This window comes from Rhineura floridana, chromosome 7 (genome assembly GCF_030035675.1).
Source record: "Rhineura floridana isolate rRhiFlo1 chromosome 7, rRhiFlo1.hap2, whole genome shotgun sequence".
Taxonomy (NCBI): domain Eukaryota; kingdom Metazoa; phylum Chordata; class Lepidosauria; order Squamata; family Rhineuridae; genus Rhineura; species Rhineura floridana.
The window spans coordinates 23,664,573-23,952,930 of NC_084486.1; the positions used below are offsets into that span (position 1 = coordinate 23,664,573).

General features: G+C 42.2%; 1 long non-coding RNA gene across 2 annotated transcripts; it reads left to right on the plus strand.

Moving 5' to 3' along the window:
- Positions 1-81,396: 81,396 nt before the first annotated feature.
- Positions 81,397-193,603, plus strand: LOC133388348 (uncharacterized). Of its 2 annotated transcripts, none has more exons than XR_009763752.1 (4): positions 81,397-81,484; positions 148,615-148,712; positions 154,072-154,215; positions 190,334-193,603. It is a non-coding gene; the product is annotated as an uncharacterized LOC133388348 (long non-coding RNA). The 2 variants fall into 2 exon arrangements; XR_009763751.1 differs by lacking the exon at positions 81,397-81,484 and adding an exon at positions 145,609-145,712.
- Positions 193,604-288,358: the final 94,755 nt, after the last annotated feature.

The window sequence follows — 288,358 nt, forward strand, 5'->3', positions numbered from 1 at the left end:
TCCAAGAGCGCCTGGAGCTGACCGGCAACCACCCGCTCCAGAACCTTGCCCCAAAAGGGGACATTCGCCACCGGTCTATAGTTGTTCAGGTCATCTGTGTCTAAGGAAGGTTTCTTTAAAAGAGGTCTTACTACTGCCTCCTTGAGGCTACTAGGGACTACTCCCTCACTCAAGGAGGCATTTATCACTTCCTTTGCCCAGCCGGTGGTACCAGTCCTACTAGCCTTCACTAGCCAAGATGGACAAGGATCTAGCACAGACGTGGTCGCCCGCACCATTCCAAGCACCTTGTCCACTTCCTCAAGCTGCACCAACTGAAACTCATCCAATAATGAAGGACAAGACCGTGCTCTGGACACTTCAGTGGATTCAACTGTCATAACATCAGAGTCTAGGTCCCTACGGATGCATGCGATTTTATTTTGGAAGTGCCCTGCAATGTCGTTACAGTGAGCTTCAGATGTTTCAATGGTATCTTGAGGACCTGAATGTAAGAGTCCTCTTACAACCCTAAAAAGCTCTGCTGGGCGGCAAAGAAATGTCCTAATAGAAGCAGCGAAGTAAGACTTCTTCGCCGCCCTTACCGCTTTTATGTACGACTTAGTAGAGGCACTTACCAAAGCATAATTGCATCCATCTGGAGTTCATCTCCATCTGCACTCCAGCCTCCTTCTCTCTTGCTTCATCGCTCTCAGCTCCGGGGTATACCACTGTCGGAAGGCAGAGCTGGGGTCCCAATCCCGGGGAGCTGGATCCCGGAGAGTTGGGAGAAGAGTATTCGGATGGATGGCAGAGGGAAGGGGGAGGAACTTCCCCCCTTTGGAGCGAAGACGAAACAGAGGAACTGCCAGTGATAAGGTCGCTTAGCAATGGGGAGCCTGAGCCCTCCCTGGACATTCTCACGCCTCCCCCTCTTTCAGGCTCAGAGCAAGAGGGGGAAGAGGGAGGGCTGCTCACAGCCAAAAAGCGGGGAGGCAGTTTACCATCAGCCCCTCCCCTATCCCCCATCCTGGAATCGGAAACTTCAGAAGAGGAGGGGGTGATGCTTCCCCCCTCACCGCGCACACGCAGACAGCTGAAAAGACAGGAGAGAAGGGGGGAAGGCGGGCAGTACCTGAGGGGCAGTTAAGGAGGAGCGAAAGATTGCGCGCCCGTTCGGCCCCTTCTTAAAGAACAGGCGGGAAGAAGTCCCTTGCTCTGTCAACTTTCTCCCAATGCCGCAGGACCTGTATCCCTGTATTGATTCATGAGAAAACGCAGTCTTTGTTTGGACATTACCCTAATAAAACACGAATTAACTACAATCGTTGGTCTGGTTCCTGAGTCACATCCTGGGCCTGACAACCACGGAGCTGTATGAGCTCTGCAACGAAGAGGGCGCGCGGGAGCGATCGTGTCAATAGCCCGGGTCATCTCTGTATTCCACAGTTCGACCAAGGCCTCGACAGGAGCGCCAGTACTATCAGCCAGAAAAACTCCCAGAGCCCTCTGAAAACCAGTAGGATCCATGAGTCTCCGGGAGCGGACCAACTTAATAGGTCCTCCACCCTTGCAAAGGGAGTCGTCGTAAGTCTAAAACTCAGCAGGCGATGATCTATCCATGACAATGGGGTAGATGAAAAACAACCCACCTCCAGATCACCATCTCCATGACCAGTGGCAAAGATCAAATCAAGAGTGTGACCCGACACATGCGTTGGGCCAGTAACAAATTGAGACAGCCCCATGGTTGTCATGGAGGCCATGAAGTCCTGAGCCGCCCCAGATAAGATAGCCTCGGCATAAACGTTGAAGTCCCCCAACACCACAAGTTTGGGGGACCTCAACAACACCTCCGAGACCATCTCTGTCAGCTCAGCTAGGGAAGCTGTTGGGCAGCAAGGTGGACGGTACACCAACAGGATTCCCAGTCTGTCTCCTTGGCCCAGCACAAGGTGGAGGCACTCTAGACCAGTCGCCGTCTGGACAGGATGCCTGGTGAGCAAGAAAGTACTCCTATAGACCACAGCGACCCCACCTCCCTGGCCCTCAGATCTACCATAGTGCTGCACCGAATACCCAGATGGGCAAAGCTGAGAGAGGGCAACTCCTTCCTGCTCACCCACCCAGGTCTCGGTTATACATGCCAGGTCGGCACCCACAATTAAACTGTGGACAAGGGAGGTTTTATTATATACCGACCTGGCGTTCAAAAGCAGCACCTGGAGATCTAAGGGCTGGCTGATAGAACAACCAGCAGTTCTGTGGCCTTGAGGAGAACCGAAACAAGGCACAGACACAACTTGTCTGGGGTGAGTTCCCCTTACCTGGCACGTTCTCCTCCTAACGCCATACCTCCCATTACCCGTCACTACGCTAATTGGGGCCCCCGAAAGCCCCCCCCGTTAAGTGCAAAGTATGCTCTCCCAGGCACATTTTTAAAACACTTAAGCACAGACAATATATTCACACAACAGCAAATAAAAATAAAAATACACTTAAATACATACTATTGAGTTCTATGGGGCTTAATCCCTTAGTGTGTTTAGAATTGCAGCCTTCAGGGGCATCCATCTTTACTCTTAAGTGCTCCCATCTAACACCTCCATGACACTAGGATGCTTTCTTCCTACAATGGCCTTCTGGTGACTGGCCTGGCCTGGGGCATTTAAACCCTTTTTGTCAGAAGCGAGTTGGCTAGATTAAATGTTCCCTATCCTAGCTCCAACTTTTAGCTAAGATTTCTGTCTTAATTTCCAATCAGATAAATGTTTTTGTATGAATTGTATGCACCAAGCAACTGTGGTTGATGCTTAATGTATCATGCTTAATGACATCACTCAGACCTGCCCCATGACATCACTCAGACCTGCCCCATGACATCACTCAGACCTGCCCCATGACATCACTTTGACCCGCCCCATGACATAACTCAGACATGTCCCATGAATTCACTTGAACCCACCCCCAAATCTCAGGGTTTGGGATGCTTCTGTCCTGGCAACCCTAGATTCCACCCATAGAGAATGTGAAAGTGAATATAAAATACTGGGTGTTTTACACTCCCACTAATGTGGTCTGGGATCCTAATGGGCATCCATGCAAATGTTGTCTCTGGCACTGCTGAATGAAACCATCTAAATGGGTTGAGTGTCTATAAATTAAGTCATATCCAAAAATTGCCACTGATTAGCTGACTATGTGTCAAACTGAATTCAGTTTGCCACCCAAAAAGAGCTTCAAAAGTCATGCTAAGAGATACTCTCCTGAACGATGCCTCCATTGGCTGCCAACATTCACATTAAGAATAAAGGCTCTATTATCTCCTTGAATTGATGGATTTCACTCCCCCTGCATCTCAAACACACAATCTGTCTACAGCGCTGCCTTTACAAACCTTTGAACCTCCTCACCAGGTTAGGGAATTGGAAGATAAATGCAAGGCAGCATTAAAAGATAAGAACAGCGCACTAAAATATATATCTATATCTGTATCTATATCCGGTAAGTATAATGTTGCTATAATAATTACAGATGATGCTAAGTGGCTGAGTCCTACTGCATTGTTAGGAATTATATGTAACTTTAAAAAATAAGCAGCTTTAAATAAGTAAGACCTCACTCAGAAATGCAGATGAAAGTTCACTCAGTGGAATAATAACATCTATCTAAATAGAATCATGCAGTGCTTTTTCCTGAAGATGAAAATGTGGAGGAGAGCTTCATTTCTCAACACACACACACACCCCACAATTGAGGAAAAGAATTTGCCATATAAAACATTGACACAGCTGCTGTTTCTTTCGCTGATACCAAAGGGCATCAAGCTATATGTAGATTTTGAAAGGTGGTCTTCAAAAAAGGATATTGGTACTATTCCCCCCCCCCACCTGCTAAAGGTGACACTGTAATGGAGGGCTTCATTTCTCAGAAGGGAAAAGAAAGTCCTACTGTGTAAGAATTCTCCATATAATATGAGGCACACAACGACAGCGTCTTTCATGGCTAATGCCAAAGATCATCAAGCTATATGTTGGGATGTTCAGTTACTTTGATCTTTGTGAATTCTGATACAAACTGGCCTGAACCACATTTATTCAGCTAAAGTGCAGATTGGGACATGGTGATCTACTTTTTGTCTTTCTGGATGTTCTTGGGTCAAAACAGGAAATGAAATAAAAGTGGGCTTATGAGTGAACAAGACGTCTAAGCCACAAAGCCTCCATGGAAACCCTGTTTGGATACCCATTCTGGGCTATACTATGTGGTTGGAACTTGGTTTCCATGGAAGTTTTGTGGTATATTGCATCAATCCTATCTAGTCATGTGTGACTTGTGAACTTGGTAGATCTGGCTTGCTGGGAAATTGCCGTTCCAGGCCATTTTCCAGGAAAACATATTATAGCCCAGAATGGCTATAATAGACCACCATTTCCATGGAAGTTTTGTGGCTTATTGTATCAATCTCATCTAGTCATGTGTGACTGGCAAATTAGATAGGCCTGGCTTGGTTGGAAGTTGCTGTTCTGGGTCGTTCTGTTCCATTTCGGATGGCATTTTGGTTGTTAAAGGATTAATATAGTAAAATATTGGGAGGGGGTTGGTTCTAAAATATTGTTCAAGTGTCTCTAACACATCCCAGTGCTTTTGGCACCAGAATTCTTTTATAAAGGGCCTGTTCCATTCTGTTCTGGCTTTTGCACAGTCCCAGGACAATGCAGTCTAGACAATAAAATGACCTATGTTTGAGATGAGAGCTGTAATTTTGAAGCCTACATGGAATGAAAAAAAAAATCATGTGGAACAAAGAGGGTCTAAGAAACCAGATCTAAAAATGGATTTATAGTGGTCATGCCAACTATAATATGTACCACATTCCCAGAAGTCCCCCTGCATTTGCTGCCTTGGGAAACAGGTATAACTTAGGTATAACTTAGATGATTTGGCAAATTCACAAAGCAATGGTTATGCTTGGTGGAACAATTTGAACTGCTGGGGAATATAAGCAACAGTGGGCTATGAAGCTCACCTCCTATTTGCAGGCTCCCATAGGCATCTAGCTGGCCACAGTGGAAACAGAATTCTGGACTAAATGGGTATTTGGTATGGCTCAGCAAGTGTTCCAAGTGTTCCTAGTGTCCCCTGGGGGGGGATGTTATTATCTTATGATGATAATAGATAATGAAATCCCCAATCCTTACCAACTCCCTTCCTGCCACCCTTTTATTGTGGCCTGGGGTTGAAAAAATACACAGAAACAGATAGCTGGGTTGAACTAAGGGACACTTTATCAAATCTTTAAACCCTCTAAAACTGCAGAGGGAAAATACAGGTGAGGAATTGCTGAGCAGGGACAAGGGCACACCATTCTGCTACTCCCTACCTCTGCCACACCCAGAAGGTGAGTGGGAGGGCCTTCCCACAACCCCCTGAGACCCTACACTCCAAGCAGATGAGGTATGTTGGCCCCAAAGGCAGCTTATATCCTCACCCTGGGCCTTATAGCCCTGAACTGCAGGCCTCCAGAGCTGCCAATCACCTGAAAGGGTGTCTAACAGGGCCACCTAGGTAAGGTGTCTTTCCCTGTTCTCATTTCCACACCTTCCTGCCACAAAAGGGGGACATATCTTTATGTCGAATCCCTTTCCCCCACTGCCGAGAATTATGTCTTGCAGTCACCTCTGCATCCATCAGGTTAATGCCATTTGGCCTAGTTCAACCCTAGCATGCCATATATCGGGATGGTGCAGGACTAAACTCCCAGAACCAAGGAGAGACAACCAAAGCTCCCAGTTTACCTTCATGCCTGCCCTATTCACCCCCTTGGGTCCCCCAAACAGTGCCACACTCTACTAGGTAGGATGTCAGACAAAACTAAACAAACCTGATGCCAATGTGACATAATGACCCAAAGACTGTGGCACGTCTGCAAACTAAGGGTCTTGCCCTTCGACAAACCAAGGTCATTCCCCCCCAAGTGAATGACCAAACTGTGCAAAACCACCTGCATCAAACTTTGCTGCAATAATATGGGTAGCAGCCCATCCCAGCACATCCTCTGGTGGCCAAGCCATAGAACTGTGGCCCATTGACTGAGCCCCAAGTATGAACCAAAACCAAAAGCTTGAGCTTGGCTTTTGGAAGCAGGGAGCACTGCACCACAGAGTCGATCTTGATACCCAGAAAGGTTAGCACCAGGGCAGGCCCTTCAGTCTTCTCGGTGGCCTACGGGACACCCTGCTCCACAGACAGACTATAAAATTGGGTAATCAAATATTGGTGCTCACCCGATCTGTCTCAGCCAGCAAACAAAAAATCATCCAGATAGTGTACTACTGTATCTAAACCCAATCACTTCCTAACCGCCCACTCCAAAAAGGAGGTGAAATGCTCAAACACAGCAGGAAATCAAACAGCCCATTGGCAGAGCTCAGTCAACATAGAATTGACCCAAAAAAGCAAAGCCCAGCAGCTCAAAATCAGCAGGGTGGACCGGCAGGAGGCAAAAGGCAGATTTAATGTTGTATTTACCCATCAGGGCACCTCAGCTGCAGGTGTGCACCATGTGCACAGCGGATTCAAAAGAGGTATAGCAAACGGTGTACAGACTATCTGGAATGAAGTTGTTAAGCGACTGTCCCCAGGGATACTGGAGGTGATGAATAAGGCAAAATTCTCTGGCTGCCTTTTGGGGAACTATGCTCAAGGAAGAAACCCAGAGAGAAGCCATGGGAGGCAACAGGATGGGACCAAGAACCCTGCCTGCATGGACCTCCTTGTCAATTTCCCTCCGAACCAATGCTTCAAGACCTACAACAGATTTAAGATTGGAAAACATAAAAGCAAGCCATGGGCCCGAACAGGGAATTCAGAAACCAAAGGAAAAGCCTTGTTATAAAAACCATGCATCCTCGGCTGATCGGTAACCCTCAAGCAAGACCTTGAGTACATTGACCTTAATTGGGGAGGGGCCCTTTCCCCTTAGTTGCTGCAGCTGGGTCCTGCTTCTTGCCTCCATGGGGGTTCCTGGCCCCACTTTCAAAGGGCCTGGCCCTGGAACAGCTAGTGCAGGTATGGGAGCCACTCTAGATCAAGTACTGATGCCAAAAATGGTATGGATTCCCAGCACAAAAGTCCTAGGAGCTAAATTCCCAATAGAGGAGGCAGTGTTGAACCCTCTGTTCCATAGCTGAGTGGGAAAGATTTTATGCAGATTGCTTGATCAACAAATGGCCACTGTCACTCCTACCCCCCACTTTGGGCCATGCAAAGATCATACACTGGAGCCACAAATTGGGTTCCTTTTCATCCCAAGACAAAGCCATATCAAAGGCTGCCTTCATCCTGGAGACCTCGTCATATGACAGACAGAGTGTATAAACTCTGTGTAGCCCTGAGAGATGATGTTCAAATATGTGAGGAGCAGTGGGCCTCTCCATGGCTGCTTCTGCAGAATGACCCCCGTATAAGTCAGGTAGGCAGGCAGCCAGTTAGCCCAAGTCCTATCAACTTTCTTGTGCCTGGGCCTGTCGTGTTCCCTATTGTCCTTTCCTTGTCTTTCTTAGGAGGGTTCTGATAGAGAATGAAGAATAGGTCCACATTCTCCCCCCCAATAAGAGCGGCATCCTCCATATCATGCTCATCAAGTCATCAGTAGCAGCAGAGGGTACTGCAGCATGGGCTGCCTCTGTACTTAGCTGACCTGATGCCAGGGGCTGCCAGACCTGATGCCATGCTGCCACAAGAGGGGTCTGCTGGTTGTGAGGTTCACCTTCAACTCCCTGCCCACCCCTTGAGGAGAGCCCACATCAGATTAGAAGGAGGGAGAAAAGGCCAAGCTTGCCCCAGGGCCCAGTAGGAGAAACTCTAGGGAGACACACCCCAACCTGGCCAGCTCCACTGATGAGTAGACAAAGAAGACTCAACTGGAACAGCCACTGCCACTGCCACTGCCACCAGTGAAGGTCAGAGATCTGCAGCTGTTAAGGGAACTTGACGATGACACATTCAGACCAGAGAAAGGTACAACAAAGGATTTATTGCTGCAGCAAGGCGCTAGGGAGTGAAGCTCAGCCAACAGCGCGCCAAAAATACAGAAACAGAAAGTTTTTATACACTTTGTGCAGGCCGTGTCTCGGCATCCCATAATTTCAGTTATAAACTGTTACAAAAGAACATTACCTTATAAGGTCATGGACACAGCAAGACAGCAAGACAGCAAATGCATGCGTGCCAAGATGGCGGTGATATTTTCGTGACATAACATTTGTAGGTTATAACATGTTAGGGGGTATTTACCTTATCATTCCCCCCTTTAATACTTTAACTTCTTATTATAATGATTAAAGTATTACATAACAATAACACTGTTTTACAAATTATTCTCTTCTTCATGGGGTACACCATCTGTCGGGCAACCTGAGTCTCTACTGCACCTGAAATTATACTTCTCAATCCATTGATTATTATAGGCATAGTGCATGGTAATAGCAAACATAACAGTATCAGTACAGCAATGGTAATGATCATTCCTTTCAATCCCCCCATTTTCATCAATTTTTAAACAACATTCTGTCAAATTTAATAACTTACAAACTCCTCCTTCTTTAGATAACAGGTAATCTAGGGCTAACCGATTTTGCAATGGGGGGGAAATAATAACAGTATTAGTATAACTCCAAACTGGAACAACATAATTAAATAAGATAATTTGCAACAGGGCATTTTAATTGAAGCTGGGCAAATCTGTATCTTCGGGTGGTGTCCCACTACTCTCTCCTGGTCGGTAGGGGATGCAACACCCTCTTGAGTTTCGCTCACTTGGTTGCCGGTCCCAAGGAGGCTTCTCCTGTCGCGTCCTTTCGGCCCACATTGGCCCTTTTCCGGATCTTCATCCGTAGTGTCTCTGGTAACATGGCAACAATTTCCCATTCTGGACTGGCAGCTGGCTTTACTCTGGTCCAATGGATCCATGGGATCTGTCCTTCAACTTTCAGGGCTGTAGGGGTGACCATAATTACTGCAAACGGACCTTTCCATTTAGGTTGTAGCAATTTGTCTTCCCACGTTTTTACCCAGACTTTATCCCCTGGATTATAATTATGCATGCTAGTGGTGATTTGCAATGGGCTGGGATCAGTATATTGCTGCAATTCTCTTATAACTCGATTTAAGGCTTGTAGTTGCCTCTGAAAAGTTACTTGTCCCTGCTCTCCTAAGATTTCTACTCCTGTTGGTAAAGGTGGTGGTCTGCCATACATCAATTCATATGGAGTATAACCAGAACTTCGAGGTGTACATCTTTGATGCAACAGGGCTACAGGCAGTAGCCGGACCCATTTTTCCTTAGTCTCTATGCACAATTTTGTCAAATGTAATTTCAAAGTCTGATTTGCTCGTTCCACCATTCCACTACTCTGCGGTCTCCAAGCACAATGTAATTTCCATGTTAAGCCTAGGGCATTAGAAACATGTTCTACTAGAGCGTTTGCAAATCCCGGACCATTATCAGAATTTATTTGTAAAGGCAGTCCATATCTAGGCACAACTTCTTCTAATAAAAATTTAGCAACTATTGCTGCTGTCTCCCCTGTTGCCGGTCTAGCTTCTATCCATCCGGTGTAAGTACAAACTGCCACCAGCAACACTTTGAATCCATATGCTAGGGGCATGTGGGTGAAGTCTATCTGTATGACTTGAAACGGTCGTGTCCCCTTAAGGACAGTTCCGAGTGTTAGTCCTGGTCCTCGACGGGGATTTGCTTGTGCACAGGTAAGACATTCTTTTGTTATTAATTTACACCATTTGTATAAATGGTCAATATAAAGAGTTTTTCTAGATAATCTTTCCAGATTTATTTTTCCCAGGTGACATTGGTTATGGATTTTAGACAGAACTTCATAGGCTAAGCTTTGAGGTATCCAGACTCGGTCATCCTCCAAGATTTTCCATCCATCTATGTCCCTGAACTCGTAGTCTTGAGCTTCTTTTTCCTCCTCAGGGGAATAATATGGTTTGCTCATTCCAACAGGTATCTCTGCATAGTACAGGTGGGCAAAACTTCGAGTCACTGGAGGCCCAGAAATAGCGGCCTTCTTTGCTTCTTGATCTGCTATGGCATTTCCTTCTGGCACAGGCCCCCCTTTTTTGGTGTGTGCCTTGCAGTGAACCACTGCCACCTTTAACGGTTTCCACACCACATCCAAGAGGGCCCTTATTTCACTAGCATAAGCTACTGGTCTTCCTTCAGAGGTTAGGAATCCTCTTTCTTTATACAGGGCTCCATGCACTTGTAGAGTCAAGAAAGCATTCTTGCTGTCAGTATAAATAGTGACTTCTTGTCCAGTTGCTTCTAGTAAGGCCTGGGTGAGGGCTATAATTTCAGCTTTATGGGCTGAAGTTCCAGCAGGCAATTTCCCATTTCTCACCATCCATCCTTGCTCCACCACAGCATATCCTGCTACCTTGCAGCCTTCCTTTATGTAGCTGCTCCCATCACAAAATAAAATTCGGCCTTTTTTCAGTGGTTCATCTTTCAAGTCTGGGCAACTGGAATATACCTTGGTCATTACCTCCTCACAATCATGCACAAGTTCCTGCTCTGGTACAGGCATTAAGGTAGCAGGGTTCAAAGTAGATCGGTCTTGAATAGTTACATTAGGATTTTCACAGAGCTGAGCAGTATATTTAACAAGCCTGGAACTTGTCATCCATCTGGGACCCTGTTTTTCTAGTAGGTTCTTGATTGAATGGGAGGCGGTGACATAAATGGTCTGTCCAAAGGTAAGTTTCAATGCTTCAGTTAGAAGTAAAGAAGTGGCGGCTATACTTCTTAGACAACTTGGCCATCCTTGACTAACTGTGTCTAACTTTTTACTCAAATATGCAATTGGTCGGTCCCATGAGCCTAAAATTTGGGTTAGCATTCCCACTGCCACTCCCTTTCGGTCATCTACAAACAGTTTGAAGGGCCTGGTTGTGTCTGGTATTCCTAAAGCTGGTGGGCTTTTGAGAGCTGCTTTCAGGGTTTCTATAGCTTTCAACTGGATGGGTTCCCATGCAAGTGGAACATTCTCCGGTAAGTTTCCTTGCAACATAGCATACAGGGGTTTAGTTATTGAGGCAAAATTCAAGATCCAAATTCTGCAGTAACCCGCCATTCCCAGCATTGTTCGTAATTCCTTTTTCATGCGGGGCAAGGGCAATGTCGTAATGGCCTTGGTGCGCGCTGGGCTTAAAAGTCTCTGATCCTTTCTTATTATAAAGCCCAAATATTCCACTTCCTCTTGACATATTTGAGCTTTCTTCTGGCTTGCTCTATAACCTAATTGTTCTAATTCCTTCAGTAGTGATAGGGTATGTTCCTTACAACTATTCAAGTTGGGACATGGGAGCAAGATATCATCCACATACAGAAGGAGGGGTCCATTGGTTTCTTGCCAATGTTCCAGATCTTTATTCAATTGTTGACTAAAAATAGAGGGAGAATGACAGAACCCTTGAGGCAACCGCGTCCAAGAAAGCTGAGAGGTGATTCCTGTCCGAACATCCTCCCAAGTAAAGGCAAACAAAGATATAGAATCTTTGTCAAGGGGAATACTGAAGAAGGCATCCTTCAGATCTACTACAGTATAAACTGAACTGTTACCAGGAATTCTTCCCAATAGAGTATAAGGGTTTGGTACAATCGGTGTCATTGGGAGTACAGATTCATTGACTGCCCGCAAGTCCTGTACTGGTCTATAGTCACACTCTGTCCCAAGTTTTTTCACAGGTAACAAGGGAGTATTCCAGGCGGAGGCGGTTTCGATCAAGACGCCTAATTTCAAAAGATGGGCTAAATGGTTCTGAATAGGTTCTTTTGCTTCTATCGGGATCGGGTATTGCCTAACTTGTACTGGCCTGGCTTGAGGTTTCACGATTATCCGGACTGGTACCGCCTGTACTGCCAGACTAATTGGGTTATTTTCTGCCCATACTCCAGGTACTAAATTAATTAGTTTCCACTCACCTACCCCCTTCTCCTTTACAGAGAGGGCTTTTACTGCTTTTTGACACCTCCAAGCCTCTTGTACTGGGCACAACAAGATAGGAGCCCTGCAGTGTAGGGATTGCATCTTTACTTGCCCATTTGGAGCAAACTCCAAGGTTGCTTGCATCTTACAAAGAAGATCTCTACCAATTAAGGGGATTGGGCACTCAGGTATGTACAAAAATTCATGGTAAATAACTTGAGATCCAATTGCAACAGGTTGGCTCTTTAAGTTCACTGCAAGTGTGGCTTTTCCTGACGCTCCAATTATACTGGTGTTATTCTGACTAGCTGTTCCAATTGGAATATTTAAAACAGACCGTTGTGCCCCTGTGTCTACTAGACCTGTAACAGTAGTTCCCCCCACAATGATTTCCATTACGGGCTCAGGGGGGCTCGCCCGTAGGCAGCCCTATGGCCGTGCGGGATACGATTCTTCTGGTTCTGTCTCTTGGGGGTAAGGAATCCTGCCTCCGATTTCCGATGGTCTTCCACAATATAGTCCTCCCTGTAACAATCCTCTAGCTCCTTTCATATTCGCTTCTCCTTCTATCTGTCTTTTGAACTTCTTTTCTCTCTCTGGACATTCATTCTTCCAGTGATTATAACCTTTACAGTAGGCACACTGGTTCCGATCTAACAAACTCCTTCCCATCACTTCTCTTCCTCTTCCTCTTCCTCTGCCACGTCTCCAATCTGGAACCGCTGGTCCCGATGGCCCCTGTAGGGCCGCTGCCAACAAACATGCTTTTTCCTTCATCCTCCTCTCCTTGTCTTTAACCTCTTCTGCATCACGGTTGTTATATACACGATCTGCTATTGCCTTCAACTGTGACAAGGGCATCCCCCCAAATCCCTCAGTCTTCTGTAGCTTCTTTCGGATGTCAGGAGCTGACTGTGCCACAAAACTCATCACAATAATAGACCTATTCCCTTCCTCTTCAGGGTCTAGGGGACTGTGTTTTCGATATGCTTCTTGTAGACGCTCTAAAAATTCTCCTGGGGCCTCGTCCTTCTTCTGGACCACATCATGTATTTTTTGCATATTCATCAACTTCTTCTTTCCCTTTTTGACTGCATCTAGGAACAATGTCTGGTACATTGTCTGAGAGTTTTGTCCTTCAATGGCATTCAAAGCCCAATTAGGGTTTGTGACCGGTGCCCTTTCTCTGATCCAGACAGTAGGATCTGCCTGATTCGCAGCTACTGCTGCTTGGCGCACTACTTCTTCCATATTACTCTGAACTGTCCTTCTTTGTTCGCTGGTAAGGAGGTACGCCATCAACTGTTGAATGTCGGCCCAAGTAGGATTCTGGGCCTGAACTATGCCCTCAAGCATATCTATAAATTTACGGGTGTCCTGTTCATACGATGGGCCATGATTCTTCCAATTTAATAGGTCTGATGTTGAAAAAGGCACATAAGAACGAGTCTCCACCACCAAGCCTTGTACTTGGCCGTTATCGTCTGTTCGGGGCACAATGCCAGCCGTAACTCGAACTGGTGCAGTGAAGACCTTTTCTGAGGCAGGTTCCCTGACCTGCCGTGGACGAAGGCGATTTTGTATAGGGGTAAGTTGGTTTCCCTCTATTAGGGGTGCCGAAGGTTCGGCATTCCCAGAGGCCCCTGACAACTGTGGATATAATCGTTGGGCCGGGACAGGAGGCGATGGTTGAGTTGTATCTGGCTCCTGGTCTTGATCTTGGGGCAGAGGTGGGGGTTGTGGCCTAAGGACTGTTGTGGCCACATAAGGAGGTGGTTCTGGTTCTAGCTGACTTGATTCCTTTAAAACAGGCGTTAGTTTCTTCAAAGTTCTTTTAGTCCTTTCCTTAGCCTCAGAGGCACTATAATTTAGCATCAAACGGGCAGGTCGATCTCCTAACTTCTTCTGCATGGCTTTAACGTCCTTTGGGGAGTGTTTACTAATTTCTAGCCAGCCCAAAGCGTAGTCAGCGTCAACAAGATCCACTCCAGGATTAGAGTCCACTATCACATAGTTAAACAAACGGCTGATAGCAGGGACATAAAAGGTTCCTTCTTCTGGCCACCAGATGAAGCTTGGGGCCATATTGGGCCATTTTTCTTGGCACTTCTGTTTCATAGTTGTCAGGTTACATTTGGACTGATCAAAATATTTATTAAAATGGGTTACGGCCATATTTAGGTGTGTGCTTTGTCCTTTCCCCATCCTGCCTGTCCTTTTCACTCAGTAGGATAGTAAGACAAACAAAAGAGGGATTTCAGGCACCGTAGAGTAAGGGGTCTCTACGGGGAGGATACACAGAAGGAATTTCTACAGGCCGTGTGGATTCCGCTTTACTGGCAGAGTACCTTTAGCGCTTACTAACCCTCGGTGATACTTGGCCTGGAGCCAGAGGCACTAGGAGCAGGAAACACTAGTGCTTAGCCAGGTCCAGAGGTACCTTTACTCCGGGTTTTCGTCACTGGGTATTTTGCTTTCAACCATTCCACACCTTTCACACAACAATCATGCCAACAGGAAACCCACCAACCCGTTTCCTACGGCTCCAGGTGAGGGACTGGCCTTGTCCCCCTTTCAGTCCTTAAGGACTGGCCAGAACTGTCTAAGGGACTCACTATACTTGCCTTTCTGACGTGGTGGGGTGGTCCCTATTCCGGTGCCGGCCGGTCTTTCACAGGAACCGTTTGTTGTCTCACTCCTTTCCCGGTGGAGGGTTCCGGCAGAGAGACAGACCGCCCGTGCCGCAAGGCGATCAGTGAAAATTACCGGTCGGCGCGCTCCCTTTGGTAACGCTCGGTCTTCCTCTCCACACCGGTCCGTCCACTTCAGGAGGGCGGAATACCGCAGCCTATTAGTGTCTCGTCAGAGTCCCATCTGGGGTGCCAAATGTTAAGGGAACTTGACGATGACACATTCAGACCAGAGAAAGGTACAACAAAGGATTTATTGCTGCAGCAAGGCGCTAGGGAGTCAAGCTCAGCCAACAGCGTGCCAAAAATACAGAAACAGAAAGTATTTATACACTTTGTGCAGGCCGTGTCTCAGCATCCCATAATTTCAGTTATAAACTGTTACAAAAGAACATTACCTTATAAGGTCATGGACACAGCAAGACAGCAAATGCATGCGTGCCAAGATGGCGGTGATATTTTCGTGACAAAACATTTGGAGGTTATAACATGTTAGAGGGTATTTACCTTATCACAGCTAATGGCATGCTCATCTCTCCCATGGATGTAGCCGGAGGAACCCTGCTGGGTCCTGCTTCAAGGGCTTCCAATCAAGCTAGGATCAAGTCAACAGTGTGTCCAGCCCAGAGTCGGAGAAATGAGACGGAGGTGAGGTTTGGTCTAATTCTCTTTTTACAAGTGTGATAGTTACATTCAAAGTGGTGCACTTCATAAACCTGTCTACTCTGACTCACTACTTTCCCTAACTAGCCTACCTAAACAGTCTCTGCAGCGTGTGGGGAGAGTTGACTCAGCACTACAGCCTGGGTGGGCACCTGCTTAAGTAGGGAAGGACTTCGCACATAAACGACGGTTCCTCTGGAGTTCCACCCTCTGAAAGTCTCTTTTCTTGCGCCTTCTCGCATGGGGCAAGGGGGGCGAGCCTCCGACGGCCCATCAGATAGCGGGGCTTCACTAGGTGATGGAGCGACCTCAGGGAGCAGGAAGCTGTTTGGTAGAGAAGCGTTTGAAGTGCTGGGCGGGGATTCCTGAATGGGTGGGGTTGGCGCACACGAAGGGTCACTTCCCAACAGTTCAGGCAGGAAGCTCGCAGGTGGGGTGGGACTTGCCTCGATGGGGGTGCTGGCTGAGGAATTCTGCAGGCTGGCAGAGTCCCCCCCTCCTTCAATGCCCCCAGGGAACTTGGCCTCATCTGACTCCTCTCCCTGATCTAACTCCCCTTGCACCTGGGGCACAACACAGTGCTCTGATTAGAGCCCTTAACCACATCCTTTAGGTGCCTTTTACAACAATGGTTGATATTTGGAGTTGTTATGTTATTTTATGTATTGTTATTATTTTAATTGTATATGTTTGGTGTACTGCCCTTTGGTTGAAGGGGCGTTGTAAATAAACATTTATCATTGACATCTTCATCATCATCATCATCATCATCATTCCCCTTACAGGCCTTAGCCCGCTTGGTTGGGGGCATAGCAGAAGGCTTGGGGGAACTTCGATGGAGTCTTGACCTGGGTATTGCGCTGTTCCAACACCTCCAGGCAAGCTAGAATAGCAGCCCAAGTAGGTTCTTTATCCTAATCAGATTATATTGGCACCGGGGGAGGACATTTAGGGGGAGGAGACTTGTGGGCCTTACCTGTACCCTTAGGCCCCCTATTCCATTCTTGTGTGGCATAGCAAGTCAAATCTAGCAAGACAAACCAGGTAAACTGAAGGCCAAACAGGGCCTGCAACTGCAACTGTATGCAGAGGCAATGGGGCTGAATGTGGTAGGTGATAGGCCTAATGGGTGAGAGGGCAATATAGGCCCACAGGTCCCCCAAAACTAAAGACCAGTGAGCCAAAAGGTCTAGCATGGCAAGAGGCCTGCAAGGGCCTGGAGGCCTAATAGGAGGCCCTCTGTGCCAGGCAGATGGCCTACATAAATAGACAAGGCATCAAAAGGCCTGTCATAGCAAAAGGCCTGAAAGGGCCTGAAGCCTAGTAGTTGAGAGGCTGGATGGCCTACAGAGGAGGAACTGTGTGTGCTGGATGGCCTATAAGGGCCCAAACAAAATACCAGGCCCATAAAATGGGACTCACGCTGGCGAGGTTGCGGCACATGAACAGCAACCTAGGCCTAAAGGCTCGGAAGATGATCGGAACTTCCACAGTTGGGGAGGGGAAACAGGCATGCAACCACTGAGGTCACCCGGGCCTCTAACAACAAAGATGGATCCAGGAGCACCCCCAGACTATGGACCTGCTCTTTCAGAGGGAGTACAACCACATCCAAAGCAGGCAACTGACCTATTATCCGAATTTGGGAACCAGTAAAAAGCTGCTGAGAGATCAAGTAAAAATAACAGGGTCACACTCTCCCTGTCCTTCTCCCGATAAAGATAATCTATCAGGGCAACCAATACCCATTCAGTCCCATAACCAGGCCTGAACCCAGATTGGAATGGGTCAATATAATCTGTTTCATCCAAGAGTACTAGCAGGGCCGGTTCTAAAGGGTGGCCAGGTTGGGCACTGGCCCAATGGCCACTGGATCTACAGGGGGCCCCTCAGCGGCCCCTCCGCTCCCCTTCCACGATCCATGGGCCCCCCAAACCCCCACACCCCCTCTACCCCACCTACCTTTCTGCTGTTTTTTACCATTGCCCTTAACGAAGATGGCGGTTGTGGTTTCCCTAAGGTACTGAAGCCCCTGCCACCATCTTAGTTGATGGCAGAGATGCGCACGCGTAGCACGCACGCGTGCCATCAACAGAGATGGCAGCGGAGGCGTCATCCTGTTAGGGAAACCGTGGCCGCCATCTTCGTTAAGGGAATGGTAAAAGACAGCAGAAAGGTAGGTGGGGGCGTGGGGGGGTGCGTGCATGCATGTGTGATGTGCGCATGTGCGCATGCACACACACACACACATGCCAGGGGCCAGGGTGTCAGCTCTACACTGCGTCAGCAGTGCCGGTGGGGGCTGGAAATTCCTGGGTTGTTGGCAGGGAAGCAAAGTCCTTAGCCGGCAGTCTGGCCATAAATCTGCCAGGTCTAGGAGGAGGGAACCTGATAAGGGCCAGGCCTGTCCGAAGCATACTTGCCGAGTCATTAGTCCAGAAGCGAGGTCAGTAGAGGTCTGGGATCAAGTGCCAAGGGGTCAGTCCAAAAGAGGTTGCAAGGAAACTAGGAATACACGAAGCCACGCCTGACGTTGCAGTCAGCAACAAGCTGCAGCCAAGGTGTGCCTTATAAAGAGCAGTGTTGACAGCAGGTGTGAGCCCTCAGTGTTTGGGCCTTAAGGAGACAGGCCTGCCTCTCTTCTGCCTGACCTTCTGCTGTCTACATTCTGCAGGTGAGGGGGGAGTATCCTGTTCACTGTCTGCGTCTGGCTGCAGGGCCTCTGCTGTCGCTTGGGTGCTCTGCATCTGAGGGGGAGAAGAAGCTGGATTCCCAGGAGGATCCTCCGTGTCTCCTTCTGGGTCTGCTGCTCCTGGGTCTACTGCTGTTACTCCCGAGTCATCCTCATCTGAGGAGTCCTCTGACGGGGCCATGACACAGGGCAAGCTGATGCCCAAGGGCCCCAGCATTCCTAGAGCCGGCCCTGAGTACTAGCAATGCTGCACCACAAACCTCTCAATCACCTTCCCTAAGGGGGTATTTGTGACCAGGCAGTAGTTGTCACAAACCAATGGGTCCAGGGTGGGCTTTTTCAGGAGTGGTCAGATCACCACCTCCTTCAGGGCAGCTGGAACCAGTCCTCCCACAATGACTTACCCTGGATCTACTCACATACCCCCTCGGCAAGCCTTCATAAGCCAAAAAGGGCAAGGGTCGAGAGGACACATTGCTGGCCACATCGTCACAAGCGCCTTGTCCACGTCATCAGGCCACATCAACTGAAACTGATCCTAAGAAGTTGCAGCAGACGTTGCACTGGACACCTCTCTGGGGACTACAGTAGAAGCGGAAAGGCCATCAAGATTGCTATGGAGACAAACAACTTTACCCTCAAAGTGCCTTGCAAACAATTCATAATGGGCCTCTGAAGGATCTAAAACTCAATTTCCTGGAGTCAATGTCAACAGATGCCAGAGCTTGGAAAAGTTACTTTTTTGAACTACAACTCCCATCAGCCTCAGCCAGCATGGCCACTGGATTGGGCTGATGGGAGTTGTAGTTCAAAAAAAGTAACTTTTCCAAGCTCTGAACAGATCCCTGACAATATGGAAAAGCTTTACCAGATGGCTGCTTGGGGAAGCAGAGTAGTAGGCCTTCTTCACTGCCCTCACCACCACATAGTAGGCATAGTTATGATGTTTTACTTGTGCCTGATCAGCCTCATAGCACAACTTTTGCCACTTTCACTCTAGCCATCATCTAGCCTGTTTCCTTGCCCTTAGTTCACTGGTATACCAACATGCAAACCGGGCTCCACAATGCTAGAGAGGGCACTCAGGGGCAACTGTGTTAAGAGCCTGATGCGTCTCGTTGTTGCATAGCATGACAAGAGCTTTAACAGGACCATCTGCTGGGAACTCTCCCAGGGCATTCAGGAATCCAGTAGATTCCATTAGTCTCTGGAGGTGAACTGTCTTAGCCATGAAATCCCAAGCCAGAACACTAGAGGCAGCCTTTGCATGGACATTGAAATCACCCAGGACTATTGTTCTAGGCTCCTCTAATACCGAGATAGCCTCTGCCAGCTCAATCAGAGAAGCTGCTGGGAAGCAGGGTGGATAGTACACCAGCAGCAACCCTAGTTTCCTGTCTCCTTGGCCTGACACCAGGTGCAGGCCCTCACAGCTAGGTCCAAGACAGAGTGGTTTCCTGGTGACAGAGATGGAAGTTCTGTAGACCACAGCAACCCCTCCTCCCCCCATTCCTGCAGCCTGTGCTGGTGTTGCACCGAGTATCCAGGTGGGCAAAACTTGGTCAGATCAACTCCTCCCAGTTCACCCACCCAGATCTCAGTAATACACACCTAATTGGCACCCTCATCTATGATCAAATCATGGATGAGTGGTCTTATTGTGTACTTATTGTTAAAGCTCAATGTGTTTTACAAGTTGAACCTCTGTTGTCAGAAGTAACCTGAGTTCAGTGGAACTGCAGTCATGCTGATCCTGACAAGTGGGTTATTATGTACTGTTGCTGTGTGTGTGTGTGTGTGTGTGTGTGTGTGATAATGGATCATTACAGCTGCCTGTGTTTTTGGACTGTCCTTGGTGGTATGTCAAAGGACTCTTTTTTGGGGGGGGGAGGGTGGCAATGGTGGGGGGGGATGATGAATTCCTGAACTTCAAAATTTACCACTACACCACTGTTTATAGGTTTATCTCTTTGAGTGAAACAGGGCAGATCCACCACACGGTCTACACCATACATTTAAAGCACATCCAATGCACATTTAAAGCATATGTCTTCCCCCAAAGAATCAAGGGAATGGCGTTCCTTTTAAGGGGCGTATTTGCCCTCACCATAATTACAGGGAAGGCTTGTGAACATTCTAGAATCAAGAGTTAGGAGCCACGTGAGATCAATCAACCAATAGATGAAGGCGCGGAGCAGCAGATATAAGGCTGCTCCGTCCTTCCCGCGCTTGCCTTTTTCGCCTTGCGACAGCTGCGTTTGTTCTCCTTACACGTTGCTCCGTTTGCGGTTTGGGCGCTCCTGCTAAGTATTTTCATCTCTAGAGCTTCGTTTGCCAATTGTTTCCTTGTTTAAGCCTCTTCAGTTGCTTTATCTGATCTCCGACGATCAGCTGGGCGGCGGGCTGTGCCCACGTGCCCTGCGGCGCGGGCCGACACGCAGGCTTTATTATTTCTTTGTCGTGCTACTGTTACAGTTATTGCCTTTTAAGTTTCAGTAAGAAGGGTTGGAGTTGGTTGATTCTTTGTTCTTGTTATAGTTTGCGTGCATTTAAGTAATTGTGCCCTATCTATCGTTAACATTATAATATTGACCCCCCCATACGTTCTTGTTGAGTTCCTTTAGTTTGCTTGGTGATCCTGTGGTTTAGTTGGCAGTTGCCTCATCTTACTTTGAGCAAACTTTTAAATATATTCATAATTATTGCTTAAGTTAATTTCATTATTAAGGTATTGCATTAGTTTTAAATTACATTTCATAGTGGTTTATTGTTCAGTTTATTAGAGTGTAATACATTACCCCACCCCCACCTCCCACTTCCCTTTACCTTAAATATTCCCCCCATATCATAGTCATATTTACATAAATAAAGAATAAGTTAATATATTAGAAATAATAATAATAATAATAATAAAAGTCAAATTTATTGTTATAGTGTAATTAGCACTTATGTGTGCCATTTATTATTAAATTTGTCAACTTTATAATCTAGTAGAGATTGCATTTTGGTACGTTGCATAATTGTGTGGATTGGTTTTTACAAATATGCCACCCAGGAAGGCTCAACAGAAAAAAGGGGTGCGGGTTGTGAAGCAAACGACAAAGTGTCCTCCACCCCAGCAGAACTTGTCTTCTGACGAAGAGGAAGATTTGGAGACCATCCGTGCCTTGGTGGCTAGGGTGGAGGCGCTGGAAAAGGAACGCAAGCAGCCGCTTGATGCTGAAGCTGGCACAAGTTCCGCTCCTGCAGGTAAGAAATCTGCAAGGTTGGCTTCCAGAATGCCTACAAATCGTCTTCTTGCTGATTTAGTTTCTAGGATCGGAGTTCTGGAAGCGGCAGCGCACTGTGAGGAGCCAGCTACCCAGACGCCTTCCGCTTGTTTGCCAACTGTTCCTGCCTCCGTTTCTTCTGTCACGCCTTCTTTTCAGCCGGCTGTTGGGACTATGCAAGATCAGCTGCCGGTCCCGCATGATGCTGCCGCGTTTACTCCTAGGGCTTCCGGGTTGGCAGCACAGCCCGGAGTTGCCTCTCATGCTGCGGATACAGGTGAGCAACTTTTGCACTCACGAGCTCACCAATACACATGTACATGATTCCAATGCCCTTAACAGGGAGGTACAAACGACTGGCTCTCCTTTGTTGGGAGATGCTACACACCCAGTAGTTTTTATGGGAGGTGTTTTGGTCCCCCAGCACCCACAGCTTCCGTGGCCGGCAGCTGCCGTGAGTCCTTGGCAGCCGCCTTCGACTACCTCTTCTCCATCACCTGCTTATTTGCCCCTTCCACATGGGGTTTATCCGCAGGCCGATATTTCCCTTCCATTAGGTGATCATTTATTGTTAGCAATGAAAGAAAAAATATGGAGGGGAGAGTATATCGATCTGTTTACTCTCCTGTTTCGTCAAAATGAGGCTAAGATTAAGGATGGTCAGGAAGTTAAAGAGCGTGAGGCAGCGATAAAATGAAAGATTGATCGTGTATGGCCTAATTGGTTGAACGCCTATACGATTTATATGGGCGTTATGACACAGGCTTATCCGTCTAGGGCTTTGTCCATGATAAAATATCAGGATATTGTGCATAGGGCCTTCCGAGAATTCTCTGGAACCGCTTGGTTGACATATGATACGAATTTCAGGCAAGGAGCAGCATTGGATCCCTCCCTTCATTGGGATATTGAACATGCTGGTCTGAGGCTGAGATCTATGACTTCCACCGGCCCACTACAGGAGAGAGAGCCGATAGTGGGCATTTATTGGCAAGTGCACAGACTTCCGCCTATGGCTCCAGCCAAGGCGGGCATTGGGTTCAATCCCAGCAAGTCTGCTGGACATTTAATAGCAATGGACGATGCTCTAGACGTCCCTGTAGATTCAGACATGTCTGTGCATTGTGTGGAGGAAACCACTCTAGTTCCTCTTGCCAGAGGGCACGTACTGCTCGACAAGGTACAGGGGAGCATCAACAGCCAAAACGTGGGTCTGGCGATAGTGGCAGTACGTCGCAAGGCCAGTAGCCCGATCAAGCTGGCTCCTTTAGCAAAGCTGTTAGAGCTCTATCCCAATAGGCAGGCTGCTACTTTTCTACTTCAGGGTTTTACGGATGGTTTTCGTATCCCTTTTGAGGGCCCTAGGATTGCTACATCATTAGTCCATCAGCCCACTCTCAGTAATTTAGCGTCTGTAGTGCTGGCCAAGCTTAATAAGGAGATACTTGCCGATCGTATATCAGGCCCCTTCAGTTTTCCTCCTTTGGAAAATTTGAGGATTTCCCCTTTAGGTATTATCCCTAAGAAGCAGGCTGGGGAATATCGCCTTATTCATAATTTGTCTTTCCCGAAGGGAGCCTCAGTCAACGATGGTATTTCCCCATTATATGCCTCTGTCAGATATACTTCTTTTGATGAGGCAGTGAGAGTAGTTAGGAAGGCTGGAAAGGGTGCTTTACTGGCAAAGTGTGATATAAAATCCGCTTTTCGCCTTTTGCCAGTACACCCTGCAGATGTGATTTGCTTGGTTTTAAATTTCAGGGCCAGTTTTATGTAGACAGAGCTATGCCAATGGGTTGTTCGGTGTCTTGTGCTGCTTTTGAAGCATTTAGCACATTTCTGGAATGGGCATTGAGGAGGAAAGCATTATCCTCCTTCTCTGCTCATTATCTTGATGATTTTTTTTAATTTGTGGGGCCTGCTGGGTCTTCTCATTGCTTACATCTCATGCAAGTCATTGATAATTTAACTGAGGAATTGGGAGTCCCGCTAGCACCTGAAAAGTCGGACGGCCCTACTACTTCCCTTATTTTCTTAGGGATCCAGTTAGATACTGTAGCTCAGTCTTCCCGTTTGCCGCTAGAGAAGTTGGTGGTACTGCGTCAACTGCTTCATTCAGTCATAGGGCTGAAGAAGATAACATTGGCCCAGTTACAGGAACTTGTGGGCCATTTAGTTTTTGCTTCCAAAGTTATTTCACCAGGTCGTGCGTTCCTCAGGCGTTTATGTGACGCCATGAAGGGAGCTCACTCTCGCTTCCATCTCATAAGGATGACGTCAGGGATGAGGGAGGATTTGCATATGTGGCTGGAATTCCTGATGGATTTCAACGGCCTTTCCTTTTGGCGGGATGAATTGCTCTTAGAAGCCGAATTACAGGTGCATTCCGATGCTGCCGGAAGCATTGGCTTCGGAGTAATATTTAGATCCCAGTGGTGCGCTGAGCGATGGCCTGAAAGTTGGCAGGCTACCGGAATTACTTCAGATTTGACATTTCTGGATTTTTTTCCAATAGTGGTAGTGGTTCATATCTGGCCACTGGCATTTCAAAATCGCACAGTGCGTTTCTGGTGCGATAATTTTGCCACAGTTAGCATTATTAATGCCCAAACTTCTAAGTCTCCTCGTGTGATGCGCTTGGTGCGTGCTTTTGTATTGCAATGCTTGCGATTTAATGTTTTATTCCTGGCCAGACATGTTCCAGGTTTGCAGAATACAGTTGCTGATGCACTTTCCCGATTACATATGGCGCGCTTTCGGGAGCTTGCACCCGGCGCGGCTCCGGATCCAATACCAATCCCTCCTTTCCTGTGGAACCTTGGCAACTAGAAGTTGGGGTTGCTATCGCAGCTGCTCTTGCTCCCAGTACTCAAAATGCATATAAGCGATCTTTTGCGAAGTTCCAGGCTTTCCTCATTGGCTTGAAGCTGACATTTGACTGGCCTATTCCTGTGGCTCATTTATTGCAGTTTATGATATATTTAAAAGGGCACAATAATTCTGTTTCCACTATCGCCGGCCACCTCTCGGCGCTAGCCGTTAACTCCAAGTCAAGGGGGCTGCCGGATCATTCTGTAGATTTTAGGGTCAGAAAGGTCCTTGTGGGTTGGTCGCGTTCCGCTCCCAGGTCCGCTGGCCGGAGGAGGCCAATCACACCTGATGTCCTCCTCCAGATCCTGGCACTATTTAATTCTTTATGCTCATCTCAGTATGAGTCGCACCTGTTCGCCGCAGTAACTCTGACGATGTTTTATGGTGCTTTTCGCCCTAGTGAAATACTGGCCCCTTCTAAGCATGATGTGACTAATCGAGCCTTATGCTTTGGCGATTGCACATTAGGTGCGGTTATAGTGAGGTTCTCCCTGCGTGTCTCTAAGACCGATCAAAAGGGCCGTGGCAGTATCATGGTTTTACAACGATGCCAGGTCCCAGTATTGTGCCCTGTATCTGCAATGCGGCAATTCTTATCCATTCGGCCAGCGGGCCAACGTTATTTGTTTCTACATGCAGATGGAACTGCCCTGACTCAGTTTCAATTTTGGGCCGTTGTTCGGCGGGCCTTGTTGGCCAGTGGTTGCGCTGTTGGAGTCTATGGGCTGCATTCATTCCGGATTGGTGCGGCTATGGCCGCGGCCCTCGTGGGCACAAGTATAAGCGATATACAGGCGATTGGCAGGTGGCGTTCCGATGCATTCAAGTCTTATGTCAGGTTTTAACAGAGGAATTTGTTTTTGTTTCCCATAGGTTTGACAAACATCCCAATTCCTGTGAGGATCGTCTTGTGTGGCCACTCAATTTTGTTTTGGGCTCACCGGAGGGCATCCTCCTCTGTTCCGGGCACACAGCTGCAGCTGTCGGCCTCAGCTACGGTTCAGTGGGATGCACGGAGGGGCATGTTATGTTGCAAGTGTGTGTGCATGTGCGTGGTCCAAATGAAGTTTCTGTCACAGATTCTGCCGCAAAAAAGCCAGACCAGATGAAGCAATCTTTTAGAGTCTTTCTACTGACATTAAAGAAGTTCATACACAAGATGTTCACCATACTAAACCCCCACACCCACTGTCTGAGTGCTTTGCTTTTTATCTTGATGGTTGCCCTTGCCAACCAGCTGTTGGCCTTGGTGAGCTTGGCAACTGCTCCAGTAGCTTTTAACCCCTTTACTGCAGGTTTTCCCTGTTTGTTATCTTCATTGGGTGGAGGGGACCAAGCTTAAGCTGATCCCCTCTTGTGGCATAGAATTCGGGCAGGTGAGGTATATGGGGGTTAAAATTAGGCGGTTAAGGCATCCTGAAAAAGGGGCACTCCACAGGGAACCATCAGGGCTTGGTGTCTGGTGGCGATCTGGGTTGTGTCCTTGTGGGACCTGCTTGCGCATCAGGGTGAACGTCTGTACGGCGGGGCCATGGTGTGGAGGTGGGAACCACACAGCTGGCTCCAAGAGCAAGGAGAGAGGAATTCACACACGTCCTTGACTCTTGGGTTACATAATGACATGAATGGATGCCTTTAGAAGGTGAGGGTGTAATCCCTCATTGTTAGGTTTAGCCTCACCTGCCCGAAGAGTTGGATATTTGAATAATTGGCTGTATTGCATTTGATTTACAATGTTATATTTTAATAAATATAACATTATACCAGTCTGGTGTCACGGGTCTTCCTTGTGTGGGGGCAACTGTCATTTGTTAAGGTTGCTTGGAATTTATAAGGTTGCTGGGAATTTTTGAGGGAAAACCACAGTTTCCAGGATGACTATTCACACAAACTATTTCCTAACAAATAGTTTTTCTACATAAGCACTATATTCATTGCAGTTCTGGAGGGTACATGACCCTATGTCATCCTCTCCCTTGCAAGTTATCTATTCAAGGGCAGATTTTGAGAGAGAAGTCTTACAGATTGTGTTTTCCCTTTCTAGTCTCACTTTCTATTCCAAAACTTCAGCTGCTGTGTAGTATTTAAATTACTTTTCTCTCTCTTTCCCCCCTTTTTCCTTTTTTTGCTGGAATGGGAATTTAGAACTCCTAAAAGTATTTTAAACTAGTTGGCACATAAAATAGTGTCACTATGTAGACAGGAGATTCTGCACAATTCTGTCACACACAGACAAACACACAATCCACAATCCCCTTCCTTTCTCAAATCAAAACAACATTTTTTACACTTTTTTAAAAAAAATGTTTTTTTCATTTCTAAACCCTTACGGCTTGCTGTAAACATGTTGTCAAGCTTCCTTGCCTAATCACAAATGCTGGAAAGTTAACATTAAAAATAGATGTAGATGGAGTTGAATTAAAGTCCTTTCAGGCTAGATCCTTAAAACTTCCAAGAATGTAAACTCTCCACTAGAAGGATGGACCTATTTTATTTTTATTTTAAATAAACTGCTGATTCTACCTGTCTTCCTATATATACCTGCCATATTTCACACCTTGAAGCAAGTGTTAATATAGTTCTATGAGCACAGGAAGATTTGCCTCAATCATGGCTGAGTGAAATCTAACCACTAAGCACTAGTCCCTTGCCTCAGGGCACCTTAGTGGTCTCAGGGCTATAAAGTGGGATATAAGAACCCTAGGAAATAAATAAATAATGGGCATGGTACTGAGATTCCCATGAAGAGCTTATCAAGGCAATCCTTTGGTAAGTTCAGTCCATATGTGTCATTGCTTATGTAGTAAAAATAGATCCTCCACTCATACAAATGATGGAGGTATTAGCTGGCTGGGGGGGGAGCAAAATTTGCAGACCTGCAAACAAATATTTAGGGGGGAAACCCTAAGGGAACTCCCTCTCCCCCCCAATAAAAAAAATTAAGTGTGCTCAATGGCTATGGAATGCTGACTGTTGGAGTGTATGTGGAAAATGTAGGGTTGCAGAATTGAATGTAGTCATGAGACCATTGAACAGGGAACACTCCACACTGCAACATTTTGCTGCAGGTCCCACTTTTTTTTTTTAAAGTGGCATTCATAAGTTTTATTTCTTTACCATAATATTCTCTCTTTGTTTTGCTTTCCTTTGCCTGCAAAAAACTCTTGTCAGCAGAATCCTTGGGACTGGCTCTTTCAGTCCCTAAGGTCCAAGTGTATGTGTGTGGTTCTATGGCTTCAACTGGAAATTTCCACGAGTGCTTTTGAAAAATGCATGGCCTTACTGTTAAATATTCCCCACTTTTGAGGTTTCAAAGAATGGGATTCAGATACCATGTGCAGTCAGCATGGCCATGCTTTGAAGAACTGGACTTGGAGAAATGGATTTTTGCAATATGTGGATCATTTATTTATTTATTTATTATTGAATTCCTATCCTGCCCTTCCTCCCAGAAGGAACCCAGGGCAGCAAACAAAAACACTAAAAGCACTATATAACATCTTAACAGCACAAGACTTTAAAACATATTAAAACAAAATGTCTTTAAAAACATACTAAACAAAACATCTTAAAACATTTTTTTTTAAAAAAAATAGCTTCAAAAACATATTTAAAAAGCAATTCCAACTAGGGTTGCCAGGTCAGAAGCATTCCAAACCCTGAGATTTCAGGGGCGGGCCCAAGTGATGTCATAGGTGTGGACCCTAATGATGTTACAGGGGTGGGCCTTAGTGATGTCATTAAGCATAATACATTAAGCATCAACCACAGTTGCTTGGAACATACAGTTCAAACAAAAACATTTTTCTGATGCAAAATTAAGATAGAAATCTTAGCTAAAAGAGGAGCCTGGATAGGGAACATTTAATCTAGCCTACTTGCTTCTGGCAAGAAGGGTTTCTGCCCTAAGGCTAGTCCAATCACCAGAAGGCCATTGTAGGAAGAAAAGAACCTAATGTTGTGGAGATGTTAGATGGGAGCACCCAGGAATAAAGATGGATGCCCCTGAGAGCTTGACTAGGGATCCTCTACAAAAATATCCATAACAAAGCAGGGTTGGCAACCCCTATCTGCCCCTATCTTTTAACATGGCTGCTCCAAACCTCTTTACAGATTTGACCCTTCACTTCAGAAAGAGGTTTGAGAAATGAGTAAAAGTAAGAAGATTCTCTACTCTTTTCTTTCTACCATGTGGGCTGCTATAAACTCACTTTGACAGCCAACCCAATTCCATTGAGTAATAATTGACAGAGAGAAAACAGAAGTAGTTTGCTCTACCTTCACAGGCAGTATCTTGGGAACAGCAGCAATTGACACCACACTTGCCAGTATGTGAATTAACTTTTATCACTATTGGGCGAGAAACAGACTATCATGCAACCAACAAGGTGCATCATCAGTGGGTTTAAGAGGATTGAGCTGAGTGCATGGAACCACTATTGTTGCTTCTATAGATGTAAAGGAGTGAGGTTAAAGATAAATGAAATGCAATTAGAAAAGAAAAACAAAAGACAGTGATGCTTTCCTAAATGCAATACCATACCAACCACAACAAGATTCCTATGAGTAAGGAAGAAAACTAAGCAACCCACAACCAGTCAGGGTTCCTAACCAAAAACCGAAAGTAAAAAAATCCTGGCAACCAGTCAGCCAAGGTCACAGAAATTCCCATGCAGTACAACCTGACCCGGGAGCTGCAGTTAGTGCAGAATGCTGTGGCACAATCGCTGACATGAGTAATACCCTGTCAGCACATAATACGTCTGCTCTGAAATCTGCACTTGTTGTCGATTTGCTACCAGGCCATGTGCTTTCCATGTTACGGATACCACATAGTACTTGTTCTGATCTTGTATGAAATCAGTCCTTTAGTGTGGCAGCACCTATGCTTTGGAACTCCCTGCCTATTGACATTAGGTGGACAGCTACACTGTACTCTTTTCAGCACCTGCTAAAAATGTTTTTGCCTACCCAGGCATGTAGAAGCTATTGTGTTTTTTATCTGTTTTTAAATTCATTGTTGGTTTTATTATCTTGAATGTTTTAAATACCTGTATTTAACTGTTTTTGTCAATAATTTTATTGCTTGAATTCCTTCTGTAAACAGCTTTGAATTTTTTTTACAATAAAGTGGTATAAATGTTGTAAATAAAATACATAAATAAATTTTGGTGTTGATGTGCCCCTTGGGTCTCTTTCCTCTTTTAGAAACAAAGGAATCTGCTTTATACTGTCTCAGGTCATTTGGTACCATCTAGCTCAGTACTGATGACATGGATTAGCATTGGCTCTCCAGGATTCCAGGCAACAGTCTTTTCCAGAGATTGAATTTTGGACCTTTGCATGCAAAGCATACACCCTACCACTGAGCTACATAATAAAAGCAGTGATACCTAAGTAAGCCCTGCCTAATTGCCTTAAAATTAGGATTGGAAGGTTAGAGAAAGATTTACAACACAAGCACAATTCTTTGCTATGCTCACTCAAAAGTCCCATTAATTTACAGCACAATCCAAACCTTGTCTACTAAAAAGTAAGTCTTATTGAATTCAATAGGGTTTACTCCTGGTATGTGGAATTATCATTGCACCTTTACTTCCAGAAAAGTGACTTCTGGCTTAAAGCTTCATATTGGGAACATTTTCAAAATACTGATCTCTTCAACAGCCCAGGAAAATTTAAACTTGTTTGACTTCTGCACATGAGAGAAAAAGACTGAAAGCTTACTCAATTTGTGAGATTTTTAGATACACAGGAAAAAAACACAACAGTTTTCTGAGCTTGCAATGGGGTCTAGCTACTGCCCGGAGGTCAACAAATCACAACCCTGACTTCACTTATTGGCTACAAACCTGAAAGGGTGGGTTAGAGCAGCCACCTATGAGCTCATTTAACAGAAGTTGTGGTGGGCAGCTGACATTTTGGTGTATGCCTCTTGAACCAGACCACCTGGAAACTTACTTTAAAAAAAATGAAATCTGAGAGTCAGGAGATTAAGGTGACTCATCCGGAGACCCAGAAAGCAACCCCAAAATCTGGAGTATCTGGACAAAAATGGAGATTTCACAACCCTAATTCCAACACAGATACAGACTGGAATAAGGTCTTTGCTTAAAAGGCTTGTTGAAAGAGGAAGGTCTTTAGTAGGCCCTGAAAAGATAACAGAGATGGTGCTTGTCTAAATATTTAAGGGGAAGGAATTCCAACATTTTGATGCTACAACACTAAAGGTCCTCTTCCTATGTTGTGTGGAATGGACCTCCTGATAATGTCTGCAGGAGGCCCTTGCCTGCAGAGTGATCGACTGGGTATGTAAGGGGTAAGACAATATTTTAGGTATCCTGGTCCCAAGCTGCCTAGGGCTTTGTACACCAAAACCAGAAGGCTGAACTGGCCTAGTAGCTAATGGGCAGCCATTTAGGCAATACAAAAGAAAACTCCAGGCACATTTTCAAGGCAATGTGAGTCAGACTCTTAAAATTACCAGGACTGGATGGCAGGGAGGGGAACACACCCCAAGAAAACAGACAGAACAGTCAGAAACGTCTATTGCCTGTCCTTTGTTCTTTCTGCAAGCCTGATCAAATGAACCAATTGGCAAGATGGGACTACATATGTACATCATTGTGAAAGTGGAGATGACAGAGTGATGTTGACTTCCCAAATGTATTTATAACTGAACCCAGATCCATGTTCCCCAATATCTAGACCTGGAATGGGGATCCTGTGGTCATCTAGATGTTACTGACCTTCCATCAGCCCTAGCCAGCATGGCCTATGGTCAGGAATTATGGGAGCTGTAGTCCAAGAGCATCTGAAGGGCCATAGGTTCCTCATTTGTGTTCTAGACGTTCTACAACATTGGCCATCTGTTAGCTGTAGTGGAAGTGGGAGGGGGTGAAGTGGGGCAGAGTAGGATGTTTTGGCTCACCTGGTACACATGGGATATTGATTTATTATAGACTATCCATAAGATTTGCCAGCCCAGATTCAGGATATGATATTTGCTATGTGAGCAATTCCTATGCCTAATCTTCATAAATAGCTTAAGTTGACATGGGATCCAAAGGGATATTACTACATTTGTGACAATGGGACCCCAGCTCAGTCACCTTTGTGCGGGTGTTAATTTTTAATATGTGCCTTAAGTTCATTTTCAGTTAATGTCCTAGCAAAGGCTAAACAGACTGTCTCTATATATTGCTTTTTCCAAACTATTCTTTCTTTTATATACCTCTATCATCCTCTCATGAATGCATCTTCTTTAAACTGAGGTGTCCTGATCTTGTAAACGGTTACATGGAAGCCATTCTTTACATCTGATAATTTCTATTACTATTTTTATATTCTTTTCCCAGCCCCATGAGATATGCGGGCAGTGAGTTAAACTGAACCATTTCTATGCTGCTGAAATCAGTTGTTAGGGGGGGAAACCCAATGAATAAGAAATATAATATTTAAGAGGGACCTGCAGAACTTGCACTTTTAAAAATCCACATTTACGAGGAGTCATTCCTTGTAGTGTGGTAGCTCCTGTGCTTTGGAACTACCTGTCTATTGACATTAGTTTCTGAGTCACCTTCAAGAGCTGCCCCACATGGAATGTGTTGTAACAATCCAGCCTGGAAGTTCCGAGAGCATGGCCAAGACATCTCTGTTCAAGAGGGGAGAATCAACCATAGCTGGATGTTGGCGCTGCTAGCTGCCAAGGTCCCCTGAGCCTCAAGTGGCAATGCTGGATCCAGGATCCAAGCTCTTCCTTTGCTCACTGTGGACATTGCTTGATATTCTTGAGTAAGGTGAAGCACAGCAAGAGGACTGGATGGGAGATATGAAAGGCATGCAGAGGCCTTGCATGTGTCTTCATGGATGGAGGGAGAAACAGTGCAGGAAGACTGTACCCTGAGTGGTGGCACAAAAAAAAAATATTGAGGAGGCACGGAAAGGGTGAAGTGAATTGGGGGAGAAGCTTTGTCTCAGCTGTTAGATTTCTGAAGGAAAAACACCAGTATGTCATTTGTATGTGTAAAGTGCTTTTCTTCAAGTCACTACAGGGATCCAGCAATGGAGGATGATTGGGAAGGTCTTATCTAGAGAGTGCTTGCCCCCCACATCCCCCTTGCTGCCTAAGCCTACAAGGACATTTCCATGTGTAGGTATTTTCTTTTTATTTGTTTTATTTATTTGCAAAAAATGTCTATACTGCCAACATTGAGAAAAATATATGGTGAACCAACAATAAAATTACATTTGTAACACAAGTATAAAATACATTACAATTGTGCCTTCACTCAGGGGAGAACCATGCCCTAAGCAAGCAACTCATAGCATAATCATAAGAACATAAGAACATAAGAACATAAGAAGAGCCTGCTGGATCAGGCCAGTGGCCCATCTAGTCCAGCATCCTGTTCTCACAGTGGCCAACCAGGTGCCTGGGGGAAGCCCGCAAGCAGGACCCGAGTGCAAGAACACTCTCCCCTCCTGACGCTTCCGGCAACTGGTTTTCAGAAGCATGCTGCCTCTGACTAGGGTGGCAGAGCACAGCCATCATGGCTAGTAGCCATTGAGAGCCCTGTCCTCCATGAATTTGTCTAATCTTCTTTTAAAGCCGTCCAAGCTGGTGGCCATTACTGCATCTTGTGGGAGCAAATTCCATAGTTTAACTATGCGCTGAGTAAAGAAGTACTTCCTTTTGTCTGTCCTGAATCTTCCAACATCCAGCTTCTTTGAATGTCCACGAGTTCTAGTATTATGAGAGAGGGAGAAGAACTTTTCTCTATCCACTTTCTCAATGCCATGCATAATTTTATACACTTCTATCATGTCTCCTCTGACCCGCCTTTTCTCTAAACTAAAAAGCCCCAAATGCTGCAACCTTTCCTCGTAAGAGAGTCGCTCCATCCCCTTGATCATTCTGGTTGCCCTCTTCTGAACCTTTTCCAACTCTATAATATCCTTTTTGAGATGAGGCGACCAGAACTGTACACAGTATTCCAAATGCGGCCGCACCATAGATTTATACAACGGCATTATGATATCGGCTGTTTTATTTTCAATACCTTTCCTAATTATCGCTAGCATGGAATTTGCCTTTTTCACAGCTGCCGCACACTGGGTCGACATTTTCATCGTGCTGTCCACTACAACCCCGAGGTCTCTCTCCTGGTCGGTCACCGCCAGTTCAGACCCCATGAGCGTATATGTGAAATTCAGATTTTTTGCTCCAATATGCATAATTTTACACTTGTTTATATTGAATTGCATTTGCCATTTTTCTGCCCATTCACTCAGTTTGGAGAGGTCTTTTTGGAGCTCTTCGCAATCCCTTTTTGTTTTAACAACCCTGAACAATTTAGTGTCATCAGCAAACTTGGCCACTTCACTGCTCACTCCTAATTCTAGGTCATTAATGAACAAGTTGAAAAGTACAGGTCCCAATACCGATCCTTGAGGGACTCCACTTTCTACAGCCCTTCATTGGGAGAACTGTCCGTTTATTCCTACTCTCTGCTTTCTGCTTCTTAACCAATTCCTTATCCACAAGAGGACCTCTCCTCTTATTCCATGACTGCTAAGCTTCCTCAGAAGCCTTTGGTGAGGTACCTTGTCAAACGCTTTTTGAAAGTCTAAGTACACTATGTCCACTGGATCACCTCTATCTATATGCTTGTTGACACTCTCAAAGAATTCTAATAGGTTACTGAGACAGGACTTTCCCTTGCAGAAGCCATGCTGGCTCTGCTTCAGCAAGGCTTGTTCTTCTATGTGCTTAGTTAATCTAGCTTTAATCATACTTTCTACCAGTTTTCCAGGGACAGAAGTTAAGCTAACTGGCCTGTAATTTCCGGGATCCCCTCTGGATCCCTTTTTGAAGATTGGCGTTACATTTGCCACTTTGCAGTCCTCAGGCACGGAGGAGGACCCAAGGGACAAGTTACATATTTTAGTTAGCAGATCAGCAATTTCACCTTTGAGTTCTTTGAGAACTCTTGGGTGGATGCCATCCGGGCCCGGTGATTTGTCAGTTTTTATATTGTCCATTAAGCTTAGAACTTCCTCTCTCGTTACCACTATTTGTCTCAGTTCCTCAGAATCCCTTCCTGCAAATGTTAGTTCAGGTTCAGGGATCTGCCCTATATCTTCCACTGTGAAGACAGATGCAAAGAATTCATTTAGCTTCTCTGCAATCTCCTTATCGTTCTTTAGTACACCTTTGACTCCCTTATCATCCAAGGGTCCAATTGTCTCCCTAGATGGTCTCCTGCTTTGAATGTATTTATAGAATTTTTTGTTGTTGGTTTTTATGTTCTTAGCAATGTGCTCCTCAAATTCTTTTTTAGCATCCCTTTATAGATGACTATAGATGACTATAGATGACTTCTCTAAAATAAGTCCCATTTTGTTCAATGAAGCTTGCAGCCTTTATTAGCATCAGATTCAGTTCTTTAAAGCCTTCTGTAAAATAGAGAGGCCCTGAGTGATACAAGTGGACAATAAGTAATGCAGGACTAATTTTTCAAGGAACAAGTACATATACGCAAAGCAATCCAATAACCCAAGATCGTTCTCTGATTCAGCTTTAAATACTGCCAAGTATAATGTCGTATTCACTGAGCCAGAAGGTGAGTCATTTAATGACTTTTAATGTTTAATTTAGAAACAATAGCATAGCAGGGTCTTTGAAATAACCTAGTTCTAGGGAATGCTCAAGAGCACACTGCCATAATGTTTCCATTTTGTTTGATATCAGTGGGTACATTAACTAGGAAGTTAATTATGGACATGAAAAGGCTGAGCTGAGTCAAAGTATGGACACTGCTGTCCATGTTTTAGGTCGCCCCTAGGAATTATGTTCCATCTCTTGTGATGCCCTGCTGATGAAATAAGGGAGCCAAAATTAATATTCTTGGCATGAAAACAAAAGCTAACTAAAGTCATGAGTCTGGAAGCCTTATCATTTACGCAATTGTGCCTATGAAAAATGGACTTCAAACTGTTTAGGTATCAATAGATTCCATTTTGGATTTCTCTAGGGGGCAGAGCAGTCATTGACCCATTGTTTCTCTCTCTGCTACCACTTGACTGAATAGAAGATTTTTACTTTTAATTAATGAAATGAGGAAATAAAATGTTAACTAAGAAGGCCAGATTACTTTTATTCAGCTTTTATTGCCTTAATGCCTGGTGTCTTTAAAAAAGTGTTATTCACATGCTGCTAATAGTATGCATACTGTTAATTATCCCAACACGTCTAATTGCTGTTTTCTTAAATAACTACTAGGCCATATGTAAATGATCTTAAAAGCATTAACATTTCATTGTGTGAAAAATTAGAGCAGCTAACAGATTGGGTGATGGAGCACACAGACTGTGCACATGTCTGCATGTGTGTGAAGCTGAGATGTTGACACTGGGCTTGAAATGCTAAATACTTGAAGAGAAGCTGGCAACCTCTGGCCCATCTGGGTGAAATGCAAATTGGTTAATTAAAGCTTCATTTACAGAAATACTGGCTTAACCAACAGCCCATAATGACCTCCCTTTTCATTTTTAACACTGCCACTCTGCCCAGCAATGGCTTACTACTGATTGGATTTCTTTGGCCAAATTTTCACTATCTGGCAGATTATAATGCCCTCCCTACAGATAACTGACTTTACTCTGTAATGGCAATAGCTCACCTAGAAAAGGATGCCTTCCAGATAGAGATTTCTTCTGTAATGAAACAATAATTCACCACTCAGGATCAGATCGTCTCATAACATGAGACATGTGCAATTTCCCCTCAGTGTAATAATTCCTACCAATGCCTATCAAGCAATCCTTTGTGAATGCATTGACCCATCCCCATATTGATTCAAGGATACATTTTCACAAATTTCCTATGGGATACAGAAAGCTGTCTTTAAGTTAGTATTGCCCATTCTGACTGGCAGCTGCTCTCTAGGTCTTGGGTAGTGGTCTTTCCTATTGAAAATGGAAATGGACTGCCTTCACGTCGATTCCAACTTATGGTGACCCTATGAATAGGGTTTTCATGGTAACTGGTGTTCAGAGGTGGTTTACCATTGCCTTCCTCTGAGGCTGAGAGGCAATGACTGTTCCAGGGTCACCCAGTGATGGCTGTGTGGGCATTCGACCCTTGGTCTCCCAGGTCATAGTCCAACACTTATATTGCCCAGTGTCTACTTCACTACGTGAAAAATACTATGAAGAATACTCTTCTTACCAGATTTCCCCAACCCAGTGCCTTCCACTGGGTAGATGCTGTTGGACTACAGTTCCCTTCAACCCCAGCCAGCATGGCCAATGTTCAGGGATGATGGGAGCTATTAGCTGTTTGCTCAAAACATCTGGAGTGCACCAGGCTGAGGAAGTCTGACTTATTACAGTCTCTACCAAAAAAAGCCTTTAGTTTCCCAGTCAGCCATGGGAAACACTTGATATTTTACTTTTAGTTCAATCTTTGCTTCAGGGGAAAGGCTGGATTACCAAAAGTGCATTTTGAACTTGCATCAAGTGTATTACTTGATGTATTGCAACCTGACAAACTACTTGGAAGCTTTTAAAAGGCAAAGCCTATTAGGGAATTTTGAGAAAATAATGTTGCAATGTGGTGCACTCCCAGGCTGAATGTATTGCAGGAAAATGTGGTCCCTGAGAACACATTGCATTTGCCCCATAGCCTCTTTCCCCCCTTTTTAACATTGTTTTTCTCATGATCTGAAAAACACATATCCCACCCTACATTAAATAATGACCATCCACCACTGAGACAAGTGTTCACACTCTCTGTTTTTCTGCCTTTTATGAAAAGGACTTCCTTACAGGGTCCATCAATGTAGAATGTTTCTTCCCCTGGACCAAATGTGGATTTTGGAGACTCCTAATTCCAACTGACAACCAATTTAACTTTACAACAGAAACAAAATTTTTAGTGCTCAGAGTTCCTACATAACAAACTGATCGGAGATGCTGAGATATGTGGACAGCTGCTCAGTGTGATGAACTACATAAGAACATAAGAAGAGCCTGCTGGATCAGGCCAGTGGCCCATCTAGTCCAGCATCCTGTTCTCACAGTGGCCAACCAGGTGCCTGGGGGAAGCCCGCAAGCAGGACCCGAGTGCAAGAACACTCTCCCCTCCTGAGGCTTCCGGCAACTGGTTTTCAGAAGCATGCTGCCTCTGACTAGGGTGGCAGAGCACAGCCATCATGGCTAGTAGCGATTGATAGCCCTGTCCTCCATGAATTGGTCTAATCTTCTTTTAAAGCCGTCCAAGCTGGTGGCCATTACTGCATCTTGTGGGAGCAAATTCCATAGTTTAACTATGCGCTGAGTAAAGAAGTACTTCCTTTTGTCTGTCTTGAATCTTCCAACATTCAGCTTCTTTGAATGTCCATGAGTTCTAGTATTATGAGAGAGGGAGAAGAACTTTTCTATATCCACTTTCTCAATGTCATGCATAATTTTATACACTTCTATCATGTCTCCTCTGACCCGCCTTTTCACTAAACTAAAAAGCCCCAAATGCTGCAACCTTTCCTCGTAAGGGAGTCACTCCCCTTGATCATTCTGGTTGCTCTCTTCTGAACCTTTTCCAACTATATAATATTCTTTTTGAGATGAGGCGACCAGAACTGTACACAGTATTCCAAATGCGGCTGCACCATAGATTTATACAATGGCATTATGATATCGGCTGTTTATTTTCAATACCTTTCCTAATTATCGCTAGCATGGAATTTGCCTTTTTCACAGCTGTCGCACACTGGGTCGACATTTTCATCGTGCCGTCCACTACAACTCCGAGGTCTCTCTCCTGGTCGTTCACCGCCAGTTCAGACCCCATGAGCGTATATGTGAAATTCAGATTTTTTGCTCCAATATGCATAATTTTACACTGGTTTATATTGAATTGCATTTGCCATTTTTCCGCCCATTCACTCAGTTTGGAGAGGTCTTTTTGGAGTTTTTCGCAATCCCTTTTTGTTTTAACAACCCTGAACAATTTAGTGTCGTCAGCAAACTTGGCCACTTCACTGCTCACTCCTAATTCTAGGTCATTAATGAACAAGTTGAAAAGTACAGGTCCCAATACTGAGGGACTCCACTTTCTACAGCCCTCCATTGGGAGAACTGTCCGTTTATTCCTACTCTCTGCTTTCTGCTTCTTAACCAATTCCTTATCCACAAGAGGACTTCTCCTCTTATTCCATGACTGCTAAGCTTCCTCAGAAGTCTTTGGTGAAATGCATGTGGCAGCTTCTCACTGAAGTATCTTAAGATCCTGAACTGACTCCACAGTAGTTAGGTTTATTCCTCAGTAGATGTATTCCACACAACTACTGACTCCACCCACCTAGGCTGGCCATTGGGTCTACCTCAACAGGAAGAGTATAAGATGGTTTTCTGTTTCAGTTTTCCTAGAACAACATGATTTCCTGATGTGTTCCTGTATTTAACTACAAATAAAGCAAAAGTACAATGCTCTTTTCTTTTCTTTTTAAATCCATCCTCACAGTTTGGGTGCATTCCTCAAAGATAAACAGCAATACCTGAATCCTGAAGATCCAGCAGGTAAACTCAGGTTGTAATGCTGTACACAGTTACCTGGAAATAAGTCTCACTAAACATAATGTGAATTCCTCCTGGGTAGATTTTATGGATAGATAGACCAGCCTAAGTCTGTTCAATGTCATTTCTGCTGGTGCTCAGTCATAGGTCCATTGTATTCCTTTTTTGGTGGATTTTCTGAAAATAGACACAAAATCTGCATGTAAAATTGTATGCGTTTTGGATGCATCCTTCCTCAAAACTGCATTCCCCCTAAAATATGCATATTATATGCATATTTTACAATGTAAATATGTGGGGGGGGGGGGTTGTGTCCTTTTTTCTGAACCAAAACTGCATTACAAAATCTGGAGAAGTGTGTGATCCACCTGTTAGTTGCATTCTGATCCACAAGCAAGTTTGGAATGTCAAATCAAATTGGCTCAACATGAAAAGTGGATGAATTCCTCCCACTTCCCTGATAGGCATGCATAAGATTCTGCTGCTAGTCTTAAATAATGGATCTACCCAAAAGTCTAAGAAGGATTTAATCATTCATAGTAATGTCATTTAAACTCTGTTATCTGATGCTCAAAGTAGTATACAGGCTGATATAATTCAAGTAAAAATAAAACTACAGTTTCTCACACTCAAACCATAATAAAAACCAGTGAAATCGCAAAAGGTCCAAAAAAAGCCCAAATATGAAAGTCACAATTAGACAGTGCAAGCACCATCTTCCACATACCTTCAACAAACTGTGGTGCTTACATTGCTTCTGGAATATTAAAAGGCAGGTACATTGCTGAACTTTCTTTGCAGTTCATTCTATGTGCTCAGGAGAACAGGAGGGGAAAAAACCCCTGCTCCTCAGACAGCTGAGAAAGGAGTAGATCTTAACTAGGGGAGTTTACACATGCATGAGACTATAGGGTGAAGCCATAGCACATGCTTTACATCATAGCAATCCCAATTCAGTACATGGCATTTCCTTTTAAATGGTTCTTGGATAGGAGTTCTAAGAAAGACCTATGGCTGCCTTGGAGAGCTGCTGTCAATTAGAGTACATCATTCTTACGCAGAATAAGGATAGAAGGACATGCAATCTGCAATGCATGGCTGCCACTCAACACAGCAGTCCTCTGTAGGAGAATGTGTGACAACAAATGCTTCCTTGCCTCTACTTCAGTACTTCAATACTGCAGGGAAACATGAAACATGACTAGGGATGGAAAGATCTGTCAGTTTCCATTCTCTGTTTCTCATTTTTCTGATCTTAAATTCATTGCTCCACATTTCTGCAGCAATTTCCATTTTTTTTAAAAAAAAAAATCCTCATGAAATTATCCAGCATTTTAGTGCACATTTCTCCTAATGTACACATTTTTGTAGGGAGTTTTGCCTAGTGTACACATTTTTGCCAGCCATTTCTCATATAATTGCATTTTTGCATTATTTTCACTCATATATTCTATATGCATAATTTCTTTTACTATTTGCACTTTTGTAAACATTGTTTGTTGGGCGAACTGCATCACAATATTAAAATAAGTGCAAATTTTGAAGGATGGCTGTGTTTTGGTTCACATATTAGTTCAGAAACTGTGAATTCAATCAATTCAGCTTGAAATGCAAACTGTATTAAAATTCTCACTCATCCCTGAACATGACATCATATTTTTATTTATTTATTTATTATTTGATTTATATCCCACCCTTCCTCCCAGCAGGAGCCCAGGGCGGCAAACCAAAACGCCAAAAACTTTAAAACATCACAAAAACAGAACTTAAAATACATTAAAACAAAATAACATTAAAAACATTTTTAAAAGCTTTAAAAACATTTTTAAAAGGGTTAAAAACATGGTGTTGTTTTAAAAAACATATTAAAAAGCAAATCCAACACAGACACAGATTGGGATAGGTCTCAACTTAAAAGGCTTGTTGAAAGAGGAAAGTCTTCAAAAGGCGCCAAAAAGATAACAAAGATGGCGCCTTCCTAATATTTAAGAGAAGGGAATTCCACAGGGTAGGTGCCACCACACCAAAGGTCCATTTTCTATATAAATACATACTTTATTGCAAGGCCATAGGCCAGCGCAGGTATACACAAATATACAAATTCAATACATTAAATATACAAATATGAATGTAGAAAAAAGAAAAAGGAGAGTTGGGATAAAAAATAATTTTAAAATTATTCACAAACAACAAGAACAATCAATAGATTAAAAAACCATGTTCTCAAGTAGTCCTTTGTTATCTTTATTTATTATTTGGAAGATAGTTCTGTAATAAATTTGGCTCTCAGTTTCTGGGCTGTTAGAGCAAATAGAGCTACCTTACGCGTTACTTGAAGATTTTGATCTGACATTAAAAAAACTATTTTTTCGTCATCCGTAATCAACCTATCTGCAACCAACCATTCCTGCAGGAGGTGAAGCCTGAGGTCTTGATATATTGGGCAGTAGAGCAAAATGTGCAAGAGGTCCTCCTCCTCATTATTATCACAAGCACATTTTCTCAGGTTCTCGGGAATATTTGTTATTCTGCCCAATCTGCCAGCATTTGGAAGCGTAAAAAAAGAATTGCAGTAAATGCGTGTCTTAGGTTAATGCGAAGTGGCTGTAAAATATATTGGGAACAGATAGAATCAGTTTTGAATCTCCAATACCATGGAGCTTCACGGGAGTTGAGTAGGGTAAGTCTATCTAAGTATTTAGAATGATTAAAAATCACCTCACGAAGCCTCTTGTTTGTATCTATAGTATAAAATTGATGAGTAGTTAAATGATATCTGTGCAGCAGTTCTTCTATTTTACAACACCAAATTTTGTGTGAAAAAGGGTGACAAATACAACATTTTAGTAGATCTTTACCTTGCATAGAGGTAAAAGTTCTCACAAATCTTAGAAGAGCTAAATGTATGTGGGCGCTAATTGGAGGGATACCAGTCTCCGCCCGGAGCATAGCTGCAGACGTTCCAGGTGGCAGGAAAAGTAGGCGCCTTAGAAAATTTGTCTGAATAGTCTCTAGGGTTAAAATTGTTGCAGCTTCCCAACCCCAGACCGGTGCACCGTATATTACATGCGAAATTACTTTGGCCTGGCATGATCAAATTGCCCCCTACAGATCGATAAAATTTTAGGATTGCCCCAACATTTTTGTTGCTAATTGCTTTATAAGGTGGATATGAGATTTCCAAGAAAGGGTATCTGAAAAGGTCACACCCAAATATTTGAATGTTCAGCATTGTTCTAGTTTATGATTTTCCAATGACCATTGATGGTTCACTGGTCTTTTGCCAAAGGTCATGATTTTTGTTTTCTCATAGTTTATATTCAGCCTGTCTGTTTTGCAGAGTACATATAGTCTTTTCATCATCTTTCTTAGGCCAATAGGGGCTAAGGAAAGTAAGACCATATCGTCAGCATAAAATAATGCTGATACCTTCCTTAGTCCGATAGAAGGGGGAAAGTATTGCTTGTCTGAGAGATCTAGAATTATTTTATTTACAAACAGATTAAATAGAAGGGGAGCTAGTGGACAGCCCTGCTTTGACTCCTCTCTCTATCAGTATCGAGGGAGTCGTATTTCCCTGAATGTTTACCCTAACCTGCGCCTTGGTATCAGTGTATAGAGCCCTTATGAGAAGTAATAGCCGTCTATCAATTCCCATATTGTATAACTTGGACCATAGAATATTTCTGTCCACTGAATCGAATGCTGCGGCCAGATCGACAAAGGCCACATAAAGATGTTTTACAGGACCCATTATATTCATTTTTGCCAAGAAATATAAAGTAAGGCAATGATTTGTTGCAGAGGAACCTTTTTTAAAGCCAATTTGTTCAGGGGATATAAGCTGATTTACATCTGCCCAATGTTCTAACTTCTGGGAGAGAAATTTGCTATATAGCTTAGCTGTCACATCTATTAAACTAATGGGACGATAGTTGGTCGGGTCAAAGGGATCATTTTTTTTATATATTGGAACAATGATACTAGATCTCCATCCATCTGGAATGACACCGGTATTATTGATTTTGGTGAATAAACGTGCCAATAAAGGGGCCCACCAGTCGGAGAAGTGTTTAAAGATTTCAGGGGGTAAAAAATCTTCCCCCGGAGCTTTCCCAAATTACAGCGATTGAATTAATAATGTGATTTCATCAACAGAGACTGGGGGCCACTGGTGGAGATTTCCAATATCTAGTTCCAGGATGTTGGTTTGAGAGGATGATAAAGAGGAATATAAACTATGAAAATGAGTATACCAGGTCGAATTTGGAATTTGAAATACTTTTTTTTGCTTTGACGAGCCCATCCCTTGTTTAACTATGTCCCAAAATAGGCGGTCTTGGTTTAAGGAGATCGCATTAGCCAATTTCAGCCAACAGGAGGCTGCAAAATCCATTTTAAGAACATAAGAACATAAGAAGAGCCTGCTGGATCAGGCCAGTGGCCCATCTAGTCCAGCATCCTGTTCTCACAGTGGCCAACCAGGTGCCTGGGGGAAGCCCGCAAGCAGGACCCGAGTGCAAGAACACTCTCCCCTCCTGAGGCTTCCGGCAACTGGTTTTCAGAAGCATGCTGCCTCTGACTAGGGTGGCAGAGCACAGCCATCATGGCTAGTAGCCATTGATAGCCCTGTCCTCCATGAATTTGTCTAATCTTCTTTTAAAGCTGTCCAAGCTGGTGGCCATTACTGCATCTTGTGGGAGCAAATTCCATAGTTTAACTATGCGCTGAGTAAAGAAGTACTTCCTTTTGTCTGTCCTGAATCTTCCAACATTCAGCTTCTTTGAATGTCCACGAGTTCTAGTATTATGAGAGAGGGAGAAGAACTTTTCTCTATCCACTTTCTCAATGCCATGCATAATTTTATAAACTTCTATCATGTCTCCTCTGACCCGCCTTTTCTCTAAACTAAAAAGCCCCAAATGCTGCAACCTTTCCTCGTAAGGGAGTCGCTCCATCCCCTTGATCATTCTGGTTGCCCTCTTCTGAACCTTTTCCAACTCTATAATATCCTTTTTGAGATTAGGCGACCAGAACTGTACACAGTATTCCAAATGCGGCCGCACCATCGATTTATACAACGGCATTATGATATCAGCTGTTTTATTTTCAATACCTTTCCTAATTATCCCTAGCATGGAATTTGCCTTTTTCACAGCTGCCGCACACTGGGTCGACATTTTCATCGTGCTGTCCACTACAACCCCGAGGTCTCTCTCCTGGTCGGTCACCGCCAGTTCAGACCCCATGAGCATATATGTGAAATTCAGATTTTTTGCTCCAATATGCATAATTTTACACTTGTTTATATTGAATTGCATTTGCCATTTTTCTGCCCATTCACTCAGTTTGGAGAGGTCTTTTTGGAGCTCTTCGCAATCCCTTTTTGTTTTAACAACCCTGAACAATTTAGTGTCATCAGCAAACTTGGCCACTTCACTGCTCACTCCTAATTCTAGGTCATTAATGAACAAGTTGAAAAGTACAGGTCCCAATACCGATCCTTGAGGGACTCCACTTTCTACAGCCCTCCATTGGGAGAACTGTCCGTTTATTCCTACTCTCTGCTTTCTGCTTCTTAACCAATTTCTTATCCACAAGAGGACCTCTCCTCTTATTCCATGACTGCTAAGCTTCCTCAGAAGTCTTTGGTGAGGTACCTTGTCAAACGCTTTTTGAAAGTCTAAGTACACTATGTCCACTGGATCACCTCTATCTATATGCTTGTTGACACTCTCAAAGAATTCTAATAGGTTACTGAGACAGGACTTTCCCTTGCAGAAGCCATGCTGGCTCTGCTTCAGCAAGGCTTGTTCTTCTATGTGCTTAGTTAATCTAGCTTTAATCATACTTTCTACCAGTTTTCCAGGGACAGAAGTTAAGCTAACTGGCCTGTAATTTCCGGGATCCCCTCTGGATCCCTTTTTGAAGATTGGCGTTACATTTGCCACTTTCCAGTCCTCAGGCACAGAGGAGGACCCAAGGGACAAGTTACATATTTTAGTTAGCAGATCAGCAATTTCACATTTGAGTTCTTTGAGAACTCTTGGGTGGATGCCATCCGGGCCCGGTGATTTGTCAGTTTTTATATTGTCCATTAAGCTTAGAACTTCCTCTCTCGTTACCACTATTTGTCTCAGTTCCTCAGAATCCCTTCCTGCAAATGTTAGTTCAGGTTCAGGGATCTGCCCTATATCTTCCACTGTGAAGACAGATGCAAAGAATTCATTTAGCTTCTCTGCAATCTCCTTATCGTTCTTTAGTACACCTTTGACTCCCTTATCATCCAAGGGTCCAATTGTCTCCCTAGATGGTCTCCTGCTTTGAATGTATTTATAGAATTTTTTGTTGTTGGTTTTTATGTTCTTAGCAATGTGCTCTTCAAATTCTTTTTTAGCATCCCTTATTGTCTTCTTGCATTTCTTTTGCCAGAGTTTGTGTTCTTTTTTATTTTCTTAATTTGGACAAGACTTACATTTTTTGAAGGAAGACTTTTTGCCTCTAAGAGCTTCCTTGACTTTGCTCATTAACCATGCTGGTATCTTCTTGGCCCTGGCGGTACCTTTTCTGATCTGCGGTATGCACTCCAGTTGAGCTTTTAATATAGTGTTTTTAAACAACTTCCAAGCATTTTTGAGTGATGTGACCCTCTGGACTTTGTTTTTCAGCTTTCTTTTTACCAATCCCCTCATTTTTGTGAAGTTTCCTCTTTTGAAGTCAAATGTGACCGTGTTGGATTTTCTTGGCAATTGGCCAGTTACATGTATGTTTAATTTAATAGCACTGTGGTCACTGCTCCCAATCGGTTCAACAACACTTACATCTTGCACCAGGTCCCGGTCCCCACTGAGGATTAAGTCCAGGGTTGCCATCCCTCTGGTCGGTTCCATGACCAACTGGTCTAGGGAATAGTCATTTAGAATATCTAGAAACTTTGCTTCTTTGTCATGACTGGAACACATATGCGGCCAGTCTATGTCCGGGTAGTTGAAGTCACCCATTACTACCACATTTCCTAGTTTGGATGCTTCCTCAATTTCATATCTCATCTCCAGGTCTCCCTGAGCATTTTGATCAGGGGGACGATAGATCGTTCCCAGTATTAAGTCCCTCCTGGGGCATGGTATCACCACCCACAACGATTCTGTGGAGGAGTCTGCCTCTTTTGGGGTTTCGAGCTTGCTGGATTCAATGCCTTCTTTCATGTATAGAGCGACTCCGCCACCAATACGTCCTTCCCTGTCCTTCCGATATAGTTTATATCCAGGGATAACCGTATCCCACTGGTTTTCTCCATTCCACCAGGTCTCGGTTATGCTCACTATATCAATGCTCTCCTCTAAGACCAAGCACTCCAGTTCTCCCATCTTGGTTCGCAGGCTCCTAGCATTAGCGTACAGGCACTTGTAAGCAGTGTCTCTCTTCAAGTGTCTTTGGCACTTGTGGTTAGGCCTGTGGTAATTTTGCTCTTCTGAATTTATATCCTGTGCCCCTGCTCTCACAATGCCTACTTCTAGGCCTACCCCTTTTAAAATTTCATCATTTCTTTGGTTTTTCTTTTGACTCAACAGATTTTTATATGCAATCTTCATTGATCTGAATAAGAGAGTATGGGTTCTGTCAGAATTCTGTTTAAATATTAAGCGAAGTTGGGCTCTAAGGTTTTTTTTTTTTGCTAATCTACATTCTGAATCAAACCATAAAAAAGAAGTTTGAAATCTGTTTGTTGTCACAGCCTTCTGTGTCAGCATTGGTTTGAGTGATAAAGCTATGTTTTGAAAAGCCAATATCGGATCTAGAACATTTTCTAATATTCCCTGACGAATGGATCCCAGGGTGGGGCTCCACAAAGTGTTAGCTAGCTGTTCCCTCTTTTTTTCGGACCATCGGACTCTTTTTAAGGGACTAGAGTTCACCTGTTCAAAAGTTGAGCATACAGTGGGGACTGGATACAACAAGATTAATTGTAGAGGAAAATGGTCACTCTCAGGTCTGTAAAGTACTTTAAAATTAGTGATGTCCATTAACAGTGATTGAGATGCAATTATGTAATCAATTACACTTGCCCCGAGGGGGGACCAGTAAGTAAACGAACCAGCGGAGAGATCAATTGCGGAGCCGTTTATAATTTCCAGTGCATATGATGACACAAGATCAAGCAGTAAGAGTCCCTGATTGTTTGTCTTTTTATCTTTTGAGTTTCGATTCTCATACTCATATTGATGAGAAGGGTCCCAGTTAGTGGAGTCAATGTTCTGTTGCCAGGAGTTTCCAATTCTGGCATTAAAATCTCCGCATATTATCAATCTATCATTTGGATATTGATTTTCATATTGCCTAAGCATCTCATCCAGCATATCCCATATTTTAAAAGTGTCCGCATCTGGTTTTCTAAGCGGGGGGATGTAAGTGTTTATGCATATTAAAGCCTTCTCTCCTATGCCTCTTATTCTAAGTACCAGGAATGAGTGGGGGTATGCAGATGGTAAAGAATCAACCACTAGCAAGCATTCTTTTGAGATCAGGGTTATGAGTCCCCCTTTAGGGCGACCTCTTCCCAAAGTTTTAATTGCTGGACTTAAAAAGACATGATAATCAGTAAAATTCAAATTATTTAATGAGGTAATCCATGTTTCCTGTAGACAAATAATTTTAAATTCATTTATGAAAGTCAGGAAATCTGGATCCTCACATTTATTAGCCCATCCATTGATATTCCATGATAACAAAGATATCCGTCATTCGACAGAAATCTCTTCAAATGGGAGTGTGTTAATTATACATCCATTAGAAGTTGGTAAGGTTCGATTTTGGTGCATAGAGTTACTTTTGTTTTTAACCGATTGTATGATTTGGGCAGTTTTTCTTTGATTAGCATGCTGTGTTTCAATTTCCCTAGGCTCTAGGATGCTAGGCGGAGACCCTAATTCCATCACTTCCAGTGCACGCATTCTTTCCCACCTCCCTGGAGAATCTATTTTTGCCTGTTTGGCAAGTTTATAACGAGGGGAAATTTCCCATTGGGTTTTTTCTTCAATAAGAGAGGAGAAAGTATTCGCCATATTAATCTCAACTCTCAACTGACAATGAGTACCCAGAGCTCCTTTTTCTCTGTTTAGGTCATTGTGGGTTCCTTGCAAGCTACATATTTCATTGGATTCAGTGGATTTAAGTGTCTTAACCGTTGGTTCAATAGGTTGGAGTATCTTAGTGGTTCTAAAATTGACATATGTTTTACCCCTTGGGGTCGTTTCAGACTTGGTTTTGGTTCTCTAATTTTATCAAGATGCATTTTTAAGCAGTCCAGTCTTTTCAGTATTTCATTTTGAGCTATTTCAGATAATGTGCCAAAGGTATTTATTAACATTAGTTCTTCAGAATTAAAAATGTTGTTATTAACCTGTATCGAGACAGGACGATCAAAGGTTTGCATTTGTTCCAGCGGTTCTAATTTGACATCTATTAATGGTTGGCTAATTGACAGCGAGTCATTCTGTGATCGTTTCAGCTTTCCGAAATTGGAAAGCTTCGCATCTAGTGGTATAGATAAACCTTTATTAACAAAATATCTAGTTATATTAATATTTAGATTGGAAAAAAAAGATCTAAACATTAGTATTTTTTGGACAATAGATTGAGCAGAGAATTTAACTATGGCACAAGCATTATAACCATTAAAGTACAAATATTGTACCTGCTGCACATCAGTTAAGGACAACACTATCATTGGTTTTATAAGATTACAAAAATGAAGAATACGATCGTGTTGGCTTAAGAAGCCCACCGGTTTTGGAAATTTTATGAATACTAGATGTAATGGCTCCAAAACAATAGACCAGTTACTTTTATTAGAAGGTATATGTATGGGCTGTTTCAGCAGGATTTCAGACCAGGGATCTTGGCAATTATCGGCATCTGTTTGAGTGACATTCTGCAAAGTCAGGGATATGTTGAAGAAGTCCATACTCAGTGATTGTTCTTCATCCTGGGTTTTTGTCAGCTTCATCAGTGATTCTGAGATCCCAGGCAATGCTACAATGATGGCATCCGGGTAAGACCTAAGCATCTGGTTGCTCGTTATTTTTATCTGCTATGCTATTCTATTCTATTTTATCTCATTTAAAAAAGAAGGAAAAAGTTTTAAGAAGAGCTTTTAATTGGGAAGCAATTATTTGTTTGCTTTCCTCAAAGAAACAAGTCTTTTAATAGGAAAAGGCTGATAGGAGTTTTTAAGAGATATAATATCGGCCATTTTCACTGCTGCAAATGCAAATGCTTAACAAAAACTAAAACTAAAACTAAAACATCAAGAGATCATGGTATTAACAAGGAGCCAAAGGAAAGCACTGAGGGTTTCTCCACACCCTTGGCCTTCGATGAAAAAACAGAAGAAAAAGAAAACAAAAGCTAAAAACTTACCTCAAGGCAATTTCCCTGCAGCTCACAGTCACTCAGATTTCCACTGCTCAGACTTAAAGGGACAAACTCATATTACTCAATTTTATGCTTCACCTAGCAATGAAAACTTGTCGAAGAAAATCCCTGATAAGACCCATATTATCTATGACTGGTCAACTAAATACATTCCAACTATTGAATCCAACGTATTTTCCTTGGACACAGCACCTAATCTGGCAGAGGAATTAGCAGCAGCGAATCTGTTTGATAAAGAGTGTCTATTCCATCAAGATTTGACTCAGGTTTTATCCAGCAAAAACACATCTGTGGATATAACTAACCCCTCTGCCGAACATGGGCTAGGCCAATTACCGAACATCGAACCTTTTATATCTATATCTAACATAAACCTCCCTCCAAGACCTCTAAAAAAATCTTACAATCAACAGGAAAGTGGAAAAGATAAAGATAAAGGGAACTTGATCTTAGAACTGCAGCCTGAACATACAAGTATGACAAAAGAGTCTCTTAAGCAACTAGAGACGATCAGACAGGGCATGGTCAAGGGGGACCACCAGTCCGAAACTGATCATATATGTCCCAAGGTTACCACAGACATTGTCACAGACCGGAAACAAGAAGAAATTGGACCAACTATTACTGGGTGGCTCCTAATGCTGGCTCTTGATATAGACTCTATGAAATCCTCATTAACAGAAACCAACAGTATTCTCACATCGATTCTGAATCTATTGGACAACAAGGTTTATAAGGATCAAGCTGTACCACTTATCCAACACTCTTCCCCTGATTCTCCATCACGACATCCAAACGTAACTATAAAGACAAGTAACACGATCTCGACCAATCATTCTACGAAAAATCAAAAGTTTATAAGAAGAAAAGCGGTTCATAAAAAACCGCTACTTAAAAAATCTAGCAACATTAAAAATTATAAACATCAACAAAGAAAAATGAACTTTGGCAAATTATTCAAACTGTTAGATCAAAATGCTATTTCCAGCAACCATTTGGATCTACCAAAAAATACAGGCCCACTCCCCCTAAAAGCAGAAGAAAATCGATCTCTGGGTGTTAAGTCATTTTCTATATTGTGCAGAACAAACCTCCTCATAAGATGCTATCTGCAGGAGGTCCTCACCTTCAGAGTGCAGTGATTGACTGGATATATAAGGCAGCCTTTCCCAACCAGTGTGCCTCCAGATGTTGTTGGACCACAACTCCCATCTTTCCTGAACATTGGCAATGCTGGCTGAGGCTGATGGGAGTTGTGGTCCAACAACATCTGGAACCACATTGGTTGGGAAAGGCTGATATAAGGAGTAAGACAGTCTTTCAGGTATTCTGGTCCTGAGATGTATAGGGCTTTGTACACCAAAACTAAAATCTTGAACTTGGCCCTGTAGCAAATGGGCAGCCAGTGAAGTTCTTTCAGCAGTGGGGTGACATGTTGGCGATACCCTACTCCATCCAGTGAGCAGACTTGCCGCCGCATTTTGCACCAGCTGCAGCTTCCAGACCAACCTCAAGGGCAGCCCAATATAGAGCGCATTACAGTAATCCAATCTGGAGGTTACCAGTGCATGGACAACAGTACTCAGGCTTTCACAGTCTAGAAACGCTCACAGCTGTCTTACCAGCCGAAGCTGGTAAAAAGGCACTCCTAGCCGCGAAGGTCACCTGGGCCTCTAGCAACAAAGATGGATCCAGAAGCACCCCCAGACTACGGACCTGCTCTTTCAGAGGGAGTACGACCCCATCCAAAGCAGGCAACTGACCAATTATCTGAACTCGGGAACCACCAACCCACAGCGCCTCCGTCTTGCTAGGATTCAGACTCAGTTTATTGACTCTCATCCAGCCCACCACTGAGTCCAGGCAGCGGTCCAGAGCTTGCACGGCCTCTAAAATGTGACATATTTTCTTTTGAGTAACATTACTGGAGGAGTAAGGAGGAGGAGCCATGGGCCTGCTGTTTTCAGTGGCTGCCATGACACTTCTCCAGTAACGTGGATTTGCCCTGAAGCTGCTTTCTTATTCTCAGTTGTTGTTGTTGGGTCTCTCTTATTGTTTGCAATGAATAATGAAGATTCAGCCCTTGTACTATTGGCAATTGTCAGGGGCTAGCAGCAGGCAGAAATGATTCCACTCCTATCTCAGCTTGAAGCAAGCACAGCTGGGTCAGAGCTGGTACTGTTCTACAGAAGGCAGGGTGGATGGATGTCTCTGCTTCTCCTGCCAGCTTATAACATGGCAGATGGGTCAGGAGGAGAGCAGCAGTAGCATTCTTACCAGAAACGAGTTTACTTGCCTTTGAAAGAGAAGCCTAAGGAGATTTATGGGAGGAAACACTTCCAAGGGAAGACAGCTAAGTAAATGGTCTCTGAGTGAAGAAACTATAGAGGCCTTCTAAGATTTATAGATGGCTAAGAGGGTGGTACAAGCTGATACTGGAGCTTTATTTATTTATTGAGAAGAGTCCCAGACTTCCTACTTAAAGGGATAAGGGACCAACAGGTCTCCTCTAAAGTACTGGAGGTAGACTTGGGGCTCTGAAGTTATTCTAGAAGCTGCTGTCTTTAGCCCCTTCTCCACATACTTTGTGTGAAACTTTGACAGATTTTCAGTGGTATTTTTGTTCTGTTATTTTATATTGTTTTGCTTTTTTTAAAAAAAATGTTTTATACTATTGTGCACTACTTAGGAATTTTTAAAATATGAAGCAGTTTATAAATATGTCTAAATAAATACATAAGATCATACAAGATCACTTGGGACATTTCTGAATTCATGACTGACTTTTTTTTTTTTTTTTAGCAAGACGGTGCATCCTAACTTATGCAGAAAACACAGGAAATTATTTTTGCTGTCTGTCACAACTGTCACCTAAACAAGCTGAATCCTTTGAGAGCAAGTTTTCATTTACAGTGGATACTCAGTCATAACGACTAGCAAATTACAACTGATAGAAGTGTGTGTGTGTGTGTAAGTTTGCAGACAGGGTCATATATCATTGAAAAAGCTCCCATAATTCATTATTACACAAGGGGGGGAAATCAATTACTGAAACTTAGGCAAACTTCAAACAAAGCAACAAAACCAAAAAGGTCATACTGAAATCAAACAATGTCATGAATAATAATAATGGGGGGGAATCCTACATAAATAGTGCCCCCAAAGCAATTGTCCTGCGGCTTATATTGCTTTAAGATCATGTAAGAGATGGATTGATTCCATAAAGGAAGCCACAGACGTGAACTTACAAGATCTGAACAGGGTGGTTCATGACAGATGCTCTTGGAGGTCGCTGATTCATAGGGTCGCCATAAGTCATAGTCAACTTGAAGGCACATGACAACAACAACAACAGCATATTAATGCCTATTCTTTTTGTTCATTGTAACTGTCAAGCCAAAATAATTGGGGGGAAGAAATCAAAGAGTATTGTAAGTTGCTCCCCCCCTTTTCTTGAAGTAAATAATAGGGGTTCTTTTGCCTTGAAGTGTCATGTTTCATCACCATGAGTCAAAGAATTCACTTTATTTTCCATAATAATAATAATAAACCAAAAGTACAATGTAGTGTTGTTGTTTTTTAAAAAAATCCATTCTTATAATACATTTGCAAAGTATGATAGATATTATGGGTGATATCCAATGACGATACTCATAGCAGACCTGTTGACATCAATCACTCAATGATTCCCTTTTTGCAGAGAACCAACATCTACACCAACAGCTATTAGTTTTTTGTAGTGCAGCTGCTAAAGCTGAGTGCTGGGGCAGCTATTCACATTCAGTTATCTGAGTGCATTTCTGTGTGATTCTATGAACTCTGCTAATGATGACCAATACAATACACAGGCTAATGGCTTTGGGGAGGTTTCCCTTGGTCTAGGATGGGTTATACCACAAGTGGGCAATCTGTGACCCTCCAGGTATTGTTGGGCTTCAACTCCCATCAGCTCCAACCAGCGTTGTCAATCAATGGTCAGGGATGATGAGATTTGTAGTAGAGTTACATTTGTTGGGTCACAGGTTTTCCTAACCCTGGGTTACACATATGTTTACAATTGCACATGCCCAAACAAACAACAATAATAAAACAATTACCTGCTTCTCACCAAGCTGCACTCCTGCAAATAATTATGGCCCACTATTAGGACTAGATCAAATATTTTCCAGTTTTGATTTTTGGATCAAAATGTGTTTCAGTGGGGTATTCATTTTGCTTGAAAATCATTTCGATTGTGAAAATACTCATCTTTTTTTTTTTTTACACTATTGAACATTGTTTCCTTTGGCTGTTTTCTCTTTTTCCCAGAATTGGTCAGTCCAATTTGGGATCGATGTAGTGAACAGAATGCTGTCACAATTCCACATATGATGTGATGGTGTCAGCACACATCAGTCAATAAAAACATGTGGGTCAAGACCACCATTCAGATTTTCCTACATGGTATCTCACCAATAGCAAACAAGGGCAGTTGAGAAGGAGGGTGAGTGCAATTTGAATAAGTAGGTGAACTTTTTTTGCAAGGCAGGCTGAAGAATCACCTCAAAGAGATGGCATGTTTGTAAAACATGTTTTCAAAAAATAATGATCTACAAACATGATCCACAGGCACAAGTAATTTTTTAGGACCTTGGGAGTCCAGCTTGGTGAAGATGACACAGATGAAAACCCTCTATGTGCATTATGGATTGCATCAATTTTATAGAACTGATTCTCACTTGAAGTTTTAAAATGTGGCACAGAAACTGACTTAAAATGGCAAATCCACACCAAACCCAAGACCAGCCCACACGCACCACCATCAGCTGTGAATGATGCATGTGCATTAAATGGCAGAGTTTCCTGATATTAAATATGGAAGAAATGATGTGATCATTTCCCATTTACAACTTTTGTGCTTGTAGGGAAACACAGACATTTAAATATGCACACACCATCCATGACTGATGGTACTATATGTATATTTTTTGCCATTTTAACTTCAGCACTTCTGCTATTCTCTTTTTAAAAAACAGAGTGTGAACCAGCCTGGAGTTATTACTGATTGTAATAATGAAGTGAAGCTGAGTCAGCTGCATTTCCAGACCACAGCACAGTGGTGTTCACAAGAGCAGGATGGGAGATGGGTTACCTTTGGTATAGCTGGCAATTAAAAGTACTCTTAACAGTCAGTGAGGGTGATTTTCTCAAGGCTATACTGCATGTGTTTGATGCAAGGCCTCCTCATGAATTAACCTGCATGTTTACTCTATTAGAATATGCACAGATAAAGTAGGGATTTGAGGGACTGTTTGTTCAGGGTAAAGCCATTTGGTACAATTCCCCAGATGCTCTTATGGTTCTTATTTATTTATTTAAATGTATATCTCACCCTTCCTCCCAGTAGTTTATTAAAATTTATATGCCACTTGATTGTAAAAAAAACCCTCTAAGCAGTTTACAAAAGACATTAAAATTATCGATGAAATAGTTAAAAACCAGCAACTAAAACATTTTTAAAACAGCAACATATTTATTTCTGTAATAACGTATTTATTTATTATGTCAAATAAGGTGGTAGAATTCTGGATTTAGGTAAGTGGGGCCATTCTTGCCTCCCTAGGCAAACAAATAAGATCCCTCCTGTGAAAGACGAATCCAAATTGTGTTTGCATTTTGACTAATTTGTAGGGCAGTCCATATCTCAGAGAGGAGGTCAGGTCTCCTGCTCCCCTGGTGCATTCACTTTAGCTGCCCAATTTCCCTGCTTTTAAAAGTTTGATAGAAATATCTGTTGGCTGTAGGTACGTTCTTAAGCCTCAAGGGTTTTTTTGCCTACTAATGAATTATCTCTATAGGGCAAACAAGAGCTGTGGTAATGGAGGAGCCCAAATTCAGGGAGGGCCAGCCTTCTGCCATTTGCAGATTCTCACACTGAAGGCATCTGGTGACTTTCTCCTATTCAGTTCACTGCACAGGCTCTCACCCTGCACAGGAATTACACATGTGCCATACACCCTCCCCACTACCAATCTCCTCTAGATTGTCTAAAAAAATGGAAGGGGGTAGTGCCCTCACCCTCGGGACACCCTAAGGGGCTCCCCAAGAGACAACCCCCTTTGGTGTTGCCCCTTCAGTGGTGATCCTGCCAGCGGCAGACCCGCCACCCAAGGACAGCTGGGTTTTCATGCCCCTTGACCCAGCCAGGAGCTGATGCAAGAGGCTGCAATATTAACTGCAGCCTCTCTCTGGAGTCAGGGTCAGGCAGGGGGTCCCAGTCCTTGCAGCACTTACCAGGGACTTCAACTGTCTCAAAAGACAGCAACCCAGAGGAGTGAGCAAGCAAGCAGATACTCAGATGCTCAGGTACTGTACTCACTCCCAAAGCAGGTCTTCTCTAGTCCCCCAGTGCTGCAGCTGTTTCCCAATTTTTTTGATTGGGTAACCTCCCTGGTAGACTGTGGGAATGCTGTGGACATAATATATCTCGACTTCAGCAAAGCTTTTGGCAAAGTGCCCCATGATATTCTGATTAGCAAGCTAGTTAATGTGGAGTGGATGGAACAATTATCAGGTGGATCCACAGCTGGCTACAGAATCGTACTCAAAGAGAGCTTATCAATGGTTCCTTCTCAAACATGCGGGGTACTGCAGGGCTCAGTCCTGGGCCCATTTTTATTAATGACTTGGATGTGGAGGTGCAGAGAATGCTTATCAAATTTGCAGATGATACAAAATTGGGAGGGTTAGCTAATATCTTGGAAGACAGAAACAAAATTCAAAGGGAACTTGATAGGCAGGAACATGGGGCTGAAAAGAACATAATGAAATTCAACAGGGATAAGTGCACAGTTCTACACCCAGGAAAAAGAAACTGAATGCACAGTTATAAGATGGGGGAATCTTGGCTCCACAATACTACATGCGAAAAGGATTTGGGGATTGTTGTTGATCACAAGCTGAACATGAGCCAATAGAGTGATCTGGGTGCATAAAAGCCAAATCCTATTTTAGACTGCATTAACAGAAGTATAGTTTCCAAATCACGTGAAGTATTAGTTCCCCTCTATTCGGCACTGGTTAGGCCTCATCTTGAGTACTGTGTCCAGTTCTGGACACCACACTTTAAGAAGGATGCAGACAAACTGGAACAGTTTCAGAGGAGGGCAATGATGATGATCAGGGGACTGGAAATAAAGCCCTATGAAGAGAGAGTGAAAGAACTGGGCGTATTTAGCCTTGAGAAGAGAAGACTGAGGGGAGATATGATAGCACTTTTTAAGTACTTGAAAGGTTGCCACACAGAGGAGGGCCAGGATAACTTCTCAATTGTCCTAGAGTGCAGGACATGGAATAATGGGTCAAGTTGCAGGAAGCCAGATTTCAGTTGAACATCAGGAAAAACCTCCTACTATTAGAGCGGTACGACAATGGAACCAATTACCTAGAGAGGTAGTGGGCTCTCCAACACTGGAGGCATTCAAGAGGCAGCTGGACAGCCACCTGCCAAGTATGTTTTAATTTGGATCTCTGTATTGAGCAGGAGGATGGACTCGATGGCCTTATAGGCCACTTCCAACTCTATGATTCTGAGCTCACATAGAAAATAGATTGATAAAAGTATCACTCACACTATTGATGATTTGAAAGTGAAAATTTTTAAAAAGTGAATGGGAAAAGAAGAAGAAAGAATCAGAAACCAGGCTTGGACAGCTGCTACTGAAAAATTCTCTCTACAAAGATAGAGAATATCAGAAATAATAATTAATCCGATAGCAAATCCAATTATTGCAGAAACAGTGGCAATCACTAGTTCACAGACAGCATCTTTGCTGTGTGGCAAAGGAGAAATCAGTGAAATCTTTGGGCATTGTTATGAACTCCAAGTCCGGTGTGTTCATAGCAATGGAAGCAATGAAAGTAGCTATTTAGATGGGGATCTGTGGTCACAGGCACTTCCAAAGGCCTATTAAAACGTGGATATAGAGAAGCAAGATCTTGTAATAAAGGAAGAAAAGAGAAATGAAATAGATGAAAAGTTTCATAAAATAGCTGGCTGACCTTTTAGTTCGCTAGTCAATCATTTACTCCTGTGATCTTATAGGCTTTCAGCCAATTTGGAAAGGACTGATAAAATTTGCATGGCAATGTCATATCTAAGTAAACTCTCTTGCACTCCCCTGATCTTTCTCTTTATGGCATAGTTTTGGATAGTTTTTGAATCTCCAGCATCAAAATACTAATGAGTAAATGTGCAGTCCTTCAGATGAAAACTGAAAAGGAAGTCAGACCCTGTATTAATTCTTAACATGGTAGAGTTGCCATTACATTTACTAAGACCAAGCACTCAAAAGAATGGAGAAATGGACAAGGAATTTCAAGTATACCTGCAGGGAACTGGAGTATATATGGTGCCAATATCAACAAAATCCTAAATGCTGAGTGTGTTATGAAACTCAAATGCTAAACACATTGGAGGAAAAGGTTATATATTGCCAGGAGGCAAAAATTTCAATGGAACCACAGGTTCAGTATATATTAAATGTTTCAATGAAATAATTATGGGACAGTTCACAACACTTTGGGAGTTTTGATGCCTTTGCCTCCTATCCATCCATTCATTCTTGCATTCAGAGTAAATTACAAAAGTAAATAATAGAACATAACATATAAAACTAAGAAAAACAAAAACCACCACCACACATTAAGAATAGCTGTAAAAAACCAAAACCAAACCAAAAGCAGCATCAGCACTTAAATGACAAAGATCACCTCCAGTAGAGCAGATTTCATACAAAATAGAGAGCCTAACTACATAAAAAATATGTCTACCTGCTTGCAGAAGATAGACAGTGGGGAATCATAAAAGATATCCCCAGGGAGATCCACAGTGTGCTATTCTCAATTTAGGGGATGTCATGCATGCTAGTTTGCCCTGCCCACTGATGTTCATGTATACAGCTCCAAGTCTGCTGCGAAGAACTGTGTGGATGCTAGGGATGGGATCCACATTTTGGTGCTGGTTCGATTTTTGCCCCATTGAACTCCCTTCCAGTACCACTCCCTTCCAGTACCACTTCTCGATAGGGATCAATGTTCACTATTTGTGATAAATACCGATTCGCGGGGGGGGTGTCCATAAAAAATAATTTTTTCATAGATTTTTTTTTAAAAAATGATATTTTCCTCAAAATGTCCCTCAATTTAATATTTCCCTCAAAATATCAATATTTTGAGGAAAATATACAGCCATGAGAGTGGCTGTATACTATAGCCAGAGGGGATTTTTCACATTCCGCAATGTTAAATGGAAAATACCCACAGGGCATTCTGATGCTTCGCATAAGCTCATTTCAAAACAAAACAGATGCTTCCCATAAGCTCATTACAAAACCTATAGTCCTGAACTCAAAAACGCTTGCTTAACAACCCTGTCAATTTTCATGGCGATACACAAAACAGTTAGAGAGAATAGAGAGTTCAAAGTCTAAAAAGAGGGGGGGGACCCAGAGCCCTTTTGGACTTTTTTCTGTCAGAGTTCTCGTAATCTGTTGAAATTAATTAAAAATCAGCCATGTTCATGGAGTACTTGTAATCCTATTTCTGACCTTGCCCCATACTCTGACTTTCATCTACTGTAGTTTAAAAGTTAAAAAAATGGCGAGCTGATTTTTAATTATTTAAATTTTTTTGGCTTGAACCCAAAGATAGTGTTGGGCATGCTCAGTAAGAACCCACTGTCAGTGTTCTAAAAGCCAGACTCACAGCTACTGGGCTTGCCTAATCAAGGGGCTACACCCACACAAGACTTTGATTTCATTTGAGACAGTCATGGCTTCCCTCAAAGAATCCTGGGAACTGTAGTTTGTGAAGGGTGCTGACAGGAGTCTCCTGTTCCACTGAAAGAGCTCCAGTGGCCAGAGTGGTTTAACAGTCAGTCACTCTGATTGAAGTTCTGTGAGGGGAACAGGGAGTCTCCTAGCAACTCTCAGCACCCTTCACTAACTACACTTCCCAGGATTCTTTGAGAGAAGCCATGACTGTCCAAAGTGAAATAAAGGCCTGGTGTGGATGTGGCCAGGGACAGCTTTGGTTTAAATTTGGGTGGGAGGCTACATGTACCTGCTGTAGAATAAAAAGGTGGGGGAAACGCTGAAAGCAATGATACTGTTCAAAATGTTTTCCTTTTGGAAAGGAAAGGGGCTTCCCCTCTGTCCAGTGCCTACCCACCCAATCTCCTCCCCTCCCCATCCTCCACCCCTCCCTGCCCCTCCCCCTGTTCAGTGTTGGACTATGACCTGGGAGACCAGGGTTCGAATCCCCACACAGCCAAGAAGCTCATTGAGTGACCTTGGGCCAGTCACTGCCTCTCAGCCTCAGAGGAAGGCAACGGTAAGACCATCTCTGGATACGTTTACCATGAAATCCGTATTCAAAGGGTCACCATAAGTCTGGTCGACTTTTTCCTATCCTAACCATGATTGCATAGGAGTAAATTCCATTGAACTCAATAAGCATGCAAATGATCAGACCTGCTTTCCCCCTCCTTCCCCTCTCCTCTCCTTTCTTCCCCCTCTTCATTCTTCTTCCTCCCCTGCCCACTCCAGCCCTCCCTCCCTCCCCCCCGGTCAGTTTTACCTATCCTAAGCATGATTGTACAGGAGTAAATCGCACTGAACTCAACAAACTTGCAAATGATCAAACCTGTCCTTCTCCTTCCCTTCCCCTCCTGCTTGCTCCCATCCCAGTGCACACATAACTATTTTTTTGTGACTTTGCATTGCTTTCCACTTATTGTGCTGGAAGAAGAAGAAGAAGAAGAAGAAGAAGAAGAATGACGACGATGACGATGACAACAACAACAACAACAACAACTCAAGGAGCAGGGCTGCAAGCTGCATTGTCCTCAGCTGCTCCAAGGCCTTTCCAACATCAACTAAAGCAGTATATGCTTCCAAAATGTTCCACCCTCCTTGCAGGGTGGGCTGTGTCTCCACTAAGTGGGCATGCAAGCCATGGTCCCTCTGGTGCCCAGTCAGGTATGTATTATTGAGTTGCCTTGCCCAAGTTGATGACAATCTCAGGACTGGTAGGAGCCTCCAGTCACCCCTCTGTGGTGATGTGTTGTTCCATTCCTTGAAGGAAGGTGTGTTGTCTTTGGGAGGCAAGAAAGATCTGGAGAGCCACTGAGCCTACCCCATCCCACCAACTATGTATGGCAGGCTATCAAAGGCTTGAAAAAAGATTCATTTCTGCCTGGCTGGGGCAAAAACAGGTGGGTTATCCAACACATGGCCAGCCACCACATATTCAAGTTGTGCACACCTGATTAGGGACCAAATTGTGCAAACTTCTAGTAAGGATCTCAGGTATTAGGACTAGGAAAGATCTTGAGTCTCTGCAAGCTGCTGTCAGCACAGAGAATAGTGGGCTCCATAAAGAATTGGTGTGAACCAGAAGAAGGCAACTCATGCATCCTGCAGGTCATGCACAGAAAACCTCAGTTTGATTATGCTGTTTGGATTTAGCATGGAATCTTTGGTAGTTTCAACAGTAGTTTGGGAACCAGGATGAAAATATCATTAGATCTCAATGGGAGTAAGTCTCATGTCCGTTACTGTTTGCATCTTACAGAATAATTCAACAGTACAAAAAGTGTATTTCATTTGCTTCTTTTGGGGTTATCATTTATCTCAAGTTATGTAAGGGGAAATTTCTGTCTGTCTGTCTTGCAATTGTTTTCAGAAACCTGCCTTCCACCTTCAAGATGTAGTTGATGGAGGAAATTCTTCAAAGACAGTTGGGATCATATTAATAGGTAACATCATTGTGATAGAAATAACCCCAGTTGTATCTCTTTACAATAGGGAGATTCATGGTGGGAATCGTTAACTCTAGCTGCTATTTTATCTTAAAGCACTATCCATGAAACAGGGTGACTTTTTATCTATAACCTGTTGGGTTTACCGTGTCTAAGAGTTTCAGATTGATGATTCATTCTCTCTAGCCAATTGCAATACATATTCTGCTTGGGCTGGGTTTGCTTTTCAAGGGGACTTGTGCAGCAGTGAGGCCCTTATGAGATGCGATACTTTGAATTTTTTTTTCTGAATCCTCAGCCGATCAGTTGCAGTTGTCAGTTTCAAAGTGGCCTAGGAGGACTGCTGGAAGAAAAGGGGGAGAATCAGGAAATGAAAGAGGTTAACTGCTGTAAATGTTTCAGTGTTTGTAGTATTATTTATTTATTTATTTATTTATATCCCGCCCTTTCTCCCAGTAGGAGCCCAACCTAGTAACCAACTTCTCTCCCCCATAGGTAAGACGAGAGTACTGTGACTGAAGCTACATGTTTCAGGAGAAGACTAATTGGCTTGGGGCAAGTTGATTCCAATTATGATGGGATTGTGAAGGGGGGGACACCAACTCTGCTTAGTAGACAAGCTCTCAGGGCTTTCAAACAACTGGACAGCCTTGCTAGATAACTTTCAATGCTTGTCAGGGATGGCCAGTTGGTGGCTCATGTGCCCTCTCATAATTTTTCTAGCCCCTTGTGGCCATGTGTGATGTTCCTGCTTATATTGTAAATATGGTAAGTGCTGGTTATATAGAAGACATATGGTAAGTGGAATGAAAGAGGAGGGGGGAGTACATGAGCAGTAGAATGCTGGATGATTGGCTGGGCGTTTGAATGGCTGGGAGTATAAATGGAAGAATGACAGTTGAATCTGGGAGGTTGAGGTGGGTTTTAGAAGGTGTGAGGAGGTGGATGGTGGTCGGTGTTATTGTTGAGAGTGAGTTGGAGTTCTGAGGCAATTAGTAAGAAGTCAAGTACCTAACAGAATATAGATGAAACCATATGTTTGTGAAACATTCTAAAAGTAATCTTGTTATTTCTAATTCTTAATAAATACTTTTTTGGTTAAACATAAGCCTGATTCCATCAGCTGGGAACACATACCAGGGGGAATAGCAAAGTAACCAAGGCTGAACAGTTGTATCGAATGGTGGCAGAGGCGTATCGGAGGAAAGTGTATCTAGTCCCACAGAGAAACCCAGGGCTGTATGCTTCAGAGACAAGAGGCTGTGAGGGGGTTGTGAATTACCTATACCCATAGACACAAGGTATTGAGATAGCCTGGCAGAGACTGAGGCACAGTCTAAAGGCTATAAGAGATACAGAGTGTGGGGTAGTGAGGCCTAGCAGGGGGATTTGTTGAAATCTGTGCTAGAGCTGTAAAGGGTAAGAAGAAAACCTGACATTCCTGTCTGCTGGTAGCCACAAGTGAGAGCTTCACTGGTAGTGCTGGGGAAGGACGTCACATGTGGTGGCTGTAGCTGTGGGATATGAACAACAGAGAGTCCCTAAAAGTGGTGTGGCAAAAAGAAATAACAAAATAAAGATTACTTGTGAGAGTGACTGGCAAAGAGTGTGTGGTAAAGTATGACTGAACTCCTAAAACATGGCTGAATATATAAAGATGAAAAGAGAGGAGCTGGTGGAGAAGTGCATAACATGCAATTTACCTCATGAGGGTAAAGGGGTAGATGAATTGTGAGTGGCATTAATAACACATACATCAATCCCACACAAACAACCTGTCAGAGAAGAGACCCCAGAAGGGTACTCAAGCAATCCCTCTTATATAGAATATTTGAGAGAGAAGTTAAGATGGGAACGTGAGGAAAAAGATAAAGATAGAGAGTTGGAAATAGAGAGAATGAGAATGGATACTGAAAGAATGAGAATGGAGTTTGAGGAGAGGGAGAAGCAACGAGTAATGGATGCTGAGATACAGGTGGAAAAGTTAAAATTTGAAAGAGAAGTTTCATTCTGATGAAACAAGAAAGGACAGAAATGAAACAAAAATAAAGGTTACACCAAAAGTCTTTGCGGTGTATGAGCCTGGACAAGACCCACAGATTTACTTCAACACCTTCGAAAAGGAAGCTCAGATGTGGGGGCTACCGGAGGATAAATATATGCAATATTTATCAAATCTAATCAAAGCAGAATTGGCAGAGATATACCAATATTTCCCCTCAGACAGGCCCGTCACATATGCCGAGTTTAAAGAGGCAGTGTACAAAAGATTCAGACTGGGACCTGACTATTTCAGGAAGTTATTTTGAAACTGCCAGATCCAGGCAGGGAGGTCTTTTGTTGAACTGGGAGCAAAATTGGTGGACATATTTGGAAAGTGGATGGGGAGTGCAAAAGCTCAGTCAGTGGAAGAGGTGAAAAGCCTCATGATACTGTACCAACTATACTATCAGTTACCACCAGAAATAAGGCTCCTTGTTAAAGACTGTTCCCCTAAATCTGTTCAAGAGGCAGCAGAATTGGCAGATCACTTTGCCTCAAATAGAACTGGCTGGGTGAGCAAAACATCGAGAGAGTTTAAACCCAGACCATATAATGGTGGCAGAAAGGATGTGGTACCACAGCGAGTGAGTCCTCCAATAAAATCTGACGGGCATAGGACACCCTAGAGTGGATCTGTGTACCCCAAAATGGAGGAGAAATTATGTTATAAATAATTACCATCAATAGCCCGCTGTAATGAGTTTGCGAGACACTTCCAAGACAAGATCATAAACATCCGTCGGGACCTTGACTCCAATATTGTAACAGTTGGATCTAATGAGGTGTCCAGAACACAGTCTTGTCCTGTTTTATTGGATGAGTTTCAGTTGGTACAGCTCGAGGATGTGGACAAGGTGCTTGGACAGATACGGGCGACTACTTCCGCTCTGGACCCTTGCCCCTCGTGGCTTTCAGTTGGTACAGCTTGAGGATGTGGACAAGGTGCTTGGACAGATACGGGCGACTACTTCCGCTCTGGACCCTTGCCCCTCGTGGCTAATAAAAGCTAGCAGAAATGGAACGGCCGGCTGGGCCAAGGAGGTAATTAATGCCTCGTTACGAGAGGGAGTGGTCCCACCTTGCCTGAAACAGGCGGTAGTGCGACCGCTCCTAAAAAAGTCCTCCTTGGACCCTGATAACTTTAACAACTATAGGCCGGTAGCAAATGTTCCATTTCTGGGCAAGGTTCTAGAGCACATGGTCGCTCGCCAACTCCAGGCCCTCTTGGATGAAACTGATTATCTGGATCCATTTCAATCCGGCTTTCGGCTGGGGTTTGGTACAGAAACAGCCTTGGTCGCCCTGTATGATGACCTCTGTCGGGAGAAAGACAGAGGGAGTGTAACTCTGTTGGTTCTCCTTGATCTCTCAGCGGCTTTTGATACCATCGACCATGGTATCCTTCTGGGGCAACTCGCGGAGTTAGGAGTTGGAGGCACTGCTTGGTGGTGGCTGTGCTCCTATCTTGAGAATCGTCTCCAGAAGGTGATGCTTGGGGAACACTACTCGAGTCCCTGGGTGCTCCAGTATGGGGTCCCGCAGGGCTCAGTTCTGTCCCCCATGCTTTTTAATATCTATATGAAGCCGCTGGGTGAGGTCATCAGGAGTTATGGAGTACGTTTCCAGCAATATGCTGATGATACGCAGCTCTATTTCTCATTTTCATCTTCTTTAGGTGAGGCTGTTGCTGTACTGAACCGCTGCCTGGCCGCGATAATGGACTGGATGAGAGCAAACAAACTGAAGCTCAATCCTGACAAGACTGAGATGCTGCTAGTTGGGGGCCCCTCTGCTCAGATGGTTGATGTCAGACCTGTCCTAGATGGGGTTACACTCCCCCTAAAGGAACAGGTCTGTAGTTTGGGGATCTTATTAGATCCGCTTCTGTCACTTGAGGCCCAGGTAGCCTCGGTGGCACGAAATGCGTTCTACCAGCTTCGGCTGGTAGCCCAACTACGACCCTATCTGGACAGGGAGAACCTAGCCTCAGTTATTCACGCTCTGGTAACCTCTAGATTGGATTACTGTAATGCTCTCTACGTAGGGTTACCTTTGAAAACGATTCGGAAACTTCAGCTAGTGCAGAATGCTGCGGCCAGAGTTCTTACTGGGACGAAGAAATTCGACCACATAACACCTATTCTGGCCCAACTGCACTGGCTTCCAATATGTTTCCAGGCCAGATTCAAAGTGTTGGTCCTTACCTATAAAGCCCTTAATGGCACTGGACCGCAATATCTGATGGAACGCCTCTCCCGCTATGTTCCTACCCATTCACTCCGCTCGACGTCTAAGGCCCTTCTCCGGGTCCCAACCCATACAGAGGCCCGGAGAACAGTAACAAGATCTAGGGCCTTTTCAGTGGTGGCCCCCAAATTATGGAATGCCCTCCCAGATGAGATATGCCTGGCGCCTTCTCTGTCATCTTTTCGGTGCCAGATAAAAACCCACCTCTTCACCCAGGCATTTTAAAGTATTTAAGCTTTTAATCTTATTTTTTTTAGTTTTCTTTCACTTTGTTTATATAATGTTTATATTGTCTGCGCAATACACACTTGCTGTATTTTAAATATTGTGGTTTTATCATGTTGTACACCGCCCTGAGAGCTGCTAGCTATAGGGCGGTTTAGAAATGCAACTAAATAATAATAAATGTGGTAGACCGGGGCACCTATGTTTCCAATGTGAGGTTGCGAACCCCATTGGTAATCCTGCTCAGGGAAGGGCAGTGAAAACAGAACCAAGGGAGTTAGAAATGAAGAAGGTTCAGTTCTGCCAGATAAACTGGACAAATGTACAAGACTTTGATTCTAGTCTGAGGGAAGAAGTGAGTGTGCAAGGGGCAAATTATTGGGCATTGCTTGATACTGGTGCTGCTCAGACATTACTGAGGCCAGATTTAATAAAATCTGAGGAAATATTACCTCAGGAAACAGTGACAATCCAAGGAGTGAGGGGTGAACCAGAAAGCATACCCATGACCCTGATAAAATTAAAGTGGAGAGGAAAGGAGGAGATATGTAAAGTAGGTATTAATGCCCAACAACAAGAACCAGTGATACTGGGAAGAGATGTTATGGGGGCATAAGGTGACCAGACAACAACTTGGCAAAGCAGCAGAAGCCATTTAAACAGAGGCTGAAGAAAACAGGGTGGAACCTGTTATCGAGCCTAAGGTCGCCATAGCAACCCCTAGCAGGCCTGCAGAGAGAGATACATTGTTTCGAATGGGGTCTGACACAAAGACACAGCAATTCAGGGAGGAGCTGAAAAATGATAGCAGTTTGGATATAATAAAGGAAAAGGCCCTCCAACACAGAATCCCCTTTACAGAGACTTTGAGGGATCAAACTGTGTGGAAGAATGGTGTGCTGTACAGACTGTGGATGCCTGCTGAGAGAGAGAATGAATGTGAACCAGTGAATCTATTGGTGGTACCTAGCAAATACAGAGCCAGATTGCTAGAGGTAGCCCATGATGTCTCATGTTCAGGGCATCTTGGAATAAAGAAGACCAAGAAAAGATTGGCTGAACACTATTATTGGCCAAACATTTCTGAAGATGTCAAACAATATTGTTCATCAAGTATGGTATGTCAAAATGTGGGAAAAAGTTGGGGACCACAATACCTGTTGGAACGCCTCTCCCAATATGAACCTGCCCGTACACTGCGCTCTTCATCAAAGGCCCTCCTCCGAGCTCCATCCCACAGGGAGGCTCGGAGGGTGGTTACAAGAACTAGGGCCTTTTCGGTGGTGGCCCCCGAACTGTGGAACAGTCTCCCCGATGAGGTACGCCTGGCGCCGATGCTGCTGTCTTTTCGGCGCCAGGTTAAAACCTTCCTCTTTCCAGGGCTTTTAATCTAACTTAATTCTGTTTTAAATTGTATTGTAATTGTTTTCAGATCTCCCATTCTCTGTACTTTGTGGTTCGTTTTATTGGATTTTATTGTATTTTGTATTAATCTGTTGTTCACCACCCAGAGAGCTATGCTAGTCGGGCGGTATATAAATTTAATTAATAATAATAATAATAATAATAATAATAATAAAAGCTCTACTGAGATTTCCTATTCCATTGGTGTGCTATGTTGTGAAAGAAACCTCACCCATTTGGTACCTTTATGGGGGGAAGGACTTTGGAAATGCGCCACCACAGCATGCTAACCTGCTCATGTGGGGCTATTTAAGCCCCGGGCAGCCAAGCCGCTGCTGCTGAGGGCCCTTGCAGTCTGGTGTTCAAGGGCCCACTGCAGGCTGGTGCTGACCCTGCTGGGGATGATGGAAGTTGTAGTGCAACAACATCTGGGGACCCAAGGTTAAATAATACTGATCTGAGCTGTAATCATTTGAGTTGTGACAGGAAAAGCTAAACTGATCTTTCTAACTCATCTGAGATTTGTAATGCAATTCTCAGTTCACAAATACATGGTTTATGTTTACATGTGTACAAAGATGAGTATTTTAGGGTGAAAGGCATAGAATTGAAATCCAAGTTTGTTTTGTGTTGTGTTTAAGCCGGAATTGGATGCAACAGCTGTATGATTGAGCATATCTGAAGCTGATACAGCCCAGAAACAGACTGATCCATCAATTCCTTGTCCTATGTAGAGTTCCTTGACTACATGCCCTTCATATGTGAAAGAGGTTGGATTGTGCCTTTTGTCAGTTGATGGTTTGCTTGTTCAGTATCTGAGCTTGGGTTATACAACACCCCCCCCTAAAAATGTTGCTATTTTTATTGAAAATCTGTTGACATTCCTTAATTGTTTTCTCAGAAGAAAACTCCAAATATACCCCAAATGTCACTCCAGGTAAAATTTTGGGAGGGCAATGTTAGTGAGAACTCATTAAAAAAAGTTGACTCCTGTGGTCACTTCACCACATTAGTATCTGCCTCAGCTGTTTGTTTGATTGTAAGAAACTTTCCTTTTAATAAGCTGATACATAAGCCTAAAACAAGAGACTTTTGTTCCTTCACTAAAGTTTCCTAGGCACCATGGTAAATAAATTATATAAGTCACAGTAACCTGTCTTCCCACAAAGCTCAGGCCACAAATTCAATTTAACCTTCATTATAACATACACATTAGTTCGCAACAATTCTTTGGAGGAAGAACATTGCAAACATTTTAGCCTGTCAGTTTCAATACATTTTGTCTATTGTTGGTTTACTTGTTCACTTGGATGACCAGCATAGCTTCATAGATTTTGGAGAATAATGCTAAGACAAATGGCTCCAATTCTGCTGTAAAATACCAAAGAACAAATCTTAAATCTTCCTACTGCAAACCACAGTTGTAATACAACTGGCAAATACCTTCAGTATGTTTTTTTTAAAAAAAAACCCATGCAATATATGGCTGTGCACATTTTGAATGCCTTCTAGTCTGAGAGCTGGGTCGAAAGTGAATAGATGCAGGGTCTCATTCAGAGGAATATCAGAACAACCTACAGGAAACTCTGTGGAACAACAAAAATACTGGATCCTTCATATAGAGAGGCTTCTTGTACCCAACCATGTTAGCCTTCCCACTTTACCAATATGGCCCCATTGAGTTCAATGGGACTTACTTCCAGGTAAGTAAATATAGGATTGAAGCCTTAGTCTCTGTTGGCTATTGCTATGTTTCTAACTGCACAAATGAGCACTGATAAAACCCACATACCCCTTTTATCTCCGACTGCAGACACACCAGCTGTTTCAAAAGCAGCCAGACCATTTTCATTGGCTTCAGTTTAAAATATGTTTAAAATGCATTTGCCAATGGCTGGACACATCTCTCTTCCCTGCTGCTGATCCCAGACCTTTTAGGACCACCCACACCAGAGTGTTGGGCCAGTCACTGTCTCTGCCAAACCTACAGCAAAGTATTTTAATTCAACACACCATGGAGTAGCAACATGTTGATCTACCAAACAGTTTTGATTTCTGTGTGAAGCTGATTTCATAGAGAAATGCACTGGAGCTGCATTTCCCCAGGTTTTGGAAAAAGTAAGACTTTTGTGTCTCTACTTTAGAAAATGGAAGTGAAGACATACTGAAGTCAGCACAATCACATGTGTGTCTCTACCCTCAGTCATGCCTCTTCCATGACTCAGGCCTCAGTTTCAGATCAATTGGACCTTCTCTTGATAACGTAGCCATCTTCAAAGACATTTGTATAATTGTGGTTAAGTTGTTTTTAGTTAAATGATTTGTTAGGAAAGATTTGAACTAATTTAGCTGAAGTGGATGACCAGAAACAGTAAAGAAAGGATGCACATATGATAAAGTGTTCAAGCACTTCTTTCACACCAACTGTGATCTTTGAAGAAATATACTAATAATATCCATGTGTGAGAACCATACAGTTGTTATGTCGTCTTTAGAGAGTTTTGCTTTTCCATTACTTCCCCTAAAATGTATGCTGAACATGCTGGCTGTACATGATTATTTGTGAAGTCTTCCTAAATAAATGTGTCTTTTATGCTATTATGAAACTTAGCTGAATCATTGTGGAGTATTTGTACAATGTGTTTCCATTAAGATGGTAAGTGCAGATTCATCAAGACTGTTACCTTGAACCACTCTTGGTATTGCTTTTCCACTAAAAATAAGATTTTATGGAATTTCTTGAGAATATTGGCAAGGCCTGATTCTAACATGACATATTCAATTGTTCAAAATAATTCATGTCTGTGTGTAATTAACCTGTCATAGCATATATTATTTTAGCCTGTTTCTGGTTGGTTCTGTAGAAAGAACCATAATGGCTTTCCAATACAGTGATGTATTAAAAGCTACACAACGGACAGCAGTATGAATATGTATTACAATGTTGTATGAAACAAAAAGGTTACATCAGAACAAGTTGTGTGTGGATGTAAGATCTTTCCTTGAATTTTCCCTGGAGAAAATTATCCTTTATACAAAAAACAAGGCAAAAAGACAGATAGGTGTTATCAAATGTGGCAAAAATATTAGTGCTCCAACTTTGATTTGGTAATTTTTAAACAAAATCTCATATTATTTTGCTACAGTCCACCTTAATTATTATTATTATTATTATTATTATTATTATTATTTCCATTTATAGACCGCTTACTATCTAAAAGATCTCAAAGCGGCTTACAATAGAATACACAAGGTACAATAAAAATCATATTAGATTAATTTACAAAGCAAAATACATAATAAATTATGCATTTGTTCTTTTTTTATCATTAATTTTTATTCAAAGTTTCAAAAAACAAAACAAAACAAAACAAAACAAATTAATAACTAATACAATAAAATAAAATGTTGACTTCCAATTTGTCACAGATCAGTTATAGGTCTATAATATATAACAAACCTGTCTCTTAATATATTACAAAATCACTTTCCTCCAGTAATTATCTTAATTAACCATCAAATCTCATTAACATCACTTTATTCTTTCCGCAAAAAGTCAAAGAGAGGTTTCCACTCCTTGAGAAATATATCCATCGATTTTTCTCCAAATAAACATGTCAATTAATCCATCTCATCAAGTCTGCTAGGTCCAGTAATTTCAATAGCCATTCTTCCATTATCAGTGTTAATTCCATCTTCCATCTTCCATCCTTGCACCCATAATAATCTTGCTGTCATAGTCATAGTCATATAATAAGAGTCTGATGGGAATTTCCTTCCTCACAAATATTTCCTTGCCATCAATTCTGAATGTGTTACTGAAATGTTGTTGTAAAGTCATATCTCTGTTCCTCTTTTTTACTAAATGCACTAGCACATCTCTTGAGAATTTTTCCATTGTCACATATCTGTAATTAATTCTATAAATTTTCTCTATTTCAAGCTCCATCACATCATTCCATTCCAGAAATTTTTTCAAAACATTGATAGCTTTATCTCTGATATCTTCATCAATTTCTTCAGGGACAATGCTGAATTCCAAACAGTAATCTTTATCTCTAGGGTCCATAAACTCCAAACCTTTTTCCAGTTCCACATTTGATATATCTGTTCCAATCTCCAGGACTTGCATCTTCCCTTTAATTTTTCTTTCTTCTTCTATTGCTTGTCTAGTTATATTTTTGATCTCATCAACCTCCTCTCTCATAAAATCCCCTATTTCTTTCAACTCCTGCTTCATTTTGCCAAATTCAATTTTCATCTCTTGTTTGCCATGTCTCAGTTCTTGTTTCGTTATCTCAATCTCATCCATTATTTTCTGAAACATATTTACATCCAGGGTCTCAGCCACTTTCTTAATTGTCATTCTTAAAGCCAAGAAGAAAAAAAACCCTTCAATTTCCAATATAGCACTATTCCCAAGCAAAGAGCAATTTATTTCTTTTTCCAGCGACAAAGGAGTTAATATTCCAAACCTGATGACATCATAATGTAGACAGCACAAACTGCCTTATCTCTTATGTGTCCAAGAATGCAAAACAAATTTAGTTCACAGCATCCCAATAGTTAGTGGCATAAAGAACAAGCAGATTCGTCAAAATGAAGTAGACCAGAAAAAATAGTCCCAGACATATAATACTCAAAAGTTCATATAAATCAAAAATTTTCTCCTCAGATTAGATGCCCCTCATCCGTTTGTATCTTTATAATGCTCAATTCCAGGCCAGCTTTTTGCAATAAAAACAAAGATAAGCTATTTCGATTTCCTTCCGCCTTAATTCCGTGTATAAAAGAGAAAAGTTATAACTCCCCCAGGGATTCTTTACTGCTGATTCTTTTAACAAATCTCTTTTACTGCAACAATTTAAGCCAAATGATAAGGATAGACAGAAGAATGCTTGCCTGTTAAAATCTGTTTTTCTTTGAAGAAAAGAAAAACGTCTCGCTTAATCAGTTTGAGCTTGCTTGAAATTCCCTGGCTCCGTCCGACGTTGCTGGCTGGTCCTTCATTCATAGGCGATCCTAATGAATTCAAGTCCCCCAACAAACACAACGAAGCTTGTGGATGATCTCTTCGTTTCTCCCTTGCCTGGGAGAAAGTTTTTACCAGTCAAAAAATACCTTTTGACTGGTTTTAAAACTGAAAAAGCTTCCTCTGTGACGAGAGCTCGACTCAGAGGCAGGCACAAGCAAAGCAATCCTTCCCGGAAGTCAATAAATTATGCATTTGTTCACAGTACTATATTATTATTATTATTATTTGATTTATATCCCGCCCTTCCTCCCAACAGGAGCCCACGGCGGCAAACAGAAGCACTAAAAACACTTTAAAACATCATAAAAACAAACCTTAAAATACATTAAAACAAAACAACATTAAAAACATTTTTAAAAAAGCTTTAAAAACATCTTTTAAAAAAGGGTTAAAAACATTATTAAAAAAACCATATTAACAAGCAAGCCAAGGGCTTCAACAGGGTCAGCTGCTCTATCTACTGGGAACTCCCCCAGGGCATTCAGGAATCCAATGGATTCCATTACTTTCTGGGGGCGGAGCATCTTAATCTGTCCACCACCACTGCAGGGGAGGATCAGAGCCATAAGTCTAAACTTCACCAGGAAGTGATCTGACCATGACAATGGGGTGACATCCACCCTCCTATCTCCAGACCACCCCTTCTTCCATCTGGAGCAAAAACCAAGTCGAGGGTGTGCCCTGCCCTATGTGTTGGGCCCAGAGCTTGGAAAAGTTACTTTTTTGAACTACAACTCCCATCAGCCCAATCCAGTGGCCATGCTGGCTGGGGCTGATGGGAGTTGTAGTTCAAAAAAAGTAACTTTTCCAAGCTCTGGTTGGGCCAGTAACAACTTGAGACAGCCCCATGGTCGTCATGGAGGCCATGAAGTCCCAAGCTGGAATACTAGAGACAGCCTCAGCATGGACATTGAAATCACCCAGCACTATCGTTCTGGGCTTCTCCAACACCACAGCCAAGACGGCCTGCTCCAGCTCGGTCAGAGAAGCTGCCATGCAGCAGGGTGGACGGTACATCAGCAGCAACCCTAGTTTACTGTCTCCTTGGCCCAACACCAGGTGCAGGCCCTCACAGCCAGCTCCAAGACAGAGTGGTTTCCTAGTGACAGAGATGGAAGTTCTGTAGACCACAGCAACTCCTCCCCCTCCATCGCTGCAGCCTGTGCTGGTGTTGCACCGAGTATCCAGGTGGGCAAAGCTTGGTCAGATCAACTCCTCCAAGCTCACCCACCCAGATCTCGGTAATGCACACCAAATTGGCACCTTCATCCACAATCAAAATCATGGATGAGAGTGGTCTTATTGTGTACCGATGTGGCATTAAACAACAACACACACAGGGCAGTGGGCACAGCAAATGAGCAACGAGGAACCCATCCGTGAGAGGAGTGGCAGCAAGGAACAAGGCGCAGATAGTCTTGCCCTCATCTTCTATGGTAATTCACCACCTCCCCATGGCTATATTTCCCTCTGCCCGTAATCACTGAAATTGGGGTGGCATCATATATAAATTTGAAGTTTGAGATTTGCATTTTTGAATGGTATTTGATTCATTCATGTATCTGAATCATTTCAAGAGATATTGAGTTGTATATACGAAAGAATGAAATTGTGGAAGGGTACCATAAGAGAGGATGTGTCATAAGAGTTTCCCTGGATGCAATTTTTGGGGAAATGTTCATATGTGATAGCAACAAATTTTCCTGAGTGCTTTGCTATAAATGCAAATTTTCTGTTAAATGCAGTTTGTTTGGCTTTAAGCTGTTTTCTGAATCAGATCTTATAATAACCTATAGGGTTTGTCTATAGAGCTTACCCTGCCAGCCAGGACACTGTTGCCAAGTTGGAGTTGATTCCAGAAAAGGAGAGTGGAAATAGCTGTGGCTAACTGACTTGCATCTGAGCCCGCAGACTAGGTAAGATGGCTATGCTTTAAGGGTCACTACAAGGGCCCCACTCCCCTTAATTTTGTATTGCTGAATTTATTATCTGGAAGGAGGAAAGGAGTAATGTGTTACTGGTTGGTAACCAGAATCGTGTGTTTTGCTGCCCGGAGTGAGAGTCAGGGTTGTCATGTTTTTGTGTGCTGTAAAGTTGCTTAATGCCATTCAGTGTGAGAGACTGATTTGGTATAGAATAAGGCTCTGCCTGGATGGCAGACAGGGAGGGAGGGCTCAAGTTGCTGCTTGGATAATGCTGCATTGCCCTAGATAGGGGTGGGTGAATGAGCTGGTTGTAAATTATGCTAAATTCCACAGGTTTTTTTTTTTTTTGTAGATCAGACATTTACTCTGTGAGAAATGGTTGGCTGGGGGGTAGCTGTGCTATGGATATGGCTGTGGGAATACTTGAGAGTGAGGATTGTATGAGGAAAGTTGCAAAAGTTTGTTTGTGAGATGTTACTGTGGGGGGTAAGCCTGGGTGGTGTTTCTATCTTAGTTATTTTGTTTAGTCCCTAATGATGCTTTATATGTGGAATTTTTATTGCATTTTTGTAATTGATTTTTGTTTGCAATTTGTTTATGTTTAAGAGAATATGTTGTTTTGCTGTTAACTATGCTGTTTTAAGTATGGGTCTTTATTTTATTCCCCTCTTAGAGCTACAATTTGCAGAGTTCTCTGGGAAAAGGAACTGACTGTTAAACCACTCTGGGAATTGTAGGTCGGTGAGGAGGAGAATAGAGAGAGGTCTCCTAACGCCTCTCAGCACCCTTCACAAACTACACTTCCCAGGATTCTTTGTGGCAAGCCATGAGTCTTTCAAGTGGAATAATGGTGGAGTACATGTATGGTGTGAATGTGGCCATAGATTAGAAAAATGCAATGTTCTGAGAAGGCGAAGGGGCTTCCTTGTTGCAGTTCTCTCAGGGAAATGGATCTGTGAATGTGGGAGGCTCTACCTCTCTCCAGGTGTGGTGTCTTTTGTTTCACTGGCATCCTTGCCTGCACCTTTAGCATTTCTTTGTGACTTCCTCTCCCTTCTGCTTCCTGTCAGAGAAGGTGGGCAGTGTCTCGTATGCACCCCCTTCCCTTTTAAATGAATTGTGTCTCAACTTCAACATCTGACTGGTTATATAATGAAAGATTCTGTACACATGTGAAGGGTCATTTTGATCTAACGTTTTGCCAAGTTTCATCATGCAATAGATAGTGGTGGATTACTGATGTACCTTTTCCAAAAGAGCACTGTCTAGCCTTATATTTGATCTCTTTAAACATGTGACTTGAGCTTTAACGTGTTATCCTACAAGCCAGCACATCTGTGCAAATGCTTTGGCGAGTTCTTTGCATTGCATGCGGATGGCTGTCAGCAGCAGCAGCATTGTGTGTTTGTGGTTGGATATTTAACAAAGCTATATTAATTTGTAGTTGTCAGTCACAGGCACCAGATGTGCTTAGACTCTGAAATTTATTGACAAGCTAAAATAACTGACATTTAAATTGCCTGCTCTCTCAGATACAAACAGCCAAACCTAAAGCTAAAATATGACATTTACTTCTAATCCCTGTTGGAAGTGCGAATCCCCACACTCGCACACAATGTATTGCCTTTTAAAAAACATTTCTGTATTAAAGGGATGCTTTCACATGGCTGTTATCAATACAGTAGGGCCCAGCTTTTCGGCGTTCCGCTAATATGGTGGCAAAAATTAGAGTAAGACCCCACTCATACAGCGCTTGTTCCTATCTTATGGTGTTTTTTCGGGCATTGGGGGCCATTTTATTGAAGGAGTTCTGCTTTTCGGTGGGCTTCGCTTTTAGGTGGGGGTCTGGAACATAACCTGCCATATGAGTGGGGCCCTACTGTATTCATTAATAAGCAAAAAACCCTTGCAGTTCAAGAAGGTACCTACTGTATAGCCAACAGATATTTCTAGCAAACTTTAAAAAGCATGTAAATTGGGCAGCTACAGTGAATGCACCAGGGGAGCAGAAGATCTGACCTCCTCTCTGAGAATTTGTAAAAATGAAAACACAATTTGGGTTGGTCTTTCACAGTCCAATCCACTGTGGATACTGGGCAGAGGGAAAGCCCTTTTCCTTTCCAAAAGGAAAACATTGTGGACAGTATCATCCTTTTTCAGGGTTTCCCCCACCTTCTTATTCTACAGCAGCCATTCTACTCTCCCTCCCAAATTAAAATGAAAGCTGTCCCTGGCCACATCCACACCAGACCTTTATTTCACTTTAGACAGTCATGACTTCCCCAAAGAATCCTGGGAAGTGTAGTCCATACATAGAAAATGGGAATACAATGGTCTGAATGATCCTGACTTTAGTGTTCAGTGATACATCTTTGCATTTGAGGACCTTTTCTAGTTCTCTCATAGCTGCCCTCCCCAGTCCTAGCCTTCTTCTGATTTTTGGACTATTGTCTCCATTTTGGATAATGACTGTACCAAGTATTGATAATCCTTGACAAGTTCAATGTGCTCATTGTCAACTTTAAAGTTATGCAAATCTTCTGATGTCATTACTGTGGTCTTTTTGACGTTCAGCTGTAGTGCTGCTTTTGTGCTTTCCTCTTTAACTTTCATCAGCATTCATTTCAAATCGTTACTGGTCTCCTAACAACTCTCAACACCCTTCACAAACTACACTTCCCAAGATTCTTTAGGGGAAGCCATGACTGTTTCAAGTGGGGAAAATGTCTGGTGTGGGTGTGGCCCCAATTAGCCAAGCCAAACAGTTGTGAGTCTGGCTCTTCGAACATTGATGGTTCTTACTGAGCATGTCTGACACTATAATAGACATAAATGTTAAATTTCTTAATTAAAAATCAGGCATGCTTTTTTTAACTTTTAAACTGCAGAAGATGAAGGTCAGAGTATGGGGCAAGGTCAGTAATAGGATTACAGACTCTGTGAACATGACTGATGTTTAATTCATTTCAAGAAATTATGAGACCACTGAGAGAAAAAAATCCAACAGGGGTCTTGATATTTTTTTTCTCTTGTTTTAAAATTGAACTCTCAATTATTTCTAACTGTTTTGTGTATCACCATGAAAACTTAAAGGGTTGTTAAGCAAGCATTTCTGAGTTCAGGACTATACGTTTTGTAAGGTTTTGTTTCCAAATGAGCTTATAGGAAGCAGAAGAATGGCATGGGGGTGTTTTCAATTGCGGCATGTGAAAAATCTATGCTGGCTATAGTACACAGCCACTCAATAAACAAAATATTAAAGCCAAGTAAGTTTGGGCACATTTGCATGATTCATTTAAAGAGCTATTATACCACTTTAATTGTCATGGCCTCTGCTAAGGGATCCTGGGAACTTCAGCTTGTTAAGGGTGCTGAGAGTTGTTAGGAAAGCCCTATTGCCCTCCCAAAGCAATTCTCAGAGTTGTAGGGAAGAGGAATTGACTGTTAAACCACTCTAGGAATTTTATTTCTGGGAGGGCAATAGGGGTCTCCTAACAACTCTCAGGGTATGATTACACACATTTGCATGTAACCTCTTCAGGTGTTTGGAAAATGAGTTAACACATGAGGGTCTGTAGAGACAATTGTACTGGCTCCCCCCCCCATTTTCATCACCCTTCATTTGGAAGGCAGGCCTATGGAGAGGGGACCTTACTCACTCTACTCATGGAAGATCCATGCATGGAAATTCAGGTCTGTGAAACACACAGAGGGACTACCTTTTTTAATGTTTTTAGATGTTTTTGAATGTTTCTATTTTTTATGTTTTAATGCTTTTATTTTATTTTTAATGGGATAGTTTAATATTTTGGTGTTTACCACACTGGGTTCCTTTGAGACGGATAGGATGTAACAGTTAAAAAATAAATGAAATATCATCACTATTATTATTTAATAATTTATATTCCAAGATAGGCTTCTATCTTGGTTGTGGCTGACAAAGTATAAAAAACTATGTTCTCACCTTGCCTTTTCCCAGCTGTGCTGGAGTTTTTTGTGCAGGAATTCCCACCCCTAGCCCATGGAAAACCATTAATCATGCAAGACCCCACTTGCAGTCTCAAATGGCACATTCCAGAAGCAGGTTGATCACCCAGTGAGAATGAACCAGCACTTTATTACTGTAAGACATAGGAGAACTGCATGAGATATGAGGAGTTAGTCTGAAGAAGGCCCAACCAGAGAATGATAATGGTTATTGTGCCCTGATCTATCCATATCAAGCACCAGTGGTTGTAGCACCATGGAAAGCTTCAAGTGAGAAACTTAGAATAATAGAATAGTAGAGTTGGAAGGGGCTTGTAAGACCATGTCCAACCCCCTGCTCAATACAGGAATCCAAATCAAAGCATTCCCAACAGATGGCTATCCAGCTGCCTCTTGAAGGCCTCCAGTGTTGGAAAGTCCACTCTAGGTAATTGGTTCCATTGTCATATGGCTCTAACAGTTAGGAAGTTTTTCCTGATGTTCAGTCGAAATCTGGCTTCCAGCAAAGCTTTTAACAAAGTGCCCCATGATATTCTGATTAGCAAGCTAGCTAAATGTGGGCTGGATGCAGAGCTTGGAAAAGTTACTTTTTTGAACTACAATTCCTATCAGCCCAATCCAGTGGCCATGGCAGCTGGGGCTAATGGGAGTTGTAGTTCAAAAAAGTAACTTTTCAAAGCTCTGGCTGGATGGAACAACTATCAGGTGGATCCACAGTTGGCTCCAGAATTGTACTCAAAGAGTGCTTATCAATAGTTCCTTCTCAAAATGGGAGGAAATAATGAGTGGGGTACCACAGGGCTCGGTCCTGGGCCCAGTGCTCTTCCACATTTTTATTAACGACTTGGATGAGGAGGTACAGAGCATACTTATCAAATTTGCAGATGATACAAAATTGGGCGGCATAGCTAATATTGTGGAAGACAGAAAGAAAATTCAAAGAGACCTTGATAGGCTGGAGCATTGGGCTGAAAACAACAGAATGAAATTCAACAGGGATAAATGCAAAGTTCTACACTTAGGAAAAAGAAACCAAATGCACAGTTACAGGGTCAGCTCCAGGAATGCCGGGGCCCTTGGGCATCAGCTTGCCCTGGCCCCCAGTGTGTGTGCACATGTGCATTCACATTCATGCTCGTGCGCATGTGCAACCCACCCCACCCCACCTATCTGTCTCCTGTCTTTTACTATTGCCATTAACCAAGATGGCGGCTGCGGTTTCCCTAAGGGGATGAAGCCTCTGCCACCATCTTTGTTGATGGCACGCATGCATGCTATGCACGCGCATCTCTGCCATCAACTAAGATGGCGGCAGGGGCTTCAGTACCTTAGGGAAACTGCGGCCACCATCTTTGTTAAGGGCAATGGTAAAAGACTGCAGACAGGTAGGTGGGGAGATGTGGGGGGATGTGGGGGGGCAGATCATGGAAGGGGAGTGGAGGGGCAGCTGAGGGCCCCCTTGTAGCTCCAGCGGCCGTCAGGCCAGTGCCCAACCTGGCCGCCCTTTAGAACCAGCCCTGCACTGTTATAAGATGGGGGATAATTGGCTCAGCAACACGACATGTGAGAAGGATCTTGGAATTGTTGTTGATCACAAGCTGAATATAAGCCAACAGTGCAGTGTGGCTGCAAAAAAGGAAATTCTATTTTAGACTGCATTAACAGAAGTATAGTTTCCAAATTGCGTATTGGTTCCCCTCTATTCAGCACTGTTTAGGTCTCATCTTGAATACTGCATCCAGTTCTGGTCTCCGCACTTCAAGAAGAATGCAGACAAACTGGAACAGGTTCAGAGGAGGGCAACAAGGATGATTAGGGGACTGGAGACAAAGCACTATGAGGAGAGACTGAAAGAACTGGGCATGTTTAGCCTGGAGAAGAGGAGGGGAGATAGCACTCTTCAAGTACATGAAAGGTTGTCACATAGAGGAGGGCCAGGATATCTTCTCGATCGTCCGAGAGTGCAGGACATGGAATAATGGGCTCAAGTTGCAGGAAGCCAGATTTCAACTGAACATCAGGAAAAACTTCCTAACTGTTACAGCCATGCAACAATGGAACCAATTACCTAGAGAGGTAGTGGGCTCTCTGACACTGCAGGCATTCAAGAAGCAGCTGGACAGCCATCTGTCGGGAATGCTTTGATCTGGATTCCTGCATTGAGCAGGGGTTGGACTTGATGGCCTTATAGGCCCCTTCCATCTCTACTATTCAATGATTCTAAGTTGATGAACACTTATCTAGTCTACCCCTCTCAAGCTTCATCCCCACACTTCAAGAGTTTGAATCCTTAAAAGGCCAACCAATTGAACTAAAAGTGAGTGTGTCTCCTCCTTTCTGTGGCCTCCCACCTGGCCTGCTTCCTGCTCCATTTGGGGAGGTACAGCGATGCAGGAGGTATTAACTCTCTAGGCACATTTAACTTGGAGGAAACTGTCTGTGAGAGCGCTGGCTAGGGTTCTACAGGTCCCTGAATGCTAGTGTCAGGTTTAGTATCAGGAGCCCAGTCTTCACCCAGTGTTTCAGCAGTCCTAGACTCATCCTCCTTACTCTGTGCTTGGAGGCAGGGCCATGACAGTCAGTGCTCCACAACTCCATTATGGTGCAAGAATTTTAAAGGGAGGATGATCTAATTGTCTCCTGTAGCATTAGTGAATCTCCTTGAATTGTACCATTTGTTTTCTCTGGTAAGGGACCTTTAGGAAAACAAACAGTTCTCTCTTTGCATAATAATTAGATACTGATCTTCCTTTTTCCATTCTGATGTCAGATGAGAAAAAATGTGTTTAGAGAGGGTGAGCCGAGAACCACGGTAACTCATAATGAGCTGGCCAAAGCAGAAACTGAGTCTTTTGCAGGCTTGACTTGATTTGAAAGCGTAACCTTGGGTGGAACACACAACAGTAATTTCATTCCATTGACAAAGGTGCAGGCAATAATAGATCTCTCCACATCCAAGAGAAGGAGCTGTAAATTCATTTTTGTTTTGTTTCCAAACAAGTGTTTCAATTATGTTTGTTGTTAGGAAAAAAGAGGAATAAAATAAAAAGAGGGAAAATCAATATCCATGCCTGTTTTATCAGCACTGTTTTGACAACAAGTCATAAACAAAAAGAGTGCTTTTTAAAAAAATAAAAAAACAGTATAAAAGAACAATGGACAGAATTTGAAAGTGGTAGCACTTAAGGAGTTACCTCTAAGACTCACCCACTGATCCAGGGTAGGTTGAAAATCTCATGGGAGTATGGATTTGTTGGGTGAGACAGTACCAAAATATATACTGCCTGTCCCTGGACAGGTCAGGGAAAGAAAGCATGTTAAGTGAAACTAAATTGAGGAAGAGAGGTATGTGTGATTACTTTTTTTTTAAAAGATATTAAAAAGCCTCCCTCTGAAGTAAATGGAGCTGAGCAAAGCTTGATCCCTCACAGTGTGGGATTGCTATCTAGGGACCAATTGTTTCTAATTTGAGGCTTGGAAGTAGATAATTGAGGTTCTCACCCACAGTTTCAGAGACAAGCCACTCTCCTGAGATAACCATCCCAGCAGGGCCCATCACTCAAGCAAAGGGAGATGCAGCAGGATGATTCAGGCTGAAAGTCCAGAGCCCAAGCAACTAGATAAAGGTGAAGTTAAAACAATATTTTTTTCTGGTGGAGATAATTTTGGAAGGGATCAGTTTGGTTGCTTGACCTGGAGAAACTTGACTGTAGCATGAATGGGGGGGCAGTGTGGCTTGCTTTAAAGTTCTACTCCTCATTATGACCAACATGCTGTCTAACCCTGTGAATTTTCTTCGGCCCTACACATGTCCCTTTCCTACTTAAAAAAGTAGGAAAAGACATCACATGGTTGCCTCTTAAAGTCTCTAGTTTCCAGTCTGTGTGTTGTGAGAGGAGACTCCAGAATGTACATAATACTTTATCTTCTGTGACTGAAAAGAAAGGAGTGGAAAACAGACTGAGAAACAAGATGGTCTTAATTCATACCTGGGAATATAAAATGCTGCCTTACTGATATGCACTGCAGTCCTATAAAACTATGATCATATCCCAGGAAAACCAGCATACTGATGACACTGTGCCCTAAATCTCCTGATAACTGCTCCCAAAGGCTTCATATAGCATTGCTGATAAAATAGTGCCTTGTGGCACCCCACAGCTAAGTTGCCAAGGTGAAGACACATAGTCCCCCAGTGATATTCTCTGGTCCTGTAAGTAGGAGCAGAACCACCACAGAACTGTGCCTCTGACCCCCAACCTAAAGAGATGGTCCAGGAGGACATCATGATCAGGGATATCAAAAGTTGCTAGGAGATCCAACAAGAGCAACAGAGCTGCTCTCCCCCTGTCTCTCTCCTGGCGACTAAGAATAATACCATGCCAAAACCAGGCCTGAGCCCAGATTGGAATGAGTTCAGATAATTTATTTCATCTTTTTGCATCTGAACCACCATCACCCTTCTTGGGCACTTTGCCCCCTAAAAGTGTAATAGTGACCAGGTGGTAGGTGATAAGTATAACAGGATCTGGGAGGGGGGTTCTCCTGGAATGATATATCACCTTTTGCTTCCAGGCAGTGGGCACCACCTCTCATGCAAGGGTGTGTTAACCACTCCCTGGATCCACCTGGTCAGCCCACCAAACTTGCACAAACCAGGCAGGATAGGCAAGGGTTGAGAGGGTAAATAGTGTGAGAGACAGCCACAAGCACCTTGAGCACATCCTCAGGCCTCAGTAACTGAAATGGATTCTACAACATTGCATATGACAGCATGCTGGGTACTTCACCAGAGGCTTTATTAACAGTGGTGCCAAGATCAGCATGAAAGTGAGTGAATTTGTCCTCAAAGAGCCAAGCAAACTTATAGGAGCCTTTGATGCTTCCAGTGCCCCTTTAACTCATGAAAAGGCTCTGCTGGGTGGGTACTTGAGAACCATAATGAAACAATGGAGCTTTATCATATGCACCTGTTTCTATTCCCCTCCCAGCTTTTCACCACCCACTTTATTTCTGCTTCAATCAGAATCTCTGGTTGAGTATACTTAACATGCTTATGGTAAAGTTTTGTTTAGACTATGAGCAGAAAAGGCCTTATAAAATGTCATATCATTCTGTTCCTTGCTGTCTGTTTAGGCTGCTGCTCACAAAGGGATGGTAACAGCTATACAAATTGAGATGGGATGTAATACTTGGCCACGGCCACTGTGCAGTGACCAAAGAGAGAGTTACTAATCAGCATGACACTGGCAGATTGGTTTGCCAGGCTCAGGGCCTGAGAATGATTTTGTATCTTTAAGAGAAGAGAAAATTCAGCCGAGTACAGGTGTTCTTGCAACACTTTAATGGGAAAAACCACAAGGTGGAATTCTCCCTTCCCCCTGCACAACTTTTAAAGATACAGAAGACCTCTTGGAGGGTGGGGCTGGCAACCAAGAGGTCTTCTGTATCTTTAAAAGTTGTGCAGGGGGAAGGGAGAATTTCACCTTGTAGTTTTTCCCCTTTCAGTGTTGCAAGAAAACCTTCACTTGGCTGAATTTTTTCTTCTCTTAAAGATACAGAATCATTCTCAGGCCCTGAGCCTGGCAACCCTACTGGCAGAGGCTAGTTAGGATAGCCTTGTGCAAGTATTAGAGATGTAAAATTTCCAGAAATTTTAAAGCCATGGAAAAAACCTGTTTTTTTCCAGAAAAAAAATGGAAATTTTAAGAAAAATGGAAAAAATGCAATATTAGCACTTTTTACATATTGAAAGTCACTTTGTTACTTCAAGAACATCAAACGTAATCATGTACAAGTTGGTTTGGCATAAAAATATCACATTTGGTATATTAAAAGTACATTTTATTCAAACAATTATTACAAATTGAATTTAATTTTTTAAATTTTTACTTTTTTTGGTAACAAATGGATCTACAAGATCCTGAACTGTAAGGAACCTTGTTCATTTTGCCAGTTTATGAGGAGCAGGCAAAAAATATAAAAAACAACAGAAGAAACCATCAACATTAATAACAAAGAAAATTATTTATGTATCCGCCAGTCCTCTATGGTGTCAAGCAGACATAAAGCACCCATTCCCATAAAAAGAACTGAGAAAAAGGGAGGACCAAGATTCAGTGAAACGTTTTATTCATCATGCTAAAATAAAACATTCCATAATCCTATTTTTTCTTCATTTTTCTCAATGTTTCCAATTTTCTGGGGGAAAAAAGCAAAAAAGGTTTCAGAAAAAAATGGAAAAAGCCCTTTTCCCCCCTGAATTTTTCCAGGTTTTTTTTTGAGCCTTCACACCTCTACCAAGCATGCAGCTGCTAACTGAAAAGCAACATCTGGGGTGCTTTCGGACAGCAGTTTAATCCATTTCCCTGATGGTTCCCCATAACTTTTGCATTGGAGAGGTATTTCACACAACATAAAAGTCAGTTCTGGAAATCTAACAGAATATAGTGGAAGTGTAGCATCTGTTTTCATGATAAATGATTCTGTGTGCAAACCCTAAAATTCAGTATATCATGGGAGAATTGCACTGTCATTTTCCTGCCCTTTTTTTAACCTCATGTGCTGGTACTCCAGCATATTCCAGCATAATGAGTGGGTAGCAGTTCCCCCATCCACGCCACAAAAATGTCAGAAGCGAAATGAAGAGGGGTCACATGGAGATGTGACACGATACACTTGCACAGTGATTTATGGGGAAACTACAGCATACACGTGTATATAATGGGTGAGCAAGTAGTTGTTCATTGCAGCAGTATGAAAGACATTTAGCACGTGTTGGTACATCAGTCAAAAAGCCATGATTATTGGTACTGCAGTATGAAAGCAATTTTAGAAAATGGGGCAGAAGTGCTACTATTATAATTCGTAAAACTAATATAATAAGCCCCATGCCTGAATGCAGCCCCAGCTGCCTGTGGCATGCAGAAGGCTCCATGTTCAGTCCCCAGCATCTCCTGGTATGGCTGGGAGAGACCCCTGTCCTGCCTGAACTCAAAGCACTAGGACTTGGACATGCCTGTCGTTTTTTCTTTTATTGAAGTAAGAAGTTTCAATTCAGTTGCACTTCATGAATCTATCTATGGCTTATTCAGAACTCAGCATCTCTCTAGGTCTAACTAGGCACAACTTCACTACATTAAGACATTGACTCAGCAACTAGTCCCCCCCCCCACTTGGGCAGGCACCCTACTTATGTGTGCTAACTGTCACTGCTGGGAGCATGCATGCAGGCGAAGACTCCAGCTCAACTGTGCCTGTTGAATTTCCTGCTGCATTTGCCTCCTGGCATGAGGCAAAGGCGGAGCCCCCATCACTGCCCTGTCTTCCCCCTCAGAGGGAGGGGGACGGCCTGCAGGTTACGTAAGTGCAGGGAGAGGGGAAGTGCCAGGTTGGAAAACAACCGGCTGGTCAGGTTGACTCTCCACAGGGATATCCAGAGCTGCTGGGGTTGAGCTGTCAAAGTCCAGAGCTGGGGTACCTCCTACATCCAACTCCCCACTTGCCCCCTCACCAGCTTGACCATCCCACTCTAAGTCCTCCTTCTTCTCCTCTTCATTCTCATCGGTCCAGCCCCCTCCAGCAGGGCTCATAACCACCCCTGTCTGAAGCACTGAGCTGCTGCCAGTCAGCATGGACAACACTGAGCTAGATGTACCAATGGACTGGCTCAGTATAAAGCAACTTCCTATGCAATTTGTGCTGGGCATTACTGGTCAGAAAACTGACATAAACAGGGCTTATCTATATGGGAGCATAACGTTGTGCTAAATATGCTGTTTTTACCTCCGTTTTCTGTTTGCACCGTCCACAGTAAAGGCACAATGCCAGCTGCAAACATGGTGTTTTCTAGTCACACTTGAGGGGAAGCATCAATCACGCAGTTTCCGAAAGACCATGCCATCTAATTAAACATTCCCACTCCCTCTGGCTAACCGGCAATTGAACATGCTCAGTTTGTTCTACCAGTAAGTTTCATTTAAAAAACAACACAAAAAAAGTGCAATTATTTGTATTTTCGCTGGTACAATACAGCTGAAATACAAATCTTTCTTTGATCAGTGTTATGCTTTTGTGCACAATTTGGGGTGTTTTTTTTTTTTAAAAAAACCCTACTAATAGGCAAAAAAATCCTTATGGTTTAAGAACGTACCTATAGCCAACATATATTTCTATTAAACTTTAAAAAGCAGGGAAACTGGGCAGCTATAGTGAATGCACCAGGGGAGCAGGAGACCTGACCTCCTCTCTAAGATGTTGGACTACCCTACAAATTTGTCAAAATGCAAACACAATTTGGGTTGGTCTTTCACAGTCCAATCCATTTCCTGTGTAGCTAGGAAGAATTTGGTAACATGTGCCTCTGAGCATATGGTGAGTGGTGGCAACACCTGCCATCTCCAAAGAGGGAGAATTACATATTTGTATGTTTGTTCATGTAATTATTACTTTGCTTTTTCCTGTGTTACTGTTTCTACAGAGAATCTAACCTAGAAAATTATATTTCTCTCATTATTCATCCTAGAAATCTGTGTCAAATTTATTTTTATTAATTTTAAAGGCTCTTTATTGGTCAATGTCATATGATGGTGAAGACAGCCTTTTGTGTTTCAAACTGGAGGTTATACTCTATTTCTATTTTGGGCACATTAACAGTTAAATCTGAAACTGCAGTTTGATGTAAAATCAGACTGACTACAGTATGTTGCTGCTTAAGCAATGACTCTAGCTGTTGGGAAAAACAAACTTGGCCTGCCCAAGATGCATGTTTTCAGCCTGCTATACTTAAACTACTCTACTTAAGGAAAGGAGGGCATGGTCAATTAAAAACATAGAGCACATCTAGAATTTTGCTAGAATATATTTCACCTCCCATTGTTTTATCTTGTGCAAACTGAGATGCTCCTCATGTTCATTGGAAACTATTCTGCAGAACAGTCAGTGCCATTATTCCACAATGGTTTTTGGAGTTTTTTTAGTGTTGCAAAGTGTTGCTGTACTTCACATATTCACAGAAACAGAAGCAAAAGAGAATGATTTACTGTAGGAAACTTCATTAAAATTGCAAAGTAAATCAAACATATTTAAAGTGACTATCTGAACTGTATCAACTGTTTTAATATTGTTGCTTCCTCACTGCTAAAACAAGAGCAGCACAGCACATATCTTGTTTCTGTTTTGTTTGGGCTGATTGAAGGTGTTGTACCACTCACCATATGGTCAGAGGCACATGCTACCAAATTCTTCCAAGCTACACAGGAAGTGGATTGGACTGTGAAAGACCTACCCAAATTGTGTTTGCATTTTGACTAATTTGTAGGGCAGTCCAATATCTCAGAGAGGAGGTCAGGTCTCCTGCTCCCCTGGTGCATTCACAATAGCTGCCCAATTTCCCTGCTTCTTAAAGTTTGATAGAAATATCTGTTGGCTATAGGTACATTCTTAAACTGCAAGTTTTTTGCCTATTAGGGAATTTCTCAGCTTTTTAATCCGGGAGGTTTTAAATCGGACCATTCCACTGTTGGCCATTGTCTGGTCCTGTCCCAGTTGGTGTACAATTATGCGGTGTCCCCTGGTGGCAAATTGTTCGTGGCCTTTGTTGACCTAAAGTCAGCTTTTGACTCAATTTCTCGAAGTTGACTATGGAGCAAATTAGAATCTCTAAATATTGATAGGAGACTTTTGCTCCTGATAGTGGCACTGTATCATAACACCGTGATACAGTAAGATGCAAGTATCGTGGTCATCTCACTTGTGAAATTTGCTCTACCCGAGGAGTAAGGCAGGGGTGTGTGTTAGCACCTATTCTTTTTAATTTATACCTGGCTGACCTCCCTAATGCTATGAGTTCGATTCAATCCCATTCCCCCAAATTAGGGAACTATAAAGTGTGCATTTTGCTATATGTGGACGACGCAGTTCTAATATCACTTACCAGGTTAGGTTTAAAAAGATTGCTGTCAGGCTTTGCGGCCTATTGTAATGATAACCTTTTAACAATTAACCACGTAAAATCAAAGGTTATTGTGTTCTCAAAGTGGAAGGTCAGATTCCCCTGGTATTTAGGGTCTGGGAGAGTTGAACAGATTAATTCCTATAAATATCTGGGAATGTGGTTTCATGAGTTGGGTAGTTGGAAACCACAAGTTAACTATATAAAAGCCAAAGCTGGAAAAAATCTGGGAGCACTAAAATGATTTTACCTTTCTAAAGGTGGGAGATATGTTCTGGCAGCTATACGTATAATTAGGACAAAAATTGTTCCGATGTTGCTGTATGGTGCCCCAATTTGTCCCCATACTTTAAGGAGTCCTTAGAAGGACCTCTGCATGCTGCTTTGAGATCTATACTTGGTGTCCCTAAATGTGTTTCAGGGGTCGTTCTTATGCTGGAAGTGGGTTTAAATTCCTTGAAATGCTTAGCATGCCTTCATACAATTTATTACTGGTTACACTGTTTTTTAAAGCTTTCTCCAAAGTCTTATGCTCGACAGATTTTAAATAACCCTGTTAATGCAACATGGCCTAAACTGGTTAGGCTGAAAATTGAGTTGGTTGGTCTTTTACCCCAAGAATTGTTACAGATGGACCTCCAAATGTCCAAGGCATTGGCTAAAACGATGGCCTAATTGATATAGATAATCAAGAATTGGTGGCAGCTGCCATGGGGCCGTGCTCTCCCAGGGCATTGGGACTGCCCGTTTTGCCCTGCTTGGAAGGGATGCGATATCTGTATTGGCTCTCTATTCCTAAGTACAGGCAGGCCTTTACCTTGGCTCGTTGTGATGTCCTTCCTTCGAGATTGTTGGAGGGCAGGTATGAAAAGATCTCAAGGAATCTTCGATTTTGTCCCTGTGATGTGAAAGAGGTGGAGACGATCACGCATGTCCTTTTTAAATGTAAATTTTATGACGGTCTCAGGAGAGATATTTTAAACCCTATTTTTTACATTATCCCAGGCGATCGGCCAGTACACTTTTAACAATTCTTATGCAGGGCTCCGATGAATCAGTTACCTTGAGTGTGGCCAAATATTTAAATCAAGCAATGATGATCAGAAAGGACATGATGGGTCCGAAGGCCTGATTATATGCTACCTGAAGTCTTCTGACAGTTTACAGCTTATAGTTACTTTGTATTGTAAGTACTGTAAGCCAGTGCACTGTAAGAGATTTTGAAAGTGTACAATTGTAAAATGTATTGTCTGTGTATTTGTATCTTGCTGTGAGTGCCTGCTATGGTCTGTGCAATAAAGGCTATTGATTTAATCTGGGAGATAAGAAGTGGGATCCTTTGCAGGTTTGCTGAGAATGGATTGATCATTTGCATGCTTATTGAGTTCAATGGGATTTACTCCCATGCAATCATGGCTAGGATAGGCAAAACTGACCATGGGGGAGGAGGAGGGGGAGGGGAGAGTAGAAGGAAAAAGGGGGGATAGAGGAGCAAAAGGAGGGGGAGGGTGAAGGAGGGGATTGGAAGGGGAGGGGAAGGGGGATTGGGAGGGGGAGGGATGAAGGAAGGGAGAGGGAAGGGGCAAAAGGGAGGTGATGGGAGGGAGGAGAAGGGCAGGGCAGGTTTGATCATTTGCATGCCTATTGAGTTCAGTGGGATTTACTCCTGTGCAATCATGCCTGAAAATGAAATGGACTGCCTTCAACTTGATCCTGACTTATGGTGACCCTATGAATAGGGTTTTAATGGTAAGTCGTATTCAGAGGGGGTTTAACAATGCCTTCCTCTGAGGCTGAGAGACAGTGACTGGCCCAAGGTGACCCAGTGAGCTTCATGGTGTGCAGGGATACAAACCTTGTTCTCCCAGGTCAGAGTCTGAGGATAGGTAAAACTGAGGATGGGGGAAGAGGGTGGAGGGGAGGGGAAGGAGAGGGAAGAAGGGGGTTGGGAGGGATGAAGGAAGGTGGAGGGAAGAGTCAAGAGGGAGAGGATAGGAGGGAGGAGGGAGAGAGGGCAGATTTGATCATCTGCATGCTTTTTGAGTTCACTGGGATTTATTCCTGTACCACAATGGTTGGATAGGTGAAATTAACCTGGGGTGGGGCAGGGAGGGGAGGGGGAGGAAGGAAGGGGGAGAAGAAGGGGAGGGGAGAATATTGGGTGGGTGGTCAGTGGTCAGAGGGGAAGCCCCTTTCCTTTCCAAAAGGAAAACATTGTGAACAGTATCATGCTTTTTCAGGGTTCCCCCCACCTTTTTATTCTACAGCAGGCACATGTAGCCTCCCACCCAAATTTAAACCAAAGCTGTCCCTGGCAACATCAGGCCTTTATTCTACTTTAGACAGTCATGGCTTTGCCCAAAGAATCCTGGGAAGTGTTGTTAGTGAAGGGTTCTGAGAGTTGCTAGGAGATGTCCTGTTCCCCTGACAGAGCTTCAATCAGAGTAGATGACTGTTAAACCACTCTGGCCACTGGAGCTCTGTCAGGGGAACATGAGTCTCCTCTCAGCACGCTTCACAAACTACACTTCCCCGGATTCTTTGGGGGAAGCTATGACTGTCTCAAGTGAAATCAAAGTCTGGTGTGTGTGTGACCCCCTAATTAGGCAAACCCAGCAGCTGTGAGTCTGGCTTTTAGAACACTGACAGTTGGTTCTTACAGAGCATGCCCAACACTATCATTCAGTTCAATGCTAAATTTCTTAATTTAAAATCAGTCAGATTTTTAAAAACTTTTAATCTTCAGAAGATGAAGGTCAGAGTATGGGGCAATGTCAGCAATATGATTACTGGTACTCTGTGAACATGGCTGATTTTTAATTAATTTCAACAAATTATGAGAACTCTGACAAAAAAAGTCAAAAAGGACAGATTTTTCTCTCTCTTTCTACACTTTGAACTCTTGATTCTCTCTGACTGTTTTGTGTATCATCATGAAAATTAAGCGAGTTGTTAAGCAAGTGTTTCTGAGTTCTGGACTATAAACTTTGTAAGGTTTTGTTTTGAAATAAGCTTATGGGAAGCATCAGAATGGAATGGGGGTATTTTCAATTTAATGTTGCAGAATCATTATTAGTATTAGTATTATTTCCATTTATAGACCACTGCCTATCTAAAAGATCTCAACACAGTTTACAATAGAATACACAAGGTACAATAAAAACATCAAATTAGTTTACAAAGCAAAATACAACAAATATCTATATACATAAACATATTCATAAACTCAGTATAAAAGTCAGAGTTCACAAAGGGAAGCTCATAAGCTGCCCTCCCTGCTCTATGAAATTGTGAGAAAACTGAAATTATGTTGACCATGGAGGAGGGCAACAAGTAGGTAAAAGGTTATTGATCCCATGGTGTGGCTTGCTGCCATTTCTCTTGCTTCTCTTTCCTCCCAGGGGGGGAGTGGGAGCACCTGCCAGCTGCGAGGCTCCAGGACTTATGCCTCAGCAGGCCTGTGTGTCCATTATTTTGAAGGTGGAGCATCTCTCCAGGAGGCAGGTTGTGATCAGAGAGCAGGATGGGCTTTAGCTGGAGGCTAAAGAAGATGGCCATTGTGTTGATGTTAATGGGGGACTGCATGTGATCTCCACAATAGGCAAAATCAGAGGCCCACTCTGCCTTGTCTGCATAGCTCCAGTGACTGGTCCCATGGCCAGAAGGACCTGCCTCTGAGGGGACCCCCCTCCAAATCTTCCTCACCAGCATCTCCATCTGTACCGGCTAATTGGGCAGAATTAGCCAATTAGCATTGCAGAATGGGGAGAGCAGCTGTAAGTTGTAGGAAATAAAATGTACAAAGGGAGGAGGAGGGAATGGGTGTGGAGAAGGGAACGATTGACACACCCACCTAAAAGCATCAGAGCAAAGCATCTGCAAGCCCTTGAGATACAGAGTGAAGACATTTTTTCCTTCCCTTTTTGGATCATCAGAGGATTGGGTTAATATGGATTTACAGGGGGAAAACTGTGTGACAGCTTCTGTTTGCCGGTAATGTCATGTGAACTATGCAAATTAAAAGGTGATGCAAGTAGCACCAGACACACAGTAAATCGCCGTGTGGATAAGCCCAGTGCTGCCCTAGGCACTACCTCACAATAACGGTATGCTCTCATTGCATATGGTCACTACTCAGCTGCAAGAGAAAGCACTATGTTCTACCTCACCTCACTAATCACTACTATAGTCAGTGCCTTTGGGATAAAAAATGAGGTGCTAGTACTCATACCTTGATAAAGTGCCAGGGGTGCCAGCACAAAATGGCTGCCAATGGCAGCAAAAAAGGAGATGATGGTAATCCAAACCAGTGAGTAATATAAGAAGACCACCTGCTGTCAAAATGATGGATGATGACCCATGACCCTGACCTCCCTCTGACCTTCCCCTCCCCCACCCCTAGCCTCCACCCTTCCCCAGCCCCCAGCTCTTATCCCCCTTCCAAATGACATCACCAGTCCCAGCCCATGTCTGTGGACCTAGTGGCTATGATTTATGGGCCCCTGACCTTCCCCTGGCCTCCCTCCTACCCTACCCTCCTCCCTCTGGAAATGGACCCCGAAGTGGTCCATTTCCAACCCTCCCCAAGGACTCACTGTAGCTATGGCAACCAGTAGACCATGGATTTGAACCAATCAGGAGAGGGGGCAGTCAGAGCAGGCAATTTTGCATGCCTAGGCATGTTCTGAGCCTTGAACACATTCTGAGTTTTGAACATGGAAGCAGCCAGCACTCTTAAGAGTCCTGAGGAATTAACCAAGCAGCCAACTGTAGATATGGAAGCAGCCTGCACTTCTAAGAGTCCTGAGGAGAGCACTCCTAAGAGTCCTGAGGAATTAACCAACCAGCCACTGGTAGTGGTCCCTAACCCTCAAAAGCGCTATATTAGCACAAATTCTGATGAAGATGATGGTTTTCCACATGCTAAATTGCTAAAAGAGGAAGCAATTGAGGTCAACAAAAGATGGATCAGCATGTTGGAGACAATTGCCTCTGATAACGCTGTAATGCTGGTAAGCTTTTATTTGGAAAGTAAATGATTGGGGATGTTTAAAAATAAAGGTTGCAAAAATGTTACAGCATGTCCTTAATTTTCTAGGGACCTTCAGCAACTGAAAACTCTGCTGAAGTTTATCCACCACCATCAGCTCTCTGGAAATTGGCAACAATAGGAAGCATTCAAATGCAGGTTTGTGGTGTCATTATTTCCATGATGTAGTATAAAGCCAAAGAAAGGTCTGTGTATGATTTTTCTAAATTATTATTATTATTATTATTATTATAGGATTCTGCAGATCTGACCTCAAACCAGCCCAGCCACCTCATCCTTGGATCCATACTCAACATTCAAGCGGGTGAAACGGACAATATTTTACCAAAAATATTTTACCAACATAGGGGGACAATGAAAGGCATTGTCAGGGCAGCTGTTTATGCCATTTTAAAGCACTGTTTAAGACAACACATGCAGGAGTCTTGTCTCAACTGTGTCATTGATGCCCCAGGGCAAACCTCCCATGAGTGTCTTTTCTGGACACAAAGTGACTTCTCTAGGAAGTTACATTTTATTAGTAGCAAAATCTGCTTTAAAAATATACTCCATGTTGTTATCTTAACAGCCTACAGCTTGAATTGTCTTGTTCTAACACATGAAACTGTTAATGAGGTTTTAAATCTTGTCATGAGGTATCTAGATCTCAGAAGGCTGTAAAAACTGTTGATCAGATCCTGAAGAGCACTGATCAGTCACTTTTAAAACATGTTGAAAGTGTCATCAGAAACAGGGGATATAGAAGTTTTTTCAGCTTTCAAGTTTAGAGGATGAAATCTGTCCTCTCTAGGAAATTGAGAATGCGTGCTCCATGTTGTTATCTTAACAGCTTGAATTGTCTTGTTCTAACACTAAGACTAAGGATGTTAAATTGGTGAACAATGAAGTTTTTTGTATGAAAACTCAGTGTGTTTAAATTCTGTTTAAAAACATGGGAATTATAGTTTAAACAGAAAACAGCCTGTCAAAATGATTGATGAGCCCCTCCATGCCCTTCCCCAAGCCCCACGACCCTTCATCTCCCAGCCCCACAAAGCCACACACTGATACCCAATCCTAAGACTGCATTCCTTTTTCATTAATTGTAAATAGAAAATAATAAAATACATAGGTTCCCAACAATACCCCACCCCAAGCACCCACCCCTCTGAAACCTCAAGCTATGATTGTCAAAAAAGCTCTAATGATCTAGGCTGTCAGTTAGTCACTTCACTGCCAAAAGGAAATAAACATTTTGTTTAAAGCCATGCAGTCATAACCTAACTAAAAATATAGATGCACATAGAAGATGCAACATACCAGCTTAACCTTGTCATGCAGTTATCCTGAGTGGAAAGTTAGAAATTCCAAAAGTATCCTAGAAAGCAGAAAAATTTCCATGCTAGCTCTGTAAAAGTTTTGGGAACAAAAAAAAAATCCTCCACCACATGGCCAAGGGGGAAAACCCTAACCCTAATCCATGGAGAGAAAAATTTCCAAGTCAGCTCTTCAAAAGTTTTGGGAACAAAAGGGCTCAACCACATGGTCAAGGGGAAAAAATGTTCTGCTGTAATCCTCAGGTTGTAAGATCAGCATGTGGAAAGAATTTCCAAAGTCTTTCATACAGCTCTGAAGAAAGGAGATGTGGACAACCAATCAGCATTAATGGATATAATTAAATAAATTCCATACCTTGAGCCAATAGGGGAGCTTAGACCTGCATACATAATGTTCTAACTTTATGTCCACGAGGGCAGCTGTGTTCAAGCACATCAATTTTCCCCGGTTTTCATAGTGGAGGTGAGTAACTTTCTGCATGTTCCTGACAGCTGTTGTTATTTAAATAAAAAAAAAAAGCTGGGAGGCCCACTAAGAACAATTTGTTTGGGTTTTCTAGGGAAGACCGGGCAGAAGGGAATGATGAATAGCTCCTTAGAAGGTATGAAACTTATTTTAATAAACGTTAGGCCCTGCTGTTGACAAATAAGCTAATCTTTTTAAAAAAGTTATTTATCTGTATTGCAGGAGTATCCTTATCAGGATTAATGGCCTGTCAATCACAAGAACCATTTTTAGAAGGTTAGAAAATAAAATCAGTTTTAAAAATGTATGTTTATGTAAACTTTTAAATAAAAGAACTAGCTTTGTAACTCCTGTCAAAACTGAGTGATGTCCCTTTCTTGCTAGATGCTAAATGTGAAACAGATGTGAGAATTGCCCTGCATTATATCCTAGTTGAAAAAATGCAAACTTTTACAATTTTATTTAAAAGTAAGAAAATTAACAACCAGCTGTGTAAAAACAGTATCTCTCAATTTAAAATGTATTTCTTAAACAGTTTCTTTCAATTTTAAAATGTATTTCTTTGTGAGGAAACTTTTATTTAAGAGAACTAGCTTCACAATCACCACCTGCTGGCAAAATGACTGATGACCCCACAGCTGCTACAAGCAGAGTTAGAAGCAAAGATTATTAAAACCAGATGTTGCACTTAGGCTGTGTGTTATGTAGCCAGCAATGTATATTCCTTTTGGAAAATAGGAATTAATTTTCTTTTTTAAATTTACAGATTACTTTTCAGCTCCCTTTCCAGCATCTAATCAGCTAAATATATGTGATCTATTAGAAGGTAATTAAATAATGTATGACTTTGTCCCAGTGCCTGTTTGCAAGACAGTTAGAACACCCCCCTTTGCCTGAAACTGATCACTTTAAACAGAAGCCATGCAAAAAAACATGTAAAGAGTCCTTTTCAATTTCTGTACCTTTTATTTCATAGTTAAATTTTAAACAGGGAATGTTAGCCACAGTTTAGGGTGATAATTCTTGAAAACCTGGAATATTCTGGTCACGACATCAGGGGTTTGAAATGTTGTTGCAAAGCCACAGTCCTGAAATATAGATAGCAGTTATGGTTATGACTGAGGACAGTTAATTTTCTCAAACCTAAGAGCAATATATTTTTGTCATTCTTACCCAGCCACCAATTTCCAAGATCCATTCTGATTTTGCATTCAGGTTGTGATCAGTCAGATTGTGAGCAAGTTCATCCATCTCAGTAGGAGTCAGAGGAACATCCTGCAACTGCAGGGGTTTTTTAGCAAGAAGCCCTCCAAAAAGGAGAAGGGTTACAAGTCTTCCCCAATTTGATTTTCCATCAGCAAATTCTTATGCTAACACTCTGCTAAAAGTTTTGCATGCACTCTCAATAGATTTAATTTCCAGAGAGTCCAAAAGGGGGGTTATTTTTCTTTGAACCTCATCTAACAATGGAGGAGCAATATCTTGAAAAACGAGAGCGGGTCTGAACTGTTGTATCACAAGCACTGTTTTCCCACAAACAAGGTTCAAACCAGTTTCAGCCATCACCAACGTCCGGCTCTCCATCTTTTCTGAATGTGCTACTGATACTCAGATAAACCCAGGCTGTGCTATATACAGGTTCCAGTCTGGGCAAGTCTCAACATGCCTGTGGGTAATTCCAGGGTCGAATGCTAGGGTTTCCTCTAAACTGAAATGATTCTGTTTCTAGTTTAAAATTGCTGATATGTTTCCTTGCTTTTAGCAGGTGGTGCTGAGCAAGCTGAAGGATCAGGGCCACCCCTTAAGAACACAGTGCTTGTTGTGGAGCAACAGAGGACTGATGATGCAGGTGAATAAGAAGAGGTGAAGAGGATTAACTAATTTTTAATGTTGTTTGTTGGGGTGTGTGTGTGGGTTAAATGTGGGGTGAATGTTTTGTATGTTTGCTTGTCTGTGTGGATTTGTGTATTTTTAACATGTGCCTGGGAGAAAAGATTCCATCCTTTGTGGGGGGGCTTTTGGGGGCCCCAATTAACGTAGTGACGGGTAATGGGAGGTATGGTGTTAGGAGGAGAACAGGCCAGGTAAGGGGAACTCGTCCCAGACAAATTGTGTCTGTGCCTTGTTCCGGTTCTCCTCATATCCACAGGATTGCTGGTTGTCCTATCAGCCAGCTCTCGGATCTCCAAGTGCTGCTTTTGAATGCCAGGTCGGTACATAATAAATCCTCACTTGTCCATGATCTAATCCTGGAGGAGAGTGCCGACCTGGCATGTATAACCAAGACCTGGGTGGCTGATCAGGGAGGAGTTGCTCTTTCCCAGCTTTGTCCACCCGGGTATTTGGTTCAGCACTGTGGTAGATCTGAGGGCCGGGGAGGGGGGGTCGCCGTGGTCTATAGGAAATCTTTTCCTCTCACCAAGCACCCTGTCCAGACGGCAACTGGTCTGGAATGTCTCCACCTTGTATTGGGCCAGGGAGACAGACTAGGAATACTGTTGGTGTACCGTCCACCTTGCTGCCCAACAGCTTCCTTAGCTGAGCTGACAGAGATAGTCTCGGAGGTGCTCTTGAGATCCCCTAGACTTTTGGTACTGGGGGATTTCAACGTCCATGCCGAGGCTGTCTTATCTGGCGCAGCTCAGGACTTCATTGCCTCCGTGACAACAATGGGGCTGTCTCAATTTTCTACTGGCCCAACGCATGTGTCGGGACATACTCTTGATCTGATCTTCACCACTGGACATGGAGATGGTGATCTGGTGGTGGGGTGTTTTTCATCTACCCCATTGTCATGGACAGATCACCGCTTGTTGAGATTTAGACTCACAGCGGCTCTTTCCCTCTGCAAAGGTGGAGGATCTATTAAGTTGATCCGCTCCCGGAGCCGGATGGATCCCGTAGGTTTTCAGAGGGCTCTGGGAGATTTTCCGGCTGATAGGACCAGTGCTCCTGTCGAGGCCCTGGTCGCACTGTGGAATATGGAAATGACCCGGGCTATTGACATGATCGCTCCCGCGCGCCCCCTCCGGTGTAGAGCTCATACTGCTCCGTGGTATACTCCGGAGCTGAGAGCGATGAAACAAGAGAGGAGGAGGCTGGAGTGCAGATGGAGGAAAACTCCCAGTGGATACAACTATGCTTTGGTAAGTGCCACCAATAAGTTGTATACAAAAGCGGTAAGGACAGCAAAGAAGCTCTATTTTGCTGCCTCTATTAGATCATCTTTATGCCGCCCAGCGGAGCTTTTTAAAGTCGTGCGAGGGCTCTTACACTCTGGCCCCCATGATACTATGGAAACATCTGAGACCTGCTGCAACGAAATTGCTGGACACTTTCAAGATAAGATCGCATGTATCCGCAGGGACCTTGACTCTGATGTTGTGACAGATGAATCCATTGAAGTGTCCGGAGCACGGCCTTGTCCTTCTTTATTGGATGAGTTTCAGTTGGTGCAGCTCGAGGAAGTGGACAAGGTGCTTGGAATGGTTCAGGCAAACACGTCTGTTCTGGATCCTTGCCCATCTTGGCTAGTGAAAGCTAGCAGGGCTGGGACCACCGGTTGGGCCAAGGAAGTGGTTAACGCCTCCTAGAGGGAGGGAGTAGTCCCTGGTAGCCTCAAGGAGGCAGTAGTGAGACCTCTTTTAAAGAAACCCTCCTTGGACCCAGATAATCTGAATAACTATAGACCGGTGGCAAATGTCCCTTTTTTGGGCAAGATTTTGGAGTGGGTGGTTGCCAGCCAACTCCAGGCGCTCTTGGATGAAACCGATTATCTAGATCCGTTTCAATCCGGTTTCAGGCCCGGTTTTGGCACTGAAACAGCCTTGGTCGCCCTGTATGATGACCTTTGTCAGGAGAGGGACAGGGGGAGTGTGACTCTGTTGATTCTCCTTGATCTCTCAGCGGCGTTTGATACCATCGACCATGGTATCCTTCTGGGGAGACTCGCGGAGTTGGGTGTCGGGGGCACTGCTTGGCAGTGGTTCCGCTCCTACTTCGCGGATTGTCACCAGAAGGTAGTGCTTGGGGAACATCACTCGACACCATGGACTCTCCATTGTGGAGTCCCCCAGGGATCGGTCTTGTCCCCCATGCTTTTCAACATCTACATGCAGCCGCTGGGTGCGGTCATCAGGAGTTCTGGAGTGCGTTGCCATCAGTACGCTGATGACACACAGCTCTATTTCTCCTTTTCATCTTCCTCAGGTGAGTCTGTTGATGTGCTGAACCGTTGCCTGACCATGATAACGGACTGGATGAGAGCTAATAAACTGAGACTCAATCCAGACAAGACCGAGACATTGTTGGTGAATGCCTTCCCTGCTCAGATGGTGGATGCTTACCCTGTTCTGGATGGGGTTACACTCCCCCTGAAAGAACAGGTACATAGTTTGGGGGTTCTTCTCAACTCTTCCTTGTCTCTCGAGGCCCAAGTGGCCTCGGTGGCATGGAATGCGTTTTACCATCTTCGTCTGGTAGCCCAACTACGCCCCTATCTGGACAGGGACGACCTCGCCTCCATTGTCCACGCTCTGGTAACTTCAAGATTGGATTACTGTAATGCGCTCTACGTAGGGCTGCCCTTGAAGACAGTTCGGAAGCTTCAGCTGGTGCAGAACGCAGCTGCCAGATTATTGACGAGGACCAGTCGGTCTTCGCATATAACACCTGTCCTGGCGCGTCTGCACTGGCTTCCTATTTGCTTCCGGGCGAGATTCAAGGTGCTGGTTTTAACCTATAAAGCCTTACACGGCGTGGGACCTCAATACCTTGTGGAACGCCTCTCTCGCTATGAACCTACCCGTTCACTTCGTTCAGAATCTAAGGCCCTCCTCCGGGCACCAACCCACCGGGAAGCCCGGAGGGTGGTTACGAGATCTAGGGCCTTTTCTGTGGTGGCCCCTGAGTTGTGGAACAGCCTCCCCGAAGAGGTACGCCTGGCGCCTACACTTCCATCTTTTCGGCGCCAGGTAAAGACCTTTTTATGCTCCCAGGCATTTTAATCTTCTTAACTTTTTTAATCTTTTAATCTGTATTTTAATTTTTGTAGTATTTATTTTGTTTTTGCTGTGCTTTTCGTTGTTTGTTTGTATATGTTTTTGTATTTTTATTATGATATATTGTATTTTATTTTGTTTGTTCACCGCCCTGAGAGCTATTTTGCTAAGGGCGGTATATAAATTGAAATAATAAATAAATAAATAAATAAATAAATAAGACAATTTTTACATTGGAAGACGGATCCTTAAGAAAACTTATGACCAGCGTAGTAAAGAAGCATGTTTCTAATTTCAGTTTTAAAATGTTGATATGTTTTTAGGTGATGGCAAGATTGAGGAATCTGGAGGATCAGGACCACCCCGTAAGAAAATGAAGAAAACTAGACATCTTGAAAAGAATCAAACCTATGATGATGATATAGGTAAATAAGACAGTTTTAAGTTTAAAAGGGGTCCATAAGACATCCCAGTAATCGGCTAAAGTGCCTGTTATCTTTTCACAGTGTACATAACCGAGAGTCTGCCTCTGATGTCTAGTGTTACCAGGGGTCAGGGCGCTAGCATGGGTAAGGGGTGTGTGTGTGTGTGTAAACACAGATCCTAAAATAACTATTATGTTATCTTTTTCACAATGTACATCACAGGAAGCCCTTCTCTATCCCCTAAAGTTACATGTGGCCAGAGCACTAGCATGGGTAAGACGTGTGTGTGTGCGTAACCATGACCCTAGTTACAGCCATAAATGGCACAGTTATTTTATACTTTGCAGATGAGAATAGAAAGCATGATGGTGCAGCGATACAGGAGGTTCCAGAACCAATGCCTAAGAGGCCAAGGTGTGATGATCCTCAACAGGCATCCCAAGGACTTAAGGAGCAAGCTTTACACAATCATGTTGAGCAGTATAGACTGATAGTGAATACATACAAGGGTATAGAGGCTATGATTAAAAAAGCTAACATTCTGATTGAAAAAGCTAACATAATGAAGATGAAAGCTAACCAGTATGAATTATCCATGAATCAGCTTTGTAGCAGATGTACTGATTCAACAGCCCTGATGGCTCTTGCTAATGAGATTAAAAAGCACCAACAGCATCACGTCTCTCATAATAGTATTGCTAAGCAGTGGGGTGGGGGTAAGCCCCAAAAAAGGTTTAAGAAACACAAACCAACCCAGCACCAGGTGTACTGGAGAAGGAGGGCTCAAAAATATTAAGTACAGCTAAAAAAGCACTCTCAGCCTCTAAAAACCAAAAGCGCTCCAGTAAAAAAGGCTCTAAAAATGTAAACCAAAAGCGCTCCAAGTGTGCCTTCAAGTTCATGTCTGTCTACATCTTCTCAGGATGTTGAGCCAGAGAATGTACCTACAGGTAGTGAAGCTGAATGTGCACCCGCTGATTAAGACCAGCCCCGGGTATACATACAATGCGTGGCCCAGTTTCTTCAGGAATTTGAGGGGTTTTGTGCTTTTGTGCTTTACGTATTACTGAGGTCTTCCGGTTTATTAATCTTGAGTGTGTAACCTCCTATGCCCAGGCTGTGGCTGGATTATATGCTGGGATTCACCAGATTCTCACAGACATTGGCCAGAGAATACAACCAGGGGATTTTATCCAACTGAGATTGGACAGGGCAGGGCTATCGAATCCATTATTTTCTGTTAGAAGGGGTAGGGATGCAATGAATGCTGAGGACTTTCTAGCACACATCACCAATCTCTTGCAGAGCAATGCTCAAATACTTGCAGATGTCTCTGCGCTTGATTGCCACCATTGTGAGGTCACCAAATGGCGGAGGTCATGGGGTGATAGGCTCTATACCCCACAGCGAAATCATCAGTAAAAAAAAGGCAGTACTTGGTAGATTTAAACACCCTAGGTAACAACCTCTGCTTTGCTGGGGGGCTTTTAGCTGTTATGGCCGACAAGATCCCCACAGATGCTGAGTTGTTGGCAGCAGCCAGGGAATTGCATAGGGAATTAGGATGGAATTAACAAAAGAAAGTTGCCCTTAGTGATGTTTCCATTATTGAAGACCATTTGAAGGTCAACATTCAGGTGGGGTCTTTTGGTAAAAAGGGTTGGAATCTGCTTCACACATCAGGTTCAAACTACCCCAAAACCTATACCATATTTCTCCATGATGAACATTACTGTGGAGTGCTCAATGTGAAAGCACTTTTTGGATCTAAAAACTATTGTGAGTATTGCAGAACATTATACACCCACACGCATAACTGTATGTATTGTTGCAGATTTTGTCTGAGTACAGAATGTGCTAGTAACGTTGGGACACTGCAGAGATGTAATAATTGTAAGATGTTCTGCAGATCTACAAGCTGTTTAAATAGACATATTCATCTGGCCTCTAAGAAAGATGTAAAATGCGAATGTAGAAACTATTGTGTAAACTGCAGCTCTTTCCAGAAACCAGGGCACAATGAGGAAAAATGCAAGGAAAGGCAGTGCACCATCTGTTGAGGTTTTATCACAAAGGACAAAAACCATCAGTACCACATGGCACCTATTAAGAAACCTGACATATCTGTAAAATATGTGGTTTATGGTTTTGAGTGTCACCAACAGGTGTTGACATTCCAAATTATTGTTTTGCACAAGCATTTACAGGGGAAACTGTGAAATGATTTAAGGCTAGGCCCAAGCACGTAAAAAAGAAGGGTGGTAAGAAACAGAACAAGACAAACGAAAAAGAGAATGAATGGCCCCATGCAGGCAAATCGTGGGAATTTAAAGGTGAGTCGTGCCTTGCTGACTTTATCAAGACCTTCACTAAGGATAGTCAGTTCAGCAAGTGCACATTTATAGCTCACAACTCAAAAGGCTATGATGGTTATTTTATAATCAGTCAATTGATCAAAGAAAAACTAGACGTAGAAATTGTTGCTCAGAGGCGAAAACTGATATTTGTAAGTGTAAAAAGTTTAGACATCAACTTCATTGATTCCCTTAGCCATCTACCCATGGCTCTCTCTAAGTTTCCATCAGCTTTGGGTTTTGAAGGATGTAAGGGCTATTTTCCCCATTACTTTAATACTCCTGAGAACTGGAATTATGTAGGGACCATGCCCAGAGTTGAGGACTATGGTGTACATCAGATGTTGCTCAAAGAAAGGGAGAAATTTTTAGCGTGGTATGAGAAAAACAAATCAAACACGTTTGACATCCAGAAAAAGCTGGCGTTTTATTGCAAGCAAGATGTAGCCATTCTGGTACAGGGACACACCAAGTACAGACATGAAATCATGGAAATGACAAAGGAGAGGAGAGAAGTAAAGAGGGGGAAGAAGTGTGTGACTAAATGGCTTGCTATAGATCCATTCCAATACCTTACTCTGGCTAGTGTGAGCCTGGCCATGTACAGGTTTAAGTTTCTGAAGGAGAATACCATAGTCATCCCCCAGCCTGACAACTATCACAAACAGCTCAAGAGATTCTCTACCCCTTCAATCCAGTGGCTCTCATACATAGAGCATAAAGAAAATATTCAGATTCAGCATGCCTTGAAGGGTGGCGAATTTCAGGCTGAGACTTATTTTCTTGATGGTTATGCTATCCTAGATAATAAGAAAACGGCCTTTGAATTTAATGGATGTTTTTGGCACAGATGTGTCCTGTGTTATTCTCCAGAAAACAGGAATCCTCTGCTGGGTAAATCTTATGAGTCTGTTTACAACTCTACAGAGAAAAAAGCTGCTGAACTGAAAGGGCTGGGGTATGAAGTCAGGAGCATTTGGGAGCATGAATGGAAGCATATGCTGAAAACAGATGAGGAACTTAAAAACTTTCTTGTTGCAGCACAGTTTCCTGAGCCTCTAGAACCTAGAGATGCCCTCTATGGCAGACACACTAATGCTATCACTCTTTACTATAAGCCAAATGCTGATGAGCAGATATGATACATTATTATGATTTTTGCAGTTTATATCCATTCATATTAAAACAAAAAGCCTTCCCTGTATCGCATCTGCAGGTAATCTATGAGAACTTTGAACCCCTCTCTAATTATTTTGGGATTGCAAAGGTAAAAGTGTACCCTCCCAGAGGTCTTTTCTTCCCAGTACTGCCTGTCAAGAATAGAAAAGTCATGTTTCCCCTGTGTGCAGCTTGTGCAAAAGCACAGTTGGAAACATGCACCCATTCTGATGAGGAAAGGGCTCTGGTAGGAACGTGGTGTACAGTGGAGCTGAACGTTGCTGTAGAGAAGGGATACAGGGTGGTAGAAATCTATGAAGTGTGGCATTTTGAAAGGACATCTACTGGTCTGTTTTCAGACTATATAGACATTCACCTTCGTCAGAAACAGGAGGCATCAGGGTATCCCGAGTGGTGTGTCAGTGTAGACGACAAACAGAAATACTTAGAGGAGTTTCTCAAAAAAGAGGGGGTGCTCTTGTGCCATGACCTGATCTCTGAAAACAAAGCCAAATGAAATATTGCCAAACTGTTTTTGAATTCTCTGTGGGGGAAATTTGCTCAAAAATCTGATCTGCCTAACACACAGGTGGTAAGAGATCCTGATGAATTATTTAACATTCTGTTCTCTGATGCTTTTGAGGTTTCAATGTGTGAATTTATTGATGATGAAGCTGCTTGTGTGACTTGGAAGCACTTGTAAGATCGTATGGTGGTCTCCGGGGGTAAGAACGTGTTCATAGCCTGTTTTACAACTGCTTATGCTCATCTGGAGCTCTACCGCTTGCTAGACAAGCTGCAAGAGTGCTGCCTGTATCATGACACAGATTCTGTGATATTTGTGAGTTGAAAGGGACAATGGAACCCATCTCTAGGTGATCTTTTAGGCGAACTCACAAGCGAGGTCCCTAACAGTCAATATATCACAGAGTATGTGTCAGCAGGACCTAAACCATATGTTTACAAGCCATCCGGAGTGACTGCATGCCTGAAGGTCAAAGGGATAACCTTTACAGTGGATAACTGTACAAAAATTAATTTCAACAGTCTGAAAGACTTAGTTTTTGCCTATGTCCCAGACAGGGAAGAGGGGGCACAGGTGTGAGATAGTAGTGCATCAGCAGGGTATTGTTCAAAACAAATGGTGCTGGACTCTTGAAAAAAAAACTCTCAAGAAAACACAAAAGTTGTGTATGACAAAAGGGTAACTACCCAAGGATTTAAAACCATTCCTTATGGATTTTAAGTCATGGATACAAGATGGCACCATCCATTCTCAGCCATTTTAGCAGGACCTAGTAACTGTGGGAAAAGTTTTTTTATAAAAAGCATGTTTCACAATGCTCATACTGTGCTTTCATCAGCTCCTGATAATATTCTATGGTTTTTCAATGTTTGGCAGGCTCTATACCAAGAATTACTATGTAAATACCCTTTTATTAATTTTGTGACGGGCTTGCCTGAGAAATTTGATGATGACAATTTACTACCTCCTAATAAAACAAATTATGTGATTATTGATGATTTGATGAATTGTGCATCACAGGATCAAGAAGTGGAAAAAGCTTTTACTCAGTATGTACATCATAGAAATCTGAATATTTTTTTCATTACGCAGAATATTTTCTGCAAGGGAAAAAGCAACTGCACCATTAGCCTAAATGCTAAATATATGGTGCTGTTTAAGAATCCCAGAGATAAATGCAGATGCATCCCAGAAATGCTCAGTTCTTCATGGAGGCTTTTGTAGATGCTACACAAAAACCTTTTGGTTACTTGGTTGTGGATTGAAATGCCTCCACACCTGAACCATACAGATTAAGAACTGGACTTTTCCCTCCAGGCTGGCCTGTGGTATACACCATGAAAAAGCCCACACACGGGTATAAAAGGCGGTGACTTCATCTCCTGCATTCTGTTGAGTTGCCTATCTGACTAGTCAACATGTCCAGTCATATAAAAAGAAACCTCCCCATATTAACACTTCTTATTAAGGCCCCTCCACATCAGAGGAAAGCTATTTTATAGCAGCATCAGATGAGCTCATAGAGGCGATTTGTGAGATAGCTCTGAACACTTTAAAAGGCAATGTTCCCCTGACTCCCCAGCAGGTGTATATATTAAGGAAAAAGTGCACCCTTATCAAAAGCCTAAGCAACAAGAGAGTATTGCTAAGAAGGAAGAAACAATTAGTGAAGCAGTCAAGGGGGTATCTTGCCCCATTATTGAGTATCGCCATGCCCATAATAACTGGACTTTTAGCTTAACGGTGATGGAATATACGGAAAAGATGTATCTGGTTCCCAGCCATCAGTTAGAGCAATTGAAGGGAACCCCTCCTAAGGAGGAAAACATCAGGAAAGCTGCCATCAACACCCTCGATACTGAAATGCTGGGGATTCTTCATAGGACCTACATGACGGCATTTGAAAAAGTCAAACTTTATGATGCTCTTCTTCAAAGGTATCTCATTCATGTAAGACAGAGGGAGGCGGAGAAAGAAAAACTAAACTTGATTCTGCCCTAGACCTCTGCAGAAGCCTCTATAAATTCTGATGCGCTTGTTCAGGAATTATTGGACAATCTTCCTGATAGATATAGGAATCATGCAAGGGTGCTGTTAAACAAAATGATGCAGAACAAAAGTGTTTCTTCCTGGAATGAAAAAGGCACTTTTGTGTATAAGGGGGATGCTATAGACAGCTCAAATATGTTGGACTTGATTAAGGGAATCACTCAAACCCAGGCCCTATCCACCAAACATATCCCTAAAGGCTGGGATGCTTTTCTGGCTGCCCTAGCAGAACTAAATGTACCTACATCTGTTGTGGGCAATCCTATCAATAGAGAAGCTTTAGACAACCTAAAGAACCCCCCATCTCTTCCAAAGAAAAGGAAAAAAAGGGGGGAAAAGACTGCTGGATGGCTTGATTTCTAGTATCTCTGATGTATATTTTATAAAGCAGTAAATTTTTTCAAAAGTGTACTTAACCTTGTATACCATCTGTGATTGATTGTTTTACAGGTATAAAAGAAAAAAACAACACTGTAAATTATTTAAGCCCCTAGGGGTGTTTTATTGGTAAACACGTCTATGAAAATCATTGCAGGATATACAGCTTTGGTTTGAATGAAACACAACTGAGGAAGCCCTGGCCATGTGTCTCTTGTTGTTTACAATTTATTCCACCATCCGGTCATTTCTCTCTAAATCACGAGAACACAATTCTTGAACCTGTTTCAAAGTTAGACCCTTACAATGCTGCTGTAGAAAAAACATGCAATGGTAGCCACAGGAGTCAGAGTCTGGGGTTTGTAATTGTCTGGGTTGAAACACAATCCTGTTGGCATTTTTTCTTAGAAATTTCATAATGGCCTTGGGAATCCTCGGGTGGTCTGCGGGATGACCGTAGGAGCCAAAAAATTCTCCACTCTTATCTTCTGTCAGGTAGATGGCTAGCCAGTGTTCTCCAGGTAAATTATGTGGATGGGTATTGACTACTAACCCCATGGGTCTTTGTAGTAATCTCTGTTTGGGAAGTCTGTCACAGGGAAACACACCGTAGAAAGTCTTTCACGTGTAGGGGTTTGAAGAGAGGATGCGGGTTAACTGTATGCTGTCCATGTTTACATATAGTCATACAAAACATTTCTTGTATGATTTATCTCTATCACGTTGTCAAAAACTCCATACAGTATCATGTTGACTGTGGCTGGAAGAGCCCTTGCAAATCAAACTTCTGCTCTCAGATTCCCTGTTTTGATCAAAGAATAGTGCTCCCCACATTCCTGGTCTGGAGACAGGTCAAAAGCAAAAAGAGTGTAGCCTCTTGCGAACTCCTCACGGTTAATTAACAGAGCCCTATCTTTCATGTGCTTGCTGGAAATCTGCACCAGACTCATGTATTCTCGAACACAGTTTGTTGTTTCAAATTCAGGCTGGTTTTGTGGGGATTTGGAAACCGTTGACATACAAAGATACAAAACTGATGTCATAATGCTTAAAGCTGAGGGTTTTTTTTATTGTAAACCCCGCTGAAGGAATCGTTATTGACCAGCCCTATAACCACTTGCTTGGGTAGCTGACCCAAAAACAGATTCTCCTGATTGCTGACACGGCTTCCTCGGGGGATACTAAACACTTTCATGCTGACGTGATCCATGGGGTATTTGGCGTTGGATGTCAACAATGTTTCTGCATGTCCTAACCAGACACCTGGTGCCACTCTCACCTTCTTTACAAAAAGTGAGGCTGACACAATTTGTAGTTTGTATCAGCTGTTTGCATCATCTGCCATCAAACAGAAAATGTCTTTGTTGCATGTCAATTTAATTTTCACATCCACACCATTCAGAAGCAATTTTTCTTGAAAAAACAGATCAGCATGGAGATGACCTAGGAGGTTTATTTTTTGGCTTTCAGCTGTCAGAGCGGCCCTTCTAACAAAGCCTCAATTTTCCCCATCCAGGGTTGCCGCCTCATGATGTCCGGCTGTGTCTTTTTCAAATAACCCTGCAGAAAATTGTGTGGCTAGGGTGTCTTCGCTGTAATTCAGCACAGATTCTATGAAGGCTCTATAAGGGTAGCAGTTGTTGCTCTGACTGATGAGTCGGTCTCCCAGAGTCACATCCAATTGGCTAAAGATGGATGCCAATGGATAATTCACCAGACCCACATTAGCACCTCTGGCCAGGTTTGTTCCATCCTGATTCACAATTTTGCAACTCACGTATAGCAATGTATTGTTTAAGTCCATATAATCTTTGCCATTTCCAGCTATGTAAAATTCTAGTGGTGCAGTTTCCGTCAGCGCTGCCAAGGGTGGCACTTCGATAAACAGGCTTCTCTCGATACAGGTCTGCATAGGTCCAATCTGGAATAGATCTAATTCAGATTTAGTGCATTCCTCAGAACTGCCATGGATGAAAGCCATAATGGCTTAAAATTTATCTCCTTTTTGAGCTGGTGCTGTATGCCTCTTCTTTCTTACGACTTTCTGCTTCTGATGTTTTTTCCTCATCAGTGATGTTCTTTTAAAAGGTATGGGCAGGCCTGTTAGTTGTACCTGTGATGCTTTTCTTTTTGGGGTTTTTCTCCTTTTAATATACATCAGCCCTGATTCCTCTTGTGGATTAACTCTTTTCAAAACTGCCTGAGTAATCTGGCCAAGCACATCGTTAGCAATATTCTGAACAGTGGTCTTAGTGTGTGGTTTAAGAATCTCTAGGCCTCTTCTCAAAAGCAGCATGGCTTTTCAAAAAAGGCTCCTGAATATTCCCCCTGTTTCTGCCCCATACATAACCAGGGTGCCATGGTAACCCAGAAGAGCATTTCCTTCCTGGGCCCTGTAATAATTCTGGTAAAGGGTTGGATCTCCATAAGGTTTCAGTATCACCATTTTTTAAACCAACAGAGCTCTGTCCAGGCGAAAGTGTAGCTTCACAATCACCTTTCCATAACAAAATGACACATTTTTGTTCTGGTCTGTCTTTATCTCAGCATTAACGGTGTCAGTATGATGCTTACTCACAGGAATGTAGTGTGGTTTGTCATAAATAATGTTGACACAGTCGTTATTCTGACCACGCACCGGTACGGACCACAATAAGGACACACAGAAGTCCCCAACTATCTGATGCTCTACAATCTCTGTGTATATGTACAGCGTGTTGAACCCCGCTGTAATGTCTGCTGTATAGGGCATCTGTAGCGCTAGGTTGTTGGGCATCAACCCTAATAGGTAGGCTAGTTCTTTGCCGGCTTTAATAGCTAACCAGCCTCTGCTTTAAGGCTAACCTAGTAGCATTGGGGGAGGAGGTTTCAGACCCTTGGCCTCTCAACTGTGGTGTGCCACAGGGCTCTATCCTCTCTCCCATGCTATTTAACATTTATATGAAGCCGCTAGGGACAATCATTAGGAGATTTGGGCTGCAGTGTCACCAATATGCAGATGACACTCAGCTCTCTCTCGTTTAAATCTTCACCAGAGTCGGCTGTGGAGACCTTGTCCAAGTGCCTGGAATCCGTGAGTGGATGGATGGGAAGGAACAAGCTGAAGCTGAACCCCGATAAGACCGAGGTGCTGCTTGTGGGAGGCAAAGGAAGGTTGGGAGATGTTGACTTGAAGTTCAATGGGGTGAGTTTACCCCTGAAGGACCAGGTCCGCAGCCTTGGGGTTGTACTTGATTCCAGGCTGTCCATGGAGGCTCAGATTTTGGCAGTGAGCCGGGCAGCCTGGTATCAACTACACCTCATACGAAGGCTGCAACCCTACCTTCCTGTTCATCAGCTCCCACTGGTAGTACACGCCCTGGTCACCTCTCATTTGGATTACTGTAATGCGCTCTACGTGGGGTTATCCTTGAAAACGGTCTGGAAACTACAACTTATACAAAATGCGGCGGCTTGACTACTTATGAACAGTCGCCACAGGGATCACATCACACCAGTGTTGTTCGATCTACACTGGCTTCCAGTTGTTTTCCGGGCCCAATTCAAGGTGTTGGTATTAACCTTTAAATCCCTATACGGTCTCAGCCCAGTTTATCTGACGGAGCGCCTTCAACGCCACCAATTATGCCGCCCGACAAGATCAGCCACACAGGGCCTTCTCTCAATCCCACCGACAAAAACAGCTAGATTGGCGGGTACTAGAGAGAGGGCATTCTCAGTGGCAGCCCCCACCCTCTGGAACTCCCTCCCACAAGATCTCCGGCATGCCTCTTCCCTAAATACATTTCGTACAGCCTTAAAGACCTGGCTCTTTCAACAGGCCTTTGGGATTTCTGGGGAAGGTTAATTATAATATTAATATATAATGTTTTAATATTATTGTCTGCTGCTGTATTGTTCTTATATTGTTTTTATATTATATCATTGTATTGTATTTTATCATACTATGTTTTAACTGTTGTACGTCGCCTAGAGTGGCCATTGGCCAGATAGGCGACACAGAAATTAAATTTATTATTATTATTATTATTATTATTATTATTATTATTATTAACCTTTCTAGTCACTTGGTCGTAGTGTAGGACTGCAATGGGGCATTCACTGCTCTGGTCTCGTATAATGTTGTTCATGTTTTCCAGCAGTTCAAGGATGCTTGAGTAATAGCCATGTTGCAGATGGCAGGACAATACTTTCCTCCAGTAGAAATGTCAAAGCGGCCATCAGATGTTATATTGTTCCAGGTGCGTGGGTACTGTATCTCAACTAACCCAACTTCCCAAGCCTCTGGTAGGTCCAGAGGCCTTGCTTGGCGAATAGTAGGCTGAGCTCGTGTTCTATGGGAAAACAGTCATACAGGCATTGCTAGGTAGGGTAATGTAAAAACTACTAACTTCCATTCTTCTTGGTAGGTTCATGAAGATCAGAAGCAAGTACCCAACTGTTGAACTTACTGGGCCAGCCTAACCATTTCACTAGATGAGACTTCCTCCTACCCCTGCCTTTTGTTGATAATTTTTTTTCAATCCTGTACACCTTGTCCTGATTGGCATTAGCCTTCTGCAATTCTTCAGAATAGAAGGAACCAACTACCAGCTCCCCAGCATAATCTTGTAACAGGAAGACAGGTCTCCCCCCTATTCTGATGACCTGATCCACTATAAACAGTTCTGTGGTGAAATTTCGTTCGTATTTCTTGACAAATACCCCTTTGCTTTTAGAAATCCTCACATGGTCGCCTTTACTGAATAGCTGTGGTACAGCTTTTCAGTAAATGTAATCTCCATATATTGTTTTCCATACTGCCAAGGCATTAGAATGGTTAATATCCACAGGCCTTGCTCTGATAGTTCTGTGAAAGCTGTGATTATAACTTTTTACGAGCTGTGGCAGGACATCAATATAACTATACGTATTGTTAGCTGTAAAATACCTCCACATTTTTTATTTCAAAGTTCTGTTAAATCTTTCAATGATGGCTGCTTTTACTTCATTATTGGTGACAAAGTGGTGAACTCCATGCTGTTTTAACAAACCGCTTATGGCTGTGTTTAGAAATTCTTTGCCACGATCCGTTTGGAGCTTTCTGGGCTTTCTTCCACTCTGATTGAATATGACATTAAAAGCCTTAGAGACCGATTTGTCTGTCTTGTCTTTTAAAGGCAATGCCCATGCATACTTAGATAGAATATCTGTGACTGATAAAATGTACCTATAGTTCTTGTTGTGCTTAGAAAATTGCTGCATATCTACTAGGTCAGCCTGCCATTGGGCATCAATACCCAACACTTCCATTTCTTTTAAATCAGATTCTGACCGGTTTATGCAGTGTGTAAGCATCCTGGTCTGAAAGCCATGTCAAAACATATTTCCTTCTTAGTGTATTACTCTGCTTTTTTGCCTCCTGAAATAGAGGATTCACACCCCGAAAGCTCCCGACCTCCCCGGGTGAGTAATATATGTTTTTTAGAATTTCTTCATGCTCATCCATATTGCTGTTTGATACAAGTATGGACACAGAGTATTAAAACAAACTATTTTTATTGATACAAAAACTGCTTTCAGGCTTCAGGCTGGGGACAGACACATGAAATGCAGCAGATATTAACAGTCAGTGAACTCTTGATGTGTGGATTTTCATAATCACCATCAGGCTGCACATCTTCCTGTAGAAAACAAAAAAGGCACTTTTTTTTTTTTAGCAATGAGGCTGCACCATACTGGAAAACAACACGCTATTAAAACACTACTCAGAAACACTTACCTGGGGTCCCCCATGCTTCATGTCTTCAATTAATTCTTCTGGCGGCACATTTTCTTTATTGTCCATTTCCTCTGAGGGTTGAAAAATGACACCTCTATCCACAAACTCTACAGGTTTCATGAGTTCTTCTTCGGCTTTTGCAAAGTTCATCTTCAGATTACATCCACAATCACACTCTAAGAGCTCATCATGGCTTGCCAGTTCTTCTTCGGCTTTTGTGAAGTAAGTCTTCATATCATTAGAATTTGCCAAGAACATGGTTTCGGGGTCTGGATCTTGCCCGGCTGTAAACACCGCTATCGGTAAGCTTCTTGTTGAAACAGAACCTTTTTTTACCAAACTGCCCAGGCTCTTTCTTTCCAAGCTCTGATTTCAGATCTACTGGTGGAAATGATAAACACCTAGGCTTTAAAGACCTCTTTGAACGCACTTTCAATGGTGCTGGAGGATAGGAAAAACCTAGTAGTCCATATGCTACCTTCTTGGTTAATTCCTCAGGACTCTTAGGAGTGCTGGCTGCTTCCATGTTCAAAACTCAGAATGTGTTCAAGGCTCAGAACATGCCTGGGCATGCAAAACTGCCTGCTCCGACTGCCCCCTCTCCTGATTGGTTCAAATCCATGGTCTACTGGTTGCCATAGCTACAATGAGTCCTTGGGGAGGGTTGGAAATGGACCGACGAGGGTAGGGTAGGAGGAAGACCAGGGGAAGGTCAGGGAGCCATAAATCATAGCCCCTAGGTTCACAGACAGGGGCTGGGACTGGTGATGTCATTTGGAAGGGGGTAAGGGCTGGGGGCTGGGGGAAGGGTGGAGGCTAGGGGTGGGGGAGAGGGAGGTCAGAGGGAGGTCAGAGGGAGGTCAGAGGGAGGTCAGAGGGAGGTCAGGGTCACCATCCATCATTTTGACAGCAGGTGGTCTTCTTATACTACTCAAGTGAGTATCATCACCAAAAAAAGGACTGACTATAGTAATGGTGGTAGAAGCATAGTTTGGCAAGTTCTGAGGATAGAAAACAGGAAAACCAGAAACTGAAGCCTAAGGGTTATTTTTTTTTTATCAAAGTGATCTGCCTGTATGATTACAAAGAATGGAAATGTCTGCTACAGAAAGCAGCTGTGTTGTCTTGTAGAAAAGCCATAGAAATCTGAGGGTAGTTTAAGTCCTTTGCTGGTCCCCTAACAATGAGATGACCAGCTGAAATATTAAAGTGCCCTTAGCTTCCCATAAGGCCTTTTCACTACACCAGTTGGCCACAAACTGCTCTGGTAAAAGGACCTCAGCATGGTTATACTTGTTCATGGCATGGCTTCTGCAATTTCATGAGTCTTATGGCAGCATCCACTGCATGGCTGACTGTACCCTCCCCTCCCCGGAATGTGCTCTACGTTCCACGCCATGTCATTATTAGATTTTTCTTTCTGTTGAGCCAGTTTCTCTGACTTCTCTTTTTTTTTAATTTCCAGTTAACTTTGTAGAAAGTAATTATATGCTCCTCATTTTACACCAGCTGGTATTTACTTCATCCTCCATCAGGAATCAACAGAGCATAGTGCTGCAAGACAGAAATATTACTCTGGCAAGCATAAATATTTCATTTTTTTTCACCACAAATGCGTTGATGATTTATTAATTAGCCTAAAGGCCTGCTGCTTCTGCATAGCTGAGTAGCAAAATAATTCTGCTAGGACAACTGAGAAAGCTTACACTATGCTTCTCCATGGGAAAAAAAATAGAAATACTCATGACCAGTGGCATATCTGGAGGTTAGAAAATGCTTCATTTGGGCCAAGAACAAAATTGATCAAGATAAACCTTGGCCACGGCAATCTTTGAATGAACTCTGGAGGAATGCTTTGCAGGGTTTCTAACATCAGGGGCTCTGCTTTGTGGGCATTTGATGCAAGGCCATTTCTTGGCTTCTGCCCTTCTGTTGCTATAGTGTTTTAAAACAATGTAGGCAGCTGCGACTCTTTTTCTGGCAAGGAGACTCCACACAGCTGGGATGTGTGCACCAAACAATAATTAAGAAAACTGAAGCTGAGTATAAAATCCTTGGAGGATTGTTCCTTCAGGCTGTTCACTGCCTTCTTGGCTCCTTCAGAGAAGTGAGCCTATATATTTCCTCCTTTTGAGGAAACTGTTGATCCACCAAATACGATCAAAAGCAGAAGCAATAAGATGCAAACTCACAGCTGGCAGAAAGAGAAAACAGAATTGGGCTCAGGGAAGGATAAACCAAGTTTACAATGGTTTAGTGAAAAATGGCTTCAGTTGTTAGAGATGTGTCAGGGGCCAAGAAGCAGAAATGTCTCATGCTTCCCCCTTCTCTCTGCTTTTAGGGAGTTTCCAAAATGCAGTTTTTGCATCTCCCTTCACAATAAGAAGGGCAAGATGTCTCCACTCCAAATGTCTGAAGCCAGTTTGATTTTATATTTCACTTCAGCTGATTTATCCCTCAGTGTAGTCCGCTTCAAGCATGTGCTGCAAATGTGTGAAGAGGGCAATAGGGTTGAGCATGCAAGCTCTGCCCCCAGCACCCACCATCCCCATCAGAGATCTTCCCACGCTGAGTGAGAAGGTCTGAAGATGGATTGTAAGCACATTTGGCTGGATGCACTTACGATACTCCCTGAGACCAGGAACCCTCTGTAATCAGGATTCCCAACCATGGGGAGAATTTTACTTACAACCCATTCTCTGACCTTTCTGCTCAATGTAGAGAGGCTGAGGTAGGTGAACAATTGTGCCAGGCCCACCTCCAGGATCACAAGTGTCCCCATGCCTCCTACTTGTGACTGGAATTCCTTATTAAAGCATAACACCTAAACATGGTTTGTGTCTCTCAACCCCAACCCATCCGCTTACATCCCTAACAGATTCTCAGAGAACAATATATCTAATGAAGTAGGCTACTACTTGTGAAAACTCATGTCACAATAAGCCACTTGGACTTATACACCCTTAGGGGGAAGTCCCACATATCTCTAATAGGGAAGAGGTTTTCCTCCTAATTTTATCAGAAGAATTTCACATATCACTAACTGTCATTACTTATCTCACCTCCATTTTACTTTCACTGTGCTTGCTGGGAGGCAACTAGGATCACTTTACAGGGAATATTCACTAATAGGCAAAACACCTTGTGGTCTAAGAACATACCTATAGCCAACAGATATTTCTATCAAACTTTAAAAAGCAGGGAAATTGGGCAGCTATAGTGAATACACCAGGGGAGCAGGAGACTGGACCTCCTCTCTGAGATATTGTACTGCCCTACAAATTTGTCAAAATGCAAACACAATTTGGGTAGGTCTTTCACAGTCCAATCCACTTCCTGTGTAGCTTGGAAGAATTTAGTAGCATGTGCCTCTGACCATATGGTGAGTGGTACAACACCTTCAAACAGCCCAAATAACAGAAACAAGATATGTGCTGTGCTGCTCTTGTTTTAGCAGTGAGGAAGCAACAATATTAAAACAGTTGATGGTTCATAGGAAGTACGCAACTTGATCGCATATGTAGTTTCCACAAGCATTTTGCCCCCAATTTGCATAGGAATGGCAGCATGCCTGATCAGCTCTGCACTAGGAATGGGTAAGAAATTAGATTATTTGGCATTTCAAGCCAAATCTATCAAATTTGTACTTTCCAAAATAATATGAGAACTGAAATACAGCCACCCTTTGAAATTCACACAATTGGGTTTTGCAATGTAGTTCACCAACTAATGTTTACAAAAAACTAATCTGTTAGGGGAAAGTGTGCATGAAAATGAATATATGAGTGAAAATAACATACAAAAAGTGATATGATGAGAAATTGCTTGCAAAAATGTGTACATTAGTCAACATTGCCAACAAAAATATGTTTATTAGGAGAAATCCACACTAAATTGCTGAAGAATTTTTATAAGGATTTTTTTAAAAAAAATACAAATTGCTGCAGAAATGTGGAGAACTGAAGTTAAGATTGCAGAAAATGAGAAACTGGGAGAACCAAAACTGGCAGATCTTTCAATTCTTACACTGCACCAAGCCCATCATTTGCAGCCGCAGTTTGGCTTTGTTTTCAGGTGGGAGAAAGGAGGGGTGGAATCCTCAGTACATTATAAAAATGTTAAATTGTAAAAACTCTCACCCTAACTTTCAACCTCTCCATCCAAACTTTAGGAAGGGTTTCTCTCTCCTCCCTCCACTCCCACTTTAGCTCCCAAAATTCTGAATGGCAGAAACTGGAGTTTGTCGTGAGTTTGTCACCCACTGGAATAAGTTTTTGAATTTGTCTGTCCTCCCATCTCCCTGGAATTCTGACTGTAAACACTGTTAATTTTCTCCCCTAGTAAATGTGTAGCTATTCAGTTCTTGTGCATGGCATCAGCAGTAGTGAAATGGCAAATTCAGAAGTGCAGGGTCCCTTCATGATTGTCACAGCCATGCCCCCCCCTTTTGCTGCTGGGTTGAGAATGAGATCCTTGTTAATGCCTTCTCCGACAAAATAGACATTGCGGAGAGCCAATCAGCATGAAAGAGGAGACTGTTAGCTACTGAAAAGAGTTTTCTCAGTGAATGACTCACCTACTTTCACTCTGATTGGCTCCAATCATCACGGAAGTACAAGGAAGCATGTTGGAAGACTCTTCTCAATGCCTAACACTCAGCTTTCATGCTGATTGGCTTGTAGGATGCTGGAAATATACGGATACTGCTGGGACCCTGCTCCCAAAAAAGGAAGGGGTCTAAGACCCCCTGTGACCCTGAACAACTACACCTCTGGGCATCAGTTACAGCAAAGGTGGCAAACCTCTGGCCTCTGGGCAAATCATGCCCTCAAGGGATCCAATTTAACCCCAAACCATGGCTACACAAACAGATAAAAATCTGGCCCTCAGAGCCAAAAAGGTTACACACCCATGTGTTAACAGTGATCACGTTGATCCTGTGCCCTGACTGTGTGGAGGTAATACCCCTGCCTCTCACACATATAGCTTAGCTGGAGCTCCTCAGAATTTGGGTGTGGAAAAAAGCTATGAGAGTAGTGACATCTTGGACTTTGTGAAAGTCACTTGCAAACAATTCCTGTGTTCTTATGGTAGTCTGTCAAGCAACTTCTGGAATGAGAGGGTTCTGCAACCCTCTCCACATGCACACATGCTCCCTGGCAGCACTCTAGAACAGGGCATGTATCTTCAAGTCTCTTTCTGATAATTTGCTGGGAGGAAACTCACTATGGCTTAAGATATTGGTAGTATTTATATATCAAAGGCAGCCTGGATCAATAAATCAGCTAAAGCAGAGTACCTGGATTTAAGTTGAGGCACCAAGAACACTTCATGAAATCAATGGGATTTTTTTCCAGGGAAAAGGCATACAAACTGCCAGCATGGATTTTTCACATTCCGCAATGTTCAATTGAAAATAGCCCCCAATGCCATTCTGATGCTTCCCATAAGCTCATTTCAAAACAAAACTTTACAAACCTTATAGTCCTGAACTCAGAAATGATTGCTTAACAACCCTGTAAATTTTCATGGCTATATACAAAACAGTAAGAGAGAATAGGAAGTTCAAAGTCTAAAAAGAGAGAAAAAAACCCTGAGAGCCCTTTTGGACTTTTTTCTGTCAGAGTTCTTGTAATCTGCTGAAATTCATTAAAAATCAGCCATGTTCACAGAGTACCTGTAATCCTGTTACTGTCCTTGCCCCATACTCTGACCTTCATCTTCTGCAGTTTAAAAGTTAAAAAAATGCTGAGCTGATTTTTAATTAATTTAAATCTTTTTGGTTTGAACCTCTGTTCTGTCTAGGTGAAGGTTAATTGTCTGGTGCTTCTCTTAAAGATACTCACAAATTTGCACCAGATTATTGTTAATTGTTGCTTTGGTTATGAATCACTATAATTTAGAATTTCAACAGATATCCTTATTGTGAATTTGAATGGAAAGAGCCTACTAAAATGGCATGATTGGAACTAAAAATGCTGAAGATTAATCCTAGAGTCAGTTTTGATACTACTTGTTCTGTGCTTCCTGTAATTCTGATTGGCTGCAAAGATCATAGAAAAGGGTATCAGAACATCAGATTTATTCCAAATCTTATGACAGTGTTTTGTCAGAAAACAGAAATCAGCATGTGGTGCAACTGGAAACATCAAAAACTGAGACCGCACATGGCAATCTCCTCATTTGGGAGTTTGTCCTTAGGAGGAGGGAACATTTCAGATGATTCAAGAGGTCAGCTGAGAACAAGGTTTCTAGAAACTTGCTGATACAGAGCAGATTCCTAATGACAGCTACAAAGGTTTTTGATGAGGTTATATTCAATTGATCGCTATTTTTGCACTTTCTTGGCAATCAGCAGAGTTGTCCCTAACCTTCTGCCCACATCACTTTGTCAACAGAGCTCCTCCTGGCTGAGGACCTTTAGAAAATAAAGCTGGCAGATAGACAATTAGAGCTAAAGCAGTTATGGTGTAAAATGAGCTTTATATTTAGTGTACAGATTATTTTTTGAAAATTCAAATTGTGTCAGATAGGGAAGTTGAAAATTAATGGGGCTAGATCTGGCATAGAGAGGGAATCTGGTCCACAAATGCATACTACACCTCTTCTTTATCAACTTCATTGGCTACCGATTTTATTTTGACACCAGTTTAAAATTTTGGTATTAGCTTTCAAGGCCCTACATGGATTAGCACCAATATATCTATCAAATCGTATTCTGGAATTTAAATCTCAATGACCGACAAGAGTACCCTTCGAACATTCTCTTATCATTCCATCTACCTTTATAATCCGCCGCTCCAATACTAGGAACAAAGCTTTTTCGTGCATAGCTCCCATCTTATGGAATAACCTGCCACCAGAGATCTGATGTTCCTCCTCACTCACGGTCTTTCGCCGTCAGTTAAAAACATTTTTGTTTCTTCAAGCTTTTAATGTTAACATTTAAATTGTTATAACTATTGTATTATTGATTTTCTTAATTTTATATTTTTAATTGTATATTGTTTTGTATTAGACATTGTCTTATTTGTTCGCCGCTCTGTATTCTAAGAACTAGGGCGGGATATAAAATGTTTAAATAAATAAATAAATAAATTTGACTCTTTCCTTCCCTGCTGTGGCTGAGTAAAACCCCTCATCTGGTGCTAATATTTGCATTGGGAGGGAGTTCTCCAGGGGTGCTAATTGAGGGTTTCCTTCCAAAGCAAATGTTAGATCCAAACCCAACACGCAAGCTGTCCTGTTACCCCAGCTCACTTATTACACCCCGGGAGAGTGCGGAGCTGAGTAAAAATGAACCCACTATCAGAGATCAAACAACACAAAACAAAGCCTTTGCAAAGGGGACCCAATACTTACAAGCCAAAGCAGGCGAGCATGGGAACCGCGTTTATTGATAGATGGGGGTTTATATAGGTTTACCCCGAAGTTTACAGTATCATGTTCACGTCATAAAACATAAAGAAACAATTGCTAACTGCCCTAGCTTTAGGACGTATGTGACAAACAAAAAGGGGTACAGGAGAAGAACAAAAGTAGAAACATTGCACTGTCAACTTGTCTACATATTTCACATGTCCTTGAGATAAGCACTATGCAGGAACGGACAAAGGCGCATGGAAAGAGGAGGTTCAATTGCAACCGGGCGCCCTCTAACTTAAACACAGACATGGTATCATTTCGTCTTGCATATCAAAAGGGAGGGATACAACTCGAGAGCTATGAGGGACAATAAAGCAGCCTTTGACATTTCTGTGTGAAACATTTTGACAGTAATAAGCAAAGCCATAAGCATATATACGGTATGAAATGCATAGTAAGGGAGTCTCCAGCGTAATCCGGCTTTTATTATGTGAGCCACTGGAATGTCGGTAAGGGTCAGGTCACAAGGAAATAAATCTACATTTTATACCGAAAGTCAGATAAATACCACTCTGGTTCTATTTCTCATGAAGTCTAAGCTGGTTTAGGTAACACCAGTGAATTATAGTTTTATTAACACAGGGGTTTCAATTTGAACACAACAATCCCCCCTTTCAGCCCTGAGAGACTAGTTAGTCTCTCAGGTAGCTGCATCACCTTGTTTGGATTGCCAAGCCGGTCTCAAAGCCAATTCCATGTAAGTTGGCTGTGGTTTTTTGAAAAGGGACACTGTGAGTCGGTTCAGGCAGGCAGAGGCCAGTTGCATTAAATTGGGAATACATTGTACACAGCAACAAACTGAAATTAACAAGGCACCTATTACAACAATATAAAATAAGATCTTATGCCAACTGGGCCAGGCTGAAAACCAATTGGAGAAGCTCGAGAACAAGGAAAAATTCCCTATGTGCTCTACTTCGTGATATATTTTTCCGATGTCGTTAATGTGTTTTGTGACATCAGCCTTACTGTCTGTTATGCCCTTGTTCGTTGGTGAGATCCGAAAAGGCAATGGCCGAATCATTCATAAAACGCTCAAAAGCTTGAGACAATTCTATGAGCTCCTGGTATGTTTTGGCTGCGCCATACTGTGGAAAGAAACCTCTCAGCACTGCCTCCCCTGCGCTTCTTTTGTTACGGCGACGCAGAGTAGGCAACGTGGAGGAAACCCGGAGTCTTGGAACTACCCTTCCCAAAGTACAGGTCCAGGAGCCCGTTACTGGTAATTTCCTTACCGCTGAGTGCCCACAAAGCCACCAGAGTCCAGCTGGGGTTTGATGATCCACTAGATCTGTAAGGAAAGGTACTAAATGGTGGTCCGCAAAAGTCAGGTGTAGCAAATGCTGCCAAATAGAAAGCCACGTTAAACCCGCTGCTTTTCGTGTTTCATTTATAAAAGACCAATTACCTGGTTTTGTAGAGTAAATTAAGCCATCGCATAACATCCCTCCCGCTGGCTGGCTTCCGCTGCCTACGCATACTGATCTAGCGATGGGCCCACTAAGAACCAACCCCCCTTCTAGTTCCTGTGAGCTGGAATGTGAGGCGAAGGAGAGATAGTCATTTAACGGCAATGGGGCCCCCGTCAAGGGGACTCCCGCCTGTCCGTGCGGTGGGGTGTGTGCACAAACATAACAGGTGCCCTTTTTCCGGAGCTGTTTCTTCCATTAAGGCAACAAAAGTATTTCCGTCCCACCCATCGCCTCTTTTAGTGTTTCTATGTTTGAACCCGCCCCATGTTTTCCTGGTTTGTGTAGCTTGTGTCACCTTGTCTTGTATGGGTTTCTGAGCGCCCAGTTTATCTTTTAGCCATGCATAACATGATGGTTCTCCAATACCTACACAAAACTTTGGTCTTTCTGCCATCTTGGGCTGGGTTGTTCCATATTTAATCTGGAAAGTAAGCATGTTATATTCTGAACTTATAGATGTTATGTCTACCTCTGGAGGGCAGCCGTAATTAGGCATATGTCGATATTGCCAGCATCGAAGTGCAAGTCTAATAGGCCATTCGATTTCAGCCTGGGTGCAATGCGTTACCCAGCGGCCAGTATAATTATGTTGCAAGATAACGGCTGTTTTATGACACAACCGTCCCGCTATGTCAGCCTTCACTATCCCTTCCTTTATCTGATTTACATCGTAAAGAAAAGGGTCTGGGCAATCCCGTGTTTTTGGGATTGTTCGTCCAAAGTCTTTCAGGTAGTAATAATCATTATCATTGCATATCTTCACGTTTGGGGGGGCAGCAAAGGGGTAAGGCATATCGAGCTAACACAGTCATCCCCCATAAGTAAATAGACATCCTTTCTGTTTGTTGGAGCATTTCTGTGTTGATGTCTTATTCAATGTCCGCGTTCTGGAAAGGGAATTGTGCCGCCTGCCACTGGCCGGTTTCTTCGTTCCTCTGCAACCGTATCTTGGGGACCTGGGGTGGTGGCGGTGCCGCTACTACAGCTGGCTTTACGTGGGAATGGTGTATCCACGACTTTCGTCCTTCTAGGAAAACAGCAGCTTGTGTAGTCAACAGGACTTGATGTGGTCCCGTGTATCTTGGCTGCAAGGAATCGCCCCTCACGAATTTCTTTGCCCAAACAAAGTCCCCGGGGTTGTATGGATGCACCTGGTCCTCAAGGGGTACCGTCTTAGTGGATCCGGCAGCTTTCCACAGTTCCCGGAGCCTGGTCTGCAAAGAAAGATACTGGGATACAGTTATGTGATCCCCCCCCAATAGTGAAACCTCCACATTTGGCAAGCACCCCCCTTTTGTGGGAGGCCTGCCATATACTAATTCGAACGGTGAAAGCCCTAACGCCCGGGTAGGGCGGGTACGCAAATGGAAAAGAACGAGAGGGAGTACCTGAGGCCACCTTAAGCCTGTTTCCTGAGTATACTTAGCCAACGCTGTCTTAATTTCCCGGTTCTGTCTTTCCGTCGCTCCGGATGATTGTGGATGGTAAGCGGTATGGAACACATGTTTAATTCCCAGACCTTCTTCAATTTTTGTCAAAATCTGTCCTGTAAAGTGTGTTCCTCGGTCTGAGTCTATTACCTCTGGAATTCCGAGCCGCGGTATTACTTCTTTCAGTAATATTTTGGCCACCGTTGTTGCCGTAGCGTTTGTGGTTGGGAATGCCTCTACCCATGCTGTTAAAGGGCATACCATGACTAGAAGATGTTTCTTTCCTTCCGCTTTAGGGAGATCAACAAAGTCGATTTGGAGCTGAGTAAAAGGTGCAGCCGGCACGGGTCTACCCCCTTGTGGGGCCCTGTTTGGTAAAGCTGGTCCGTTGGCTTGGCAAATGTGGCATGCTTTCACTATTGCGCCGCGTACGGGTTGGATTCAACACTCTCCCGGGGTGTAATAAGTGAGCTGGGGTAACAGGACAGCTTGCGTGTTGGGTTTGGATCTAACAATTGGGGGCTCATCTGGGATCCCTTGTGCGGACCCCCTTTTTGCCATTGCACCCCTTAAATTGATAACAGGCGCCACGAGGATTTCCTCGGTTATCAATGCGAGCGGGCGGCTTTGACAGTTCGGGGATAAAGCACAGTTGAGGAAAAACCCGCTATCAGACGTCATGGGAAATACAGAGGGTGTGCCGGTCAAGGACAGCCCTTTGGGAATTATGTGCATGCTGTGGCAAGAGGAAGAGTTGCCAGTGAGGAGGAGAGGTTTAAAAAAGAACCGCGGATGACTGCAGTATCGGTGCCGGGTGAACGGTGGCCGAGGGATGGGTCCTTTGAAACCGTTCCGTTGTTGGGATTGCGGAGACGGATTGGGGATACCCACCCAGACCAATTGGAATTTTGGCTCCTATGGAAAATAGGGTCACAAAAATGGGACAGTCTTACTTTGATGGCAATAAGAACTCTGTCCATTGAGGAACCCCCTCCTTCTTATTTTAATGACAATACGTCAAGTAAAAGAACGGTCCTGAGCCGATCTATAATACCTTCTGCTCCGGATCCGCTCCCAGCTCCCGGGAGCAGAAATCCCACTCCGGAGAAGAAGTTTCTTTCATGTGTGTCGGATGATGACACAGATGAAAGGGAAGAGGAGAAGGGTGCCTCAGGGGGTATGGACACGCGCCAGCGAACAAGAGAAAAGAAAAGGCAGGAGGCAGAAGCGTTAGAGATGCCATTACTTGTACATGATCAGCCGTACGTAGATGCCCGAGGGGGCATCCAGCGTACCGAAGTAGTTGAGCTAAAGAGCTGGTTGGAATGGGATTTAAAGGAATGGAGTAGGATGGCTGGAACTTTTGGTGAGCAGCCAAGGAGAATTAGAGAGTTGTTGGGCAGGTTGTTCGAAAGCCACAATCCGACATACTCGGATGTGGAACATTTGCTGAGAAGGGTTCTGACAGGTGAAGAACGTAGCAGGTTGTGGACGTTGGAGACTGCATGGGCTGCGGAGGCAGCGGGAAATAGAGCTTGGTCGGACCAAGCACGGGTGGCTGCAGCGTGGGTAGCGGGAGACTGGACACAGCCTCGCCGCGCCCAGCTGCAGACCGACAGGGATAGGCTGTTGACACACTTGGAGCGGATGTCACAGAAACCCCCCAACCAAGCTAAATTCATGGCAATAAAACAAGAAGCCAGTGAACCTCCCAGAAAATTCTGGTCGCGCTTGTTAGAGGGAGCACGTAGCTATACAAATCTGAACCCAGAAAACGTGTTGGATCACCCAACCCTCATTGCCAATTTCGTTCATCAAGCGCAGCCAGCGGTGAGGGATTATTTTCTGAATTTCAGACCCGGATGGGGGGGGGAAGCTGTGACAGTGATATTGGAAGTAGCGGATTTTGTGTGGGATAAGGACAAGGAGAAAAGTAGGAAGAAGGAGAAAAAAGAGGACTTTGAAATGCTGGCTCTTGCTATAAGAGGCCAGCCACCAAATAGAGGATTTCGAGGTAGAGGCAGAGGTTTTCCGAGGGGGCCGAGAGCCGGAAATCAGAGAGGAAGAGGACAAACGAGGAGTCCATGGCAAGGAGATAGGGCTTGTTTTCAGTGCGGAGAGTACACACATTTCAAGAAGGACTGTCCGTGGAGGACAGGGAACGTGCAACACATTTCTAACAACCCTTCTTACCCAGATTTCACAGGTGCGCAAGCGGATTACCCACCTCCACCCCCTCCCGTTGTCCAACAGACGCCGGCTTCATGGGATCAGTACGGAGGGCGCCCAGCACACCAACAATGACTAACTGTGGAAAGGGAGGGGGCAGGATCCGGTCTGATGAATCTGATGTCTTTAGCAGGGATGTTTCTTTCTCTCTCTCTCCCAACTCAAGAACCCAGACTGTCCCTAAACGTGCAAGGACAAGCGGTGACCTTTCTGGTAGATACGGGAGCTACATACTCCCTGATTAATGTAGCGCCAGGAAACTGGTTGAGTAAAGAAGTAAAAATGACAATGGGGTAGATGGAAACCCCACGCCCATGTGCACAACACTACCGTTGCAAGTTAAATACAATGATAAAATGTTTAACCACGTTTTTCTCTACTCTGTTTCTTGTCCCATTTCCTTAATGGGACGTGACATGTTGTGTAAACTGGAGGCTACCTTAACCTGCACCCCTGAAGGGGTTGGCTTGCTGATGAGTGTATTAGGGGTGCCTGCGGGTAATACACTTAGACACAAACATGCAGGAGACGGTTTACCGGGAGACCTTGCTGACCTGCCATCTGACTCGTGGGGCACGGAAGATACAGACGTGGGACTATTGCGATCAGTAAGCCCCGTTCGAATTCAGGTAAAGCCATCCCTCCCGCCACCAAACGTTGCCCAGTACCCTCTGTCATTAGAAGCAAGAGAAGGCATACGCCCCATAATAGAAGGCTTCATTGAAAAAGGAGTTATCCGGCCGCAGCGGACCCCCTGCAACACGCCAATACTACCAATAAAGAAACCTCCAAAGAAACCCGGAGATCCAGTCCGGTGGAGGTTTTGCCAAGACTTGAGGGCGGTAAACAGGTATGTGATCCCTTTGCACACTGTTGTTCCAGATCCAATAACAATTATCAGTCAGATTCCATGGGACGCGAAGTGGTTTACCGTGATTGATCTCAAAAATGCCTTTTTTAGCATTCCTCTCCACCCAGATTCGCAATATCTGTTCGGACTCGAATGGGACCAGCGCTCTTTCGTTTGGACCCGAATCCCACAGGGATACCGCGATAGTCCCGGGGTGTTTAGCCAATGCCTGAGGGACGATCTCGAAGGGTTCACCCCAAAAAGAGGTTCCGTGCTTGTTCTGTACGTTGATGATATTTTGATTACCAATGAGCACCAGGGGGCGCTGCGAGAAGACGGTAAGGCTTTTCTGTTATACTTGCATTCAAGGGGTCACAAAATAGACCCGAAGAAGATCCAGTGGCTATCAGAAAGAGTCAAATACTTGGGGTTTATCTTAACGCCAGAGGGGCGACAAATGGACCCGGGGCGTATTTCTACCATACAAAACTGCCCCCTTCCAAGAACAAAAAGGCAGTTAAGAGGGTTTCTGGGACTGATTGGGTTCTGTAGACCGTGGCTGCCATCATGTGGAGAATTGAGCAAGCCACTATATGCGCTTACTGCAAGCAAGGCTCCTGATCTGATACAATGGAGCCGGGACAACGAGAAGGCGTTTGAATTATTAAAGCAAAGCGTAGCCACGTCCATGTCCCTGAAACCGCCAAATTATGGGAAACCTTTTAATCTGTTTGTACATGAGAGATGTGGGGTGGCCAGTGGAGTTCTGACACAATTATACGGTCCCAGCCATTTCCCAGTGGCATTTTACTCTCAACAGATTGACAATGTAGCTCGTGGGACCCCCACATGCACGTGCACACTGACTGCGGCAGCCTTGCTGCTAACCAAAGTGAAAGGACTGACCCTCGGACACTCCACCACTGTATGGACCTCCCATGCCCTTTCGGCTTTGCTGCGAAAGGGTACCACACAGGTGTTTTCAGCACAAAGACAGCAACAGCTGGAAGCAGAGCTGCTAGAGGATCCAAATGTCAGATTTGAACGCTGTGGACCATTAAATCCAGCCACACTCTTACCCGATTTACCCCTGCCCCTCCCGGAGCATGACTGTGTGCAAGTCTTACAATCTACCTTACAGATCAGACCAGACTTGTCTGATGAGCCATTGCCAGAATCGGATATTATACTGTTTACAGATGGCAGCTCCTATTACCAAAATGGGGTAAGATATACAGGATTTGCGATAACAACACAGTGGGAGGTGGTGGAGGCGACAGCCCTCCCAAGACGATGGGGAGCGCAAGCAGCAGAGATTTATGCGCTGGCCAGAGCATGTCAATTGTCAGCAGGTAAGAAAGTGACTATTTTTACCGACAGCAGGTATGCTTTTGGAGTTATACACTGTCACATTCATCTGTGGAAATACAGGGGGTTTACAACTGCAGGGGGCAAGCCTATCCAACACTTGGAGCTTGTGCGAAAACTGTTACAAACTATTCTTGATCCCTTACAGCTAGCAGTGGTGCATTGCAAGGCACATACTAAGGAACAGGACCCAGTGACTTTGGGAAATGCCCTGGCTGACCAGACCGCACGCCACGCAGCATTATTACCTATGAGTATGCCAACTCTGGCACTAGTGACCACTGCTTTTGTCCCGCCTGTATCTGTTTCAATACCCCCACAGGAAGTGAAGCAATGGACTGAACTAGGAGCGATCCTGAAACAACACAAATATCAAATGCTGAAGAGGCATTTTCCTCAGGACCATGGGGGGCAGGAAAAAGTTAAATCCCTTCTTCATGCCAGCTCTGAGCCCCCAAGATGATGCCTTTTTCATTTTTTTAAAAAAAACCTGCACATTTAACATCACATGTAGCGTGCAGATGATCTTGTAACTCGTTTTCTGTAATGTTTTAAAGGTTGTCCTGAAGCAGTAGCAGGACAGTGAAGAGATATTTGGTACCATTGTGCCTTTATATTTGTTCCTACCACAACTAGTAATGGCACCAAATTTCAGGAGGATAGGGGTCAGAAACAAATCCCTCTAGTTTAGAAAATAATGAGCAGTGATGGGCCAGGCCTCTTAATCAGGCCTGGGTAGTCCTGCAGAGCATTGCTATTTGGGAGACTGGAAAATGTAGCTTGCAGTGTCTCTTAGCTGCGGCACTGGGAATTAAATTTTCCCAGGTTCCCTTAGCAGCAACGTATTGTTGCACGCCTCCCCAATCTCTGAGCGGTGAGATTTCCAGGGGTCCTTGCACTTGCTCAGGGTTTGGTTTCCTTGGGAAGATGGTCAGCAGAGACTGTGGTGTCTTTATGAAATATGGTTTATTTATTTACACACATTCCAACCTGAGCTTAGGATGGGGGGGGGTTCAAGGCATCAGCAGTCCAATATTCAGCTTTTCCATTAGCGTTACAGGAGGCACCCCAAAGCTGTGGTGCAGAGAGCCAGTCTCTCTGCCTGCCTCCAGTTCCCAGCCTTTCCATGACACAACTCAAAACACAAGCCTCTCCTCGGCCCCAGGAGGGGGGCAACACTCTCCTGGAGAGTTTCAATGACAAAAGGATCTCCCTGGCCCATTCACCAGTTGATGGGCACCTGATAGACCCATTAACCCACCTGGCCACTCTATTAGATTAACAAAAGAAACTCATCTGACCAGCACAGCGGGTTGCTCACCCCCAGGAGTAAGTCTCCAAATCAGAGGCTGGAAGCGGACTCATATAAATTATCCATCTCAACCCCAAACCCATAACAGTATGCTCCACAGCAAAAGAGATGTATCTATTGTATGTACATTATAAAATAATTATGCTTATACTTTAATGGGTGTAATTCCATTGTTTATGTGATCATCCCTGTTAGGTGGTGCTGTCAAAAGGTCATCCATTTCTGTGGCTCATAATGTATCTCTGTAGCAAGCAATCAAACCTAATATTGCAAAATGATTATGAAAGGAATGAGCCAAAGGTGGTTTTTTTTTTTATTAGATGCTCCCTCTCTTTGGGTTTCCTGGAGTCTCACAAAGGTCAATTTCTGGAATTGCCATTCCTGTGGTTATAAATAAATGGATGAAACTCACATAAATTGTGTCTCATGTGTGTATAAAAGCATCAAGTCTCAAGCAGGACAGTGTCTCTTGGGGACAGAGTGTGGAACTGGAGTAGAGTGGACACTTCCTAGGAGTGGACAGGAGGAAGAGATGGAGTCAAGGAGGATAGTAGGAAATTGCATGCCTATTATGTAAAGCATACAATGAAATAAGCATAATATAGTCTGCAATATTGAGGTTTAATATTGTTATATAATATGAGAGCGCAATAATAATATTTCAGCGGAACCACAGAGGGAACAAAGCTCACATCATCAAGATCAAGGAGATAGAAAGGAATTTTTAAAATTCTGCCTGGATTAACAAAACATCAAGGTTTTCAGAAAGTTCCATCCCTATCAAATAACACCTTTACTGACTTTCACCTACTTTTAATCTACTTTTCCTCACACACAATTCCATACTTTTTCTAAAATGGTTATATCTAGGTCCTTCTTCCATTTTGTTGATAATTCTAAGAAGTTATTATACATTTGATTAAGAATCTTATATGTCTCCCCCATTAGTCCTTTCCCTTCCAATGAACTTAACAATTCCTCCATTACTGATGGACTCATCACTGTAGCATATTTCTTAATCATAACAACAATAGCGTGTTTTATTTGGAAATATTCTATTGTTATTAGGAACAAATTTGCTCCCTCAAGAGGCAGTGATGGCCACCAACTTGGATGGCTTTAAAAGAATATTAGACAAATTCATAGAGGATAAGTCTATCAATGGCTACTAGCCATGATAGCTATACTTTGCCACTATAGTCAGATGCAGTATGCTTCTGAAAACTAGTTACCAGTAGCTGCAGGAGGGGAAAGTACACTTGCACTCAGGTCCTGCTTGTGAGCTTCCCCACTGGCCACAGTGAGAACAGGATGCTGAACTAGATGGGTCACTGGCCTGATCCAGCAGGCTCTTCTTATGTTCTTATGAATGCATCCTGTTGCTTACAGATTTACAGGAGATAATCACATCATTATGCACAAAATCTCTTAAAACAGAACATCCTTGAGCCACCAAACAGACATATATTCCAATGCTCCTCTCTGCATTTTCTGTTCACTATGTGCACATGATGTAAACAGTGAAAATCAAGGGCTTGTTTTTGTCTTATTTGTTGTTGTTGTTATGTGCCTTCAAGTTGATTACGACTTATGGCGACCCTATGAATCAGGGACCTCCAAGAGCATCTGTCATGAACCACCCTGTTCAGATCTTGTAAGTTCAGGTCTGTGGCTTCCTTTATGGAATCAATCCATCTTTTGTTGGGCCTTCCTCAAATATTGCATGTAAACATGGATTTTGACAGGCCACAATCATACTCTCTTTAGTAAAGTATCATACCACATCCTTCAAATATCAATATGATTTTTTTCATATCCCTTAATACCCTCTAAATCAAGTCATTCTGTTAAATTAGAAATTGAACATGCATCATTTTATAATAAAAAATTAGGTATCAATACTCCATCATTTCCTCAGGAATTAGAGAATGTGTTTAGTGCAATCTGAGATTGCTCATTAGCACAAACAAAACCTATGTGCAAATTATGCCATGCTTTCAATCTTGATATTTTAATATTTAATATTTAAACATTTAAAGGGAAGTTCATCATCGTCAACAACAAAACAACTCATCCTTCCATGATACCTGCCCCATTCATGACAAAGTCATTTGGGACCACTTCTTTTGAACTTTCAACACCATAAAAATAATTTATGATTATTCTTTTCACCTGTCTCTTCTAAATGTTCACATACCCCAAAGCCTAAATCAATGGTTCCCAAATGTTTTTCCCCATCAACCACTTGAAAATTGTGGATGAACTTCACGGACCACTTAAAGATTTTTCTCCCTTTTGTAGCAATTACAATGCACTGTGCTATGCGCTGAATCACCTTTTAAATTGTATTTTTATTGTTTCTTTTATTTCTTAAATTGTAGTTTATAGTATTATATTTGCATTCCATATAATTCAAACTGTAATAAATAAAACACAATATAAGAAATAAAAGAAGCAATAAAATACAATTAAAATCAATACAAAAACGGAATGCAGACAGGCCACAGACCACATGAATGAAGCTCAGTGGTCCATAGACCACAGTCTGAGAACCTGTGGCCGAGATATTTCACTTCTGATGCATTCCATGGAATATTAAGTCTTATCATCAACATTTTTGACATATTAATATTGAGCCACTCCTTTGGTAAAATTAATTTTATAACCTGACAACTTTGGAAAATCATTCAGCACATGGACCACCTTGAATATATAGTCCAGAATTTATTATGGCCAGTACCATATAGTCTCCCTACAATACTTTCAGATGTTTTGATCTTGACAAAACCTTAGTGATATTTTCATTAATTCTTAACATATTCACTAAAGATTCTATGCAAATAGCAGGGGTGACAAAGGGGTATTGTTCCCCTTGACAGAATGAAGCCAAAAGATAAATATTCATTTATACACTTGGCAAGGGGTTAGTAAATATTTCTCATCGGCTATTTGCATAATGACCCCAGAACAAATTCATCCCAGAGTATCTGGAAATATGGCCACTCAACCCTAAAGAACGTTTCAGCATCTATATAAACAACAAAGCTTTAGCTTCTTCTGATGTCTTAATTCCATTTATCAGCTTCCTTACACACTGTGTAAGATGTCTTCCTTTAACAAAGCTGGGCTGATGTTTATCGATGTTTATCAATGCAAAAAATTTAAAAAGTAAAAAAGAAAGATACATGTTTATTATATAAAGAGACGCTGTCCACCCAAGCTGCTCAAGCTAACAGCCACTCCATTTTCCTTCCTGCCTACAAAGTTGTTTAGAGGTGTGGCCTTGAAGGAAACAGCTCCCAAAATCCTCAGAATAGCCCTCTGGTTGGCAAGCAGGTAGACCAGTTAGGCTTAGATACTGACAATAGGAAGAGTAATGGGAACAGGAGGGAGGGGAAAACAGCACAACAGGGGCAAATAAACAAATAAGCACTGGTAAGATTAAAAAACAATAATATTACATAGCTTTTCTGCCTGGAGATAGATTGGGTGGGACATTCTAGCAGGCCGCTATTGGGTGTCACTGGCTGAGGGAGCATGAGCATGAGCTCACAGGGCCCCTTCACCCTCACAGGCTTTGCTTTCCACCCCTGGGCTGCCCAGGCAATGAATCCAATCTCAGGGTGACTCACAGCCAGCGTTCTGATTGGCAGCATGCAGGGGCTGACAGTCATAGAAGATGGGGGGAGAAGGAAGAGGTGCTGCTGCTGCTCTCTGGCACGCAAGCAAGCTGGAGTGAGTGACATGAGGCTTGGGGTGCAGGGCCAGAATGGCTTAGCGAGAGGAGGAGTGGCTGTGGCGACAGGAACTGGAGAAGTGCGCAGGACTCAAGACTCCCCAATGAAGGCAGCAGCTGCTGCTGCTGCAGAAAAGGCAGAAAGGGGCTCCTTCCAGGGAGACCAGTGCCAGGAGCCAGCTGGCTCTTCTTCCTGGCTGAGGGTCTGGGTGTGAAAGAGAAAGAGAGGAATGGAGGTAGTAGAACAAACAGCAGCAGCAGCAGCCCTGGCATATCTCCTTTTCCTATCTCTTGGTCTCTCTGTCTCTTTTGCAGCCTTCCTTCCCATTCATTCTCTTCCTTTCCTCACAGGCCAAGGGCCCCTCTGACCACCCACCATCCATTTCCTTTGCTTGGTGCAGCCTCACTCTCGCCTCCCTCTCTACCCAATCCTAAACACACTTATCTGCACTTAAGCCCCACTGGGGCTTCCATCTGAGTAAACATGCTTAAGTGGGCAGTGTAAAGTGTTAGAACACAACACCTATCTCATTTCCCATCTCACATACAGTACTATGCATATTCTGAAAAGAGGTCAGAAGTGTGTGTATGTGTGGAGCTGGTGGCTGATGCTGATGCTTCCCACTGTCACCCTTGCCTGCACGGCAAAGTCCATCGCACACTCAGCTCTACATAGACATTTTTATTTTTCTTGCATGTTGCCTCCCTTCTCACTCTCTCATCAGTTTATCCTTTTGTTTCCTTTCCCCCCCATTATCTGTCTTCAGCCCACCAGTTTCCCCAAATTAGAGAAACTAGGCAGATGATTTTCATTTTTTTAAAGAATAAGAATCATCTTTTTTATAAAGAAAATAATACCCAGGGACATAGGAGCACAGGAAACTGCCTTATACCCAGTCAGACCCAGCTCAATATTGTTGCGTGCCACCCCAATCTTCGAGCGGTGAGAGATCTGGAAGGGGGCCCACACTTACCCAGGGTTTTGGTTTTCTTGGGGAAAAAGGGCAGCGGAGACTGTGATGTCTTTATGAATTTTTATTTATTTATTTACAAACATTCCAACCTGAGCTTAAGATGGAGGGATTCAAAGCATCAGCAGTCCAATAGATCTTTTTTCCCCATCAGGCTTACAGGAGGCATCCTAAAGCCATGGTGCAGAGAGCCAGCTTCTCTGCCTGCCTCCAGTTCCCAGCCTTTCCTCCAACTCAACTCAAAAAACACAAACCTCTCCTTGGTCTCAGGAAGGGGGAGGGCTCTCCTGAAGAGTTTCCGTAACAATAGGATCTCCCTGGCCTAATTAATGGGCAGTTGATAGGCCCATTAACTCACCTGGCCACTCTTATTAGACTAACAAAGAGATCTCATTTGGCCAGCAGAGCAGGTTTCTCATCTCCAGGTGCAGGGTTCCAAATAAGAGGCTGGAAGGGGACTCAGAAATCATCCATCTCAACCCCAAAACCCTTCCCCAAAACAAGTTTGGAAAAATGGCTCTGCTACAGAGGGGGGCTATCTACGTGTTGACCCCCCTCAATTTGGATTTCTAAGAGAAGTGAATAATCCCAATAAATGACATGCCTACTCAGTCATAAGTCCTACTGAGTTCAGTGGGACTTACTCCCAGGTAAGAGAGTAGAGGAGTGCTGATTAAGCTATACCTACAAATTATGTTGTTCAGAAAAAGTTTAAAAAGCAGCCAGTGATATTCAAAAGCTTATATTGTTTTACTTGGACAATAGGGGGTTTCTATATTGGTCAAGGATTGTTTTACTTAAAAGGGCTGGGGCCAAGAGGGAAGAGGAATGTGATTTGAGGAGGAAAGGGACAAGGGGTCCACTGGTCCCCTGTGCCCAAGTGCCCCCAGAAACTTGGAACCAGCCCTGCCTCCTAGCCATAACAATGCTTTTGGATGGAGATTGGCTGAGTGGTGCAGAGAGCTGATTGGCCAGAGAATGGGAGATGATCAGAAAAACATCCAGGATCCTCTCTACATTGAAATGGATTATGGGAGGATGTGTGGAACAGGGAAAAAGTATGGCTTTGAGTTTTTTGCTGGGCATTTCACTTGGTAGGGCTGATCCCTGGTAACCCAAATAGAGTGGCCTCCACTGATTACACCTCTCAGTTTATAACCCTCCATAAAAAAAAAAAAAGAGTTCCCCACGGAAGCTTCTAACTGCCACAGAGATATTGTTCTATCTTCCAAAGTCTTATAATTAAATTATATTGAAATTAATTTACAACCCCTCAGAGGCTCTTGATGAAATTAATTAAACTCAAAGGCTGCTACCTACCACAAAAACATTGGAGAGTCCCAAAGAGTGAAGTTTTTTTCCCTTCCCTCCAAAGGCTGCTAGCTGCTACCAAAGTATTGCACCAAGAGTCTCTTGGTGAAATTAATGAAACTCAAAGGCTGGTACCTGCCACAAAAATACTGCACAGTCCCACAGCTTCTCTTGGTAAAATTAATTAAAGACTTGTAGCTGCCACAAAACATGTTGTGCAGTCCCAATCAATTTTACTCCATAAGCTCATGAAAGCTTCATCTAACAGAGCTCCTTGACCTTGCTTCTGGCTTCACTGAATGGTTGTGCTAAATGGCTATGTCCTTCAATGTTGCCTTTACACAGCACCTGATGGGGTGGCCTCTGGACTTGCTCTGCTCATTACGTAGGCAAAACCAAAGTGTATCTCTACATGCCATCCATGCAAGTGGGAAAAACAAACTTAGTCTTCAGGCCTTTCCCTCTCCCTTCTAGGAAGAGTAGATGGGATTACTCATAGCTGCTATATTAAAACAAGGGTCTCCCTCCCTTTCATAGCTGGCATGAAATGTATTAGCTATATCACCTTCTTTTGCAGAATGGGGGCAATGGGCAGGAATAAAGTGCACGAGGTCTTCTTTAACTAAGAGATGCCGTCCAAAAATTCTCCATTTAAAGTCATGGAGGCATTTAATATATGTAACTGCAGTCATTTTATTGTTGTTGTGGGGTGGAGTGGGGACTCAAACCTTTGTTGTTGTTATGTGCCTTCAAGTTGATTAAGACTTATGGCGACCCTACGAATCAGTGACCTCCAATAGCATCTGTTATAAACCACTCTGTTCAGAACTTGTAAGTTCAGATCTGTGGCTTCCTTTATGGAATCAATCCATCTCTTGTTTGGTCTTGCTCTTTTTCTACTCCCTTCTGTTTTTCGCAGCATTACAGTATTGTCTTTTCTAGTGAATCATGTCTTCTCATTATGTGTCCAAAGTATGATCACCTCAGTTTCCTCATTTTAGCTTCTAGTGATAGTTCTGGTTTAATTTGTTCTAACACCCAATTATTTTTCTTTTTTGCAGTCCATGGTATCTGCAAAGCTCTCCTACAACACCACACTTCAAATGCGTTGATTTTTCTGTTATCCACTTCTTTCAGTGTCCAACTTTCACCTCCATACATAGAGATTGGGAGTACCATGGTTTGAATGATCCTGACTTTAGTGTTCAGTGATACATCTTTGCATTTGAGGACCTTTTCTAGTTCTTTCATAGCTGCCCTCCCTAGTCCTAGCCTTCTTCTGATTTCTTCACTATTGTCTCTATTTTGGTTAATGACTGTGCCAAGGTACTGATAATCCTTGATTATCAGTGTGCTCATTGTCAACCGTAAAGTTGCATAAATCTTCTGTTGTCATTACTTTAGTCTTTTTGACGTTCAGCTGTAGTCCTGCTTTTGTGCTTTCCTCTTTAACTTTTATCAGCATTCGTTTCAAATCATTACTGGTTTCTGTTAGTAGTATGGTATCATCTGCATATCTTAAATTATTGATATTTCTCCCTTCAGTATTCACACTTCCTTCATCTTGGTCCAATCCTGCTTTCCATATGATATTTCTGCATATAGATTAAACAAGTTGGGTGATAAAATACAACCCTGTCTCGCACCCTTTCTGATTGGGAACCAATCAGTGTCTCCATATTCTGTTCTTATAGTAGCCTCAAACCTTTAAACAAAGATAAAAAGAAACATTCATTACCTTGTTGCTTGATTGTATCCAAATGAGATTAATCTGCAAAGGTCTACATCTGTTCAAGTTCACCAATATTAAAATAAATGAAAGTTACTTTTCCATTGAAAAACAAAACAAAAGCTTGCATTCCGTGGATCTTTCATACAATTGCTATGTTATTCAGAAAAAGGCTGCACTGAATATTCACTACTTTCATTTCCCAATGCTTCAAGGGGGGCAATATTTCCAGAATATCCCCCATCCTCACCAAAATGTTGTTTAGTGCCGGTTTGCTTTTAAAACAAAACAACCCTGGTTATCCTTTTTCGTGGGCATTATCACATGGGCAGTTCCAGCCAGTTGGGGATCATGTGAATGGAAGTCACAATGACACATACCCAATCAGAGATGGCTATGTGATGATGTCTCTAAGAGTAAACAAAGTAGCATTGCCCTCACACTCAGTGGTTGAACAATATTGCCTTCTTTTGACACGATGCACCCCATAAATAATGGAAAAGGAGGGGTTCTTTTTTACCCTGTTGAAAATGTTTATAAAAGTTGCTGTTTCCAAATTGATTTTTTATTTTGTTTTGTAGAGGGCTCTATTTGTTTTCTCTGTTATTGGTTGTATTTTTCCTATCTTTATGATGTCTGAACATACAAAATGAAAATCAATAAAGACTATTTAAAGAAATGTTTATGAAAAGTAATCCTCCTCTTTTGCACAGTTGATCACTTCACTTAATTTCTGAAGTGCTTACGCCTACCAATGTGAAAAGCAGAATAGCAATCTAGCATAGCCCTATACCTCAGTGGCAGAGTTATGGTTCAGTCTATTGCATCTCCAATTTTAAGGGGGGGGAAGGATCCCAGAGAAAGACCTCTATTTGAGACCTTGAAGAGCTGCTGCCAGTCAGAGTGCACAATACTAGGCTAGATGGACCAATGGTCTGACTCTCTATAAAGCAGCTTCATATCTTCTCTGCATATCCTTGGAAACACTCTGTGCCCATTAACTCAGGCCACTAAATCCAAGGTAAGCAGCTGCTTGCTGTGCAACCCACTCTATGACATTAAAAGGAGATGGAGCAGCCAATGGAGAAGGGCAGTGCCATGGACCTGGCCTCTCAGCAGCAGCATCACTGTCATGGCGCAGGAATGGAACAATATGGCAATGAAGTTGGGGTGATGTAAATGCACCAGTGGGAACACCCATTTGATTCCATCAATGTGGCTGCTCTACTCCGACTCTCCACTGCCCTGCCCCACCCCATCCTGATACATGGCAGTGGTCCTGATGTTGGGAGGCTAGGTCTGCAGTGCTCCCCTCCCTGCTGCCAGCTCCTGGGCTCCAGTACTTTCACTACCAGTTGCAGTAGTATTAAGAGAGTTTTAGAATTAGGCCTGATGGTTATAAGTGTGATATTTGATCTGTTTTGCATTTATTTGAGTTTGATTAGATTGCTTTATGTTTTTGTGCTGGGATTGTTAATCAGTAAGGGTGAACTTGAATGAATTGAATTAATGAATAAATGTGAAACAAGCGATTAGTGTGTACACATGGCAAGAACACATTTTGAGAAATATACCCTTTGATGATCATATAGGAACAGCTCCTGAATTGCTCAATCATATTTTCTTGAAAAGACCCTAAAGTATCTGAACAACCCTACACTGCTTTCATTTGGCCATCTGGAATGCACACTGTGGAAAGAGATCTCTGAGCTGGAGATTCATTGGGATAATATCACTGCTGCATTATGTAAGGCAGTTAAGTTCACAAATATCCTCGTGGGAAAGATCAGATCAGGATGAACCAGTCTTTTTAACTGTGCACCCTGGTAATGGAGACCCTCTGGAGGGGAAGGAAAGTGTAATGCTGTGTGCTGATTATTTGCTCAACAGTTGTTGTCTCTTGGACTCCTTGTCTTTAAGATCTGACGTTACCTTTAGAAATACAACGTCCTTGCAGTTTACACCTTGTTTTGACCTCACACACTGAGGGCTGATAAGGTCATAAGAAGCGCCCTGCTGGAATAAACCAGGGCTGCCTTGAATCAATTGACAAGCTGGGGAAAGGGAGGCAGTTTGTTTCTTTCTGGGCAGTGGGGCATAAACCTGTTCACTGATTTGGTGGTAGAGGAGGGGTAGGCCTGCTTACCTTAGCACTAGGTGACAGTGTGATGGCTCTTTTAAACAATTGTTTTTTAATGCTGCCATTTGTGAGAGTGGGGGTAGCAGACATTCACTGTTGCAGAGTAGCGAAATTAGGTATTTGAGCTTCTGAGTGAGCTTTGTGTATTTGAATCTTTGCTAAAGATTACACCTTCCCTGGAATTAGTCAGAGACTTTAAGCTTTAAAATAAGAAATAACTACTTTATTCTGGAAGTACATACTTGATAGGAAAGAGTTCTACATCTAGCTAACTAGCTAAGTTGGAGACGCAAACACTAAGCCTGGTGTTTGCCCTCATGCTTGGAGGAGAGGGAGAGACAGAAGAGATGTCTGCTCTCCCTCTCAAGAGAAAGAAGAAGACGGAAGAAGACTGGAAGATGTGGTCAACATCCTATGCATATCAGTCTAGCAGGAAGGGAGAGACAGCAGGAGATCAAAGGATAGGCATTAGCCTAACAATCAGGAGGTCTCCTCTCTAGCTACCCTTTTTAACCCCATGCAGCCTCAACCCATGAGTTCAAGCTGAACCTCATATTCCAACATTCACTGCTCTTTTTTCCAGCCACTATATTACTAGGACTGGGCAAAACATGGCTGCAAAAGAGAAAGAGGTGCACACTGCTTTCATTTAAAATATGGGGGGAGGGAGAGAAGAAGCAAATTGCCGTTGTCCTCGCAGGTAGCATCATCAAAAATGTGACTGGCCAGTTTCTTGAGGTGTTTTCTGCTTTTATCTTTTACTTGTGGTTTTGTATTTGCTGTACGCCACTTAGATGCTTTCTATAGGAGCAGCATACAACTATTTTTTATTTTCAAAAAGTGTTTTAAAAAGAAAAAAGGTCACCATGCTACTGCCTACTGCTAAGGGAAATGCCCCTACCCTCACCCGTATGGGTGGAATGGGCCTTCAGTACCTGAAGTGGCCGCTGCTGTTTCACAGAGGAGGGATAGTGGCAAGTTTGGTGGTGAACCCCATAACTTGAAGTATTTTCCCTGCTCCTAAATAAGACTAAGGGCCCATCCAATCCAGCATGTTTCTCACAGTGACATAAGAGGTTTTGAAAAATCAAAAGAGATGATATCTATCTATACTGGCAGTGAATTCTGGAAGATACCAGTCTGCATTGAGGATGTGGATGTAGGAAGGTTTCATTCGGACTGTTTTTTCATGCCTCCTGGCAGGGCCAGCGCCAGACATGCCAGGGCCCTTGGGCACCAGCTTGCCCTGGGCCCTGGCACGCATGTGTGCATGCACACATACACACATGCATGTGCATGCCCAGGGCCAGCCCCAGACACGCTGGAGGCCTTGGGCAAAAGCCTGCCCCAGGCCCCAGCGCTCCCCTTCCACGATTCGTGCACGGCGAGAGTCTCAGGACTCCGCCATTCCCTTGCTTAACTTACCTTGTTCTGCAGTTGCACATGCAGCAGTGCCCTTAAGAAAGACGGTGACTGAGGTTTACCTAAGGAGCTGAAGCCTCTGCCGCCATCTTGGTTCATGGCAGGGATACAAACACACAGATGGTGGCAGAGGCTTCAGCCCCTTAGGAAAACCTCAGCTGCCATCTTTCTTAAGGGCACCGCTGCATGCGCAACCGCAGAAAAAGGTAAGTTAAGCAAGGGAATGGTGGAGCCCCGAAGCTCTCACCGTGTGATCCGTGGTAGCGATCCTGCTGCGAATCGCTGAAGGGGAGCAGAGGGGCCCCTTAGGGGCTCCTGTAGCCTCAGGGGCCCTAAGGCCAGTGCCCCACCTGGCTGCCCATTGGAAACGGCCCTGCTTCCTGGATTAACATGTGCTTGGAATGTAATTATCTTTCACATTTGGCAGTTGTTTGAATATTGCAATACAGGTCATAAAGTACCAAAACATATTTAAAAAGGGAGAGCTTATCTTAGAAAATGTTTAGAAGTACATAGATTGAAATAAAATGAACTTGGAGAAGGGAAATTTTAATTATTGGGAATTAGTGTATAGTTACTTTTTATTACATTTTTATATGCAACTTTTCATATTATACTTAAAAAATTTTTTTTAAAAAAATCCTAATGAAAATTCTCCGCCATTTTAACACAAATTTCTCCAAATAAACACATTTTTGTAGGCAGTTTTGACAAAGGTACACATTTTTGCAAGCTGATTCTCATTTCATGCCTTTTTGCATGTTATTTTTACTCATGTTTTCATTTTTATGCACACTTTTCCCTAATATATGCATTTTTGTAAATGTTGTTTAGTTGGCGAACTGCATCCCAAAATTCTGATAATGGGAATTTCGAAGGATGGCTGTGTTTCGGTTCTCATATTGTTTTGGAAATTGTGAATTTGATAAATTCTGCTTGAAATGTGAACTGAATTGAAATTCTCCCCGATCCCTAATATATACAGATTTTCATGCAGATTCATACTTTTTTATTTTAAAAAAATCACATAGGAATGGACATATCAATGGAAACATATGAAATTGATCCAGAGTGAAAACAGACTGTTCCATCTTTCTGTAGTTTAGGACTGTTTTTTATATGTGACACTTGTCTTTTTTCTTTCTTTTTCTTTTTTTGGATAGTGATTTGTGAGTTAATAAAATTAACTTCCGCTTATTAAAAGTATTCAGTGTTGCACTTTTAAAAAGGGGGATCCTGAATTTTATTTCTATCAGACAAAGTTTAAACATCTTAATACAGAAAGGAAAATATTTTCATGGCTCAAGACAAGTGAAGCAAAACAGCACAATAATGCTAAATGTGTTGTTTCAGATAAGCCAATGTTAATGAATAGGTACCAAAACAAAAGCATTCTAACATAGGATAAAACATTTTTGTGGAAAAAACATTCTTTTTTAAAAGAATACCCTAGATTTTAATACTAAACAAATGACATATGTGTTTATCTTAAAAAAAAGTTGTTTGTTGCTGGAACCTGACAATATGACTTAATTCATATAAAGAGTATTCCAAACTGCTCTAAACCAGTTGTCAATAAGCAGATAACCCAACTTTCTAGTAATGATTAAGTGTAATAAAATATCAGTCATAAGGATTTTCCTGCCCTGCTGGGAAGAGAGAAATTCAAGTTGCAAGCTGTAATGTGAGTAGGAACTCAAGTGAATTAGAAGTAATTGTATGGGGGAATCAGTTGGGGTGGAACCAGTAGGAAAATGAAAGTAGAGCTTTTGGTTATGCTGCAACAGACTGTTCAGTAAAGTTTGTTTCTTCTAAACAGTGTTTGGAGTTCATTTCAACACTTGCAAATATTACATGGTGTCAGAAGACTACCTAAACACATAAGGCAGTGAAAAATGGACCAGCTGAAGCCTCCAGGAATGTTGGTGTTTGAAGGAAATGCAGCAGAGAACTGGAGAAGATGGAAGCAAGGGTTTGAATTGTACTACATTGCAAGTGGAGCAGATAAGAAAGACTCCATTCAGCATTATTTCTGCATGTGGCAGGTGAAGAAGCAAGAGAGGTATTTAATACTTTCCAGTTTGATGATGATGCAGATAAAAATAAAATTCAAGTTTTGATGAATAAATTTGAAGCATATTGTGTGCCCAGAAGAAATGTTACTTATGAAAGGCAGAGGTTCTTCACTAGAATACAGACTGAAGGAGAAAGTATAGACCAATATGTGACTGAGTTGAAGCTTTTGGCTTAGACCTGTGAATTTGGGGAGCTGTGTGATTCTCTTATTAAGGATCGCATAGTGTGTGGCATTCAGAAAGACAGATTGAGAGCCAAGTTACTGAGAGAGAGTGATTTAACCCTTGAGTGTGCAGTGAATATATGCAGGGCAGAAGAAGTGGCTGCAAAACAGATGAAAGATTTTGGGGCAACAGAAAAACAAATGGATGCCTTACAGGGCAAAAGTACCTTTGAAAAGCCCAAAGTAAGCCAGCCTCAGAGCAAATGGAGCCCTGGCACTACTACCAGCCCCCAAGAAAAGGAAATGCCACAGAGGCCTGTAGCAGCAGCAAAGGCCTGCTACAAGTGTGGTATCAGTCATCATGACATAAATGTTTGTCCTGCATATGGGAAAGAATGCAGATGTGGCAAACTTAATCATTCTGCTAAAATGTGTAAAACTAGAGATAGAAAACTTCAAGGCAGATAAATTGAATTCTACAGCTCTGGAAGATGAATGATGTGTGGAACTTCTCATAAATGATCACAAGTATGTGACCTTTAAGATTGACACAGGAGCACAGGCTAATGCAATGTCTTTAAGAACATAGAAAGCCTTGCAAGCTGAACCACTTCAGCATTCAAATACCAGATTAATAACCTGCTCTGGAGAAAGACTACATGTGTCTGGTAAATGTAACCTGGATTACAAATATAAAGATCAAAGAGCTGAGTTGGAATTTCACATAGTAGACTTTGATGCGCAAGCTGTACTCAGTCTCTGGGCTGTGACTAATTTAAATTTGGTGCAAAGAGTTAATTCAATGAAAAGAGCTCCAGTAGATCAATGGGACATTGCAGTTGAATACAAAGATGTGTTTAAAGGCTTAGGTTGCTTACCAGAGAAATACGCCATCAAAATCAACCCACAGGTTCCACCTGTAATTCATGCACCTCGGAAGGTTCCAGTGGCACTAAGAGATAAAGTCCAAAAGGAACTGACTCATATGGAGCAATTAAAAGTCATAGTTAAGGTAGAAGAACCTACAGAGTGGGTGAATTCAATTGTGGTTGTAGACAAGCCTGGCCAGGACCAGATAAGAATATGTTTAGATCCAAGAGATATGAACAAAGCAATTTTAAGAGAACATTTTCAATTGCCTACTGTAGAAGAAATTACCAGTAAGCTAGCAGAAGCAGAATTGTTCTTGATGCCAGTAGTGGATTCTGGCAAATTCAGCTAGATGACAACAGTTCCAGGCTATGCACATTTAATACATCTTTTGGCAGGTACTGATTTACAAGAATGACATTTGGTCTCTCTTCAGCTCCTGAGGTCTATCAGAGGATGATCCAACAGACATTTGAGGGTATTGATGGGGTCACATGCTACATAGATGATATCTTGGTTTGGGGGGAGACCAAACAGGAACATAATGAGATACTGAAGAGAGTTCTGGACAGGTGCCGAGAGAGGAATCTGAAACTGAACAAACTGAAATGCAAATTTGCCATGACTGAAATCAAATATCTAGGACACATCTTAACCAAAGAAGGACTAAAACCTGATTCATCTAAAATAAAGGCCATCACTGATAAGCCCAGTCCAAGTAACAAAGCTGATCTTCAAAGATTTCTAGGAATGGTGACTTACCTAGCAAAGTTTATCCCAAATTGGGCAACAGTAACAACCCCTTTAAGACAACTGTTGGCCCAAGATGCTGAATTTTGCTGGATGTCAGTTCATGAAACAGCATTCACACAGTTGAAAGAACTATTAATAAGAGCTCCTGTTTTGAAATATTATAATGTGAAAGAACCTGTAACTCTGTCAGTGGACACTAGTTCTACAGGCTTAGGTGCTGTACTGTTGCAAAGAGGTGCACCTGTTGCATATGCTTCTAAAGCAATGACTGCAGCCCAACAGAACTATGCCCAAATAGAAAAGGAAATGTTGGCAATAGTGTTTGGATGCACAAGATTCCGTCAATTTCTCTATGGCAAAAAAGTGACTGTGGAAATGGACCACAAACCATTGGAGGCAATTTTCAGGAAACCTTTGCATAATGCACCCCCAAGAATCCAAAGATGGCAGTTAACACTGCAAAAATATCAATTACAAGTGCACTATAGACCAGGCAAAGAATTAATCATTGCTGATACCCTGTTCAGGGCATATCTTGAACAGGGAGAGGGAATAAGTTCTGAAGAAGCCGAGGTTGCTGTTAACCTCATGTTATCTTATTTACCAATCTCCGAATCAAAACTGAAAGAATTTCAGGTGATAGCATTTTGCAAATCCTGAAAAATGCCATTTTGCAGGGGTGGCCAGATAGAACAGTAGAAGTTCCAGAGTGTATACGTGTTTATTGGAATTACAGAGAGGAATTAAGTGATCATGGTGGACTCATTTTTAAAAGTGACAGAATCATAGTACCACAAGTTTTGAGGAAAGGGATATTGAATATTATACATGAGAGTCATCTGGGTGTTGAATTATGTAAAAAGCGGGCACAAGAAGCTGTATATTGGCCAGGTATGTGTGCCCAAATTGAAGAATTGGTACTGTCATGTACCACATGTCACACCTTCAGAAATAAAAACCAAAAAGAACCAATTTTACCTCATGAAATTCCAAGAAGACCTTGGCAGAAGCTAGGAATGGACTTGTTTGAATTTGAAAGAAAGGACTATCTACTTTTGGTTGATTATTATTCAAAATATGTGGAAATATGTTTGCTTGAAGACACTACAAGTAGATCAGTAATTTTACACTGCAAATCTATATTTGCAAGACATGGTATACCTAAAGAGGTTGTCAGTGATAATGGCCCTCAGTTTTGCTCTAGAGACTTTAAAATGTTTGCCAAAGATTGGGACTTTGTTCACACAACATCCAGTCCACTATTTCCTCAATCAAATGGAATGGCAGAAAGAGTGATCCAAACAGTAAAGAGGATTCTTAAGAAATCTAGTCTGAATAGCACAGATCCCTATCTTAGATTATTGGATTACAGAAATACGCCTACAGTAGATACAGCCTCACCTGCACAACTTTTAATGGGGAGATGTTTAATAACCAGGTTGCCTACCTCAGCACCTTTGTTACTTTCTCAGCAGGTAAAAGGTGACATACAGACACATCTGAAGAGAAGACAAGAAAAACAGAAGCTTTACTTTGACAAAGGTTCAAAGCCTTTACCACCTTTGCAGGTTGGTGATTCTGTTAATGTTCGGCAAAATGGAGTGTGGAAACCTGCGAGAGTGACTGGACAAAACATGACTCCAAGATCGTATTTGGTTCAGACTGATGATTTAGCTGTCTACCGAAGGAACAGAAGAGATCTTGAAAGCACTCCAAGTTGTGAACCAAAAATTGATGAGACTACTGAAACTGCAACTGCACCTCCATCAGAGGTAGACCTATCAGAGTCTCAAGACAACAAAAGTGGAACAGCTGTAGCACAGTGATATACCAGAGAAGAGTTTGGACTCTGAGTTACCTGTTACTACATTAGGAGGCAGAGAGATCAGAAAACCAATTCGATACAGACAGTAGTTTCTATCTTTTTCTTTTTAAAAAAGGGAGATGTAAAGTGAGTAGGAACTCAAGTGAATTAGAAGCAGTTGTATGGGGAATCAGTTGGGGGTGGGACCAGTAGGAAAACGAAAGTAGAGCTTTTGGTTATGCTGCAACAGTCTGTTCAGTAAAGTTTGTTTCTTCTAAACAGTGTTTGGAGTTCATTTCAACACTTGCAAATATTACACAAGCTTTGCTTGGAAGAAGAGAATAATCAGGAACTTTATGTAAGTCCCACTTTGTTCAAGGGGAGTAATTTCTAAATAAGTGTGCATAGGACTGCAGCCTCTTGCAACTCATGGAAGGCTGAGCTTCCAGAAATATTTTTACTTATTTTAAGAAATGTATATGTGCAGGTTAGACTTAGGTATCAAACAACTTTCATGCTACCTGAATGTTCATATACAGGGGGGTTTTTTGCTCAAAAAGAGGATCAAAATAAGTTTAAAATCCATATTTTGTGGGGGAGAAATAAGTTAGAAATGTGTATTTTAAGAGAAGTGTTTACAAATGCATATGTTTTAAAATGCTTATATTTAAATATAATTTAAATGTTAATTTTTGTGCAGTTTTTAAATGTAGATTAATGTGGAAACAGGATGGAACAGACTTATGGGTGAACATATGTTCGATTGGGAACAGACTTTTTTCATCCATCCTTAATCACTGATATGTTCTTGAGACTAGATTAATTAAAGCAGGAGTAGCAAACCCATGGACTGAATCAGGTATGCCAAGCTGTTTCAAGCAGCCCACCAGCCCCCACCTTCCTCCCCATCAGAGTGCTGGGCTGAGTGGAGAGGTGTAAACCTCTCCATGAAGTCCAGTGCTGTGATGGGGATGTGTATGTAATGTGTGTGCACAGGGCCAGCCCCAGGCATGCCGGGGCCCTTGGGCATCAGCTTGCCCCGGGCCCTGGCGTGTGCACATGTGTGTGCATGCATGCAGGCCCCCCACCTACCTGTCTCCACTTCTACTTCCCCTGGAGCTACAGGGGCCTCTGAGGGGCCCCTCTGCTCCCCTTCTGCAATCAATGGCAACAGCTGCAGATTGCACGGCAGGAGCTTCTGCCTGCCCACCATTCCCTCGCCCCACCTACCTGTCTCCTGTCTTTTAGCATTGCCATTAACCAAGATGGTGGACATGGTTTCCCTAAGGGGCTGAAGCCTCTGCCGCCATCTTGGCTGATGGCACACGTGTGTGCTAAGCACACGCATCTCTGCCATCAACCAAGATGGCGGCAGGGGCTTCAACACCTTAGGGAAACCTCAGCTGCCATCTTCATTAAGGGCAATGCTAAAAGGCAGGAGACAGGTAGATGGGGGTGGAGTGAGGGAATGGTGGGCAGGCATAAGCTCCTGCCCTGAGATCCATGGCTGTTGCCACGGATCATGGAAGGGGAGTGGAGAGGCCCAACCTGGCTGCCCTTTAGAACCGGCCCTGTGTGTGCATGAGAGAGAATGCTGTATGTAGGTGTAGGGGGAGAATGTATGTGTGCTGTGTGCCTGGATGTGTGTGTGTGTGTGAGAGAGAGAGAGAGAGAGAGAGAGAAAGAAAGAGAGAAGAGAGAATGCTGTGTACTAGCATAAGTGAGAGTAACAGACCGAGGGATTGTGTGTGCTCTGTGTGTGTGTGAGAGAGAGTGAGTGACAGACAGATGGGTGAGAATTTTGATTCAGTTCACATTTCAAGGTGAATCTGTTAAATTTACACTTTCTGAAACACAGCCATCCTTCAAAATATGCACTTATTCAAATTTTCCGATGCAGTTCACCAACCAATGTTTTAAAAATGCATATATTAGGAGTGTTCGTATAAAAATGAATATATGAGTGAAAATAACATGTAAAATGCATTATATGATGAGAAATGCCTTGCAAAAATGTGTACATTAGTCCAAACTGCCTACAGAAACGTGTTTATTAGGAGAAATTTGCATTAAAATGGAGGAGAATTTTCATGAGGTTTTTGTTTTTCAAAACACCGCAAATTGCTGCAGAAATCTGGAGAAATGAATTTAAGATTGGAAAAATGAGAAACTGAGAGAACCAAAAGTGAAAGATCCTTCCATCCATAGTGACAACATGTATGCTGTGTTTCTGTGGGGGGGGGGATGTGGGTGGTCCATCTGCATGGTAGGCGTGCGCACTGTCTCTGTGTCTTGTATGTATGGTGCACAAAACCAAGTGTCTGGTGGCAACTTTTGGCATGATCCTTGCTGCCATGTGGCTCTGGGAGGCCTGGCCATCTTGACTTAAAGTGTTCTCATGCATTTGATTCCACTTGTAGTTGTGCAAGACTGGTGGGTACCAAAACCAGGGTTTCAGACTTTCATTTATTTATTGCGGTCATAGACCAACATAAATGTATACATCAGTAAAAAGTGACAATTTACAATAAAAACAACACAGAACAATTAAACAATTAAAATTTCATTGTAACCAGAACTACATCTGTACATAACCCTCAACTTAGCATGAATCTTCTGAGATGGATAGCAGCAGAACAGAAACTAGCAACCTTAGCTGTTATCTGTGGAGTCTGGTCGGAGAGAAGATAGTTTGCATAGAAAGCCTCATTTCTGCCAGGGATGTTTTGTAAGATTGGAATGATTAACTGGAGTCTAACATCTCGATAGAATAGACAATGTAGTAGCACATGTTCCACCGTTTCTACCACCCCACCACCACAAGGGCATAGTCTCTCATTATAGGTTTTTTATATATATATCTGCCCTCCAGAAGTGCCGAGGGCAAGGTGTTAAACCTGACCAATGTAAAGGCTCTTCGGAATTTAGGTATAGTCAGAGTGTTTAAGTAAGGGGCAGGTAAGAATGGTCTTGCATTGTATCTAAATTTGGTGACTAACATCAGATGGCCTTGAAAATCAACATCCTGGATCCATTGGAGAATGTTGTCTTTGGCTTTTGCATGTCCCAGATTAAGAATCATGGGCATGGAGAACCCTAGCCAAAACCAGGGTTTTCACTGCAGCTGGTCTAGTTTGGGGTGATTAACTTTATTGAAGAGATGATCCAGCTGTTAAAACAAAACCAGAATTACTTCTCTCTCTCTCTCTCTCTCTCTCTCTCTCTCTCCCCCCCCCCCACTCCCCCTGCTGCTTTGACAGCTCTGTGAACTGTTCCAGGTGCTTTTTCTCTTCCATCACACAGGGTGAGAGAAACTAATGAGTCTCAGGAAATTTGGAATATGTTTGAAAAGAATAAGGTAAGAGATTGAGAAGCCTGAGACAGGTAAAGTCATGGGGGAATAGCTGGTTTCACAGAAGCCCATTACTAGTGTTCTCTTACAGAGTTCAAATGAAGCCTCCTACATTATGCAGAAATCAAATAGAAATCAATTGGACTTATATTCCCTATTCCCCTATTAAGCAAGCAGGGAAAAAAAGTGCATTACAAGAGAGTTTGTAATGCAGAATGAATAATATTGCCAACATATGTCCAGCTTCTCCTGCCCCATCTGCAGGAGAAAGGTCTTGCATTGATGTGCTCTAGTCCTGCTCCTCTCATATAATCTGGTGAGACATAAAACGCCTAAGAGCAATCTTCAAGTCCTAGCTATCATACAGTCATCATATTTGATTGGCCCATAATAATTCTTCCCAGGATTGGTTATTCTGTGTGTAAATAAATGTTGCAGACCAAGCAGCTGGCAGAGGATTGTGTAACAAGTTAATGGTGGTGGACAGAGAATGCCTATGAAGGTCCCTAGTCCAGTTTGTTCTGTAGGAGTAAGAGAAAAAACTAAGACTTAACAGGGTGCATAATCTTGAGCCGAATGTATGTATGCATTACGCCATACCAACTACACTAACTCTTGAATTATGCTATCTTTATATCTAACTCACTGCTGAAAAAGATCCCCTCATCTTTAATGGGAGATATCTTTATCCAAAAATCAGGCTTCAAAACATAAGGGATTAGAAGCATGAAATTTCTCATGGAACCTAAACAAGGCTCTTGTAGAGCTCTGATGGTAGGGATACACAGAGAAGGGGCTCGATAGAAAAAATTAACATGATCGGACCTTCTCTTTAGCTTCTGATCTCAGTTCTGGCTATCAGGCCTTTTGTTGTCTGTCTGATGTTGACCGTCTCCACCATGCCTCTCACTGAAGCCTTCCCACTGGTGGGCCATGTGTCACTTCACAGTATTACTCCTCCAAGGCAGTTCAAAGGGCTTGCATCCTGAATTTTTGTTGTTGTTCCAGGCTCCATAATGCACAGTTCTTTCTTTCATGTTCTCTCCCTCACACATTTTGAGTTCTGAGCTAGCAAACGCTGCGGTATGACAGACTTTACCTTTCTCCATTGAAACTAAATTGAGTGCCAGTTGAAATATCCTGAGTGATGTTTCATCAAGCAGCTGCTATGCATCGTTACAGCTTAAATGATAGACTGCAGCACAGGATCTCCCAGAGGCCTTTCAGTTGCACTGGCCTTGAACTCTGTGTTTCTTCCTGCTCTTAACATATTTTGCTTTAAGTGCAATTTATTGTCTAGGAAACCAACTCTGGAGGATCTTGTTTTTCCTATATATAATAATCTTTGGGACTTGGTTAATCGCTTCCATATTCCCAGCTCTTCTTTTGCTACCAGATGGATTTTTCACTCATTTTTTCAAAGAATTCAAGAGCAGATTCACACTTCGGGACTGCTCAGAGGGGAGCTGCCTGAGTGCAGCAACTGACCACGTGGAGCCTCTGATCTTACACTATCTATTCCTCTTATAGCTATACTGTGTTGTGATGATTTTAAGCACTAAGCTGTAGCGTAAATTCCTGCTCCCACCCACCCACCATAAATACATATAAGCTAGTTTACATGTCATGCTAAGTCAAACCATGGCTTAGCATGAGGGTGTGAGTGTGCAGACTCCCAGAGAGGAGATCACAACTTTGCTCCTCCTTGATCTTTCTGCTGCTCCACTGTACTGAGCTAAGATATGCTGGACCCAGGACCATGGTTTAGCTCTACCAGACAAACCATGAGCTGTAAACAATAGGGCAAAGCTTGGCTACAGCTCATAATCATTCTGGAGAATGCTACACCATGAGCTCAGGTTCAGATGACACATTATGCAAATCAGCACAGTGAAGCAGCAGAACGACCAAGGAGGAGCAAAGCAGCTGCAATCTCTTCCCCAGGAAGCCACATGCTTCTGTCCCTGCTCTAAGCTGTATTTTGGCTTAGCATGATGTATGAACCAGGCCACATACAGCAGTATAACCCCACATCAGAGCTTGGAAAAGTTACTTTTTTGAACTACAACTCCCATCAGCCCCAGCCAGCATGGCCACTGGATTGGGCTGATGGGAGTTGTAGTTCAAAAAAGTAACTTTTCCAAGCTCTGCCCCACATGGTTGGATCTTTCACATAAGCCTAGTGAAAAACCTCTGGCATTTGCCTGTCACTGATTATAGGATTGCACTGATTATAGGATTGCATGTGACTTCAATCTAAAATGCTGAAGGGTGTATTCTCTTTAACTTCTGTGTCAATTAGGTGATGATAGTAATTAATATTCACTATCCCTATTCTAGATATGTTGTGGGATTGGCTCTTCTCACATGCATGCAAAGGTTTTTTTTACAGCATTCACAGAATGCTGTTCATATCAAAATACCAGACCACTAACACACGTAGAACTGGGATTTTTCAATGTAGCCCCCACATTAAAAACAAGGAGATTCAAAAATCAAATAACTTTATTACGATCATAGACCAGCAAGCAAATATACATGTTTAAAATAAACAAGTTGCATTAAAAAAATTCTGACAGATTCTATGTAGGACCAGGTCTAAGTTTTATATAGACTGTGAAATGAAAACCCTCCTCAGGAGCACAAGGCATGGGGGGGCAGGGGTGAGAAGGAATATTTTTTTTAAAAAAAACCCACTGATTATTGTACATATGATAGCATTCGGTAGGCTGCCCTGAGAGAAAGTTCAATATAAATTACAGTCGAGATGGGCTAAAAGGATGGGCAAAAGGTTGTACTCAGTAGAGTTTCAGTTTTCAACTTTCAAAATTGCATCACATAGCTGAAAATAAATTCAGCTGTACATTCAGTTGAATTCATTTAATTGTGGGGGGTAGGGAGATTTAGTTTACCCTCAGACAGACAGCATGAGGCAAGAGATCTATTTGACGGGCCATTACAAGCCTCATTTATATTTGAATACCAAAACGAGTGGAAAGGAGGAAAACATTAGTAGACAGAACGTTAACAATAACGTTATTTTTCTTGAGGGAAAAAAACCCCAATCTTAGAAGCAGAAGATAATGGAAAATGAATGAACACAAACTAACCACCTGCCATTTATGTGAAATGAGATCCAAATTGGCATCAACAAGTGAACCACCTCCCTAATCCTCAGCCTATAAAAGAAGTGCTCTGGTCTTTGCCTTCAGCCAGCCTGGAACAAGATACTTGTCGTGGAGTTCAGGCCTGTGTGTGTGTTCATGAGCGGGGAAGAGCAGGAGGACACTTTTTTTCCTATCCAACCAACCCTGACCCACCCCTACTATGCTGTATGGTACTATAGGGCTTCCATTCTAAAACCGGAATATTTTATAGGTATATGGAGGGGCTGAGGGTTACAGAGAGGTGGAGAAAGTGGAAAGATGTCCTTGTCTTCCTCCTGAAACTTCCTTACATAGTTCAGTAGGTCTCATGTCTTGACTATAATAGGGAAGGAAAAGAAAATATTCAAGATGGCCTTTTCTAAAAATGAGTGGCAACTTTTGCTTATGGATTTTGATCATCTTATACTTAAGTGTCTCAAAAAGTCAGTTTCCTTGAGTTTTCGGTACTTTTAAATATTGTATTTATTATTAGGTGCAGGGCCATCAATGTTCATGATACTTTACAGAGTGATATTACAACGATAGAGTAGTCCTTAATCCAGGGAGTTTGCCATTTTAGTTTTGGCACAGGAGGAGACAAAGCACAAGATGGGAAGAGCAAGAGATAGAGAAGGGCCATTGCTCAGTAGTAAAGCATCTGTTTTGCACACAGAAAATCCCAGGTTCAATCCCTGGCATCTCCAGGTAGGGCCTGGAAACACTACTGTCTGCAGCCCTGGAGATCGAGTACCAGTCAGAGTAGACAATACTGAGCTTGATGGACCAATGGCCTGACTCGGTGTATGGCAGCTTCCTATGTTCCTATGCTAATTACAGATAACTAGGTTTTGATTTGTTGTGGCTTATAGAAAATGTGGATTTTGAGACTGAATTTTCAGTAAGAGAGAGAGGTGATGTTCCAGAAAGGGAGTTCCAGGCCTAAGGGGCAGCATTTAGGACAGCAGAAGGTTTTAGGGGGTGGGACAAGGCCACAGGGACCTCAATGAAATAGAATAATTGCTTAAGACAGATGTATTAATTTGAATAATTTCCTTTCAGACTGAATCTGTTTGTATTGCATTATTCTAAGTCCCACAAAGAAGGCTTACATCAGGAACCATGGTATTTATAGGAGGGTTTGTGAGTTTGAGGAATATCCTCTTACCTGGGAGGAAGTTCCATTGAACTCAGTGGGAATGACTTTTGTGTAGGCTTGCACTGTTAATCTCCCCACCCTCACAGCCAAGCAAGACTTGCTTTTGGAGAGAGGCGGGGGGGGGGAGATTACTGCTTTTGCATGAAACAGATTTGGAAAGCCTTTGACTAGTGAAAATGGACCCTGTCAGCTGCCAGGAGTCATATTCCTGTTCCGTATTTTCACTTACCAAACAAGGGTGCTTTTTAACTGCATACTTGGGCAGGTATGTCCCTCTCTGGTGCTGTCTCCACTGGGTTTTCATCTGGAGCCAGACCCTTACCTCACTTCTATTTTACGGGAGAAGCCACATTTAACTGACAAAATGTTTCCTGCAAGACACCTGGAGGGAACCGTTTAAAGGTCATATGCCAGGTTGGATGAATAACAAAAATTGTCTCACTTTGAATAATCAACTTTAAACCTGTTTTCTGGTGGGCAGGCAAATTTCTTTCCCCCTTAACCTGTTTTTCCCCCTTAACCTGTTTCTGTCCCAGTCAAATACATTCAGTCCATTGGGGAAGGCTGAGAATATCCATGTTGTTTTTTTGTTTGCTTAGTACAGACACTTGATTTCTCTTCAGTTAAGTAGTGCACATTTGATAATTGCAACTGGATATGTGAAATGAGTCCAGTGAAAAGCAAAGCGTGATACTAGTGTTTTACTTGTGCTGCTATATGTATGATGACCTATTTGCACATGCAAATCATCACCTGATGTTGCAGTCATCAAGTGATGAACATACAACTGTGAAGCATCCCAGTTTAAGCAGGTCATAAAACAGTGGTTTTAATACCTGCATAATACACAGTAATAAAATCAGGATTCTAAAAAGGTTTAAATAAAACCACTTCAAGACAACTGTCTTCATTGCCACCTAAAACCAGTCAGAGAATGTGCAAGGCGTGCCATTTCTTGGGAGGCCATTCCATATCCTGGGTACCATAACTGAGTAGGACCTCTCCTGGGCACTCATTCACTTTCAGTGGTAGTGTAACCGACATGCCTATCTTCCTTTGTCAGGATAGATGTCCTGCCCATAATGGAGACTGCTTCAGCTCTCTTCTGGACGTGTGCAGCAATATCCTTTCTCTATAATCCTGAACAGAACATCCACATGTGCATTACAGCAGGATTTGAAGGAGAACCTGCAAAGTTGAAAAAAAGGTACTGGGCTGACTCAGATTGGGAGTGGTTCTTGAAAAATGCCGGTCCCTGGCTATTTAGATATATTCATGGGAATATCCAAGATAGTTAGAAAAAGCTCTTTTTGTAAATTCCAGGATAAGTGGACAAGGGTGCTGCCTATTAAGCGCGCCCTGCCTGATTGCTCCAAAACCGTGAAGCTGGCATGCATCCAAAGTGTGTATTGACTCCCGCTATACACATACACACATTTCTAGTCAAAGAAAATGAAACCGTTTTTAATATGAAGCTGAAATAAACATCCCCCCCAGTCTAAATGGGAAGGAAAATCTACATACAAAACACCCTTGTCTTCTTTTTTAATTTAAAATTAATTGAAAAACAATCTCCAGTTTCATGGTTATTTTGCTGACCTGGGCTCCTATTGGGAAGGGCAGGGTATAAATCTAATAAATAAATAAATAAATTTTACTCTCAGACGTTAATTAATTTGGATGCAGCCTATGCCCCGTTGAATTGAATGGCAAAACTCCAATTGACTTTAATGGATCAGGAAGGCATCTATTCGTGGAGGGGGAAAATCAAATTATTTGAATGGCTTTTCACTTAAAGGAACACTTAAACAAAACCTTTTGGATCACTATTATTGATTACTAGCGAGATGCCTACCAAGTGCGTATAACATTGGGGGCATGGGATTGGCTGAGCTATTGCACAGTGAACCAGATTTTTAATTTATTTTGTTTTCCTCAATTTCCTTGGAATTTGCCTCTCTAAGCCCTGCACAATGCCAATCAGGTGTGTTTTCAGAAAGCAGCTGTGCTAATTGTTGCTCATCTTTGCATGTACCTGTGATCAAGCATGGCACTCATTTCTTTCTTTAAGGTGGCATGTGTTGGTTGCTAAGACTCAAATAGATCTGAGATGAGAGTGGGGTTTGGTGCAATAGCTACTACTGTAATTCAGTGGCTGTGATGGTCCCACAAAGCAAGAAAAAAGAGTGACACTCTCTTATACAGCTTCTAAAGGGAGGGTAACATTTAGGGATGGGTTCTTTCCCGGTTGATTCTTCAAAACACTTAAAAAAAAAATTCAGCCGTAGCTCACTGTGATGCGTCCTTCCCTGGCTCTCCCTGTCAGGTTCCTACCTGCTCGTGGTTACTGCCTGTCTCTAGGCACCACCAGGGACTCCACCAGTCCGGACCGCACTCTCTTATGGTTTACCTATCCGCTCTAGCACAGATCTCAACAGATCCCCTTGCTAGGCAACCACCAGTAACGTCCCAATACTAGTATTCCCAGAGACTCTGAATACTGGTATTGTTATTCTCTTCACCGCTGCCACCATTTGTTACAGTTCCCCTTCAGCCTTGGTCATTACCTTACCCTCCCTTCTGGTCTGTGAAACCTCAGCCAAGGATCAGGCCTTTGGTAAACCAAATTAAGTATTTATTACAGATAACAAAGCTAACAAGATTTCTTCTTAAGGCACATAAGCATATGGTTTTACTCAATACTAATCCGAACTCCACCTCCCTCCTTCTCCACTCTCTCCTGGCAAACCCCACCAAGCAATCCACTCTTTCTCTTCTCCCCCCCAGATTCCACTCTCACTCTTCCTTTTATACATTCAGCCATTTTAAACACTCAGCCAATCATCTCGCATTCTACTGCCCATTCACTCCTCCTCTTTCACTCCACTTACCATGTATCTTCTAAAACAACAACACTTACCATATATACATTAATATAGGAACATCACATTTCCCCCCCCTTAAACAACAGCAGAGTATTATTCCTGTTCCAGGATTTATACGTCGCGTTAACAAATAAAAGTCTCTATGGGGAAAATGTCTTTGTTTGTTCCTCTGTCTGGTCACGTCACTGCAGTCCCAGCCACTTGCCTGGAAAGTCCATCGGCCAGTACATTGTCCTTGCCTTTTATGAACTGGAAGTCCACTTGATAGTCCTGTAGGGCCCAGGACCACCTCTGCAGCATAGTGTTATGGTTTTTCATAGTCTGCAACCATAACAAGGCCCGATGATCCATAGTCACTGTGAATCTTCGTCCCCACACGTATGGGCGCAGCTTGTTCAGTCCCCACACGACCGCTAGGCACTCCTTCTGGACCGACGAATAGTTTTTCTCCCTCGGCGTCAGCTTGCGACTCAGGTACGCCACTGGATGTCTGGTGCCTTCTCTCTCCTGTAGCAAGACGACTCCCAGCACCAGGTCCGACGCATCTGTAGCCACGATGAATGGTTTCTCATAGTCTGGTGCTATTAATATAGGTCCTTGGCACAAGGCTTGCTTCAGTAGATCAAAAGCCTTCTGACATTCATCCGTCCATACCACACGCTCAGAACACTTCTTCTTTGTTAATTCATGCAAGGGGGTTGCTATTGCCCCAAAATTTCTCACAAACTTCCTATAAAATCCAGCCACACCCAGAAATGCCCTTACTTGTTTTTTGGTTAAGGGGATCGGCCACGCTTGTATTGCCTCCACCTTGCTCCATAAGGGGGTGATTTTCCCACTCCCCACCTTATGTCCTAAATAGATTACTTCCTTCAGTCCAAACTGGCATTTCTTAGCTTTTATTGTGAGGCCTGCTTTTCTTAAGGCCTCCAATACTGTTGTCAGGTGTTGGACATGCTCAGGCACCGACTTGCTAAAAATGGCCACGTCATCGATATAGGCCACTGCAAAATCTGACATGCCTCGCAACACAGTATTGATTAGCCTCTGAAATGAACTTGGTGAGTTCCTTAGTCCCATGGGTAAGGTCACAAACTCATATAACCCATCTGGTGTACTGAAGGCAGTTTTGGCTCTGGATTGCTCGTCTAGTTCCATTTGCCAAAATCCTTTACAGAGATCTAGTGTAGAGATAATGGTTGCTGCCCCCAATAACTCTAACATTGCGTCTACCCTAGGCATAGGATACACATCTGGGACAGTAATTTTATTGATTAGCCGATAATCAATGCAAAACCTTGTTGTTCCATCCTTTTTCGGAACCAGGACAATACTTGAGGCCCAGGGACTGATGGATTCCCTGATCACTCCTAGTTCCAGCATATCTTCTACCTCCTTTTTGATCTCATTCAAAACTTTCCCATTCACACGGTACGGAATAGATCTGATTGGGGCATGATCTCCAGTATCAATGGAATGTATAACTATAGGCGACTTCCCAGGAGGATCCCTCCGCCTGTGCTGCCTCTGAGACGGGCTCCCGTCTTGGATGAAACTTATCCAGTTTTAAATTCAGTCAGAAGGGTTTTTTCTGACTGGGGATGATTTCTTCTGGATAAGGAAGAAGCGTGAGATCTGCCACATAGTTTTGTTTTGATTGTTGGAGCCTGGAATTCGTCAGAATTGTCTGTCTTCCAGCAGTTCAGACAGAGCGAGGATTTTATGCTAGCTCAGCTGGATAAGTGACCCGTTTTTTTTTTAACGGACTAGCAGGCAAACCTCCTGTCTACATTTATCATTTTCTTATCTATATAGCTAAAGAGATTTGTCAAAGTAACAGCAATTAAGATAACCTAGATGAGGTAAGACTTTCCTTCTTTATTTACGGAACTAAGGGGGAAGAAAATATAAATAGCTTATCTTTTTTTATTATTATTATTGCAAAAAGCTGACATGGAAAATTGCGTTTTAAAGATTACAACGGATGAGAGCTTTCTGATTGGGAGAGATAAGAAATCTTTTTGATTTACAAGACTTTTGTGTAATATATATAAGGGACTATTTTTTCTGATCTACTTTTTTTGTTGTTGGTGTTGACGAATCTGCTCATTCTCTCTGCTACTAGTTATTTGAACGCTGTGAACTAAAAGCTGTTTTTGCACTTTTGGACATTTAAGAGATAAGGACTGTCTAGCGTGTGACGTTAGTTGGTTGGAAAGATTAACTCCTTTGTAACTGGATAAAGAAATAAACTGCTCTTTGCTTGGGACATTGAAAATTGAAGGAGTTTTGTTCTTTTGGTTTTAAGAATGGCAATTAAGAAGATCATGGATGTACAAGAAGGGACTTTATTTCTAGACATGCTTCAGAAAATAATGGATGGGATTAACTCAATAAAACAAGAACTGAGAAATAATAGATGAGACAATGGACAATGGACTGGATGAGAGTTAACAAACTGAAGCTCAATCCAGACAAGACTGAGATGCTGTTGGTGGACGGGTTCTCTGATCGGATGGTGGATATATACCCTGTCCTGGACGGGGTTACACTCCCCCTAAAGGACCGGGTTCGTAGTCTGGGAGTCTTTTTAGACTCTTCCCTCTCACTTGAGGCTCAAGTAGCCTCGGTGGTTAGGAATGCGTTTTACCAACTTCAGTTGGTAGCCCAGCTACGTCCCTATTTGAGTAAAGAGGACCTTACATCAGTGGTACATGCTCTGGTAACCTCATGTTTGGATTACTGTAATGCGCTTTACGTAGGGCTACCTTTGAAGACAGTTCGGAAGCTACAACTAGTGCAAAATGCGGTGGCCAGATTGCTGACAAGGACCAAGTGGTCCGAGCATATAACACCTGTTCTGGCCAGCTTGCACTGGTTGCCAATATGTTTCCGGGCTAGATTCAAAGTGTTGGTATTAACCTATAAAGCCTTATACGGTGCGGGACCACGATACCTTGCGGAACGCCTCTTCCGATATGAACCGGCCCATGCACTACGTTCTGCTACGAAGGCCCTCCTCTGGGTTCCAACTCACAGGGAGGCCTGGAGGGTGATGACAAGATCTAGGGCCTTCTCAGTGGTGGCCCCCGAACTATGGAACAGTCTCCCCGAGGAAGTACACCTGGCGCCGACTCTACTCTCCTTCCGGCACCAGGTCAAAACCTTCCTATTCTCTGAAGCATTTTAAGTTACACTGATTTACTTTTTAAAATGTTTATTGTATTGGATTGATGATTGTATTTTAGTATTATTTTGTTATTCATTGTATTTTTATGCTATTTTATGTTCACCGCCCAGAGAGCTATTGCTAGTCGGGCGGTATATAAATTTAATAAATAAATAAATAAATAAATAAATAGACAAGCATGGAGAACTGAATTTCATGAAATGAGACAGGAGCTGAAAGAAACTCAGGATTCTATGAGAAAGGAGAATAAAGATAGATCTGGAAAACAAAAAAAGGATGAAAGAGAAATTAAAGGCAAGGTTCAATCTATGGAGATTGGCTTAAATATGGACATGAAAAAAGATTTGGATTTCCTGGTTGTGACGGATCCTGGAGATAAATATTACAGTTTGGAATACAGCGCTGTCTCTGAAGGAATTGAAGAGATTGGAGATAAAGATATTATCGGTTCAAAAAAATTCCTGGACTGGAAGGATTTCGTGGAACTTGAAATGGAGAAAGTTAATAGAATTAATCCCTGTTTTGTGTCAATGGAAAAACCTTCAAGAAATGTACTAGTGTATCATGTGGAAAAGAGGAGCAGAGATGTGGCTTTGAAACAATACTTCAGTGTTACATTTGGATTTGATGGTAAGAAAATATCTGTGATGGAGGAAATTCCTATCAGACTTTTATTATATGACTATGACAGCAAGATTTTTGGGTGCGTAAAGATGGAAGATGGACCCAATATGGATAATGACAGAAGAGCCGTTTGAAACTACTGGACTCAGTAGATTTGATGAGTTGGATTAATTGACATGTTTATTTAGAAAAAAAAATTGATTGACATATATCTCAAGGATTGGAAACTTCTCTTTGACTTTTTGTGGAAGATTAAAATGATATGATGTTAATGAGATTTGAAACCAACTAAGATAACCGCTGAAGGTGATTTTATAATCTATTAAGAGATAGGTTTGTTATATATTATAGATTTATAGCTGAACTATGACAAATCGGAAGTCAATATTTTTATATATATGTATTTTTTTTGTATTGTATTAGTTATTGATTTGTGTTGTTTTCTTTTTGTATTATTTTGGTTTTGAAAATTAGAATAAAAATTAAGTGAAGAAAAAAAAAGGAATGTATAACTATACTGGTTCGGCCAGGTTTGTTGCTAAAGAGATTCCTATAGGTTTTCAAAACTCTCAGAATCTCTTCTTTTACTTCCTCCTTCACCTCCTCTGACCATTCCACTTGATCTACCCCTCCTCTGTCTTTGCTTTCCTGTACCAAATCTGGAAGTTCAGGCCCACTTCCCTCAGGGAATAAGGTAACTTGCAACACCTTTGCATCCCTGGTATGGTAAGGCTTTAACATATTTACATGAACCACTTTGCTTTTGTTTAATTGGCCTGTGGTGATTACATATGTCACTGTGTCAAGCCTTTCTCTGATGGTATATGGTCCTTCCCAGTTAGCCTGTAATTTGTCATGTTTCCTGGGTATGAACTCCATAACCATATCTCCCACATCATACACACGTTCTCTGGCTGTTCTGTCATACCAGTAACTTTGCTTCTCCTGTGCATGACTCAAATTCTCTTTCACTACTTCCATCATTGATGTTAATTTATTGCGGAATTCCAATACAAAATCTACTACAGAAGTTTTGTACTCTCCCAGAGTTCTTTCCCATGAATTTTTTAGCAGTTCCAAAGGTCCCCTCACTTTTGTAGTAAACATTAGTTCAAAGGGTGAGAAGCCTGTTGACTCTTGAGGGACTTCTCTGTGTGCAAACAAGAAGCATCCCATCATGCCCTTCAAAACTCCATTAATTTTGGTTCTGTATTTGCTAGGTACTATCAATTGCTTCACTGGTTCACATTCATCCTTTCTCTCAGCAGGCAACCACAGTCTATATAAAATCCCATTCTCACACACAACTTGATTCCTCAGTTTGTCAGTGAAAGGAATCTGTTGGGTCAGGGCTTGTTCCTTTATCTGCTTCAAACTTATATCTTTATGCAGCTCTTCCCTGAATTGATCTGCTTCTTCCCCAGAGACCACTTGATACAGTCTGTCTCCTTCACCAGGCCTAATAGTGGTTGTTATGGTGACCTGAGGCTGGTTAACAGATTCCACCCTGTTTGTTTCAGCCCCCCTTAATATGGCTTCTTTTTCTCTGCCAATTTGCTGTCTGGTCACTACATATATTTTCCCCTGTGCCCCCATAACAGTATTACTGGTTCTTGTTGCTGGGCATTAATACCAACTTTATATTGGCCCTTTCGGCCTCTCCATTCCATTTTCACTAGGGCCACAGGCAAACTCTCTGGTTGACCCCTCACTCCTTGGATAGTCACTGTTTCCTGAGGTAATATTTCTTCAGATTTTATTAAATCTGGCCTCAGTAACGTCTGAGCGGCACCAGTATCAAGCAATGCCCAATAATTTGCCCCTTGTACACTCACTTCCTCTCTCAGACTTGAATCAAGGTCTGTTACTTCTGTCCAGTTTATCTGGCAGAACTGAACCTTTTTCGCTGTTTCTAAAGCCTTGGGCTCTGTTTTCACTGCCCTTGTCTGAGCAGGATTACTAATGGGGTTGGCAACCTCACATTGAAAACGTAGGTGCCCCGGTCTACCACATTTGTAGCATAATTTCTCCTCACTTTTAGGGTACACAGATCCACTCTGGGGTGTCCTGTGCCCTTCAGATTTTAATGGAGGAGCAAAATGACGCAGGAGCTTAAAGAAATAGGGGATCCTGTGAGAGAGGAGAATGAGATCAGAGATGAGAAAAGAAAAAATAAAGGGAAGGTACAAGCCCTGGAGATTGGAACAAATGTGGAATTGGAAAAAGATCTGGAGTTTATGGATATTAGAAATAAAATCTACTGTTTGGAATTTAACGTTATCTCTGAAGAAATTAATGAAGATATTAGAGATAAAGTTATCAATGGCTTGGATAATCTTCTGGACTGGAATGACGTGATGGAGTTTGATATAGTGAAAATCTATGGAATTAACTGCAGCCATGTGACAATGGAAAAACTCTCAAGAGATGAGCCAGTGCATTTTGTAAAAAAGAAGAACAGAGATATGACTTTACAACAGTACTTCAGCAACTTATTCAGAATGGATGGCAAGAAAATATTTGGGATAGAGGAAATTCCCATCAGACTCTTATTATATGACTATGGCTATGACAGCAAGATTATTATGGAATACTGATAATGGAAGATTGGACACTGAAATTACTGGACTTAATAGGACTATTGAAGATGGAAGATGAAATTAATAGGGATAATGGAATAATGGCTATTGAAATTATTGGACCTAACAGATTTTGATGAGATGGATTAATCGAAATGTTTATTTGGAGAAAAATTGATAGATATATTTCTTAAAGAATTGAAACCTCTCTTTGACTTTTGTGGAAAGAATAAAGTAATGTTTATGAGATTTGATGATTAATTAAGATAACTACTGGAGGAAAGTGATTTTATAATATAATTTAAGAGACAGGATTGTTATATATTGTAGACCTATAACTGATTTGATCTGTGACAAATGGGAAGTCAGTATTTTATTTTTTTGCTTAATCATTTTTGTTTTGTTTTTTGTCTTTGAATGTTTTATGATTTTGTTTTGTATGTTTTATGAAAATTTGAATAAAAATTATTGTAAAAAAAAAAGATTTTAATGGAGGACTCACACGCTGTGGTACCACATCCCTTCTGCCAGCACTATATGGTCTGGGTTTAAACTCTCTTGATGTTTTCCCCACCCAGCCAGTTCTATTGGAGGCAAAGTGATCCGCCATCTCTGCGGCCTCCTGCACAGATGTAGGGGAACGGTCTTTGACCAGGAGCCTTATTTCTGGTGGTAACTGATGGAATAATTGATCCAGTATCATGAGGCTTTTCACCTCTTCTACTGACTGAGCTTTGGCACTACTCATCCACTTTCCAAATATATCCATCAATTTTGCTCCCAGTTCCACAAAAGACCTCCCTGCTTGGATCTGACAGTTTCTGAATAATTTTCTAAAGTAGGTCTCAGTCTGAACCTTTTGTATACTGCCTCTTTAAACTCAGCATAGGTGACGGGCTTGTCTGAGGGGAAATATTGGTATACCTCAGCCAATTCCCCTTTAATCAGGTTTGATAAATACTGCATGTATTTATCTTCAGGTAGCCCCCACAACTGAGCTGCTTTTTCAAAGGTGCTGAGGTAAATTTGAGGATCTTGACCAGGCTCATAGACAGCAAAGTCCTTTGGAGTAATTTTTATTTTTGCTCCATCTCTGTCTTTTCTTGTTTCATCAGAATGAAACTTCTCTCTTTCAAATTTTAACTTTTCTACTTGTAATTTGGCATCCACTGCTTGTTGCTTCTCCCTCTCCTCAAACCCCAATCTCATTTTCTCAGCTTCCATCCTCAATCTCTCAGCTTCCAACTCTCGCTGTTTGTCTTTCCCATCAGCTTCCATCCTCAATCTCTCAGCTTCCAACTCCCTCTGCTTGTCTTTTTCCTCAGCCTCCCATCTTAACTTCTCTCTCAAGTACTCTATATAAGCGGGATTGCTTAAATATCCTTCTGGGGTCTCTTCTCTGACAGGTTGTTTTTGCTGGGCAGTAGCAAATCCTATAAGTGCTACCCTCAATTCATCTACCCCTTTACCCTCGTGAGGTAAATTGAATGTTATGCACTTCTCCACCAGCTCCTCTCTTTTCATTTTTATGTATTCAGCCATGGTGTTTGAGTTCACTCACTCTTTGCCACACACTCTTTGCCAGTCACTCTCACAAGTAATCTTGTTTTGTTATTTCTGTTTGCCACACAACTATTAGGGATTGTCTAGTATTCGTATCTCACTGCTACAGCCAACACCTGTGACGTAGTCTCCTTTGTCACCACGTGTCTTTGGGACTCTCTTTGGTTCATATCTGGATACTCTGTTGTTCGTATCCCACCGCTACTGCCACCACATGTGATGCGTCCTTCCCTGGCTCTCCCTGTCAGGTTCCTACCTGCTCATGGTTACTGCCTGTCTCTAGGCACCACCAGGGACTCCACCAGTCCGGACCGCACTCTCTTATGGTTTACCTATCCGCTCTAGCACAGATCTCAACAGATCCCCCTGCTAGGCAACCACCAGTAACGTCCCAATACTAGTATTCCCAGAGACTCTGAATACTGGTATTGTTATTCTCTTCACCGCTGCCACCATTTGTTACAGTTCCCCTTCAGCCTTGGTCATTACCTTACCCTCCCTTCTGGTCTGTGAAACCCCAGCCAAGGATCAGGCCTTTGGTAAACCAAATTAAGTATTTATTACAGATAACAAAGCTAACAAGATTAACAAGATTTCTTCTTAAGGCACATAAGCTTATGGTTTTACTCAATACTAATCCGAACTCCACGTCCCTCCTTCTCCACTCTCTCCTGGCAAACAACTCTCTCAAACCCCACCAAGCAATCCACTCTTTCTGTTCTCCCCCCCAGATTCCACTCTCACTCTTCCTTTTATACATTCAGCCATTTTAAACACTCAGCCAATCATCTCGCATTCTACTGCCCATTCACTCCTCCTCTTTCACTCCACTTACCATGTATCTTCTAAAACAACACTTACTATATATACATTAATATAGGAACATCACACTCACCACTCCAGAAAGGCCTTTCAGAAGGAGAAACAGGGATAACTCAGAGAATCAAAAACATGCAGAATATTAGCAAAAATGAATAATTATATTCAGTAACCAGTATATAAAATGGTATATAGTATCTCCAGAAACATGTTTGGAAGCATGGCAGAAATTATATTATCTGACTGCTCCGTCCATCCTCATATATAGCATGCTATCTATTGGTCACGTGAGAAAATGTGAAAACCAATGTGTTAAATATACCATGGAGTGGTGGGGGAGGAAAGGCCATCAATAGTACTATGAGAAAAGAAGACAGTCCCCATTGGCTGAGGAGGAAGATGGAGATTCCTGCATCGGGGAGTGACTAGATGACATTTGAGGCACCTTCCAACTCTTGTGAACCTGTAAAATGATCCTTGAGGAAATGGGTCAGAAAAACATGGGGACCAGGCAGACAATGACAAAGGCTTACAGGAACCACTGTAGCAGGACACCAGGTTTCAGAGCCTGGACCCTGCCATCTGCATGCATGCTGATTTGTTTACTTTTAATTATCTGGCAATTTACATCCCACCTTTTATGGCAGCATTCTGAGCTGGCACCTGCAGCCATCAGGAGCCCTTTCTTCCACACCTGCCTTGGGAAAAGGAGGGACCATGGGGTGGGCTCTTGGGGGCCCAGGCTGCAAAGAGATCTCTCCATCATTCTTCCATTGGCATTGTCCAGTGTATGATGGAGCCTACAAGCCTCACCAATTCAGAATGGGTCCCATTTTAAATTGGATTAATTAAATGGGATTAATTTTGGATGAAAATTCTGCTTTAAATTGACCATTCCAGATTCCATGCTGTAATTAAAAGACAATTTTTCCCAAGCCATTTTGATGGCCAAGATCAAAGAGCCCAACACACTACAACGGACAAAACCCTGTGACTAGTGCCTGCCAATTTAGCCAATAGCTACCAACTGACATTGATGTTGCTGCTTATCTGGATGGAGCAATGGAAAAATCAAGGCTATGGAGACACAACTGATGGCTCCAGCAGTGCCTCTGCACTTGCCACCATCCTGCCCCATCCAGGTAAGCTGCAGTGACACTAGTTTCAGGCGGGCAGCTCCATGGCTCCACCCCACCCTGCCAGCTACTATTGCTGCATTTGGGAGATAACAGTTGAACAATCCACACAGTCTTCAAAGGTTAGCAAAATGTAGATGTCCTTATACAGCAATTTGAATCTCTCCTGTTTCAAAACCCATCAAATAGCTAATGAAGCTGCAGTTCAGGGTACTGTCATTATCCAGATTCTCCATTTTTCCAGATTAGCTTTTCATCATATACTATTCTTTTCCTATAGTCTCAGGGTTTTTTTTTTTAAAAAAAAGGTTTATTTCCCACTTTGGTCAGAGCCTCCCAGGACTAAGGAGGGAAAATGGCAGCTCCATAGACAGAGCTTGATATAATGGGGCCTCCTCCTTCTCCTCTTCCTCCTCCTCCTTCTACATAGCATGCCAAGAAGCAAAGAGGCTTGACAGCAGATTGATGACTCAGCTGCAAGCACTCCTGCTTCTTCCTTTTGTACTCACATGTGACTTTGACATTGATCTGGAATGACCTGGCCCATTATGGAACTTGCATGCAGTATACTTGCAATAGAACTAGAATAAGCCTTCCACAAATCCCTGGCCACCGATCTCTCTGGATTCGACCTTTACCGACCACTGGCTCACTATCAACTTTTCTATCACCATCTGCCTCTGATAGTCACTTCAAACATTATGTTTTTCAATGTATCCACTAATACAGTTAAAGGGTAGAGCTGCAAGTGTGTGTGTTCCAAAATGTGGGTTTAAGGTAACTGGAATATGAAGGGGGGCATTTATGGTTCCCCTGACAATTCTCCCCCTTCCAGTATTCCTGTTTCAAAACTCACCTGGGGAGCAGGTGAAAATGGTCTGGTGGAGGTAGGGATGGGGGAGAAATTCAACTCAGTTGGCATTTGAAGCCAAATCTATCATATTCACACTTTCCAAAACGATATGAGAACCCAGACACAGCCATCCTTTGAAATTCACACTCATCCGAAGTTTGCAATGCAGTTCTTCAATCAAACAATGTTTACAAAAATGCTTATATTGGGGGAAGTATGATAAAATGAATATATTAGTGAATATCATATAAATATGCATTATTTTAGGTTATATCGCTTGCAAAAATGTGTGCATTAGTCAAACTTATACAAAAATGTGTTTCTTAGGAGAAAATTGTCCCGAAATGCTGAAGAATTTTCATGAGGAAATTGCAGATTGCTGCAGAAATATGGAGAACTGAATTTAATATCAGAAAAATCAGAAACTGGAAGAACCAAAATTGATACATCCTTCCAATATTAAATTCAGTTCTCCATATTTCTGCAGCAATTTTTGATTTCTTATGAAAAACATGAAACTTCTTCATCATTTTGTGGGAACTTCTAGTAAACATATTTTGTATGCAGTTTTTGACTAATGTACACATTTTTGCAAGCAATTTATACTAATTTATAATAACATAATATTGTATGTTATTTTCACTAATATTCACTTTATGCATGTTTCCCCCCCAATATATACATTTTTGTAAACATAATTTGGTTGGAGAACTGCATTGCAAAATTCAGATAACTGCAAATTTTGGAGGATAGCTGTGTTTCAATTCTCATATTTTTTCAGAAAGTGCAAATTTGATAAACATAGCTTAAAATGTGAACTGAATTAGGATGGAGCATTGGGCTGAAGACAACAAAATGAAAATTTACAGGGATAAGTGCAAAGTTCCAGACCTAGGAAAGTTATAAGGTGGAGGATATTTGGCTCTGCAACACTACATGCAAGAAGGACCTTGGGATTATTATTGATCACAAGCTGAACATGAGCCAACAGTGTGATGTGGCTGCAAAAAAGGAAATGCTATTTTAGACTGCATTAACAGTAGTTTCCAAGTTGCATATTGGTTCCCCTCTATTCAGCACTGGTTAGGTCTCATCTTGAGTACTGCATCCAGTTCTGGGCACCACACTTTAAGAAGGATGCAGACAAACTGGAACAGGTTCAGAGGAGGGCAACAAGGATGATCAGGGGACTGGAAACAAAGCCTTATGAGGAGAGACTGAAAGAATTGGGCATGTTTAGCTTGGAGAAGAGAAGACTGAGGGGAGATATGATAGCACTCTTCAAGTACTCGAAAGGTTGCCATGCAGAAGAGGGCCAGGATATCTTCTCGATCATCCCAGAGTGCAAGACACGGAATAATGGGCTCAAGTTATAGGAAGCCAGATTTTGACTGAACATACAGGAAAAACTTCCTGACTGTTAGAGCAGTACAACAATGGACCCAATTACCTAGGGAGGTGGTGGGCTGTCCAACACTGGAGGCATTCAAGAGGCAGCTGGACAGCTACATGTCGGGTATGCTTTAATTTGGATTCCTGCATTGAGCAGGGGGTTGGACTTGATGGTCTTATAGGCCCCTTCCAACTCTATGATTCTATGAATTGAATTTTTCCCACATGTCTGGGGATTATAACTCTTGGAAAAAATTATCTAGAACCATCCTAACTCTCTAATATATCACAACACTTTTTGTATTTTCTCAGTAACTCACTACTATTTCCCTGGTCATCATTTGACCAGGGAATTGAACAAGATTATTCGTTGCTGAATATTATTTGTCAAAATTATCTCACAATTCGAGTTTCTCAACCAAACAATCATTAACATGCATAGACCATGATAATCTTGCCCCTGCTATCCACTGTTATTTTCACTAATCTATTCTTTGTTATGTACACTTCCCTTAATATATGTATGTTTGTAGACATTGGTTGGTTGGAGAACTGCATTGCAAAATTCTGATAAAAGTGAATTTCAGAGGAGGGCTGTGTTTGTTCTCATATTGGTTCTGAAAGTGTGAATTTGATAGATTCAGCTTTCAATGTGAACTGAATTGAATTTCTCTCCTACCCCTAATATATATACAATATGTGAAAGGGAAAAGGCTGTTCTTTACAGGAATACCCCAATTTACGTACCTTCATGTAATGGACCCTCGCAATTACGGACATGCTCCATACTCCACCATACCCCACTTAACGTACGTGCACTTCGCAATTACGGACACTGACGGAACGCCTGAACTTGCGTTCCACATGCCACGTGCATTGCGAAGAGTTGTCTCCCGTAGCAATCAGAGCGATCTGAGCGACTCCTGGCCTGAAGGTTCTCATTTAAGTACAGTACTCTTTACAGTACATTTAAGTTCTTTACTACTGTACTTAACAGCGATCGGAGCTCTGCCTGCCCCGGCTTAGGTGATTGGCAACAGTGTGTGTGTGGGGGGCACCTCGTGCTCTTTACAGTACTGTAGATCCCGATTTCATTTTATACCTCTCCATTGTCCCATTTTATACCTCTCCATTGTCCCCCATTGTCCCATCTTCCTTTCCTGCTTTAATTGATTGTGATAAAAAGAAATCTTTAGATCCTGCTGATTTCATTTTATACCTCTCCATTGTCCCATCTTCCTTTCCTGCTTTAATTGAATACTTTTCTCTCTGTCTCTGCCCATCATTAGTTCTGGCTTTTGCCACTGCTGGCTTGTGACTACCAATAGCGTGTGTGGGGTGTGTGTGTGTGTATTGGTATTGTTTTCCCTTGCCTTCAGTACAGTAGTACAGTACTGTACAGTATTACAGTACATAATGGCAGATACAAAGAAAAGTCGTAAATCTATTACCTTAGATATGAAGCTTAAAATGATTAAACTGTCTGATGAAGGTGCCCTCTCCTTCATCCTTCCTACAATACATGTTAATTTTCGTTCATCCATTTCGCATCTGCCAGCTGACATTAAAGGTAAGCTTACCCTTTGTTTATTTTATTTTATGTTATTTTAGTTATAAATGCGTTATTTACATCAGTTATGCCCGTATGTGACTATCGCAGTGCAGTACATGCATTGATCAGTGATAAAAAGTAGTGCTTTTCACTTTACATACATGCTCCAGTCCCATTGCGTATGTTAATGTGGGGTATTCCTGTATATGAATTTAATGGCATTGTTTTACATTTCTATAATGTAACCCACCCTGGGATTGTCAGTTGATGAAGGGCTGGTGAGAAATTTAATACATAAAAAACCTTCATTTATTTTTAAAAATGTGGGAACTGAGTGTGTGGAGCTGGCACAAACAAGAGCTACAGTGGCCACTAGTGGTAGCAGCAGTCATAGTGATGGTAGCATTATAGAAGAACATAAGAGACCTGCTGGGTTAGACCAAAGGCCCATCTAGTCAAGCATTCTCACAGGGGCTAAACAGATGCCTACGGGAAGATCGCAAGCAGGACCAGAGCAATCAGCACTCTCCCTACCACTGATTCCCAGCAACTGCTCTGGATCCTTGCCCCTCATGGCTAATAAAAGCTAGCAGGAACGGAACAGCCGGATGGGCCAAGGAGGTGATCAATGCCTCTTTACGAGAGGGAGTGGTACCACCCTGCCTGAAACAGGCGGTGGTGAGACCGCTCCTAAAGAAACCCTCCTTGGACCCTGAAAATCTTGACAACTATAGACCGGTAGCAAATGTTCCGTTCCTGGGCAAGGTTTTAGAGCGTGTGGTCGCTCACCAGGTCCAGGCTCTCTTGGATGAAACTGATTATCTGGATCCATGTCAATTGGGCTTTCAGCCGGGGTTTGGTACAGAAACAGCCTTGGTCGCCCTGTATGATGACCTCTGTCGGGAGAAAGACAGAGGGAGTGTAACTCTGTTGGTTCTCCTTGATCTCTCAGCGGCTTTTGATACCATCGACCATGGTATCCTTCTGGGGCGACTTGCGGACTTGGGAGTTGGAGGCACTGCTTGGCAGTGGCTGTGCTCCTACCTCGAGAATCGTCTCCAGAAGGTGGTGCTTGGGGAGCATTACTCGAGTCCCTGGGTACTCCAATATGGGGTCCCACAGGGTTCAGTTCTGTCCCCCATGCTCTTTAATATCTATATGAAGCCGCTGGGCGAGGTCATTAGGAGATTTGGAGTGCGTTTCCAGCAATATGCTGATGATACGCAGCTCTACTTCTCCTTTTCATCTTCTTCAGGTGAGGCTGTTAATGTACTAAACCACTGCCTGGCCGCGATAATGGACTGGATGAGAGCTAATAAACTGAGACTCAATCCTGACAAGACTGAGATACTGTTGGTGGGGGGGCTCTCTGCCCAGATGGTTGATGTCCGACCTGCCCTAGATGGGGTTACACTCCACCTAAAGGAGCAGGTCCGTAGTTTGGGGGTCTTATTAGATCCGCTCCTGTCACTGGAGGCTCAAGTAGCCTCGGTGGCACGGAATGCGTTCTACCAGCTTCGGCTGGTAGCCCAACTACGACCCTATCTGGATAAGGAGAACCTTGCCACAGTTATCCATGCTCTGGTAACCTCTAGATTGGACTACTGTAATGCACTCTACGTAGGGTTACCTCTGAAGACGGTTCGGAAACTTCAGCTGGTGCAGAATGCTGCGGCCAGAGTTCTTACTGGGACAAAAAAAATTGATCATATAACACCTGTCCTGGCCCAGCTGCACTGGCTACCAATATGTTTCCGGGCCAGATTCAAAGTGTTGGTTCTTACCTATAAAGCCCTTAACGGCATCGGACCGCAATACCTGGCAGAACGCCTCTCCCGCTATGTACCTACCCGGTCGCTGCGCTCGACGTCGAAGGCCCTTCTCCGTGTCCCAATGCATAGGGAGGCATGGAGAACGATAACTAGAGCTAGGGCCTTCTCAGTGGTGGCCCCCGAACTATGGAACGCCCTCCCTGATGAGATACGCCTGGCGCCTTCTTTGTTATCTTTTCGGCGCCAGGTAAAGACCTACCTCTTCGCCCAGGCATTTTAAAAATTTTAAAAATTTTAAAATTTGAATTTAAAATTGAAAATTTTTAATTATGTTTTATTGTGTATTGTATCCACTTGTATTTTAACCTGTTTTATTATGCTGTACACCGCCCTGGGAGCTTATTGCTATAGGGCGGTCTAAAAATGTAATAAAATAAATAAATAAATAAATAAACTGGTATGCAGAGGCATACGGGCTCAGACTGTGGAGGTAGCACATAGCCATTGTGGCTAGTAGCCACTGATAGCCTTATCCCTCCATGCTGCTGCTTCGTTGCAGCTTCTCTGCTGCTCTAGTGGCAATGCCTGTGCCTCATGGTAAAGGACAGCCTTTGCATAGCTTATCAACATCTACAAAGATTTAGAAAAACAGGCAGTTGTTATTATGGGTCAGGTGAGCTGGAGTGGTGGCCTTCACGTGGTGCAAAACATGCATCTGCTTTTCTGAAAAATATTGATTTTTTTTTTAGAAAATGAAGCCCACTTAAATTCCTTCTTTACCCTGATCCAGTATGGGTGACCCACATATATTAGGTGAAGTGAGTGTCTCTGCTGATGATCATCTGCATTCTGCTGAGCTTGATGCATACTCCTGTCAATTCAGGCAGGGGTTGAAATTAGAGAGGGGATGTAACAGTTTAATCAACCATCCTTCTGACAGATTATCTTATTTTAAATGGAGGAACTAAACAGACTTCTTGAACACCTGCTCTGAGTTTTAGAGCCACGCAAAGCATAGGTTTTGTTTGCTTTGTGGTTTCCAAGGCACCAAATGTCCTTTCCTCTGATAGCAGCAAAACTGAAAACAACTGGATCTCTTCAAAAATGCATGACTTTTTTCATTCTTTCTGTTTTTGTGTCCCATAATGCACCTGGTTCTGGTCAAAGCTGTGTCTTATAACACCATCCTACAGCAGTGCATCAGGGTGAGCAGGGTGTGTGTGAAAGAAAACAGTGAGGGGGAAAGCAGAGAGTAAAGTAGAAGAAAGTGGAGGATATTGGTCCACATGTGTGTTCTTGCTAACCTCCTAGACTTTGAACCCTTAGCAGATTCTCAAGCTAATATTTAAAAGAGATCATAACAATTGTAATTATTAGCTACTGCCATCCAAAAGGGGGCTTAATTAATAATATTTAAGTATTTAATTATTACTTAATTTTTCTTTCTTTCTGCCCTCTCTGAACTTGGGACACCTCAAGTATCTGTTTTAAAACCAAAATATTCACTTATTGGTCTTGTGTAGTGAGACAGCATGTAAGCATAGATAGAGGTTTGAAAAGCTCAAGGTGGTGTACATGGTTCTCCCCCTCCTCATTTAATCCTCACAACAACCCTGTGAGGTAGGTTAGGCTGAGAGGCAGCGACTGGTCCAAGATCACCCAGTGAGCTACATGGCTGAGCAGGGATTTGAACCCTGGTCTCCTAGGTCCTAGTCCAACATTCTAACCACTACACCACACTAGCTTACCATTTGCAATATCCTTTCTCCCCACCCCACTTTTTAAGTTTAAAAAACATGCTCTCTCTTTCTCCCTCTACACAGAAGAAAGCAACCACTCTTTGGAATGTCTGGTTCTCATTTAGAATCCAAAACCTACAAGGAAATAATGTTGTTCCAAATCTATCTAAAGAGCAAACTTTCTTTATCTCATGCTGGTTTTTTAAAAAAATATTTTATACTGTGTTTATCACCTTGAGACATATGAATGGAAGGTGATTATAAAATAATAATGTGGTCCTCTAGGTGTTGTTGGACTCCAACTCCCATCAGTCTCAGCTAGCATCATGGATGATGGCAGCTGTAGTCACAGGTTTCCCATCCCTGGTATAAATCTACAAGGCCCATACATATTTCACAGCACAATCATAGATATGTACAGTATCTACTAAAAAAGTAACCGCCATTTAGTTCAATGGGCCTTACTCCCAGGTAAGTGAATACAGGATTGCAGCCATGGTTTCTCAGTTTCCCAGAGTTCAAGTCATTTCAAAGTGCCTTAAATGGCACTGACCACATGTTACTTGGGCTACAATGCATCCCCAGACATCCCTCCCAATGTGTGTCTGTAGTGTGTTTTAATTCATGCTTTAGAAAGAATAGAGAGTCACATTACCTAGCCTTACCCCCCCCAACCCCTAACATATCTTGATTGGGAAGGGTGTTTACCAGGTCCTCTGGTGACATCAATGGATCAATAGCTTATAGAGAAAAACAGCCAGAGGTAATGTCAATGTGACTAGAGCAAGGAATGAATGATGTCATGCACTAGGTGGAACAAGTGCACCTTAGCAAGGGGGGGGGAGGCTGATTAGCATTCAGAAATAGCATTCCAGGAAAAGAATGTGGATGGGCAGAAGCCATAAAATAGCCTGCAAAGGTCTGGCCAGGGACAAAGGCAGGCCTATAGCTGGGGTGGGGGGTAATGGGGGTGCTGCCCCCTAGACCTGTGCTTTACACACCCCTAGGATTTTGGGGGGGGAATTATCTTTTTAATTTGTGACATGAGAGGCAATGACAACCTCCATGTAAAGAATGATAGCTTGTTCTAAGAACAGGAGCAATTTAAGAATAAGACCCTCTGAAAAATTCAGTGAATAAGGTATGGCCAGTGCACAACAAAAGCCTCATCTGGAAGAGTCTCCAAAAGTCTGTTCACTCAAGACCTTCCCTGAGGGTGGATTTTTCATTATCACAATCATCCTATAATTACTTAAGTGATCCTGTATACAGCCTACATAGTAACATGACCCTTGAAGAGTTAAATATTTGTATTATGGGCTAGAGATAGATTCCACCCCTTGCACTTTCCTTTGCTCTGCTTTTCAGTTTCAGTTGTGTTCTCTACCCAGCCAGCAATAAAGAAGCAAGTTTGTTTGGCTGCAGTAAGCAGTAAGAGTTTGTTTATTCAGCAGTTATTATAATGAGTTGAACAGAATTGGGTGCTTATTGCTAAAGGGTGAAATAAAGAGATAAATTGAAGTGATTGGAAAAAATGGCTACCATTTACCCTTTAAAAACACTTACTATACTTATACTGGGTTTACCCCTTACTTTTCTTGATTACTTGATAGCAAGGATGAAAACAGTCCTAGAGGAATAGAAACACTGATGTGCATGCTACAGTTAGCTGGTTGGCTGCCCACTTAGGCTGTAACTCGGGCCTAATTTCTGATTTTCCCAGTATGTGCCTTTCAGCATGAGACCTTTTCAGGGTTTCTGGACAGAAAAGTCAATCTAGCAACCAGTAAAAAAAACTGCTTTCCACAATTAGTTTCCAGTTGCTTAGTTCATCCTTTATATAGCAGCCAGTTAAAAAGTTTTCCCTTGATTATCCAACAGGAAGGAACAGCTAAAGAGCAGGAACAAGGAGGGGCTAGAAGGAGGGACTCTCAAGGAGGACTTAACAAACTTACCCTAAAGTATTTATTTTCTCTCTGTCCTTTCCTAAACATTTAGAATGAACAAGTTTGTTTTCCACATGGAATGTAAAACTAAGAAACCTAATTCAGCATCAAAACCAAATTCAGAAGCTCACTGTCTTTTCCAAAGTAGTTCAGTTCATGAACAATCAGAATCAGAACATAGGGACAGACCACAGGTGAAAGGGGACTGTAACTATAGGTGAAGACAAGCTTTTGAGTCTGGTATTCCTGAGGATTTCTCAAAAAAGGGTGAGACCATCCAACAGATTAAACTTCATTCATGTAAATTAACACACTCTCTGGATGGAGGAGGAGTGAGGGACAAGGTCGCTACCTTTCCCTTTCCCTGGCCTGTCACAAGAAATGCAACACAATTGGAGATTGCTAGGACTAGCTGTGTTGCATGCTGTGTGGATTCCCAAAACGGAGCTTTTAGAAATGGTAGTCACTATGTCAAGTTGTCCAATACAGCTCGGGCTTATCACAAGGAATAAAAAGAGATGAAAGAAAAAAGTGGAGGAAAATATTCTGAGAGAAAAGAAAGCAAAACATACAGAAATAAGGGCAGAGTGAAAAAGGGGATGAAGAAAAGCAGGAAAGGAAAAAATGAAGGCAAGAGAAAGAAGAGAAAGTAAAAGGGGAAACTAGTATAGAGAAAAAAGAGAAATGAAGAAAGTGAAGAAGAGCCATATGGTGGCAGAACCACACTGCTCCATGCCTTACAAATCATCAGTTATGTTGCACCACAAAGAACTTTGGCCATAAGAAATACAAAGCATACAGTATGTCATCTCAGTCAGAGGTAAACCCCAATCAGTTAAATAGGGCTTGCTTCTAGGTCAATGTGTTTGCTGCAATCCAATGTACCAGGGTGGGGAACCTCAGGCCCAGCGGCCAAATGCAGACCTCTAAGCCTTTCTATCTAGTTCTTGGGACACAGCCCTCTCCTGAGGCCCCCTGCCTCACCACCTCCCTCTGTACCCTACACGGGTGGCAGGAATGTGTCTCTGAACTATGCTAATGCCTCCTACTTGCCTAGATGAAAGACGGAGTATTATGGATGTATGTAGATACCTGTGACCGTTGCATGGTTGGAATTCAGCCTGCTGCACAAAGACAAGTGTCACATCCATTGCTGTGCCTACTTTTGCATTTGCTCCCATCCACCTTTTTCCTGTGGCCCTGATTACCACTGGTATGTGGCCTCAGGAAACTGCCCATGAGGGAATCTGGGCCTCAGGCTGAAAATGCTTCCCCACTCCTGCTTATGCCCACTTACCTGGATGGAAGCCCCGTTGGACATCGTGGCATAGCATTTGATTGCTGGTCTCCACTTAAAGCTGGATAGAGTAGGATGGATGCAGTTCTGCTGTAGGTAGCTTTAAATCTGCAGCGTCTGATTTCAAAGGAATTATGAAAAAGGCTGAATAATATAGCATGAAATCTAAATAGCACACCCATAAATCAGCATACCATTAGCCCCTGTATTTTGGGCTTCATCCAAAAACAAGGGAGAACAAAAGGGAAGCTTGATTTCAACTTTGGTGGAACTTTCCATGAGGCCCCAGTTGCCACGAGAAAATATCAAGGCTAATAGTTCAGCATAGATTTTAATAAAGGATAAGAACCTTATTTAAATAAGAATGCCATCTGATTAGCACAAAAATCAGCCCGTTCTTTGTTCTTAGTCCGATAAATCCCTTATCCTTTTGCAAATCTCTGCCAAGTTTTGCGTGCCTCCATAATGCCTTGAAACCAAGAGCTCTGGATATTAAGCATGAGTTGCATTAAAAAAAATCAGTTTTCTTTCTGTTTAAGTTTTGCTTCCATTATTGTGACCCACGCTACATCAGAATTGTTGTGCTAGCTTAAGTCCTTCTTCTCCAGACAACTGAATTACATACTATGTATCATTCTTTCTTACCTCATTAATAAAACCATTTATTTGTAGGGACTAACGTTACTGGTAGCACCAACTTTTATTTGGATAGCAGAGGTCATAGCATTACTTTTCAGCATTCATCTCAACATGTCATAGAACTACAAAGAAGGATCTCATCTTTGAGAAAAGGCTGCTGGGGAATTTGCCACATTTCCATGGCAAAGTGTTCCAGCAATTAATTATTCTCACTTGAAGGAAGCGAAGGAAGAAGAAAAACCACCACTCGATTATATCTTACACTTTTTCATTTTTGGAGGAAAGGTGAATTTTCATAACTGGATCTTTTTCACAAGGAGACTTTTGTAGATAGCATTTGCTGGAGATCTATGTTAAATCCAGCCTTCCAGGTGGGTTCAGCTGAACTTTCTACCAACTCATCCCTTGCTATAGGCTGGCCAGATGGGGAAAGACCATAGCTCAGCCACAGGTGTATTTTTGTGACAGGATGCCTTGGGATGCAGTCCCGTTACTTTTTTTGGGAGGAAGTCCCTCCCAGCCCCCTCCCAGAGTCCCTCTGTCTCTACAGCCAATCAAGCCACACAATTCCCAATTCTTGAGCTACCATTTAAAAGTTACTGCCTTCTTGCCTTGGGAGATAGGCTTAGAATCCATCAGGATGAGCAGTCACTACAGCCAATAAGCAGTTGGCATGGATCTCCTTGCACACTGATTGGCTCCCACTGTTTGTTGTTGTGAGGAGAAGAGAGTTGTGAAGAGCTGAGAGAATTTCACAGAGAGAGGAGGGTGGACAGCTAAGCCCTGGTATTTATTTTCTTATGATCACTGCAAGCTAAGACTGCCAGCCAGCAGTGAGCTTTAAGGGAGAGACTGGGGCTTGCTTTTAAAAAAAAGTTGTGAAGGGAAGGATGGCCCAGTGGATGGGTTCCTGCATGCTAAGATACTGTTGTCTGCCAGCGACTGCTTCCTTTCATTTGCCCCAGGGAGGAGCTTTTCTGAAGGTGGGGTGTTCAAGTAGCGTGTGTGTGAGAGAGGGGGGATGGTGTGTATTTAGGTGTGCCTACTTACTGAAGGGGGAGTTGCTCAAGTAGTTTGTGTGAGAAACAGAGTGAGAGAGAGAGAGCTTTAGTTCAGTGCTGTTTACTCCTAAGTGAATGTGCCTTGGATTACAGCCTTACAGCTCATTCCTATGCATGCTTACTCAGAAGTAAGTTCCACTGTGTTCAATGGGGCTTACTACCAGGTAAGTGTGTATCTCAATATCAGCCGGAAGAAGATCCTCAGAAAACATGACAATGCAAATGAAATCCCATGCAATTTATCTTTTGCAGGGGGAGGAACTCCACTCTCAAGTGGTAACTAGAAACCTCCTCAGATTGCTACCTTACTTGTTGGGAGCAGAGAGAGAGAGAAAAAATAATCTCAAATGGAGATTACAAGGAGACAGAAGCCACTAGCCAAGTGCAGGGGAGGGGGGAAACAGCAGCTCTTTGGGACCCCAGGAATTCCTAGTGTTCAAACAACTCACCTATCAATCGCAGAGACTGAAAAGTTATTTTTGTTGAATGAAATACAATTTTATTGTATTACCACCCTGGGCTCCTTCAAGAGGAAGGGCAGGATATAAATTAATTAAATAAATAAATAAAATAATCTTAGAAGGTTCTATAATGTGGCTGTGAGGGGGCATGGATCTCATGAAGGGACCCTGCACTTCTAAATTGGCCACTATGCTACTGCTCAGTCACAGAGCACATGAGTTGATTAAAGAACGTCACAGGATCAATCCCTTGCATCTCTAGGCAGAGATGGAGGGAAACCCTTGTCTGAAACCCTGGAGAAGTGCTGCCAATCAGTGAAGACAGTACTGAATGAGATGGAACAATGGTCTGTCTCTGTATAAGGCAACTTCCTACAGAACCACAGAAGGACTGTATCTGTAATAGTTGTACAGAAGAGGAAAATTCAGCATGTGATGGACTAAGAACCACATCAGATGCTAAACTACCCTCCTTTAACACAGCTCATACAAAGATACATTTGGGGCTCATCCACACGGTGATTTAACATGTATCTGGTGCTACTTACATTCCCTTGTAATTTGCATGGTTCACATGATAATGCAGGCAAGCAGAAACTATCACACTGTTTCCCCCTTTAAATCCATATTAATCCAATCCACTGGTAATGCAAAAAGGAAAGGAAGAACCATCTCAGCTGTGCTGAGCTCCTCCTTGTAGGTGCTTTGCTTCAATGTTGTTTTAGTTTTTTTCAATGTTTAGCTCTCTTACGCCCCATTGCCCACTCCCTCTCTCTCTGCCACCCACAAAATCTGCTGCAGCCACTGCCTACTTTGCCTTTCACTCACTTCCCCTCCCAGTCCACCTTTCACTCAGGCTTGGACAATGGAGAAGGGGAGGCGGGGTCTAGTCAGTTTCATTTTTTCTTGTCAGTTGCACACCACAGTGCTCTCCTGGCTTCAGGCTTGAACCAAAGGGAGTAAACATGTAAAATTAGAGGGCGGGGCCACAAGGAAACAGCAACACTAATCCTTCCCAGAGGAATGCCTACTAGTGTGAATGGAAAACAGTGGATTTGAAGCTACCATTAAGAACAAAGTGTGGACCGCAAATCTATCACGATGGTAAAAGCAGCATCTTTAGTACAAAGGTATGCTCCCATGTAGATAAGGCCTTGGTCCCTCTATAGCCCTGCTTTTGGCAAGGATACATAACAATTCTTGCAGATGCATGTGAAGGGGTGTAGCAGAAGCAGACTGCATTTTTGTACATATCTGCAAATAAAAAGGGTTGCATTCTTTTACAAATGTGTCAATAATGATGATGACAAAAGCAGAAAATTGAGAGTGGGAGCCCAAAATATCCCTGGAAAGATCATCATTGTTCTCACCTCTGTGCCTAAAGTGATGAGAGCCCAGGGATGGAAAGATCTGTCAGTTTCAGTTCTCTCAGTTTCTCATTTTTCCAATCTTAAATTTGGTTCTCCATATTTCTGCAGCAAGCAACCACAATTTTTTTTTAAATCCTCATGAAAACTCTCCAGCATTTTAGCACAGTTTAACAAACTCATTTTATATGCAGCTTTCTGTGCAGTTTTGACTAATGTACACATTTTGCAAGCAATTTCCCCCAATAATTTTTTGTATTTTCCCCCATGAATATATCCATTTTTATGCACACTTCCCACTAGCATATGCATTTTAAATTTATTTATTTTGTGTGTGTGTGTTTTTATTGCCTATGATTTTATTGCGAGCTACCCTGAGTGTCCTATTTTAGGGTAGATGGGAGGGATATAAATATTTTAAGTAATAGTTAAATAATTAAATGAGTGTGAATTTTGAAGGATGACCATGTTTCGCTTGACATATTGGTTTGGAAAGTGCAAATTTGTTAGATTCGACTTTAAATGTGAACTGAATTGAATTTATCCCTCATCCCTGTGAGAGCCAGTGTGGTATAGTGGCTAGGATTGGCAAGACTAATTTTACACAGACTCACACACAATGCCAAAATACATTATTTAAAACAGACTGCAGTCAAGAGAATAGAGTAGGTCCCAAAATCGACATCTCATTTGTCACAAAATGCAGGTGCCAGACACACATCTCTGTCGGGAGGGAACTCCATATCTTAGAGGCTGTTACATGGAATGCTCTCTCCCAGCCTATCACCTCCCAAACCTCTGAGGATAGGAGACCTCAGAAGACTCCCTCTGTTGTTCTTCACACTTGAGTGGATCTGTAGCAAAGGAGGCTTTCAGATATTTGGTACCTAAATCATGTAGGGCTTTAAACACTAATGTGAGCACCTTGAATTGGGCCTAGAAAAACACTGGAAACCAGTGCAGCTGTTTTAAGATAGGGGTTATGTGAGTTCTAAATAGAGCTCCAGCTAGTAATTTGGCTGCGGCTCTTTGGACCAGCTGAGGTTTCCGAGTTGTCTCATATTGTGGCAGCGGTGGCTTCATGTGAACCAAGCAAAGCATGTCATGTGTCATGTTATCATCTGAGCTGCACAATATATTATTTCTGCTGGGATGTGTGCAGCTTGGGTTGGATGTGTCTCTGCCTGCTCGCTTGGTCAGAGGCCTTTCCCAACAGCTCAGTCTGTGATGCATTGGGAGAAAGCAGCCAGGCAAAACAGCCGATAAGCCCATGCCAGCACCAAGCAAGCATAACTACTGTAAGGACATTAGGTCGTGATGCTGAGAGCAACCATGGGCCTCAGGAGGAATGGGGTGTGTGTGGTGCTGAGAAGGACTAGCTGGGAGGCTACCACCACTGCCCTCAGCATCTACCACCTAAAGTGGCCACCTCACTGAGCCAAGCAGTAGGGTTGGCTCTATATAGACAAGTCTATATAGTCTATCTAAGAGTATATCCATGAATGTCCACTGAGGCCTTCATTCATTAGACTTCCACAAAGAACAAATTCTCCTCCAGTTTACAGCTGAACACACATATATAATGCCACTGACACAATATACTATTAAAACTTTAGTTTAAAAAACAATTTAAACAACAATAACTAGGCAGCACATGGCCACTGCGTCTTTATAATAAGGAGCAAGTGTGTGAAGTGAGGAGTGAGTACTGAGACTTACTTGTCTGAAACAAAGAACATCAGGTGTATATTTTAGGAAGTGGACAGTTTCTTGAAATATGCAGCAGGTGGTCTGCCTACACAGATCAAATAACCTGAAAGTAAAAGAAAATGTTCCTCAATGCCCTAAAGTCTCAGTAGACATCTACCTGAGGGATTGTTGTCATTCTCCATCTGTTAAAGTCTTGGGTAGTGTTTTATTTTGTTTTTACTGAAAGTAGGGAAGCTGGGGGTGACCTGAGAGATCTACCCTGGGGTCAGTCTGTTGTGTTGTTTTTTACAGCATTTGGGACACTTAATCTTTTGCAAAGTGTTTTGATTCTTGTCTTTTAATACAAGAGGAATCCCCAGTTGCTACCATCATGTCTTACACTGAATCCCTATTAGTGAACATTGCCAGCAACTAGCCAGATTTAATGATTACCATCAATCAATCTCTGCATGTACAAAGAGGACCCTGCACAGATTTCTGCATGGTCTCCTCCCTGAGAAGGTTACTCACCTGATTTCGATTCCTACATGTGTTTCACTTGAACAAGATCTTCCAGATCTACGTCAAATTTTGCTGTAGGTGAAGTTTGGGCATCACCTATTAATGAACAGAGATGTGTCATTCATGGCTGCCATCCAGAACCAGGCAAGCTTCACCCCCCTCTGTAATATGTTTCCCAGCAAGGGGGGGCAGGGAAGGTGAGCTGTCCTTTGTGTAGCTGGTAAGGCCCAGAGCTTCAGCCCATAAAACTGTGGCAAGTAGATGTGTGAAACTTCTTTGAGAAACCTCATTAAGAAAAGTCACATATTATGCTTTTAACTTACCTTGAAATCCTATAGTTATTGTGCCTGAGCAGAATATTCTAAAATCTAGATTCACCTCAAATTGCTTGTTAAGTGATATTTGGTGGCAAATCTAGACAACAACCTCTGATTACCCAATAATCTCACTTTCTGTTCCATGAGCATAAAGTTACCCATGTAAATGAATAAGTGATTGAAATTAATTGACAGATTGTGTTTTCTAAACACCGTCTGTAAAATCCTTGGTCAGCAAGCGTGACTTCTATCAAGCCACCATATAATCTTGATCCTTTTCTTTACGATCATCAGAAAATGTGATTATATAAGGCCCAAGTCATGCGTAAATTCCACGGGAAGCAGTAAGACTTGCATTTCTTTCTTTTACTTAAACAACCTGATGTATTGTTTTTTCATTACAAAATCACTAAAATCAACAAATAAAAGCAATCAACAAATAAAAACAATTAAAACATTAGGATAATAATAAAACATAATTACAGCTACTGCAGCAGCCAGAACCAAACAAAAGGAAGCAATCAAGCAAACAAACCAACCAAATCCTCAATATCAACAGTCAGGAAGTGCCAAAGTAAACAGAACAGCCTTTAGTTGTCTGTGAAAGAGTCCATGCTCACTTGATCTTCATAAGGAGCTCATTGCACAAAATGAGTAACTTTAGAACAGCTGGGGGCAGACTGATTGTTGTGTATATCCCTAAAGTCTCCATAGGAAGTTGCCTTCTACTGAAACCAACCATTAGTCCATTTAGCTCAGTATTGTCAACTCTGATTTGCATTGGCTCTCCAGGATTTCAGACAAGGAGCCTTTCTTAGGCTGACCTGGAGATGTCAGGAACTGAACCTGGGATGTTCTGCATTCAACGCATCTGCTCTACCACTGAACGATGATGCATATGCCTTTTTCTCAGATATTAATAGCAATTAAGTGTGTGCATTTCTTAAGTCTTTGCGCCTGTGACATTTTCTTGCAAAAACTGTAGGTGACCAAAATGGTGCCTCATTTTTCTTTTTGTTCCTACCTCTTGCACTGCAGAATAAAACATGGAGAATAATTTCACTCATTTCCCCCTTTTGAAGTCTTTGAAAGGTGGCGTCTCTTTTGTCCTAGCCTAAAATGTCATCCTTGCAGCATCTTTTAACAGTGATGGCTGAGTTCTTTAGCTTTTCTAGTTGGCAATACGAAATTTGAGTTTTCAGCTCCATAGACCCTCACCTGCCATATGAGGTAGCTGAGTAATTCTCAGTAGTACCTGAATCTAACAACCAATTTTTATTGTCTTGGAATATGGGTCCAATTTTTCCACCTAATTACATTTACTCATATTCCACTTTCCTTTCCAAATATCCATGCTCAGAAACAACTGTGTTATGAGAACTGTAGCTTGAGGAACCTGTGTGCAAGCTTGCTTTCCCCTCTTCCCTCCCATTCTTTTTTCCTTGCATGCCATGTCTTTTTAGATTGTGAGCCTGAGGGCAGGGACATACTGATTTTTTTTAAGATTCTCTGAGAGCCTTTCTTGGCTAAATTGCAGGATATAAATGCTGTAAATAAATAAATAAAGCCAAATAAGGACACTAAAACTTTCTGTTTGTTTTTCTTTCAAATTATTCAGATACTTTGTCTAATGAGGAATCTTTAAACTTCTTTAAAATTTCACTTCATGAAAAAATCAGTGACATCCAAGGGATGTGCAATGATGCCATGAACAATTTCTTTAGTCTTATTGAAATTATTTTGGCTGCCCATATAATGTATTTATTTATTTTCCTAAAGAGAACCTCCCATCCCCCCCTGCAAATGTCACTTTATGCAAAATGCAGAGGCAGTTTTCATACAAGCATTTATTCACTTGACTCTCCCAGTGCCTGTTTCTCAGTCAGTCTTGGTAACCTGAAGATCACTGATGAACGAGAGTTTTTAAATGTGATGTATAACATTTTTAACTATGCTTTACTATATCTTAACAGTGTTTTAGAATTTTTAAAATTGTAATTGTGATTTTGGAAAGTTTTTACCTGTTTTTAGTATGTTTTTCTACTTTTTGTTAAATTGTTTTCAATTTGCCATGCTGGGCTCCTTCAGGAAGAAGGGCAGGATATAAATGCAGTTCACTAATAGCAAAAAATGTGTGGTTTAAGAACGTACCTATAGCCCACAGATATTTCTATCAAACTTTCAAAAGCAGGGAAATTGGGCAGCTGTAGTGAATGCACCAGGGGAGCAGGAGACCTGACGTCCTCTCTGAGATATTGGACTGCCCTACAAATTTGTCAAAATGCAACACCATTTGGGTTGGTATTTCACAGTCCAATCCATTTCCTGTGTAGCTTGGAATAATTTGTTAACATGTGCATCTGAGCATATGGTGAGTGGTGGCAACACCTGGAGGGGAGGAGAAGTACAAGTTTGATCATTTGCATGTTTATTGAGTTCAGTAGGATTTGCTCCTGTGCATGCATGCTTGGGATAGGTAAAACTGACTGGAGGAAAGGGAGGGAGGGCTGGAGTGTGCAAGGGAGGAGGAAGAAGGAAGATAGAAGTGGAGTAGGAAGGGAGAGGAGAGGGGAAGGAGGGAAAATGCAGGTCTGATCATTTGCATTTTTACTGAGTTCAATGGGATTTACTCCTATGCAATCACAGTTAGGAAAGGTAAAGCTGACCATGGGGGGGAGGAGGGGGAGGGGAGAGGAGAGGGAAGGAGAAAGGGAGGGGAGAGGGGAGCAGGGGAAGTGGGAAGGAGAGGACTGGAGGGGGAGGGACAAAGGAAGAGGGAGGGGATGGCAGGTTTGATCAATTGCATTTACACCCATGCAATCATGTTTAAAATAGGTAAAACTGACCATGAGAAGAAGGGGAAGGAGGGGATTGGAAGGGGATAAGGAAGGGGAAGGAGGGGTGAAGGAAGGGTTAGGGAAAGGGCCAGAGGGAGGGGATAGGGGAGGAGAATGGAGGGTGGGGTTGATCATTTGTATACTTTTTGAGTTCAATGGGATTTATTTCTGTGCAATCATGTTTAGGATAGGTAAAACTGACCTGGGGGAGGGGCAGGGAGGGGGAGGAGGGGAGGGGAGGAGATTGGGTGGGCACGAGATTGGGTGGGCACTGGGCAGAGGGAAAGCCCCTTTCCTTTCCAAAAGGAAAACATTGTGAACACTATCATTGCTTTTCAGCATTTCCCCCCTTTTTATTCTACAGCACTTGAGGCTCAGGTAGCCTCGGTGACATGGAGTGCCTTCTATCAACTTTGGTTGGTGGCCCAACTACGTCCCTATCTGGACAGGGATAACCTGGCTTCAGTTGTCCATGCTCTGGTAACCTCCAAATTAGATTACTGCAATGCACTCTACACAGGGCTGCCTTTGAAGATGGTTCGGAAACTGCAGCTTGTGCAAAATGCAGCGGCCAGATTGGTAACAGGGACCAGACGGTCCAAACATATAAAATCAATTCTGGCCTGCTTGCATTGGCTGCCTGTGAGTTTCCGAGCTCAATTCAAGGTGCTGGTTTTGACCTATAAAGCCTTACATGGCTTGGGACCACAATACCTGATGGAACGCCTCTCCCGATACAAACCCACCCGTACACTATGGTCAAGATCAAAGGCCCTCCTCCGGGTGCCTTCTCCAAGGGAAGCTCGGAGGGTGGCAACAAGGGAGAGGGCCTTCTTAGTGGTGCCCCCCAAATTATGGAATGATCTTCTTGACGAGGTGCACCTGGCACCAACAGTGTTATCTTTTTGGCGGCAGGTCAAGACTTTCCTCTTCTCCCAGGCATTTTAGCATGTGTTTTAAATTGTTTTTATATTGTTTTAAATTTTAAAATTGTGTTTTAAATTGTTTTAAAATATGTTTTTAAATTTTAAAATTGTGTTTTAAATTGTTTTTAAAATATGTGTTTTAAATTGTATATTTGTTTTAATGTTTTTGATTGCTGTAAACCGCCCAGACAGCTTCGGCTATGGGGCGGTATACAAGTGCAATAAATAAATCAATAAAATAAATAAATACAGCAGGCACATGTAGTCTTCCACCTAAATTTAAACCAAAGCTGTCACTGGCCACATCCACACGAGACCTTTATTTCACTTTAGACAGTCATGGCTTCTCTCAAAGAATCCTGGGAAGTGTAGTTAGTGAAGGCTGCTGAGAGTTGCTAGGAGACACTTTGTTCCCTTCACACAGCTTTAGTCAGAGCAGCTGACTATTAAACCACTCTGGCCACTGGAGGTCTGTCAGTGGAATAGGAGTCTCCTCTCAGCACCCTTCACAAACTACACTCCCCAGGATTTTTGGGGAAAACCATGACTGTCACTTTCTAAAGTGAAATAAAGGCCTGGTGTGGGTGTGGCCCCCTGATTAGGGAAGGCCAGCAGCTGTGAGTCTGGCTTGTAGAACACTGACAGTTGTTTCTTATTGACCATCCTTATCATTCAGTTCAATGCTAAATTTCTTAAATTAATTAAAAATCAGCCAGGCATTTTTTAAACTTTTAAACAGCAGAAGATGAAGGTCAGAGTATGTGGCAAGGTGAGTAACAGGATTACATGTACTCTGTGAATGGCTGGTTTTTAATGAATTTCAACAGATTGTGAGAACTATGACAAAAAAAGTCCAAAAGGGGTCTGGGTTTTCTCTCTCTCTTTTTACACTTTGAACTCTTGATTCTCTCTGACTGTTTTGTGTATCATCATGAAAATTTAGAGGGTTGTTAAGCAAGCATTTCTGAGTTCAGGACTATAAGTTTTGTAAGGTTTTGTTTTGAAATGAGCGTATGGGAAGCATCAGAGTGGCACAGGGTATTTTCAATTTAACATTGCGGAATGCGAAAAAACTACGCTGGCTATATTATACAACCACTCTCATGGCTGTATAATAAGTAAAATGAATGAATTATATACCTAAGCTCAGCTGCAACCAGCATTAAACTTCAGTAGCAGCAGCAGATGAGGTACAGTGGTGGCGAGTTTGGCATGGTGCAATCACACCAGTAGAGTCAATGTGATGCTCTTGCCAGTGGGTTTGCATCCTGCCAATGTTGCCACTACTGTACTATTTCCCCCTTCATTCCAGTATGCTGCTGTGACTCAGCCAGATGGAGGTCTGGCAAGCAGCGTAAACCCACCATGCCTTACACTGCTGCCTAAGTTCATGGGTTTACTCCCAGGTAACTGGAGATAGGGCTGCAGCCTAATTGAAAAGATTGTAGTTCATGACACCACTGGACTGAAGGCATAATCCTAGATTTGGATTCTTCTAAAAGGTGTGGTTATACAAGGATTTAAAAAAATGGGGAAGGATATCTAAAGCTCTGGTAGAATTTCCCTTTTTCACACCTTGAGTGATGAATGCAAAGGTATATGACAAGGCTGGGGAAAAAATTAAACCCAAGGTCCACTGTCCTTTGTGGTCAACCTTCTGAGGACCACATAGTGGGGGTGGTGGTGGAATGCCAGAGGCAAAAGTGGGTGAAGCAACAGGTGTGACTCTTACCTTTCTATTGTAGGCTACATTCCAGCCACACAAAAGGCAGAGTTTTCTATGTACACTCCCTCCACACCCCCAGTATACCTCTCCATCATCCATTCAGGCAAGCAAGAGGCATTATCACTGTTCAAGCACACTCAATAAAGGTGAGAAGCAGGTTGACCCAGAGCAGGAATAACTTTGCTGCTTTGGCCTTGGGGAAAAGAGGGACAGTTGGATGGTGTGCCCCAGCTTCTGGTTTCATGCAAAAGCTGGAACACTACACTGTATGCATAGCCAAGGAAGAGGCAATTAGGAAGGTGGTTCTACTGAGCCCTATGAGAATTCCCCTTCCACAGGTGCAGCCAATACAGGGACAGGTCTTTCTATAAATAAATATTTAAAATACCCATACGGAAATAATACATGGCCATAATTATTTATTTGCATCCAAATAGTTATTTCAGTGAGCTCATGGGATTCCCAGGTAGGTCAGTACATAGGAACATAGGAAGCTATTTTATACCAAGTCAGACTGTTGGTCCATCTAGTTCACTGATTGGCAGCAACTCCCCATGGTTTCAGAGACAGGGGTCTCTCCCAGCCCTACCTGGAGATGTCTGGAATTGGATCTGGGGCCATCTGCATGCAAAGTAGATGCTCTGACACTGAACTGTGGCCTGTGACAATTTGTAATGTCAAAAGCTAAAGGTTATTTGTAAATTTGGATATAATAAAAACACAGATGGGGTGAAAAGTCACAGGTTTTTTAACTACTAAGCAAGGTATAGAGATACAGAAAGTGAAGCAGTCAATCTTAAATCCCTTCTGTTGTTGGGGAACCCTTCAGAATGACAATGTAATAGGCCCCTGTCAGAGCTTTCGTATGCATCACACCATCCTAGGAATTTGGGTCTACACTCGTTCCAACATGGGACAGTTTTGCAGGGTTTTTTATATGCTTGGATGCTAATAAGTGACACCTGCTGTTCTTGGGTTGTTGTGAAGGTGTTTATGTTTCATAAGGCTTAGACAGCATTTAGTAGATAGAACTCGTGAGAAATAGCTGAGGTCTGTAGCTGAGTAGTGATTTTCCCTTGTTCTGAACAACAGGTGCAGAGCATGAGACGATGAGAGAAGTTGGATGGTCTACATCAGAAGGAGATATTCCCTGGTTGTTTTTACTATTCAGCACAGTTCTCATTGCTGCTGTGGCCATATGATGATAAGGCCTCCTGCTACCTGGCATGGCTTCTCATGCTGAGTGCTGATCTCATAGTTCATAGCCTAGTACTATGAGAACTGCAAGCAAACTGATTTAGCTCCTGAAGGAATGTATTCTATTAATTAGAGCTAATTTTACCACTATAAGCCTCATATAATGGCTTCTAGCAAGCATAGTTAGATTCAAGCTCCTAAATACACCAAACGAGGCATGCTATAGGGCACATTGCATACACAACCAGTCAAAGTATTCTACAAAATAATGAGTATTATAAGCAGGCATTAGTCAATTGTACACTTTCTGGCCCAGAAAAGATCCCTAGGCATGAAAGGAGCAAGTGTGGTGCATCAAACTAAACAATGTTTTTCAGGGATTTATAGCATTACACAGCCCTTCCCCCATACATTCAGGCTCTAATAAGAAATTTATTTTGCCTACTGCTACAGCAAAAGTAGTACTCATTACAAACTGCCATCCAATGCAAATGCTGACGGTGTTGTCTCGTTTTGCAAGGCTAGTCCTGTTAGGAAAAGAAAGCAAAGGATTTTTATTTACTGAGCAGTTTGCTCATATTCATTAATCTTTATATGAACAATGGAGCATCCCCTATGATATTTATATTAAAAAATTATTTGAGCAAATTAAGTGTGGAATTTACCTCCTGATGAAATTAAATTCTTGTTCTTGAAGCATCCCAATGTGTATGGATTTACACCGTGTGATCTTTCACAAAAAATAAGATATTGATTTTCTTTAGAGTAAATCTGTAAAAGGGCATCACACAGGAGAAGCAGAGAAAGAGATGAAATTAATAATGTAAGTTAATCCAACCATGATGCATGGATATTTACAGCAGGACAAAACCAGCCTAGCGCTGCTGCTGCCTCCTACAAAAGGATATAAAGCTCTGAAATTAAATAACACTTTCAGTTAAGAATGAAATGGTAAGTGCCTTTGTCAGTCATAAGAACTGACTGGCCGAGTAGAACCTCTTCATTGAAAAAGAGACTGGATCCAGGAGAGATGTATTTAAATTTGGTCTTGGTTGATTGCAGAAGAAACACAGGGAGGATTGTGTTTAAATTTCGTTTTGGTTGACTGAAGAAGGAATACATACATGAGAAGCATGTCATTTTAAAATATAAGATGCCCTTTTTTCTGATGTGATGAATAGTCTGGTAGTAATTCAGCTCTGAAGGAATGCTTAATCTAGGAATATTTTTTAACAGGGAGAAAACAAACCCTCCGTGTCAGGAAGATTTTCACCAACCCTCCATGACAGGAAGATTTTCACCAGCCTTCTGTATCAGGATGATTTTCACCCAATCTCATGAATTCCATGACCCTCCACCTGTTTTTAAAAAAACAAACAAAAAACAAAATGGAACTTTGGAGGCGGCAGTCTGGCTTGGAAGATTCACATGCTGGGAGGAGTGATTTAAGCTTTTACCCTCCAGCAATTTTTCTTTTGGGAATTAACCTCCCCCAGCTCCTTTGTCCCTCATGGGGGAAAGAATATGGGATCCATCCACTACATTTCAGCTAATGTTCAAGGTCAGTACCTGGCAGCAGAAATGCCTAGTATGATGGGACAGAGCCTTGGAGCTGCCCTCCCAACATTGGCATCACTAAAGCTCACATGGATGAGGTTGGGGTGGGTGGGGGTGAGATCGTGGCTGCACAGTCATACCAGTGGAGTCAACCCACTGGGTCTGCAGCTGCACAACCTCAGCCTAGCTGCTGCCTAATTTCCCTGCCCCATCCTCATCCCCATCCCCATAAACTGTAGTGGCTGTAGTATTAGGAGGGCAACTCCATGACTCTGCCCCAGCACGCTACCTGCAATTACCTGGCACCTTACACCAGCTGTGTGGGACCCAGGGACATGGCAAGGCCCACTGCTGTGCCATGCTCTCCTCATGCCATGCTATCTGGCTACAAGCCTCCATTTTAAACTTTCCACAATTCTCCAGAGTGTGTCTGAGGCATTGTGGGAAACATAACATGCTGGCTTGTGGTCACCTGCTGCCTGCTGCTGATAAATCCACAGACTCCTTTTGGGAGAAAGGCAGGCTACAAATTTAACAATAAATAAAATAAAATAGTCTGTGTGTTTGTGTGTGAGTGAGTGAATGAGAGAGAAACTGATGGAGGAGGTGATCCACAGAAGGCACTTTTACAAGCATGATGTGATAGGAGGTGATAATACTGACCTGTTGTTGTAAGGATGATTGAAGTATGTGAAGCCCTTTGAAACCTCTATTATGCATTATATATGTCATGTCATGTCGTTTATTGATTTATTTAATATGCCACCCTTCCTCCTACTAGGAGCCCAGGGCAGCAAACAAAAACATTAAAAACACTCTAAAACATCTTGAAAACAGAACTTTAAAATATATTAAAACAAAACATCTTTTAAAACATATTTTTAAAAAAACATTAAAAACACCTTAAAAAGCAATTCCGACACAGACTGGGACAAGGTCTCTACTTAAAAGTCTTGTTGAAAGAGGAAGGTCTTCAGTAGGAACTGAAAAGATAACAGAGATGGTGCCTGTCTTATATTAAAGGGGAAGGAATTCCAAAGGATACATGCCACAACACTAAAAGTTCGCTTCCTGTGCGGAACAGACCCCCAGATAAGATGGTATCTTCAGGAGGCCCACACCTGCAGAGCATAGTGATCGAATGGGTATATAAGGGGTAAGATGACCTTTCATGTATCCTGGTCACAAGCCGTATAGGGTTTTGTACACCAAAACCAGAACCTTGAACTTGGCCTAGTAGCTAATGGATACACATAATTAAGTAGTATTATGGATTCCAGTGCAACTTAACCTAATAATATTTATGGATTTAAATGATCTGGGGGCATACAGCTCTTTTTCACCACTGCAACTAAATTGAAAGAACTATATTCATTAAATATGTATATCTTCCACTTGTCTGTCTGCTTCTGGATCTTAAAATATAATATAAAATCAGGCAACTCCCAAAGACTTGGTGAAATAGGAGGTTTTTCACCTGATTTCTAAAGTCTGAAAGGATCCAGCATTTCACAAAAGGGGTGCCATAATTGAAGAGACCTTGCTCCTTGAGAATGCCATCCTTCCTTCAGCCAGAGATGGCACTTGGAGCAAGGCCACAGCAGTGTAAAAAGGTGGGGTTAAATGGCAATGGAATTCAAAACAGAGAGTATATGCAAAATAGTATGCTAATTTAGGAGGACCAAATAATTATGAAAGTCAGGCCTCCCTACTTCCTCATTGAGCCTGAACCTCAGCCGGGCAACTGCTTGAGTTGGAATAGAATTCTAGTAGAACTTATGGATATTTGGCAAAAGTCTAGAAAGGAAATTGGGAGCCTCTCTGGTGCTGAGCATTATTAGACTTTCACTGAGACCTAGCATGCTAATGTACTATGCTTTATTTTCAGTTAAAAATGTCCATGATATAAATAAATAAATATAAATAAACACCATTAAAGAATCTGCAGGTATTCACCACTTTTTAGCCCAAACAAAGCCCTTCCCTCTTCTGTATGGGTGGCAGAAGCACTTGTGCAACTGGCTTTGGAAGGTCCTGGCTAAGATATGTCATGAGGAGTTGTTATGAGGTGTCAAATATTGGGAATTTTTAATCTTTGATTCATCTCAGTGAACCAGAGTTTGAAAAGGCCTGCAACAGCAAAGATTCCTGGGAAACAGCCCCTCTGTGACCTCTGAGTACATATCTTGCAATGCCTGAAGGTATAGACTTCCTGACTCATGGAAATTTGGGATTTGTCACCCAGTAAGAATAGGTGCTCCTTTCAAACAAAGGAAATGTTTATGACAATCTAGGCCATCACGAGGAAACAGAATAGCTCCTTTCAAACTAGGAGGTGTTGTGCATTTCTAAGCCTCTGGAGAAGACAGGATAAACTCCTGTCAAACAGAGAAACTGTTTTACACAAGGATTATGATAATCTTAACCTTGAGGAATCATCAGGAATCTACAGCAGGAGATCACAGCTATTATCTGGGAACTGATCAGGAAATGAGTGGGCTCCCACCTTCCTGATCACATTTACTTTGGGTTTACTTTGGGGTCAGTTTTAATTAAGAAAAAAAGGAAAAGGTATAAAACATGAGGAGTGAGAAGGGGAGTTCAGTTCATCTTCTAGGGGGCTGCAACAACTGCTTTTCTTATCAACGCACACTAGCATCTTTGGGACAATTTCAGAGCTATGGATTTGGGTGAGAACTTTCAGATCTGGTGCTGGTTACAAAGGGTGGAGCTTTTGCTCATTGGGCTAGATATGAAAGTCTCTCTCTCTCAGCTTTAGGCTTGCAGCAACTCTCCAGGAAAGGTATATGCAACTATCTGGGCCTTTTTCTTTCCTTTTTTCTTTCTTTCTGTGTGGGTGAGCTTAATGTGAACATGTTTATAGGGCTAGTCTCTTTGCTTTAGTCTATCCAGTGTTGCTGAATGAATGAATGAATGAATAATAGTTAGAAAACTACTCATTGTTAACTGCAATTGTAAACTGCAATATTTTTCCTTGTTCCTTCTCTTAATAAAACCACTCTTTATTTTACTTGCAGTGTATGTGTTATTGGGTTAAGGGTAAAATTATACATGTTCTGGGGGTGACGTGCGGGTAACTCCAGCAAAAGATCCTGCTGCTCTCTTTTGGGGAATTTGGATTTCTAGTGAGCTCTGCTCATGAGGAAGTTCAAGGTCCCTTCATAACAGAGTGTTCAGACAAACACATTTTATGCACTGTGGGAGGGTTGCCCTTACCAGCTATGCTTCCCAATGGTCCATGCACACTTACCATACTCTCCAACAGCTGCAATTTGGTACATATAAAAAGGGGTCCTTTGTGCATGCCAATGCATAGAGGTCTTCCATCCAATGGGGAATATTAGGCCACTCAGGGCCCCTGCTTGTGTGGAAGAGCTGTCTCTGTGTACGCAAGTATTCACACAGGGCCCATTGTCACATGTGCTGAATATATAGGTGATAGAAGGCATGACCTCTGGGCATGTTGGTGAGGTGGATAGGGCTAGCCTATATGGCTCTCCATCCTAATGTGTAATTTGAATGCATAAGGAGGTTCATCTGAACCCCCTTATGCCAACAAGACAATGACATCATTGACTCACAATACCAGGCCTCCGCTCAAGAGTATGGTAGTCTAATGCAGGGAAGGTTTTCAAGACCCATAATGGATTCTGTTAAATGCCCCAAGGAGCCCCAATCCATGAGAATGAACCCCTGAATTTGCCATTAGATTCCAATTAGTTCTGGAATTTGGCTGCAAAGCTAACTGTTAACTACAAAGCAACTGCTAAAAGAAATAAAATGCTGTTCCTCCTATATAATCATTAATATTATTTGGATGGTATCTGATGACCTTGTAGAGAATGCAGGAAGGCAAGGAATTTTATATTGAGAAGAAAAGAAAGGAAATAATTTAGATTACTATGTAAATATGATCACCAAACAACTTATTTAAATGTGACTGTTTCCAACTTTCACCCAAGAGGCTACTCTCCAAAGCCTAACAAGTGGCTCATCTTGGAACAATGGATTTAATTTACTATGCAAATGAGACATGGAAACCCTGGAGGCACTGAGAAAACAAGGGATACATTGGAGGGGAAGATTTGGTGTAATTAGTTCCATTCAATGTTTGTTCAAATCCAGTGTGGGGTTAAGTTTTTCCTATTCACTTTTAAAGGGGGGAGGATATAAACAGGCAGTATTTAAGTCTCATCAAATGGTTCTGGAGCTGTATAAATTTGTTTTTATCACTGAAACCCCCACTTTATAAAAACCTAATGCAAATGCATTTAATTTGTAATTTTATATAATTATAGATCTTAATGAGCTCAGATGAATGTGAATTCTCTATCACCTATTGGGATCATAACTTCTCTCATTACCCATTTCTTAATTATCTCTAAATGTTTGACTTCAGGAGATTTATCTCTGCCACTTAAAGTCCGGTACCTGAGAGATATTTGAGCAGAGCTGAAAGCTAGTGACATATGCTAAGGTGACCAGGGTTGACAAAATCAAGACCATGTGTTGAAGAGAATGTGGATGAACATATTAGTCTATGTCTGTCCATGTCAATTTCACATTTATTTATTCATAAGTCCATTCCATACAGTTTCTGTAGAAAGTATGAACATTTCATATTTAGATATGGATTAAGATACATGCTTGAATACTTATTCTATCACAAAATACACATTTTAATATATATTTAATCCCAATGTACGTATTTCTAAATGTATTTCATCTTAAACTGCACATTTTAATACTGTTTGGGTCAGAGCTTGGAAAAGTTACTTTTTTGAACTACAACTCCCATCAGCCCAATCCAGTGGCCATGCTGGCTGGGGCTGATGGGAGCTGTAGTTCAAAAAAGTAACTTTTCCAAGCTCTGGTTTGGGTACAGTATTGCAAAATTTGGAATAGTGCAAAATTCTGAGCCATGTACTAGTTTGGGAGGGATGAATTAGATCAGTTTTCCTTCATCCAGACTTGTGGGCTAAAACCATACCCCTGATACACTTTTCATTGTGCAATTTACACATTAGTAGATCTACAGGGCAGTCTTTCTAGGATGTTGTCATGAATTGTCACACATACAAGGTCCCCAAACATCAGCCAGTTACCACTTATCGTTTCCCTTCTGGAAGCTTGGATGGCTTTAAAAGAAGATTAGACAAATTCATGGAGGACAGGGCTATCAATGGCTACTAGCCATGATGGCTGTGCTCTGCCACCCTAGTCAGAGGCAGCATGCTTCTGAAAACCAGTTGCCGGAAGCCTCAGGAGGGGAGAGTGTTCTTGTACTTGGGTCCTGCTTGCGGGCTTCCCCCAGGCACCTGGTTGGCCACTGTGAGAACAGGATGCTGGACTAGATGGGCCACTGGCCTGATCCAGCAGGCTCTTCTTGTGTTCTTATGTTCTTAAGCAAAAAATCACCTGGGGCATAAATGGTCCCCGAAATGCATTGGGGTGTATTTGCCACCCTGGGCTCCCAATGGGAGGAACAGCAGGATATAAATTTAACAAATAAATAAAATAATAAAATAAATAAATATCACCCCAGCAAATGTCAATAGACTGGGGTGGTAAAAACACCCTATTGTTTTTTAATACAAAAATGGTCACAGACAGGTCAACAATGAGCACAGGAGTCAAATGCACACCCACATTCTACCTCCTCTGAATAAGTGTTTTCTGGCTCTGGGAATTTGGATATTGTTAATCATACATCTTCTGACACCACAGATATAAATGTTGTCTGGGATCAAGTTATCAGCCCACTATACATAGGAAATCTCACTGGGGTAGAAAATACACTCCCAAAACCATTAGTGTAGTTTCCCCCCCCCCAAGTCTGGATATAAAACATAAGGACCAAACAAATTCTCCTCCATCATTAGAATTGTACAATATGAAGCTTTTAGACCCTTGTGCAACAAACTGTCTTCCGGTTAGAGTTCTTCGGTTTAACTTCAGGGCCAAGAAAATGAATGCAGAAATCATGAGACATGAAAAGCAACGGATTGGAGATCCTCTTTATTTGCCTTCTTCCTTGGCAACCATGGGGCAATTTTTCTCTTCAGCTTCGATTTATTTCTCGCTAATGAAGACTGGAAGCTTTAAAAAAAACCCACAAACTTTGGAATCCTAAGAAAGATCTGTAGAGTACACAATATGAATTTGGGGGCAACATTGAGCATATGAAGTGTAAGTAGCCCGCCTGTTCCATATTTTTATTTCCGGAGAATCTTACAGATTGAAGCTGATTGTTTTACACTTTCAAGATGCTTTCCTTGTCCAGGATGGATCTCCACTCATTCAGCAGAACTCTGATCAGGGATAAAAAAACCTGATCCTCATAGCACTGCATGTTCAGGATGCTTATCTGCGAAATCAGTTATGGGGGGGGTTGCAAAGCAGTTTCAAACCATTGCATGCTCATGACATGCACATTATTATCCACAACTGCATATTGTGCTCCCCATTCAAGAGGACAAGCAACAAGCAATACAAATCTGAATGATCATTTTTCATTGCATGCCTAATTGGCTGAATTGCCCACCAGGTTCTCCGTTCTAAAGCACAGAAAGCAGTATAAATTAAATGCTGTTGAACATGACAGGCACAATGGCTTAACTACACAATAGCTTGTGGTAGTAAGCCACCCACTTTTTTCCACAAACCATCAGCCTATTCAGAATGCTTATCCACACAGCAGCAAATAGATGGTTTTCATTTGGGGGAGTAGCAAAATCACAGATGCTCAGCATCTCCCTAGCCAAGCTGTCATTCAAACTTTCCTGGAGAAAAGAAATCCACTCCAGTGTAAGTCAAAAAATGTTGTAATGCAGAAGTGCTTATCATCACTTTAAAAAATCACAGCTTTCATGCTCAGTGCTTCATCATGCACACAATTATTTATGCTTTGTTACCAAGGCATCCATTGTGCACGCTTCCCAAGGAAAGTATTTGGTGCACAATTGCTGCACCTGTGATAAAGAATTTCTACAGAGAGCATTCTTAGTACTGCAGGGATTGTAATAACCAAGTTCTGGAAAAAGCCAGTATTTTATGTAATTCCCATAAACTGCAATGTAGTCTGATTACGAAGATGCTTGTAAATAGAGAGCACTCCTTTTAAAGTCTGATGAACTAGGTTTTATGAAACACATGAATAAAGAGGACAAGGATCATGGAGAAAATCATGGTATTTATTTACAGATTCCTATGAGTAAGACAAAAAACTCAGAATCCCACAACCAGTCAGCATTCCTAACAAAAAACCAAAACTAAAAAAATCCTGCCAGCCAGGCAGCCAAGATCACAGAAATCCCCATGCAGCATAGCCTGACCCAGGGCTGCAGTTAGTGCAGAATGCTGATATGCTACCACGCCAAGTTCAAGGTGTGCTTTCTATGTTACAAGTTCCACATAGTACTTGTTCTGCTCTTGTAAGAAATCATCTTTTAGTGTGGTAGTACCTACACTTTGGAATTCCCTGACTATTTACATTAGGCAAGCACCTTCATTGTACTCATTTTGGCACCCCTAAAAAGATTTTTGTTTAGGCAAGCCTACCCAGGCATGTAGAAGCTATTGTGTTTTTTCCTGTTTTTAACTCATTGTTGGTTTTATTATTTTGAATGTTTTTAAATACCTGTCTTCAAGTGTTTTTGCCAATAATTTTATTGTTTTAATTCCTTCCGTAAATTTTTGAGTTATTTTTACAATAAAGTGGTATATAAATGTAAACAAAATACATAAATAAATTTTGGAGTCACTGTGGCCCTTGGGCCTCTTTCCTCTTTTATACTGAGTCAGGCCATTTGGTACCATCTAGCTCAGTACTGATGACATGGACCAGCATTGACTGTCTAGGATTCGAAACAATAGTCTTTTCCAGAGATTGCATTTTGGATGTTTGTATGCAAAGCATGTGCCCTACCACTCAGCTACAGCCCTGTTTAAAAAAGTATCTTTTAAAATTGTTCTTTTCAGTTCACTAATGAATGTCCAGCATACCTAGGGCAGATCCACACCATGCATTTAAAGTACATTCAACATACATTTGAAGCACATGAATCCCACTACAGAATCATGGGAACGGTAGTTTCTTAATGGTGGTGGGAACTATAACTGTAAGGGAGAAAATACACTTCCCAGGATTCTTTAGGGGAAGTCATTCACTTTAAATGCGAGTTGGATGTGCTTTAAATGTATTACTTCATAAACTTTGCCTGCATATAATTCATTTTAATTAAATTTTAAAATGGAAATGAGCTATAAAGTTTACTGGGTGACCATGGGCTACTCGCCATCTCTCAGCCTAATCTACGTGTCAGGGTGAAAACAACAGAGGGGGACCAGGGCCAGCCACAGGCATGCCGGGGCCCGGCACTCACCTTCTGCGATTTGCAGCAGGATTGGTACCATGGATCGCATGGAGGGAGATCCCAAGCCGCACCCCATTCCCCCACTCTACTTACCATTCTCTGGTTTTTTCGGTGGCATGCCTGCTCGTGCAGGTTTGCCATCAATCAAGATGGTGGCTGAGGTTTCCCTAAGGGGCTGAAGCCTCTGCCACCATCTTGGTTGATGGCACACATACGTGTTACACGCATGCATTGCTGCCATCAACCAAGATGGCGGCAGAGGCTTCAGCCCCTTAGGAAACCTTGGCCGCCATCTTGATTGATGACAAACCTGTGCACGCAGCTGCAAAAAATAGCAGAGAGAAAGGTAGGTGAAGCAGAGGAATGGCGGGCGACTCTGAAGCTCCTGCCCTGCTACCTGCAGCAGCAATCCTGCCATGGATTGTGGAAGGGGAGTGCAGGGCCCCCCAGGTGCTCCTGTAGCCCTAGGGGCCCTCGGTCACTGCCCCACCTGTTCGCCCTTTAGAACCGGCCCTGAGGGGGACCATGACCACCCCAAGGAAGAAGGGCACACTTAAAATGTAGAGGAATAATAATTGGACAATAATAATTTACAACCATACAAATCAGATACATATCAAGACACACTATGAAGAAATATTTATATAAACATGAATGTTAAAGATGTTTATTATTTACACAACCTGTAAAGATATTTATAGTGCAATCCTATGCATGTTTACTCAGAAGCAACTCCCAATGTATTCAATGGGGCTTACTCAGACATGGAAGCATGCACGGGACTGCAATTCAATGATAAGGAACTTCACTCACCCAATCCAAAATTCAGAATCATGCTTCATTAAGCTGTTTTGCAACTGTTTTATACATGTTATATGGTTATTGGATTTTAAATGGCTTTATTTCTTTTTGTGAGCTGCCTTGGTTTCCAACCCTGCCTCACAGGGTTGCTGGAAATATTCCATATACACACACACTGGAGATGTAAAAATGCATACACCCCATATAATAGTTTTTTGTCAAATCCAGTTGGCCATTGCAGAACATTTTTTAAAAAGAATAAGTATGTTTCCTGCCCTATAAAAGCAGTGATACCTAAGTAAGCCCTGCCTTACTGCTTAAAGAAAAAAAAGGATTGGAGGGGCAGAGAAAGATTTACAACACAATCCTTTTCTATGTTCACTCAAAAGTCCCATTGACTTTCAGTACAATCCTAACCATGTATACTCAAACGTTTACTGTGTTCAATGGGGATAGCTCCCAGGTACAGTATGTGGAATTAGCATTGAAACTTTACTCCCAGAAAAGCTTCATATTGGGAAGGTTTTCAAAACAAGTTATGAATAAGACAAATAAACTGCCCTCTTCAACAGTCCTGTAAAATTTAAACTTGTTGGACTCCTTATATATATACTGAATTTCCGATGTGAGACAAGTAGGAAAAGGAAACTGTGGGTTTAGCTATTGCCTGGGGGTTGACAAATCTTGTCAATCACAACCCTGACTTCATTTATTGGCTAAAAACCTGAAAGGGAAGAGATTAGAGCAGCCGGTACTAACAGAAGTTGCAGGGGGGGACTGATATTTTGGTTTATATCTTTTGAACCAGACCACCTAGAAACTTAATTTTGTTCTTAAATGAAAGCTAAGAATACTGAGATTAAAGTGACTCACCCAGAGATCCAGCGAGGGCCCCCAAAAACTGGAGTCTCTGGGCGTAAACCAGAGGGCTGGCAACCCTAGTATAAATCTATGATAAACAAACACACAAACAAATACTGGAAATCCAGAACAAAGCCCCCAACACATGGAAATTGTAGTTTGACACAACAGAAGGATAAGAACAGCCTGCTGGATAGGGTCAGTAGCCCATCTAGTCCAGCATCCTGTTCTCACAGTGGCCAACCAGATGCCTGTAAGAAGCCCACAAAGAGGACCTGAACACCAGAGCACTCTCCCCTGCTGCAGTTTCCAGCAACTGGTATTCAGAAGCATAACTGCCTCCAACTATGGAGGCAGAGCATAGCCATCATGGCTAGTAGCCATTAATAGTCTTAACTTCCATGGATCGGTCTAATCCTCTTTTAAAGCCATCCAAGTTAGTGGCCATCACTGCCTTCTGTGAGAGCAAATTCCATATTTTAATTATGCACTTTTTTTGGTCTGTCCTGAATCTTCCAACATTCAGCTTCATTGAATGTCCATGAGTTCTATTTTTATGAGAGGAAGAAAAACGTTCCTTTGTCCACTTTTTCCATGCTGTGTATAGTTTTATACACTTCTTTCATGTCACCTCTTACTCACCTTTTCTCTAAACTAAAAAGGCCCAAATGCTTCTGCAAACTTTCCTGATAGTTACTGCATCACCTTGATCATTTTGGTTGCCCTTTTCTGGACCTTTTCCAACTCTTTGTTGTTGTTATATGCCTTCAAATCGATTACGACTTATGGCGACTCTATGAATCAGTGACCTCCAATAATATCTGTTATAAACCACCCTGTTCAGATCTTGTAAGTTCAGGTCTGTGGCTTCCTTTATGGAATCAATCCATCTCTTGTTTGGTCTTCCTCTTTTTCTACTCCCTTCTGCTTTCCCCAGCATTATTGTCTTTTCTAGTTAATCATGTCTTCTCATGATGTATCCATAGTATGATAACCTCAGTTTCATCATTTTAGTTTCTAGTGATAGTTCTGATTTAATTTGCCACCACACCAAAGAAGACTTGTGACACATATATGGAGAAATGTTATATTTATTAAAATATAACACATAATCAATCACATTCAAATCAGCCAATTAATGAATATCAAATACTTCGGGCAGGTGAGGCTCAACCTATCTGTGTGGGTATAGACCCTCCAAACCAGGAGGCAAGTCAGTCACATCGTACTGCAACTCCCCAGTCAAGGATGTGGGAAAACTTATCCCTCCTTGCAATTGGAGTCAGGTATGTGGTTCCAACCTCCTCATCCTGGCCCCGCCGTACAGGCGTTCACCATGATGTGCAAGCTGGTCCCACGTGGACACTCCCCAGATCCACACCAGACATTACGCCTTGATGTTTCCCCAGGGAATGCCCTTTACCAAAATGCCTCAGCCGCCTCAATTTTAACCCCAATTACCCCACCTGCCCAAATTCGACGCCACAAGAAGGGATCAGCTGAAGCTTGGTCCCCTCAACCCAAAGAAAACAGAGCCCCCAAACCCAACCTGAAATCCTCCAATAATAAATCACACCCCCTGTCCGAGAGATGGACACCATCATCCTGAAACAAATGTGGAGAATGAAAGCAAATCCTGTTGTGCTGGATGTAAGCCCCTCCCAGTGACAAAACCAAATCCCTAACCTTCCTATTCACCCACTTTCTGGATCTATCGATCCTATTAGGGTTCTGTGCACCCCTCCAAATTCTTCTCACCAGCATATCGGACCATACTAGAACAAGGTCCGGATATGACTGGATGAGTCCAGTGAAATCCCGAGTGATCTTGAGTAGCAGATCCATACCTGGCCACTGCACCAAGTCATTTTCACCCAAATGAACCACCAGAACATGGGGCCGATTAGTCGATGACATAATACGGCACACCATAGGCATTAATGCATCCCACAGCGTACCCCTCTGAGCCTTCCAGCTAACTGTTGCTCTAGCCGAAAGCTGCAGCTGCGTTCCGGCAGGAGAAGAGAAGGCCCTCCGATGGGCCCAAAATAAAATCGAGTGGCCACACAGGATGACCCTCGCAGGAACTGGAAGGCTCAGGACACCTAAGGAAAAAGAAAAGAAAACAACCCACATTAGGATCAATACCTGATATAAGACTTAAAAGCAGAAGAATGCCACCTTCCTATCGCCTGGATATCCTCAACGCTCATGCCCACAAGGGCTGCGGCTGTAGCCGCACCAATCCAAAAGGGATGCAGCCCATAGACTCCAGCACCGCGACCACTGGCCATCAAGGCCCGCTGAACAACGGCCCAAAATTGAAATTGAGTCAGGGCAGAACCATCCGTATGAATAAAGAGGTAACGCTGGCCCGCCGGCCTGATAGACAGAAATATGTGCACTGCAGCAACTGGGCATAATTCAGGAACCTGGCAAACATTCAATGAAATAATACTGCCCCAGCCCTTTTGATCAGTCTTAGAGACTTGCAGGGAAAGCCTAACTATATCAGCACCTAATGTGCAATCGCCAAAGCATAAGGCTCGGCAGGACACATCACGCTTCGAGGAAGCCAATACTTCACTAGGGCGAAAGGCACCATAGAACATCGCCAGAGTTACTGCGGCGAACAGGTGCAACTCATACTGAGATGAGCACATAGACCTAAATAAAGGCAGGATCTGAAGGAGAACATCGGGCGTGATTGGCCTCCTTCGGTCAGCGGGCCTGTGGGCAAAACACGACCAACCCTGAAGGACCTTTCTGACCCGAAAATCTACAGAATGATCCTGCAATCCTCTTGCCTTGGAAATAAAGGCCAGCGCAGAGGGGTGTCCGGCGATGGTAGAAACAGAATTATTTTGCCCTTTCAAATATAACATAAACTGCAGCAAATGTGATACAGGAATAGGCCATGCAGAAGGCAATGCACTACTGGCACAAAAAGCCTGAAATGATCTAAAGCTCGCTGATATGCTTTCCGAGTGCTGGGAGCCAGGGCATTGCCCTATCTACATAATACTGGCCTTGAAACGTAAAATCTAACAGTTCAACATCTCCAGGATGCACTGGGAGCAAACAAAATGCAGACTTTATGTCACACTTCGCCATCAAAGCACCCTTTCCAGACTACCTTAACAGCCTCATCAAAGGAAGTATATCGAACTGATGTATATAATGATGAAATACCATCATTAACAGAAGCACCTTTTGGGAAAGACAAATTATGAATAAGGCGATATTCACCTGGCTGCTTTTTGGGAACTATCCCAATAGGAGAAATCCTCAAATTTGACAAGGGAGGATAAGGAAAAGGGCCAGAAATCCTATCAGCAGCTATTTCTTTATGCAATTTTTTCAGAACCACAGGAGCCATAGCAAACACAGAAGGCTGGTTGGCAGGGGAAGTGGGAACCCTCGGGCCTTCGAAAGGAATACAAAAACCCTCTGAGAAACCATACCACAGACATCTAGCAGCCTGCCTATTGGGATAACTATTCAATAATCTCGCCAGGGGAAGCAACCTAATAGGGCTACTGGCCTTGCGACATACTGCCACTGTTGGCAGACTCACATTTAGGTTGTTGTTGTTCCCCCGGACCCCAGCGAGCCTGATGGGCTCTCTGGCAGGTGGAACTGGGGTGAGTGCCACTGCAAAGTCCACATGCGTGCCTGAACCTACACGGGCACCTGTAACAGCGTCCAGTACTATTGAAGGTCAACAGACCTGAGGGGGTTGAACCCGCTGCCAGCCTTGGCTGGAACCGGAGGCTGAAGTTTGTGCACGCACCAGCATATGCCTGCTATTGGCCCTGTCTCCAGAAGTGGGCCTGGCTGAAATCATAGAACGCAGCCAAAGACCAGGATGTTCAACATCCCAATGAAGCGTGGGATCCAAGGCCACCCTTTGCCTAAAATTCTCATCATACCGCAACTAAGCTGTGCCAGAGAATTCCCTAAAGGCTCGATGAATGATGTCCTGATATTTAATCAAGGACAGGGCCCTATACGGATAAACCTGAGTCATAACGCCCATATATACGGTAAAAGCATTAAGCCAATTAGGCCATATGCGATCAACCTTCTTTTTTATCGCTGCCTCACGCTCATTCGGATCAGAACCCTCTTTGGGCTTTGTTTCAGATTCCCTAAAAAGGATAGTGAATATATCAATATACTCTCCTCGCCAAATTTTTTCCTTAGTGGAATACAATAAATGATCACCCAATGGCAGGGAAGTATCACCCTGTGGGTAAACGCCAGGGGGAAGAGGCAGCGGAAGAGCAGATTGACTAGTTGAAGCCTCAGATGGCTGCCATGGAGTTACCACAGCAGCAGGCCAAGGAAGCACAGGCTGCTGAGGAACTAAAACACCTCCCATATACACCAGAGATTGCTGGGCGCCACCTTGCGCCTGAGCAGCTGCAGGATACTGCTGTATCTGCTGACCTTGTGTACCTGAAGCATGTGAAGGTACAAACCACTCACCCGTATAAGCAGCTGGAGATGCAACCACAGCAGGCGCGACTGCCCCGGAAGGAGCTGTAAAAAGAGCTTGACTGCCAGGTGGAGGAAGATAAGGTTGTTCTTGGGGAGCGTGGAGAATGGAAGTGGGGAAAAGGTAGATGCCAAAAGTGCCACAGATGGGCCAGCTTGTACCGGCTGAACGTTGGACTCATCCCGAGGTGCTGCTGCTTCAAGGACCCCAATTCTGGTGACCAAATCAGAAAGAATACATGATTTAGATGCCTTAGCCGCCAAGAGGGCCGACTTCTTACCTGAAAGGGCGGTGCTAGGCCTAGCCCCCGGCTCTGAAGGACGCCTGCACTCTCCTTCAAGATCCTCTACCCTTGCCACCAAAGCGCAGATTGTCCCCATATCTTCTTCTTCATCCAAAGACAAGCACTCTTGCCGTGAGGGGGGGCGCTTAGTAGTCTGCTTCACCACTCGAACCCCTCTCTTTTGTAGAACCTTCTTTGGCGGCATGCTGAATTCCAACTATACTTGTCAATAACAACAACAATAACAACAACAACAACAATTAATAGCCAGAGACTTCCCGGAAGGATTGCTCCGCCTGTGGCTGCCTCTGAGATGAGCTCTGTCTCAGAGGAAGCTTTTTTCAGTTTAAAATCAGTCAAAAGGGAACTTTGACTGGTATAAATGTTCTCCCAGGCAAGGGTGAAGCGAAGATTATCCACAGAAACTTCATTAGGCTGTCGGTGGCTGGAATCGATCAGGAATTCCCTGGGACAAGAAGGCATACCTAGCAGCCGAGGACGGAGTTAGGACTTCCAGCAAGCTGGGCTGAAAAAAGCGAGACGTTTTTTCTTTTAAACGATCCACAATGGGCGAGCTTTCTTCTGTCTAATCTTATCATTTGGCTTAAATTACTACAGTAAAAGAGATTTGTTTAAGAATCAGAAATCAAGATACCTGGGTGAGTTACACTTCTCTCTTTTATACAAGGAATTAAGGAGGAGGAAAGAAAATTTTAAAAGCTTATCTTATTTTTTATGGCAAAAAGCTGGCCTGAATTTGGAAACTATAAAGATTAAAACGGATGAGGGGCAACTTACCCGAAGAGAAAATCTGATCTAGATGATTATTTGATTGATATATGTCTGGGACTACTTTTTCTTGGACTACTTTCTTTAGACGAATCTGCTGTTTGTGTATGTTACTAATTGTTCGGCGCTGTGAACCAAATCTGTTTTGCATTCTTGGACGTGCGGGAGATAAGAACTGTGCTGGCCAGATGATGTCAACAGGCCTGGAATATTAACCCCCTTATTGCTGGAAAAAGAAGCAAATTACTCTTTGCTTGGGAATTGTGGAAATTGGAATATATTGGAAATTTGAAGGGTTTTTTCTTCGGCTTTAAGAATGACAATCAAAGAAGTGGCAGAGACCCTGGATGTATCCCTGGAAGGGTTTTCCCCTCTGGATATGTTTCAGAAGATAATGGATGAGATTAAGATAACGAAACAAGAACTGGGACAGAGTAGACAAGAGATGGCAACTGAATTTGGTAAAGTGAAACAGGAGTTGAAAGAAATAAAGGATTATATGAGAAAAGGAGCAGATGGACAAGCAATAGAAGATGAAAAAGAAATTAAAGGGAAGGAGCAAATTCTGGAGATTGGATCAGATATATTAAATGTGGAATTGGAAAAAGATTTGGACTTTATGGCAAAAATTAAAGGGAGGATGCAAGTCCTGGAGATTGGAACAGATATATCAAGTGTGGAACTGGAAAAATATTTGGAGTTTGTGGATCCTGGAGATAAAGATTACTGTTTGGAATTCGGCGTTGTCCCTGGAGAAATTGATGAAGATATCAGAGATAAAGTTATCAATGCTTCGATGGAATTTCTGGACTGGAATGATTTGATGGAACTTGAAAAAGAGAAAATTTATAGAATTAATTCCAGATATGTGACAACGGAAAAACTCTCAAGAGATGTGCTAGTGCATTTCGTAAAAAAGAGGACCAGAGATATGACTTTACAACAATATTTCAGCAACACATTCAGAATTGACGGCAAGGAAATATTTGTGATGAAGGAAATTCCCATCAGACTCTTACTATATGACTATGACTATGACAGCAAGATTATTATGGGTGCAAGGATGGAAGTTGGAAGATGGAATTAACACTGATAATGGAAAAATGGCTATTGAAATTACTGGACCTAGCAGACTTGATGAGATGGATTAATTGACATGTTTATTTGGAGAAAAATTGATGGATATATTTCTCAAGGAGTGGAAACCTCTCTCTGACTTTTTGCAGAAAGAATAAAGTGATGTTAATGAGATTTGATGATTAATTAAGATAACTACTGGAGGAAAGTGATTTTGTAATATATTAAGAGACAGGTTTGTTATATACCATAGACCTATAACTGATCTGCAACAAATCGGAAGTCAACATTTTATTTTATTGTTTAATCTGTTTCTTTTTTGTTTTGTTTTGTTTTGTGTTTGAAAATTTGAATAAAATTAATGATAAAAAAAATTAATAGCCAGATACAATTCAAGCCAAAGGCACCCGAGAAAGATAACCCAGAAACTGCATCAACAACAACCTTAAATTATAAAAAGATTAATCACAGGCACAACCCAAATGACCAAATCAAATAAGCCACCAAGAAATTAAAATGGGGGGGGTTATAAAGCAGATCAATTCAATTATTTATAATTATTTAAATTTAAAGCCGAATTATAAAGTTATTTATTTATTTAATAATAATAATAATAATAAAATTTTATTTTTCAGCCGCCTATCTGTCCGGGTTAGGGACACTCTAGGCGACGAACAACGAGAATATAAACAATACATATAGATCAACATAATCAAATTTTAAGCTAAAAAACCATTCATTAATTCAATTGTAACATAAGTTAATCTGTCCCAATCTTGTAGGCCTGCCTGAACAGCCAGGTCTTCAAGGCTCGGTGATAGCTGGACAGGGAGGGAGCATGTCTGAGATCGAAAGGGAGAGAGTTCCAGAGGGTGGGGGCCACAACAGAGAATGCCCTCTCTCTGGTCTGTACCAGCCTAGCTGTTCTCACCGGTGGGACCGAGAGAAGGTCTTGCGAGGCTGATCTCATCAGGCGGCACAATCGGTGATTCTGGAGGCATTCCTTCAGATATACTGGGCCGAAACCGTATAGGGTTTTAAAGGTCAACACCAACACCTTGAATTGGGCCCGGTAGACAACTGGTAGCCAGTGAAGATCTAATAACACTGGGGTGATATGATCCCAGCGACGGCTATGCGTAATCAAGCGTGCCGCCGCGTTCTGTACCAGCTGTAATTTCCGGACCGTTTTCAAGGGTAACCCCACGTAGAGCACATTGCAGTAGTCTAAGCGAGAGGAGACCAAGGCATGTATCACCTGAGGGAGCAGGTGAACAGGAAGATAGGGACGCAGTCTCCATATCAGATGTAATTGATACCAAGCTGCCCGGCTCACTGCTGTAATCTGAGCCTCCATGGACAGCTGGGAGTCAAGTATGACCCCTAGACTGCGGACCTGGTCCTTCAGGGGTAAATTTACCCCATCAAGCATCAGGTCAGTAATTCCTAACTTCCTTTTATCTCCCACAAGTAATACCTCAGTCTTGTCGGGGTTCAGCTTCAGCCTCTTCTCTCCCATCCATCCACTTACGGATTCTAGGCACTTGGACATGGTATTCACAGCCAACTCCGGTGAGGACTTAAAGGAGAGATAGAGCTGAGTGTCATCTGCATACTGATGGCACTGCAACCCAAAACTCCTGATGATTGCTCCCAGCGGTTTCACATAGATGTTGAATAGCATGGGAGAGAGGATAGAACCCTGTGGCACTCCATAATGAAGAGGCCAAGGGTCTGAAACCTCATCTCCCAATGCCACCCGTTGCTGCCTATCTGAGAGATAGGAACGGAACCACTGCAAGACAGTGCCTCCTATTCCTAATCCCTCTAGGCGGTTTAAAAGGATACCGTGGTCAATGGTATCGAAAGCCGCTGAGAGGTCCAGGAGGACAAGGAAGGTGTATTCACCCCTATCCAATGCCCTCCGCATATCATCTACCAGAGCGACCAAGGCTGTTTCCGTACCATGACCAGTCCTAAAACCCGATTGGTATGGATCTAAATAATCTGTTTCCTCCAAGTGTGTCTGTAATTGCGCAGCCACCACCCTCTCAATCACCTTGCCCAAGAATGGTAAATTAGAGACTGGGCGAAAGTTGTTTAACTCTTGGGGATCCAAGGATGGTTTTTTTAAGATGGGCTTTATTACCGCTTCCTTGAGGGCTGATGGCATTGCACCCTCTTGCAAGGATGCATTCACCATAATGAATTATATATTTATTGCTGCACCAATTAAATTAATTAAATTCAAGAGGGGATCAACAGTAATATAATACTTCAGGTATTAATTTTAAAATTAGAACAGCACTAGTGGAAAGCCTAATAAAAGGGGGAGGAGCACTTACTAATTAATTTGGAAAATTTACTAAATGCTGCAACCCTACACGGGAAGCTTAATAAATGGGCACGTATTCCCCACTTCACATCCACTCCCAAACCACCCGGCTGGGCCCAGAACGAGAGAAGATAGTGCGCAGCAAGGCGGGAAATTCAAACGAAAAAAACCGGAGGCAGGCCCAGTGCCGAGGCTCCAGCGGCAGCAGGCCAGCTGATAAAAGCCGCCAGGCACCCGCCTCCCAGCTGATGAACGGGAAGAGGCTTACACAGCCTCTCAGCAACTCCCGATCAACCCGGCTGGGCTCTGGAGGCAGGGAGAAAAGAACCGGCGGGACGGCAATTTAAAGAGACACCGGCAGGCTCAGCACCGCAACTCAAGCAGTGATGAGTGAGCCGAAAAAAACCCGCCCAGCACATGCTGCCCAGCTGGCATGCGTAAATGAGGAAGGGAAGGAGAGGGGGTTCAGAAACAAAAGGAGGCAACGTGGGCAGCCACAATCCAGAGCGGGTCTGCCCTGCGTGACCAGAGAGACAAGCAAAATTAATAAAAGTAAAATGAAATAATATTAGAAGACGGCCCAAAGCCCCCCGCCCAGCTGACACGCGGGAAGGGCCAGCAAACAAACTAATATTAGGAGAGCAGCTGCTGCTCAGCGCTGCGTTGCTAGCTAGCAAGAAAAGAGGCACAAATTGCTCTTCACGTTCGGGCCGGTGGGCAGAGGAAGGCTGACCCAAGCCCCGCCCCCCAGCTAAGCCAGGGGGAAGAACAAGGGGGGAACCCCCTGACACGCTCCCACACACACTTGGACAACTGTTAGGAACATGCGAATTGAAAAGCAGGAAACTACTTCAATACAATACAGTCACCAATGACGACTAAAGCTGGAGCTTAGTCAAGATGAGCAGAAGGGTCACGGAGCCTGTTACACAGCGTGCCACAAGGCAAAAAGGCACAGTTTTAGGGAGGAGCAGGCTTATAGCTGTTCAATCCCTTTCCTAATTGGTCAAAATGCCCCACCTGACCAATTCAAAACTTTCTCGAACTTTCCCGAGTCTTCCCAGAAATGGGGTGGCAGCAAACCCACCTCTGCAAAATTGCAGGAACTCCATTGTTCTAACTCCCAATTATTTGTCTTTTTTGCAGTCCATGGTATGTGTGAAGCTCTCCTCCAACACCACATTTCAAATGAGTTGATTTTTCTCTTATCCGCTTTTTTCACTGTCCAACTTTCACATCCATCCATAGAGATCAGGAATACCATGATCTGAATGTTCCTGACTTTAGTGTTCAGTGATACATCTTTGCATTCGAGGATGTTTTCTAGTTCTCTCATAGCAGCCCTCCCCAGTCCTAGCCTTCTTCTGATTTCTTGACTGTTGTCTCCATTTTGGTTAATGACTGTGCCAAGAGATTGATAATCCTTGACAAGTTCAATGTCCTCATTCTCAACTTCAAAGTTACATAAATCTTCTGTTGTCATTACTTTAGTCTTCTTGACGTTCAGCTGAAGTCCCACTTTTGTGTTTTCCTCTTTAACTTTCAACAGCATCCGTTTCAAATCATTACTGGTTTCTGCTAGTAGTATGCAGAGCTTGGAAAAGTTACTTTTTAAAACTACAACTCCCATCAGCCCCAGCCAGCATGGCCATTGGAGTGGGCTGATGGGAGTTGTAGTTCAAAAAAGTGACTTTTCCAAGTTCTGGTATGGTATCATCTGCATATCTTAAATTATTGGTATTTCTCTCTCCAATTTTCACACCTCCTTCATCTTGGTCCAATCCTGCTTTCCATATGATATGTTCTGCATATAAATTAAACAAATCGGGTAATAAAATACACACCGTCTCACACCCTTTCCGATGGGGAACCAATCGGTTTCTCCATATTCTGTCATTACAGTAGCCTCCTGTCCAGAGTATAGGTTGTACATCAGGACAATCAGATGCTGTGGCACACCCATTTCTTTTAAAGCATTCCATAGTTTTTCATGATCTACACAGTCAAAGGCTTTGCTGTAACCTATAAAGTACAGGGTGATTTTCTTCTCAAATTCCTTGGTCCATTCCATTATCCAACATATGTTTGCGATATGATCTCTGGTGCTTCTTCCCTTTCTAAATCCAGCTTGGACATCGGGCATTTCTCACTCCATATATGGTAAGAGCCTTTGTTGTAGAATCTTGAGCGTTATTTTACTTGCATGAGATATTAAGGTAATAGTTCGATAATTACTGCATTCCTTGGGATCCCCTTTCTTTGGAATTGGGATATATATTGAATGTTTCCAGTCTGTGGACCATTGTTTAGTTTTCCATATTTCTTGACACATTTTTGTCAAAATATGGACAGATTCAGTCTCAGTAACTTGTAGCAATTCTATTAGTATGCCATCTGTTTCTGTATTTTAAGAATAGCTTTGACGTCACATTCTAAAATTTCTGGTTCTTCATCATACAGTTCCTCCGTGAATGAATCTGTCATCCTGGCATCTATTTTATAGAGTTCTTCAGTGTATTGCCTCCATCTTCCTTTTATTTCATCTCGGTCAGTCAGTGTGTTCCCCTGTTGATTATTCAACATCCTTACTTGTGGTTTAAATTTCCCTTTAATTTCTCTAATCTTTTGGAATAGGGCTCTTGTTCCACCTTTTTTTTATCCTCTTCTATTTCTATACAGTAACTATTGTAATAGTTCTCTTTGTCCCTATGCACTAGTCGCTGTATTGTTGCATTTAGGGTTCAGTGTGTTTCTATCTCCTTTTGCTTTTGCTTTCCTTCTCTCTTTAACCATTTGAAGAGTTTCTTCAGTCATCCATTGAGGTCTGTCTTTCTTTTTAACTAGAGGTATTGTCTTTTTGCATTCTTCTCTAATAATGTCTCTGACTTCATTCCATAGTTCTTCTGGTTCTCTGTCAACTAAGTTTAAAGTCTCAAACCTGTTCCTTATTTGATCTTTACATGCTTCTGGGATGTTATTTACATTGTATTTTGGCATTATGGTTGCTTTGTTCTTCTTCTTTAGCTTTACTCTGATTTTCGAGATTACCAGTTCATGATCTGTGCTGCAGTCTGCTCCTGGTCCTGTTTTTGCAGAAAGTATGGAACTTCTCCATCTTCTTCTATAATTGATTTGATTCATTTGACCATTTGGATATTTAGTTACAATATCCTTTTTCAGGTGAGGCAACCAGAACTGTACACAGTATTCCAAATGCGTCTACACCATAGATTTATATAACAGCATTATGATATCAACAAGTTTTTTTTTAATATCTTTCCTAATGATCCCTAGCATGGAATTTGCCTTTTTCACAGCTCCCGCACACTTGGTCAACATCTTCATCAAGCATAATTTTACACTTGTTTACACTGAATTTCATTTGCTACTTTACTGCCCATTCACTAAGTTTGGAGAGGACCTTTTGGAGCACTTCACAATCCTTTCTTGTTTGAACAGCCCTGAATAATTTAGTATCATTGACAAACTTGGCCACTCACTGCTCACTCCTAACTCTAGATCATTTATGAAGAAGTTAAAAACTACAAATCCAAAGCTGAAAGTTGAAGTACACTATGCCAACTGGGTTGTCTGTTTATCCTTGTTGACACTCCCAAAGAACTCTAATAGGTTAGTGAGACAGGACTTAGCAAGAGAGATGTGGCAGTCCTGTGCTGCAGCAGTTGTTGTAACCAAGTCCACCATGTGAGCTTGTCAATACTGCCTAGCACTGGCTGTCTGGGGTGGGTGAATTGAGCCCCACAGCCCCCCCCCAAGTTTACACATATGATACATAGAATCCAAAGGCAATTTGCATGATGAGACAGAATGGAAGTAGAGTATCATAGTATTACAATTCAAAGTCAGTAACACTGTGAGTAGGGGGGAGACCTAACATGCAACTGTCTTCCTGCCAAAGATTATGAGTCAAACATATTTCACAACAGACAAGTGCAACATAGAAACCTTATTTCAGAAATTGAGATTATAGTGTGATTCTCCCTTTAAATGAGAAAAGTATACCAAGGTGGGAGAGGGATCTTCTAACTTTCATAGTAACTATATGTCACTGGAACACACTGGTTATCTTCACTGACCCAAAGCTGTTGGCAAGCTCCATGGGGTAATTTGTATAGCATGGTAAGTGGTGTTCTCCCCTGCCCAAATTCTACAAGTGCTCCTTCAGATGCTTTGTTGAGATCTGTGTTCATCTCAAACTGTGGATTCCAGTAATTTTGCATAGTTTTGATTCCCTTTGTGCTTCTATATAGTTGGTAGTGTATACCAACTAAGACACCCCACAGAGTCTCTCAGCAGGAAACATCAGTGGATTTGCTCTTTTCCCATTCCAACTTTAGATTCCCCCCTTTCACAGGGATTATTTCTCTTTCTAAGTTGCTGCCCAGTGGCCAGCAGCAATACAAGAACTCCATTTTCTATTTACAACCAAACAATCCTTTTCCTCCCCTTTGTAAAGTGTTAGATTGCTTTTTCTCCATCTTCTTATATTTCTCAGATAAATTGGTTTGAGGTGACCAATTTATTTGTTACATTTGTATCCCAGCTTCATAGAAGGGCCATAGCTCAGTGGCAGAGCACACACATTAGACATCCTTTACATGTAAAAAGTCCCAGGTTCAATCCCAGGCATATCTAGGCAGGGCTGGAAGAGACCTCTGGGTTGTATCCAATGTTGATGTTCTGCTTACACAACAGATGTCAGCTTGTGCAATGGAACTTCACCCTTCTCTGTCCTGCAGCCCCCCACGCACCCTCAAATTCTGCTCCAGAGGGTTTGAGGATTCTCTGGAGCAGTTCTGAGGGGTGGGACTAGGGAGCGGATAGAAAAGGGAAGTCCTGTTGTGTGAGTGAAACTCCATTTGTGCAGTACTGGAAGTCAGAAATCCTTGCCGATCTATTACAGATCACCCAGATCTCCTTTTCTCCACCCTTCCCTATAAAACCAAAGATGTATTTATGAGAAGCAGCAAGCCAGGATTGTAATAGTGGCATGACTATTAAAAATTCTTTTCATACATTTTGAGATATTATTCCATTCAGAAATCAACATACACATTTCCCCAGAGAAAAACCTATGGATGCCTTTATTGTAGATGCCTGTATGGCACAAGCCTCCCTTAAGGGTTTTCAACTGTAGTGCAGAATGTGACAACAATGGAATATTTTGCTATATCAAAAGATCATTCAGTCATTTATTTTATCATCGGTAACCAAAGCTATAATAACTTCTGCTTCTAAGTTCTATCACATAACCTGCCCACACCGAAATGCTAATTCTAGGGTACATGAGCCAGCTAATTAAACCATTAGCAAAGCTAATTAGTACATTAGTATGTTTCTACGTTGTACTTTTTTCTGAACAAAATATCCTGATGTATGTTTGAAAAGCAGCTGTACCACATTAAAGCTCTGCCATATCATTATACATTTAAATATATACACACTACATAGCATGCCATCTGCAGAAAAAAAGAAAAATCAAAAGGGTGTTTGAATTGGTATGACCCATCCTAACAGAACACCAAAGTGACTTTCAGACTGTCGTGTTATAAATAGAGATTCTGACCCAGCTGTAGGCATGGGCAGGTTATCACAAATAACAACCTGTGTCCCAATGTGTGGATCTCCACCACTGTTATGTATCAAAAGGCACATCCAGATAGTTTATTTGAGCTTAGGTGAACATCACAATACTATGCAAATGTGGATGTGCATCAGCATTCATGGCTTATGTGTATAGACCCCTCTTACTGGAATAACTTCAGTTGTTTGTTTTTTAAAAACTAGGCATCTAGTTTTTCAGTGGGGAAGAGTGGTAGTTCAGTGATAGAGCATCTGCTTTGCATATAGAAGGTCCAAGGTTCAATCCCTAGCACTCCAGTCTGAAACCCTGGAGAGTCAGTGTAGACCAGGGATGGGGAATCTGTGGGATGTTGTTGGACTCCAACTCGCATCAGCCTCATCCAGCAAGACCAATGGTGAGGGATTATGGGAGTAGTAGTTCAATAGCATCAGGGGGGTTGCAGGTTCTCTGTCCCCAGTGCAGACAGAATGGAGCTAGGTTGACCAATGGTCTGACTCAGTATTAATCAGCTTCCTATATTCCTAAAGCATGTCTCCCACTATCCCATCCATATCTCAACTGCTTATATAATGCTTCCAGAAATGTTCTCCTTCTGCATTTGGTAAGATACGATGGATTCAGAAACAAGATTATGAAGTGCAATGAAATATGATGAAGGAAGGATAAAAACCATTACTCCTATGCCTTCTGGGAAATTGACTGAAGCCAATGACAATTAGATCATTTGAAGAAAAACCAAATTAATTTCATGTCGAGTCTCTTCCATTCTGCAACATTTTCTTCCTCTTCCAACTTACTCTAGCAGTTTTGGTTTGCTCTCTCTGTCAGAGATTTTATGACCTGTACTGGCAGTGCTTAATGAAGTTAGGAGCCATTAGGATTGGAACAGTTAAATAATGCCTCCTGTTTTGTCAATTCCCACAATTATTGCAGCAAGGGATATTGATCCAATCGTGGTTCAAAATACACAGGTGAAAGGAGACCTAAGAAAGGCAATTGAGTTTAAACAACAACAAAACCCCTACAGGGATCTATCTGTACAAAATCATAATTGCTCAATTTTGAGATCCATAGCCCTAGTCTACACACACCCAGTGATAGGGGTCTGTGGAAATTACCTGAGAAACTCTGCTTATTTAAACTCCTTGGTTATCCTCAGCAGTTCTGCTCTCCCTTCCCCTTGAATATAAAAGAAAGTTGGCAGTTCCAGTCTTGGAGCTCTCACTTTGCATGCAGGGCACTCCGAGATGGGTGTTTATGATGGGACAGGTGTTCCTCATGCATGCACAGTTTTTGCAGCATCCACACGATGTGATTGGCATCAAAATGCCTGCTCACATTTCCCCCTGCATTCAATCCAGATTTGCCCTTTCCAGAAAAAATCTAGTAAAAAAACACAAATTGTTGCCAGTGACCCATTTCCAATAACCAAGTGACCCTTTACAACATTAAACCCCTGCCTGCTGGAAGCCTAGTTTCACCTGCAATAACAGACACCCACTTCTTTTCAAAATCAGCCTGGTCTGGCATAAGCAAGCCATTTGTGGTAAACAACATCAGGAAATGAATAATCTGCACTCTGCAATATCCCTTAAACAATATTTCCGTTTGATGATCCCTGAAAGATTGTCTTCATTTCATTGATCTATTACATTGTTAAGAGAAATGGAAGGAAGTGGGAGGGGAGTTCAGGTCTTCAGGGCAAATGCTTTCCTGGCATAAGCACGTGCTTGTCCATAAAAGAGATTAGGGGTTTTGCTATGATATCATATTCAGTAAATGCCTTTGAACCAATTTGTGTATCTGAAGGCTTCTAAAGAGACAAGAAACACAACAGCATTTCAGCTCTGGGAGACAGAGAAAGAAAGAAAAAAAACATGTCAAAGCTAAATAAAGCCCTTTCTGAATTCATCTTGCACTCTGAATATCCTGGGGGAATTAAGTTGTCTCTGCTCTTGTCTGTCTTGATTCCCTTACTGCCTGCCTATGACACTTTTGAACAGGAATGTATAAATATGTGAGCTGCCTTGGAGTAGACTTCTGAGACCTTTTAGGGCTTGGAGAGAGGAGGTCAATCCTCGTTGTTTGTAGCAAAGCAGGATAAACACTGGGAATAAGGTGGAGGAGGCATCGTCTTTTTGTCTGCTGTCTGGTCAATAAATAAAATAGTTCATTAAAAAAATATCAGAAGAGAGTCAGCTTCCTTCCAGGCTTTGCCTGTAACAGGCATGCTTTATTCACCACAGAGAAAAGAGTAGGATGTGTTCACATATTGTCATGGAAGGCATAGAGGACATACCAGTCAAAAAGCCAGACAAGACCTTTATTCTCCTTCCCGAGCAAGAACAGAATGGTAACAGGAAATTCCTGACTCTACCCAGATACAACTAAGTTCAGTGCTACCTAGAGGCTAAACTATATAATGATACTATCCTGCCCTCCTTTTATTTACAGAAACAATAATTAAACAATTACATAGTGTTGAAACATCTGGTAGGTCAGATATTTGGTCTCTTATCCCTAAATCTTGAAGGCTTCCAAATTAGTCAACCAGAGTGAGCAAGACAATCTAGCTTACGTGATGGTTCAGACAGAGTCACAGAAATTGAAGATGGGTTTTTAGATACTACTTGTGCATTTGGCGATTGTACCTTCACAGGGACAGGAAGAAGATATTGTCCACTTCTGCTAAGTATTCCATGTTCAGCCTCAACAAAATATGATCCGAGTGTTTCATTTTTCTTTGTACAGTAGCTGGTGTTTGCCATGTCTTTTCTTCCAAAGGTTTGATATAAATTCTATCTCCTGGCTTGAGGTGAAGTACTTCTTATGTTGAATTGTGCCAGTAACAAAATGTTCATGACCTTTCTTAGCTCGGTAATCTGATCATCAACTTTTTTTCCAGGTTCAGCCACCATGGAGTAAAATTCTCCTCTAGGGCTAGATTTGTCCTCTCATTAGCAATTCTGTTGGTCTATAGCCAAAAGTCATTAGTAGTGTTGACCTGTAACATGTATTTTATCTCCATAAAGGTATCCTCCCAATCAGGCTCCCACAAGATAGTTGCACTACAGTGATAGATTTAGTAGTTGTGCTTTTGTAGAGATTTCTTGCAAATATAAATCCAGATATTTCATCCTTCCCCAGATAGCATCTCAGGTCTGTAACGTTAGTGAATGATTTTAGCTCTCAATGTCATTTTCCTTCTCTGTGAATGGCATTGTCCCTTGTATGATTGCTTGTCCCAAGAACTCTATTTCACTTTGGTCAACTTGAACAAGATTCAACAAGATTCATGGATAATTGAACCACTGTCTTCCATTGATGTGCTATATATGAGAATGTTCAGGTTTCCGACTGAAGCAGTCTTGGTTGCCTTGATGGATGACCTTTACAGAGAGAAGAACAGGGGGAGTGCAACCCTGCTCTTCCTGCTCGATCTCTCAGCAGCTTTTGATAACATTGACCATGGTATCCTCCTGGACCGGTTCTGTATGATGGACATTGGTGACATTATGTTGCGGTGGCTCTGTTCACACCTGCAGGGTCATGTTCAGAGAGTAGTATCAGAAGAGTGTTCTTCAACCCCCTGGTGTTTACACTATGGAGTGTCACAGGATACTGTCTTGCCCACAGTACTATTCAACATCTACATGAAGCTGTTGGGAGTGGTCATCAGGGGTTTTGGAGCAAGGGTCCATCAGAATGCTGATGATACCCAGCTCTGTTTCTCCATTACATCTTCATCAGGATTGGCTATGCAAGCCCTGGACCAGTGTCTGGATACCGTGGTGAATGGGATAAGGGTTAATAAACTAAGCTTGAATCCTGGATGGAGGCCTCCAGGAGATAGGTCAATTGCCTACCTTGGATGGGGTTGCACTGTCTCTGAAGGAGCAGGTATGCAGTTTGGGGGTACTCCTCAATCCATCTCTGTCACTAGAGGCTCTGTGGCCAGGGGCGCTTTCCACCAGCTTCAACTGGTATGCCATCTGAAACCATTCCTAGACCGCGATAGTCTGACCACAATGGTACAGGCATTGGTAATCTCAAGACTCAATTACTGTAACACTTCATGTGATGCTGCCCTTGTATCTGGTCTAGATGCTGCAACTAGTGCAGAACTGCTTACAGTCTGACAACACGTTACTGACAACATGTTACCCTGCTGCTGAAAGAGCTGCAGTGGTTGCCAATTTTCTACCAGGACAGATTCAAAATACTTGTGTTAATTCACAAAGCCCTAAACAACTTGGGCTCAAGTGCCTTAAGGACCGTGTGACTCCTTACGTTATGTCTCAATCACTGAGATATTCTGATGGGGCACATATGATGGTTCCCCATGCCCCTGAAGTTTGGTTGGCTTCCACCAGGGAATGAGCCTTTAATGTGGCAGGCCCTGCTCTGTGGAACTTCCTACCATTAGAGGTTTGGCAGGAACCATCCCTCCTTTCTTTCAGGCGTCTCTTGAAAACTGAACTTTTTAGACAGGCCTTTTAACATGATTGTTTCCCAACTAATTCAGTATTTACTGATACTTTTGTCATTGTTGTTATTCATGTTTTTATTGTTTTGACATCTTTATTGTGTCTTTGTATGTTATAAACCATCTTGATGTACTTCTGTGAAAAGTGTGGCTTATAAATACTTTCATCAAAACATAAATATTGTCCCTGAAGACAATGACTCCTTTATGTCCATGAAGGGCTTGGTCATCTTCCCCTGAAAAATCTTTGGAGCACTTCTGATCCCAAATAAATAGCACTTAAAACAGAATCTCCCAAATGGTGTGATAAATGTAATCAGTTTAGTGCTCTGGTTTGTCAAAATATTTTGACAAACTATCTGAGATATCTGTTAAGCATATACTCTGATTCCCATCTTTTTGGGGAGAAGTTCCTCTATGTACATATTTTTCTATGACTACAGCTTGAATCAGCTTTTTTAGTTTTACACAGATTTCCCCATTTTTTTTGATGACAAGGACCACTTGTGCAAGTCATAAGATATGCTCTGTGATTGCCACCACACCAATGAAGACTCATGACACATATATGGAGTAATGTTATATTTATTAAAATATAACACATAATCAATTGAATCCAAATCAGCCAATCATTATATATCAAATAGTTCGGGCAGGTGAGGCTCCACCTATCTGGGAGGGTCTATACCTTCCAATACAGAGGCAACTGAGTCACATCGGACTGTAACTCCCCAGTCAAGGATTTGGGAAAAGTTATCCCTTCTTGCTATTGGAGTCAGGTACGTGGTTCCAACTCCCGCATCCTGGCCACACCATACAAGCGTTCACCCTGATGCGCAAGCTGGTCCCATGTGGACTCTCCCTAGATCCACACAGACATTACACCCTGATGTTTCCCTAGGGAGTGCCCATTACCCAAATGCCCCATCCTCCTTACTTTTAACCCCCATTACCTCACCTGCCTGAATTCCACGCCAGCCGATCTGGAATCACCACAACCCTCCTGACAAGCCAAACGAATCAAACCCAAGCAGTATGGAGTAGGCAAAACCAAAGAGATTCTGAAATCAGAATCTCCAAAAAAAAATTCCTACTCAGCCCCAATATGGCGACTAGCAGAGCCCATACTGATAAGGGAGGGAGGGTGGGTGCCACAAGGCAAAAAGGCGCAATATTAGGGAGGAGCACACTATTTATAGCTGCTCCATCCCTTCTCGTGATAGGGCATCAAGCCCCTCCTGACCAACTTGAGAACCTAGAACCTTCGCGAGTCTTCCTGGCAATGAGGTGGCGGCAAACACGCCCCTGCTCAAGGCGGGAACGGCATTCTCTTACTTAACATTATGTTCCTTCATCCTTTTGAGCTTCATTTATACCTTGTGAAGTAAGTGGGGGACTGTGTCTTTATATTATCTGTATGGAACATATACGACCCATTGGCATAACTTTGTCTCTGGTGTATTATATGGCAAGCTTAGTTTCAATGCTATTTCATCAAATGATATATCTTCCACATTAGCTAGGATAAGGTAGTTTTTATTTTATTATTTAATAAATCTGTGTGCCACCTTCATTTTTCCACAAGAGTTAATGATGGCCACTGACTAAGATGGCTTTAAAGGAGGATTTAAGAGAAGATTAGACAAAGTCCTGGAGGACAAGGCTATCAAAAGCTACTAACCATGATAGCTGTGTTCTAACTCCACTGTCGGAGGCAATATGCCTCTGAATGCCAGTTGCTGAGAATCACAGGTTCTGCTTGCAGGCTTCCTTATAGGCATCTTGTTGGCCACTGTGAGAATAGGATGCTGGAAGTAGATGGGCCCTTGGCCTGATCCAGCAGGGCTCTTTTTATGCTCTTGTGCCCATTCCATGATGGAAGGAAGTGCACATAGGGTTCCTAGGCAATCTCCCTACCTCACATTGACCAGAACCAAACCTGTTTAGGGTTGGCAAAGCTGATGTATCATGTGCCTTCAGACCATTGCTAGTCATCATGGATCAAAATCCTTGTGCTTCCCTTTCAGACATTGGTTAACCAAGCAACCAAGTTCACCCAAGAACATTTGTGTTCTCGTCAGGATTCCTTGGATGTTTCATCGGAGCAGGACCCCCAAACTTCACCTCATTTAGTGCAATTTGGTGGCCCCTGCCTGGTAGGAGAGATTTTGGATGGCATTTTAAAGCAGGGGTGGGGAAACTTTTTCAGCCTGAGGGCCACCTTCTCTTCTGGCTTACCTTCCAGGGGCCACATGCGAATGGTGGGTGGGTCCAGAGACAAAGCTGGGCGGAGAAATTAATGTAAATTTTACCTTTGACCAGTAGCCTAGTTTCTACACAACTTCACACACCCCTCTCCATCCAGGCAACCAAGAGGCATTATCAGAGTTCAAGGACCAAAGACACTCAAAGAAGGTGGGAAGCAAGGCTGATGAGGGGCGTGGCTGGCTGAGGCTGCATTTTATTTGATCTTCCACACAATGTGAAAGCCTCTTCTGGAAATCTAGCAGAATATATTGGAAGTTTAGTGCTCATTTCCATGTTAATTGTTTTCAGAAAAACTCCATTTGCTACCACATTAACCCAGAAAATCACAATAAAATGATGAAATTTGGGCAATATACCAGCATACAGTTCTTTCCTGTCGTTTTCCTGGGAAAACAGGTATGTACATGTGTGGAAAGGGTAGGGGAGTTGTGGAATGTCCAGTAACATTTAATGTTGTGTCACACCACATCCACTGATGTGAATGAAATTTAGCACAACATGGTGCTGTACCAGTCAAAAAGCCACAGTCCCAGAATGCACCAGGCACTGCAGTGTGAAAGGAATGTTAGAAATTGGGATAGAAGTGCTACCATCATCATCAGTAAAACTAATGGATTAAAGCCCATGTCTGAATGAAGTCTGAGAGCATGTGGCTGGGGAAAGCATGTGGCCTGGTTAGAATCCCAGAGGCCATATAGAGGGGCTTGGAGGGCTGTATTTGGACTGTGGGCTCGGGTTCCACGCCTCTGCTTTACAGGCATGCTGCCTTGTTTCCACACTGCTGATGCTTCCTTCTTTCTGCAAATGCTTCTGTCATTTCCAAGATACAGGAAGAAGGGGCTGCTTTTCTTTACGGCAGGGATGGCCAGCTTCTGTGTTCTTGCAAACCAGGTTCTTTTCCAGATGGCAGTCCACCATACCTGAAGGGGTATTGGGCTCAGGCTCTACAATCTGTACCCCGTGGGAATGGTGGGACATCATAATAAAATGGATGCCACCTAGCAGTAATTAAGTTAAAATTATGGAGCTCATGCAGTTGGACATAGCATTACATACAAATACATAGGTTTGCAACTTGTCCATTCATTCATTTATTTGCATGCCACTTTCCCACAAGGCTGTGCCCAGAGCAGTTCACCATATATCGAATGGACAGCAGTGAATGCAACCATTTTAAAACGTAGCATGCACCATTACAAGAAAAGTTACATTAATAAATTAATACAAGATGATATCAATCAGTCAATAGATTCTCAATATTTCATGCATGTTACATACAAAATCCGGAAAAAAAGCACCACATTCAAGGCATGAATCTCTCTCCTTGCCTCCTTTCACCTTGAAAGCATGTTTCTGTTCCTTACAAGTGACAGTGTCAACAGACTTATTGCCATACTGTGATGCAGATGTGGTAAGGCCTTCAGAGGACCTACAAAAATTTGCTTGGAGGCTGAATTGCCAGTGGGCCACCTGTCTTTTATAGTATTATTGATGGGAGTGGGGACACAAGGATACACCATTACCTCTTGGCAGCCCTGTAGCTAGCTTTCCTTGTTGGGTGGGACAGCCATGTTTCTAGCCATGTTTCTAGGGGTGGCATTTGAGGGGGAGAACACTTAGCACCAACCAGTTCCCCCTTCCAAAAAATTGAGGGCCAGGGAGGGATGGGAAAGGCAGTGACCTTCCCCTTCACTGCTTCTCCATCCAGAGAGTGTGTTAACTTACATGAAGTTTAATCTGTTGATTGTCTCACCCTTTTTTGAGAGATCCCCAGGAATACCAGACTCAAAAGCTTGACTTTGCCTATAGTTAAAGCCCTCTTTCATGTGTGGTCTCTCCCTGTGTTCTGATTCTTCATGAACTGAATTTCTTTGGTAATGACAGTGAGCTCCTGAGCTTGGCTTTGATGCTAGATAGTTATCTCAGTTTTAAATTCCACTCGAAAACCAAACATCCATACTACAAGTTTAGGGAAGGGCAGCGAGAAAATAAATACTATAGGGTGTGTTTGTTCACTCCTCCTTGAGAGTCCCTCCTTCTAGTGTTGTTCCTGACCTTTAGATATTCCTTCCTAGTGTACAATCAAGGGAAAACCTTTTAAGTGGCTGCTAAATAAAGGACTAATTAAGCAGTTGGAAATAATTGTGGAAAGCATTTGGACTTCTTTTTTACTGGTTACTGGGTTTATTTCTCTGTCTAGAAACCTAACAAGCCCTCATGCTGAGCTGTATGTATTGGGAAAATCAGAAATTAGGCCTGAGTTATAGCCTAGGTGGCCAGCCAGTCAGCCAGCTAATTGTAGTGTATACAACAATATTTCTTTTCCTCTAAGGCTGTTTTCATCCTTTCCCATCAAGTACTCAAGAAAAAGAAGAATATATAGCCACTATGATTGTGAGTACAGTGACTGCTTTAAAAGAGTAAAGGGTAACTTAGGGTAGCAATTTTTTTCCAGATCAGTTTACATTATCTCTGTATTTCACCTGTTAGGAATAAGCACTCAATCCTGTTCAACTCCTTATAATTGCAGACTAAACAAACTCTTAATTTTTACTGGAGGCAAACAAACATACTTCTTTATTGTTGGCTGGGTAGAAAACACAACTGAAACTAAAACTGAAAAGCAGAGCAAAGGAAAGTCAAGGGGTGGAGTCTAATTCAAGCCCATAATACAAAGTTCTAATATATAACTCATCAAAAATCATACAAGCTGGTTTTTTTTAGGATCACTTAAGTAATTACAGGATGATTGTGATCATGAAAAATCCACCCCTAGTTAAGAAAAGTCTTAAGCAACCAGACTTTTGGGGGCTCTTCCAGATGGGGCTTTTGTTGTGCCTTCACCTGCCCTATTCACTAAATTTTTCAGAGGATCCTGTTCTTAAATTACTCCTGTTCTTAAAACAAGCTGTCATTCTTTAAATGGAGCTTGTCATTGTCTGTCATGTCACAAATTAAAAAGACAATTTCCCCCCAAAAAAATCCCAGGGGGGAAGCACAACTTGGAGGGGGTGGTGCCCCTATTTGTCCCTTCCTGGCTACAGGCCTGCTTCTTAGTAAGAGGGGGCAATAGATTCCAGCCTAAAACAAATCCCCTCCTCCAATAAAGCAATCTCTCCTTTGACATTTCCTGGGGAAGAAAAAGAAATTTGCCTCTCTGTCCATTTATGTACAAGATGTCCTCTGCCAGGCATTGGCCATTAAGTAAGAAATGCCCAGAATGCTGCAGTAGGCATTTGATTTCACGCTTCATGGTGGCTTTTTATTCAGGGTAATTTACAGCTGTTTCCCCATGACAGGTAACTCTCTTGTGTCTAAAGGTGAGGCTCTTATCAGGACTTTGGATTGGCGATGTGCTAAATATTCCCCTATAATAAACTTTTTATAAGTTTATAAGTGGGCAGTAAATCTTGAGGCAGGCAAAAACTCCCGTACATTGCCCTGTTTTTTTAGCTTCTATCTCTTCCATTATTTTTAATGCAATTCCTGTCAAGAAAAAAAAGATGAATGATGTGGATCACCTAAGCACATTCCTCCTTGTCAGCACTACAAAGGGGATAACTAGGACACAGCCACTGCTCCAAAAGGGCCTCATTATGCTAACTGACGTCTAAGCAGAGCGAAGACCTTTCTCAAAACTTTTGATATTGATGGGAAAGCCAGTCAGTACAGCGCTGCTGCAGTGGGGCACAGACGTCAGCCTGATCCCTGCATATCACATTCCTTGCCCCAAAGAGCCTTCAGTTTTTTTTCCAACTTCATTTGATTTGTTCTAGCTAAATTAGTGGTATGTCATTTGATGGGTATTCAGTCTCTGTTGAAGTGAGCATTTAGGATGCACAGAGATCAGCTTGGTCACCGCTCTCAACTTTAATTTGGCATTACTTGGAAAAAACATGGGGGAGGAGAAGGAATGGGGGAGAAATTCAATTTGCATTTAAATATGAACTTAACTAATCTTCATCTTCTGAAAAAAAATGCAAACCAGAAGCCAGCCAGCCTTTTGAAATCTGCACTTCTCCACATTGTGCAATCCAGTTCTCTGGCCAAGTAATGTATACAAAACACATGTACTCAGGCAAAGTGTGCATAAAAATCAGAGCTTGGAAAAGTTACTTTTTTGAACTACAACTTCCATCAGCCCCAGCCAGCATGGCCACTGGATTGGGCTGATGGGAGTTGTAGTTCAAAAAAGTAACTTTTCCAAGCTCTGATAAAAATGCCTATGTCCATGAAAATGACTTGCAACAATGCATTCTATTGGTGGAAATTGCTTTGCAAAAATGTCTATACTGAGAGAAATGTGCACAAAAATGCTGATGAATTTTCATGATGTGGTAATGTGGAGAAATTGAACTTAAGACTGGGAAAATGAGAAACTGAGAGAAACCAGAATTGACAGATTTGCCCATCCCTGTGGAAGAGATCACACCAGGGAAATCTCCCACTGTACACTTAGGACTTCCTCTCCCTTCTCCCAAGGTGGCTCCTGGAATATCTGTTTGGCACTTATTTATTTTCTAAATTGCATCTTGATTTAAGAGATACTTCATCTCTCCACTCCATCTATAATTGTAGCCCTAATAAATTATTTGCAAAGCCTTTTCTAAACTGTGGTTTTATTAGGCTAACTCCAGCTGACATACAGGGGAAATGGCGACTGATCTGCAATTTGGGTGGCCCTAGTAGCAATATTAATATTTATGAAATGAACTTTATTCACCTGCATCAGTGGGATCTACTAATAAACTAAATAATAAAATGGTTCAGCTACCTCACAGCAAAAAGCCGGAACCTGATAGCGGAGCCTAATCTGTCTGCATGCATCCAACTTCCAAGCCCAGTAACTATATGATAAATCCTCCTTATTAGAATATATATTTGACTGAAGATCCTTCCCCTTCTCTTTGCCAATTTGATGTTGGTTAAACAAACCAATCTTTCTTTGGATCCTCCTGTATATTTTATGTGATGAACTGGTTCAAATAAAATCCTGTTTGAATTAGGGGGATTCTTTTTTCTTTTTAAGCCTGAACCCTTTCATAAATAATGACCTCAGTCTGTGATTCATTCCTGAATATTTTATAGAGTTCTCCCCTTTCCTAACTCCCTGCTATCCCCCCCTTTTTTTCAAAGTCTGCTCTTTTTGTTTTGCTAAATTGACATCCTGACAAATCAATCTATCTGGTACTGCAGGTGTCTGTGCCTGTGGAGCCTGCTCTCTTCAACCTAAAGAGCACAGACAGAAAAAGCACCTGATTTAATTAATGTTATTTGATTCTTTTTTTCCGACAATGCTATTAAAACCCAAGGAGATGTTCAGTGTTACAGTCGCTCCAGATGGGGTGAAGAAATGTCAGACTTCAATGGCTACCTGCACTGTTAAGACACAAGCAGAGACATGGCAATCAAGGGTGTTCTGGGAGACAACACGTAGGATACACCCGTACAGCAGCTACAGCAGCCTCTGTTCTACTAAGCTGGAGATGTGGGCTATGAACAATGCACCTTAAAAAGAAGCACATATCTTTTTCATGAGTGGACTATGTGAGGGCACTCAGCTGATGTTGCTGTCTCTAGAAATCACTCAAAATGAAGAAGAGAAATTCAGGCGCATTTTGAGGAGAGGGTAAAACTAAGAGGTGATTTTGGGTGGGTGGGAGTAAATGTTCATTAAAGGTTTCAGAGGGGTTTCATAGGCAAGTGGCAATAAGGTGTGGCACAAGCAGCTCCCATTTTCTTTTCCCTTCCCCATACATCAAATATAGCATAATTTCAGGACATTCTAGGAGACAAAACTGGCTGCTTCAGCACATGGTGGTGGCTGCACATGGGAGCCCCTCCCCCCCGCAAGATTGAGATCAGAGGCTGTGGAGAATATTTTATAGGATAATGAGATTGCATACAAATTGGTACTGAGCCAGTTTTAGTTTATTTTCTTATTTGAAGCACTTATGTTTTCTTGACCTTGATGACTATCAACCAATATCACATGAGCAGACATTCCTTTCTGCAAGAAGACTTCCAATTCTGCTTCTTTCCCTGCAGCCCCCATTCTCCCCCAACTCTGTTCTGGAGGGTCCCCTGACTCACCAGATAAGATTTTGGGAGCATCCTGGAGGATGCAAGGGGAGGAAATCCCATTTGGATGACTGGAAGTCTGTTCTGCTGGTGGTCAGTCACCATTGGATGTCGCTCCTTAAGTCCGTATCTTGAGACATGCTTAGGAAAGACATGTTGTTACTGTTACCATCTGTTACAAAGATGAGGTCCTGCACATACTTCTATTGGATGTCACCTTTAGGTTTAGCCTGGATTAGGGATGTGTAAAACCCTCCGAAGAAATGTTGCTACCCTTATCAAGAGTCTTCACAATTCAAAAATGGAGGAAGCCACGTTTGCTTTGTTTTAGATGAAACCCAGTGATTAAGGATGGGGGAGAAATTTGATTCAGTTTGCATTCAAAGGCAAACCTACTTAAGTTACAGTGTCCAAAATGACATGAGAACAGAAACACAGCCATCCTTTGAAATTAGCACTTATCTGAATGTTGTGATGCAATTCTTCAGCCAAACAATGTTTACAAAAATGCCTGTATTAGGGGGAAAGTGTGCATAAAAATGCAAACGTCAGTGAAAATAACATACAAAGATGCATTAGGGAATATTGCTTGCAAAATGTGTACATTAGTCAAACCTGCATAGAAACATGTGTTTATTAGTAGAAAGTCACACATACACACACAATATCACAACCTACATTTGGATTCAGCACACTGTTTTTATTCAGAAACACTCACACTTAATTTCCCAAAAATGCCTTCAGCTTCCTCCGGTTTGGAAAAGTGGCCTAGTCTACACTTTCCCCGAGGAGAACCCCCCAAATTCACTGCAAAGTTTGGTTTAAGAGAAAAACTGGTGACAAAAAACCAGTACGGCTATAACAATTCAAGAACTGCTTATGAAGCGTGACATGAAAATATACTGGTGTTCCAAGTAAATTTGCATGTCTGTTATCTTCTTGCAATCGTTTATTTTGCATAAACCATCTTCTCTGGTTACTTTACCATCACAAAACCTTTCTGATTAATATGTGTAAATATATTCCGTTTGATTTCCCTAAGTTGTTAAAAATTGCTACTTTGTGACAGAAACATTGTAGGTCTTCAGAGCAAAATCAAACTTCAGAACCATTTCTCACTTGATTTTGATATGTGAATAAATAATGGTGTGTTTAGGAAGGAATGTAGGAAAATGACCACAGAAGCATTGCAGCCCTATACAAAGCAGTATTTCAGCCTTTAGTACTGATAATCCAAAATGTGAAGATTTGTCCTGTCAAAACTCTCAGCTGAGGGGGCTCTCCTGTTTGTGTCACAATCTCGGTTAGGGGTGGGTGACCAGGGGAAAGCCTTCTCTATAGTGTTCCACTTTTTATAGAATCACTTCCCCTCTGAGCTCTGACAAATACCAAAACTGTTATTTCAATGCTTGTTAAAAACACTTTACTTTTTCTAGCGTTTAATGTGAAGGGTGCCCTTTGGGTTACCTGCTGCATCTTATTCATTGCATGGTGATTTTACTGTTTCAATCATTTTGTTTTAATGTGTTTTATATTTGTGTAGGATGCCTTCAGAGGATTGTAATAGGCGGTATAGACATATTTTTATTAATAAAAAAATCCCACCACAACCCAGGGGAAGTCACTGTTGAGTGGACTTTAAGGTAGGAAGTCACCTAAAAATGTTGTCATTAGATTTAGGGCAGATTTGATGGTTTTCTGAAGATAACTCCTTTGAATTTGGAAGAGAGTTGCTCCCATCCATCAAATGAATAAAAAACCAGGTTTATTCTCACAGTGACTGTTGTAGCTACAGTATGCTAGGCCCATTATGCAAGAGACCAAATCTTCCAAGTTCTTCAGGTACAGACTTCAGAGCTAAAGCAAAATAAAATCTAGGTAGAAATCTTGCTGCTATTAGATGCTGGGCCACCTTTCCCTCCCTCCAGCTCGCCCTCAGCCACCTGCACTGTCACTGACAAAGTCCATGATAATGTGAACAAGCATTACTGATCAAATAATTCATTTTGTACCACACAGGGGTATGCAGTCGTTCACTCCTCTCCGGGCTCCTGGTATACAAGTGGCCCATCCTCTGTGTGGTTGGGGTGGGGGAGGGAAAAGGGCTCGACAGTCTGCCCAAGGGGATCCCCACTCCTTGCATGCATGAGATGGGTTGTGCCGCTGATGCTTGGATTAGGTTGGGTGCCTTATAAAATAGCTTCTGACTATAGTCATTATTTTTGAGACTCTCTGTGGGTTGATAAATGAATACATCTTCCACAGTTATATTTAGCTTACTGCATGCACTGATGTTCTATTCAAGGAATGCTTTTAAAATAGCACAGTTCACTCACCAAAATATTTTCTGACTGATAAAATTGCCCTCTGACATGGAGTAAATACATCATTAAGTAAGCAGCCTGAGCAGAAAATGGACTGCATGTTTTAGAAATGCTGATGTGCATGTTTTGGAGGCATTATCTTATCTCTTAACAGATGTGAAAAAGTAATGGTCATAGCAGCTTCTTTGTCCTCCATATAGATGCTTGGTTAGGTAAAGATGCCAATCTCTTTCTCTTCTTTGTGTGTACAGTCTGAATGGGTGAATCGATCAACTTTGGTCTCTCTGTTTCACATTTCCCAGGCTTAAGTTCAGTTCTCCATATTGCCACATCAGTTTGTGATTTATTTATTTATTTAAAAGTCCTAATGAAAAATGAATCAGCATTTTAGTGCAAATTTCTCTTAATATACACATTTGTACTCATTGTTCCCTAATAGACACATTTCTGCCAATATATTGCATTTCTATATGTTATTTTCACTAACATATACATTTTTATGCACACATCCTAGTATATGCATTTTTGAACACATTACCTGGCTGGAGAACTGTATTACAAAATTTGGAGAACTTTGAATTTCCAAGGATGGCCGTCTTTCAGTTCCCCTTATTGTTTTGAAAAGTACAAATTAGGTAGGTTTGCCTTTAAATGAAAAATGAATTTCTCCCCCATCCCTTGTAGTCATCAGTGGTGATCTGGAGGGGGAATGTGGGGTACACATCTGCAAGACTTTTTTTTTCAGAGGAGTGATGGTATCATCTGCCGGAGTCTTCTTGCTCTAGCAAGCAAATGAAGTTATAATCAGTCATTCAAGGTTTTTTTTAATGATAGAGTAGCACAGAAGAGTCAGAGAATGAGGAGAAACCAATCAGAGGCTGGGTACTTATTTTCTTTGCTTTGATGGGGTTCTTGCTTCATGCTAAGATACCCAATGGTAAATTTCTTTGCAAGATTGTTTCCATTTTGAATTGAAAGCCAGGGGTTGCATTTCAGCTGGCTGAAGATCTTTTGTTAAAACTCAATCTGTTTTCAAAGTCAGTCAGAAGTAAGTAATACTGAGTTCAATGGAGCTTACTCCCAAGTAACTATACATAAGAGTGAGGGATTGCAGATTCAAATAAACTGGGAATTATGTTATGTGTTGCTATTCTTTTAGGGTTGGTAGTAATATATAGGTTCCACACAGTTGTCTATTTGCTTGAATTCTCCTTGAGAGTGTGGCTATGAGGGCTTCATGATGAGCACCTGCACTTCAAAATTTACCATTGTACCACTTTTGTTCAGTCCATGTCAGAGCTTGGACAAGTTACTTTTTTGAACTACAACTCCCATCAGCCCAATGCACTGGCCATGCTGGCTGGGGCTGATGGGAGTTGTAGTTCAAAAAAGTAACTTTTCCAAGCTCTGGTCCATGTGCCATGTCCTCTGAAATGGGCTAGGGGCTAGTGAAAAAGGATCAAGCTGAGAAAAAACCTCACACAAGGCCTAGAGAAACAGGAGTGATTGTGTTCTGGTTAGAGTTAGCCTTTGTGTGTGAGAGAGAGTGTGTGTGTGTCTGTGTGTGCACCATCTTTCCTCTTCACAATTCAACTGAAATGACATCATGTGCTGACATAAGGGGTGTTCACACATTATGTTGAGTCTATAATCCACACACCTGTGTACACAAAAGCTGAGCTGTACAAATCAACAAGTGTATACTCTTTCAGACAAACACTTGTACATCACTATCCTCACCATTTCTTTTGTAGGTCACTTTTGCACAAAATGAGTAGCAACAGCTTGTGTTTAGTATGATGTGGAAACAAGCTTATAGTATCTTTCTAATAAGGTAGTGTGCATGTGTGTGGGACTTGTGAAAATGGCAGCCTGACTGTTGTACCTCCATTGCTGGATGCACTGGTGGAACAATTAATGTTACATCCTGATAAGCCCCCCCACCCACCCTGAAAAATTTCAGCTTCACTTCCTACCTTTCTCACCAGCACCAGCTTTCTTTGCTGAGAAAAAACCTTTTCTGAGAAACTTTTGGTTCAGCCCTACTTCTCTCACCAAGGATGAAAAGTTAGGTAGAAGCTGGTATGTGAAGTAGGGTTGCCAGGTCAGAAGCATCCCAAACCCTGAGATTTTGGGGGTGGGCTGAGTGATGTCATGGGGAGGGTCCAAGTGATGTCACAGGGCAGGTCCAAGTGACATCATGGGGCAGGTCTGAGTGATGTTATGGGGCATGCCCGAGTGATGTCATTAAGCATGATACATTAAGCATCAACCACAGTTGTTTGGAGCATACAATTCATACAAAAATATTTCTCTGATTGGAAATTAAGATCGAAATCTTAGCTAAAAGATGGAGCCTGGGTAGGGAACATTTTAACTAGCCAACTCGCTTCTGGCAAAATGAGTTTAAGTGCCCTCAGGCCTGGCCAGTCACCAGAAGGCCATTGTAGGAAGAAAGGAGCCTAGTATTGTGGAGATGTTAGATGGGAGCACTCAGGAGTAAAGATGGATGCCCCCAAAGGATGCAATTCTAAACACATTTACTAAGGGACTAAGCCCCATAGAACTCAATAGGACTTATTTCTCAGTAGATATGGTGTGGATTGTGTTGTTGCTAAAGCTTGGCAAGGGATCCTCTGCAAAGATATCCATATCAAATAAGGGTTAGCAACCCCATGCCTGAAATGCCCTGCCCCTACCTTTTAACATCCAAATTTCTTTAGAGATATGACCCTTCACTTCAGAAAGAGGTCTGAGAAATGAGTAAGAAGATTCTCTACCCTTTCCTGTATACCTTGTGGGCTGCTATAAACTCACTTCATCAGCCAACCCAATTCCAGTGAATATAATTGACAGAGAGAAAGCACACATGATTTGGTCTAACTTCATAGGCAGCAGCTTGGGAACAACAACAATTGCAGCCACGCTGCCCAGTATATGAATTCTCTTTTACCACTATTGGACAAGAAACAAACAACAAGGCTCATCATCAGTGGGTTTAAGAAGGTTGAACAGAGCACATGGAACCACTATTGTTGCTTCTATGGATGAAAGGGAGTGAGGATAAAGGTAAATGAAATGTAAATAGAAAAAGAAACACAAAAGACAGCGATGATTTTGTAAATGCAACACCATACCAACCACAGCAAGATTCCTATGAGTAAGGCAGAAAACTAAGCATCTCACAACCAGACAGGATTCCTAACCAAAAACCAAAACTAAAAAAATCATGGCAGCCAGTCAGCCAAGGTCACAGAAGTTGGGTCTTGGCTACCAGCATCCAACTTGCCTAAAGAATTGGAAGTAAGTCTCAGTTTTCCTTCTCGTGTCTGTTTTGCTCTATGCTGACAGCTATACAGTTGCAGGATAGTAGCACTTATTTCGCTGATACTTCAGAAGAATCTAGCTTTTTTGCCCAGGTCTTGTTGAACGAGCATTACATAAGCAAATGAATATTGGTTGGCAAGCAGTAACATAACTGTGTTGTTTTATGCTGGGAAGTTGAGAGCTGCAGAGAGATGCTCAGACCTGTGGTGGGTGGGGTACATAACAGTGCTATGCTGAATCCTGCCTGCCATTTTGTGAAATTCTTCACTTCCTGTGAAAGTGGGGTTTTTTTTACCACTTTTGCAATGAGAGAGACTATGCGGGAGCAAGGGGTTGTCTCTTGCTCTTTCTTACCTTAAAATAATTAAAAGGGGGATGAGTGTGTATATTCTTGCTTGTACATTTTCTTTAACACAGCACCTTTGCACTGGCTAGCTTCTTAGCTCGCCAGTGTTTGGGTATCGAGAAACGATGTAACACTATGTCCTCCATAACAAAGTGAGGCTGTCCACAATGCTGCCTGTGGAGCACCAGACCTATGTAAGTTTTTTTTAAGCAGAGCAAGATAGTTTTTTTTTTAAAAAAAAAAACTAAATAAAGCTTTTTAACTTTTTTGTTTTTAAAAAATCTTTTGCTCTGTTTAAAAATAAAATTCTCTGGAGTTCTCAGCAGTCTTCAGGCAGCATTCTGGAGAGCATCACTTCATGTGAAGCCCACAAAGAAAAGCATAGAGAAACAGAGAATGCAGAAATGTAAATAGTTTCTATATCTCTTTGTTTCTCTAACTCCATGAACAAGAAGTGACGTTGTCGAGGTGGCTACTTGCAGAACACTGAAAAACTCCTGAGGATTTTTGAAACAGATCAATGGAGGAATTTTTTAAAAAAAGTTAACAGCTTCATGTAACAAGTTTTTAAAAAACAATTAAAAACAATTAAAAACAATTATCCAGAGCTGTGCAGCACTCCACAGACAGTCTCTTGGACAGCCTCACTTTGTGATGCCTATTGGAGGATACTCTGATTCTTTCTCTCTTGATACATAAACAATCGATGGAAAGCTAAAAGCCAGGTAGTGAGAAACTGCTGTGTTAAAAAAAAGTACAACCAAAAATCACACCACTCTACCACTTCTAAATAATTTTAAAGAAAAAACAACCCCCTGCTTCTCCCACTGAAAACATTCTTGAAATTATCACATTAACCACTTCTTTTTGCAGGCAATTTCTTTTTCTCCATCCCCCCACCATACAGATGGTCCAAAAACTTCATAGAAAATATTAGCACGTCAGTAGTACACAAGATGGCAATTGAGAACAATTGTCTAGCAAAGGGATTTTGGCAGACAAGATGTGGACATTGGTATTGAATGGTAATAAGTATTTTTAGTACAGCTGAGTCTACTACTGGCTTCTTCACCCACTAAACCTAACAATCTTTTGTGAAAAGCTCAGGTACGGCTCTTTGCCATCTGCTGGGGAAAGAGTTTCTCCTCCAACCTATTTGAGCTTGATAGTCCTGCTTTAACTCATTACATAGAAAGGAGGCTGTAAATACATTGACCCTGTCAGAATTTTATGATCAAACTCCATGAAACAGATCTGACAGTAAATCACGATTAGGCATCCAGGTTTCCTTGCCCTTCTCTGTGAGCAAACTTTCTGTTAAAAGTCCTTCAGAAAAGTTCTTGAACTTGATGATGTATTCTAGTAGGGGACTATTAATATTTTGAGCCTGAAAGTTCCAAATTGAAATGGTGTGTGCATGCGTGTGTGTGTGTGCGTGCTTGCACATAGGTCAACCAATTAGCAGCAAGGCAAAACAGTCCACTTTTCCATTATTTCTATTCCAAAAGATTAGAGAAATTAAAGTGAAATTTAAACCAAGAGCAGGGATATTGAATAGTCAGCAGGGGAACACACTGACTGACCGAGATGAAATAAAAGGAAGATGGAAGCAGCACACTGAAGAACTCTATAAAAGAGATGCAAGGATGACAGATGCATTCACGGAGGAACCATATGATGAAGAACCAGAAATTTTAGAATGTGAGGTGAAAGCTGCTCTTAAAATACTTGGAAGAAACAAATCACCAGGAACAGATGGCATACCAATAGAGGTGCTACAAGCTACTGAGACTGAATCCATCCAAATGTTGACAAAAATCTGTCAACAAATATAGAAAAGAAAACAATGGCCCATAGACTGGAAGTGTTCAATGTACATCCCAATTCCAAAGAAAAGGGATTCTAGAAAATGCAGCAATTATCGAACTATTGCCTTAATATCCCATGCAAGTAAAGTAATGCTCAAGATTCTACAACAAAGGCTCTCACCATCTGTGGAGTGAGAAATGCCAGACATCCAAGCTGGATTTAGAAAGGGAAGAGGTACCAGAGATCATATCACAAACATACATTGGATAATGGAACAGACTGAAGAATTTCAGAAGGAAATCACCCTGTGCTTTACAGATTATAGCAAAGCCTTTGATTGTGTAGATCATGAAAAACTATGGAATGCTTTAAAAGAAATGGGTGTGCCACAGCATCTGATTGTCCTGATGCGCAACCTATTCTCTGGACAAGAGGCTACTGTAAGGACAGAATATGCAGAAATCGATTGGTTCCCCATTGGAAAGGGTGTGAGACGGGATGTATTTTATCACCCTATTTGTTTAACTTATATGCAGAACATATCATATGGAAAGCAGGATTAGACTAAGATGAAGGATGTGTGAAAATTGGAGGGAGAAATATCAATAATTTAAGATATGCAGATGATACCATACTACTAGAAGAAACCGGTAATGATTTGAAAGGAATGTTGATTAAAGTTAAAGAGGAAAGCACAAAAGCAGGACTACAGCTGAACATCAAGAAGACTAAAGTAATGAAAACAGATTTATGTAACTTTAAAGTTGACAATGAGGACATTGAACTTGTCAAGGATTATCAATACCTTGGCACAGTCATTAACCAAAATGGAGACAATAGTCAAGAAATCAGAAGAAGGCTAGGACTGGGGAGGGCAGCTATGAGAGAAATAGAAAACGTCCTGATCTTGCAAGTTATAAGTACTACCTTCAGAATAGTTCCCAATCTCTATGTCTTCCTTTCTTGTTTCTGCTTTTCTCTTCAGGGTGCTCATTTCTTCTGTATGTATTCAGCCGATGTCAAGGACAGCACACATTACATATATCAGAAAACAACAGTATGCCTTTAGAAAGCCATGAGTCAACTGTGAATCTCATTTGGATATTTATTTGGACATGCAGACTACTTGTATTAATTTGTATATTTAAACTGGGATTGATAGATTATTCTTTCTGTCATGTTTGCAATTAAAAAAAATTAAAACATGGGGACCAATATTAGAACTGGTACAAGTTGCCAATGGAAGGCATTGCATAGCAGTGTAATCTTCTATATCATCTTGAGTAGCCCTCATCAGTTTTGTTCAGATTCTGTCACATGTAATTGGCTTGCTCTAGAGGTAGCTTTTTTGTATTTTAATATTAAAATGTAAAAGGCATATATGTGGAGATGCACTTGCACAAATTGTATCATGCAGATATGTTGAATAGAGTGAGACAAAGAAAGTAAATTCGCTTACATCTACAGAATATCTCAACCTTACAGCCCACGCTGTGTTAAAGCATAATGCCACTTTTTAAACAATCATATTTAATATTCAGTACACGTAATCATTACAGACAATCTACAAGTAAACATGTAGACTGAATGCCATATAAATCTATTGATCGATCGATCAGTTGATGTAAACATGTTCATATTTTTGTATGCTCCCCAAAATTTAATTCAACCATTTTTATTTAAGTATCATATGACAGAAAAACATTTTATATCGTCATATATCCAACCTTCCAGAAATCAATAAAAAGATCAGCAGTGCTTCCTCAAATCTTGGTTTAAGGCATATTATTATTTAAAATAGTTTAGACGTATCACTTCCTTATGATGTGGTGTAGACAACAGCTATTCTTTTGGGAATCCTTCTCAACTTTTCTCTGAAATAAGCTTTCATAAAGTCCAAGGTACATGTCCACCTATGCTCAGTTTTCATATCTCTTGGTATCTTGACTTCCATAATGACATGGTCACTATTCCCCAGGGTCCCTCTGCTTTCACTTCATCAACCAGTTCTTCCCTGTTGACCAGGATTAAGTTTGGGATAGGAAACCCCATTGTTTCTTTCTTCATCTTCTGAGATAAGAAGTTGTCAGCAAGGCAAGACAAAAATGTATCGGACACTCCAATCTTAGCTAAGCAACTTCCAGGAGATCTCAGGATAGTTGAAATCCTCCATTACTATTATGGCTCACATCTATGAAAGTTTTGTTTCAGGATGACTTAGGGTTGTATTCAATGTAGTGCTCAGTTAAAGTCACTGAGCGGTATACTTCCTCTGACAAACTATTTTGCACCAGCAGAATGTTGTTGCACAAGAGAATGCATAAGCAGGTTGCTAGTAGCTTGGTTGCACCATCAATTGCACAATCTGTTGCACAACAAGTTTCTACTAATGCAACTGTTGCATTGGATTCTTCTGTTGTACAACATTAAAACTCTACCGTGTGCTAGCCCTTGCACCAGCAGTTAGAGGATACTGGATACAGCCCATAATCCATGTTTTCCAATTGTCTGGGAGACCTGTGATTTATTGCCACAACAATAAAATTTTTGTTTCTTTCTCCTTCTGTTCTGACTTAGATACTTTCAGCAGGTTCCCAGATTCCAAGATTTCTGTGCAGGTCTATACATCCTTTACATATATTATTGTTGTTGTTATTGTTATTATTTACATTTATAGACTGCTTACTATCTAAAAGATCTCAAAGCGGCTTACAATAGAATACACAAGGTACAATAAAAAAATCAAATTAATTGACAAAGCAAAATACATAAACAATATACATATACATAAACACAGTATAAAAGTCAGAATTCACCAAGGGAAGCCCATAAGCTGCCCTCCCCACTCTATAAGTGTCAGAAAACTGAAATTATGTTGACCATGGAGGAGGGTGACAAGCAGGTAAATGGTTATTGCTCACCTGGTGCAGCTTGCCACTATTTCTCTTGCCTCTCCTTCCTCCCAGAGGTGAATGGCTAGGGAAAAAACCCAGACAATAGACAGCACAGCACTAGCTTAAATATTGGAGGCCCTAGTAGTTAAGGTGCTGGGCTACAACCTGGGAGACCAAGATTCGAATCCCCACACAGCCATGAAACTCACTGGGTGACCTTGGGTCAGTCACTGCCTCTCAGCCTCAGAGAAAGGCAAAGGTAAACCCCCTCTGAATACCACTTACCATGAAAACCCTATTCATAGGGTCGCCATAAATCAAAATCGACTTGAAGGCAGTACATTTACATTTTATATGATACAGTCGATATTTTGAAAAAGTGCAAACAGCCTCTGCAAATTATCAAAATTTAACAGAAGATGAGTATAATGCTACCCCCCCCTCTTTTTCTGATGGGCATGTTCCTTTTCAAGAAGGTTTCCCCTTCAATTAGTATATTCCAGCCATGGGTCACATCTCATCAAGTCTCAGTGATACCTAGCAGATTGTACATAACTTTCTGTATAATGATTACAAGTCCATCTTGTTTGTTTCCCGTACTCAGAGGATTAACATGTAACCATCAGAAGCCATAGATGTTTCACCTTCCTGGTTTCCCTGCTGTATTTCCCTGGAAATTACCAGGCATTATCTTGCTTCTTCCTTTGTCATGCATGTTCTGTTCGTTATACTTGGCTTAGCTTGGAGCTTTTGCCTCCCGACCCCATAGGATTTGTTTAAAGTCTTCTTGATCAGGCTTGCAAGGCTCCCACCAAATACATTCTTCCCAATCCCTGTGAGGTACACCTCATCTCCTGCTAGGAGTCCCTCATATTGGTAGTGTAGGCCATGGTCTAAGAAAGCAGTCTTTCCTTTTGACATCATCTGCATAGCCATAGTTCATTTCCAGTATTCTTTCCCTGCCAATACCCTGACCTTCAACAGGAAGAAATAATGATTGTAATATTTGCAAGATTTGAAATGATCCACAAATGCTGGTTAGAAGGAACAAACTTTACTTCACAGTGTGTTGCTGCAGAACCAAAAACTCTACTTTCGTTTTCCTACTGGTCCCATCCCCCAACTGATTCCCCCATACAATTACTTCCAATTCACTTGAGTTCCTACTCACATCACATCTCCCTTTTTTATTTTTAAGAAAAAGATAGAAACTACTGTCTATATCAAATTGGTTTTCTGATCACTCTGCCTCTTGATGTAGTAACAGGTAACTCAGAGTCCAAAATCTTTTCTGGTATATCACTGGCACTTTGTGCTACAGCTGTTCCACTTTTGTTGTCTTGAGACTCTGATAGGTCTACCTCTGATGGAGGTGCAGTTGCAGTCTCAGTAGTCTCATCCATTTTTGGTTCACAACTTGGAGTGCTTTGAAGATCTCTTCTGTTCCTTTGGTAGACAGCTAAATCATCAGTCTGAACCGAATATGATCTTGGAGTCATGTTTTGTCCAGTCACTCTCGCTGGTTTCCACACTCCATTTTGCTGAACATTAACATAATCACCAACCTGCAAAGGTGGTAAAGGCTTTGAACCTTTGTCAAAGTAAAGCTTCTGTTTTTCTTGTCTTCTCTTCAGATGTGTCTGTATGTCACCTTTTACCTGCTGAAGTAGTAACAACGGTGCTGAGGTAGGCAACTTGGTTTTTAAATGTCTACCCATTAAAAGTTGTGCAGGTGAGGCTGTATCTACTGTAGGCGTATTTCTGTAATCCAATAAACTAAGATAAGGATCTGTGTTATTCAGACTAGATTTCTTAAGAATCCTCTTTACTGTTTGGATCGCTCTTTCTGCCATTCCATTTGATTGAGGAAATAGTGGACTGGATGTTGTGTGAACAAAGTCCGAAACTTTGGCAAACATTTTAAAGTCTCTAGAGCAAAACTGAGGGCTATTGTCACTGACAACCGCTTCAGGTATACCATGTCTTGCAAATATAGATTTGCAGTGTAAAATTACTGATCTATTTGTAGTGTCTTCAAGCAAACATATTTCCACATATTTTGAATAATAATCAACCAAAAGTAGATAGTCCTTTCTTTCAAATTCAAACAAGTCCATTCCTAGCTTCTGCCAAGGTCTTCTTGGAATTTCATGAGGTAACATTGGTTCTTTTTGGTTTTTATTTCTGAAGGTGTGACATGTGGTACATGACAGTACCAATTCTTCAATTTGGGCACACATACCTGGCCAATATACAGCTTCTCGTGCCCGCTTTTTACATAATTCAACACCCAGATGACTCTCATGTATAATATTCAATATCTCTTTCCTCATTGTGGTACTACGATTCTGTCACTTTTAAAAATGAGTCCACCATGATCACTTAATTCCTCTCTGTAATTCCAATAAACACGTATACACTCTGGAACTTCTACTGTTCTATCTGGCCACCCCTGCAAAATGGCATTTTTCAGGATTTGCAAAATGCTATCACCTGAAATTCTTTCAGTTTTGATTCGGAGATTGGTAAATAAGATAACATGAGGTTAACAGCAACCTCGGCTTCTTCAGAACTTATTCCCTCTCCCTGTTCAAGATATGCCCTGAACAGGGTATCAGCAATGATTAATTCTTTGCCTGGTCTATAGTGCACTTGTAATTGATATTTTTGCAGTGTTAACTGCCATCTTTGGATTCTTGGGGGTGCATTATGCAAAGGTTTCCTGAAAATTGCCTCCAATGGTTTGTGGTCCATTTCCACAGTCACTTTTTTGCCATAGAGAAATTGACGGAATCTTGTGCATCCAAACACTATTGCCAACATTTCCTTTTCTATTTGGGCATAGTTCTGTTGGGCTGCAGTCATTGCTTTAGAAGCATATGCAACAGGTGCACCTCTTTGCAACAGTACAGCACCTAAGCCTGTAGAACTAGTGTCCACTGACAGAGTTACAGGTTCTTCCACATTATAATATTTCAAAATGGGAGCTTTTGTTAATAGTTCTTTCAACTGTGTGAATGCTGTTTCATGAACTGACATCCAGCAAAATTCAACATCTTGGGCCAACAGTTGTCTTAAAGGGGTTGTTACTGTTGCCCAATTTGGGATAAACTTTGATAGGTAAGTCACCATTCCTAGAAATCTATGAAGATCAGCTTTGTTACTTGCGCTGGGCATTTCAATGATGGCCTCTGTTTTAGATGAATCAGGTTTTAGTCCTTCTTTGGTTAAGATGTGTCCTAGATATTTGATTTCAGTCATGGCAAATTTGCATTTCACTTTGTTCAATTTCAGATTCCTCTCTCGGCACCTGTCCAGAACTCTCTTCAGTCTCTCATCATGTTCCTGTTTGGTCTTCCCCCACACCAGGATATCATCTATGTAGCATGTGACCCCATCAATACCCTCAAATGTCTGTTGGATCATCCTCTGATAGACCTCAGGAGCTCTCTTGCTTCTTCACCTGCCACATGCAGAAATAATGCTGACTGGAGTCTCTCATCTTTCTTATCTGCTCCACTTGCAATTCAGTACAATTCAAACCCTTGCTTCCATCTTCTCCAGTTCTCTGCTGTATTTCCTTCAAACACCAACATTCCTGGAGGCTTTAGCTGGTCCATTTTTCACTGCATTATATTTTTAGGTAGTCTTCTAACACCATGTAATATTTGCAAGATTTGAAATGATCCACAAATGCTGGTTAGAAGGAACAAACTTTACTTCACAGTGTGTTGCTGCATAACCAAAAACTCTACTTTCATTTTCCTACTGGTCCCACCCCCAACTGATTCCCCCATACAATTACTTCTAATTCACTTGAGTTCCTACTCACATTACAATGATAACACTGCTTGTGCTTGATTGATTTTGAAGAGCAACATGGCTTTGAGGGTGGAGCTAAATGCACAACCACCATGCTTACCCTCTTCACAATAAAGAGGGCATATGTCAACAGCATATGTTAAGTCCAACAGTGGGCTATTTACTAGCCATACATTATTTCCAGGCAATAGAATGCACACAGTTTTTGTGTAACCTAAAAACCATACCTATAGGACAGTTTCAACTACATTTTTGCACTAGCGCAAGGGGATTTCTCCCCTTTCCTCCTCCCTGCATGCCCTATGCTGACCTCAGATCTGTTCTAGAGGGATGGGGGAACCCCCCCAAACAGATTTAGGCATAGTGGGGGGGAAGGAGAGGGGAACATCATTCCCTTGTGCAGGGACAAATCTTTGCATTGACAAAAAGAACTGCTTAGCATGTTGAATACAACCCACAATTTTGAAGTGATTTTCTCAATGAATACTTTTCATGAACATATAATGAGATTGCTTATAAGTAATTTCAAGACTGATGCCTTTTTGTTTTATTTACATCAGTGCATTTCTTTTTCAAGGCCACATAATCTAAACAATTAATGGGGAATAGAAATTTTCTTATTTTCTGTAGCATTACCTTTCTGCAGAGTTGAAAAACTGCAAATGAGTCCAGACAAATGTTGCCCTTGCATGTGGTCATTATTTGTAGTTATTCCCAAATGCAAATCATTCCATCACCTGCAGAATGATTTCCTACCTTGTGGTGGCAAGGCCTCAACTTTGCTGCCATAAAAATAAAATATTTAATTATTTATTTTAAAAATTATACCACCTTTCAGGGCAAGGCACCTCTCAAGGTGATTCAGAAGTAGAATAGCAGAACAACAAAAATCTAAAATACAATTAACTAAAACAGCAGCATAAAACTATTTCAATAGAAACCAAACAAATAAAAACAGAAGTTTAGTGCAAAATGGTGCATTATTCATAGAGTTTTAGAATAAACCAAATTTTGTCTTAGCATCCTGATGTTCTTGAAATTCTGAAAAGACCTTATCGGTTGGATCCAAACTTGCTGGGAGCAAAACTCTGCTAGCTATAACTTGTGGACATAAAACGGGGAGGCAATTTTACCAGTTCTTCTTTTCCCCTTGCAGGCCATTGTACATCCCAAAACTCCATACTGGAGGGCTGGGGACTCCTCTGGAGAATGTGGGAGGTGGCACTCATGGCTACAGGGGAAATCAGCAAAAATCGTCTCTCACACACCTTCCTCCAAAGGGTCTCAGGCCGTTATACAAAAAGGAAACAACCCTTCTGTTTGCAGGAAGGCCAATCTAGGTCCAACTCAACAAGTCTTATGCTTCTTGACCACCTGTTTACAGCAACTGGTTTGCTATTCATTGAAAGCAACTTGGCAATATCAGAAATCAGGGCTTCCATGTACTTCCAAGTGATTCCCAGTCCCTCTTCAACAGTATGTCCAATAATGTGCCTGACACCCTTTAAGGTCCATCTTGCCACTTCCTGTAGAAATGAGAAAAGAAAACTTTCTTCCATACCTTCCACTACTTCTTATCAGAAATAATTATCAGAGCTTGACGTCTCTATGGTAAAAAATATCTCTGTATATCTTGACTAAATGCCAAATTTGGCATTACCTAATTCAACATGGAAATGAATAACTGTGTTGGATAAGGTATACAGTTTACAATATGGGAATATATGTGGAAGTGTCTGCTTTCCCTCGTGAAACACATGGCTAGACTTCAGTTTCTCATGCAGGTAATATGAGGGAAATGAACACTCACAGGTTTTATCCATCATATAATCTTGATGTTGAAAAATGCAATTGAAATGCATGTATACATTAATTTGTATGTGTTTTACAGTCATGTAATTTCTTATGCACAAAAGTTTAAATGTTTACAGAGAATGTTAAAATTAATTACATACTAGCAAGTTGGTGAGAGCTAGTACCAAAATACAACAGATGCTATTCAGTCAAGTAGGCACAGCTGACTTACAAGCTCCAATATTCAGTACAAATTCAATTTTACACCAGAAAACAGTTATATCAAAAGCCTATTGCTTCACAAAGCAATATAAGTTGCAACATATACATTAAAAATCCTGCCAAATAAAGTTACAGTTTAATAAAGTGCTTCAGGCTGCAGAAACCTAACTCCGTAATCCTCATAAATCAAGTCCTAATACATGGGCCCTACAGGATCAGTTTGTACATTATTAACCCTTGATCACAATTAATGATAAAGAATGTGGTAGATGGGTGTGTGTGAAACAGTTAAATATAGCTGATAGTTTGGGGGGAAATCTGGCACAAATAGTTAATATTTTTTGAGGGCAGGGGGATAACTGGCACAAAGGAGAGAGAGAGAGAGATTAATACTGAACACTCAAAATGATATGCATGCCCCTGTTAATCTAAACAAGGTTGGTCTGTGCATGGACAGCAATCTGCTGCTTGTATCCTCTTGCTGGGATAGATCTGATGTGCACAGAAGTGCAATTGCACATGCACCACTGCTGGATTCAGTCTGCATGGGCATCCCTGACATGGTTATCACAATAAGCTTGGATAGCACTGGATATCTGGGGAGCACTGGAAAATAGAATCAGTGGGTCCCCCCCTCCTGTTCTCTCTCCTGCTGGATAAAAAAAAAATGATCAAGATACACAGTCATACAGCCCACTGCTATATCTTTGGATCGGGAACCATGGTAAGAAGATAGCTGCAACAGGACTGTGTATCTTGATCAATGCAGAGCTTGGAAAAGTTACTTTTTTGAACTACAACTCCAGCGCATGATGGCTGGGGCTGATGGGAGTTGTAGTTCAAAAAAGTAACTTTTCCAAGCTCTGGATCAATGTCAGATTGCTTTGCCTCACAGCTATATGGTCAGAAGAAAAATGTAAAAGTATCACCCACCGGGCCACCATGGAAGGAAGGACTGCATCTAAAACACTAAGGTCTCCTTTTTTCACCTAAGATGAATCAATGTGGGCCTGAATAAAGTTTGGCTTGACCAACTGACATGGATGCAGCCTAGCAGCCAGGCATGATATGACACTGGGGGCTCAATAAGCCTCTTGGTTTTTTTGGTTCTGTTATTTCCTGCTACCTGGAACTACAAGAACTAGGGGTGGGGTATTGGCAAGCATCTGGTAGCCTCCCCACCCCATACATGGCTGGTGGGCTGCATTTGGCTTTGTAGGTGGGTTATAGTTGGCTAGGCTGCAAACTGACTAAATGTTTTTGTTTTGTGTCCTTGCCTATAAAATAGGAATAGCAGCACTTTTCATAGAAGTGGATAAATTTGAAACCATCTAGGCCTTTATGGCATAAAACTCCCTACTATGAACCATTTTATAAACAATCTTTGCTGTGCAGCCGCACATTCAACATTAGTGGCATAGGGCCAAATATGTCTACCTTACTGCTCAGTCAGATAACATGGATACTTTCTATGCAAGCATCCACCTCACCCACTGGGAGAAATACTGTAAGAAATACCTCTGTGATCCAGACTTCTCATTTGACACAAACAAAGCCAGCCAAGGGGAAGCAACTTTGCTATACATGATGTGTCCCTACGTAGTATGAAGCATTATGCTTTGAAATTCTATAGCCAACAAAATAATTGGTTTCAGCTAAACTGCCTGACAATCAGATATTGAGCACAGCTAGGGACATGTCAACCTACCAACATGTTTCCATCAGCAGCCATTTCAGCCAGACACAAGAAGAACAACTGTGTTATTTTTTTCCTAGTTGTAAAAATGGTACCTATATTTGCTTGCTTTCCACTTCTGTTCCTGTTTCTTTTTCCTTTTGTGTCGTGTCTATTAGATTGTAAGCCTATGGACAAAAGCTCTCTTTGTTGTTTACAATGTCTAGAAATTTTTATGTGCCCTATTAATGATTAAGAATGAGCATAATCAAAACTTTTTTTGCATTCCACTACATCCTTGGATGTATGGACTGAGTAAGAACCACTAAATTCACCTTAAAATTCAGCTTGATAAAACTATTTTTATTCCAGAAGTAAGAACTTCCAGATTCACTTCAGAATGTTCCTTTCTGCAAAATTACATGCCAACTCTATAGTTCCAACATCTCTGGATTTTAAATCAGCAGACACAGGTATAGAAAGGGTAGACAAATGTATTAACCAGATGAGACAAAAAACTGGAATTTCATGAAAATGGACTGCCTTCAAGTCGATTCCGACTTATGGCGACACTATGAATAAGGTTTTCATGATAAGCAATATTCAGAGGGGGTTTACCATTGCCTTCCTCTGAGGCTGAGAGGCAGTGACTGGCCCAAGGTCACCCAGTGAGTTTCATGGCTGTGCGGGGATTCAAATCTGGGTCTCCCAGGTCGTAGTTCAACACCTTAACCACTACACCACACTGGCTCTCACAGGCTTTATCTATGTTGAGTGGCAGAGGTAAAATAAAAAATAGGAAAGAAAGAAGGGATCATTGTCATGCTAAGGAGATTTATTTAAAAGGGTTTTTGTGAGATGACGTTAAATTATGGTAACAACAGCTGATGGAAGAAAAGGAAGACACCTTTCAGTAGCAGTTACTTTAATGTGGCATGTGTTTCATTTCCCCTGCTTTCTTCTTTTCTTTCAGTGTAACATAAATCCCTCAAATTATGGACCTGTCCCTGTGGCCTAGTGCTGCCACTGTCTTAAAACTACTCCAGCTTCCCCAGAGCCATTTTATTCAGCAGTGACGTTCTTTTGATTGATGGTTCATGTTGAAGGCAATCTCTCCTCCAAAAAGCCTAGCTGAGCTCATAGCCTGGCTTGATGCAATTTCTGCATGTCAGCTGCTGTTTTTCTGTCCATTAATAGGAGTTATAGATTGAGGGTATCGGCTTTGGGAGAGGGATCTGGGAGAAATTTGATTCAGTTTCCATTTAAAGATGAATCTACCTAATTCACAATTTCTGGAACAATATGTAACAGAAACACAGCTGTCCTTCAAAATGCACACTTCCCTGAATTTTGCAGTGCAGTTCTCTAGTCAAGTGATGTGTACAAAAATGCATATACTAGGTTAAAGCATGCATATACATGCATATATCAGTGAAAATAACATAAAACCACATAATAATAAAATAAATAGTAGGGAAAATCACTTTGCAAAAGTGTGCGTATTAGGAAAATTGCATACAAATGTGTACATTAGGATAAATTTGCACAAAAATGCTGACGAATTTTCATTAGAGTTGTTTTTTTAATTGCAAACTGATGTGGTAACGTGGAGAACTGAATTTAAGACTGGAAAAATGAGAAACTGAGTAAAACTGAAATTGACGTGTTTGCTTCTTTAGGAGGCAAGTAATGATGGCACTTAATACCATTAGTAGCTACTCTATAGACCAAGAGAGGACAAACTTAAAGTTTACCTGATCAACTTTGGTTTTTTTACAAGAACTCTAAGATCTATAGTTGTAAACAAAGAATTTTGAGTCCAGGAATTTCTTCTGAGTACCTGAGAACTGATCTCACAGGCCTTCAATAAAAAATTATCCCCAGTTCAAATATTCCCTGCCCCTCCATTTCAGAAGTATAATTTAGGGGTTCATTTTGCTGTTGCCATTAAACAATCAGGAGTCAGAAATCCTTGCTGATCTACTGTAAAACACACAGTAGATCGTCAGCTATCTTCTGCCCACCCCTGCTGTTGACTATGTAAGTGGCCTGCCTTTGGATGAGGTCTGAACTTTTGGTCATCGTTTTATTTATTTAACATTTGTGTGTCACTTCAGCTATCTAAAAATGGCTCACAAAGCAATCAAAAAAGGAGAAATAAACCAATGACAATAATATCAGTTAAAACACTGATTAATTTAAAGGTACATCCAGCACTAAATAGCAAAGGAAGCCTGGGGAGCAGAACTCTAAAATTGATCCAAAAATAATCCAAGTTGAAAAGCACAATGAAGCAGATGAATCTTTACTGTCCTCCAGAAAGAAGAGATAGTGTCCCACCCTGATCTCAGGAAGCAGGGGATTCCAGTTTAGAGGCCACCACACAAACATCCTTCAGAGCCTTCATCTTCCTGAACCTGATTATGCACTGCAAACTCCTTGCATCTTCTACTCCACTATCTGTCCCCTTAAGTTATGGTGGCCCAAGTTTGGTCCAGAAGCTTGGATAGAATTGGCATATGGGGACAGAGGGAAGCAGGAAGCAAATCAGCATCTCAAGGATGTGAGCCCCTTTTCCATCTTAACCATCTTAATGTCTGTAGCAGCTGTGGGGAACCTTTAGCTCTCCAGATGTTACTGAACTCCAACTCCCATCATCCCTGGCCATTGGTCATGCCTGCTAGGGCTGATGGGAGTTGCAGTTCAACAACATCTGGAGGCCAAAGGTTCCCCATAGCTGTTGTATACTAATGTCATGTGCTATAAAATAAATTCTGATACTGCTAATACCAATATTTTTAATACAGGAGCCAGTTCCTGGGCTGTTTTTCTGTCGCACTGATAGTGCCACACTCTAGCAGCATGACCAAGAAATTTAACTTGGATGTAGATATGCAGTTAGGAGTGGCCTCAATGACTGCCACTAAGCTCTGTTGCTGGGGTGAGGAATGTGTGCCTTTGAAGATGTTGTTGGACTCCAGTTCCCATCAGCCCCAGCTAGCATGGCCAATGATAGTGATAATGGGAGGTGTAGTCCAGCAATATCAGAATGGCCACAAGTTCCCCATGTGAAAGTGAAATGAGCTATAGTAATCAAATCTATTTTGAGGGAGACAATATGCTCCTCACAAGGAATTGGAGCCTGAGGTAGATCTAGCCCATTTTTCACCAGTGTTCCCAAGGTTACACTTTTACTTTCTCCCAATTTAGTGAATGACGGACAATTGGGGGGGGACTCAGCCTTGCAGCCATGGAACAGGCAATGGGACGGATCATGTCTGGGGAGGGAAGGGGTAAACTTCCCTTTTCTGCATGTAGTGATCCTGATAACAATTGCTCCCTGTACCTGTAATTAATTAAAGAAAAACAAGAAACATAGCTACACATTAAGTGTAACATGCAGTTTGGCCCCTCAGTCCAGCAGGAAAAGTATATATGCCATTGGGATGAAGAAGAAAAGAAATGTGCCCCTTACCCCTGACAATGGTAGCCCACTTTGCAGAAAGAAAGACATATGGAGGTGCAATGTGCACATAGAGATGTATTGGTTCTCTAGGGATTCCTTGCAAAATATGAACCCCTTCTCCGTATGTCCTGTCATAATCATGTACATTATATGAGCCATCGCTTTTCCGTTAACACAAGCAATCATTTCTGTCTCCAGTACCTGGATAAATTCCTAAGATGCTTCTATCAGCTTGGCTATGGCTGGTACTAATCAGACTAACAAGGACTGAGATGGGTACCAATTGGACTCACTAAGGCATTTTCCCAAACAAATCTCATTGTTAAGGGACCCTTTCAGGAAGCAGTATTGTGCAAAAGTGGGCATCCAAATTTCAGTAAACAATGGTGTGATTTCAGAGCATAATTCCCACAGTAGTGCCTGAAAGCAGTGTGCTTACTACTGCAGCCAGGCACATGAAAGAATATATTTATTATTTGTGGTAGCAGGTGATTATTATTTTCAGGTGAATCTCATCTTACCAGAGCCTTCTGAAACAGTCCTAGCAGAAATTATGAACCCAGCATGCATCCAAACCAGAGACAGATTGCTGTTAGCCTCTCTCCTTGGTAAAAATGCTCCAACTCAAATAAAGCTGATCTATGGGCCTCATACTTTAGAGAGTTTTATAGTGCAGTCAGCAATCTTTCCTGCTTTTTGATTGAGAAGTCATAGATCTAAAAAATGGGAGATTTAACTGGACAACATTGGAGGGAAGATAAAACAGATCATTTAGGTATGCAATTTTATGTAATCAGTGTATTGAGAAAGGACAACAGGTGGAACTTGTCACCCAGGGAAAATGGGCAGGGTACATCTCTCTTAGCAGTAAAGAAAATCTTACTGCTTAAAAAAATATTTCCACATCTTTCAAGTCTAAAACCAGTTGCACCAGTCCAATAAGGGAGGTGCACATATGGGATCAGCCTTCTATGCTGGTGGTCAACATAGTTGTGGGTTCTTATCAGCTTGGGACCCCCCATCCGCTTTTCAATGCTCTTTCAAAAGCTCCATGGGATTGGCTGGATCCCATGCATCTTATAATTCATATAATTATAAATGCATCTTATAATTCAGATGGGAATTATAAAATGGGAAATATAATTCAGATGGGATGCATCTTATAATTCAGAAGAGGACGATTGGCTAGTTGTTTACAACTAGAACTGGATTTGAACCCTTGGTTTAGGACTGTAGTGGAAATCTTTTTCCTATGAAGAGCTTTTGACCAATAGGAGGAGTCAATCAGAGGATGCATGGGAAGAGCCAGAGCCCAAAATGGCTGGAGTTTATAGCATGGTATGATTGTATAGTGTGCTCTCTCTCACTCTCTGCTCTCTTTCAGTGCCCACTCCCCCCAACCTCTGAGGGCTGAGGGCCTCATTTCACCCACGGACTCTAGATTCCACATTCCAAGTTTGGGGCAATTTATTATTAAAATAAATTATTATTATTATTATTATTATTATTATGGCATATGATACACTTACAGCACATCACTTCTCCCATTGAATCCTGGTAACTGTAATTGTTAAGGGAGCTGGGAATTGTAACTCTGCGAGAGGTAAATTACTGTTCTCAGGATACTTTGAGGGAAGCCATGTACTTTAAATGTATGGTGTGTACGCAGCCTAATAAATATACACAACTATGGGTGCTTCTAAATAGTTTTTTATTGTGGGATGGGGATCCTTCATGCTTGTACATTTTTTGCAGGCCTCTACAGGATAATGTTGGCATCAAAATGCCAAACTGTATTTTCCCTTCATTTGATATGGATCTACTATTTCCAGGAACATATTGGTAAGTTAAAAAAAAAAACTTGCCAATTACCCATTTGCAATATCTGAATGACTCTTTACAATATTAAGCCCCTGTCTGGAAGATCCCTGTGATTCCCAGAATTTGTAAAAATGCCACCAATATAGATGGCCTAGCTCTCATGAGTGAGCAGATTTTCAAACAATGATACAGCTCTCATCATTTCAGTGGTTAGGCTGTCATTCTTTTTTTACTTTTGAGTAAAATGCAAAGTAAAATATAATACATTCTAATATATTTAATACATTAAAAACTCAAGTGTAACATTAATCGAGGGCCTTCTACAGCACCAGGAGTTGTTTTATTATTTATATATTTTAGGGATGTATACCTACCCTTCTGTAAAATTCTCAGGATAGCTTTGCACCACTATAGCAGTGGAGAGTGTTGGCGAGGGGGGGGAGGGCCTGTCAGCCTGCTGTGGGCTATGATATGTAACGCTATCTCTATAGGTGCTCAGAAGGTGGTATTGCAAGCAAGTATTCAACAAGCATCAGGTGACAGAAGGAGCCAATGGTGTTCCAGAGATAAATTCCCATCCAAACCTCAGCTCCCCAAACTATCTTCCCTTTAAACCCAACTTCCTTTGTTAGCTGTGTGGTCTTGTGAATCTGGATAGGTTGTCGCCAATCACAGGGGCTAAATTCATTTATGGCCAATAATCAAATAAAACAATTATTGCAAATATAAGAAAGCAAACTTCTTTAAATATATCAGAGCCATCCATTCTGTCATCGATATTAAAGTTTAAGTTTTGAGGGAGTGGGGGTGGGGAGCCATCTTTTATTTATTAACCAGGACCTGACTTGCATTGCAGCTTTTTGATGTACTATGAATGCCCATTTCCCACCTCATTCCACATTCCACATAAACTTTCCCCAGTGCTTTCTGATACATTAGATGCCAGGTACATGAAGTGCATTAATGTTCTTGCCAATTTCTTAAAGGTACACAGATCATTGGATGTCCCAATGCTTTTAAAAATGCTAGGAGTTATTTGGTATTCTGCTTTCACTTGTACAAGTGGGGAGATCTCAGACCACATCTACAACTTTAATTCAATTCCACAACTTTAATTCAAGGAAACCCTGAGGGAATTCTAGGTGTCATAATCCTCTTAAAGGTGTATCATCATAGCTGTGAGTTCTTCATTCTACCTACCTCTTTCATTTTATTAGTTATCTTAAGCATACACTTTGAGGGATCACTTTGTTTAGCTGGAAGTAACTTGGGAGTAAATTCCATTGGACTCAGTGGAATTTAAACATGCCTAGGATGCCTAGGATGTTAGTTAATCAGTGCTGTGATTCTTCAGAAACATTGGAAAGACACATTGGAAAGAGCATATAGTTCAGTTCCCTGAAAATTTCAGTGTTTATTTTTTAATTTTTTAAAAAGCAAGTTTCTAGACCTTATTATTGTGGACATATGCTTGAAAGTGAATGGGCAATGCTTACCGAAACGTCAGAAACTGGAGGATAGTCAAATTATATTTCCAGTGGTTGGAGTAGGGCTTCAGTGTTTCACAAAGCTTGTTGCCTCTCCTGATAATGGCAAAAGAGAAGATACTATGTCAAATAGGATGGGCTAGAGAATTTTTACAGGCTGAAGAATCCAGTTTTATATAATGGAAGAAATGTGATTGCCTGGGAAGAAAATTCATGTATTTTAGCATGGAATGTCAACTGCTGGGGGAATAACCAAAACTGAATGCTAAAACAGGAATGCTATCCCATGGGATAGGACAAGATATAAATCAAATAAATAAGTTCAATGCAAGAATGTGTGAATGAATGAATATGCGCAAGCCACAGTAGTAGCAGAGACAGAATATTAAAGTGGACAAACAACATTTCAGAGTGTTGGAGGCATTAATGTTCTGGGGCTAACAGTGCTTGTCATGCATATTGTTCAGTTTCTGCATCCCACCATGATTTTGGCCAATCTAATTGTACTGGTTTTGGTAGTACTTCATACAGCTCCTCAGCATAGCCAAAACAAGCTTCCTTTCAGTAGCACCACCTGTACTTGCTGCAAAAGGTGTGTATAGATTTTGATATGTCTGTCACAGTGCTTGGAATGAACTGATTTGGTTTAATGAAGTACACTGAATTAGCTTAAAAATCTCTGAACTACACCTGAAAGTAGTTCCCATAATTGTTGGGTCAGTTGCACATACATTAAGTTCATTTTGGGGTACAACTTTGAATGATTTCTAGTTCATCCTCAAGTTCATTCTCTTATATGTTTTCTTTTAGGCTCTTTAGATTCCTTGGGCCTTTAAGTTTAAAGATCATAATTGTTGGGGAAAATAAATTAAACAATTGATATTCCACTGTGTGGATTTCAGTTTTAACATGATCAAAGTGAAACTAATTCCAGTTCTCATTCATCTCTTTATGAAATGAACTAGTTTGGTTCACATTCAGTGCACAGTTCAATTCAAGTTCATCCAAATAATCCTTGGACGAAAAAAATCCAGCATTCAGAATGTTACAAGCTGCTGTGTGGAAGTATAAAATATACTTAAGAAAACTATGAAAACATCAAATTTTATATTTCTGCACAGCAGCTTGTAACATTCTGAATGGTGAATTTTTTAACTTGAACTGTGCACTGAACATGAACTAAACTAGTTCATTTTGTAAAGAGATGAATGAGAACTAGAATTAGTTCCATTTTGGTCATGTTGAAATTAAACTAGAAGTAGTTCCTTTTTAAAATGAACTTTCCAAGCTCTGGTCTGTCATGGGCATCCATTGGAAAGTGCCTGTCATCAGTAACACACTTCCCCTGTCTGAACTAGCTTATCTTTTAAGTTTTTCTGTGATTGTGTCTTACCAATGTGGAGCTAAAATGCAAAAAAATTCATTATCATGTGCTTCTAATTTGACAAAAGATAATATTTGGAGAAGCACATTTCATTTGGGATGAATGATTGCTTAAAAGATTAAGCTAATAACAGAAATGTCATTTCCTCCTCCCGCCCCCGCTTGCCCTCACCTTGGCAATTTTCTGTTATCTCTGGCTCAGTCATTTTCATGTATATTTTGACCCTGCTCATTGCTGACAGCACTATGTGTGAACAAGGGCCCCAGAACCACAAACCTTTACCTGAGAAAGATCTATATAAACCAGATGACTGGTAATTCTACTGGGACAATATTTTCACCTTGGGTTGCTCCAGACAGACAAGAGTGTGGACATTCTGACCCCTTGGGAAGTTGTATGTAGGACTCAAAAAAACAACAACAACAACCCCAAACACATACCATTTGTTTCCTCTTTCCGTTGGGAAGTGTTTTGAATTATTGGGCCAGTTGTATTTCGTTTTCCAGTTTGCAAATCAGTTGAAACTGCAAACTGCAAACACTTTCTTACAATGAAATATTTGTTAGAGAACTATTCAACTTCTATTAAAGTGCTGTTCAGGTTGTGAGTAGGGAACTTGCCAACAGGGATGGGGGGAAATTTGATTCAGTTTGCATTTAAAGCCATATTTATCAAATTTGAATGAATATATTAGTGAAAATATCATACAAAAATGCATTATATTAGGAGAATTTGCTTGTAAAAATGTGTACATTAGTCAAAACTGCCTACAAAAATATGTTTAGTAGGAGAAATTGACACTAAAACGCTGGAGAATTTTCATGAGGATTCTTTAAACAAAAATTTGCAAATTGCTGTAGAAATGTGGAGAGCCAAATTGCAGATTTGAAAAATGAGAAACTGAGTGAATTAGAATTGACAGATCCTTCCATCCCTACCAACAGGAGTAGCGAACCCAAACCTGACCCTTGTTTGTTGCCAGGGGTCAGACAGCAGAGTTACACTATTTCTTTCAATAGTGAGATATGTGATGCAGTGGAGTCATGGAGCTGCCCTCTGGACACCAGTGTCGATGCAGTGTACCTGGACAGGGCTGAGGTGGCCCAGAGAGACAGTGCAGTCTGGGCTGCATGAATGCATTGGCAGAAACACTGAATTGGCTCTACCAGTGCACCTGTGCAACCATGACCTCGCTGCTGCCCTGCCCAGCTCCACCCAGGTAAGCTGCAGTGATGGTGGTACCAGGAGGGCAGCTCCACATGTACCAGCAAGTGTTAGACCTACATAGATCATCAGGGAAGTCACAGATGTTTTTAAAGAATAGTTTTAGAATTGCCATCAATTTTGGGGGAAATGTAGAAAGTTGTTTCTTGGGCTAGAACACCTGAGGAAATCTCAGGGGTGTAAAGGAATTTTGATAAGAGTTGATATTTCCATGGGAATTCTGTACAGTCAATATTATTACTGAGTTTTGCCTAAAGGTGAGGTGAATTTGGAGATTCCATCTTGGGCAAAACATCTGAGAAATATCAGAGAAGCAAAAAAACCACAACATTTTGATACAGCAAACACATTTCTCAGTGAACTTTTCTACACTACAAACCTCATTTTTATTTTATCTTGTCTATCAAAATTACAAGAAATAGATTACTAAAACTGATACAGCAGCAGTATCGTCAGTCTGCTCTTCTGGTAAACACACACATTTATCTATTTGTTCTCCTCCAGACACAGCTGGTATGGCGCAGTGGGGAGGAGAGCCTGGCTGGGAGTCCACAGTCTGTGAGTTCAAATCCCCACTCGTGTCTCCTGGGTGTCAAGAGCCAGCTAAAGATCACCCCCACGGTGAGTGGCTCAGGGGTTACATGCCCTGCCACCTGTGCAGCTGTGGGCAAGCTGCATAGTCCCAAGGAGCCCAGTTGCCCCCCCCCCAGCTAGCAGATGCAGACAAGGAAGGGGCTGGCTTGTGCAGCTGTGGCAAGCTGAGCAGGCCCTAGCCAGCTGGGGAGGACTAGCCTCAGAGAGAGGCAATGGTAAACCCCCTCTGAATACCGCTTACCATGAAAACCCTATTCATAGGATTTCCATAAGTCGGAATCGACTTGAAGGCTTTCCATTTCATTTCCCACACACACACTATTTATGAAAAAGAGGGAAATTAGGAAGTGCATTATTAATGAGTAACTAAAGACAGATTAAAGATCTATTAACCCACCTTTTGGTCATGGAGTGGGTTTTTTTTAAGCTGGCAGATGAAATGGGGACTGTCTCTTTTTGAAAGGATCTGATGAATGCAGGTTCATGTGAGGCTGTCAGCAGAGCTGGGCTTAATAGATTTATCCTTCTCTGCTTGGGAGACTATCATGGGGTGTGGAGTCAACCTGCAGGTTAGTAGCATAGCTACAGAAAACTCATCACACAAAGGCTGGGCGTTAAGGCAGAAACAATACTGGAATATCCAGATATGATTAAAAATTAACCTGGACAGCTGCATTGAGGCGCACAGTGTGAGATAGTTGCCCAATCTGTCCATCAAGGGGATGATGACAAATGGAGCACACACCAAGATGTACTAAGTGTGCTGTTTCTTGAGAAATATGCCCCCTTCCAATATCCACTGCATACCTAATGACAAATATCTAGTGCTGTGACCCAGGTCATTTGTGTCTATCCATTTGCCCACCACATACTTCTTTATACTTCAATGAGATACTGTGCCCACATGTCTGATTCTGCTCCTGTGTGTGTGTGTGTGTGTGTGTGTGTGTGTGTGTGTGTGTGAGAGAGAGAGAGAGAGAGAGAGAGAGAGAGAGGTTATGCCAAATGCTACTGCTGTCTGCTATAATATGAAATATGCTGCTGCTGCCTGCTGGAAGAAGAGAGACCATCATTATGACCTCATGCTGATCCCGCCCAACTGAGAGAGAGTGATTGGCCATTGTGACCTCGTGTGTTGCTGCCCAACTGAAAGAGGCTGGCTTTTGTGACTTCATGATAATGATGCCCCCTAAAGGTAAGAGACATTGGTCAATATGTCTTTCAGTAGCTACTGCCCACCTGAAAGCAAATTAGACACAATTTTTCATGTCTACCCATTGCCAACCACTTTTTTAAAAAAGTACTTTCCCATCGTCTCATATGCATTTTTTACAACTTAGGCAAGAAGGCACTACTGTTCAATGTCTGAAGGACATGAGATGTCTATTACAAAGTTGCAGCTTCCTGCAGCAGGGTAAAACCTCCTTAAGAGGTTAAATGGCTAAGTTTTGTTGTTCCTTTCCCTTTTTCCTCAGTGATCCTACTCTGCTTGCAGAAGGACTTGCTTGAGAACATGTTGCAGGAAAATCCCACAGGGTCTGATATGCATCCAGCTTTCTACTACCTCCACTGTCAATGTTTAGAACTAAAAATGCACTGGTACAGTGAGGACGTGCTTCACTCTGAAGTGCGGGATCAGTCTGAAAATGACGGTTTTCAGGTAAAGTGGAAATTAATTTTGCTAAAGCTTATCTTAAATAAAATCTTAAATGTAGTTCTGATTATTGCTGGTAACATAGATCGGATGTGTGGGGTAACAATACTGTTCTACCTTGGAGAGTTGCTATGAGAATTTTTTTTTTTTTTGCAGCAACCTTTGCTTTTAACAAATAAAATTGACTGACTGTTAAATTATATTAATAAAGCTCTCTCTGTTTTTCTGTAGTCCCTCTCTAAATACACTCTCCCTACACTCCCCATAGCACATTAGTGTACACTCCCTACACTCTTCACGGCACATTAGTTTCAAAAGGTATGGTTTTGAATGTTGATGTTGAAGTTGACTTGCTTTGATATCCCTTGTTCTTTGCAAAAAGTGATCTTCTCTTTAGAAATTTCAGCCACTGACTCATTGTTAAGATTTGCAGGATTTCCAAAGTTAATTTCTCATGTGTATGCTTAACACATGGATCAGCTGCATGAATGAAAGTGGAGTTCTTGGGAAAGAAGGTCTTTCAAATGGCATTTGCTGTTCATTTCTTGAGCACTGGAATCTCTCATTTTACAAATGAAACCCTAGCAGTCAGTTGTGACAATATTTGGCAAGATGGGCAAATTGTCTGACTCAATATGTTCCTTAAAAAGGAACATAGGAGGCTGCCTTATACTGAGTCAGACCATTAGTCCATCTAAGTCCGTATTGTCCACATTGACTGGCAGTGTCTCTCCAGGATTTCAGACAGGAAATCTTTACCAGATTTACTTGGAGATGCTGGGGTTTGAACCTAGGATCTTCTGCATGCAAAGCACTTACTTTACCACTGCACTACAGCCCTTCCCCATCTCTACTCACCCACTGTTGACAACTAGATATTTAACAGTGAAACAGGCATTTTAAGATGCTTGTAGGTTTCCTATTTTCCCCATGGTGATTTTTTCAGAATAAAATGAAATGTACTTTCCCTGCTAGATGTTTTCAAAGATGAAACTGGATTTCTTCTAGGTTTCTTTGCATTTCTTTTTTGAGTAAGAATAAAATATTCTTGTAGGTTCTAGGCTATAGGCTGAAGGCACATGAGGCTACTGTGACGACCTTCCCTGGCTCTCCCTGTCAGGTTCCTACCTGCTTGTGGCTACTACCTTTCACTAGGCACCACCAGGGACTCCACCAGTCCGGACTGTCCTTTTTTATGGTTTCTCTCTCCACTCTAGCACAGATCTCACTAGATCCCTCTGCTAGGCAGCACTACCAGTCACGTCCTATAACCAATGTTCCCAGAGACTTTGCCTGAGCCTCTCTCTATCTGGTTACTTTTGTGACTGCGTGCTTATGCTGTTCCCAACCCCTTTGTATCTATATAGATAACTCATATAACTCTGGGTTGCTCTGGATACTTGAAATGTTATTATTCCTCCCTTCGCTGCTGCCACCATTCGTTACTGTTTCCCTTCAGCCTTGGTAATTACCTTGCCCTCCCTTCTGGTCTGTATATTCCCCAGCCAAGGATCAGGCCTTCGGTAAACCAAAATAGTATTTATTAAATATCAGAAATAACAAGATTACTTTTATAATGGTACATAAGCATATGGTTTCATCTATTCCTGTGATACTTGTCTTATTATTAACTAGAACTCCAATTCCCTCTTTCTCCACACTCTCCTAACATCCACTACCAAACACCTTCTTTCTCTCACATTCACCAACTGACTTCCACCACCACCACCACAATTCAACTGTCATTCTTCCATTTATACTCTCAGCCATTCAAACGCTCAGCCAATCATCCAGCATTCTACTGCTCATCTACTCCCCCCTCCTCTTTCACTCCACTTACCATGTATCTTCTATACAAACAGCACTTACCATATTTACATTAATACAGGAACATCACAGCTACCCCCTTGCTGAAGCTAAGCAGGTCTGGGTCCGGGTTCTATGATGAAAGAAAGGGGGTTATAATAATAATTTTAATTTATAAGTCGCCTATCTGGCCAATGGCCACTCTAGGCGACGTACAACTCAATTAAAATACATCATAATAAATACAGTACAACGATAAAACAGTAAAACAGTGACAGAATAATAATAATTTAAAGAAATAAATAACATAAAAATAGACCAAATTGAAATTCATTAATAGGCAAAAAACCTTGTGGTTTAAGAACATACCTATAGCCCACAGATATTTCTATCCAACTTTAACAAGCAGGGAAATTGGGCAGCTCTAGTGAATGCACCAGGGGAGCAGGAGACCAGACCTCCTCTCTGAGATATTGGACTGCCCTACAAATTGGTCAATATGCAAACACAATTTGGGTTCGTCTTTCACAATCCAATCTACTTCCTGTGTAGCTTGGAAGAATTTGGTATCATGTTCTTAAACCACAAGGTTTTTTGCCTATTAGTGAATTTCTCTGCTTTTTAATCCGGGAGGTAAGAAATGGGATCCTGTGCAAGTTTGCTGAGAATGGATTGATCATTTGCATGCTTATTGAGTTCAGTGGGATTTACTCCCCTGCAATCATGCTTAGGATAGGTGAAACTGACCACAGGGGATGGGGAGCAGAGGAGGAGGAGGAGGGAGGGGAGGGAGGGAAGAGGGGAGGAGGGGGATGGAAGCAGGCAGGAGGTGGAGGGGAGGAGGACAGGTTTGATCATTTGCATGTTTATTGAGTTCAGTGGGATTTACTCTCGTGCAATCATGCTTAGGATAGGTAAAACTCGCCGGGGGGAAGTAGGGAGGACTAGAGTGGGCAGGGGAGGAGGAAGACAGAAGAGGGGAGGGTAGGAGGAAGGGAGAGGAGAAGGGAAGGAGGGGAAAGGCAGGTCTGATCATTTTCATTTTTATTGAGTTGAATGGAATTTACTCCTATGCAATCATGGTTAGGATAGGTAAAACTGACCATGGGGGAGGAGGAAGGGGAAGGGCAAGGAGTGGATTGGAGGGGGGCAAAGGAAGAGGGAGGGGAGGGCAGGTTTGATCATTTGCATGCTTATAGAGTTGAATGGTATTTACTCACGTGCTGTCGTGCCCGGGTTGGGAGTCAAGAACAGAATCACTTGATGAAAGCAAATCAGTTTTTATTAGAGTAATTTCCAGACATAGGCTTCTCCGCCTCATGAACTCTTAACACGAACCAAAACCCGCGGCATGGAAGAGAGTTGATAGAACAGAGTTTCCAGCATTCCCCGTCCCTTATCAAGGGGGCTTTCGGGCCCTGATCCTCTCACTCCGCCTCAAACTGCCCACATCTACACCCCTTCCCTCCTCTTTTCTTTGGTGCCATTTTAACTGTCTTCGGGTGCGGGGCGATGGGGGGGCGGCTGCCTCCTCCCCTTCTGATTCGGAAAGGATGGTAGGAAGTGGGGGGGTTGGCCCAACGCGTCAGGTGATTTCTCTCTACCCTTCTCTGCAGCTGAACGACCTTGGTCCTCCTCCTCCCTCTCTGTCTGTAACGGCAGCACATTCCTAGGGGGGGAGTGCGTGAGAACCGAGTCTGTTGTCTGTTCAAGATTTCCCCCCTCTATCTGGGAAGCTTCTCTCTCCCCTCCAGACGCCTCAGCCCAGCTGCCCCCCTCTCCTAGTTCATTCTCAGAAAGATCAGAACTCCAACCATAGCTCATGACACGTGCAAGGACTGACCATGGGAAGAAGGGGAGGGGATGAGGGGGAAGGGGAAGGAGGGGATTGGAAGGGGATGGGGATGGGGATGGGGAGGGAGGGGCAAAGGAAGGGGGAGGGAAGGGGCAAGATGGAGGGGATAGGAGGGAGGAGGAGGGAGGGTCAGTTTGATCATTTGCATACTTTTTTAGTTCAATGGGATTTATTTCTGTGCAATCATGTTTGAAAATGGAAATGGTCTGCCTTCAAGTCGATCCCAACTTATGGCAACACTATGAATAGGGTTTTCATGATAAACGTATTCAGAGATGGTTTTACCATTGCCTTCCTCTGAGGCTAAGAGGCAGTGACTGGCCCAAGGTTACCCATTGAGCTTCATGGCTGTGTGGGGATTCAAACCCTGGTGTCCCAGGTTGTAGTCCAACACTGACCCAGGAGAGGGGCAGGGAGGGGAGGAAATTGGGTGGGTCAGCACTGGGCAGAGGGAAAGACCCTTTCTGTTCTAAAAGGAAAACATTGTGAACAGTATCATTGCTTTTCAGCATTTCCCCCACCTTTTTATTCTACAACAGGCACATGTAGCCTCCCACCCAAATTTAAACCAAAGCTGTTCCTGTCCACATCCACACCAGGCCTTTATTTCTCTTTAGACAGTCATGGCTTCTCCCAAAGAATCCTGGGAAGTGTAGTTAGTGAAGGATGCTGAGAGTTGCTAGGAGACGCCCTGTTCTACTCACAGACCTTGAATTAGAGTGGCTGACTGGGGGTATTTTCAATTTAACTTTGCGGAATGTGAAAAATCCATGCTGGCTATAGTATACAGCCACTCTCATGGCTGTATAATGAAATGTATTGTCTGTCAGATGAAGGTGCTGTCCAAGGTGCTGTCTGGGAGATGACAAAATAAACCCAAATGACTTCTGAACTTCTCTAGCTATTTTCAAAGTAGAAGGTTAAAGTGCTCTGGCTTTTAAAAAGGACTGAATCAAACACTCAGAAGATGGTAGGAATATACACATTCATTTAAAAGAATAATATAATACAATTTTCACAAAAGACAGTTGAATATCGCTAATTTGAAAGGTTTGGATATAAATAATGAACATTTCCCCCCCAAGATATGAGCATCGCAAGGAAGAGGTCTTATTGCATGAACTCATAAACAATACTGTTCAATGGAGACAACCCACAGATTCAGCTGTAGGTCATCAAGATCTTGTTCAGCCATGCCTGTACATAGCCTGATTCAGCTGCATTTAATTACTGTAGACCTTGATGACCTGTTGAGTACATTTAGTGATTCCATTGAAGAGCATTGCAGTTGAGCAGATGAGAGGCAATATGATAGTGGTGTTATATTTGTGGTGATTCATCGACAGATGCTAAGTCCACGCTTGATATTGTTGTTGTTGTTTAACATTTGTTAGTCATTTTTTATCTTACAAAAGTTTCAGAGTGACTTACAAGATAAAATGCAAGGGTTAAAAACAATTAAAACCATAAAATTTATAAACTGTATAATACAGAACACCAAAAATGCTCATCCAATAATAATGACAAGTCCTACCCACCCCACTTAAAGATGACCACCACCACAGAGGCCAGCTTAGTTACCAAAGGCCCAAGTAGATAAAAAGGCATTAGTCTGGATTCTAAAAACTGAAAATGATGGTGCCAGGTGTGTTTCCTGGGAAGAGCATTCCACAGTAATTCCACCACTGAAAAGGCCCATTCTTGTGAAAGATCATGAACATGCATGCGCAAATTAGCTACAAGTATACAGTAATCAGAGGTAGACAAATCAAGTGATGTACATGCATGTGTGACCAAGGCCTTTCTTTAAACCAAGGATGAAGAACTTATGCCCTTATACCCACATATAGTTCTCAGCTCATTCCATGTAGCCCTTAGCCTAATTTCACATGTGGGGGGTCCTGAGGGAGAGAAGGAGGATGAGAGGGGAGAGTGGTGAAGCAAGAATGATCTGCCCTACCCCTAGCAGCCCGGGAGGGAGGGAAGAAGAGAGACAGAGATAGAAAGAGATAACAGAAAAAGAAGAGGCGGAATGCTTCCACCCACTTATGGCTCTAGACCCAACTTCTGCTGGCTCCAGCCCCACCCACCCACCAGCATGTGACCCCCCCATAGATTACCCCTGGGAGAATGTGGCCATCACCAGAAGGTCCCCCACCTCTGCTTTAAACAAACAAGATGGATTAAGATAAATAGTAGTGATGCAGTGGACTAGACATCGGATTCCTAGTCTCAACTATCTTGGATCCAACTAAGATTGGACTCATACCCTAACAGAGTCCATGACCAAACCTAATTAAATGTATTTCACATACACAGAGTAAACAGCATGAACCCTCCTCGTCATCCTCTTTCTCCTTATTCACTGTAGTGATGGGGAAGGATTACAAAAGGATGCTGCATTAGGTCTTCCCATTCTATAGATGCTTCCATGATAAATGTAGTTTCTGAGGTTCACATTGTTTATGGGATTATGCTGCATATGCTTAGGGTAGAGTCAATAGATTCTCGGTGGCTAATACAGTAGCCCAATGTGAGCTGCCCCCACCATCTGGTAAATTTAGGAAAATGCAGGACCACATGGAGAGCTTTTGTAGGATTCAGGAGTAGAGGTTGATCCACTCTAGATCCATCTTCTGGCTTATTTTACTGAATGTCTTATCAAAATTCTTTCATACACCTCTCAATATTCTTCTGGTATTTTGCCTGGACAAGAACCTTCAAGTTCACCTCAAATATTACTTTAGGTGAAACTTGGTAGCAGGAACTCAGGGAAATGTGAGTACATGCACACATGTTGGGGAATGTTTCAGGACTCACTGAAACTTCTCTTGAAATACTTGAGATGTTTGGCCCAAACAGGTACTTTCAAATTCTCCTCACATTTTGCTTGAGGTGAAATTTGATGGCAACTCTTTTACAGAATAAGCTTTCTGGAAAGTTTAATACCTTGGATTTATACACTGCCATTTCCAGTCCATTTGTCAATCTAAGTTCATCCAGATGTAAATGATAATTGTAGCTTACCAGTTTCTTTTTTTTTTTTTTTTTTTTTTTCATAAAACATACAAGACAAAATCACAAAACATTCAAAGACAAAAAACAAAATCAAAAATAGTTAAACAAAAAGAAAAAAAGAAAAGAAGAAAAAAAAAAAAACAAAAATAAAAAATAAAGAGTAAAATATTGACTTCCCATTTGTCAAAGATCAAATCAGTTATAAGTCTATAATATATAGCAATCCTGTCTCTTAAGTCATATTATAAAATCACTTTCCTCCAGTAGTTATCTTACTTAATCATCAAATCTCATAAACATTACTTTATTCTTTCCACAAAAAGTCAAAGAGAGGTTTCAATTCTTTAAGAAATATATCTATCAATTTTTTTTTTCCAGATAAGCATATCGATTAATCCATCTCATTACTAATTATGATAATCTTATTGTCATAACCATAGTCAAAATAAACATTTCAATTAATCCATCACATCAGAATCTGTTAGGTTCAGTAATTTCAGTAGCGATTGTTCTATTATCTCTATTAGTTCCATTTTCCATCTTCCATCTTCAGTAGTCTTGTTAAGTCCAGTAATTTCAATATCCAATCTTCCATTATCAGTATTCCATAATAATCTTGCTGTCAAAGCCATAGTCATATAATAAGAGTCTGATGGGAATTACCTCTATCCCAAATATTTTCTTGCCATCCATTCTGAATAAGTTGCTGAAATACTGCTGTAAAATCATATCTCTGTTCTTTTTTTCAAAATACACTGGGTCATCTCTTAAAAGTTTTTCCATTGTCACATGGCTGCAGTTAATTCCATAGATTTTCTCTATATTGGGCTCCATCACATCATTCCAGTCCAGAAGATAATCCATGCCATTGATAACTTTATCTCTAGAATCTTCATTAATTTCTTCAGAGATAACATTGAGTTCCAAACAATAGATTTTATTTCTAAAGTCCATAGACTCCAAATCTTGTTCCTGTTCCACGTTTGTTCCAATCTCCGGGATCTCCTCTCTCACAGGGACCCCTATTCCAGTCTCCAGGGTCTCCTCTCTCACAGGGACCCCTATTCCAATCTCCGGGGTCTCCTCTCTCACAGGGACCCCTTCCAGGGTCACCTCTCTCACAGGGACCCTTATATCTTTAATCTCCTGCTTCATTTTACTCAATTCAATTTTCGTTATCTCAATCTCATTCATTATTCTCTGAAACATAGTTATTTCCAGATTCTCAGCCACTTTCTTAATTGCCATTTTAAAAGAAAAATATAGGAAAACCACTTCTTATTTCAGCAACAATTGGGTTAATACTCCAAACTTGGTGACATCACAGTATAAACAGAGCAGACAGCCTTATCTCTCCAATAGTTAAGTAAACAAAATGCAGTTCCCAGGATCGAAGCAATTAATGGCAATCGTCAAGAAACAGATTCGTCAAAATAAAATAGACCAAAAAGAGAGTAGTCTCAAAACAGTATAATATTTTTCAAAATAAAAATCTGGAATAGAAATCCCTCTTCTGTGTGTATCTTTAGAATGCAAATCCAGGACAGCTTTTTGCAACAAAAACAGAGATAAGCTATTAATTAGTGCGTAGCAGAGAGAAGTTACGGCTCCCCAGTGAGATGTCAAAAACCGATCAATCTGGCAAATCTCTTTTAAACAGCAACAATTTAAGTCAAGTAAAAGAAAAATATAGAAAGAAGGGTGCTTGCCTGTTAGTGCGTTCTCTCTTAGAAGATAAGATGAACGTTCGCTTTAACAGATAGAGCTTGCTGTTGAAAATCCGTCCCACCTTCGTCGGCTGGACCTCGTCCCATAAATTAATGAGATCTGGTCGTCCCAACAAAAATAGGCTTTGAGGTTAATCTCTTCGTTTCTCCCTACCCGGGAGAAGTTTAATCAGTCAAAAAAAAAAGAAAAAACTGACTGATATATCTGAATAAGCTTCTTTTGAGGCAGGAGCCCGTCTCAAAAGCAGGCACAGGCTAAGTCACCCTTCCCGGAAGTCCGCTTACCAGTTTCTTACAAAGGGTCTGGCTATTGTAAACAGACTGAAAATAGGCATGCATGGCTACCATACTAACCACATCATACTTTCTTCTTGGTAAAGTACTTGCTATGTAGTGTAGTGGTTAAGGTGTTGGACTACGACCTGGAGACCAGGGTTCAATTCCCCACACAGCCATGAAGCTCACTGGGTGACCTTGGGGCAGTCACTGCCTCTCAGCCTCAGAGGAAGGCAATGGTAAACCACCTCTGAATTCCAATTACCATGACAACCATATTCATAGGGTAGCCATAAGTCGGGATCAACTTGAAGGCAGTCCATTTCCATTTCATGAAGGAGACCATGTAAAACCACATTCCATCTAATTTAATTCTACGTGTATTTGCAATTAGTTTAGATAGTTGCTTTTATGGTACTTTATTGGGGATCCTCATGGGAAAAGTTATTGTTGACACTTGGTATTTTTCTTCCTCTAGTTACCATTAATGCTTATTAATAGTGGACTGTGTTTATAGCCTCCCCATTTCAATCTCAGTATAACTCAAAAGCATAATTAGAAATTGCTATTGTAAATTCACAACTTCCTTTTCCAGTGAATCTAATGAAGCGGTGATTAGTATTCCACAGGGCTGGAAGGAAATACACTTCAAGGTAATTTAAAAGAGTTGTAAGTGAAGAGAATAGTGTCAGTTACTGGTATTGCCACAATAAACTTAAACTGTGCATAGCAAAATCATGAAGTCAGCAGATCATTCACCCATTCTCAAGTAGTTTGGGCTGTTTATTATTTATTTAATTAATTTGTATCCCGCCCTTCCTCCCAGCAGAAGCCCAGGGCTGCAAACAAAGCACTAAAACACTTTAAAACATCATAAAAACAGATCTTAAAATACATTAAAACAAAACAGCATTAAAAACATTTTTAAAAAAAAACTTTAAAAAACCTTCTGACACAGATGCAGACTGGGATAGGTCTCAACTTAAAAGGCTTGTTGAAAGAGGAAAGTCTTCAAAAGGCACCAAAAAGATAGCAGAGATGGCGCCTGCCTAATATTCAAAGGGAGGGAATTCCACAGGGTAGGTGCCGCCACACTAAAGGTCAGTTTCCTATATTGTGCAGAACAAACCTCCTGATAAGATGGTATCTGCAGGAGGCCCTCACCTGCAGAGTGCAGTGATCAACTGGGCATATAAGGGGTAAGATGGTCTTTCTAGGTATCCTGGTCCCAAGCTGTATAGGGCTTTGTATGCCAAAACTAGAACCTTGAACTTGGCCCAGTAGAAAATGGGCAGCCAGTGCAATTCTTTCAGCAGCAAGGTGACATGTTGGTGATACCCTGCTCCAGTGGGCAGTCTCACTGCCATATTTTGCACCAGCTGCAGCTTCCGGACCAACCTCAAGGGCAGCTCCATATAGAGTGCATTACAGTAATCCAGCCTAGAGGTTACCAGTGCGTGGACAACAGTGGTCAGGCTATCCTGGTCCAGAAACAGCCTCAGCTGTCTCACCAGCCAAAGCTGGTAAAAGGCACTCCTAGCCACTAAGGTCATCTGGGCCTCTAGTGACAAAGATGGAACCAGGAGCACCCCAGGCTACGGACCTGTTCTTTCAGAGGGAGTACGACCCCATCCAAAGCAGGCAACTGACTAATTATCCAAACTCAGGAACCACCAACCCACAGTGCCTCCGTCTTGCTAGGATTCAGACTCAGTTTATTGGCCCTCATCCAGCTCACCACCGAGTCCAGGCAGTGGTCCAGGGTTTACACGGCCTCTCCTGATTCAGATTTTATGGAGAAATAGAGCTGGGTATCATCAGCATACTGCTGACACCTCTCCCCAAATCTCCTGATGACTGCTCCTAAGGGCTTCATATAGATGTTAAACAGCATGGGAGACAAGATGGTACACTGCAGCACACCACAGTACAGCTGCCAGGGGGCCGAAAGACAGTCACCCAATGCTATTCTCTGAGAACGACCCTGGACCACTGTAAAACAGTGCCTCCAATACCCAGCTCATCAAGTCGGTCCAGAAGGATACCATGGTCAATGGTATCAAAAGCCGCTGAGAGATCAAGTAAGAACAACAGTGTCGCACTGCCCCTGTCCTTCTCCCAATTAAGGTCATCCATCAGGGCAACCAAGGCCGATTCAGTCCCATAACCAGCCCTGAACCCAGACTGGGATGGGTCAAGATAATCTGTTTCATCCAAGAGTACTTGCTGCACCACAAGCCTCACGATCACCTTCCTTAAGAAGGGGGAATTTGCAACGGGTCGGTAGTTGTCACAAACCAATGGTCCAGGGTGGGCTTTTTCAGGAGTGGTCAGATCACCGCCTCTTTCAAGGTGGCTGGAACCACTCCCTCTCGCAATTATGCGTTGACCACTCCCTGGATCCATTCAGTCAGACCCCCTCGGCAAGCTTTAATAAGCCAAGAAGAGCAAGGGTCGAGAGGACACATTGCTGGCCGCATCATCGCAAGCACCTTGTCCACGTCATCAGGCCGCATCAACTGAAATCGTTCCCAAGAAGTTGCAGCAGACGTTGCACTGGACACCTCATTGGGAACTACAGTAGATGTGGATGGGGCATCAAGACTGCTACGGAGGCGAGCAACTTTAACCTCAAAGTGCCTTGCAAACAATTCACAGTGGGCCTCTGAAGGGTCTAAGACTCCATTTCCTGGAGTTGATGTCAACAGACCCCTGACAATATGGAAAAGCTCCACCAGACGGCTACTTTAGGATGCGATGGAGGCAGAGAAGTGGGCCTTCTTCGCCACCCTCACCGCCACACAGTAGGCATGGTTTTGATGTTTTACTCATGCCCGATCAGCCTCACAGCATGTCTTTCGCCACTTGAGCTCTAGCTGTTGTCCAGCCTGTTTCATTGCCTTTAGCTCACTGACTGGTGTACCAAAGTGCAAACCAGGCTCCACGGTGCCGGAGAGGGCACTTGGGGGCAACCACGTTGACAGCCCGATGCAACTCGCTGTTCCACAGCATGACAAGGGCTTCAACAGGGTCACCTGCTCTATCTACTGGGAACTCCCCCAGGGCATTCAGGAATCCAATGGATTCCATTAGGCTCTGGGGGCAGACTATCTTAATCTGTCCACCACCCCTGCAAGGAAGGATCAGAGCCATAAGTCTATACTTCACCAGGAAGTGATCTGACCATGACAAAGGGGTTACATCCACCCCCACTATCTCCAGACCATCCCTTCCTCCATCAGGAGCAAAAACCAAGTCGAGTCTGTGCCCTGCCCTATGTGTTGGGCCAGTAACAACTTGAGACAGCCCCATGGTCGTCATGGAGGCCATGAAGTCCCGAGCTGGAACACTAGAGGCAGCCTCAGCATGGACATTGAAATCACCCAGCACTATCATTCTGGGCACCTCCAACGCCACAGCCGAGATGACCTCCACCAGCTCGATCAGACAAGCTGTCGGGCAACAGGGTAGATGGTACACCAGCAGCAACCCTAGTTTACTGTCTCCTCGGCCCAACACCAGGTGCAGGCCCTCACAGCCAGCTCCAAGACAGAGTGGTTTCCTGGTGACAGAAATGGAAGTTCTGTAGACTACAGCAACTCCCCCCCCATCCCTGCAGCCTGTGCTGGTGCTGCAGCGAGTATCCAGGTGGGCAAAGCTTGGTCAGATCAACCCCTCCAAGCTCACCCACCCAGGTCTCGGTAATACACACCAAATCGGCACCTTCATCCACAATCAAGTCATGGATGAGAGTGGTCTTATTATGTACAGATCTGGAGTTAAATAACAACACACAAAGGCCAGTGGGCACAGCAGATGAGCAACGAGGAACCAAACCATGAGAGGAGTGGCAGCAAGGAAGAAGGCGCAGATAGCCTTGCCTTCGCCTTCTCGGGTAATTCACCACCTCCCCATGGCTATATTTCCCTCTGCCTGTAATCACTGAAATTGGGGTGGCAACACTCATGTTCCTCCGTACTAAGACTCCTCCTAAACAGCTGATTTGGACCCAACACAAGCCCACCAACATGCTTTATAGGCATGGCTTTGTTAAATACAAATGCCATTGCTGAAATCCAGTATGCAGGCTGTTTAAATTAGTGATTGGCCAAAACCTTTTCCATAGGAATTTGTGTGTGGGATATTTGACCCCTTTGGGAAAGAAAGTGGGCAAATTCAAAGAATTTTCATTTTACATTATATAGATTATATAGGAGTATTTTTTTCTTTTTTCCCTCCCCCCAACACACACACACACAGTATTGAAAGTATAAAACAGAAAAATCACCAATAGCTACACATTCAACATTGATGCCGTTATATATTATGAGTAAACTTTGAATTTTAATAAAAATGATTACTATCATCCAAGATATCACTTTCCATCAACAGAAAAGAAAAGAATCAACATACTCAATATATTTAATATAGTTAATGAAAAAATGGAAATGGACTGCCTTCAAGTCGATTCCGACTTATGGCAACCCTATTAATTGGGTTTTCATGGTAAGGGGTATTCAGAAGGGGTTTACCATTGCCTTCCTCTGAGGCTGAGAGGCAGTGATTGGCCCAAGGTCACCCAATGAGCTTCATGGCTGTGTGGGGATTCAAACCCTGGTCTCCCAGATCGTAGTCCAACACCTTAATCCAGTGATTCTCAAACGGTGTGCCCAGGCACACTGGTGCGCCCTAAGAGGTGGCTAGGTGTGTCTCAAATATTATGAAAGTATATTTTAAAAATGAGAAGAAACCCATTTGTATAGGGTAAGTAATAGTTTTCTATAGTTTAAGTTATTTTTATTCATAATTTAAAATACATTATTTTTTAATTTTGTACACTTAAGTACGCCGCGAACCAAAAATGTTTGAGAACCACTGCCTTAACCACTACGCCACACTGGCTCTCAATGTAGTTAATAGGAGGAAGGAATTTAATGAACTCCTTTGTTTATTTATATATTTATAACCTATGGTTTTAAAAGAATCATGTTTGTTTGTTCCCATAAAACTGTGAAAGGATTATAACTAACCCCCTGTTGTTCCAAAGTTCTTTCAACTTTGCCCATCCTTGCTCAAAACTATTTATTTCCTTTTTGTGTGCATCCAGGTGATTTTACTCAAAGTTCACAGTTCCCATAATTTAATGAGCCATTCTTTTAAATGGGGACATTATTCTCCATCCCAGTATTTTACATATACAATTCTTGCTGCTAGAACAATATGAAAAAAAATAATTTCTCTTTGTCTTTGGGAACTGCTTCTTTAAGATACATTAATATACTTTTGAGTCTAACTGTACTGAATGTTTCAAAATGTTTCCATTATTATTATTATTATTAGTAGTAGTAGTAGTAGTAGTAGTAGTAGCAGCAGCAGCAGCAACCTTAGATATAATAATAATAATAATAAATTTTATTTTTCAGCCGCCTATCTGTCCGGGTTAGGGACACTCTAGGCGACGAACAACAAGAATAAAAACAATACATATAGATCAACATAAACAAATTTTAAACTAAAAAACCATTCATTAATTCAATTGTAACATAAGTTAATCTGTCCCAATCTTGTAGGCCTGCCTGAACAGCCAGGTCTTCAAGGCTCGGCGATAGCTGGACAGGGAGGGAGCATGTCTGAGATCGAAAGGGAGAGAGTTCCAAAGGATGGGGGCCACAACAGAGAATGCCCTCTCTCTGGTCTGTACCAGCCTAGCTGTTCTCACCGGTGGGACCGAGAGAAGGTCTTGCGAGGCTGATCTCATCAGGCGGCACAATCAGTGATTCTGGAGGCATTCCTTCAGATATACTGGGCCGAAACCGTATAGGGTTTTAAAGGTCAACACCAACACCTTGAATTGGGCCCAGTAGACAACTGGTAGCCAGTGAAGATCTAATAACACTGGGGTGATATGATCCCAGCAACGGCTATGCGTAATCAAGTGTGCCGCCGCGTTCTGTACCAGCTGTAATTTCCGGACCGTTTTCAAGGGTAACCCCACGTAGAGCGCATTGCAGTAGTCTAAGCGAGAGGAGACCAGGGCATGTATCACCTGAGGGAGCAGGTGAACAGGAAGATAGGGACGCAGTCTCCGTATCAGATGTAATTGATACCAAGCTGCCCGGCTCACTGCTGTAATCTGAGCCTCCATGGACAGCTGGGAGTCAAGTATGACCCCTAGACTGCGGACCTGGTGCTTCAGGGGTAAACTTACCCCATCAAGCATCAGGTCAGTAATTCCTAACCTCCTTTTATCTCCCACAAGTAATACCTCAGTCTTGTCGGGGTTCAGCTTCAGCCTCTTCTCTCCCATCCATCCACTTATGGATTCTAGGCACTTGGACATGGTATTCACAGCCAACTCCGGTGAGGACTTAAAGGAGAGATAGAGCTGAGTGTCATCTGCATACTGATGGCACTGCAACCCAAAACTCCTGATGATTGCTCCCAGCGGTTTCACATAGATGTTGAATAGCATGGGAGAGAGGATAGAACCCTGTGGCACTCCACAATGAAGAGGCCAAGGGTCTGAAACCTCATCTCCCAATGCCACCTGTTGCTGCCTATCCGAGAGGTAGGAACGGAACCACTGCAAGACAGTGCCTCCTATTCCTAATCCCTCTAGGCGGTTTAAAAGGATACCGTGGTCAACGCTATTGAAAGCCGCTGAGAGGTCCAGGAGGACAAGGAAGGTGTATTCACCCCTATCCAATGCCCTCCGCATATCATCTACCAGAGCGACCAAGGCTGTTTCCGTACCATGACCAGTCCTAAAACCCAATTGGTATGGATCTAAATAATCTGTTTCCTCCAAGTGTGTCTGTAATTGCGCAGCCACCACCCTCTCAATCACCTTGCCCAAGAATGGTAAATTAGAGACTGGGCGAAAGTTGTTTAACTCTTGGGGATCCAAGGATGGTTTTTTTAAGATGGGCTTTATTACCGCTTCCTTGAGGGCTGATGGCATTGCACCCTCTTGCAAGGATGCATTCACCACCGCCTTGATCCCTTCGCCCAGTCTCTCTTTACAGCTCATGATGAGCCATGATGGGCAAGGATCAACCAGACAGGTGGTCGGCTTCACAGTACAGAGCACCTTGTCCACTTCCTCAGAGAGAAGAGGCTGAAACCGATCCCAACAGACCGGAATGCAACTGGCCAACTCTGGCCCACTTCCTGTCTCCACGGCGAGCGGAAGCGTGCTCTTCAGACGTTCGATTTTATCGGCAAAGTGTTTAGCAAAAGTATCACAGGAGATTTTAGAATGTTCCATGGGTTCCTGAGCAACTGGACCGACCAGGCTTCGGACCACTTGGAACAATCTCCTGGGACAACACTCTGCAGACGCAATAGAGGCAGCAAAGAAATTTTTCTTTGCTGCCTTTGTTGCCACCTGGTAGGCAGCTATTGCTGCTCTAACCCATGTCCGATCATCTTCAGTGCAACATTTCTAGAATATAGAATTTATATTCTACCCTTCCTCCTTTTAAAACAGTTTAAAAGATTCCAAAACATAATTACAATTAAAATTATTCTAAAACACTTAAAATATTGTAAAACACAGTTGAAAATATTCCAAAACACAGCTAAAAACATTCTATCATCAGTGATCTTCAGGTTGCCAAGAACAATCCTCTTCAGCCATGAAATGTCTGAGTAAACAGGGATGTTTTCAAATTGCTCCTGAAAGTTAATCCTGATGGATTCAGACTCATCTAACTGGGGAGGGCATTCCACAAACAGGGAGCCATCATTGAAAAGGCCCTCCCACAGGTTAGCGCCAACTAGGCAGCGCTCAGTAGCGATAGCACCAAAAAGGACTCACCTGCCGATGGTAGGGTCCAAGATGGTTGATACTAGGTAAGGCACTCTTTTAAACACTTGAGTCCCAAGCCATTTAGGGCTTTATATGCTAGTAGTAATACCTTGAATCAGGTCTGCAATACAGGGTGCAATTTCATACCAATACTTTTTAGCCTCAGAACAGTTCTGCCAATAGTGAATAAAATCTGCTCTATCCATTCCAGATTTTTACCATCTATCATTTCCTGTTTTACATATTCTAGATATCAGAGATAGCATTAAATACCACATTGTCAAAGGTTTAATAGAATTATCTATCAGTCTTAATGAGCCAGTATATTTAGTGATGTTTTCCCATCCAAATACCCCTTGGAATTAATGTCTCAGGGATATCTTCCTATTTTGTAACATAGTCCACAATAATTTGATAATTTGATATTCTGGGGTATTTTTTTCCATATTAAGTTTTCAGTTATTTAGCTACCTTAATCCTTCTCTGCGATATTGCAACCAATTCTTTAAAACATCTTTAATTTGAAAATATTCATATAACATGAATTCTGTATCACCTAAACTTTGCTTCATTTGATCTATGGACTATCTGGCTGTTGCTAATCCAATCAGAAGATTTCTCAAACTCTCCTTTATGCCAGTTGGCAAATTGTCCTATAGTCCCATTTTTGTTCAACTGTGGCTGAAATAACACAGATGAAAATGACAATGTTGATGGACACAATTTGTTTTAAAATTTATCCCTTATCTCCCATAACTCTGGGAAAACATTGCTGGACCCTTCTCCAGTTTCATATCCTTTTCATCCATCCCAATGTGTTTTTTGGGGGAATTTTCTTTTCTTAATAAAATAGCCTTCCTGCATTCCTGGGATGATGCCATTTCATGACCTAGGAACATTCGGGGGGGGGGGTTGAGATGTGGGAGATCCTCAGCCAAAATTCAGGGCAAAAATTCTTCAAATTTGTCAACTCCTGAAGATTCATCCAATCTTTGGGAAGCATTTTCACACACACACCCCTTTTTAAAAATGAAAATCACTAGGCTCAATACTTTCACCCAATACTGGTTTCAATTTAAATGTTGTGACAGTAGCTTGATAAATGAACCATGTGCAGAAATTGGATGCCATGTAGCAAAGCACAACTCAGTCCATTTCCATTCCAAGTCACTTTGCATGTGTTCCTTCTTAAGTCTATTCAGCTTCCACATTAATCTGCATTTTTTTTAAAAAAAAACTGCATTCAAATATGTATTTGTCATTTCTCTCAAAATAACCATTTCTAAAGACATTTTCTCTCAAAAGACATAATTTTAGCTTGCATTCGGATACATTTTTCTTTTTAACAAATTGCTCTATTAGATTTTTTAAATATATCATATATATTAATTGTAGTAGTAACAGTAGTCTAACAGTGAGAATAATAATCAGAAAAATAAATAAGTAAATATGTATGCATACATAAATATATAAACACATGTAAGACTGTAGATAATGCCATAATACTGCCATCGGTTGTTTCTAGAAACAACTAAAAATACTATAACTTAAGAATTTAAGATTTAATGCCTTGTTTTCTTCTAATCACAAAATTCCTAATAAAATACAAGGTTTGACATTATCTTGCATTTTATCATTCTAATACATAATAAAAAGATTCCATCTTTCCATATATTTGCCATCAGGTTGCCTTCCTTCTCTTGTTCTAACTAAATATGTCAACTTTATCTATGTACAATATCTCAGATCTTACCTACCCATTCATCCCAAGATGGAGCATTCATTTGCCCCCCACCAATTATTACTAATACCCATTCAGACAGCTGTGTCAGTAAACAAATGATCAATTTTCTATCTTCTAATAAAACATGATGTAACCAAATAACATAACTAAGAAGTTCATTCACAGAACATACTAGTTAATGTTTCTATTATCATTAACTACAGCCATCCAAAAAGTCCTAATTTTAGGACATGACCAAAATATACAGTGCATATATGTAATTCTAGCATTATACTTTTTATATACATTTGTGAGCTCAAAACTTCATCAAAAGTTTTCTAATCCCATATTCAGGAAGTGCCAAAAGCTAGGGGTGGTGTGGATCAGGTCAGTTTGTATTTGAATTCACAAAGCTCAAAATTCCTCAAGCATCCTACTGCTGTGATCATGGCTCACCTCTCTGATCCAGCTGTCAGAGCTATGTGCATGATGAAGCCCTCTTCAAAGAAGCAATAATTGTGCCCACATGCTGTTCAGGGGAAACGTGCAGGCTGGATTTACTCTCTGCTTTTTGTTTTCTTTAATTCTCATATTTATTTGGGGGGCTGTCAACTAATTAAATAATTTTGGTTGATTCATCATCTGCCTTTCTTAGTAGTGTATTGATTAATCAACTAAACTTACATTAAAAACATTTATAAACTCTTAATTTGGTGCAATTTTCAGATTCTGAAGATAATTTATGCAGAGCAATCCAAATACCCAGAACTGCTGGCTGGAGGGAGTCAGGATTGGATGGAAGTGCCCCTTCACCACCCAAGAGCCACCACCTTTGGCTGGTAAGACAGCTGCAGACCTATTCTGGACCGGGATAGCCTGACCACTGTTGTCCACGCACTGGTAACCTCCAGGCTGGATTACTGTAATGCGCTCTATATGGAGCTGCCCTTGAGGTTGGTCCACAAGTTGCAGCTGGTGCAAAATGCGGCGGTGAGACTGCTCACTGGGGCAGGGTATCACCTACATGTCGCCCTGCTGCTGAAAGAATTGCACTGGCTGCCCATTTTCTACCGGGCCAAATTCAAGGTCCTAGTTTTGGCATACAAAGCCCTCTATAGCTCAGGATCATGATACCTGAAAGACCATCTTACCCCTTATATACCCAGTCGACCACTGCGCTTTGCAGATGAGGGCCTCCTGCAGATACCATCTTATCAGAAGGTTCGTTCTGCACAATATAGGAAACGGACCTTTAGTGTGGTGGCACCTACCCTGTGGAATTCTCTCCCCTTAAATATTAGGCAGGTGCCATCTCTGTTATCTTTTTGGTGCCTTTTGAAGACTTTCTTCTTTCAACAAGCCTTTTAAGTTGAGACGTATCCCAGTCTGTGTCTGTGTTAGAATTGCTTGTTAATATGTTTTAATAATTTTTAACCCTTTTTTAAAATATGTTTTTAAAGCTTTTTTTTAAAAAAAATGTTTATAACGTTTTGTTTTAATGTATTTTAAGGTCTGTTTTTATGATGTTTTTAGCGCTTCTGTTTGCCGCCCTGGGCTCCTGCTGGGAGGAAGGGTGGGATATAAATCAAATAATAAATAAAATAAATAAATAAGAAGTGCCCCACTGGCATAGCACAGGCTCCTGCTATGCCTACAGAAAACTCCAGGGGCATAGATCTATCAATGGCTACTAGCCATGATGGCTGTGTTCTACCTCCACTGGAGGTAGTATGCCTCTGAGTGCCACTTGCTGGGAATCACAAGTGGGAAGAGTGCTGTTGTGCTCAAGTCCTGCTTTCAGGCTTCCTATAGGCATCTGGTTGGCAACTGTGAAAGCAGGATATTGGGCGAGATGTCATCTGCACACTATCAGTTACTCAAGTCCAATGTGAGAGGACATTTTCAAAGCTAAAGATCATAAAGACAAGGCTAAGAAATTCACTGTCTGAGGAGAACTTGGAATCATACATGTTGCTATCCAGTGAAAAGGAATTGTTAGATGAATTTGATGCAGAATCAATTATTGACAGATTCGCACAATCATCTAGTGAATTCAAACGATTGCTCTTAATATAGTGGACTGTATGAAATATGCTTTTGAACTACCTGTTAATGTGTAAAATGTTCAGTACAAGCAAACTATTTAAAAATATCAATCATTTATTTAAAATAAAAAAATAATAATTTAAAAATGCAGTTATAACAATATGTATTTACATTTAGTATCTACTGTATACTGCCAGTAATATGTACAATACATGTACACTGTAATTACTAAAAAATATACATTTATTTCGCAAAAAAATTAATTGTGCCTTTTTTCCACATGTATTTTTTGAAAATTTTATTTATTTCTTATAAAAATTAAATGATAGCCTTATAGTTGTCGGTGGGCCCCCTTTGTCTCCTTGCAACCAATATTTTTAGACCCAGTCCGTCACTGACTGGCGTGATCCAGCACACTCTTCTTATGTTCTTAAACAGGGCATTCTGGGGCTGGTGGCAAGGCAGAGGTGGCCTTGAATCCTCTGAATCCAAACTGCTTAATTCTTTAGAGAGACCCCAGGATCATGCCTCCCATCAATAGTTTGAAGGTAGCATAAATATCCCCCATTGGAACCAACAAGAGGGATTTTAAAAAGATTCACACAGGGATGAATAAAAGGAAAGTTTCCCCCCTCCCCCATCACCACCTCCATACTCAGCTGATGTAAGCTGGCAGGACTTTAGAAGTGTTGGTTAATCCTTCACTCCATTTATGAATACATTTTTAGAAAACAAATGGTGCCATTCATGGTTAGAAGGAAAGACCAATTTTTAATATTTTCCTTTTCATTTGTTGTTAAAGAAACACACCTGAATCAAAACAGCTTCAGACCAAAACAAAAAACAAAAGAACCCTCTATGCTGTTAACACATTCCAGCACAGATTGCAATTGTTTCAGAGAAATTAATTCAGCTAAAGCTGAAGGTTGCTGCCTTCATACCATGAATGAAGCGATTCTGGATTGCCTCATCATGCCACTGGTCAGAAACTCAAAGGGGGGGGCACATTCAGGATGCCAAGATATAAAGGCCAATGGGCAATGCCAGTGTAGTCCAGGGATCCTGATCTGGACTTGGATTCATTTTATACTGAGTATGGATGGTTTGGAGAGTGGTCCAAACTGAATCTCTAAAGGAATAGAACCACAAATTTAGATGATGCCAGGACCCACTAGAATCTCCAGGAAAAGTACAAGAACATTGATAACTCAGAGGATGGTTTGCCATATACACAGTCTGCGTCTGTGTTGGAATTGCTTTTTAATATGTTTTTAAACATATTTTTAAAAAAACAATGTTTCTAACCTTTGAAAACTTTTAAAAATTGTTTTTAAAGATGTTTTGTTTTAATGCATTTTAAAGTCTGTTTTTATGACGTTTTGAAGTGTTTTTAGTGTTTATGTTTAATGCCCTTGGCTCCTGCTAGGAGGAAGGGTGGGATATAAATCAAATAATAAATAAATAAATATAGGGAGCATGTAGTGGGCTCTTATGATCCTCCCTGCCTCTGTGTTTCAGAATCAGACCACAAATCAATTCCCTTCAAGAATACCTTTACCTCTGGCCACCTTCCTATTTCTACACACAACTAATACACAATAAACAAGTGGAACCTGCAACAAAAAGTTGCAATGTATTCTCAGCTCCTAAGAGGAATGCTCCTTTGCAGGACTCGAACCAGTCTGGAACAGGAGCATGATAGTCTTTTTAGGCAACTCACGGGGAAGGTGTTCAGGAGGCAGCAGGAAAAAAAGGAAAAAGTTCTTTTTCCACCTGCAAGCTCTTCCTTTGTGCTAAAAGGTAGCAGCACCCTCCCCACCCCATACTTTTTATTATTATTTTCCACACAGCATTCCATTCCTCCTAGAAGCTCACAGGGCCTTGTCAGACCATTTTGATTTTTTAAAAAAACACACAGACACTTTTTCTTACAATTTACAAATTGATATATTTTTGCAAGTAAACTAATATCCCATTCAAGTAAAGTAATGCTCAAGATTCTACAACAAAGACTCTTACCATCTATGGAGCGAGAAATGCCAGACATCCAAGCTGGATTTAGAAAGTGAAGAGGCACCAGAGATCATATCACAAACATACGTTGGATAATGGAACGGACCAAGGAATTTCAGAAGAAAATCACCCTGTGCTTTGTAGATTACAGCTAAGCCTTTGACTGTGTAGATCATGAAAAACTATGGAATGCTTTAAAAGAAATGGGGGTGCCACAGCATCTGATTCTCCTGATGCGCAACCTGTAGTCTGGACAAGAGGCTAATGTAAGGATAGAATATGGAGATACCGATTGGTTCCCAATAGGAAAGGGTGTGAGACGGGTATATTTTATCACCCTATTTGTTTAATCTATAGCAGAGCATATCATAAGGAAAGCAGGACTGGACCAAGATGAAGGAGGTATGAAAATTGGAGGGAGAAATATCAATAATTTAAGATATGCAGATGATACCATACTACTAACAGAAACCAGTAATGATTTGGAACGAATGCTGATGAAAGTTAAAGAGGAAAGCACAAAAGCAGGACTACAGCTGAACTTTAAAAAGACTAAAGTAATGACAACAGAAGATTTATGTAACTTTAAAGTTGACAACGAGGACGTTGAATTTGTCAAGAAATATCAATACCTTGGCACAGTCACTAACCAAAATGGAGACAATAGTCAAGAAATCAGAAGAAGGCTAGGACTGGGGAGGGCAGCTATCAGAGAACTAGAAAAGGTCCTCAAGTGCAGTGATGTATCACTGAACACCAAAGTCAGGATCATGCAGACCATGACATTCCCAATGCCTATGGATGGATGTGAAAGTTGGACAGTAAAAAAAGCGGATAAGAGAAAAATCAACTCATTTGTAATATGGTGTTGAGGACAGTTTTGTGCATACTATGGACTGCAAAAAAGACAAATAATTGGGTATTAGAACAAATTAAACCAGAACTGTCACTAGAAGCTAAAATGATGAAACTGAGGTTATCATACTTTGGACACATCATGAGAAGACATGATTCACTAGAAAAGACAATAATGCTGGGAAAAAGAGAAGGGAGTAGAAAAAGAGGAAGGCCAAATAAGAGATAGATTGATTCCATAAAGGAAGCCACAGATCTGAACTTACAAGATCTGAACAGGGCGGTTCACAACAGATGCTCTTGAAGGTCACTGATTCATAGGGTTGCCATAAGTCGTAACTGATTTGAAGGCACATAACAACAACAAGGGATTCCATAAGTACAAAAAATAAAGAAACCACTACCTTATTTTGGGGTGTTGTGGACCTGTTACTCTTCCAGCCTGATAGGTACTCAACCACCATTGCAGGAAATGATGGGCCTTATGACCTAGGGAAAAATAGCAATAACAGGAACCTTTTGCTTAAAAAAAAGTGGTTGTTTGACCTGTGTTCCTAATATTACTTTAATCGTAATGATTTAAAAAGCAGGCTCAGCCAATGCTTTTACAATACACCACCTTCCCCCCCCCATTTAATCTTGAAAATATCTAGGAGTGGGTCTTTCAACACTGCTGAGAATCTTGACCCCCTTATTCCCCTCCCCCCAAATAAAATTTGAAATAGTCCTCCAAGTGAGTTTCATACATCTTTGTTAGAAGAATCTATACATTAGCTATATTATCTAAAGTGAGGTTCCTTTCTACTCTGCGTTCAGAGTATTCCAGATTCAGTGAAGACATTTGTTTCTATTAAGTTGTGGGGGCCTCTCCCTTCAGGTTCAGTGTAATCCTACAGAAATCAGAAGAAGAAGCAGTGGTGCGGAATGCAAGTGAACAATGCAGCAGTAAAGACAGACCTGTGATGTCTGCATCTGTACATTTCTGTCTTACTTGAACTCCCACAAGAAGCTTCACTGCAAGTAACAGAATTATAGAAACATAGAGAAGTGTGTTCTTTTCCACAAGGTTAGTTTTACAGCAGATATATTTTTATAGGACTACACCAATAGCTCACCTGTTTTGACTTCTGAACTGAAAGCAGAGCTGTTTAGGAGGGAACAATATTTTCCCCAAATACTTAATTATGGGGATGTTCAACACTTTTATAAGACTTATTGCTGCTTCAGTGGTTTTATAACCAATTTCAAATAATTGCATCATCTTTGTCCTTCTTTAATCATATAAGTGATCCTAGACAATAAGAGATCACATAGCTAGAACAATGATATCATGGTGCTATGTAGCCAATCAAATCTTAGGGCAAAACAACAAATCAGAATTAGGTCAGTGCTTCGTGTATCAATCACATGGATAATCCCAGGCAATCAGGGATCATATAGTGACATGACAATATGACAGAGTTGCCTATCTGCCAATGTCACTGAGGACAGGAGAAACAAAGTCAGAAATTATCACTCCCACTCTCTATGATAAAACATTTTCTACTTCTTTCAGAGCAATTCCTCAGAAATCACCAAATGGGAACACTTTTTGATGCTGTCAGAAATGCAAATTAATTATCCCCTTTCAGCTCAGCCCAATCTTTCTTGCTTGCTTGCTTGCTTGCTTCTTTTTCTTTTTCTTTCTTTCTTTCTTTCTTTCTTTCTTTCTTTCTTTCTTTCTTTCTTTCTTTCTTTCTTTATTTATTTATTTATTTATTTATTTATTTATTTATTGAATTTGTATAGTGCCCCATAGCGGAAGCTCTCTGGGTGGTTTACAACAATTAAAAACATTAACAATAAATATACAAATTTAAAAACACATTTTTTAAAAAGCAATTTAAAACACATGCTAAAATGTCTAGGAGAAGAGGAAAGTCTTGACCTGGCACCGAAAAGATAACAGTGTTGGTGCCAGGTGTACCTCATCAGGGAGATCATTCCATAATTTGGGGGCCACCACTGAGAAGGCCTTCTCACTTGTTGCCAGACTCCCAGCTTCCCTCGGAGTAGGCACCCGGATGATGGCCTTGGATGTTGAGCGTAGTGTATGGGTGGGTTCATGTCAGGAGAGGTGTTCCATCAGGTATTGTGGTCCTAAGCTGTGAAAGGCTTTATAGGTTAAAACCAGCACCTTGAATCGAGCTCGCAAACGTACAGGCAGCCAATGCAAGCGGGCCAGAATTGATTTTATATGTTCATACCATCTGGTCCCTGTTACCAATCTGGCCACTGGATTTTGCACAAGCTGCAGTTTCCGAACCATCTTCAAAGGCAGCCCTGTGTAGAGTGCATTGCAGTAATCTAATTTGGAGGTTGCCAGAGCATGGACAACTGAAGCCAGGTTATCCCTGTCCAGATAGGGGCATAGCTGGGCCACCAACCAAAGTTGGTGGAAGGCACTCCATGCCACTGAGGCTACCTGAGCCTCAAGTGACAGAGATGGTTCTAGGAGAACCCCCAAGCTACGAACCTGCTCCTTCAGGGGGAGTACAACCCCATCCAGGACAGGTTGGACATCCACCATCTGGTTAGAAGAACCACCCACTAGCAGCATCTCAGTCTTGTCTGGATTGAGCCTCAGTTTATTAGCCCTCATCCAGTCCATTGTCACAGCCAGGCACTGGTTCAGCACATTGACAGCCTCACCTGAAGAAGATGAAAAGCAGTAATCAGCATACTGATGGCAACGTACTCCAAAGCTCTGGATGACCGCACCCAACGGTTTCATGTAGATGTTGAATAGCATGGGGGACAGAACTGATCCCTGCGGAGCCCCATACTGGAGAGTCCAGAGTGCCGAGTAATGTTCCACAAGCACCACCTTCTGGAGCCAACCCACCAAGTAGGAGCAGAACCACCACCAAGCAGCCCCTTCCACTCCCAACTCAGCCAGTCTTCCCAGAAGGATACCATGGTTGATGGTGTCAAAAGCCACTGAGCGATCAAAGAGAATCAACAGAGTCACACTCCCCCGTCTCTCTTCCAACAGAGGTCATCATACAGGGCAACCAAGGCTGTGTGATATTTGATAATATTTGATATTCTATACAGAGATTGTCTCATATTTAAGCCAAAAGCACTGGCCTACTCAACTAAAGCTACAGATGAATTGTGCGTGAGGAGGCAGCAGCAATTATGTTGCATCTCCATGATGGTCTTCCAGTGGCTCAACCAGAAGTAAACACAGACCATGGATGGGTCAGCACAGTGATGCATGGTGGGTGGGTGGGGGATGCCTTCCCTCATGACATGCATTTATAAAGAAGAGTCACTGGAAGGAGAACCATAGGATTTTTTTAGAGGCAGCCAAAGAAGGATAGGAAGATGGAGAGAGAGAAAGGAAACTTTGGGATGCTGGTCTTCCCAACCACAAGAGAAACAGGTCAGAGAAAAATGGCTGCCACTAGCTCAGTGGTCTAAAAATGAGGAAACGAGGAGGGTTTTTAGGAGGGTGGTGTCCTCAGTTATATGATGCTGGTCTTCCCAACCACAAGAGAAACAGGTCAGAGAAAAATGGCTGCCACTAGCTCAGTGGTCTAAAAATGAGGAAACGAGGAGGGTTTTTAGGAGGGTGGTGTCCTCAGTTATATGACAGCCGAACCAGCCTGACCAAAAATATGATAGTAGTATGGTGCTCTCAACATCAGGGGATTCAATAATTGAGCAGGAACTAGTGGTTCTGAGAAACCAAGTAATGCGCCTAAATCAGGGAGTGATGGAAAATAAGGGAAGATAGGGATATCTGTGTTCTTCTTTTTTACAAAATGCACTGGCTCATCTCTTAAGAGTTTTTCCATTGTCACATGGCTGCAGTTAATTCCATAGATTTTCTCTATATCAAGCTCCATCACATCATTCCAGTCCAGAAGATTATCCAAGCCATTGATAACTTTATCTCTAATATCTTCATTAATTTCTTCAGAGATAACGTTAAATTCCAAACAGTAGATTTTATTTCTAAAATCCATAAACTCCAGATCTTTTTCCAATTCCACATTTGTTCCAATCTCCAGGGCTTGTATCTTCCCTTTATTTTTTCTTTTCTCATCTCTGATCTCATTCTCCTCTCTCACAGGACCCCCTATTTCTTTAAGCTCCTGCGTCATTTTGCTCAGTTCAATTTTCAGCTCCTTACTGCCCTGTCGCAGGGTTTGTTTCGTTATCTCAATCTCATCCATTATTTTCTGGAACATAATTACTTCCAGATTCTCAGCCACTTTCTTGATTGCCATTTTTTTAAAACCACGAAAACAGAGCAAAACAAAAATAAAGGAGAACCACTTCTTATTTCAGCAACAATTGGGTTAATATTCCAGGCTTGATGACATCACAGTATAAACAGAGCAGCCTGCTTATCTCTCTATGTTCAAGAATGCAAAACAAATTTAGTTCCCAGCATCAAAACAGTTAGTGGCGTCGTGAAGAAGCAGATTCGTCAAAATAAAATAGACCAAAAAGAGAATAGTCCCAGACAATATAATGTTCCTCAGAATAGAAATCAGGAATAGAAATCCCTCTTCTGTTTATATCTTTAGAATGCACTTCCAGGACAGCTTTTTGCAATAGAAACAGAGATAAGCTGTTAATTTCGTGAATGACAGAGAAGAGTTATAGCTCACCCAGAAGTTGTCCAAAGCCGATCAATCTGACAAATCTCCTTTTGTTGCAACAATTTAAACCAAGTAAAAAAAAATAATAGAAAGAAGGGTGCTTGCCTGTTAGTCCGTTCTCTCTTTAAAGAAAAGATAAACATATCGCATTAAACAGATAGAGCTTGTTCGGAAGTCCGTCCGGCATTGTTGGCTGGACCTTATCTCATAAATTAATGAAATCCAGTCCTCCCAACAAAAACAGGCTTTTGAGGTTGATCTCTACGTTTCTCCCTGCCCGGGAGAAATTTCATCAGTCAAAAAAAAAAATGTTCTGACTGATTTATATCTGAATAAGCTTCTTTTGAGGCGGGAGCCCGTCTCAAAAGCAGGCACAAGCGAAGTCACCCTTCCCGGAAGTCCCGAATCCTGAAGGTTTTCAAAGGGCTCTGGGGGGTTTTCCGGCTGATAGGACTGGTGCTCCTGTTGAAGCCCTGGCTGATCTGTGGAATGCGGAGATGACCTGGGCTGTTGACACGATCGCTCCTGTGCACCCTCTCCTATGTAGAGCTCATACAGCTCCTTGGTATACGCCAGAGCTGAGAGCGATGAAACAAAATAGGAGGCGGCTTGAGCGGAGATGGAGACGAACTCCCGACGGATGCAATCATGCACTGGTTAGTGCTTTTACCAAGCTGTATGTAGGAGTGGTGAGGGCAGCAAAAAAACAACATTTTGCTGCCACTATTAAGTCATCTCTTTGCCCCCCAGCGGAGCTTTTTAGAGTTGTCCGAGGGCTACTCCATTCTGGCCTTCAGGACACGGTGGAATCATCAGTGGCCCGCTGTAATGAGTTTGCTGAGCACTTCCAGCGTAAGATCTCATGCATCCGCCGGAATTTAGACTCCCAATTTATAGCGGCTGATCCTAATGAGGTGTCCGGAGCACAGTCTTGTCATGTTTTATTGGATGAGTTCCAGTTGGTTCAGCTCGAGGACGTGGACAAGGTGCTTGGACAGGTACGTGCAACCACTTCGGTACTGGATCCTTGCCCCTCTTGGTTAATAAAAACTAGCAGGGATGGAACAGTTGGCTGGGCCAAGGAAGTGATAAACGCCTCTTTATGAGAGGGAGTGGTCCCTGGCTGTCTGAAAGAGGCAGTGGTGAGACCACTTCTGAAAAAACCTTCCTTGGACCCAGAAAATTTCAACAGCTACAGACTGGTGGCGAATGTTCCATTCCTGGGCAAGATCTTGGAACGAGTGGTTGCTGGCCAGCTCCAGGCGCTATTGGATGAAACTGATTATCTAGATCCATTTCAATTGGGTTTTAGGCCCGGTTTTGGCACTGAGACGGCCTTGGTTGCCCTGTTTGATGACCTATGTCGGGAGAGGGACAGAGGGAGTGTAACTCTGTTGATTCTCCTTGATCTCTCAGCGGCTTTTGATATCATCGACCATGGTATCCTTCTGGAGAGGCTCGCGGAGTTGGGAGTTGGAGGTACTGCTTGGCAGTGGTTCCGCTCCTACTTGGCGGGCCATCTCCAGAAGGTAGTGCTTGGGGAACATTGTTCGACACCGTGGGTTCTCCAATGTGGGGTCCCGCAGGGGTCGGTTTTGTCTCCCATGCTTTTCAACATCTACATGAAGCCGTTGGGTGCGGTCATCAGGAGTTTTGGAGTGCGTTGTCATCAGTATGCTGATGACACGCAGCTCTACTTCTCCTTTTCATCCTCTTCAGGTGAGGCTGTCAATGTGTTGAACCGTTGCCTGGCCGCGACAATGGACTGGATGAGAGCTAACAAACTGAGGCTCAATCCTGACAAGACTGAGATGCTGTTGGTGGATGGTTTCTCTGATCGGATGGTGGATATACACCCTGTCCTGGATGGGGTTACACTCCCCCTAAAGGAGCAAGTTCATAGTCTGGGAGTCTTCTTAGACTCTTCCCTTTCACTTGAGGCTCAAGTAGCCTCGGTGGCTCGGAATGCGTTCTACCAACTTCGGTTGGTAGCCTAGCTACATCCCTATTTGAGTAAGGAGGACCTTACATCAGTTGTATATGCTCTGGTAACCTCGCGTTTGGATTACTGCAATGCGCTCTATGTAGGGCTGCCTTTGAAGACAGTTCGGAAGCTACAGCTAGTGCAAAATGCGGCGGCCAGATTGTTAACAAGGACCAAGCGGTCCGAGCATATAACACCTGTTCTGGCATGCCTGCACTGGCTACTAATATGCTTCTGGGCCAGATTCAAAGTGTTGGTATTAACCTATAAAGCCCTATACAGCGCGGGACCACGATACCTGTCGGAAGTCTCTCCCGCTACGAACCGGCCCATACACTACGTTCTACTACGAAGGCCCTCCTCCGGGTTCCGACTCACAGAGAGGCCTGGAGGGTGAAGACAAGATCTAGGGCCTTCTCAGTGGTGGCCCCCGAACTCTGGAACAGTCTTCCCGAGGAGGTGCGCTTGGCGCCGACATTGTTATCCTTTCGGCGCCAAGTTAAAACCTTCCTCTTTTCCGAGGCATTCTCATTTTAATTTTAATTTTAATTTAATTTTAATTTAAGCTAACTTAATTTAAATTTGTTGTAATTGATTTTAGATTGTTTTA